This window comes from Dipteris shenzhenensis, chromosome 7 (assembly GCF_047967505.1).
Source record: "Dipteris shenzhenensis isolate YYH24624 ecotype China chromosome 7, Dip_SZ_1.0, whole genome shotgun sequence".
Lineage (NCBI taxonomy): Eukaryota > Viridiplantae > Streptophyta > Polypodiopsida > Gleicheniales > Dipteridaceae > Dipteris > Dipteris shenzhenensis.
Genome location: NC_141602.1, coordinates 16,384,929 through 16,673,286, shown reverse-complemented (window position 1 = coordinate 16,673,286; position 288,358 = coordinate 16,384,929). Strand labels below are relative to the sequence as shown.

The window sequence follows — 288,358 nt, the reverse complement described above, 5'->3', positions numbered from 1 at the left end:
ATGCTTCTTGTACCTAGTTTGGTCTGCCGGAAGTCTTTTCTCCACTCTCCTCAAGTACCTCCTAGTTCTCTCACTAGCTCCTTCAAAGGTTTCAGAACTACTCGGCATAAGACCTCTCTCTAGGACCCTAGATCACGACTTCTCTCGTGCTACTCAATACCAGCAGTGTCCCACCGTGATCACCATAAACTGTTTGAGGGGAGGGGTTCCTATCCTTCCGGAGGTGTTACCGGAGGCCAAAGGCCACTGGCGTGAGAAGCATGAGTTTTGCAATGCTCTAATGCAATGGATCATGCAGAGTGCACCGTGCAGTAGTGTGCGAGTGTCGTATGCTATACTGCAGTGAACGACGACGTACGAGTGCACTATGCTAAATGACAATCATTGGTGAACTCCACAACATAAGCAAAATAAGAAAATCCTACACTGGTGAACAATCCCCATATCCGGAAGAGACAAGAGAGATGCGAAAGTGACCGAGTTGGCCAATGTACATATCACTGGACGTGTCCCCAGGTCACAAGTTGCAAGTCACAAGAATCACCCCTTGGTTTATCTTTGTTCACCCTTTGTAACTCCTTGGTCACCCCCTTGTTCACCGCTCTGTCACCCCTTATGTAGGAACAAGAATGGAGAAGAGTTGTGCACACAAGAGAACAAGAAGTGAACACAAGTGAACTCCAACTAAAATGTTTAAACAAATGAAGTACACGTACTTGGTATATATAGTCCAAGTACTAGAGCACACAAAAACTCTAAAATAGACCAAGTCCTAGTCTATCATACACCACCATATCATTGTATATATCTCTACCAATTCGCCCTCAATGAGATAGCTGAAATGCTCTGGAATGATCTCAGAAGCACTTGTAGTACCTAAAGTACCATGGTTGCACAAATTCATCCACATGTGGATATAGCAACCTATGGTAGTACAAAAGAAAACAATGTCATTTTACAACCCCCTTTGATGTTGTTTGAATGTCTTGTATCCCCAAGCCATGTCGTTGTCATGTGAAGAGAGATGCTGATGACAAGCTTTTAGTGAAGATAAATGCCATATTGTCCTTAGTGGAACAATAAGTGAGATTAATGAAGCCATCTATGATACAATCCCGCACATAATGATAGTGATTTTCTATGTGTTTCATGTGAGTATGAAATACAGGATTGTTTTCAATAGCAATGCAACTCTTGATGTCACAAAAGATCGGAGTTGCATCACCATCCTGAGCATGATGCAAGTCATGTAGAAGCTTCCTTAACCACATACATTCCATGGTGGCTGAATTTGTAGCTTTGTATTCTGCTTCATTGGAGGAGAGAGACATGCGATCTTGCTTCTTACTGAGTCATGAGATGCACGCTGAGCCCAATGAGAAGCAATAGCCGAAAATGGACTTGCAATCATCGATGTCCCTTGACCAATCTAAGTCGGTGAAGCCACTCATAGAAATGTCACCATTTGAAGCATAATGCAGCCCATAGGAAAGTGTACCATGTACATATCTGACAACCCTCTTCGTTGCATTCCAATGCATGAATGTGGGACATGTTGGAATATGAAGCCAAATTGAGTCTAAAATGAGTGTTCTAGGTGGTCTAGGTGTGGTTTTATAGTCTAGTGAGTCCTAGACATGCCACATGTCATATTGGGAGATATCCCATAGACATTGTGACTTTCTAAAGTCTAGTGGCACACTATATAGTGTTGCACTTGTTTATTTTCTATTACATTAGTCAACATCAAGCTATCTACATGTGAGTATTTTGGTTATCATTGCCTAGCACTTGTTCTTTCATTTTCTTTCCATTTGACCTTTCCATTATACTTTCCATATTTCCATTTCGTTCCTAGTTAGCTTGGCATTCTCCTACCACCATGTCTCTTCATATGGTACCAGAGCAATGTTCCTAGCCCTGCTCTCTCTTTCCCTTTCCCTTCCAAGAGGTTGAGGTGAGGGAGGCCAATGAAGCTACTCTACCTCCTCCTCTTTCTAAGGCTACCCTCTTCTCTCCTTCCTTGAGCTCTCTTATCCACGCCATGATCTGCCACCTCTCTTCTCCTTCCTTTAGTTCAGCTACATCTTTCTATGACCTACGGACATTGTGATGCTTCTATATGGATCTAGAAGGGCTTTGTGTCTTCAAAAAAGTTGTAAAGGACCTTAAGTACTACAAATTTCGTTTTTACATCATTGCAATCCGAGCTTTTTGTGAAAAGTTATAGCCCTTGCAAGAAGTGACAAAATTTGTTTCTGCGCATGAATTTTGTTCTGGAGCTCAATGATTTGACAGCCCAAGCAGCCAGCTCAACGTAGAGCTATCCATCCTCTTCATCATTAACCTCTACTCCAGCCCACCATTTCCTCCTTCTGCCCGACATTCTATTGGAGCTGCCGAGCTTGATGTGAGCTCCAAACACTTTCCGACTTCTCTGATTACCGCCCGATTGTCCTTGGTGCCCGAGCTCCACTTTTGACCGACTCTCCGAGTGCTCATGACACCTCCTACTTCGACATTGGTGAGTCTCCCTTAGCCATTTTGAGAGTCACTATGTGAGTGCTCCATCTAGCTACCCCATGGACTTCACCGACACATCTTTTGGGGCATTCCTGCCTAACGCTTCTTCAACATCGTCATCGTCTTGCAGGGTGCAGTGGCTACTTGGAGGACATCTCTTATCATAAGAGATCTATTTTTTAAATTCCTACAGCTTGATGTATTTTGGGGTCCTCTACCCTGGGTAGTCCCCCTAAAATGATATGTATTGAGTGTTTGGTTTTCATTGAGTCTAAAGTTCCTCTGCCTTGAATAGTCCTCCTAAAAAAATGTATTGGTTTTCCTATTTTGGTGTGTGGCTTCCTAACATGTCCTATTATAAAGCCAAGGGGGCATGTACTGTTGGAGCCATGTATTGGCTTTGATAGGTTTAGAGGGGGATGTATTGTGGGAGCCATGTATTTTTTTTTTTAATTAAGAAAGAAAGAAACTCGCTAGAGCAAGCTCTGTGTGTCTTCACAAACAATGCAATCAAAGACAATGCTTGGGCATCCCTGCGATCAAACCTCTTTTGATCCTCCATGGGAACAGTAGTAGAAGACTAAGTGGTAGTGCGAGAGTAGAAGCTCTGCACTTGCTAGATCCAGTAGGTCTAGCCTCATCACCATTGACAATGTCCCATAAGCCCTTTCCAACCAAAATATTCCTCCAACATTAGAGGGGAACGTGTCATTATGTGGAAGGATTTGCTCTCCTGGGCCCCCATTGCAGATTCATGGGTGATTGGAGGTAACTTTAACATGGTTGCAGACAAAAAAGGGGGTAGAGAAGGACTTCACTCTTTGGAGAGAGCAGCTTGGGATGCCTTCCTTTTTCACTATTGTGGCAGAGATACTTGGTTGGATGATGCCTTTCTTATTCAGTCATCACAGTCCCTCCTATTCTCTTGGTCAAATAGGAGGCAGCAAATGCCTATTCATGCACGCATTGACAGATTCTATGTAGATGATTGGGCACTAGACAAAGGTGGATCAGTATGCATTGCTGCTGGGGTTTCCACTTCAGACCACTTTCCTATTGTGCTAGCTATCTCAGAGCCTCACTTGAGAGGCTAGTCTGCCAACATCAGGATTCCAGATGCCTTGTACATAGAGGAGGACCTTACAGATGCAACCTTGTAGATATGGGTTTCTCATGTCCAGGGTGGGCAGCCATCTCCATCACATGTAGCTGCTGCCTTTTCTGGTATTAGTGACTTCTACCACTCAGTTGTTGTACCAAGAGATAAGATATTCTCAGATGTGAGATTGGTGTTTGCCAGCAGTTGGCAGCTTTGCAAAGGGAAGAGCAAAAATGGCCTTTAGATGCTTGGATTCAGGAGCGCCTTGCTACAGCAAGGGCTCATCAGCAGATTTTGCTTGATCAGAGAGCAGAGTATGCCTTTCATGTAAGGGAGTCCTTCTGGATTCAGATGGGTGGTAGAGTCAATAAACACTTTTTCTCTACTCTTGGCCCTAGACATAGTAGAGAGAGTGTATCCTAGCTTATTGACTCACATGGGATTTTACAGACAAATCCAGATGATGTCATGTGCATAGCTTCAGATTTTTATGCCGCCCTTCTTACTGCAAATCCTGACACACGGGATAGAGAGGATGCTAGACAGGTTATTTGGTAGAGCATCCCTTTGTTGTGGTGAAACTAGATATGCATGTTTTGCTTGATGCACCTTTCACCAACATAGAGTTCAGGACTGCACTTTTAGCCCTTCACAAGGGCAAGTGCCTAGGTTATCGTCGGATGGCCTCACCCCTTCTTTTTTCATTACATTTTGGGATATGATTGGAGACTACATTACATCAGCCCTGCAGGGCATTTGGGACTCTGGCGAGATGCCCAGGTCACTCACAGAGGGTCTCATCCACCTTATCTCGAAAGGAGGTTGTAGAAATTCAGTATCCCAGTGGAGTCCTATCACACTTTTGGGGACATGTTACAAGGTTCTGGACAAGGCAATCAGCCTCCGATTGCAGGCCCTTCTCCCAGATCTTTATTCATGACACTTAGACGGGATTTGTGCATGGCAGAAGCATTTTTTATAACATTTACTCTTCTTGGGAAGCTTCAGAGTGGGCCATGTAGAGCGGCCAGAATCTTGCCATTCTACTCTTGGATTTTGAGAAAGCTTATGACAGAGTAGATTGGGATTTTTTGGAGGGTGCCCTTCTACGTTTTGGCTTTACTGATGCTTGGATCAGAGGTGTTTCCTCTTTGTACAAATAAGCCCATAGCCAGGTACTTATTAGTTGGGTAAGGGGCGAGAGATTTCAGATTTCTAGATCAGTCTAGGGATGCCCCCTTGCTCCTTTTCTTTTTTTGTTTGTGGCTGAAGCTATGAGTATCTATGTTAGATCTCAAGCTGACATCTTTGGGCTGAGACTTCCCATCAGAAGGGAAGAGGAGCTACTTGATAGTGAGTTAGCAGATGATATAGCAGTTTACTTGGATGCCACACCATAGACACTCACTTCTTTCAGGGCAGCATTGGATTTATTTTGCTTGGCAGCGGGGGCGCAGATAACCGATCATGTGGAATGATAGTATATTAGATGATCATGGCAGACCACTTGGTGCCTCACTCTACATGCAGTGGTCCAAGTGGGAGAGGGGACCTGCCTAATCATTGGGGTCATGGAAAGCTTTCTAAGACAGGACATCTCAGAGGGAGTGTAGGAAGAATCTTGCAAATTGAGGCAACCCTTCCAGTAATTGGGTAGACACAAATGATATGCCACTCACTTGCTCCACTTGGGCAGGTACTTTTACGAGAGGCGGTGTTCCTCTTCAGGTTTTGGCCTTTCGAGATGCACATGAGGATGCTTTGGATTTTAGTGTGCATGATGGTGGCAGATTGCTCAGATCCACAGAGGACATCTTGGTTGAGTCTACTTTTCAGCCTATCAGGGTTGTAGGACTTTTGGTGCAGGGATGAGATTCAGAGTGGTTCCTCGACCCAGACCCCTAGCTTCTCTCCACCGGATCTTGGAGGCTTTGGCTCTATGGGGGAGTTCCCATTATGTATTTGAAGTGGGACCCTGGAGAGTGGGAGTGGATTGACACAGGGCATCGAGAGAAGAGCATCCCCTTCTTTCATTACACGGTCAGTAATGGCAGGACATTCCAGCTCAATAGTAGAGGTTGGAGACCTTCCAAAGTTCCTCATTGGGAGACATTTGACATCATTGCGGATTTGCAGAGGTGCTTCTGGAAGAGACTCTGGAAATCCCACAGGAATAGAAAGATCACTCTTTTCTTTTGGCTTTCTATCCATGGTGGGATTGCAGTGAACCTTTGGAGATCCAGGTTCGGAGATCCCGTGTAGCCTCAGCTAGGAGGGCTTCTTTCTTCAGGGAATGGAAGGATTCTCCTTCTCTGAGACTTCTACAGGGTTGAGGTGGCACTTTCAGCCTCAGCCTTGGTTGTTTTCCACCTCATTCTAAGGAGGTTTATTTATCTTCATGATTTCATGATGTATTCCGCTTTGAGCTTGCTCTCATGGATTTTTTCTCTTACTTAATAGAAGTCTCTTTCTCAAAAAAAAAAACTAATTGTGGGTCAGCTATACAAGTTGGGGAAAGACCATATTTCAAGGCGGTGTGTGCTCCCTCATGAAACACAACCCATCCTTCAAGAGGCTCACTCAGGAATGGGGGGAGGTCATATGGCACCAGAGGCCACGGCTAGAAAGATAATGCGCTCGAGGTTGTGGTGCCCAAAGCTATTCCAAGACTGCTACGCTCATGTGCACCACCGTGACTCATGTCAAAGAGGTAAACCAAAGCCTACCCGGAGGGAGTACCTACCCCTTCAACCCTCCAACCTTGTACCACCCTTCTATAAATGGGGATTGGATTTTGTTGGACCAATCTCTCCTACCACTCGAAGAGGGAACAAGTACGCCCTGATTGCTACCGACTACGGCACCAAGTGGGTGGAGGCCAAGGCTATGAAGACATGTACCGCTTAAGTTGTGGCTTCCTTCTTGTATGATCAAATCATCTCATAGCTTAGATGTCTTGTGGAATTGATGAGTGACAGAGGTACCCATTTTCTGAATGATGTTATTGCTAACCTCATCACCCAACTACAAATCATTCACAAAATATCTAGCTCATACTACCCTCAAGCCAATGGCTTGGCTGAGAGTTCCAATCGTGGACCATGTCTCATATTGTGGGTCACTTATGTCTCCATTCCTTGGAGGATTGGGATTTTCTACTCCCAGTTGCTCTTTTTACCTACAGGACAGCATACAAGGCGAGCACTGGGTACTCACCGTTTCAACTAGTTTATGGCCTAGAGGCGATTATGCCCTATGAATTCCACATGAAGACAACTAGGGTTATGGCAGAGAGGATGGTAACTTGGAAGCATGCACGGTTGAGCGATTATGGGATCTTGAAGCCTTGGATGAACATCACTGCCGTGAAGCAGTCCTTGCTTAGGAAGTATGGCAGGGGAGGCAAAAAGCATGGCATGACAGGAATCTCAGGAAGAGGAAGTTCAAAGTTGGTGACTTGGTTCAGCTATATTCAAGTAAGTTCCTGAAGCATAAACCTAAGTTCATTAGTGGGTGAACAAGTCCCTTCTAAATCATCAAAATTATTCCAACTGGTAGTGTTTACTTGGCCACCTTGGAAGGGAAAAGATGATGGCGTGTCTAGGACAGATGTATGATTTGCTCCATGGCTTTCATAGAAAATGAAGAGATGGTGGGTGCTACGACCAGATAGGGGGCGATGGCACACATCATTGTTGCACAATAAGGGTCCAGGAGTCGATCTAGCAGTGTCTATGGGCTGCTCAGCAGTCCAGGACATCTACAAGTGTTGGTGCAATGCACATGCCAATTGTTTACATGGGGAATGGTGGCCTGGCTCATGAAGGGCGGGCAGTCTTTTCAGTTTGAGGCTGAGGTGGGATTCCCAGCGTATTTGGTGAGTGGAGATTCAATGTTGTGCCAGAAGATCACATGAAGGTCACTCAAATCCCCACACAACACGGAGGATGACATCTGGGAGACAGTGCTAGTATCACTGGCATAAATGGGTTCTGAGGGGTAGCCCTGTGATAGGGGGGCAGCCAGCAGATTAGACCTGCAGCAACCCTCGTCAGTATTTGGCTAGACATTATCTTTATCCTATGCTCAATTAGGGTTAAGACTATTGAGTCGTGAGGGTTTCTGCAAAGCCTGGCATATAGGTACTATCTACAATCACACGGATCAGGGAATCCATTGATTACCATCTGTTGGCGCCTACTCCTTGGGCAGTGAGCTGCAACCCAAGAAAGAGGCTGCAAAACAGCCAGTCTCTCTTTCTCCACAATGCTCTTGGGAACAGCTGAACTTTCAAACCATAAATAGAAGGTTATTTTTTGGGGAATTGACCCCCGCCCCTCCCCCCCCCCGCAACCAACCAAAAAGAACATACATACCTGACTGATATAGTTTTTCAGGTACAGCACAAGAAGCCTCCAAGAGAAATGACTAAATAAACTTTGAAACATCTGCTTTATTCCTCTAGGAAGGTACTTTTCATGCTCAGAAATGCAACATTTATTTTTAAAGCTAAACAAGAAGCATCTGTCCTAGGCTTACATGTAGATAGACCCATAATGGCAAACAAGAAGCATCTGTCCTAAGCTTACATGTAGATAGACCCATACGGCAAAGTATTACAGAAGCTACCATAATTGAATATCCTATGAATACACAAAACACTAATTCAGGGCTTTCATCTAGTGACAAGCAAGAGCAATGTTATATCATCCGGAATCCGAATTCCTTACCATTACAGCAACAGTAAGTTCACCTTTGGCCAGGCACACCATACAGGACAAAAAAGATGACAAACTTTTCGGACACTTTAAATATGATTATCATACAGACACTTGAACCCTTGGGGCAGCTGCCTGCTGAAAAATACATCCTCCTGTACATTTGTAACTTCTTACAAATCATTCATACGCTATCCCCATGTAGAGCTCTCAGTATTCCCCATATTTGGGGGTAAGACGATCATGTTCTACTGTCTAGATCAAATCGATGGGAATTGAAGCTGGGTCAAGTTCCCAGAATCCTTCTAAGACCCCGAATGTTTCTCCTGCCATTAGTGTATGGGCAGGAATCTGATGCGAAAACCTTGGCAAGTCTTTTGTAAGAAACTGCTGAATAATTTTGATCTGCTGAAAGACCGTCTTAAAACCTTCAACCTTGACAAGAGGCACAATACTCATGCCCCTCTCTTCAATGAAATCCGTTACAATTGCTACCATTTCATACTCGCGCTTTGCACTAGCTGCTTTCAATCTGACCGGCCAATCCTTATATAAAGCCCAAATCTCACCCCGTTTTGGATATATCATAAAAGTGCTCCTTTGGCCTATTGCACAACTTACCTGGTGTGAAAATATATTAACATGTTCAGTAACTGTTGATTCACCTAGTTTGTATTCTCCACAAGAACAAGAGAACCCAGAATTTAACCAAGAAGAGGTCTCCTTTGAAGGAGAGCAAGCTTCAAGCCACGACATGTGTATTCTCAAAGGCTTCACTGAAACAATTTCACTGATTTGTGAGTAATAACGAGGCATTCCGTCATCGTCATCATAGACCGCCCAAACCTGGCCCACTGAGAAATGAAGCTCGGTACGATCCTTGTCAAAGTCGTTGAAGTCTGAATCTGGCACATATATATTATCAACATCGATTGACGGTTTGGACAAACCAGCTCTACTCTCTTCACATGGATGAGATTTGGGAATATTCCCTGCATCACCAATGCTCGGATGATCCAGTGTTTCCTTACAAGTCCCGTCCTTTCCTTCTATTACAACATCTCCTACAGTACAGAATTCATTTAGCTTATATTCTTCAGACACTCTCAAACTACTGTTCCTGGTGTCGAATTCAAAGAAATTTGACGAAGACCCACCGCTTAAAGAAGGTTTATTTTTCTCTCCTAAAAAAGATGGCTCCTGTACATCTATCCTTGGCTTCTTTGGATCCTGATTATCATGACCACTCGCAAATACAAAAGAATTATTCCTCTTGCATCCCAAGGAGGCGTTGAAAGCATTTGGCATCTGGAACGAGTTTGTTTTAGAAACCAGAACTTCCTCCTCGTTAATATGTCCACACCTCGGTGGATCCTTTTCAAACTGCATGGTTTCACCACCATCTTTGAACACCTTTCTTGATGACGAGTACCTTGATGCATGCAATCTCCTGTCTATCTGAAAACTGTTTGTAGATTCACATTCCTTTTTCAATTCACTCGCCAACTGTTCAGGGGAAGGCTGTTGCTCGGATGCCCTGGCAAACAATTCATCACGTGCTTCTCTAACCTGTGCAGCAGCTTTCCATTTCCTTTCGTGTCCTCTCTCTCTCCTTCTATCTTGTTGCTCCCTTCTATGTTGTTGCTCCCTAGCCTCTTTTTGTACTTTAACTCGCTCCGTTCTTGCTTTTTGACGGGCTTCTTTCTGTGCCTTAATCCTCTCTTTCTTCACTGTCTCGTATGTCTGGCGCACCATTTCTGCAGTTGCTGCTACCGAAGCCCCATGGTCTGATGCAGTGGTCCTGCAAGCTCCTCCCGAGAGTTGGAGATTACAAAAGGAGTTTAAGCTTGCACCATTCGCTTGATGATGCGAAGATCCAGCTTTCCTTCTGAAACTGTGTTGCTCTGGAGCATACCCTCTGCCGACTGTAGGAACTTCAGTCGCTACAAAAGGTTTATGGCAAGATGGGCAAGGCAGCTTCTGATTCTCGTACATCCTCAAATACTCAAGCTGTATTTTACAAAAGGAACATGCGGTCCAAAAGGTGTAGGATTTTTTAGTAGGCTTTGGTTGCGACCAATTAGCGTTCCTAGAACGAGTGAAGTGATAGAAACCATTTGAGTTCCCCGCGGCTCCTTTGCCTTTAGGTGACTTCCACCCGCTGTGATGAATGTCGGATCTCCTCGTCGCATCATGGGCTGCTTTCTTCATCTTGTCAGAGAGCACTCCCCAAGCCTCTGAAAGAAGCTTAAACGCTCCTTCTGCACCAACGGCTTTGTTCTTGTCGGGATGGAGAATTAGAGCCAACTTTCTGTACTGCTTTCTGATTGTCACATCGTCGGCTGTACTGTCTGTCTGAAGTATGGCATACCAGTTGTGTTCTACTCCATTAACTTTGTCTTGTGCTACCATGTATACATCCAAAACCGCTATGAGCTGAGGGAGCCCCTCCAGGTCCGGAAAGAGGTGCTGGGCTTTCAATGCAAACTTTTTGGCGCCGACTAAATCGTGCTGCAAAAACATTTGTTCGGCAATATCTCTTGAACGGACAGCTTCATCCTTGTTACATTCCATGTCTTCTAATCTGACGGAAACGATAAAAACCTATGAGGAAATAGCTTCTGAAGATTGTGCACTGTATCCTTACCGAAACACTAATAAGCACAATAAGAGCGAAGCAAGAATCTGGAAGCCGCATGGGGCAACTGATTGAGCAAAGCACGAGAAATCGTTAGAAAGCAAGCAGCTGGAAATCGAAAATGTGGAGAGAACGAACCTGCAGCATTCGTGGAGCGGAAGAAAGCGCCTGAAATGTAGCAGATCCGAGCAGGGATGCAATTGAGATCAGAGGAGGCGAGGTGGAACGAGGAGGTCTGTGCAAGCAATCGCCATAGCCAGAGAGCAAAGCCAAGTGTCATGATTGAAGGCAAATCGCCATAGCCGGAGCTCAAATCCAAGCTCCAAAAGGAGCTTCACTCCCAAGTGTCCTCATCACAATCGGCAAGAGCAAGATGAACCTCAAAGAGCTAACTACGGTCAAGGGGTTTGGTATCTGCCCGAACCACTCCAAATGAACCAATCAAAATGATTAAGAACAATGGCTTGTCTTTCAACCTACTAAGCTACCATGGACTTGTCTCTATCAAAGGTTTCTTTGCATTGTTGAGTTGATTCTTGAGCATGATAATCTTGGACACATTCTTTGCATTGAACCTATTCTCCAATGTTTCCCTTGGATTAGCTATATATTTATTTCTCTAATATACACAATTTAGTGATTATTCTATCTATAGATGCTTTCATGTGGATGGGCACAATTCTTGGTTTTCGTATAACAGAGCCGTTGCTTAATGCAAATGATTTTTGCCTTTTCTAATTTCTATAACAATGTTCCATAATTTGCCTTTTCTAAATGTTCCATAATTTCTTGAGTTGAAAGATGTTGACAAGCTTGAGCTTTAAATTTCCATTGTTGTGCCATCTAGTTTTTTATTATGGTTGAAGGAGATGATGTCATCATGTAATTTTAACATAATTTAAGAATTGATGATGAAGAAACTACTAGAAGATTTTGATAAAAGAGTGATATATTCCATTCAAAACGAATCATACAACAGGTGGAAGAGAAAGTACTCTATCCCTAGCCTCAACAATGTGGCAAAAAAGCCATGGTGGTGGTCTAAAATGCCACGACATCCCAAAAGGCGTCAAATGAAAAAATAATGAGCAGTCCCATGTCCTCATGAAGGATAAAAGTCTCCCATGAGCTGCCAAAGAGGTGCCTGTACATCGCTCGACAGCATAGGCTTTAAGCGAAGAGCCAAGGTCTTCGCTAGGATCTTGTAGGCTGTCCCTAGAAGTGTGATGGGTCTCCAATTATGTAGGGCTGTCTTGTCTCCCCCTTTTGGGATGAGACAAATCATACATGTGCATAATGTCTCACCCAAAGATCCTGTATCGAGAGCCTCTGAAAAGGCAGAGAGTAGATGAGGCCCAATCGTATCCCAAAGATTTCTAAAAAGAAGTGGCAACAAACCGTCCTCCCCCGGGCATCTGTCTCTAGGTAGCTCATGTAACGCATCCGTGATCTCTAGGAGTGATAGCGGGCTATCCAAAACATGACTCATCTTGTCTGAGACCATTTAGCGGACATGATTCCAAATCTCTTCTCTGGCTCTAATCATCTCCTCGGTGACTGGATCGGCGGTGTAAAGAGTGGAATAGAAATCAGAAGTGATCTCAACAAGACGGTGAGGGTGAAGAGACCCGGCCTCATCCACAACTCTACGAAGACTGTCCGAAGAGTATCTCTGACCCACTGCCCTGAAGAACTCTCTAGAGCATCTATCCCCCTTCTGCATCCAAAACGTCTGCTGGGAGTAAAACCTGAACTGGGCCCTCCTGCCCTGAATCTCCTCTAGTCTCTCCTAAGCCTCCGAAAGCTGCCCTCTGATGAAAAGAGAATGAGGAAAACTCTGAATCAATCTCTGAAGTCTGGATACCTCTGCTCTTGCGTTCTGATCTCTGATTCTGAGCTTTTCCTTCTCCTCTTTTGTCCTCAACTGGCAGGCCATGCTGACTCTAGCCAAACAAAGCCCCTTCTACCCACATCAACCAGCCCTGATCCATAGGAGTGTCCTCTGACAACCAAGCCTCTCTCAACCGTTCCACGAACTCTGTGTCTTGAAAAACAAAGTCCGGAACTCTCACAGCGCGTGTGCTCTCCAATCCAATCGAGAGGTAGGAAGAATCTGTAATAGGATTGGAGCATGGTCAGATAAAACATAACTCGGGCATGTCCTCCTATGGCCTGGCCCCATTGGCCAATATAAAACCTGTCAAGTCTGACCAAAGAAAGAGAGCCATGGAAAACCCCGTACCAAGAGAACTAAAGACTGTCAGCCAAGTGACGAAAGTCGTCCAATTGAGCTACATCGTGAAGTCCAGCATGCAAAACAAAACTATCCCACTCCACTCTCTGTCTATCAGAAAGGCCACCCTCTATCTAGCCCGACTTGTCTTCAGAGAATTCAACCATGTTGAAATCTCCAACAATCCAGGTGTCTGCCTGAGGAAGGGACTCTCTGAGCTGTCTCCAAAAAGCACGTCTGTGGGCTGGATCCGTGGGAACATACACATTGAGAACACCAACTACTGTGCTCTCAATCCGAAGAATAACATAGCATACCCTACTCTCCACTAGTGTACCCTCTTGGGTGATCTCTGAGGCCCACCTGGCTAAAACTGAAATGCAAAATCCTCCCCTTGTGCCATCCGCTGGGCTCCAATATGTCCGGCTCTGTCCTCTAAGTAAGGATCTGCATCTGTCAATCCTGTCTTGGGAGAGCTTATGCTCCTGGATAAGCACAATGTCTGGAGGGGACCCTGAGGAAATAAACCGAAGGGAGTCCCTAAACAACTGCAATCTAGGAACTCACAATTTATGACTATGTGTATTTGAGGTAAATTTGCGGCCATTCAGTCCTCTTACATTCCAAGAAATGATGGACAACCTAAACATCGGATGGAAGTGAGGGGGTGCCAGTGGCAGCGGCACAAAACTCTCTCTCTGACGGCGCAATCCAAAGTCGGTCTCTGATCAAACTCCAAATCTACCCTAACTCATGTAAAATGGCTCCATAATAGTACTCTGGCGCGAACTGAGGAGCTGAAAGTCAAACCAACCAGCACTCCTGGGCAAATCAAAGTCTCCCTGAACCTCAAAGAACAAAAACAGAAAGGCCCTGCCACCAAAGAGTCCTAGGGCAAGAATGAATCTGCGAGCCGACAATACAATGAACCGATGAAAACCGAGTCATGCTCATGAGCTGTCTAGCAATCTCGTTGTCAAGTAACTCAGCTGACCAGCTTTTGCTCCCTTGAGATCGAAAGCTGCCTGCGGAGAAACGAAAAATGTGCCACTCTCTGGAGGGAGTAACAGATCCCAAGTACTCCTCTACCTCCTCTGATCGTCGACAAAACACTGGGAGAAGTTCCAATCGAGTGAGGGAGTCTGTGGCAACCCCTCGAGCCAAAAAGGGCCAAAACTCAACGGGCAGATCTCTGTCAACCATCCTGGGGTCAGGTCTAGGAGTCAGAAGAGCTGAAAAGGGCTGAGCCATCCTAACTCTGCTCCTGGAATAGGTGAGATGGAGAGGAAGAATCTACGATGAGGTGCATGTCAACGTGGGTGACTGATATCTCGCTCGATCTCATCTATTAGGATCTCCCAATCCTCATGCCTGTCTGGGTACTGAGCGAAATCTGTGACCGCACTTGCAAAAGATCTGGATAAACCAAGAGTGAAAAGCTACGAGGACAAGGCTGTACTAGGAGGGGTGTCTAAAAGGATGCTCCACATAGCAACAAAGGAAGGTACTGTGCGACGGGGAAGAGAAAGAGGTCTCGAGGGAACCTCGTACAGGCGCATGAGATCCTGGGATGGTCGGCAGGCTCTGACTTAGACCTATGTCGTAAAATACCACTCTCTCAATGGAATGCTAGGAAGAGGCATCCATCACAGTAACTACAGCCTGAGCAGTCTCCTGCTGGATAACTGTCTCAGTAACTAATATCTGAACCTTCGGGGTAGTAGTGTCAAGAGTCATCAAATCCTGAGCTACTGTCTCCTGCACAATGTGAAGACTGGTCCTCTGCATCTCCCCTTTTCGGGGTCTCCTGCACGTGTCTCGACTCCCTGAGCGACCGTCTCTTGCATAGTGTCAAGACCTGCCTGCAGATGGTCCTCTACATCTCCCCTTTCCGGGGTCTCCTGCACGTGTCTCAACTCTCTACCATCTGTGAGCTCGTACCTGGGGCTGCTTGTACTGCTGGCTCTCCCTCTGTCTCCGTCTCCTCCGAGCTCTCCGTGAAAGCTGTTCCACTAGAGGCACCTCCAAGTCCTCTGAGTCCACTGGAGGCTCCCCCAGAGGAGTCTCCTCTTGTTCTGCTAAATGAGTCGAAGTAGGCTCAGAGACCCCTGGAGGCTAAACTGCAGGCTCTGGGTCACTCGTAGGATGAGGTGGATCCGGAGTCTTTGATCGAGGCCGACGACTGGGCAATCCCTAATAAAGTGACCTCTCTTCTGACAGAAAAGACATTGATCAGGAAGACCCTCGTACAAAACCCTTTGCTACATTTGGACCCCATCTCCCGTGGAGTACGAAATCAAAGTAGGCAAAGATCGAGGAGGGGGGAACTCTGAAGTGAGTCTGACCCTCATAACACCTATACCAGCAAGTGACTTAGCATAGGAAAGTCTAGCACCTGAAGGGATGAGTGTACCTGCCACACTAGCCATATGCTCCATAGCTCTGCGACAAGAGCTGACCTCATCAGGAAGTCCAGGGAAAAGCATCCAAAAAAAGACCTGCCGCGGTCCCGGGGAAGTAGTACTGAAGTGCTTCCGCCAAGGCCACAAATGGATGACTCTGCTCTGAAACTGAATCGGTGAGCTCATAAGTACTCTTTGAGCCTGCTTTGCAGACTGAAGGCCAAAAGAAAAGTACCCTCTACCAAGCAATCGGAAAACCATAACTGAGACAACCAATGAGGCCATGCTGGTGTACACCCAATCACATAGACTGTTGGCCTCTGCCGGGTAGAAAGCCAATGATGTGCATCAAACGAAAACCCTCCTTTGCTACCTCAATCATCTACACAATGTCGGGAGGAAAGGAAATTGTGGCTTCAATCTCCTCAGGTTCGGCGATGGGAGTGGCATTAGTGTCCTCCATTGTCTCAGCTTGCGCTGTCCTGAGGGGAGGAGCTACCTTTGCTGAAAATACCCACCAAGAACTCGCAACCAACCACTAGTCAATCCCCAAAAACTTGGTTAAAGAATGCCCCAAACTTCAGCTTGCATGGGATGAAAACAAGCTGCTCAATGGGATCATCCCTACTGAAGAAGATCCAATGGAAGTAGAAGATGTTGAGGTATTCTCATTCCGGAGAAGATTATTCACTTAAAAAAGCCGCCTCCAACTCTCCTCTCCTCTCCATTGCTTCCATGGCACAGCCCAAGGGGTTAGACCTCAGCTTGGAGTTCTTTACAAATCGACCTCACTCAGTTTGATCTCTAGGAGGCTCCTCTCTGGTTGTTGTTCTGCTCTAGGGTGAAGTTTCTGATGCTGCTGACTGGTTTCTACACTCAAAGAATTGACCATAACTTTTGGAGGTTTTCTCCGATCAGTTCAAAGTAAAATAAAAGTTTATTCTTTGGAAGATAAGCTATATTTTTTCTTTCCAAAACAAAGAGAGAATCGTTGCCGTTTGTTGTGGTGAAAGTCGCAAGCAGAGGGGGTACTGGCAGACTGTTTTTCCTTTTATGGGAGACAGGAAACCCTACTAGAAGATTTTGAACCTCTACAACTTTGTTTTTAGTGTATGAAGGATGCTAGTGAAGACAGAAGTGAAATCAAATTAAAAGTGAATAAGTTTTAAGCAGAACACTTAAAATAGTGTGTTAAGCCTATTTATCCCCTCATATTCCAGTGCCGGATGTGAAAAAATGAGAAGATAAGGGATAGGCTTAGCCGCCTTGGTGCCACATAGCCCAAGAGCTTGTAAAGGAATAAGTGAGAAGAGAGAGTACTAAAGAGATTTAGGGTTAGCCCTCCCTTCAAAAGGTGCTATGTATAAAAGGCAAAGTCTTTGACTTTGGTCTTCATTGTTGTATGCACAGCTTTGAGAAATACAAGCTCTCTTCTTGCTCATGTGTTGAGTTTGAGGTCTGCTTGTTCTCTTGGCTTGCCTTTGGAGTTTGCCACGATCCCCTTCTTCTCTTCCTCCATCCCCTCCCCTCTCTCTCTCTCTCTCTCTCTCTCTCTCTCTCTCTCTCTCTCTCTCTCTCTCTCTCTCTCTCTCTCTCTCTCTCATTCTCTTACCCCCTTCTTCTCGGTGGAAACCCCAATGCAACGATCCGGTAGGTGTTCGAGTGACACGGATGACCGCTCTGCACCAAGACTCCCACAAGGAGTTGCATGGGAGAGGAGCTCTCCGTCGTCATCCCTTTAGCATCCCCACGACACGTGTGTCTCCGCTAGATTACACATTTTTTGCGCCGCTGCTAGGGAAAGAAAGGTATGTTTTTGTTGTTGCTTAGCTTCCTCTCGTAAGCCCACCCATTGCACATGCTTTAAGCATGATTTGTGGAGATTAGGATGTGTTTTGAGTAAAGAAAAGGTAGCTTTTAGTCTCTTTTCCGTTCAAACTCCAAAGCTGTCATTTTCCATCCATAGAGCTTTTTTGGTGCTTTCTTTGCTTGTTTTCTATGGTTTCATGTTGTTTATGATTTGTAGAAAGTAGTTAGAAGTATTGCTAAGGTATAGACGTTGTCAAACCTCAAGAAAAACAACAAAAAGTGATGATTGTTGATGTTTTTGAAATGGTTCTTGAGGTTAGAACTGTTCTTCTATGAAAATCTTCCTTTTTTGCATTCAATCTTGTTGTTTGTATTGTTTTTGGGTGTAAAGAGGTAGAGTATACTGGTTAGCACCCTCCCCACACTTCACATTCACAACAGAAAACTCAAAGTTCCATAAAAATCTCCAAATACTAGTCGAGACTATGTGTCGCTACCTTAATCTTAAAGCAGCAACTTTAAGTCATTGCATTATAAAGTTGAGTCACTGCATTATCCATATTCCAGTGACTCTTAACACCTCACCTACCCATGGCGTTGAGCATTTAATTGATCTAACACGTGTCAAGCGTTGCTGATTCATCACGTTTCTCCCTTTCGTCGCATTAAGGTTATAGCGGCAACTTCTTGGTCGCTATGCTAATAACGCCAATTACTACGTTAAGCTTAAAGCAACGACACACAGAGGGGTATAGAACTAAAAATTTACTAGCATAGTGTGACCTTACAATTACCACATGCACTTGAGGTCAGGAAGAGTTCTACCTAGCGAGCCCGAGCCCGATAATAGTGGTTCCACGCACACACTTCCTATGTTTCGGCCAAGTGTGGGGTCATTCAGAACCTCGTACTCTATTCCCAGTGCACATTTGGTACTTGGTTTAAGGGAGAGTGACACGTCGAGCTCAAACAACTCAACCTATGAAGGCAAGTCAATGATGGAACCCTCAAACTCAAGAGCCCAGGCGGTCCCCCCTAGGACCCTGCATCTCAACCCTCTCTAGCTCCTTCCGCACCCTCTACAGTGTCACGCATATGAGAAACCTTGGCCAATGGGCCTGATCCACACTGACTCGACAGAAATGATAAACCCTTTCGCCGAAGGAGCAAGAGAAGCAGGGATGCCTTATTCCCTCCCATCCTCATCAGGGACTGAGTCAATATACATTAATCTGGATCCTCAGCCCCTGTTCTCAGCCCAGTCACCACCATCAGATCCGAATGACCTATGGTGGAGGGGCTACGTACAAGCCCACCCAAAAATGTTTGGAGCATATTTGTCCTTCCTAGGAGAATCCTCATACCAGGGATAGGGAGCCTACACTCCCATACTCCCCACATTTAGCACTTGGCTGCCTTCAGCTCGCCCTCAGTCCTCACCCTTCCAACAAGGTAGGCCAATACAAGCGGCCTTCAGGCCCATATTTAGTGGAACCCCCGTCGCACCCATCCCTCCTCCCTTCCCAATAATTCCCCCTGTTCTGGAAGATGAGGCCATCTCGGTGGCCTCGGGGCCCCCATCTCCTTCTTGGGTCAAACAGACTCCAATGGCTGAGGAATACCTTGCTATGAGAGAATATGTCTGTAGCAACCCCGAGTTGTTCGGTCCCATCCCCAGAAACCCAAAGGCGATCTTTGAAAGATCCACAAATCCTCAGAGGCCCCCACCACAACCACATGATTCACAGCCTCAACTCACGAGCAGTGTGCCCTTCTGGACTCCACCAATTAGGCTAATGCAAGTGGCCACTATGCTTATGCCCAGTGTAGCACTCCAAATGGCAAGTGGTCCACCCCCTTCTGCTATAGGCCAGCCCTATCCTAATGCTCCCTATCCAATATACCCAGGTGTTGGGTAACCTAATTATGGAAATATGGGGCCACGAGGTCAAAGACCCCCACAATATCCCATCCACTATCATGCTGGTCTCCCACCACCTTACCGCCCCCTACCAGTGCAGCCTCCCACCCCTCCAGCATAGACACCCCTATCTGATGAGGCAATGAGGATCCTAGTGGAAGCTCTAGGAAGGGGGGCTGCTATGGCTGCACCACCACCAGTTTTTCCTGCAAGGAACACAAACTCTTCAAGGAGTAGGCCTATAGCTATCTCCAAACTCATAACTAAGTTCTTGGGAGAAGGAGATTTAGTCTCGCACGTAGAACACTTTGAGCAAATCTGTGAAGAATTCGGTGCACCAGGGGACTTGGAAACAGTTAATGCCTTTGGCCTCAGCCTAGATGGCAAGGCAGGTCAATGGTATAGGGCTCTCAATTCAGAGGAAAAGGTCAATTGGGAGACATTGTGGAAGGTTCCTTTATTATAGGCTTCGTGCCCAGTGGCCACAAGTGGAGCCCCATCAACCAACTATACAATGTGAAGTAGGAGGCTATGTCCCTAAGGGACTCTATCGCCAAAATCAAGCACATGAACTCTAGGTGCGAGCCCCATGAACGAATGAGTGATGAGTGGCTCTTGCCCCTCTTCCTCAATGGTCTGGTAGACACCGATCTACATAACCATTTAATTCTTTTAAATCCAACCTCGTTCAAGTTGGGAAGCAAGGTGGCGACAACATGATGGAAAAGGCCCCAAAGGATAAATCAGTGGCCCCATCAGAAATCTCTTCAACATCAAGGTCTATAGCCCCTGAGCCGACCAAAGAAGAGATAAAAGGTACAAAGGGCCTAGACATGGGTGAGCTAGCTGCAATCTTATTAAGCCAGCTAGGCCAACATTGGAAAGCAGACCCAACCAAGAAGCCCCCAACAACCCCCATTTGTTTCCAAGAAGGGACAATGTGTGGTGCAGGGTATGCAACGAGAATCGCCCAACTAACGAGTGCCCGCACCTAAGGGTTAGGTAGCAGGTGCTCTACTACACACATTGTGTAAGATGGGGCAACCATGACACGTCACAATGTAGGAACCCCCCCGCATTATGCCACAAGGCACATTCTAGCCATGGCCCCAATTAGCCTTAGTAGTGCCACCAATTCCGAATCAGGCATAGTTAGCCATGCAGGCCCACCCTGGCCAGTATAGGGTGCAAAATGCCCCCTTTACCCCTCCTATTCTAGGACCACAACCCCCTCTACCACGTACAACACTGGTACATCAATTACTGGTAGAGGATGTGACCAATGAATGGGACGAGTCAATATTCGTCCAAAGTCTCCTCGATCAACCTGAGTATGAGGAAGCAAGTGGCATCATCAGCCACTATTTGCTTCAAGGAGACCAATATATTCCCATCGTCCAATTAGCCCTAGTAAACCCGAGGGCTCTAGACATGATTGGCTTGGCAAGGCGCCCCCCCATTCAATGCTACACATGCTAAGGCCCTCACAAGGCCAATGAGTGTCCCTTTAAAGATATGTCAAAAACCCCGATCGTGTGCTATAAATGCCATGGGCTGCATATGCTAAGGGATTGCCCCTATCGAGATCTACCACCAATGGCACCCAAGTGAACATGCCTGCACCTCTATGTGCGGGATGGGGAGTGGACCACCTCTTTAAGGATTGTCCGCTCAAAAAGCCACTCCCAGGGCTGCTCAGCATAGAGCAAGGTCAAGTGGCATCGGTGCCCCTAAAAGTCATCACAAGAATGCAAGCAAAAGCCCTGAGCAAGGAAATTAAGAAGCAAGGTAAGAAGAATCAAGCCTCCACCTCCCAACACCCCGAGTCGCATTGGCCACGAAGTTCGTCACCTAGAAGGGCCACTCGACTAGGAGGAGGGGCAGACCAACTCCTCATACAAGTCGGGTCGAATGAGGAAATGGCAACATTAGCCACCTCATCAGCCTCAAGAAAGAATCCATCCTTAGTCAACCCTAGAGCACCTACGTACCCAGAGGTAAACAAGCCGATCAGGCCTTGCCCCACCATCTTCTCATAAGGGGGCGTATCTAGATCTCGGCCTCGAGAAACAATGTCTTCTAGAGGCCCAACAATTGGTATGAGAGTGCCAAGAAAAGTTTGAGCAGAAACTCCAAGCTAGCTCACAGATTGGATGAATGGGCAAATTCCAACTCAAGAGCCACCTAGCCTCAAAATAACTCCAACCCAACAAGAGGGCCAAAACCTTCCCAAGGTTCCTATCAACAAACTTGGCCAATATTTCAAAAGTGATGATACAAACAAGTCTATCCCCATATCCTTCAACAACCATCAAGTGGCAGGAATATTAGACGGGGGAGTGGGTGTTTGTGTCTGTACCAAGGAATGTTGGGAAAAATGGGGGAATCCACCGATGATACGCACCTCTCTCCTAGTAAAGCTAGGTGATAATGGAACCGCCAACCCCCTAGGAGTCCTAAAATGGATCATCGTTAAAGTATTCAATTTTGACTACACGCTCAGATTCGTGGTGATGGATTTCACCTAGTAGCCAGGATATGAAGCGATCCTAGGAAGGCCTTTCATGCGCATGGTAGACCTAATACACGACTGGTGTTCTAATAATATATATATCTGCCATGAGGATGAGGTTGTGCGAGTAGACCTTTGCACTTACAAGGTCCATCCATTAGCAAGAAATCTATTCGCTACTGAATCTAACACAACAGAGGGAACCACATCCCTAAAAATAGTCCAACCCTTAGATGAGGAGACTCATAGCAAGGATGGGGATGAGTATTGGTATGCTCCCCTCCCCGAGCGAGAATTCTCCCATAATTGGATGCACGTCCTGGCGACTATAGATGTCCTAGAACGCGTAGGATTCTAGATCACAACCCTGAAAATTGAGAAGGCCAAGAACGAGACTGTGATACCCCTCTCATTCATCTATGGTTACATGGTGAATGTGTTATTGACTTAATATAAGGTAATGTAGCCTTTTAATTACAAACTATCAAATACACCACCTCAAAGTCCATCACAAAAAGAGTGAATTGTTTGTATGCAAACCTATCCTTTTTCATTTATTTGTATCAAATGTAGTTGCAAAATTATGACCATCTTAACTTGTTGCTAATTTTCAAGGGTGATTTGCTTTGAATTCAAAGATTTGAGTGGCAAATATGTCATATCGCATAGAGTCACTTATGCTCTCAATTTTGAACAAAAATATTTAAACTAAGAGTTACAATGCAAAAGTTATAACTAAATTTTATCAATATTGCATCTAGGGCATTTTGATGAAAATTCCAAGTCGATAAAATGCTCTCAATCAACTTTGGCCACTCTAATCATCATTTTTGCCAAATCTAGAAGAAATTTGATCATGTTGAAGAAGGGAAAGTAATTGGTATAGCATGTTATGCCCCTGGGGCGCCAACTCAATATATAATATGTTATTACCCTCGTCCAAAATCCAAGGTATGGGGGGACAAGGTCCATAAATAATATGCATGGATTTCCTTCAAAATTTTCAAATATGCAAGGGAAAAATATGAAAATTTCATGTCCCCCCCCCACAAAATATAAGGTATATACCTTGAAAAATATGCCAAGATTTTAAGATTCATACAAATTTTTCATAATATGTGAGACCCAAGGAGGGGGGTATTTTGGATGGGGGGGGTAAAACAAAAATAACACTAATATATGAAAACCCATCCTCTTTCAAATGAATGTAACTTTCTCATGTGTTACCCAAATTTCAAGATGTAAATACATATTTGAAGCTCTTCTAGTGTAGACCACAACTATGTTAATTAGAATAATTTCTATGCATGGCATATTATTAAATTCATCTCATACTCAATATTTTGATAGGTTTTCTTACTAAAGGGAGTTGGCGTCCCATGGTTATGCCTAAAAACACCAAAGCTCATAATAGCATGAATTCATCCATTTGGAGAGTGTCCAAATGGCAAAATTTGTGCCATGGTGGGTTTTGGTGTTTTCAAGTAGAACATCATGCTCTTAAGCTTCCACATCGTTGTAAGTTTTCAAGCACAACATGCCATTCTGATGAACTTTTCCTTCTACATTGTGGTTAGATTCCTTCATAATCAAGGCATAGCTTCAGATTCTCCATCGACCTATCTGCTTCCATGTCTAATGCTACATTGCAGCCAACATGCAAACTCTGCAATTCCTTGTAAATGCCTTTTGAGCACAATGCATTTTCTTCTTTGATACAACATGGCTTGCTTTTGCAAGTTTTGATGCCTTTGCCTTTCGATGCTTTTGATTCAGACAAATGCACATGGTAGTAGAGCATGGGCTAAGTGAAAGGATATGTTTGGGTGGTTTTTAGTGTAATAGGGATAGCCGATTGGGGCTATCTGCATGACTATCCACCCTCCATCTCAACATGGAATTGCCATAGAGAAAGGAGCTCTCTCATTGGTACATCTCAAATCCCTCACTAATTCTTTGAAATTAGAAAACACAAATTGGAGGCTCTTTTGAGACCCCATTTCTACCCTAATGCATAGCTCATGAGTCAATGTGGTTCTTAGCAATTTGGGTGATTAAAGAGATTCTAGATGCTATACTAGACACAACAAGAAGGGGGGTGAGAACATGGGGGAACCTGGTGAATTAGAGGGAACAGACATGGGGAGTATATGGAAATAGATGGAATAGATATGCATGCAAAAACTAGAGCAGAGAGAGAAATTTAGGATTGACAAGTTTGCCTTTTAATTTTCTCTAACTTGATAGTCAATGAAGCAAGCTTCTACTGGAGGGACCAAGTCATCTTGGATAGAACCAACGTTCAAAATAACGTATATATGAGGCTCTAAAAAAGGAGTTAATGATGAAAAAATTACAAGGATTTACTACTAATCTCAATGTATGCTAAGGGGCAGCCTTGGAGTAGCGGGGAGAGTTACTGAGATGCAGTACTGACATGCGCATTAGAGGGACATTAGACTTCCACTAAGCCCAAGGGCTTTGGTATCCAAAGCTCAGACTAATGAAGACTCTAGCCGCTAGACAACTGCTGGCAAAGAGGTGAAGGGTGGGAAGGTCTCGAAACAAGGAACCCCTAAACCAGTACACTGCAATGGAGTCTTGAGCACGCAGACTGAGAAACTTGAAGGAAATGTACACGATGCAGCGTCCAAGATATGGAGCTCCCACAGGTGAAATGCTGCATGATTCAAATCGAAGAGAAGCTAATGTCCATAAAACGGAACCCACTCCCAGTGCCTCAGAGCTTAGTAACTTACCTTAGTGGCAGGAGATGGAAGACGATCCCCTAGGACTTTGTCACGAGTCTGAGCGAACACTGCGACCAGAAGTTTCCTTCTACTTGATCATAGTTTGTGGAAAACCGTAGTGGTAAAGAGCATCATGCGCTTCTAACGACATGCAAAACGGCCAGATGGCAATGTTGTCTTGCCGTTTGGCATGCTAGCTCGAACAGGATCTCTTGAGCTCCTTTTTTAAAATTCTTTACATCTCTGTCGCTCTGGCTCCTCTGTCAGCTTCCTCAATTTATTTATTTTGGAAGATTTTTCTTGCTCAAAGATTGAGCACTTTCCACACTGACTTTTTTGGGACTAAGGGAGGCTTGAATAAGCTTATGCTTCCACCTTGTACTACTACGTAGGATCTACTTTGTGGAATCTCCAGCACAGATTCCAGCACGCCTTTCCCTTTCAAGCTCTAGAGCACTTTTGAGTGCATGGGGGGCTTCATTCGACGAGAATGATTCTAACTAGGCAGAGAGGAGGTCTAGCTTTGGATCTTTTTCTTGTTCTGTCAAAAACCAAGGAATAATTCAGGGGTAGCTTTGAACTCTGATAATAGTTTTCTAAGCCCCTCAATCTCTATCATACCTTTTTGAACATCTCTCATGTCCTTTTCTTCCAGGTGTAAGGTAAAGCCTAGGAGGGGGGGTGGATATATTCTATCTAGATATTCATCCTTTATCATTCTCTTGCATGTCAACATTAGCACTATTAATGTTCAATGTCTGAGTAAACTTGAGGCCTTGGCCATTTGGATCTTTGAGTGCTGTCCTATCACTCTTGGTGGTAGCAGTTGAGCTAGTATCCTTATCCCCTCCATCATTGGTCAAAGCGATGGTCTCAAAAGTAGAAGTGTTGAGCACTCATGAGGTTATTAATCAAAATCAATTCAAATAACATTACAAATAAACAAAGTATGGAATGTAAAATACTTGATATATAATTATTCTCTAAATCAATAAGTTGATGTTGAAAACTAAATACTTCAATGGGAGACATACTATGTGGTTGATCATTTTCATATCTTGATGATGATGATGGGGCAACTATAGAAGAAGAAAACGTATCTTTATCTTGACTAAATCTGGATATTCTTCTAGTTGTCTTACTATATTTCCTTAATTTTTTGGTATCCTTTAGCCCAAACATTAGCCAAATGACGAGCAACATCATCCATGGGTGCAATCTCTATTCATTTAAAAGTTATTTATTAAACATGCATCTCTCTCTCTCTCTCTCTCTCTCTCTCTCTCTCTCTCTCTCTCTCTCTCTCTCTCTCTCTCTGTGGACAAACTATAGATGAATTCCATATAATGTAATTTTGACAATTTTTTTAAAGGTCACTCAAGTCACATAATTGATTGATCCTTATCAATTATGTCATCATCAGCACCATTATCTTCCATATTCACAAGGTCTACTATATTCCCCTAAACTTTTCAAGTATCCTTTCAACCCAAATATTAGCTCTTTGATGCTACTTTGGCTTAGCATATCAAAATATGTTGCAACTCCACAATTTTGCATTTTTTTTCCAATATCGCGATCTCTTGTTTGTAGGTGGTATCCATTAATGTGCATTTGTTGATGAGAAACCACCTTATGACTAGGCCCTTTTGCCAAATCAAGAAGTGTTAAATAGTCATCATATTCAAAGCTTGCACTTTGAACTAAGTCAGTGACCTACAGGAAGAATACAAAAATAATTAGAACTCCTCATTATAAAAGTTTTCATGCTCCTCTACATCCCATACTCTTTTGCATGATCCACCAAACTCACTGATGTACTCTAAGAAGAATCCCATAGCTTCTGTGATTGCATATCCCTAAGCCATACTTCCTCTAGCCTTGCCTTATTTTTCACATATTCTTTCAAAGTCCTCATGTTTCTCTCAAAAGGATACATCCATCGCATACTAACAAGTCCACAAATTCTTAACTCCTCAACTACATGAAAGAGTAAGTGTGTCATATGCCAAAGAAGGAGGGAGGGAATGCCTTTTCCATTAACATAAAACATGTATAACTTCTTAACATAATGCATCCCATTGTGTCATGTCCAAATCACTTGCACGTATTCTTCACAACACAAGACTTAATCTAATTATAGTGGAGCAAACATAATCACAATCAAAGAATGTCTTATTGCTAGTGGCAATATCTGCTGAACAAAAACATGATAATCATGTGTTTTCATTCCTTCTAGCTTTTTGCAAAGAACATGGTTTTGCAAAGATGCAGACTACCTTGTCAGAACTTTGATATTCTTTATGAATGAAAAAAAATCATCCTCTTCCTTCTTTGTAAACCTATATGATGCAGCTGGCATTTTCAGCTTATCATTTCTTTTATGGACTACTTGAGGCCATAATTCCGGTCATATTTTCATATCTAGACAACTTCTTAGAGAATCTTTAATTAATTCTTGTAAGAGTGTCTTGAAAACATTTTTTGCAACAATTTTTCTCCACATGCATCACATAAAGATTATTACAAACAAGATGGTGCTGCATGAAAAAAAATACACGATTCGATTTCATACATGAATTAAAAAACAAGGTATTTTAAAAATTTTATTGTGTGGAAGCATGAGTGCTTACCTCCCAATAGGGCAATGTATAATATATTGACAATCCTTTCCACCCAGTCAATAATCCTGGATCTTCTTTAGGCCTCCTATTGCTTTTCAATAGCCACTCTTCCCTTTGTCTAGAAAATTTCTTAAATTCATTCACATTAGGATATAAGGGATGTTCTCCATATTTAGTGGAGCCATTGAATGCAATTCTTAAATTTCTAAAGCTATGATCCATTGGAAGAAAGAACCTATGGCCTATATATTTAATCTTCTTAAGGCATGCCGAGTATCTTCCTCAAAATGTAGGACCACACATAGGACAAGCATTAAAAAACTTTGTGTAGCAACTAGAAATGAGTCCATAAGCTGAAAAGTCATGGATTGTCCATAACAAGATTCCTCTCAGAATGAATAATCTTATTTTTTGACGAGATTCACTTCCATCATATGCATTTACTCCATTCCATAAGGCTTGTAGCTCATCTATGAGAACCTATCACATAAAAGCAATATTATTATTTATGCAATTTCATAACTATGGAAAAATAGTACATACATCTAAACCACTTGAGAAAAAGTTTGATATTAATATGCATAAATATTGAATTCACCTGCAAGTACACATCAAATTTTTTTTAAGAAACTTGTTTTGGACCTTGTATTAAAAGTGAGAGGTTTAGAAATAACTTCTTGGTTGCCAACCATGGTGGTAGATTGTAGTTCACAATCAACACAATCCATGTGCTCCACACACTACGTAGATCTGAAAATGGATTGACACCTTTCTATTGCAAGAGCTAGTCAAACATTTCTCATCTCTTTTGCAAATTTCGGCCATGTGCTATCCACATTCTTCCATGCTAATGAATCCACTAGGTGCCTACACAAACCATCTTCACTTCTTCCACCAATATGCCATTTTATGTTTTTGGCAATAAGAGGACATCTGTCCAAAATTTTGGATATTAGAGCATAGAAATACATGTCATCATCTAATAGCATAAGGTTAAACATAATATGAATCCACTAGGTGCCTACACGAACCATCTTCACTTCTTCCACCAACATGCCATTTCATGTTTTTGGCAATAAGAGGACATCTGTCCAAAATTTTGGATATTAGAGCAAAGAAATACATGTCATCATCTAATACCATAAGGTTAAACATAATATGCAAACTTTACATACCTATATTGTTTAAGAAGTCATGGAATCAAAGGAAAGTGTCGTAATGTTTTTTGAGGGACTTTTGACTTACCACTTAACTTCCATCAACTTTCCTGGCATTTAGGACACACCTCCAAGCTTGCATACTCCCCACAATCTAAAATGCAATCATTGACACAAGCATGGATATTATCATATTGTAATCCCAACTCATGTATTCTTTTTTTAGCCTCATATGATGAGGAAGGAAGATAATTGTTTTGTGGAAGAATCTTATGTCTTAAAATATAAAGGAGCTTACTAAAGCTAGTTTGTGACCTTTAACTTGTAGAGTAACAGAGTAGTTGACAATGAACTCACTTCACATCCATCAAAAAGTGGCTTCTTTGCTTCACTCATTCATTCCTCAAATTTGGACATGTTATCAACCTCTTTCTCCAAATCACCATCACTGTAGCATGTATCCGTTCTTTCAGAGTGTTTGGATACCTCCTCACAAACTTCAAATGTATCTCGAAGCATTTCTTCAATTGCTATATCCTTATCTAGTTTATTTTTAACATTTGCATGCTACATATATAAGACAAGTTCTTCATCTTCAAAATGTAAAGGAAAAACTAATTTTAACAAGTACACTTATATATAAGCTAAACAAACCTCTTACCTTCTCATTTCCATCAACTACACTGTTTGTCCATACCTCTCTTTAATTAATTCTCTTGTATTCTTGCATAATTTAAACTAGAGCATCCACGACATGCCTTGCAGGGACAAGGATATACTATAACACCTGTTTGGTGCATGTATTCTCTACATTTGCTAAAAGCACTTCAATTGCATTTACTTTATCTTCCAATTCTTTTTGAAAAAGCATTGTCAAAATCTTATCTGTGACGCACATAACTTACTCAATATGAAAATGAGAATTTTCATGAAAAAGATATGAAAAAAATCACGCGATATAATCTAAGGTGATCAAATTAGACATTGAGATATAGAGTATAAAAATAAGAGATTATGCTCTAAACTTATTCTTGCAGTGGTTAATACACTTCAAATTAAAAGTCCAAGTATTTAATTTTAAAATTAAATATGTAAAGGGTCCTCTAAGCATAATATCTTGATGAGCAATTGAGACAATAAATACGTAAAGATATTATAAGAAATTAATGTTATTTGTGTTGTAAAGAGATAAATATTTCACTCATGATCCAATTCCAATAGATGATGATGGACCCATTTCCATTGTATTATGAGATGAATCTAGACCAAAATATAAATCTTAGAAGAAATGAAAGAAATGAAAAACACTATATAGTGTACAAGTAGATTCATTTCACACAAAAAAATATAATGTTATTTATAAAGAGAGAAACATTTCACTCTCGTGATCCAAATACAACAAATGATGATGGACCCATTGCCATTGTATGATGAGATGAACCTGGAACAAAATAAAAATCTTAGAAGGAATGAAAGAAATGAAAAATGCTATATAGTGTACAAATAGAGTTATTTCACACAAAAAATATGTAATTTAGTAAACATGTCAAAATAAAATATTTTATGAATATATAAGAAATTAATGTTATTTATAAAGAAAGAAACATTTCACTCACGTGATCCAATTCCAACAAATGATCATTGCCATTGTATTATGAGATCAACCTAGAACAAAATATAAAATCTTAGAAGAAATGAAAGAAATGAAAAATGCTATATAGTGTACAATTAGATTCATCTCACCAAAAAGTATGTAATTTAGTAAACATGTTAAAAGAAAATAATTTATGAATACATAAGAAATTAATGTTATTTATAAAGAGATAAACATTTCACTCACGTGATCCACTTCCAACAGATGATGATGGACCCATTTCCATTGTATTATGAGAAGAACCTGGAACAAAATATAAATCTTAGAAGGAATGAAAGAAATGAAAAACGCTATATATTGTACAAGTATATTCATTTCACACAAAAAATATGGAATTTAGTAAACGTGCCAAAAGAAAATAATTTATGAATAAATTTTAAATATGAATTCATCATAAACAAGCTAAAAGAAAATTAAAAAAAACTCACTAAGATTAGCTAGTTGCATTTCCAATGGAGCTTTAGAGAAAGTAGGCCGATGGCATGATTCTACAAAAAGAAAAAATGCATCGAAAGTCAAATAAACAATAAAGATCATATTCATTTTTTGCTAAAATCATGTGACTCAAACAGCTAAAAAACAGATCAATTATAGAAATTTTATTGCATTTTTTGCTAAAATCATGTGACTCAAATAGCTTCAAAAACTGATCAATTATAAAAACTATAGTTTATTTTTTATACTTAAGACCTTACAAAATTATTGATCTTGAAAGCATTTATAAATTGTAAAATGTCATTTATATTATCGATATATGGCTAGTCTTCTTACCAATCAAAGAAGTTCGATGAGTTTGCATGTATACAGGGGGAGAGCTAGAAGTAGCTTTTGCTCCTACACCAATAGGAGCCGTAGGACATGATTTCTCTTGAGAGCGCACCACATATTTTCTTTTGTTTCCTTTTGAACATGTGTAGTCCAAAAGTTGTAGATTGGAACATATATCATATCCTAGCTTCTATGATTGTACAACCTATAAAACAAATAAAGAAAAGCATCTAGCTAGAAACTAAAAATTTTGAAGCTAACCCCATATTAAAAAAAGTGTTTCTTGTTTTGATGATGCAATTAGCAGTTAGATATCATTATGGTACATGATACATTGGCAAATGACCTATGATAAATGTTTCTTATTTCGATGATATAATTAGTAGAGTTAGATATCATTAAGGTACATGATAAATTGGGAAATGACCTATGAGAACCACCAGACTCAAAGAATTTCTAGCTTGTGATTTCTCTCTTTCTATATTACACAAAATACTAGATTTGCAGGTGGGAAGTAAGGAGTTGATAGACATAAGTTTCATAAAAGTTGGAAATTACTTATGGCAGCAGCAACATATGAGGGTCACAGTTTTCCTTGTGTTTTCAAATTGCGCAAGTGACACAATTTTCAACAAAGTTTCAAGTCGTCGTCCTTTATGAAGTCATTAAATAAAGCCCATGGGAGCAAAAATAAAAAATTTTAATGTACAACATCTGGCACAAAGGACCTAAAGCTTAACAATGCTTTTCTTCAAGGAGGTGGTTTATACAATTCATTGCTAGATTCGCTATGGCACTAGTTGCTACATGCCTAATTGTCTCATCCTTTGAATGTTGCATTAGCATGAGAAGTCAACTGATCCCTCTTGCCTCTATCTTCTTTGCTTGATTTGATTCTGATGATAAGGATCCACCTATGCTCTCCACATCAAAGATGATGGCATCATTGTTGGAAATATAGCCATAATTCATGGCAGTGACCAATGTATTGATAATAAGTAGGTTAGGGGCACTTTTTCCCTCTTACGAGGTTTTCCCCTACAGTTAGTAGTTAAGTTAGGGTTGGTTGGGGTTTGTCACTTAGACAAAACCCCTACTATTGTATCTTTTCTTATTTCTTGTAATACAACAGTTGGCTACTCTCTCTTCCTTCCAGCCCTCTCTTGCCCTCTTTTCTCTTACATTTGGTATCAGAGCTAGCCGATCACTTGCTTCCCACACTCCTATGTGTTCCTGTCACACTTTTGTAGAGGAGAAGAAGTTTCCTTTGTAGGCTGGCTGCTCTCCTGCTCATGCTTTAGCCTATTCAACTCCAGTTCGTTCAACTCAAGCTCTAGATCACATTGAACATCAGGCACTCCGACCAGTAGACCATTCTGGTCATACATCCCATACCTACAACAACGCCTTGTGTCTATATAGTCCATACAAACTGTATGGAATTCTGTACATGTTGCACATCATACATGTGCCATACAACTCAATGTACTAGCTCTGTACTGATTTTGGATTGCTACTCGTACTGACGTGCATCTCCCATCCGTACAAGATAACAGTTGTCAGTACCATCGTACCTGCAACCATCTACACCAGCTACCTTTGTACATCCTACATTTGCAAGTGACCTGTACATACCATTTGCATGATGTCATACAACTGCCCTGTCGGTTACCTACCGTACATACCAGTGCTAGCCGTACATGCCATGTTCGTACAACTGCACAATCCATACAACCTCATCAATAATTGTACATCAGTACAATTTAGCACTGTAGTACATTGCATCAGCAACCATATAGCCAAATGTTGTTGTCTGTTTAGGCATTTTTAATCCAATCATGAGCATTTCTTTGGCGCATAGGTTCATTTGGCATACAAATTCATTTGTAGATTTGGGGCTTTTCTTGGATTTGCTCCTTTTTCGAGTCAATTTTGCCTTGCAAATTGGGGCTTTTGGTTTTGGACTCCAATTTTGCTGGATTTGGAGCTTTTGGCCACTTTGCAAGAATTATGCAGCCAAATTTGGTAGATTAAAGTTGGGCTTATGCTTTTGGGCAAATGAATTTTGAGCCATTAATTGGCTAAGTCAGGAGCACTTTGGGACAAAGAATATTTGTTTTGGGGTTGCCTCATTATCCCAGAAGTGATTTGCAGTTGTGGACATATTTTTTGAGTTCATGACTTATTACTCTAGAAGGGAATTGTGATTGTGCACTTTTATTGCCAGCAAGGGAAGTTCCTTGACAGTGTCTATTGCAATTTTTCTTATGGCACAGAACACGAACTCTAATGATGTTTTTGGCATTCTCGCATAAAAGGATAGGTTGGATGGTACCAACTATTCCTTGTGGAGTTTCATGGTTTGCAACCTGTTAGTTGCCAAGGGCTTATGAAATTATGTGATAGGTGATGAGGAGAGGCCTGGTAATGTTGCTCTTGGCACTCCTCCACAAGGTGACAGAAGAGGTAGACAAGCACAAGTTCCAGCTCCTGGTGCTTCTACAGTGGAGCAGAAGAGATGGGATTCTCGTGATGCACAATCACTATTTGTAATTTCTCTCTCTATTAAGAGGTTCATTATTCCACATATTCAATCATGCATGACCTCTAAGGAATCTTGGGATCTTCTTGAGAGCATGTTTGCAACCTACAAGGAGGCAAGGGTTTCATTCCTAAAGAGGGAGTTGACTCATACTCATATGGCTGAGGGTGACTCTATGTCTGATCACCTCATAAAACTTCAGGATTTGAGAGAGCAAATGTTTAAATATTGATGAGATCATTCTAGATTCAGAGATGGTTACTACCACCTTGAATTCTCTTCCTAAGTCTTATCTTAGTTTTTTTCACACCAAATTGCATTTGTCTTTGAGGGGAGGTGGCAACCCTCTCACCTTTCATGAGTTGATAGAGCTTTTGTCATAGGAAGAGCAGACAAGGAAAAATATGGCCACAAGTGTTGGTGAACATGCCATGCTTTCCAAGTACAAGCAAAAGGGGAAAGGAAAGCAGCCTACAAATTAGCCTAAGGCTGATTCTGGACAGCCTTCACAAAAGGCTAAGAATGATGCAAAGAAGCCCAAGAAAAAGGGGAAATGTCATTACTACGCTCTCCCAAATCCTTCATCTCAAACTTCTGCTTCAATAGCATTTTCACATGAAGGATATCTTCATCATTATCACCGGTGATGATCAAATCATCAACATAAATGACAAGCAGCATAACACCTTTCTCTGTTTTTCTCACATAAAGTGAGAAATCTGCCATGGAAATCTGAAAACCAATAGTGACAAGATACTGTCCTATCTTGTCAGACCATGCTCTGGGTGCTTGCTTCAAGCCATACAAGGCTTTCTTCAACCTGCAAACAAACTCAGGATGAGCAGCATGCACATAACCTGGTGGCTGCTCCATATAGATCACTTTCAATTCCACCTCCCCCACCTCGATCATCGATGGAGCCTCCCACATCTACACCGCCTCAGCACGAGTTGGAGACTCGAGACGCATGGATTGCAGAGTTGGAGGCATTGTTGGCCGACTCTAGGGACGAGGTTAGTTATTCTGATTATTTTAGTTTATTTTTTTGTAGCGTGTTTTGAACTAAAGTTTTTTGGTTAGTTCTCACCATGTACGCGACATCTTTGCATTGCAGGCACATCTATTGCGACAGGATATGAAATCTTGTGTACGATTGTTGGAGGCAGATTTGGAGGAGCAGAGGATTCGGACACGCATAGCATACCATCGTGCGGAGCACTATATTTTGCAGTTGAGGCATATTAGTCATGATCCATCTTGCCATAGGATCGACCCCAGTGTGTGACAAAACATGCGTGCCTCAGGATCTATGGAGTGCTCTAAGGTGGATGGAACCTATGTGGAAACATGATGAAGAGAGTGCTCATGACATGTATCTCAAGTCAATTAGGTTCCAAGATAGATTAGCTTGGACTCATAAAGAGAATCTTGAGATAGTGCAAAGTGCTTGATTGATATTACTTCAAATGAACCTCCCTTTTATAGGTGAGGGTACTTACATCCATTTGCTTGCTCACATGTGGGATATCTCCTCCATGCCATGTGGCAGCTTTCCCTTTACTCATACCTTTGCTCTACATGTGCTCATGGCACCACAACTCTCAACACCTCCCCTTGGTGCCATGATCCTTTGGCTACTGCAAGGTGGTCAGATGTGAGTTACATTCCATCACCTCCCCTTAGTGCATGCATGCTACTTAAGGTGGTCAAGTGTGGCTTCTACATGTCAATACCTCCCCTGGGTGCTTTCATAGCTACTCTCAGGTGGTCAGGCTTGATTACAAAACATAATAGGCAAGGTTGGCAAGGTATTTGCTTCTCAGTACATTCCATTGATGTCACCTTTTGGCTCATGGCTTGATGATGACTCATTTGCTTCTTTGTTTGGTGTAGCTACCTGCATGATGCTTTGTTCTTCCATGTGCCTTGATGCTTTGTGTGTGGATGCCATGCTTCCTGCTATGGTCATCTCATGCACTTGTGCTTTTGGCATTCTTTTTACATTAATGTTGGCATTCATGCTTTGCTTTTTCCAATGGTTGCAAAGGTCTTACCAATTGAATTCTTTCAATATTGGCAGTGTCTAATTGCATACAATGATTCTGACTTAACAGACGCGTAGAGCTCAAAAAGGCGATCACTTTTCCTTTTTGGAGCGTGTGCAAATTCTTCTTGGATTGCAAGTTATGGCTTGTTGAAGATTCTGTGAAGAAGAGGGGCCTTGATGATGTGGCTTGGCTGTTCACATGTTGCTTGTAGGACTGTGCTTGGCAAGGGGCTGTGTGCTTAGGTGGCACTATTGACATGTGGCAGTCTTCTGACCCAAATTAGTTAACCCAAGTCTAGATTAACTTAACCATGATCCAAGTAACTGAACTAACCATAAACCTAACCAAGGTTGACCTTAACCACAGTTCAAACCTTATCTGCCACGTGTCACTTTTTTAAGGAACCTTGGAGATTTGAAGGTTCGTTGTGTAGGGAAGGTCGACGACAGATGAGCGGCTTCGACGGAGGGAGCTCGAGGATGACGGGTGGAGGTGTGGCTAGGAGAGATTCATCTCGCGAGCTTGGCTTCTTTGCGCAGCTACGTCCTTGAACAACAAGTTTGCATGAAGGGATTCTTCGGAGATATCGCTACTGCTCACGAGCGCACCACCATGGTCTCTGGCAAAGCTCTCGGGAACTTTTGAACTGTAGCAACTTTCGACGCCGAGGAGGAAGTGGTTGAGCTCTTCACTCACGAACTTGCCATGGAAGATCAGCCTGTGTGTCGACGTTGCAATGGAGGGAGTCGTTCGCAGTTTGCTTCGGTCGCTGGAGTCGCCACGTTTGGAGACGGAGGAGAGTTGCTGCCTTCTGCGTCAAGTCGCCTTCTTTGTTGGTTGAAGGGCTTTTCGGAGGATAGAGAGTCCGTTCAGTCGATGCTGGGATGATCCAGTCAAAGCCCGTGGGCTACCAGATGCGCTATTGGTAGAGCTCTTTGTAGAGGTCGGTGGAAGAAGCTTGCTAGCTGCGCTGTAAGCTAGAGATGGTGTTGCAAAGGCCGACTGAAGGACATCAGTCGTGCTTGAGGGCTGGAGCGCTTGAAGGCTCTGGTTGTGTGGAAGGCAGTTGAAGATTTGGAAGCTGGAGCTAGCCCATGTGCATGGAGCCGCCAAGAGATACTATAGGAGGTCGGTTCAGTAGAGGCCGTGTTGAGCACGTCGATGGAGAGCCATCTATGGAGGCACTTGATAGCTTGCTCTTGGAGATGGGGAGCTGCAGAGTTTGTTGCTCATTGGAAGGAGCGCTGTCTTGCTTGTCGAAAGGAGCGCTAGCACTCAGGCTGAAATCTCTCACCTCTCTTTAACAAAAGAAACACTCTCAAACTCTCTTGGAACACCTCTCTATCTCTCTCTCTCAGCACAAAGAGTGGACTCTCACAAAATAATTGAACGAAAATCTTCAACTCTCATGGACGGAATTCTTACAATCTAAAAACTAAAACTAACCTAAGAGAAAAAACATGAGCTCCTAAGACATGCCTACAACTAATCTAGGAGTGGGAGCAATCCTAGTGAACTACTAATAAGCTAAACTAGGAGAGCTAAACCTATGCTCTGATACCATGACAAAACATGCGTGCCTCAGGATCTATGGAGTGCTCTAAGGTGGATGGAACCTATGTGGAAACATGATGAAGAGAGTGCTCATGACATGTATCTCAAGTCAATTAGGTTCCAAGATAGATTAGCTTGGACTCATAAAGAGAATCTTGAGATAGTGCAAAGTGCTTGATTGATATTACTTCAAATGAACCTCCCTTTTATAGGTGAGGGTACTTACATCCATTTGCTTGCTCACATGTGGGATATCTCCTCCATGCCATGTGGCAGCTTTCCCTTTACTCATACCTTTGCTCTACATGTGCTCATGGCACCACAACTCTCAACAGTGTGGCCCTATACCCCGCTCCTCCTATAGATGTCCCAACTAGGACACCCATAGATGCAGCAGTCATAGCCAGGCTTCCTACTGCCACTTGCGTCCTTTGCCACGAGGAGTTTGACACTATAGGGTGATTTGGACTAGGGTGTGGCCACATCGCACATCTCCATTGCATGACCCGCCACATGGTGGCACGATCAGTGTGCCCTGTATGCTTTGCTGACATTGATGTGGCCACATACAGAGGACTAGGCATGGATGATCTGTATCCTGGTCATCGTCAGGCCATTGATCCATTCGCCCGCGTGGTCATGATAGAGCACTACAGGGCGGAGGCACAGAGAGCTTTGCTGATGCAGGAGGGTGCTGATACATCTGTGGTTGCAGCGTGTGTTCCACGACGCTTCTCATATGGTGATTTCATGCCAGGTGACGAGGCACGAGCAGAGGAGGCACACTGTATTGAGTGAGAGGCAAAGCTGCAGACATCATTGCAGCAGTGGGTGGAGCAGCAGCTTAGGCGGGGCCGAGACCAACGTCTTCTACATGTAGAGATGATTACCCGCGCTGGATTTGAGGCACGAGTATTCGTAGATGCACGACTATGGGAGCTGAGATGTGCATACATAGAGGAGGCGAGGGAGGTAGAGATGGCAGCGGTGGCTCGTGTAGCATGCCCTTCTCTTCATCAGGATGAGGCTGGCCCATCTCATGCAGGAGATGAGGCTGGCCCTTCTGATCCGGCTTTGCTTGAGGGCACACAGCGGACAGTTGGGCAGCGGGTCATACAGGAGCCACATCAGCAGAGGATGACTAGAGGATCATATGTGGAGTTATCAGATTTTGATTTAGGATGATTGTTTAGGCTTCACACATTTCTTGTTTAGGGATGCACTTCTGCACGATGATGATGATGATGTACACATTCATTTTGGTACTTTCATGATATTGTTCTTACTTTTATGATGTATGAGCATTTTCGTACTTTCATGATGTTCTTCACACTTTGTTTATCTCAGTTTATAGTTTGTTCAAATCTAACATAAACATTTTTTGGGTAGGCTCATGCACTCACCAAAATTTTTCCCAGTGTAATTATTCCCTTACTGGAGTAATAATGAGATGCAATCTATCAAAACTTATAGTTCTAGACATCATAGAGCTTGACACATGTCACTACATGAGTAGTTCTGCCCTCCTTTGCATAGTCTTTGTGCTACATCTTTGTATGTCAGACTGTAGTCTATTCTATCATGTACCCATATCTCGCCACTTGTCATGTATCGACATCTCACTGCCTATCATCTATGCACAACTCTCCTGTGCTAATCTAGAGTTGTGACCACCGCATTGATGTTGGCTTGGTACGACCATTGTGCTGGTCCTTGGATGTGGCTGTAGTGGTCATTACATTAAAGAATGCAGGAAAAGGATTGCCAATGAGAAGAAGAAAGAATCCAGTATGACTATCTCGGACACATCAACCTCTCATGCACATGAAGGTGATGGTACAACCAATTTGGTGGAAGAGGAATATGCATTTTTGACTTGCAGTCTTGATTGTAGTGTGGCCATCCCAGATACTATAGCCACCTTTGTGGAGGATGGTTATGCTTTTTTGACTCATAGTTATGAACCGTCTATGGATGCATGCACTTTCAATGTCAATGAGACATTGAATAAATTGGATACTTGGTATTTTGATAGTGGCGCCTCAAAACATATCAGTTTCAAGAAGTATTTGTTTGATTCTCTGCATTCCAGGAAGGGTGTCTTGTGCCAATGATTCTTCTTATTCTGTTTATGGTATTGGTGAGATTGTGCTCATAGCTATAAATGGCACAAATTTTAAAATTCATGATGTGCTTTATGTGCCTGGAATAAAGAAGAATTTTCTTTCAGTGTTCTCTCTCAATAGAGGAGGATTTCAAATTGTCTTTGAGGATGACAAGTGTGTGGTTCGAGACAGAGAAAATGATATGCCTTGAGACTATGTGGCACATTGTTTCATGGTCTTTCCTACTTGATGTCTAAGAAAAGATCAGATCATGCACTTGCAGTTTCTACTCCCATTGTTGCTATGCAGAATGCGGAGTTATGGCATGCTAGATATGGACATATGAATTTTGGCAGTTTGATGACACTTCAAAGGTTTCATATGGTTGATGCTTTACCTCCTTTGGAGTCACCCCCGCCACATACATGTGAAGGGTGCATACTTGGCAAGATGCATAGGTTTCCCTTCAAGAAATATGGTGCAGTAAGAGTTGTCCGCAAATTGCAACTCATTCATAGTGATGCCTAGGGTCCTATGAGGACTCCTGCCATGGGTGGTTATTATATTTTGTCACATATACAAGATACACTTGGGTGTATGGTCTGAAAGAAAAATTAGAAGTGTTTCTTCAATTTCAACACTTTGTTGCCAAAGTTTGGAATTACGCGAAGTTATGTCCTTCAATAGCCACTCATTGGACATTGAGAACATGCCATCATGCTCATTATACACTTTTTCAATACAAAATAGGAGACAAAATGATAATTGCTCTAAGGTCACGCATACTCATTTACACTATTGAGTCTCCTTGTTTTCTTTTAAGGATGATCTCACCATCGTCCAAGAAGTCAGCATGCTAAAAAGTGTCATGCAAATTAGTGTCATGTAAAAAAGATGCAAAAGTTATAAGGGAAAAACATGTTAAGCCTCTCTCTCTCTCTCTCTCTCTCTCTCTCTCTCTCTCTCTCTCACACACACACACACACACACACATGCATGTGCGCTCTCATCTTTGCAAAATGTAAGTGTTATAAATGAGGTTAAAGCAAAAAAAAAAGATGATGTGTTGTGCGGGAGTTAAACAATGTTGGGAGCACATACTATAGTCGAATCCCCTCTCTTCTTGCATATGCTAAATGAAAAAGTAAAAAAGATTTGAAACAATAATGTGTGTCTATTGCCTGCCATGGTTCGTTCACAATCCCATTCAATGCTTTATGTGTTGTGTGTAATCGTTATTATGCAGCAAACAATGGTGATGCTATGTAGTGCAAGCCCACTACCTCCAAGTAACTCCTCCCTTCTATGTGTTTGTGAGGTGTCAATGCTCCCTAGGACAGAGCATTTTTCAATGGCTTGAAAGTATCACTCCTAAGAACAAGGTGAATAATATTCAATCATTCATAAGGCTTACCCAAGATCAAAAAAGTAAACAGAAAGGAATCCACTGGAAAGGGTGTGGAGGAAGAGCCAATAGGAAAAATGCACTTCCAAAAAATTCAAGAAATGCCTATTTCTGCTTTCCCAAAATTGCATCGTTGCTACGGCTACCCAGAGGGTAGGCCAATTAGAGCTGCAAAAGCTTAGCCAGTGTGCGTCAAGAGCAAAGAGCTCCAAAGCCAAGGTGATGACATGGCAATATTTCATGTGCGCGGGCATGCATGCGCGCGCGCGTATGTGTGTGGGGGGGGAGAAGGTGTGTGTGTGTGTGTGTACATAGGTGCATGTGTGTGTATGGTGTAGTGTGTGTGGTGAGTGTGTGTGGTGAGCAGTGGGAGCGACGGAGAGCATGAGAGCGTGAGAGAGAGGGGGGTCGAGACAGACAAAGGTTCCCGCACAGTTCCCCCTTCCGTCCATACATCTGTACAGATGCCGTATGCTTACCGTACGGCCGTACAGTAAGCCTCTGCTCATCCCTGCACAACCCTTAGCAATCCCGCTATAGATTTCCTCGCCATCGCTAATCCCCTTTTGAACTTCCCTCCGTATGTCTGTACATCGCCATCGCTGATCCCTTCTGAAGTCCCTACATGCGTCCGTACATCCCCGCCTCTCGGTACAATCTAGCCTCCCTGCCCTTCGTCAGCATCTCTGCCACAGTCGTTTTGTTCCATATAGCCTCTGTCTATCTCGTCAGCAATCCGTACAGTCTGTACACTCCTGTGTCTGTCCGTACTATACGTACAGTCCTCATTTGTCCGTACTGTTTTCCCTATTTCTCCCGTGCTGTTTGTTCTGCTCAATCCCTGCTGTACAGCTCTAGTTCTCTCTGCCTCTTCATCAATCTTGCCGTGCTTAACTTCATGGAGGAACATCTCAAAAGCTATTCTCGGAAGGACCTGTCCCGGGACTCCAAAAGACAACAAGTTGATTTTTCTACTTCAGCCTCTGTAGATGCTCACTATGTTTTCGACATGCTCAAGGATGAATTTCATCACAGCCGGAAGGAGTGGTCCAAACCTCCCCTGGCACTTAAATACAAGCTAAAGCTGCCCTCTTTGGTCGCTCCCCTCCGAAAGTTTTCTCAGCAAGCAGTTATCATTTTCTTTCCAGGGAAGCTACCTTCAGCAAATGATGTAGCTCAGTGGGTTCAGGCTTTGTTGGGAGGTTGCTTTGTTGAAGGAGTATATTTTGCTTCTCGAGGTTTTTATGAAGTGCACTTTTTGGATGCCTCATATCGTCAGCAGATATTGGAGATGTCCCCTCTATTCTATGGCAGACAAATGGTCCATGTCATGCCATGGTCGCCAAATAAGGATTATCACAGTCTCATTCGACATCACTGCCCTGTATGGGTTGAGGTCGTAGATTTTCCTGACTATATGAGGGCTGAGTTACCAAGCCTGGCAGCTACTTTGGGGCAAGTTGTATGCCCACCCCGTCCTTCGGGTAATCGAAATCGGTTTTGTGTTCTTTGGGATACAGATCACCCCACCCCTCCCTCTATTGCGGTAGAGGTGGAGGACGTCCCCTTGGGCGAAAAATATTTTGACTTGAAATGGGGAGTATTTGAAGGTGCTTGCTTCACATGTCATAAATTTGGCCACCTAGGGCTATGCCTAGTAAGTCGGGGGATATGGCATCTAAATCTGCCCCACCCAAAGAAAATACTTGGCAGCAACCCAAAAAGGTATTTGTGCTCAAGCCACGACCGTTACAATCTCGCCATTGGGATGCCTCTACTTCCACCCCTGGTCAGGCCTCTACCCCTGCTGATAGCCTCACTTCTCAACTGTGGGTTTGTGCTCAAGAGGGGCATCCCTGTATGTGATAATGATGAGGATTATAGAGCTACTGATCCAGGAGGCCAAGTGGATGTCGATGTCATGGCTGAGGCCTGACAACTTACACCTTCACTATGCTTTTTGGCTCGGCTATACATACCTTCTATGTCTACTTCAATTACTTGCATTTCATACAACGTTCAAGGTCTTTGCAATGTCAATAAGTGGAGACTTTTTTGGCACTATGTACATAAAATGCACCCTGATGTAATTTCTTTACAAGAACACAACCAACACTTCTTGGCTGGCCAGCAAGGCCATTATGCTAGTTATGACATCTTTTATGCTGGTACAATGAATTTTTCCGGGATATGCATGCTGGTGAAACATGATATGCAGCCCACAGTTGCTTACAATGACCCCCAGGGTCGATGGATGGTGATCAGATGCATCTGTCAGGCTGATCTTTATGAAATAGCATCTGTTTATGCCTCTTAAACTTCTGCGACAAGAGCTCGAATGTGGGCCTCCCTCAAACAATATCCTTTGCTGTCCAATGCCTTTTTGTGTGGAGACTTTAATAGCTCGCCAGCCATCCAAGACAACACCACTCATCATTCTCACATGATCCCCACTGAGCTTTGACATTGGGAAGATATGCTTTCTTTCTTGCATGCAGAAGATTTATGGCTCTCAACAAGTGATAGAGATATGGGTTACACATACCATCACAATGCCTTTACTCATTATTGGGCTCGACTTGACAGATGGTATTTGTTGCATGCTCAGCAGTATGCTAGATTCACATGTGCACTATGGGTTGATCATTCCCTTTTGCTATCTGATCACTTCCCAGTATGCTTGACATTATCTTTAGCACGTCTAACAGATGATATGCCTTTTTTTGGTCGTCGCCTGCTCCATGTTAATGGTGCTTATTTGCTGCATCAACAGTTTCAGAACATGGTGAGAGTGGCTATCCGTCCCCTCCTTTCACATGCTCAGGAGGACATGGATTTCGCCTGGATCAGTCTTGCCCATCGTTTGCAGGCTGTCATTCAAGATTATGGACGGAGTTACATGGGAACCCTCAGGCTTAAGCTGAAATGGGCTCAATCTCACAAGCAACAAATGGATTTAATCAGCTCTTATAGGCAGCTTACCTCCTCTGAACAGGATTCCTGTGCTTATGCGGTTCGCATCATTCATCAAAATGATCTTTGCAAATTAAAGAAGTGGCAAATCCGAGCTCGCATGAAACCCCTTTTGGATAAGGACTGCTCCTCCAAAGCTTTCTTTAAAAGCCTGCATGCGGATAGGCGAAAGGAGGATATTTGCAGAATCAGGCAAGATGATGGCACCTGGACCACATCCAAATCAGAATTGGAATCGAAATGCTCTAGTCATTTCCAACATCTCTTCTCTCCTCAGCCTGATCATTCAATGCAAGTGAATGCAGCTAGGTCTCAATTTCTGATGCATGTTCAGCCCATATTGTCCCCGGAACGAGCTCGTGCACTAGAGCAGCCCTTTATGCTTAATGAACTGGATGATGCTCTGAGTCACTTACGTAAAGGCAGCTCTCCTGATTGGGATGGATTGACTGTAGAATTCTTCCGTGCATTTTGGGGTGATCTCAAGAACACTCTGGTTCTTATGATCAATCATGCTTGGGCTAAACAATCTCTCCCTCCTTCTTGGAAACATGGCCTGGTCAAATTGATCCCCAAAAAAAGGTTGTGTGAGACAATGGCTGATTGGCGACCCATATCTCTTATGCCAGTCATTTACAAACTCATTGCCAAGCTGATTGTTCTCAGGGTTCGATTTATCTTGCAAGCAGGACTTCATCCTAAGCAGTATGGGTTTGTTCCCAGAAGATAGATTACTGATAATATCTCCAATGCTTTGCTTGCAATTGAGTATGCCAAATATTCTAAACAAGATGTTCTCATTCTGCAAGTCGACATTGCCAAAGCATTTGATACTGTCCATTGGGATTTTATTTCTCAGACTATGCACAAATTGGGATTTGGCCCTCGGCTAGTCCACATTATTTACTGGCTCTATTCTCATGCCACTGCGCAGTGTTTGCTAGGTGGTGGGTTGTCAGGAGCATGGACTATGACCCACTCAGTGAGACAAGCTTGCCCTCTTAGTTCGCTACTATATGCCATTGCTACTCATCCATTATTGTTGCATATGGACCATCTTACAACTACAGGGCAGCTTCATGGCTTGCAAATTCCAGGGGCACAGCCGTTTCTGGCATAGGCATATGCTGATGATTCATATTTCATGCCCAGGAATTCTCAAACTGACCTCTCTCGTTTGATGCATACTCTGAATGATTTTGGTATAGCTGCTGGACTGCATATTAACTTTCAAAAATCCAATCTTTTAGCATTGAAAGAAGTTGATTGGCATGCACTTCTCTGGCCTAGCCACATCCTCCCTTCCCACACTCTTGTGAGGCATCTAGGATATCCCATTGGCTGGAATATTACCCCTCAACAACAGCTCAAATGGGTACTTCAAAAGATCAACAAGAAGTTGGAATACTGGCATTTGTCCACTTGGCCTCTACATGTTCGACTTCGGATACTTCAGTCTATCATTATGGCATACGTGCAATTTTATTTGCCTCTTCTTCCCTGGTCTTTTAAGCATTTGGCTTCCTATATGTCCCAGGCTATGGAGATATTTTGGAAAAGCAAATCTCACAAAAAGGCATTGCGACTTCTTCCCATGCAGGCTATTTGCTCTCCTAAGACTCATGGAGGACTGAATATTCTCAATCTTCAGTTTCATATGCTGGCAAGAAAGAGCACTATGATTGCTGATTTTTTTCAGCAAAAACAGCCATGGGCTAATATGTTAGCAGCTATGTGTGGAAACATGACGTCCCATGCATATGGGCATTAGATTACAGATCACTAGGAAGCAGTCATGACCACATTTCAGGGGAAAATTCCTGGTTGTCCTGTCTCTACTGCTTTTATTCATGATTGGAAGAGAATTCTCTCTTATGCTAAATGGACAGGTGCTTCTTCCAATCATGGTAATTCTTTTCGCTTGGAAAGTATCCATTGGAGCAAGGTGTTTGAATCGCCTCTTGCTTTACAGGCGCCTATCAAAGCATATAATCGTATGAAACTGGGCATAAGATTCATCGGAGATGTTGTAGATCAACATGGTTATGTGCTTTCATTTCCACAAGCTTGCAGAACATTCCCCTTGGGTCTGCATCATCGGCCCATTTGGAGAATACTTACAACTATGTTGCAGCCATTTGTTCCTGTGCCTCCACTGTTTGTACAGGACAGATTGCTGGACTGGAATCTGACTCCCTTATCCCCTGCTACCTGTTCGCTTTCAATGCATAATCTGGCCTCCTCGATGGTTTACAGATTTCTTCTTCCACCGCCATGGATTGATAAGCATGCCAACAATCTTTGGAATTTGGATAGGCCTCTATCTTGGTGGCAATCACGACTCAAGAAATTTTGGAAAGCCAAATTGCCATTGAAACAGAGGCTTTTCTTTTGGAGATGTATAGTGGAAGCTTTTTCCATTGGGGTGAAATTGGCAGCACGTCACATTGCTTCCTCTTCCTGCCCCCGTTGTTCTTATCACCGTGAGACAGTTCCCCATTTGTTATGGTCTTGTCCGCACTCTCGGTTATTGATCACTCATGTTTCTCATTTGCTGCGGCTTCGGTTTCCCTCTATCAGATTTGGGAAACTATTCTGGATGTTTGGATGCTTCTCATCCCAGATGTCTCCATTCCTCCTTTTCTTTCACTGGACTCGCTTTTGGGTACTCTGAACTATTTGGACACAGAGATTGCATTCTAGGATGGGACAACAGTTTCCTTAGGCATATGTTTTCTTCAGAATGTCCCTCAAGCAATCTTTACATGATAGCTATGCTGCGAGGGACTTGAAGTGTTTTCTGACTCTTTTTGAGTTCTTCCATTAGGCTCTCTTTTGGAGTCTAATATCATGTACATTGATCTCAAGTTAATAATATAGTTACTGGGGAGAGAGAGAGAGAGAGAGAGAGAGAGAGAGAGACGTGTTCTACAACCCTACCCCCAAAGACCTCAAACCCAAGCTCTTGGAATAAGCGATTGGCATAAACCCACCACCGGGAAGGACTCAAAGCCAATGCTCACGATGAAGTATTGCTTCCTCATGCCCTCCAGAACCCGGAGACAACAATGCATTCCATCGCGTTCTTCCTCAAAGAGGCACCTTGTCCTTCTCGATTTTAACATTCACCTATTGGTCACAATCGCCTTCCTATATTAATAACAATTATGAGAATAGTTATTATCATGTTGCAAGCAGTGTCAAGGGTGCAACATAATCATGGTGTGAGCGTGAGCATGAGCACTATGAAGATCTAGCTAGGAAGCCTTTCTTTCTTGGCTTTGTATACTACGTTATCTCAGGATCATTAGTGGCCATGGCACGGAAAGGAGGATTGGTGCTGACAGGGCAGAAGTTATTGGAGCAACCAACCTTGCAAAATCAACGTAGAAGGAAATTTCTTGACGGCGTAACATTAACTTGACAAAGCAGGTTTTATCTTTCATGCCATTGCTGATGCTAGCCATGCGTGCTTGAGGTTTTCTCGCGTATACAGTGAGATGTTTCTTGTGCCCTCTCAGGTTATGGAGGGGTGAGAAACGAGGCTTGTACTTGTATTCGTGGAATTGAGCTTGTTACCTTTAAGATGATTTTGAAAAGTGTCTTCATAGTGAATAAAATAAAGTAGTAGAAGTCTACGTTTATTATTTGTGTTTCTTTATGCTTTCCATTACATAAATGTGTTTGTGTTTTTCCTCTTTGGTGGGTTTTAATAGTTTATTTGCTTTGCAGGGGCTTGTAGTGGAGCAGAAAGTTCAGTGAGTTCAGCTTATTCTCAAAGTCCGCATTTCAAAAGATGCACTAGAGCATGCTCGAGAATGTCTTTGCATCAAAGCATCTCTCATAGATGATGACCTCGAGGATGACTTTACAAATCTCTTAGTGCTAGCCCAAAATGTCACCGAGATAGCATTTGAGAGGTGGTTAGGTAGGCACGAGTCCAAAAATCTTGGATTCAAGATTAGGTTTGAGAGGCGAAACATCATCGCTGAGGAGTTAGTTAGCTGCCCTCATGGAGATGCTGTTGGAAACATTTTGTTGAGAACGGGCATGCAAGATCCTGACAATTTTTCCTACTCAACTGAACATAACTGTAGTTCTTGCTAATCAAAGTGAATGGTACCTTCAATGGTGGTCCTCTTGGGGGAAACTATGGCCCAGGTTTCTATCCAGTAGTTGTCATAGAAATTGGGGTTGCCCAATCGTTCCCGGACCTCCATCAAAAATTACAAAGTATATATAGTAATATTCCGAGTGTGAAATATTACTTGGCTATGAAACGCTATTCCAATTTGAGCATGGTGGCTGCACTCTTTGCTTGCAGCAATGGTTGGATGCCAACCTGTGTGGTATCTTTCAGGACTGTCTGTTCCCATGGGAACGCAGTTCGCTATTTTCAGCAGCAAGGTTGGGTTGGAATCACTGGGGTTGGCTATGGGAGCCCTCCTTGCAATGCCCCAAATATTGTTGACTACCGGATTGATCTCCCTGCAAATGTGTTGTTCATTGGCCGCCTTGGTGGCATCTCAGCTGGGGCTCCTGGTAACCTTTCGATTGATCTATACCGTGCCCACGAGAAGCTTATTTTGCCCCTTTGAAGCAAGATGGTCATGCTACGTAGTTCTAGGTTTGATGCACGTTTTAAAGTTAGATAGTGACCTTTTGGAATGGGAATGCCTATTTTGTAATACATCATGGATATGAAGTGTTAGATTCAATTTTTGGGGATTTTACCTCCTTGTGGAAAGACAAGGCATGCTTTTCTCAATGTAATCTCTCTTAGTGTTTTGGTTTTGGTCTGTGAGTAGTACTTGCTTTCTCTGCTTTTGTAAGTTTGTTTTAGAAATACTGTTTTCTTCCACTAGCAAATGCTCAAGTAAAGATTCATTAGCATTGGTAACTTGGCATTCATTTTATATACGGACGATTTATGTATGGACAAAGGCATATACGGGTAAAGGCTAGTATGTACTAGGTTGTTTTCAAAGTGAAAAATCAACAGAAGCAACACAAGTTTTTTTACAAACACTTAATTTCAGCAAGCTTATTATCTGTAAATGTTTGCTTTTGTTTCTATATTTATGTTGTGTGTGTGTGTGTGCATCATTAGAAATCTCTAAGCTCATGGAAACGATGGAGGCACGTAGTTAAAAAAGCAAGTCACACTTAAGTTTTTTGTAAAAGCGGGCAGTTTGTTTGTTTTGAAAAAAAAACACTTGTTTGTTTTGGAAAAAAAAGCAGAGTTTTACAACCCACAATTCTAGATATTTGGGGGGCTGGAAAAAAAGAGGAGCTGGGCGAAGGGGTGACACCCATATCCAGCACATGGGGGGCTACCCAGGAGTGCAAGAAGGAGCCTGCAAAATACTCTCGGGCTGCCACGTTGCTTCCTCCTCTAGTAATCCTTTCCATTTGATATAATACTCCACAAAAACTTTATTCCTGAGAACTTTATCTCTGTAACCCAGTATTGTCTCCAGTATGAATTCAATTTGGCCCGATTAATTCATTGGAGGGAGTTCAGCTGCAACAAAAATGTTTGCTCCCACATGCCTTTTGAGCAGGATACATGGAACACATCATGGATCTTGGTGGAAGAAGGCAAACTCAACTTATAGGCTAAGTCACCAACCTTTTTAAGGATCTTGAATGGGCCATAAAATCTGTGGGCTAGCTTGGCATTGGTGTCCCCTTTTATAGTAGCATACCTATGCGGATGCAATTTGAGGACTCTCCCGCCTGAAATTCAACATGCCTTCTCTTCTGATCAGCATACTCCTTCATTCTGGATTGTGCTCTAAGGAGTTTGTCTTTAGCCAATTATAAAAATGGCCTGCATCCTACCGCACTTGCAGATTAACAACGACCTGATCTTGGACTGTGGAAGGTTCTATCCCAAGACTTTTGGGTCTCAAAACAAAAGTGTCTCAGGTACTCTTCCACCCACCTGTTTGTTAGAAATAAACCAAACAGAGGGTATGAACAGCAGAGGACTGATAGAATAGCCCAGGAGCTCACATAGCGGTGGTGTGGGTGGAATCACAAACTTCTTCACTTAATGTGCTTCACATATATGCAGATCAGTAAATAGACAATGCTCAAGAAAGATATAGGACCAACAAAATATTTCCGTCTGAAAGACACAATACATCTGAGGGCCATTGTCCCACCAAATTGTGGTCCTTTGTCCCCATCAAAAAATGCTGTCCTACTACCTCCGAGGCACTTCCAGATCCATAAGTCTGCGTGCTCCCCGATGAGCATATGTAGACTTTAGTCTCCAGGCCTAATCCCTGCACCTTGCTGCCCTGAGTGTCAGCTCCGAATTGGTCTCTGGCTTCTCTGGATGGATCCCAAAATGAGCCCCAAGGGCTCCCTTTATATAGGGGCAGATGCCCCAGTCTGCTGGCCGACTTTACTGCCCCTGCTGGCCGATTTAACAGACTGGTGGGCTGACTTGGTTGGCCCCACCGACCTGGTTGGCCAGCCAACCAGCCACCCACCCAACCCTATATAAGGGCCAGGGGTCTGCCACTTTGCAGCCCCTTCAGCCCTACCATGCCGTCGTGGCTGGTCTTGCTCCATGAGAATGCTAGGCCCCCCAATCTGTCGCCATCTTGCCCTACTAGTTTCACCTCTTGCCATGCCATGTGCAGGCCACCTCTGCCCTAGACCGAGGTCTGATGCCTGCTCCAAACAACCACCTCTGTTCCGCTAGATGTCAGGCCATGTTTCAGCCCTAACACCACTCTACAGCTCGTACTGCTGATGTGGCCTACTGTTGACGTTATCCACCTCCTGTAGATCTGTCCATGCAGCCAGGTACCTCTGCGGCCCACATGGCAGCCCATGTGGCAGCCCCTCTCTCTGCTTTTCTCTTTGGGCATGCTGCCCACATGGCATCCAATCAGATGCCCATGTGATAGCCATAGCCCTAGGTCTCCCTCCTTCATGCTCTCCTCATATGAATCAGCAGCCTTCCTCTCCGCGGAGGGCCAGGGGTCTGCCACTTTGCAGCCCCTTCAGCCCCACCATGTTGTCGTGGTTGGTCTTGCTCCATGCGTATGCTAGGCCCCCCAATCTGTCGCCATCTTGCCCTACTGGTTCCGCCTCTTGCCATGCCATGTGCAGGCCACCTCTGCCCTAGACTGAGGTCTGATGCCTGCTCCAAACAACCGCCTCTGTTTCGCTAGATGTCAGGCCATGTTCCAGCCCTAACACCACGCTACAGCTCGTACTGCTCATGTGGCCTGCTGATGACGTTATCCGCCTCCTGCAGATCTGCCCGTGCAGCCAGGTACCTCTGCGGCCCACATGGCAGCCCATGCGGCAGCCCGCTGCTTCTTTCTTTTGTTGTGAGGTGCTGCCCATGTGGCAGCCCCCTCTCTCTGCTTTTCTCTTTGGGCATGCTGCCCACATGGTATCCAATTAGATGCCCATGTGATAGCCATAGCCCTAGGTCTTCCTCCTTCATGATCTCCTCATATGAATCAACAGCCTTCCTCTCCACGGAGGTCAAGATGCCAATTGGTGCCTTGTTGCAAGGCAACCCGATTCTTTGGAGAGACCTCACAGATTGGATGAACGGGCAAGTTCCAGTTCAAGGGCCACCTAGCCTCGAAATAACTCCAATCCAACATGAGGGCCGGAACCTTCCCAAGGTTCCTATCAACAAACTCAGCCAATACTTTGAAAGCGATGATACAAATGAGTCTATCCCCATATCCTACAACCACCACCAAGTGGCAGACATATTGGATGGGGGAGTAGGCGTTTGTATCTGTACCAAAGAATGTTGGGAAAAGTGGGGAAAGACCCCAACGATACACACGTCCCTCCTAGTGAAGCTGGCCGATGGTGGAATGGCAAATCCCTTGGGAGTCCTAAAGGGAATTAACATAAAGGTATTCAGCTTCACCTACACTGTTAGATTCATGGTGATGGACTTCACCCCAGCAGCCAGGCTATGAAGCAATCTTGGGTAGGTCTTTCATGTGTATGTTAGGTCTGGTGCATGACTGGCATTCCAACAACATATACCTTCACCAGGATGACGAAGTCATGTGGGTAGACCTTTGTACTTATAAGCCTAGCTGGAAATCTCTTTGTTGCTGAGTCTGACACGATGGAAAGAGCCGCATCCCTGAAGATGGTCTAGATCTTGGAAGAGGAGAAAAAGGCAAGGAGGAGGATGAGTATTGGCATGCTCCCCTCCTCGAACCGGAATTCTCCCACAATTGGATGCATGTTTTGGCGGCCCCTGAAATAGAAAAGGGTGGTTGTACCCCTCCGAATGTTTAACATTCTCAAGCACCACAAGGTGAGCAAAGGGGAAATGAGAGTAAAGTCAGACCTACATTGGTTGGCTTATGTAGGAGCCACCATTGCTCACCATGAGTTCTCCTCTAATTATGGATCTCGGTTGAGTAAAGGTGACAACTCCCGTGGGCTCCATATCTGCATCGAGGGAGCTACCTTCAGGTCCGAAACTCCCTAAAGCCAAAGGTCCCACGAGATCCACCAAAGGGAAAGAGAAGGTGCAACTCGAGACGAAAGAGTTTGATGACTATGAGGATGACGACTTACGTCGAGTGCCTCCCCACTTTAAAGCCTACATGGTTGAGGACCTCAAGATCCTCTTCCAGCAAGCTAAAAGAACTCAAGAGGAAGGTGGCTTCCAAGGATATGACGGCCCTGTGAAGGTTAAGTCGACCTAGCACCAAAGGGGTCTGATCCACAATCTGTATTTATCATCGACGACCTGACCCCCAATGAGGAGCAAGCCTTACGCTCGCTCCTCTAGGTGTATAAAGACTATCTGACCTGGAAGTATACAGACATGAAGGGTGTACCTACGGAAGTGGTGCAGCACACCATTCCCATGCTGCTTGATGCAAGGCCATTGAGACAACGCCCTGACCCCATGAATCCCAAATACGCCATGATCGGAAGGGAGGAAATCCAGAAGCTTATAGATGCGAGATTCATGTATGAGATAGAGAATATGGACTGGGTGTCCCCCATCATGATAGTCCTAAAGAAAAACGAAAAAATTCGAGTATGCATCGACCTTAAAAAGGTCAATGGTGCAATAAGGCGCGATCACTACCCCTTACCTTTCATTGAACGCGTCTTAGAAAGTGTAGCTGGGAAGGAGGCTTATAGATTCTTAGATGGATTATCGAGATATAACCAAGTTTCCATCGCCTCGGAAGATCAACACAAAATTGCCTTCACAGCGGAATGGGGCATTTATGCATCTAGGGTGATGATCTTCGAACTCGCCATTGCCCAAGCAACCTTTCAACAGGGTTGACAATCACCGCATTTAAAGATTACCTGAGAGACTTTGTGGAAGTCCTCTTGGATGATCTGTGCGTACACTTGACATGCGATGATCATCTTAAATACTTGAAATTGATACTGGAGCGGTGTCGGCTATATCATATTTCCTTAAACCCTCTCAAGTGTTAGTTTTGGGTGAAACATGGAGAGATTCTTGGATATATAGTGTCCAATAACGGGATCTCCACGGATTACAATAAAATCAAGCTCATTTTGGAGCTACCCCCACCAACAAACGCGAAGGGAGTGCAACGATTCACAAGCCACACGGGGTACTATAGGAGATTCATTCTCTTTCATGCCAACATTGCCAAGCTGCTGTACAAGCTTCTCATCATATTTGAGTGGACCGAAGAGTGTCAGAAATCTTTCGACACCTTCAAGCTAGCGCTCGCCACTGCACTGGTGTTAAGGGCATCGGGGACTAGGATTTAATTTTCCATGTCCACATCAATGTCTCCAATTTCGCTATTGGGAGCATGCTAGCATAGCTGGGAGAGTTCAACCTAGACTACCTTGTGTACTTTGCCAACCAACAACTTATGATGCCGAGGTAAACTACACCACCATTGAGAGAGAGGGACTCACCATGGTGTATTCGGTAAAGAAGTTCAGACATTACTTATTGGCAAACAAGTTTGTCTTCTTCGTGGATCACCAAGCATTGTTGTACTTGGTTAACAGGCCATGCATGACTGGGGGAATAACAAGGTGGATGTTGATCCTTCTCGAATTTGACTTCACCGCTGTTGTTTACAAAGGCAAAACCCATGTCCTGGCCGGTCACCTCAGTGAACCTCCAATGGGAGTAGATGACAATCTCCCAGATGCCCCCCTATTCCGCGTAGATATTATTCTAGGATGGGTGGCAGAGATAGGCCATTTTTTGGCCAACGGGTTCCCTCTCGACAAATCCATCAACAAGGATAGGGCCTGTAAACTCATCAAGGATGCAACACCCTACCAACTCATTATAGGCCAACTCTATCGCATGGGAAAAGATGGCATCATGTGTAGGCGTGTATGCGAAGACGAGTTCGTAGATGTGCTTGATGAAGTACACTTCGGGATCATCGACAGACACTTCGCCACCGTGGATGTAACGACACGCAAGGTGCTACAAGCTGCCTCTGGTGGCCCACACTCTTCGCAGACCCAGGTGAGTTCGTAAAGAGATGCCAGCAGTTCAAGATCCGTCACAAGGAGGATATGATGCCCCTCACTGGGATCCTAACAGATCAACCTTTCGAGAAATGGGAATTTGACTTCATAGGCCCTATAAGCCCCATAGCTAAAGGCACGAGAGCCAGATACATCATCGTAGCTATCGATTACTTCACCACATGGGTAGAGGGCAGGGCCACAAGGAAGTTTGATGCAAGGTCCACAACCAAGTTTTTATACGAGCAAAACATAACGAGGTTTGGATGCCCTTTGGAAATTGTCATTGATCGTGGGTCACACTTCATAAATGAAACAGTGACGATCCTGACAACTGAATTTATGATGGTTCATAGGCGATCCACTCCTTACTACCCACGAGCCAACAACCTAGCTGAGAGCTCAAACAAGACTTGTTGTAAAATTATCACTTGCACAGTCGAGGCCAGTCATACAGACTACGAACATAAGCTCGTAGCCACGCTATGGGCCTACCACACGTCTTATAAGGTGGTAACGAACTGCACCCCCTTCAGCTTAGCCTTTGGGATGGAGACAATTATGCCCATGGAATTTGTAGTTCAAAGCTTGCGTATCGCAGAGCAAGAAAGGCTTTCTGAGAATCCCTAAACAGAGCATCTCGTGGACCTCAAGAAGCCCGATGAAACTAGGTTGCGAGCAATGTAGTGCCTTAGAGTGGAAAAGGCTAGGCGCAAGCGATGGTTTGATTGCAACCTTAAGAACAAGGACCTCAAGGACGGAGACCTAGTGCTCCTATACAATGTCAGAAACACAAAGCAAAAGCTAAAGTACAAAGGAATGGGCCCCTACAGAGTGATGGAAATTACCCCACAAGGCTCATACCGAATCACTACGCTGGAAGGAGTTGAGATGCATGGCTACATTAATGGTAGCAAGTTTGAGAGGTATTACGGACCACTCACCCCCATGACAAATGCGTCACCCTCAATACTACACAATGCCTTTGATAATGATGTTGCAAAACACCACAAGGAACAGGAACTAAAGGCTGAAGCAACAAAGATCAAATGAGAGGCCATAGAAGAGGCCTGCACGAGGCAGGCCAAACTTAAAAATAGGGCCTCGATGACGGTTTGCAAGGCAACACTTGTGCAGGTTGATCCAGCCAAGACCTTAACCATTGATCCTCCCACGTTGCCTATTAAGTTAGAGGTCTGCCCTCATCAATCATGTTCAACTACGGCCTTAGTAGACACAAGGGCAAGCCATAACTTCATTTTGCAAGAAGTTTGGGAACATTTCACAGGTATAGATCTTGATCTCACATCCGCGATTATGAAGACGGTAAATGGACACAGGGTAGCCGCACTTGGTTCAATGGATTTATATGCTAATGTCGCTGACCATCGTGTGGCAAGCCGTTTTTATGTGATGCTGACAAGAGCTTGGGAGGGCATGGTGTTGGGCCGTCAACTGCCAAATCGATTGGCATGCATCCCTAACTAGCCGTTTTTATGTGATGCTGACAAGAGCCTCGGATGAACATGTGATACTAGGGAGGGCATGGTGCTGGGCCGTCAACTGCCAAATCAACTGGCATGCATGGACTGCATCTGTAACTAGTGAGGGTCACACATCTGTAGTTCCCTTGTGTAGAGACTTCAACGTGATAGGTAAAAAGGCTACCAACATGGAGGCTTCAACTTCCGCCACCACCATGCTCGACATAAGGAAAGGCAAGGCCCCAGTTCTATTGGTGCCTCTAGCCCCCCAAGGTGCTTTTGCTCCCACTCCGACTGCCAAGTTGCCCTTACCCCGATCAACGGAACCCTCCACCTCGGCTCTATAGCAGCAAATCCCCACCATTCTTGCTTGTCGCGCAACTATGATCCCTCAGGACAAGAGCAACCAACAGAGGACACAGCCCACTCAGGTCCCCACGAAGACACCTCAACCTCAACAACATTACAAGGGGGAGAAATACGCTTGGGTTCCCAGGCTACCACCGTCTCTTCTTCCACCCCTTCTGCCTATTCCCAAGTTACCCCCAGGTCCATGACCAAGAGTGCAGATGCAGAGAAGAAGACGACAAAAGCTAGCAACTAGCCCGCAACAAGCCCCTGACAAATGAGAACACATTATGAGTGGGTCCCCACACGGTTGTTACAGGCCCATGGTTACTATGAAGGCAGCACATCCATCTGGGTGTCAAAGTCATGCCGGGTGAATCTCATGCCATCAATCGCTCTCCCACAAGAAGAACCTGAGGCTGTTCAACGAAGCCAAAACTTTCACCGAGGTCAAAAGCATCCCAGGCTTCCACGAGGGGTACGAAAGTGACGGTCACAAAAGAATCAACCTCTAAAAATGAGGTAGTGACACAAGAATCCATCGCCGCTAAGGAAGACATTCACGCATCTCCACCTCTTATGGTTCCTTGTGTGATTGCCCTACACGGTCAAGCAGTGCCACCACAAGAACCCGCCCAAAAAAGAGGGAGGGTACACAAGAACTTGTTGCTTTGACCCAAAAGTCGAAAGGGAAGATGAAGGTGACACACCAATGGGTCCCCACTAAGGACATCTCGCTCCCTTCCCTCTCCCCTTCCAAAGATGTTATCGATTGCTAGGTAGCTCCACAAGAACCTACCGTGGCCAAATGTCTGGCTCCTACCTCGAGATACATGCGCTGTCCCAATCAAAGTCCATCTTGGCAGTGACTCTCTCAACGAACTACTGAGGCTATCTCCAACAAGTACGATGCCGATGACGGACCACATCACCGCTCAAAATGGCTATCCTCAAGGTATATGGCCATACGCCACTTGTGAGTCCTGGTCATCATTGAAGTATGCTACATTGCAACACCAGTTCCCATACAAAGTCCATTTAAAGGGGAGGGAAACTAGGTCTAGGTGTGCATGTGCATCAAAGTCCAAGTCTAGGTGAGTCATAAGATAGGCATTCACACACCTGCCATCATTTCTTAGAGTCCAATTAGTGTGAAAAATGTCAAGAAGTGTCCAAGTCCAAAAAATGTCAAGTCCAAAAAATATGTCAAAATCAGGCTTACTTTGTCCTCGAATTCCTTATATTCTACCGACTCCTTAATCCTCTACCTCAATTCCTACTTTCAGATGAACGCAGCAGGAGACGACTTCATCAACCTCGAAACAGAACTTGGTGTTCACCCCTCCTATACAAACACCCTATGTCCATAAGGATGCCTTCCCAGATCTCAGAGGAAGACATCCAAGATATTCATGTCCAAGAAGAAGAGGCTCAAGGAGGAGGTTCTGCATAGGGAGCCCAAGGAACACCAGGCTGCCAAGCGAGACAGAGACCGGCACCAACACAAGGGGAGTACCAGATCACCAAAACCCTAGCACACTCACCACTGGGAGAAACGTGGCTCCAAGATATCAATGGATGCACAATTCACTCTCGCTACATCCACGAGGGTCAAGATTACACTTTGTACTACCACAACACAGCTGCGTACAATGCACTTTGGGACCCAAATATTCAGTCCCATCTCCTCACAACAGGTCTAAAGCCGATGGCCAACTACTTACCATGTCATCTCAACATGCCACTCTTGTGTGAGTTCTTATCGACTTACGGCGCCAATATTCAGGGTTACATTGAATGGCGTGGCAGGGAACCATCATTTTAACATTGATGTGGTTCGAGCAGCATTCGGGCTTCCAGTAGTTGCCGAATGGTTTGTCAACAAAAAGAAGCTGGATGACGTACTTAACAGAGTCTGTACATATGATCGGCGATGCAGCAAAGGCCGAATCAACTTTACCGAACAGATGCTACTCTTAAGAAACCGGCTCAGGTGGTGCGATTCTTCACACAGGTTAAGCACACAGATCACCACCAGGCAATCACCCCCAACCTTCTCGCCTGACTTGAACAGGTGCAATTGATGAACTGGGCTGATTACTTTTATCAGCAAATGAGGGAGGACGTGCAGACCCATGGGAATAATATTGGAAATGCGATGTTGTACACGCCAGTTCTTTATAGAATGCTCAATCTTCACCCCCCCTTGCAACTATGGGCGATGCAGCAAAGGCCGGATCAACTTTACCGAACAGATGCTACTCTTAAGAAACCGGCTCAGGTGGTGCGATTCTTCACACAGGTTAAGCACACAGATCACCACCAGGCAATCACCCCCAACCTTCTCGCCTGACTTGAACAGGTGCAATTGATGAACTGGGCTGATTACTTTTATCAGCAAATGAGGGAGGACGTGCAGACCCATGGGAATAATATTGGAAATGCGATGTTGTACACGCCAGTTCTTTATAGAATGCTCAATCTTCACCCCCCCTTGCAACTATGAGCTAGCACCAGAAACGGCCACTGAGCGGGAACAGGAAACTCCAACACCACCTCCCCAAAAAGGACAACACAGAGAAGGATCCTTATCCTCGCAGGCAGGAACTCACAGAGTGGGACAAGAAGTTACTAGAAGAAACATAGCTCAAAAGATTCTACGACATGCAGATCCGACAACAAGAGCTCGAAAGACGAGTGGCTCAAGCACAAGGACAACAACATCAACCTGCAGAACATGAAGGCTAGGAACAAGTACAAACAACGGTCAACATCCAAACTCATCTGGATGTACCCCCCACAACCTCAGTAGTGACTCCTCCTGTGCCGCCCTCACAGCCTCGTCCACCACAGGTCCTACTTCCTCCTCCTACGAATCCTACCTTGCCTTGGTTTGACGTGAATAGAGCACTTTAGTTTTGTACAGACCCGGAGTATGCAGAAGAAGATAGATATCAAGGCATGAGTGCGCAACAAGTCAGCCAGTGTGACATCATGGAGCAAAAGCTCCTGACCAATTTTGCCTGCATACCCCAGGTCACATCGACCAAGTTTTCCAAGTTTTCCAATGACGAAGGGAGGCACATACTTGACTAGCAACGGCCACAATGCAGGCAAACGTGCAAGTACAATAGGCGCAACAATAGATCATCACAGTTTATGCCAACTGGCATTGGATAGGGCCAAAGACTTCCAACAACAACTTGAAAACCTCCAAACTGAACACTTGGCTCTCCAAGACCAATTGACAACCAGTGAAGAGCTGGTAAAAAAGTTCACTGAACAACTAGACGAGACCAACACAAAAGTCTAGCAAGTTGAAGATAAAGTTGCAACAACAGCAGAGGCTGCACTTGCTCGCACCACAACTTTTCATGACGTATAGGTGGCGGCCCTGCAAGAACTCCTCACATGGGAAAGAGCCCTGACAATATCACTTCAGGCACAAATTGATGGTCTTTAATGTCAAACACCTGCTCAGCCTTCTACATTGGAAGATTAGGAGCAAACGGAATTTAGGTTATACAGAGATGCATCCTCTTGCCTCGCCACATTCACCCTCACCCCTCGCATGATCCCCCAAACTCTATAGATGCATTTTGATGCCCTTCGAGCCCAAAACCTTACTTTCCACCTCCCCCTTGGCACCTAATGCCCTCACCCCCTTTCTTCACTGTAACCCCAACAACTGTTGCCCCATCCTCGCTATGTCTTATTTTTGCTTGGATATCCAACCATCCAGCCTTAATTTTGAGTAGCCCACTGACCTCTAGTACCTCCTCTCCCTTTGTTGAACTTCCAAGCCTGGTGCCATGTCATCATTGAGTCCACCAATTTTCTAGAGGACAACAACGTGATGCAGCTCGCAAATCCTGATGACCTCGACACTTGGGTCTGTAATCCAACTGCAATCCAAGTCAGCATAGACTGGATGTAGACCAGTCTGCAACCACGGCCCAATATTACCTCCAAACCCTCCATAATACTCCCCACCATCCTGCCGGCATCATAATTTTGTTTAACAAGGTCCTTCAAGCTCTTCAAGACATGCAAGAGTGCCATACGCGCATTTTTGAAACCCTACATGTTACCTACCTGGAAGATATAACCGAAGTGGATACCGAAGCCGCAATACGAACTTTTGCTGCCTCTACTCCTCCTCCCCCTAACCCAAACCCTCCTTCCAACCAAAATTCTAGATGACTCTCTTCTTGTAGACTCAGTCAATTGGCTTAGTTCCCATGATCTTGTTGGATATCTTCCTGGAGTGAGACCCCCTCTTGCCTTTTTGGGATCCTGGATTGGATCCAACTGGGTTAGGAAGGGTCTAAATGTGTTGAATGTCATATTCTTGAGAAAGGGGTTTTTTGTATTTTTGTTTGAAAGACCTGACATGGCTCTTAAAGCTCTGGAACATGGGCTGCGGACTATCAGGCACCAACCTTTGTATTTGGAATGGTGGACCAAAAATTTCTCTCCATATACTCCTAGGTCTACTAAAATTCCTATTTGGGTAGAACTACTAGATCTTCCTCTTTGCCTATGTAATCAACTTCCCACCCTCTATTGTGGTCTAGGTGAAGTGATAGGTGTTGAACAAGAAAACTTCATTAACCCCAGGGGAAACCCTCAGATTTGTATTAAGATGGAGAAAGCAACGGAATTGCCCAATTCTCTTGTCATTCTCAATAGAAATGACAACACTTTTAGAGAGCAACCTTTGGTCTACAAAAATTTGCCAAATTCTTGCTTTCTATGTGGCCTTTCCAGCCATGTTGTAAAGTATTGCCCTCTAAAGAGATCCAAACCCAAGAAGATTATTGCTCCCCTTTCTAAGCAAATCCCTATCTCAGAGAAATGGGTCCCCAAAAGAGCTTGTATTCCAATCTTGTGCATCCGACAATGACGACCAAAGTCACATACTTGGCCTTTTATACATGCCACCTTTTGAAGGGAGGGCCAACCCTAATTCTCTCTCTCACCTCTCTCTTCACAGTTTTTACAAGGCACTTGGGCCCATATGGCACCAAGGCATGTTCCTCTTTTATTCCTCTTATTGGCTCCCTACTCCTTACCACCTTGAGTACAATGTAAGCGCTCAATTAATGGTTAACATGCACCTCAGTGGTATCCCTTTGGGTTGCAACCAAACAGAAGGTCCTTACTCTGGTCATTAAGCCATTACCCCAACTGATAATTATTGCTAGAGAACCTCATGAAGACAACTTACAAGACCCAAACGGTCATTTATCACTCTAGCTCAGATTTGGGTGGAACTAAAATCAGGGTACTACCAAGGTAATGCTTACATCTGGGTACCCAAGTTATCATGTGTAACAATTGTTGCTCCATCAACTTCCGTTACAAGGGGCAATGTGTCCCATAAGGAGCAAAATCTAGCATGGAGACCAAAGCCTCTATCATCTTTGACATCAACCAATGAAAGGCAATCTTTGAGCAAAAAGGGACGAGCAACACCACAAGAACCTAACCCACCATAGGTGTATATACCCACAAGAACTTGCTCGCAAGGACAAAGGAAAGGCACTGGCGATAGTACCACAAGAACCTGCTCCCAATAAGGGCAAATCCTTCCCGTACCCCAACTCCAGCAGTTTCTCTCCAAGGCTAGATGACAGACAAGGGGATCCAATCCCAGCAAGAGGAGACCCACCAACAACAAGAGCCAGACACTTTAGCTTAGCAATCCACTTCTCGGCCCATGAAAAAGCACCGACTTGAGACACCCAAAGTACCCCCTCTATATACAAAGCATTGCATAATGCTTAGAATCTTCTCACCATTGGGCACCAAATGGGTTGAATCCTTGCTCGAAGTCATCGTCCACTTCAAGTTCCGCTACACTGACACGACGAATTTCAAGATATACTACCAAAATTCCGCATGCTACCTGACACTTCAAGACCCCACGGTTCTTCTCAATCTGTAGGCTATCAGGCTTGACACGGTTGCAGCCAAGTTACCATAGTGAAGGTAGTGGTGCAATTCATCTCCAATTACAATGTGAACACGAATGTCTCCTTCCTGGTGGACGAAGTAGGGTAGAAGCACCATTATCACCTATCAGTGGATGCATGCAGCAAATCTTTGAATTGACCGTGGTCACCGATCCCTTCAAAAACATTCACAACCTGGGCAAAAAAATCAAGGGATTGGTGGATTATTACACACACAAGCGCAAAGGTGGAATCCCTTTCGATGAGTTCCAGAACCAAACACTAGTGAAGGCTGCTTGCACAGTCCACTTCCTGACAAAGGTAGATATTTTAGAGCACCGCAACGTTATCACATTGAATTTGCTAGTGCACCTATATCAACCAAGGCAACACATCACAAATTGCCCAGAGTATTTCTATAATGAAATGAGACTTGCATGTATCAGCCACACAGCCAGAAGATCAAGAACCCCATGCTCCTCATGCCAGTAATTTATCACATGGCAAGATGGGAATTACCCCGAAATGATTTTGGTTTTGCAAATAAGGCCCCATCAACAACTACTGCAAACCCCATGGGTCAAGTCACACCCACCACCACTCTCGCTAGCACCCCCAAAAATGCCAAACCAGTGAAAGACACAAAAGGGAAAGAGATCACCACCTTCACGCATAGGTGGAGCACTCTAGCACTCTCTACACCACACCAACAAGCACCATGAACCTATAATGAGCAACCAGCAGCAAGAAGACTTTGATTGCCTCCTAGAAGCCTCCATGAAAATTATCTACCGCTCACTCCACCCACGCATAGTTGAGGACACCCTCAACTACCACTTCATGACACTCACCTGTGCCTCCATCCAAGACCAACTCGACATCACTATCCCACTTCCCCCTAATAGTATCCACATTCTATTATGCCAACGTCCAAGACCAACTCGACATAACTAGCCCACTTCCCCCTAATAGTATCCACATCCTATTACACCGACATTTTGAATACACTCACCCGATCATTGCCATTACTACTGTGCAAGTCATAGCATCGTAGAGTACATCCGACATATATGCCTCTCTACCAACATTGGTCATGGACAAAGTTTTAGGAACTCCAAGACAATGATAGTAACATTATTTACACTTTTCATCGGTTCCATCTCTAAAGGTAGCATCAACCCTCACCCTCGTCTACCAGATGGAGAATTTTAACACCACCTATGCCACAGTGCCTGATTCGGTGGTCATGGCCTCTCTGCACTTTTTTCTCCTACTCATCATTTTGTTATGGGATATTCTCAAAGCACCCCGACGGTCGAAGAATGAAATCTACTACTCCAATCATAAATAGTCTTTGACGTCGATGAGCGGCCTTCCTTCAAGCAAAATTATGCGCATGTACCTCCATGTTCCTAATCTTCACATCTGAACATTCAAGGAAGCGTCACCACCATTTTTGTTGGATCTCTTAACCGCCATCAAATAATTCGAGCGGTCCGATCATCTAATATTTGCACCATCCATGATACAAGGATGGATCAAGTTCAAGAAGGGAGGCATGTTAACCGCATGGGTTAACAAAGCGCAAATTTTGCCTTTATCGTAAGCTCTCTAAGAGCGAACTGACCCTTAGTGCCAAAATGGGCCCAAGAGGACTATAGAAGAAAGAGAGTGAGATAGAGAGAAAGGGTTATCCCTCCCTTTAAAAGGTGGAATGTATATAAGACCACAAGGTTTACTTTGGTCTTCGTTTTTATATGCACAAGATTGGAAATATAAGCTCTCTTTCTCTTCCTTGAGTGTTTTGAGTGTTATCTTGTTTCTTCATTCTAGTGCCTTTGTGATTGCCACTCGCTCTCTAGCTCTTCATCCCTCTACTTATCCTTCATTCTTTCCTTTCTTTCCCCATCTCCCTTTCCCATTTTCTCTCATGGAGTCACATTATTGCAACAATCCGAAAGATGCTAAAGTGACACTAGTGGTCGACAAGTCTTTGCATTTCTCCCAATCAAGAGTTTGGTGGAGTAGACATCATTGGCGTATCAGCAACATCCCCATGACACGTGAGTCACAGCCAGGACTACATTGTATGTGCGTGCACAAGTGCGCTTTTTTGTGTGTGTGTGTGTGTGTGTTATACAATTTGTCACTCTTTCAAATCTACAATTGTGTGATTATGAGGTCTATGCATGTATGATTAGCTATAAACATAAGCAATCTTCAAATAGTCATGGGCCCTTCCCAAAACTATCAAGCTCTAATTTCTTCATCATATGCTTCAAAGAAGCCACAAGGTTATGATATAGTGGGCAAGTTTACCACATGCATATTAATAGCTCATTGTGATCAATTTGAAAAGAAAAAACAATCAACAAAGGATGATTGTCCATATACTAGTGACCATCAAGCTTAATTATAAGGTCCTTTAACTTTTTCCAACCCCTTTTTAGAGCCCAAACACGTGTCATTTGATAGTAAATCATTGCCACCTCTTTTTGTTGTACACTCATATCCACCCTATAGTGAGCAAAATTTCCATCAGGCCTTTACAATCCTTGTACATATGGTGGAAGATATGTTTTATACAATGTATATATGTAGATCGTTATAGAGAACTCTTGAAGGAACCTAAGTCACGCTGTCAATAGTCCTTATAATAGTATTTATGAACTTTGGCCAACCCACATTGAGTTGACTAGAGGAGCTAATCAAGGCTCAAGGTGACAAAGCAAGGGTGTGATAGGGTCAATTAACTAAAGCTAGAAAGGGCAACACTTTGACAAAATATGAAGAGGGGAGAGGAGAAGAGTGGAGATGAGGAGAGAGGGCACAGCTAGAGAGCACACCACAAATGACTAACTGTACACTAGATTTAGTTGAAAAATAGAATATATACAAACCCTTTTAGGGTTAGGGTTAGGGGATCTAACCCTTTCCTTTATAGCACTCTATAAGGTTAGTGCTATGCACATATGATCACGTGATGGTGCTATGCACACATGATCACATGACGTTGAGCGTGAACTCTCAACACCTTCCCTCAAGATCAACATCATGAAGTAGGCCTTCCCTCAAGATGATGATTCTGGGGAATCAAAGAAGGACTGAGGATTACATTCCATCACACCCCTTTAATGGGAATGTCCTTCCTCTGCGTTAAACCAAGAGCTAGTCGGTGTTTCTCGAATAGCTCTTTACCAAGTGGTTTGGTAAAGATGTCTGCAACATTTTCTTTGCTATCACAATGCTGCAGTGTGATGTCACCAAGTAACACTCTTTCTCTGATGAAGTGCTCTCTAACATCAATGTGCTTTGTCCTAGAGTGATATACTGGATTCTTGGCCAATGCTTGAGCCGATTGATTATCACAGTATATTGTTGTTAGCTTTGACTCATCAAAGTAATCTATTTCTGACAATAGTCTTCTGAGCCATATAGCCTCACATGCACCTATAGTGAGTGCTCTATATTTTGCTTCAGTCAAAGACAAAGAAATAGTTGGCTATTTGTGTGAAGATAGTGGGAGAGAAGGAAGGAGTCTCACTTGTGGCTTTCTCACATACACAATGGGGGAATACACACAAAGGTGGAGGTTGAAAACACTTTTCCTCTTCTTAGTTGTGAAAGCCAAAAGAACTCTAGTACAAAGAAATAGAAGAACCTTATATGTGGGTCTCAAACCAAACTCAGCTAACTAAGGTGGCATACTAACTGAGCCACGAACTAGAGTACATAAGGATAGCTGTCATCTAGCTATTATTCATGGGCAGTGTACTAACCGCATCTACAACTAACAAGTCGGTGACATAAATGGACAACGGTTACCCTGGCATATCACGAGTGGAGCTCGATATCTCAACACTCCCCCTCAAGCTCAATCCCAATTCCTGCACACCAAGCAGGTCTCTGAAATTGTGCAGCTTCTCTGTGCCCAATGCCTTCGTGAATATGTCAGCTACCTGATCCTCTATGCTGACATAAACTAGATCAATAAGACCTGGTAAAACCTTCTCCTGCACATAGTGATAATGCACCTCAATGTGCTTTGTTCTAGCATGATATACTGGGTTATTTGCCAAGTGTATACTGCTCACGTTGTCACAATAAATGACAACTGGCCCATCTGTAGGCTGATGCATATCATAAAGTAGCTTATGCAACCAAGCTACCTCACATGCAGCCATTGTTGCACCCTTGTACTCAGCCTCTGTGCTTGACAAGGCAACTGTAGGCTATTTCTTGCTACTCCAAGTGACTGTAGCACTCCCAAAAGAGAACACATATCCACTGGTAGATCGTCTATTAGAAATACTACCAGCCCAATCAGCATCAGTGTATCCATGCAACTGTATCTGAACCCCAGTCTCATAAAATAGTCCATATTGCAATGTGGACTTCACATACTTGAGTATGCATCTAGCCGCATCCAAATGCGGTTTCCTTGGAGCCTGCATAAACTGACTTACCAATCCAACAGCATAGCTCAATTCTGGCTTGGTAATAGTCATATAAATCAAACTTCCTACTATACGCCTATACATAGTAGGGTCTTCCAGAAGCTCACCTGCATCTGCGCTCAGCTTCACGTTCTGCTCCAAAGGAACTGAAATAGGCTTACAGCCTTTCATCCCATATTTGGACAGTATGTCCAATCCATACTGCCTCTGCAAGAGCCGTATCCCACTTGGTGATCTAATCACCTCAATGCCCAAGAAATAATGTAGCTCTCCCAAATCCTTCATCTCAAACTTCTATTCAATAGCATTTTGACATGAAGGATATATTCATCACTATCACCTGTGATGATCAAATCATCAACATAAATGACAAGCAGCATAATACCTTTCTTTGTTTTTCTCACATAAAGTAAGAAATCTGCCTTGGAAATCTGAAAGCCAATAGTGACAAGATACTGTCCTATCTTGTCAGACCATACTCTAGGTGCTTGCTTCAAGCCATACAAGGCTTTCTTCAACCTGCAAACAAACTCAGGATGAACAGCATGAACATAACCTGGTGGCTACTCCATAAAGACCTCTTCTTGCAAATCACCATGCAAGAAGGCATTCTGTACATCCATCTGATGTAAAGACCATCCCTTTGATGTAGCCATAGCAATGACTGCTCTTACGGTTGCCATCCTTGCAACCAGGCTGAATGTTTCTTCATAATCAATGCCATATGTCTGTGCATACCCCTTGACAACTAATCTTGCCTTGTATCTGTTCACAGAACCATCTGCATTGTGCTTCACCTTATAAACCCACTTATAGCTAATTGCATTCTTGTCTTTAGGCAAAGGCACCAATTCCCATGTAGCATTTGCTTCCAAGGCATCCATTTCTTCATCCACGTCTTTCTCCCATTTTTCTTTTCCCATGGCTTGCTCAAAAGAAGTGGGTTCTGGTTCCTATATCACTTTGACCATATAGGCATAGTGAATGGCTATAAATCCATCATATTTCAGCCTATCCATAGGATACCTAGCTTTGGTAGACCTGTGCAAAATAGGCTCACTTCCAGGTGCTCTAAAAACATCCCTGGTCTTCTTACTCCAGGTGTAGCAATGGAAGGAATACCTAACTCATCATCAATGCTCTGTTCTAAGCCACTGGATTCACCATCCATATAAGAGTGACCTGCATTCACATCAAACATGGGCTGATCTACCTTCTCTTTTCCTTTTTGTGATACCTGCATACCACTATCTGCATTTCTTTGAGGAGATTCTCCTAATCTCAATCTGCTTGTCCATGGCGAAGTATGTGAACCACTACTAGAGGACACTGCAGGTCCACTAATATTTTGTGATTGCTGCTGTGAATTCTGTGCAACATTACCATTTTGTGCATCTACATCATCAATCACATTTATTGGTTTATACTAGCTGCTCATTTCATCAAAAACAACATCTCTGCTCACTGTAAACTTACGAGTAGAAGGGTTATAGCATCTATACCTTTCTGCTGCAGAGAATAACCAACAAAGATGCACTTCTCAGCTTTTGGATCCAACTTGGACCTCAACTCATCTGGCACATGAACATAGGCAATGCAACCAAAAATTTTCAAATGAGAAATATCTGGTTTCCTACGAGTATACATCTCCTCTGGCGTCATGCCATGTATTGCTGCAGTGGGAGTCTTGTTCATTATGTAAACTGCTGTAGCAATTGCTTTAGCCCGATAATAATCTGGTAGGTCTTTTTCATTTAGCATGGCCCGAGATACCTCTCCAATATGCCTGTTTTTCATTTCTACAAGTCCATTTTGCTGTGGGGTATGATTGCATGAATATTGCTGCTTTATGCCATGCTCCTGCAGGAACCTTGCAAACTCATTTGAGAGGTACTCTCCCCCTCCATCTGACCTTAGGCATTTTATTTGCAGGCCTATTTCTTTTTCAACCATAGCTTTAAAAGCTTTGAAATGCCCAAACACTTCACTTTTCTTTTTCATAAAATACACCCAAACTTTTCTACTATAGTCATCAATAAAAGTGACAAAATAATGACAGCCTCCAATAGATGCAGCTTTAATAGTCCACACATCAGAATAGATTAATTCCAATGGCTTCTTACTCTCTTGAACATGTCTAGGAAATGGTTTCCTTGCTTGTTCTCCAAATTGACAGGCTTCACATACCTTATGCATTTCTGCAACCTTGAATTTAGGCAATCCTGCAACAATATTTTGGGCCTGCATTGATTTAAGTCATTGTACATTAACATGACCAATGCGTTTATGCCAGATATCAATATTTGTAACTACACCAGTCCCATGTGCAAACATTGCTGCACTCAATTTAGGCATGTTCGCATCCAACGTAAACATCCTGCCCTTCTTCTTTCCTTTTACTATCAAGCGATCGTTATTTTTCATATCCTCAACAAAGCATCCATGAGGATTAAATCTGACCTGCAAGTCCTGCTCAACCATTTGACCAATAGAAACCAGGTTCTTGGTGATATTCGGGACATGAAATACATCAGACAAGTATTTCTTTTTCCCATCCTACATAGACAAAGGAATTTTACCAATCTACACAATAGGATGTGCAGTATCATCACCAGTCTCCACAAATCCTGGTCTTTCCATTTTCCTTGCATCCTGCATCCATTCTACATGACCTGTCATGTGGTTTGATGCACCTAAGTCAACATACCACACATCATTGCTTTCTTCTGCACTTGTCATAGAATTGGTCATGTGCTGCACCATAAACAGATGCTCATTTCTATCATCACCCTGTCTACTAGAAGATGCATAATTCCCTTGCTGCAATTTTCCATTCATGATGTCATTCTGCTTCTTATAGTAGTCTTTATATGACCCATTTTACCACAGTAGTAGCATTCAACATTGTTGTTTGCATTTTGGCCTCTTTGCCATCCACCATGACCTCTTTGGCTCCCCCTGCCTCTAGAGTTACCACGTCCTCCTCCATAGGACTGGTTTTCTTGAGTTTGCTACATATTTTGATTTCTACTATGGCCTCCAGATCAGCCTGCTCTACCTCTGCCTCTACCTCTTCCAGCATTTGAGTAGAAGACAGTTTCTTTTAAAGTTCCTCCTGAAGAAGATGCACCACCATTTCTCTGCTCTTCAGAAATTAGAAGAGCAAACAACTCCTCAAAATTAGGAAATTTTTCATGGATGGCAATGGATGTCTGGAACTGTGCATAATCCTTTCCTAGACCATTCAAGGTCACAGAAACTAAATCATCATCTTCCACTGGCGACCCAATGGAAGCAAGTGCATCTGCAATTTCCTTCACCTTCATGTGGTAGTCATTTATGCTCATATTTTCTCTCTGCACATTGTGCAACTCCTACTTGAGCTGCATTTTCATGGCTTGTGTATTTGTGCTGTACATTTTTGCCAAAGTATCCCATGCCTCCTTTGGTGTACTTACATCCTGAATATGCACAATCATAGAATCTGAAATACTGATAGATAGCCAATACATAACTTTTATGGCTCTCTCATGCAATCCTTTAAATGCTTGCATTTCTTGTTGATTGGGAACATTAGAAAGAATTGGTTCTTCTTCATTTCCTGTAATGAACTCCCAATAGCCTTTTCCCATAAGGAAATTCGTCATTCTAAACTTCCATGCTTGGAAGTTGTTCTTGTCAAGCTTTTCAGTGACAATCTATGAAAGAGAATCAGACACCATTACAGAACACTGCAAAATATTCTGTCACTGTAAAAAACACAGCTTCTACCTCACAAGGGCAAATCTGCAAAACTGACGAAAGTGGTATTTGACCACACAATCACTTCCTAGTGACGATTTTGCATCAACAGGCAATAAGGATGATTTTGTAACTCCCAATATCTCTGTGCATAGGCATACAATGCAATTTCTGCGGCAACTTTTCATCGACCTGTAGAGCAGTGGTCGCACAGCGAAAGCAGGGCCTTTTTCTCAATGCTTGCGAAGAACTTCCGCCTCCAAAATGGGCTCCAAAATGGCCTCAAATCAAAAAAATAAAGTCACCTAGGGCTTCGCATTGTCCCGCAACATATATTGCCCTCTCGCCACACCATGAAGGGCGTCTCAATCTGAGACAATGCACTCTTGCACTTTCTAGCTGTGCTACCTGCAGAGATTCGCTCCCAAACTTGAAAAAGGAAAGCAACACTGGTCCTCTTACCAGGACACCGTGAACTTGGTTTGCTTTCTTGAGCTCCTAACCATGAACCAGGCTCTGATACCATGTGAAGATAGTGGGAGAGAAGGAAGGAGTCTCACTTGCGGCTTTCTCACATACACAATGGGGGAATACACACAAAGGTGGAGGCTGAAAACAGTTTTCCTCTTCTTAGTTGTGAAAGCCAAAAGAACTCTAGTACAAAGAAATAGAAGAACCCTATATGTTGGTCTCAAACCAAACTTAGCTAACTAAGGTGGCATACTAACTAAGCCATCAACTAGAGTGCATAAGGATAGTTGTCATCCAACTATTATTCATGGGCGGTGTACCAACCGCATCTGCAACGAACAAGTCGGTGACATAAATGCACAACGGTCACCCTGGCATATCATGAGTGGAGCTCGATATCTCAACAGTTTGTTTGACAACCATGATATAGCACCTTGACCAAGGAAAAATGCATATCCCTGTGTCGATTTCCTGGTCTCATGATCTCCGGCATAGTCACTGTCACAGTATCCATGCAACCATGGATGACTTCCTCTGTATTCTATCCCAAACTATCTTGTACCTCTTATGTATCTCAAGACTCTTTCGGCTGCATTCCAATGAGATTGTTTTGGATTTTCCATAAATTGTGCTAGTGAGCTTACTGCATAACAAATATCTGGCTGTGTGATTGTCAGATATATAAGAGATCCGATGAGCTGCCTGTAGTATCTGTCATTGACTGTAGGCTTTTTTGAATCTTTAGTAAGTTTCAAACTCTGTTCCATGGGAGTGGCTGCAATCTTGCAATTTGCCATATGAAACTTCTTCAGGAGACTATCAATATACTTGAGCTGACTCATGAATGTGCTATCTAAATCTCTCCAGAACTCAATTCCAAGACAATAGTGCATAAGTCCAAGATCTTTCATGTCGAACTCTGCAGATAAGTCTTATGTCAATTTTTTGATGAAGCTATCCTTGCTTCCTGTCACAATCAGATCATCTATGTACAAAAGTGCAATAGTAATGTCTTCCCCTTGAACTTTGTAGTAGAGAGTATGATCTGCATTGGACTTCATGTATCCCAAATCAGCAAAATACTTGTCAATTCTGTTGTACCAACTTTTGGGGGCTTGTTTTAAGCCATAGAGACTTTTCTTGAGATGGCAAACCTTATTCTCCTTTCCTAGTTCAACATAACCTGTTGGTTGTTGCATGTAGACTTCTTGAGAAATGCATTCTTGACATCGAGCTGATACACATTCCATTTGCTGAGTGTCGCTAGTGATATCAAGAACCGTATGGAATCCATCTTTGCTATTGGATCATAAGTCTCATCTTAGTCTTGACCATATTGCTATCCAAATCCTTTTGCAACTAATCTGGCTTTATATCTCTGAATACTGCCATCTGGATTATACTTCACTTTGTATACCCATTTGTTGGCTATGGCCTTCTTTCCTGGTGGAAGGTCGCATAATTCCCAAGTGTTATTTTTATACAAAGCATCCATTTCTTCATTCATAGCAGTTTGCCATTCTAGCTTGTCTACTGCATCTTCGAAGTACACTGGCTCTTCTATAGCCATGATGGTAGTCATAAGACCATAGTTGGTGGTTTCCACCTGAATTGCTTTGCCTTTCTGAGCATATGTCAATCTGGCTGGAGGTCTGCTTTCCCTAGTAGACCGTCTGAGCTGCTGTGGCTCTGCTTGGGGTGTTGCTGGCAATTCTTACTCTTCTTCATCAACCTGTTCTGTAGATGATTGTGAAGTCGATGCTTCTATCTCCTGTGTAGGTGAAGTTTTCCATTCTGATTCCTCATCAAAGATTACATCTTTGGAGATAATGACTTTGAAGTTGATGGGATCATACAATTTGTATGCTTTGCTCTCTTCACTGTAGCCAACCATGATGCATTTGCATGACTTCGCATCCAATTTCCTATGATGGTCATCATGTATGTGGGCATATGCTATTCAGAAGATGCCCAATGCGTGGCTTGTATCCAGTGAATGCTTCATAAGGAGTCATACCCTGTATCGGTTCAGTAGGAAGTCAATTAAGCAAGTAGTTAGCTGTAGCTATTGCTTCTACCCAATACTAATTCGGAAGATGCTTTTCACTAAGCATTTCTTGAGCACTGTCTGCTAAAGTCCCATTCTTCCTTTTAGCTCTTGCATTCTGCTGAGGAGTATATGCACATGTGAATTGTCTTCAAATGCAATGATTTTTGCAAAAGTTCATGAATGTTGAAGACATGTATTCACCTCCTCTATCTGATCTCATGACCTTGATCTTTCTGCCTGTCTAGTTTTCTACCATGGCTTTGAACTCTTGAAATCTGGAAAACACTTTAGATTTCTCTTTCAGAAAGTAGACCCAACAATATCTAATGTAGTCATCGATGAAGGTCAAGTAATAAAGTGAACCATTGATGCTGCAGGTCTGGGCATAACCCGATACATCTGTATGTATCAAATCAAGAATACCTGTACGAGAGGTACTTCTAACAAAGTTGGTTCGCTTTTGTTTGCCGAAGCAGCATGCTTCACAAACTTTTCCAAGAAACTGTAGCTTCGGAATCCCAATTGCCATATTCTGATTCCTGAGATCTAACAAGTACTTGAAATTGACATGACCATATCTCTTGTGCCATTTTGCAGATAGTGGCATCTGTTGTGGTTGAGCTGACATGGCATGCTTATCTGGTACTGTAGCTAGCATACTGTATAAGCGTCCTTCCTTAACACCTTTTGCTACTAGCTGACATCTTTTGGATTTGTCTCTAATAGTGCATTCATCACCGTCGAAGATGACTTTGTAATTGTGTTTCGTCATTTGACCTAGTGACAAAAGGTTCTTGCTGAGCTTCGGAACATAGAGCACATCTTTGTACCAGTGAAATTGTTCATAGGGATAACACCTGTCCCTTGAACTGGATTCGGTGTATTGTCTGCTGTGTAAATGACATTCTTCTGACCTTCTAATGGCTTCATTTCTGTGAACCATTCCTGATGATTTGTCATATGAGATGATGCACCGCTGTCGATGTACCAAGGATCCTGTTCCACTTGGTCGACTTGATAATTGAAATCCTCTTTGGGATTGAAATCAGTGTCTAGGTACACTGTATCAGTCTGATGCAATTCCTCGCTTGCAAGAAACATATTTCCATGTTCATTTGCAAAATGGCTGTGACTAGAATGTCCACCATGATGATTTCCTCTGCCTCAGGAATTCCCTTGATTACTGCTGGGATTGACCGCCTTGGTCATATTGCTTCTTGTGGCAATCTCTTTCATAGTGTCCAAACTTGTGACAGTAGTTGCACTGAATGTTTGACACGTTGGTGGATGCATTCCCTTGTCCTCGGAATCTTCCTCAGTTGGAATGATTTTCTCTTTGCTAATTTTGATGTTACTGAGGATGATGTTGATGCTGATGTTGTTGGTCCTGACTTTGATTTTTTGATGATGACCACTTTTCTGGTATGATCTACCTCTGCCTCTACCTTTGCCTCTGCTTCTGTCTAAAGTTGTGAATGCATGATCATTAGAATGACCTTTACGTGCTTGAATTGCCTGAGTCCTGAGTTCTTCACCAAGTGAACTGACTGAAGTACTTCCAATGTTGGAATTTGCTATTGGATGGCAATACTCTAGACTAGATTCTCATATCCCTCTCCTAGTCCATTCAAGATTACTTGAACCATTTCTGCGGGGTTCATAGTCTCTCCTACTGCTGCAAGTTGATTGTTGTAGTCTTTTATGTGGAGTACATAAGCATGACCGGTTTCACTGCTGTTGCAGAAACTCTGGTTGATCTGGTTTCTCAAGGTGAGAATCCTGGATGTGTTCTTGGACTTGTAGAGAGCTACGAACATATCCCATGCTTCTTTTGATGTCTTGACTGTGTTGAGTTGTCCTAGCATGACATCTTGCACATTTTGCTTGATCAGATAATAGGCATACTTGACTTTCTTATCCCATTCTGCTTGAGCTCGGGCAATGGAAGGATCTGCTACTGGTGCAAAAACTGTTTGTGTAGATGTAGATCCCAATGTAGATCCCGTTGCTGGTACTGTGACAACAGATGGAGTAGAGCTATTGGTGGCTAGATCGGCCAATGGTCTAGGTGTAGACCCATCGCCATACTCCCATTTGTCCTGAAGCACAAGAATGGTCTCCATTTGGTATTTCCATGTATCATAATTGGAGTTGTCTAATTTAGTAGATGCCTCCAAATTGAGGTTGCTAGTCGACATGGTGCAAGAAATGTACTCAAAAGTGTTGTGAAGATCTCTGCATGAATCAACTGCAAATACACTGAATATGCTAAGTGAAATCTCTGAACCGTCGGTGAAGCTAGAACTACAGTATATAAAATTTGATCTGTATTACAAGGCTTACGGCAATGATGCCAAGAATAGCCAAGAGGTTTTACAAGGCTGAAATGATGTGCACGATGCCATGAGATAGCCGAATAGGCTTTACAATGGTGGCATGTGTGTGTGAAATCAAATGCTATCTGCCCACTGAGTCAATCTACAATGCCTTTGTACTCTCTGAAGTCTGCTCACTGAATTGATGAACGTAAGGTTTCAGGTAATGTAATGATGTGAAACCGTATGTGAGCATATGGACTGACTCCGAGTATGTACTAGTCGGGAATTTCGAGCATGGCTTAGATTGGCAACTTGGGGAAATTTAAAGCGTCCCCTCTATGGCGATCTAGTCTACTCTGATCTAAATCTAAACCAACCGTCGATCGATGAAAGAACAGCAAATAATTCCTTTTCTTTTGTTCTTTTTAAGTGCTGGGTCAGATGCGTCGATGTAGAGGCAAATGTGCGTGAAGGAAGTGGTTTTGTCGGCGAGGCTCAAATGTGAGTGTAACTTGCACCAAAATGTGTGTATGATGTGATGAGCGCGTAGAGCATGAAAAAACGAGCGACTTTCCTTTTTGGAATGCCCTCAAATTCTTCCTAGATCAAGAGATATGACTTGATCTAGGTGAAGGGGCAAAAGGAGTGCAAATGGTGCTCAATGATGATGTGTCACTATGAGTCACATGCAGTGATGATGTGGCACTGTGCTTAGCAAAAGGTGTGCCTATGAAGCCCTGTGCTGAGGTGGCAGGACTGGTCACATGCAGTGATTGTGAAGCACTGTGTGTGCCTGCAAAGGTTAGTGCTGACTGGATGTGGCAGTGATGACATGGCTTAATGATGTGGCCTGATGATGTGGCACTGATGACATGGATTGTTGATGTGGCACAAGTGACATGGCTATCGGTGATGATGTGGCAATTGGTGATGTGGCAAGATGATGCGGCAGTCTCACGGGGCTGCTGACATATCAGATAAGATGATGTGGCACTTGGAGATAGGTTGCCACGTGGCAAAAATCTAACCAACCAATCTAGTCGTGGTTCACTTGACTTAACCACAATTGTCTAACAACAGTTAGGGGCCAACCTTATCTGGTTCACTGCTGACCAGGGTTAGGCTGACAACCCTATCCACTTCTAACTAGAGTGATGCTACTCAGGTTACCTTGACCCAAGGTGGGTGTGGTTTGAAGAGTGCCACGTGGCAGGTTCTCTCTCAGAGAAGATGACTCTAGAGGTCAATGGTCGACGACGACGATGGCAGGATGGAGTCGAGACAAGTGTTGTTGGTTGGGAGCCTGGAGCGTGCACGTCTGTTGTAGAGGCTCACGAGGCTATAGCTTACCCCCAGGAGATCCCTTTGGTGGTGCTGCTCTTAGCGGAGCCTTGTTCGGTGGCACGGTTGAGGCTGGAGTTAGTGAGCCTTGGAGATGGCATCGTTGCGATGCAAGTGCCTTTGTCGGTTGTGAAGGCTGCACAAGTTCGTTGTAGGAGGCAAATCGATGGAGAGGCTTGCACTGCTAGGCAGCCGATTAAAGGAGTCGTCGTTGGATTGCCTTAGAGGTGTTGCAAGACCTTTGCTTGCTACTTTGGATGTTGGAGCTGTAGAAGCGTAGGAAGCTAGAGATGGACCGCTTTAGGACCTGAGTGTGAGGAGTCGCTGAAGGCTTTGCTCAAAGGATATCGACGAGCACTTTTGCTAGTCGTCGAGGAGCCCATTGGTGATTGCCTCTCAGAAGGCTATTGTGAGGCCCGTCGACTGATGGCATTACCTTGTGTATGGTCTTTGCTCGTGAACGGAAGTAGCTATTCGCTGTTTGTGTAGCCGCTGGTCGTGTGGTCATAGGAGCTTTGCTATTCGGGAGCCGAGACCGTGAGCCAGTCGTTGGATGGAGGGTCGCCTTCTAGAGCTGGAAGCGTTGTCGCTTGGAGAGACTGGCAGTTGCTTGGAGAGTAGGGTTGTCTCTATTTTCTTTGAGCATAAAGAATACATAGAGAATAGAAGAGACGACTCAAGGAATGTTGAACACGATCTCAAAATGCTACAATTGGGAGAGAAGAATGAACTTATAAATAAGAAAGAGACCTCACAGAACCATTCTCTCATGATATGAACCTTGAGAATGAAGAACAACATAACTCTCTTTCCAAATGGATGGCAATCTCTTCACTCAATCGAAGTGAACTGAATGAATGAAATCTCTCTCTCTCTCTCAATGAACTCTCAAAGGAGATGAACGGACAGAAATTCCTCTCACATGAACGGAAATCTTTCATCAAAGGAATGAAAGATAGAAACCTCTCAATCTCTCAATCTCTCTCGCACTCTCAGGAATCACAATACCTCAGCGGAAGGCAAGGGAGCTTTGATACCATGACAAAATATGAAGAGGGGAGAGCAGAAGAGTGGAGATGAGGAGAGAGGGCACAGCTAGAGAGCACACCACAAATGACTAACTGTACATTAGATTTAGTTGAAAAAATAGAATATATACAAACCCTTTTAGGGTTAGGGTTAGGGGATCTAACCCTTTCCTTTATAGCACTCTATAAGGTTAGTGCTATGCACATATGATCACGTGATGGTGCTATGCACACATGATCACATGATGTTGAGCGTGAACTCTGAACACACTTTTGTCGCCATCATGAAAGAATTCTTGCCCAAGGGTCAAAAATCAAGTTAAGACTAAGGTCCCCTAAAAAGGAGAGTCAATTGGGCATTCTAAGAAGCAATCTTTGAAGGGGCATCATTTTTTGGGCAGAAATCCAAATCTAGAACTTCTTGAACCAAATTAAAGGCATAACTCCACTAATATAGTGCAATGTTCACAAATCATAATTGGGTAAGTGGCATGGTAGTAAAATTCACACATCAAAGAGATTAATATTTTGAGAATTTATTTTGGGTTTTACCATACCCAAAGAGCATTAATTGTCACAAGAATGACATTTTTTGCTAAATTCAAAGCTCCAAGCACTTTGTATTTAATGGAAACAATTTCCACATCTAGAAATTGCACATGAAGAATCTCTTTTTGAAAGGAATTTGTGGGAACTTGTGGATGGAAACTTACCTCAACTAGGAAACAAATTTGTGGGAACTTGTGGATGGAAACTTACTAGTAGAGATTGCAATCCCAAGCAAATCAAGATGTCTATGATGAATAATCTTTGCCTACTAGGTGATGCATCTAACAAAAGCATCAAAGATATGGAGGGCACTAACATCTATATATGAGGGCAAGAGATTAGTTACACATCTCAATCTGAAGACATAGTTGTCAAATCTCAAAATGAGAGATAGTGATGGTGTAACAGATCATTCAAACAAGATGAGAGTGTTCATCCAAGAGGAGGATCAAAGGAAACTATGTTGAGGGTGCGTTAGTGGCAAATATGAATAATATGTGGTTTAGAGGCACGAAGCCTAAAAATAATGCATAGCCTATTGGGAGTTCTTGGTCCAAGCCTAAATAGAATAAGAACCAGTAGAGACATGAGTCTTATGTCAAACATAAGACACCTACAAAAAGCAAGAACCAGTAGAGACATTAGTCTTATGTCAAATGTAAGACACCTACAAAAAGCAAGAAGAAGTGTTATAACTATGGAAAAATAGGCCACACTACAAGAGATTGTCCCAACAAGCCTAAGGGAGGGAAAGATTGTAAATGAAAGAAGTGGTTTTGAGCACAAGGAGTAGAACAAAGTATGCTTCAAAAGGGTGAGATAGAGGAGATGCAGCTCATAAGATGTGTGGTGCAATGGCAAGAGGGATAATTGTGCTGGATAGCGCATGTAGAGATCTTGGACATCTCACCATCATTTATGCCTAATAGCAAAGAAATCTAACCATGGCATTCAAAGAATGAACTCAAATGCATCACAAGACATGTTATAGAAGGATTGGTTCAAGACACTTGATCCAATCAAGGGTGCTCTAGATGTTCATCTAGGTGTTCATCTAGGGAACATCCCATTACAATCAAAGGAATCACCAATTTAACTTCCAAATTGTATCAAAGCTACACAATTCCACACTATGTGGTTTAGTTTGCTTTAAGAAGTAGAAAATTTCTCACTTTTTCTAATTGTTGCTTAACTTGATGAATAAGCCATGTTGCTATGTTTTCCATCTTCCAAAGCTCATTAGAGGTTCTAATTATTTGCCCACTTAATTTTTGAGTCACAACATTTTTTGTCCACATACACAATACCCACCATAAACACAAGCTCAATGCTTGCAAGCTTCTTTTGAGTCTCTAAATAATTGTGGATTTGTTACTCACATGCAATTATAACAATAATTGCAAGTTTTTATAATTCCTTACATGCAATTTTTTCTGTTTGTAAGTATATAATCTACATCTGACTTTCATTGTGTATGAGTGTCAAGTCAAACATACTTTGTCACATGATCTTCCAACCTTGGTCACATTTCATTTAGCCTTGGTTAATCCTAATTCAACATTAGGTACATTTACCATTACCTTAAACCTAAGGTCATCTAAATTCAACACAAGGTAAGTGTGGTCAAGTTAACTCATCTTGCCCAAGTATGATAAAGTTACTCAAACCTAAGGTCAATCTTTTTTTTAAACATGTAGCCTTCAAGTCATTCACACCTAAAACCCTCTTTTTAAAAACACAATGACCTTAAGTCTCTTAGGGTCGCCCCTTTGTCAAATTTTCCTCTTGTTTCAATCATCTCCATTTGGCATGCAAATTCTAAACCCAAGTGCACATGGAGGGGTGGTGGAGAGAGAGTGCAATGGGTAGAGAGGAACGGCACAAGTGGAGAGGGAGGGGCACAAGGTTTCACACATCTCAAGTACAAGTATCATTAACACTTTAAAGTTCCATTTACAATTTTTAGTCATCTTTACCACACTAATTGCTATACCATTTTTTATCACTATATGTAATCTAGCAGAGACACACGTGTCATGGGGATGCTGAAGGGATGCCGATAGAGAGCTCCTCTCCTGAGCAACTCCTTGTGGGAGTCTTGGTTGGAGAGCGGTTGTCCGTGTCACTTGGATGCCTACCGGATCGTTGCAATGGGGTTTCTACTGAGAAGAAGGGGGTAATTTTTATACATAGCACCTTTTGAAGGGAGGGCTAACCCTAAATCTCTTTAGTACTCTCTCTTCTCACTTATTCCTTTACAAGCTCTTGGGCCTATGTGGCACCAAGGCAGCTAAGCCTATCCCTTATCTTCTCATCTTTTCACATCCGAGCACTTGAATCCGAGGGGATAAATAGGCTTAACATGCCCCCTTCTTGATGCAGATCTAGTCCCTTGGATTGGCCCATGAATGGCGTTGTGAGGGCGGCATTCATGATTTGGTGCCTATCGAGGAGGCATTGGGATTTAGCAAAAAGTGTGTAAGGGTGGCCAAAAATAAGTGTTGAACATGTCCTCGAAGGTTGGACATGATGTGCATGCAAGTTCCGGACCCATACTAGACCCTTTGGACCTGTGGGAAAGAGGGGCTGGTGTTGAGGTTGAAGACAAGCTCCGTTCGGATGTTGAGCATCTTTTCCTCATGCGTCGATGCATACTTAGGAATGTCCCATAGCAAAATGATCAGGAGGCAAAAAAAGTGCATTGTAGCAACCACCGCCGAATTGGGGACTTCTTTGAATGTGCAGTTGAACTCAATCATCTGATCGACTAGTGCTTCTGACTAGTGAATGGGTGGGAAGTGGAGCTCAGGAAAATTATATACAATATTTTTGTCATTTGCTTGTAGGGTCAAAAATTCGCTCCACCTCCACCGTTTGCAGCTGAAGAGGCATATAGGTAGGGTCAACGTGTCGATGACGAGCTATGTAACAGTATGTATGCCAAAAGGTGGGATTTTGAAGAAACTGTACATGCCATGGGGGTTGAATGCTGGTTCGCTCATCGGTTGTAGGGGCGATATCCGAATTTGGATCCATATATCCGCCTCTTTGGATGGACAAGTGATCTCACTACCTCCTGCGGAAACTTTTCATGGTGTATTTTGTGAGTGAGCGGACCTCCATGATTTGTGCTAGGTTTATATTGAAGCTTTGCATCTTCTCTCACCACTTGTTGACATCAGTGATGTCATATAGCACTTTGAACTGAGTGATGTACTGGTACCAGGTCGTTTCATCGAGGGACAGATCAAGTGGGCTCACATCTTCTTCCAGTAGGGGTCCTTCGGATTCTGCCTCTCACCTTTATCGTCTTCAAGTGTCCCTATTTTGTTCGAGAAGAGCATGGGTTTCAAAATGTTATACCATGTATCGATACCCATGTCTTCTCAACCTATTTTGTCGGCGGCTTGCTCGGTTGTGGTGGTAGAGGGATCTGTGGGTTGGGAGGCTGATGGAGCGGTGGTGAGATTGGAGGGTGGAGGGGCTCGGGAAATGGAGGGCTGAGTGGTATCTGAAGGGGGCTACATGGCATTAAAGAGATCGAAGGCGGTATTTACAATGTCTTGCGAGGTGAGTGGTGGATAAGCTACATGTGTGGAGTCAAAATGGCTAAGACTAGTGTTGATCATAGCTTGCAGTGCGGTAATTATATGGTTATGGAGAATAACAATACCCGCCGGGTGGTACTCAATGGAGGGAAAAGAGCAAACATAGTTATAGACTTGGGCGGTCTGGGCACGGCCCACCATTTGCATCCACCCAAGACCTTCAGTCAAGGAATGTGGATCAAAGCGATGGTCGGCCAATTCTGCCGGTTTGGTTAATTTGATAATGGGGGTGGTTTCGAAAAAAACTAAGGATATCTTTGTGCACCCATTGTTCATGGTGGACTAGAGGCTTACCTTGAGGAGGGGGCATTGGAAGTAGAGGATATCTTTGCACACCCATTGTTCATGGTGGGTGCTGAGGATATCTTTGCACACCCATTGTTCATGGTGGACTAGAGGCTTACCTTGAGGAGGGGGCTTTGGAAGTAGAGGCTTAGAGATAGCCTACATAGGTTGCTTCCCTTTATTCTTGCAGTATTGTTGCTGCATGCTGGCCTGAGGGACTCCCTTGGGAATGGTTGTCACTGAAGTTCTTGGGGCCTTGGCTTCTTTTTGCACCTCTATAGATGGGGGCGGCACCGATGTTGGTGTAGTGGCACCTCTCCTTCCACAAGGGCATCACGAAGGTTCAACCACCGTTGGTGAGCATGGTAGTGTGTTCTCACCAATCAATTTGGCAGTTGACAGCATAGCACCATGTCCTTCCAAGGATCATCTGTTCATCTCTAGACTCTATGGGAAGAACATAAAAGTGACTATCAACTACATGCCAATGCACAGTTAGTTTCAAATCGACATAACCCAATGCATTTAAGGATTGACCATTAATGGCCTTAACGTTAGCAGATATTGGCTGTAGGGGTACCTTTAGGGTGTCCCATATCTCACGGGAGATGAAATTGTGACTTTCTCCCAGATCAATTAATGCCTTAGTGGAGTACAACTGGTAGGAACAGGCTTCTAGCTTGACGGGTAGCATGGACGAGTCAATAGTCATGGTCTTAGATGCGGTCTCTAACTATCCCACTTGCACCATCATTACTTTGCAAAGTGTCATCGTGGTCCATTATTTTAGCTTGGCCTGCCTCACACAAGCCTCCTCTATGGCTTCTCTTTTTATCCTTGATGCTTTAGCTTTCAATTCATTTTCTCGATGGATGGCCTACAGAGTTTAGAGGGTAAGGGGACCATAAAATCGCTTTAGCTTACTATCGTTGATGTATCCGTGCATTCCTACACCCTCTAAGGTGGCGATGCAACAAGAGCATACACCCCTACACATGACCATCTTTTCCCATATGGTAGAGTTGGCAAGCGACAATTAGTTGGTAGGGGGCTACGTCTTTAATGAGTTTTTGGGCCCTATCCTTATTAATGGATTGGTCTAGGGGAAACCCGTTAGCCAAAAAGTGGCCTATTTCTACCACCCATTCAGGTATAATGTCAACGTGGAATAAGGCGGCATCTAGGAGGTCGTCCTCTACTCTCGTTGAGGCTTCACCATTAGGGATCCTGAAGAGTTAGCCAGCACATGGGTCTTACCCTTACGAACTATGATCATGAAGTCAAATTCTAGTAGGATTAGCATCCACCTTGTTATTCGCCCTATCATACATGGTTTGTTTACCAAAGTATAGCAAGGCTTGATGATCCACGAAGAAGACAACCTTGTTTGTCAACAAGTAACGTCTAAACTTTTTTATAGAGTACACCATGGTTAGACCCTCCCTCTCGATAGTGGTGTAGTTTACCTCGGCCTCATTGAGCTGTCGGCTCACGAAATATACAGGGTAGTCGAGGTTGAACTCCCCACGTTGGGCTAATATGCTGCCAATGGCAAAATTGGAGGCATTGATATGAACATGGAAGATGATATGAACATGGAAGATGATATCCCATTCCATGCCCTAAGAACAGGTGCAGTGGACAGTGCTAGCTTGAGGGTTTTGAAGGATTTTTGGCATACTTCAATCCACTCAAAAATAATTGAAAGTTTGTACAATGGCTTGGCGATGTCGGCATAAAAGAGAATAAATCTTCAGTAATAGCCAGTGTGGCCCGTGAATGGCCCGTGAATCATTGCACTCCCTTTGCATTGGTCAGGGGGGTAGCTCCAAAATGAGCTTGATTATATTATAATTTGTGGAGATCCCATTCTTGGACACATATTGTCCTAGAATCACTCCATGTTTTACCCAAAACTGACATTTGAGAGGGTTTAGTGAGATTCTATATAGTCTGCACCTCTCTAAAATTAGCTTCAAGTATTTAAGATGATCACCCCATGTTGAGTGTACAGACAGGTCATGTAAGAAGACCTCCACGAAGTCTCTTAGGCATTCCTTGAATGTGGTGATCATCAGCCCCGCTGGAAGGTTGCGGGGGCATTGGCGAGTCCAAAGATCATCACCCTTGAAGCAAAAACGCCCCATTCCATCGCGAAGGCCGTCTTGTGTTGATCTTCTAGGGTGATGGAGACTTGGTTGTAACTCGAGAATCCATCTAGGAAGCTATAAGCTTCCTTCCCAGCAACCCTCTCTAAAATAGGTTCAGTGAAGGGTAGAGGGTAATGATCATGACTTGTTGTAGCATTGACCTTTGTAAGGTCAACGCATACTCAAATTTTTCTTATTGTATGCCTTCCTCTCCTCCAATGTTGATTGACCTTTGAATCCCAACTTGTTTGATGCAAGAGGTGGATGCTTCTTCAGTGGTGGGCTACACATCAGGTAGCAACTCATAAATTTACTTGTCTACATATTTCAATGTAGCTAATGTTGTGATGAGATAAATTTCCATTGTTTGTTCATCTAATATAAAAAATCTAGGATTTTGACACTTGTCAACATCAAAACCATAGAGCGCAACTAGGGCCTCATCCTCAAACCAAAAGGTGCCTCAATGTCACAAGGTAATCTTTGATGATAGAAACCTATTGCATATGTACGTGTTAATGATCCCAAAGCTAGAAGGACATTAGTGTCTACATCCCTAAATCTATCACCATAATATTTGCACAAAAGTGAGCTATTACTGAATCCATGGAAAGGTACAATTACAACACTACAAAAATTGCTAGAGCCATTGAGGGAGTGAGGTAATTAATAAGCTTAGGAGTATTATGACTCAATAAAAGAGAAATTGAATGTGCCTCTTCTAGCCCTATATATACCAAAACCAGACAAACGTGTAAAATAAATGCTAAATAAATACAAATTGTAAAATAAATTCCAAATATTATTTGAAAACTTTAGACATGAAATCACACAATAAAAACATAAAATAAATTGACAGTTGCTTACCACTTCAGATGATGCATATTCCCAGGATTGGATTTTGGATTCTAGTGCTTCATTCCATGTTACTCCCCGTAGGGAATGGTTCTCCACTTATGACAGTGGAAAGACAGGTTGTGTGCATCTTGGAAATGACTATGCATGTGACATAGTGGGAGTAGGTGACATAAAGTTTTATTTTGCAAATGGGTCTGCATTTATTTTGAAACATGTGAGACATGTGCCTAAGTTGACCAAGATCTTTTTTCAGTGGGTTAGCTAGATGATGCTGGTTTTCACACCACTTTTGGCTTTCAGAGTTGGAAAATTCAGAAGGGCTCTATGCTTTTGGCCAAGGGTGCCAAGTGTGGGACTTTGTATCCCTTACATGTATCAGGGGTATTTGATCATGTTGTTGCAATAACCGAGCAGCCAAGCGCTTCTTTATGGCATTACAGGTTGGGACACATGAGCCAGAATGGAATGAAACTATTATGCCATTTGGGTTATGTACCGTATTTGAGTTTCTCTGATTTTGAATTTTGTGAGCACTGTCTCTATGGGAACCAAACTAAATCAACCCATAAAAGAAGGGGAAAGAAAGAGTTTAAAAAGCTTGATTTGGTGCATTCAGACGAATGTGGCCCCATGCCTACACGGTCATTAGGCGGGGCTGAATACTATGTGACATTCATTGATGATGCAACTAGGAAAATGTGGACTTATGCTATAGCTCGAAAGAGTGATGTGTTTCAGGTATTTTAGAAATAGCTGGCCTTGGTTGAGAATCAGTCAGGTAGAACGCTTAAATGCCTATGGACTGGTGGAGAGTATCTCTCTCATGACTTTCAGCATTTTTGTGATACACGTGGGATTAAGAGGGAGCTCACATCCCCTCGTACTCCAGAGCAAAATCCAGTTGCAAAAAAGATGAACCGTACCATTCAAGAAAGGTTGCAAGTTATGCTTTCCAATGCAAGTATTTCTCGTGGTTTTTGGGTTGAGGCAATGAAGACTGCAGTGCATGTGATCAATAGATCACCTAGTAAAAGTTTGGATGGTGGTATTCTTGAAGAGGCATGCAGTGGCAAGAAGCCCTCTTACTCTCATTTGCATATATTTGGGTGTGAGGCATATGCACCTGTGCTAAAAGAGCTTCGAAAGAAGCTAGATCCTAAGTCTAGGAAATGCATCTTTCTGGGTTATGGTGAAAGTGGAGAGATGGGCTATCGTCTTTCAGATCTAGAAGCAAAGAAGATCATATGCAGCCATGATGTAGTCTTCAATGAGAAGAAGATGCATAAGGCACCCATGAGGGATGTGGAAATGAGGAGAATCACTTTCTAGGATGTGAAACCACCTGCATATGTTGATAGACAGCAAACTGTCCATGCACCAAATGTGCAAGAAATGGTACCACCAAGTACTCCCACAGGTACACAATCAAGGGTAGATGATGGATCATCTATTGGTGGAAATGATGAGCCAAATGTGGCTGATATGCAGGTGGGACAGCAAGCTGAAATGCCCTTGAGAAGATCATCTAGAGTGTCTAGACCGCTTGATAGGATTGTTCCAGGGGTAGACTATGTGATGCTTACTGATTGCGGAGAGCCTTCTTACTACAGAGAGGCTATGATGCGCGAGGATCAACGCAAGTGGGAGTATACTATTCAATCAGAGATGAGTTCACTTATGAAGAATAAGACTTGGGAGTTGGTTTCTTTGCCACATGGAAAGAAAGCATTGCTACGTAAATGGGTCTACAAAATGAAGGTCACAGGTGATGATGTGCCTAGGTACAAGGCCCGTTTGGTCACTAAAGGGTTCAAGCAAGAGAAGGGTGTGGACTTTGATGAGATATTCTCTCCAGTTGTGAAGATGACCACACTTAGATGCATGCTTGGACTAGTGGCATCAGAGGATATGGAGCTTATGCAAATGGATGTCAAGACAACTTTCTTGCATGGGGATTTGCATGAGGAAATTTACATGGTGCAGCCGGAAGGCTTTGAAGAAAAGGTCAAAGAGCATTTAGTTTGCAAGCTAAAGAAGAGTCTTTATGGTCTTAAGCAAGCGCCTAGAGAATGGTATCAGAAGTTTGATGCTTTCATTCGGTCCCAAGGTTTTAGAAGGAGTGACATTGATCACTGCCTCTACACTAAAAGGGCTAAGGATAATAGCCTAATAATCTTGGCACTATATATGGATGATATGCTATTGGCTAGCAAGAATACTTATGAGCTAGATGCATTAAAGGCCAAGTTGCATGAGGCCTTTGATATGAAGGATTTAGAACTTGCAGGTCATATTCTTGGTATGCGCATCATGCGTTATCGGAGTAGGAAACTCGTTTGGCTTTCACAAAAAGAGTATGCTACAAAAGTATTGCAATGTTTCAATATGAAGGGGGGGAAGGCAGTGAGTACTCCATTGCCTCCATATGTGAAACTGAGTCATACAGATAGTCCCAAATCAGATGAGGAAAGGGCCATGCTAGCCAAGGTTCATTATGCATCAATAGTTGGGAGTCTTATGTATGCTATGATAGCAACTAGACCAGACATTGCATTTGTAGTGGGAGTTGTTAGCCGGTATATGGCTAATCAAGGAAAGAGGCATTGGGAGGCAGTTAAGTGCATCATGAGGTACATGAAGGGTACCAAGGAGATGTGCATCTGCTTTGGTAGAGGAGACATGCGTGTACTTGGGTACACAGATTCAGACTATGCAGGGCATGTGGATAGTAGGAGATCCACTTCTGGTTATGTGTTCACCTTTGCAGGTGGTGCAGTGTCGTGGATGTCTCGCACACAAAAGTGCATTGCTTTGTCTACCACAGAGGCTGAGTATGTTGCAGCCACAGAGGGTTGCAAGGAGGCTATATGGCTTGATCAGATAGTGGGAGATTTGGGGATTCATACAGGTGTACCGACAGTGCATAGTGATTCCATGAGTGCTATTCAGCTAGCACGGAATCCGGTCTTTCATGCAAAGACCAAACACATTGAGGTCAGGTACCATTTCATCAGGGAGGTACTTGAGGACAAGTGCATAGAGCTTGTCAAGGTTCATACAAATGATAACCCTGTAGATATGCTGACGAAGAGTCTACCTAGTCACAGCGGTTTGAGTATTGTCATGTATCGATGGGCATTAGATAGTATGCTCACTGGTTGTTCTCTCTTAAAGGCACATTGTCCTTTAAGTGGGAGGTTGTGGGGGTTAAAGATCACTGTGCCTTTACCACGGTTATGTACAATACTCAAACACATATATAAATGAATGAAAAAGAAGATTAGGGTGTTCTACACCCACCAAAACTTGTGTCGCTCTCTGTTTCTCTCTCTCCCTCATCCGTTCTTGCTTCTGTTGAGAGCACTCTTAGAAGACTGCTGTCATCATGCCTTGAACCCTTTGCCCCATGTCCTCATGTGATTGATCTGTTGCCTCCACCTCAACCTAGGAAATCTGTGCCTCGTTAGATATCGGAAATGGGCACTGAAGACTACCATCATGATGATAGGGACGTAGCCAAAAACCATTAATTGGATGTGGAAGTACATGCCCTTGCAAATCCACAAAATAGAATGATGTAGACCTGCAATCATGAAAAATCCAGAATGGACCAAACCATCACAATTTCAACTTCCCTGACATTCGCCCAAGGCGAGTATTGAACAAAAACACCAATTTCCCATGCTCAAAAGATTTTTTCTTCGAAGCCAAATCCACCCTCTACTTCTATCGTGCATGAGCCTCCAGAGTCAGATAGTAGCTCTGTAGCTGCATATCATCCAATTGATCCAGAACATCCAATGGAAAAACCATAGACTCCTGCGGAAGAAGCCTATCCTCCACTGCAATCCACAAACTCGAAACGATATGCTCAATTGGCATAATTGCTTCTAGTCCAATGCTAATTTGAAGGGAGTCAACCTAGTGGCCACCTTGAACAATGTGCGGTAAGCCTATAGTGCTGCCAGCAACTTATCATCCCAATCTGTGCAGAGTGCTCGTTCACTAGTAGTGAAATAATTCGCTTGAAAGTATGATTTGTAGATTCAACCAATCCATTAACCTGTGGGTAGTAGGGGGAAGACTTCTTGTGAATCACCATATAGAAGGAATTCATCCGCTTAATGAACTTGTTGACAAAGTGGGTCCCCCTGTCACTGACGATTGGCGGTATTATCTCGCAAAGCCCAAGCTTCCACCCATTTGGTACAGTAGTCAGTTGCTACCAAAGTGTAAAACAGTTCCATGTGTGGGCAGCTATAGGTTTGAATGGACCCATGAAGTCCAAACCCCACTTTTGAAATGGCTCTATTGGCAAAATGGAGTTAAGCGGCATTCGATCACGATCTATATGTTGGACCAACCGTTGGTAGAGGTCGCAACTCTTCATAAACCATCTGGCATCCTTCTGCATGGTTGGCCACCATAAGCCTACTTGCAGAATTTTCTTTGCAGTTATTTCCCCTGCAAAATGTCCACCCGAAACCCTGCAATGGGCTTCCATCAGCACTGCCTCCTACTTCATGAGGCTGAACACATCGCAACAAGGCCTTTGTCAGATGTTGCCGGTACAATTGGCCTAATACTGCTTCAAAATATTAGCTTTGCAGTGTCAATCATTTCCTTTGGTCTCTATTCATGTACTTAGGCATTATGCCAGTAGTCAGGAATGAGAGCATCTCATCATACCATGACCACGAGCCTTTTGGAATGACTTCGAACTCCACCTCGATCGGATCTGCCTAAAAAATAGTAGCCACCTCCACATCATGAAACTCATCTTCCACTCCCATTGGCAGCTCCCCAGTGCCTAACCAACCATATTTAAGTTCAATTAAACCATATTGAGTCATAGTTAACTTAACCTAACCATAGAAAATTATCCATAGTTTGCTTGACTTGACCATAGATAATTGATCATAATTAGTTTAATTGAGCCATAGGTAATTAATCATAGTTAAATTAACCTAGCTCTAGTTAAGTGGTTGTGGTTTTGCTAAGATAACCTTGCTAACATGGGTAACAAAAAAAAGGGGGACACTTTGATGAAAATCTCTAAATTTGACCCAAGCCCTGACTTACTCAATTGAAGCCTAAATTGGACCTTGTTAAAGCCCAAATTTCATACAATGAAAGATCATGTTTTGCACAAATATTCCAATACATTGGTATTAATTCTAAGGCCCATCATCTGATTTTCAAGCAGATTATGAAGAAGAAATTATTACAACTTCAATAAAACATATCAAAATTGTTTCTAGTCCTCACCAATGGGTTATCCATGCAACATTCCTCCAAAGGCTATTGGACAATTTTGTCACTATATTACTCCAAGGGTAGCACTTCACTGACAAATTGGGACTAAACAAGGACATCAGACTTTCTACATCAAGATAGAACAAGATCATGGCATCCTCATCAACACATATGATAAGCTCATTTCAAGTTTAATTTAACAAATCATGGCACTAAACAATAGTTCAAGCAAATTATGCAAAACAATTGACCATTCAATTGACACCTCAAGAATTTGGATGATGCCCTATACACAAATCGACAAACTATTACCTTGGTTGTCACTATTGGGTCAAGAGACAAAAACCAACAATACAATGGAGCAATTGTCAATCCCACAAGAACTATGATCCAGTGGCATGCATGCCCATGTTCTCAAGCAAATATAATCCCTAACAATTCATTGCTTTGTTTGAGTGAGATGGCTATGAGAGACCTCAAGGAAGGAGGAAGATCATTTAAACCTACTTCCACAAGCTCTCATAGAAGGACATTTGACTAGTAATTCAAAATGGATGTGGAAACACAAAAACCATGGCTCATAGTCCAATAATACTTTATAGTGCAATTTATATAGTAACATATGGATCAATGCTAGATCTCAACCACAGAGTGTCATCTACAAATTTTGATAATCAAGAAAGGCAATACAAATAGATTTAGAAACTAACATTGCTAAGGAAAGTTTAAAAGAATTGGGATATTATGATAGACTATTTCAAAAAGCTAAAAAGTACTATCATAGAAGGAAATCTGTCACTAACAAAGCACTTGTTGATCAAAAGTTTTTCCAAAAAACTTTGAAGAAATTAAAGAGAAAATGGATCATTTATAGCTACAAAACTATAATAGAGATATATGATGTTGCAAAGATGATTGAAGAAACAATTGATAATGTTTGAGTAATGATTGAAGTAGAATTGGAAAGGCAGGTTTCCCAAAACCAAAGGTGATACAAGTGGAGCCATTTCTACATCCATTGAGACACAAAGGTCAAAGCCTATAGACTCACCAGATGCACTAAATAGGAATGTGGATAATTTGTCAATGTTCTCAAAAGAATCACCTATTAATAACAAGTGCTCAATTAAAGTTGACCAACAAGCAAAAAGACAAAAGATTTGAAACAAGGATAGTGAATGTATAGTCAACCAACAGCCCAAACCAACCTAAGAAAAGTACACTGCCCTAAGGTGGATGCAATCTAAATGTAGCACTAGAAGTTTCCAAAGAAAATATACCACCTCAACTGTGTGAGTAGAGTAACTTTGCCGAAAATTAGTCAAGTCCCAGATGATATAGAGACACATGCAATAGTAGAGACACATAAACTAGCAAAGGCATACATAATCAATGGATGGAACACAATCCAAGCCTCCATCATTAAATTCAACAAGATCATGTACAAATATGAACTCAAGTGCCAAATCTCCATTCTAGTCCAGCTTTCCAATGCTCCTATCTACTCAAGTACAAGGCTAGAAAAGCTTCAACAAAGTTCAAAAGACCAAGAAGCAGAAGACTCTCCATGAAACATGTTCTCAATGATGATCCTAGTCTTTGAAGAAAGAAGGATAAAATGAAATAAAGAAGTGGAATTCTATAAAACTCCATTGGCGGACCGAACCATAAATAACATTTTAGGATTAAGAAAGGCAAGGATCTCAGCTCCCTCGATCTCATAGTCATTCTTGTTTCTATGTCAATGTCGCTAAACTCTGTCTCTGAGTAGAGGTTCTGCATAAATGCTAGATATTAGCACAAGGGTAACATAAAGGAAGCATCCGATGATTTCGATTATGATTGCCACAACTTTGAGTTAGGTCTTGTGTGCTCACTGTGTACCCATCTCCAAAAACCACCGTTTCACAACCATGGCACAATGAATAAAATTGCAAAGAATGATTCTCACAAGTCCTAAAATTCCATAAGTCTATAAACCTAGACACATAGCTTAGCTCAACAAACACAGAATTTCCAAATTTAGACATGATCAATGCATGAACAATAGCCCATTAAATGAAGAAGGGCACAATTCTGTTAGGGGTAGCCTTCAGAAGTCCTTAAGTTAAAAGTGGCCATATCAAAGATCTGCTTTATGCAGCACAAGACACCCACTCCAAGGTGAAAATAAGAAGATACTAAGAGCACAATAAATGACATCAATAGAAATCAATATAAGAAGAAAACACACTTAACTCAAAATATCAGCATGGTCAAATACCACAACCTCACCCATGGGATCCAAAGTTGTACATGCCAAACATTCAATTCAACAAATAATAAATCAATTCCAGGATCATGTCGGAGCCAAATTTGATGCCAAACAAGATAACCAAACACGAGTCCTATTAACATGAGAACCTATATGCCAAATATAAGACAAAGAAGAGAACATGCAAATCATTATTGATATGCAAAATGTGGTACACATGGTGTTCAATGATGTTAACTACATTATACCAATCGCTAATCTATAACTTGTTTTTGTGCGGTCTACAAGAAAAGAGGAACCTAGAAGCATTTGACAACAAGGCAAGGACTACATTGATAACAATAATCACACAAGATAGAGATTCTATCAACTATGCACCAATCTAACCCTTATAACCACAAAACTTAAATGGAAGGAACATAAATCAAAGACTGCTCACTCAAGGATTTCAATACCTAAGGATGAGTGATCAAATGGATATAGGGGAGTTGTAAACCCTATGGTAACAAGGATCAAAATCATAGTCAAGAGTAGCCAATATAAGAAGATTATGTGTGTAGAGTAGTGACATAGCTCTATTGTGATAACTTGAGCTTCAAAACATATTTCATGGATTTAATTGGATTTGTATAGCTAAAAAAATCTCTAGAGAGATTTGAACATACTTGCCAAATCACGATCTATAGAGAGGAAGACTATAAATATAGAGAAAAAAACTACAATCCCACACGAGAGAAAAATCATGAGCTAAAGAGATAAAGACTAGAAGCATAGAGAGAAAGACTACAACCTAAAACTTGAGGAGTCCCCTATAATCCATTTGAAATATATGTCTTGCTTGTAGAGACTATTTGAGGTCCCCTACAATTTGTCTAGAGACTATCGAGGTCCCCTATAATTTCCATATACTAATCACAAAAATTAAACCCCTAATATCCACACCTTATAAAAGTCTCTCTACTCCTCACTCTTCCCGTTCAATGAATGACCTCAAATTCCAAACTGGCCACTCTTGATGAATTGCTCCTCGCAGAACACTACATTGCAAGGTGGAATGAGAATGAGTCCTTGCCTACGGAGTCAGCAGGCATGAATGCAGTAACTAAAGATAGGGTTGTGGTTCTAGAAGCACAGGTGTAGGTTGCAGAAGCACACATGGAGACCACTCAGTAGTTACATTTGGAGTATGTTTTCAGAATTCAAGAGGAGTTGTTACACCGACGTACTACCGATGGACTGGCTGAGTATTTGCGAGCTTTTCTCGATAATGTCAGTGTCAATATGGAGTAGCTGGGTTCGCTCCTTCAAGGGAAAGTTCGTGTGGAATGGGATAGGCAATTTGCATGTTGGCACAAGGCTGTCATTTCACAAACATGTCGGGAGGTGGTTCCGCAACAATGCCGACTCGAAACATATGGTGATGCAAGTGTTGTTCGGGGTTTGGACCGCAAAGTGTTTTGCAGGAGCAAACAATGTTTAGATTGATGGGTTCCAGTAATTTCGCATGTGGGAGAGGTAGTGCAGATAAGGGTAAAGGAGCAGTGGCAGAGTCAACAGTACTTACTGGGGAGGATTGGCACACAAAGTATAAAGAGTTGGCTGAAGGCATTGTGGATGCAGCTATGCACTCTAGCAAAAGAGTTGAGGTGCAGAAGAGGCAAAGGTGTTCTCTGTGTTTTTGGTTAGAACTGTGTGCCCATTCTTTTAGTTTATCATTGCCTCCTCATCCTCCTTGGTGGAAAGAAGCAAATCATTTTTTCGAGAAGTTTTATAATAAGCACACTTCATTTCCTAGGTTACCTGATCCTCCTTCGTACGAGCCTATGGTAATTCAGTAGCCAACTACACAAGAGGAGCATTGGCAATAGCAATTGCCACAGGGTGCATGGATTGAGGAGGTGTTGCCCACTGAACAGTGGCCCAAGCATCGGTCGGTGGATTGGTCAAAGCCACATCCTTTGTAGTGATGGCTAATGAATATGGAGCAAGATTGGAGGATGAATCTTTGGTTGTGGAAGAGGCAACTAGAAACTACTAGTGCTAGTTTGAGTGGAGCAGAATCGGCAAAGTAGTTACAGAAGGAGTGTCATGAAAGTAGTGATGCAGGACTGAGCAAGGTAGAGATTCAACGATGGCTTTTGGGTGGCCTCGCAAGATTAATAGTAACTGGAGTGTGGGATGCTTTTGGATAAGTAGGATAAAAAGTAACCAGAGTGTGGTGTGCTATTGCACATGCAAGGTAAAAGGTACTCAAAATGCTATGTGCTATCGCACAAGCAAGTTATGACAACAAAGGACGTTCAGACAGGCATTAATAACTGATGACAATTGATGTTTCTATTTTCAATTTTGGATAGATTCAGAAAATACATGCTTTTGTTCATGTGTATTGAGTGAAGGATTGAGATAAACTTACTGCACCTGGTTCTCTGTCGAGGCTATGCCCAAAATGATTATTGCATTGATGCACATATACTATTTGTATCTATCATAGGGGATGGGTATCTGTTGTGGATTCGTATAGTCAACCACGAGTGCCATGTGTTATTTGCATAACCATATGGGTTAGCACCAGTGACTCTAAGGGGTGTGCGGGGTAGGTTAGCTGCAACAAGTGGCGGTTCAGTCCTCCAAGCGGTTGAGTCTTCAACGGTCTCTAATCGACAGATGGTTCTTATACGCATGCTATTATTAGCATTCCGACTCTGTTCTTTACATAGTTGTTGAGAGAGTTCTTGCTCCAAAATACAAAGTTCTTCAGTGTTGTGTCTCTATTCGCATCCTCTGTATTCTTCCTGTAGATGTTGCACGTATCGTTTTATCTCTATTTCCTGTAGTCCATGTGGAGTTATGACACTACAGCTATCGGGGGCTCAAATTGGGCAGATTTCTCATCCAACCAAGGCTTATGCATTGTAGACTATGGGGGGCACCCATTGCTCATAATAGAATGGGTATAACTGAATAGTAGGATAGCACCATTCTTTTTATTTTTTGAATGGAATATCATATAATGCTCTATGCTTATTGAATGGAGTATTGAGAGAAAAACGTGGGATGATGTAGGGCAGGAAGCCAGAATAACAGGGGGGCTTATATCAAAAAATGGGGGGGTTGATGAAAAAATGGGGGGGTTGATGAAAAAAAGGGGGGTGGGGGGGAGTTAGAATGTAGGGAGTAGACAAAATGCAAATGGGGGAAAGATGGAAAAATGAGGGAAGGAAAGAGGGGATGTAGGGGGGTAAGAGGAAATGGAAGGGGGAGAAAAGAATGAAAAAGGAAGGAAAAGAAGGGAAGGAAATGGAAGGGGGGTAAATAGGGAACAAAAGGGGGGGGGGGAGAGGGAACATAAGGTTGGGGGAGGGGAACAAAAGGGGGAGAAGTGGGAACAGAAGGGGGAGAGAAGGATAAAAAGAAAAGGTACATAAAAGGGGGAAGGGAAACAGAAAGGGTGGAACATGGAACTAAAGGAGGGGAAAAGAGAACAAAAGGGGGGAAAGATAGAAAAATGGGAGGGAAGATAGCAAAGGAAGGGAAAGGAAGAAAGAAGAGGGAGGTAATAGAAAGTGGGGGGAACATGGGAATGGGGGGGTAAAGACAAAAAATGGAGGAGGAAGTCAAAAAGAGAGAGGAATTAGGAAAGGAGAAGGGGTGAGTCAAACAAAAATGGTTGGGAAAAATAAAAAATTAGGGGCAAGTAATAAAAAGGAGAGAGGAAATTCGAGTAAGATGGAAAATGAGAGAGAAAATGAAAAATGGGGGGAGAAGATAAAGTAAGAAGGGAGAGGCAATGGAAAATGGGGGAGAAAGGTAGAAAATTAGGGGGGAAGATGAAAAAGAGAGAGAGAGACAAAGGGTGAAAGGAGACAAGGGAGGTGATGGAAAATGGGGGAATGGGATGAAAGGTTAGAAAAGAAGGAATTCCTTGAGCAGTATTGGAGCTGGAGGTGAAAGAAGTGGTGGAGGGATGGTGGAGAAGGGGGTATACCTTGAGTAGTAGTGGAAATGGAGGTGGAAGAACTAGTGGAGAAGAGGTGGTGGATGGAAAAGTGGTAGTGGAGGAGAGACGGAGGAGGACTGCTAGAGGAATGGTGGAGAAGAAGTGGTGGTGGCTAAGGAGAGGTGAGGAGAAGTGGTGGTGGTTGAGGAGAGGTGATTTAAGAGCTTCAAAAAGAAGGGGGGGTTTTGTGGAAAAGTGAATGGGGAAGGATTGAGGAGTGGGAGAGATGCTTTTATGGGGTGGGCTTGAGAGTATTAATTTTGTGATTAGTGGTTAATTCGCTTTATGGAAGTCCTTGTTTTTTAGCATGTAATTAAGTGGAATTTTGGGATTTTAGCATTAATTGAAATCATTTTCATACTCCTTTTCCTTGAGTGAGTTATCATTGATAGCTTTCATAAGGCATCCTTTTGCTTACAAGCAAATACATGATCCACTTTTGCTTTAGGGGTGAACCTCCCCAATAGTAGTTCTAAAATGTTATCACATTTTCTCTCATTTCCAATTAAGAGGGTTTTTTCACCTACTTATGTCATTGCATGTTGTTGCATAGGAGTTCACAATTGTACCATAGGTCTTTGGGTCGTATTCTAGTGAGAGGTATAAGCTAAAGAATTGGAAAGTGGTTGTTGTATGAACTTAGGTGGAAAAGAAATGTTGATTATAAGGTTTGATGGAGGTTCTCACCTCCATAGGTATTCAAGAGATCCGAAAATGATTGTAAGGTTTTGAAGGAGGATAGGGTTGAGAAATCAAACTAAGGGTTTAAGGTTGGGTGAGAGAGTTGCAAGACTTAGAATGAGTTAGAGTTTAGAAAGAGTGCAAGGTTGGGGATTGGAGAGCTAGTCTAGTTGAGAAATAATTTCAAGGTTGAGGAGTTTAGAGTTGGTCTCTTCATAGATTCATAGTGGTAAGGGTTGAGGAGGTGTGAACAAGGGTGAGGAGGAGGACAAGGAGGATGGGAGATTGCAATGTTAGAGCATGCCATCATATGTTGATAGTGTAAAGGGAGAATTGACACAAGGAGACGAATCACATGAACACAAAATTGAAATAAATATTGAACCCTGAAGAATGGAATATTATTTTCATCTAGATATTTATATATGTTCTTGAGTTTGGGTCTCTACACAAAATGTATGGCATACTCTACACACAAAGTGTAGGAGAGTTCTCAATAGTCTATATATAAATTATAAGGGGGCTCCAATAGTCTCTACACAAATGGTGGGAGATCTCCAATAGTCTCAACACTAATTGTAGGGAACCTCAATAGTCTCTAAACAAATTGCAACGAACCTCAGTAACCTCTGCAAAATTGTAGGAGACTCCTCAAAATGTAGGGTCATAGTCTTTCTATCTCTACTTTAGTATTTCTCTCTTTAGATTATGATTCTTGCAATTATGTTTAGATCCTTCATAGTGCTTGTTTTGTCTACCCGTATCCTATTAAATCCATCCATTCTACTTTCAACCTCAATTTATTATAGGTAGAGCTATGCCGATATTCCACACACAACGTTAGTTGCACTTGACTATGCTTTTGTTCCTTGTTGCCATAGGGTTGACAATAGTACTTACACACCTATCACTATTACCAACATGAATACACACATATAAGGGCATCCCCTTAGTTATTCCCTCCGTTAAAATCATCCCACTCATTGTCACACTCAAGCTCAATCGACTGGAAACATAGGTCAACGAGTATTGAATTAGAGCCTTTTCTTTCATACATCTCCTATAATATACAGATCTTGCCAATGTACAAGCTCACAATGGAAACCATATCGGATCGAGGGTACAAGACATGTATACCAACAATACAATGGACCAAATGGAGTCAATCCCAAAGAACTTGGCATAGAATAGGACCCACTTGCATACTACTATCAAGTAGAGGTTATCTCAAAGCATCCATTGATTTGTTTAAGAAGAGATGGTTATGAGAAACCTCAAGGCAGGAGGAAGATCCTATTTCCATAGACTCTCATATGATAACCATTTTATTGGTAAGTCAAAATGGATGAGGAATAAATGGGTAGTTTTTCATGTGGAAGATAGCATACTTAATTAGCATGGAAGACCACTTGGCACGTCCCATTATATGTAGTGGTTTGGATGGGAGAGAGGCCCTGCCTCCTTTGTAGGATCCTATAAATCTTTCAAAAAGCTTTGAGAGGATTGTAAACAACAAATGGTAAGCCACCTCAGAGGAAGTGTAGGGAGAATTCAGTAGATTGATGTAGCCTTACCTACATTAGGTGGATATAAATGATAGGTCTGCTATTTGCTCTACTTGGATGAGGTTTTTCTCAAGGATAGGCATTCCATTTCAAGTCATATTTTTTGAGGAGCACATGAGGATGCATTGGTCTTTGATGTTGAGTCGGATGTTAGGTTGTCTAGATCTTTAGATGATGCTCTTTTAGGCATTCCCTTTTAGCCTATCAAGGTCAAAAGATTTGTGGAGCATGGCAATGATTCAGAGTGGCACCTAGATCTAAACCCATATCTTACTCTCTTGGGTTCATGAAGGATTTGGCTATATGGAGGAGTCCCTATTAAGTTTTTGCAGTGGGATCCCAAAGGGTGGGAGTGGATTGATGCAAAGCATCAAGAGAAGAGTCATCTCTTGTTTTGTTATATTGTAAGTAATTCTAGGAAGTTTTTGATTAGTTGTAGATGCTAGAGGCCCTCTAGAGCCCCTCATTGAGAGACCTTTCTTATTTGTACTAGCTTGTAGAGAGTCTTTTGGAGGAGACTCTGGAAATTCCTTACGAATAGAATAATCACTCTATTCTTTTGGCTGTCTATTCATGTAGGTACTACAATGAACCTGCGGATTCCAATTTTGGGGCAGACTCTACTTCTATCATTGCTAATGGGACTGCAAATAGGTGAGGCTTATTTGGAATGGGATTGCTATGATTTTTAGTACCTTCGCTCCATAATGCTTCTATATGACATGGGGCTTAGTGGCTTGGCTTTCTCTTTTGAGGCCTTAAGTCTTCTTTGAGAGGTTGGACTCATCTTGGGCTATCTTAGTTTAATGACATTAGTCATGTAATGCTCTCTAGAAGATGCTCCTTTACCCCCTTTTAGACAAGTGCATGCTTTTGTTGATACCTCTTGGGAGATACTGGTGAGTATTATAGTGTGGCATATTTAGAGAGCTAGATGTAGAGAGGCATTAGATGGATGGGTCCATCCCTCTCACACCATGGCTAGTGTTTGGACTAATACCATACATACTTTCATGTCTAGTTGGGTGACCATGCAAGGTTCCTTTTAGGGCAACCTCTACTATGAGGGATAATTTCCTTAGGGAATGGAGGAGCTCTTCCTTTTTCTCAAAGTCTAGAGCATGATCGAGGTGGCATATTCAACCTCTTCCATGGTACTAGGGTTTTTGTTGAGCTTTTTTGGTGGTTTTTTGTTCATGCCATGCATGATGTACTTTTTCTTTGAGCTTGCTTTTGCAGGTCTCTTTCATACTTAATAGAATTGTTTTTTCTTGAAAAGAAAAAATGTATGTGGGAACACAAGACTCATGGGCCATAGTAAGACAACACTTTATACAACAATTTACAATAACCTATGGAACAATGATAGATCTCAGCCAGAGTGTGTCATCCACAAATTTTGGCAATCTCAAAAGATTAGACAAAGGGATTCAAAAAAGATATTACCAAGGGCAGTTTAAAAGAACGGCGATACCATGACCTATTATCTCAACAAGCTAAAAAGTAATATCACAAAGGGAAAACTATCACTAATAAGCCCTAGTTAATCAAATATATTGCATTACGAAATTAAAGAGAAAATGGATCATTGTATTTACAAAACTATAACAAAGATTATGTGTTATGATGAATATTGAAGAATTAATTGAGAATGTTTAAAGAATGATTGAACAAAAATTGAAAAGGAAAGTTTCCAAAACAAAAAGTGATACAAGAGGAACCATTTATAAGTCCAGTGACATACATAGATGAAAGGCTAAAATTTTATTAGATGCACTAAATAGTAATGTAGATAATTTTACAAGGTGTTCAAAGAATCATCTATCAATGATCAATGCTCAATGGAAGGTTGACCAACTAGAAAAAACACAAAAAGAAGAAAGTATCAAACAATCAAATGACAATGCAAAACCAAACCTAACAAAAGTATATTTCACAAAGAATCACCTATCAATGACAAATGCTCAATGGAAGGTTGACCAATAAGCAAAAACAAAAAAGGAAGAAAGTATCTAACAGTTAGTTGACAACGTGGAACTCAACCTAACAAAACTAAATTGCAGTAAGGGGGATGTGATCCAAAGGATAGTGAAAGATTATAACTCAAATCTATCCAATAAGACAAACTCAGATTTGTCATTCAAGAGTATATTTGCATAAAAATGATGTAAAGATTATTCTCTCTAATAACTCTAATATATTAATGCCAACCACCATCGAAGAAGAATTACAACTTTCCTGTACACCAAAGGATTCCCTAAGGACAAATACAAAGATTGACAAATTAGAAGCATTCTCTTACCAAAATCCTCAAAGGCCAATTCTTGACACACATAAAAGTTGAACGAAAATGAGTCACCCCACAAAATTTACAACAAGTCAATAATGTTTTCCAAGAGTAAGTACAACTATCGACAAATTCCAAGATGCTTGGCAACAACAACTAGAACATCTCAAATGACAAGTACAATAGACTACTATGCAAAAACTCCTTGCTAGTCTCTCAAGGCAAAAGCCATGATTCCACTCAATTGTCCATGATTTTGTTCAATTAATTATCCACTCAATTGGCTATGCCTCCACTAAAATGTGTGTGTGTGCTTGTAAGGTTCTTTTAGTAGGACCAATGCATTTTGGACATATGTGTAGTGCTTATAGGTGCATGCATAGTAGTTCTTGGCAATATTTATCCTTTGGTCATAGGTACCTTGGTTGTTGATAGTTGCTACAAGGGTTGTGGACTCATTGAAAGTTTTGTTTGGTCTTATTTATTTTTTCTCACTCTTATTGTTATGAGTTTCACTCATGTTGGCATAATCATACATGCTTACGCTTAGTTTAGCTTGTCTATTTTTGCCCATTACAAGTTACCTTGCAAGGCTGGTAATCCCTTCTTGTGGTAGCTGATAAGTTGACACACTAGTCATTAATGAAGGTGGTCGATATTATTTTAGATCTCCTTTAGCCATGATTTGGCTACAAAGTTGGCCACGTTATCAATATTTTGGACTTAGCCTTGAGCGCCCTTGATGACTAAGTCTTTAGGAGTGTGTTGAACACAATAAAAAAGTAATTTGAATGTGTTTAAGCTTGTGAAGTTTATATTAGTACAAGTCTATGTGGGAAAAGGTAGTTGTGTGGAGACCCCACAAAATATTTTCACTTTTAGAGTTGAGTGCCACACATTCATTTGTTGATTGTTGGCAAAAGACTATGTTTCATTGGGACAATGATTCGAGGTTAAATTGTGACTAATTGGCATAGGCTTTGACACATTAGTGCATGATAAATGTACCACCGAGTCTTTATGAATGATAAGTTTTGGCTGAAAACCTATGCATAATAGGCCAGTGACCCTTAATCTACCAAGCCATGACATAACTTGAGTATAGGTAGGAGTACAGCTAGGCATTGTGCAAATAGGCACACTATGCACTAGATTGTTGAAGGGGTACCGGGGTGACAAGTATGCCACAATAACACTTTGAGTTATTGTGTAGGGATGAATATGGATTCTTATACAGTTGCACAATGCACTAATTGCAAAAGAGCTTAGACAATATTTGGCCTCTATTCAAGCCTTGCTAGATACTAGAGAGCCAGTGTTTGTTCTTATAGTCTCAAATTATAAGTTATCACAAAAGTTAGAATGGTCCATACATGCATGGCCCATATATGAGTCCCCATATGGACCACCATCATGATGAAGTTCATCAATCTATTGAGCTATGACTCCATTGGCCTTTCATGGCCCTTTAATTGGGTTGATGTGTCACCAAAATCCTAAGGAGCAACATTAGGCCACGATCAACATTATGTTAAATCTGATCATTGCCATATATCAAGAAGAGAAGAGAGGTTACACTACTTGTTCTTTGAGTTTGAAATTTATCCTAATAGAATGATGGATTGTGTTCTTCACTGCTTCACCTTGGAAACTGTGCTTAGGTACCATTGCTTACATATATGTCACTATGATACACTATCCTTCCACCAGATTGCATACTGGTGAGACTCTTTTATTTACCCTTAGAATGTGGGGTAGAGCTAATGAAAAGAACAAAAATTTTATCAAAATTGAGTAAATCTATTTTGGATTAATCTCATAAAATTTCCCATATAACTCTCTTTGATTATTGATTATTTCCCATAGTTTACAAGCCTACATGCTCCCATGGGTTGTCTTATATTTTGCTACATAAAGTAAGCCTACCTTCTTTATTTATGTAGATTTGAGAAATGGGATACGAGAGTACACTTGATCCCATGTCTTGTATTTTGATTGTGTTTATTTGATTCTCATAGTTGTAAGCAAATGCATGCTCTAAACTTGGTTTGTACGCATCAAATGACAATATACTTCAAAAGAAACATCAAACAAATGGCTGTAAACATGAAATTATTTTACATGTAAAATGAAGATACACTTATTGATGGAAGGAACGGTAGGGATTGAAAATAGGAAACCTAAAATCTACTTTTAGGATAGCATTATGGTATGAAGACTTAGGATTGTTATTAAATTTACAAGTTTTATGGATCATGTGTCATAGAAATGTTAGTGAAGGAATGACAACCATGGCCTGGCATCAAAACCTACCTTCCCCATGGAGATATGTTGATGACTAACAAGCATTTTTCTAGATGGTAGTAGGTGAGTCGGTCCACTCTTTGGAATCATGAGCATGTTTACAAGTGAAGCTGCAAAACTAAATATGACACTGGGAAGGAGGAGGACTACTTAAACAGGATGAAATATGCCCTGCTATTACTTTAGAGCTTCTATTGAACATTCATTGATTATCAGATTCTTGATTGAGCTTGCATTGAAAATTCATTAATTGTCAAATTCTTGATTAAAAGGAGAGAATATAATAATATCTAAACAATTCATTATTGTAGAGATTCTATTGAGAAATGGTTGATTGTTAGATTATTTGAATAACATTATGATACTCAAACATAAGTTTGAAGTATTTAACACTGAAGGATTAAATTTTTTGTAAAAATGGTTCCAAAATAAAATTTGAATATAGGAGATGCTTAGGTTTTATTGTTATGAAGACTTGCTATTATTAAGAAATAACAAGGTAGAGCATATCAAAGACTAATAGAAAACAAATAGACATACATGCACTTAGAAACAATTACTGAGTCTAAGCACACCATAATTATGAAGAACTTGGATCTATATAAAAGAAAGAATGATTGTCTTGGAATTAGCTATGGATTCCAAGTTTACCTATTCTACATACCAGGAAAATTAGTCTTAGGCCCAAGGGTCTAGCTTCAGAGTTTACAAGCCTTGAGTTTTGGGTATTGGATTTTTTAAATTCTAAATCTAGGATCTATTCCCTTGTTCCAAATTTTAATGCAATCATTTTGGAGTTCGGGTTTTGAATGTTGACTGACTCTATTGTTTCATAAGTGTTTTCTGAGAATGCAATATATTTCCTTAACTTTGGTTGCCCTATACTTTGATTTATATTACTTGGTTATGAAACTTTCTTTCAAATGGTCAAGAATTTTTACTGAAAAGAGAGCGCCTATCTACACATTGATGATGGATTATAGGTTTCTTGGTTTTAAGGCATGATCATCACTTTGAATAAGCCACCTCACGATTATTTCTATACTTGTGGGTCTTCTAGAGCAAGTTTTGGTGGTTCGATTATAATTGAATATTCGTGGAGGGCTTGATGAAAGTTTTACTTATACAAGCATAGCAAGAGCGTACTACCACTTTTTATATGTAGAATTAGATGTGGAAGGATTGAAAGGGTGAAAGTTGCCAAGCTAGGATTGTAGCTATAGCACTTGTATTGCAGCTACTCTACTACCCCCTCTACCTCTAGATTGCACTCTCTATACTTTCCCCTTTGCCTCTATTGGAGTCACTCTATCCCTCTAGTTGCATGTGCATTTCTGTTTTGTGACTTCTCTTCCTCTATCTTCACCCTATTACAAGCATGATGAGGAATAGAGCTGCATAAGTTCTTCATTTCCCTCCAAGCATGGTAAGGAATAGAGCTGCACAAGCATGCAATATTGTGAACTCTTGTGTATTACACAACACCCAAAATGTATTAGATAAGTGGATCCCTTGTACCTACAGCCTAAATGACTAGATATTCATGAAAGGATTCGCTAAGTGTCCACATAAGCTTCACAAGAGCAATGTTTTACATGAGTGAAAGGGGCTCATTTTGAAGTTTAAGTTTGGGAAGAAAGGATGGCTTGCAAAGGTGCAAGATGTCAACATGGGAAAGGGCATGTGCATCACTTAACCAATCTAGCATACCATCACATTGTAAGTATTCTCTTTGTGTTACTTTTTAATCTGTGAATGTAATGAGTTTGTATGGAAATTTTATGTTGATTTTGGAAAAGCATTCATTCTTGGTAGCTATATTTTCTTTGCACTTTGAGGAGTGGGAACTATTGCAGCTTTTCATAGGTAAGCTCACTGACATTCATGAGAACCCAGGTAAGCAAATGCATGTTGAAGAGCAGTCTTCCTCTTTGCAAAAGAGAAATGTATAATACAATGCTCCAAGGATGGTATCAAGGTATGGCCACCCTTTAAAGCGTTACAACAACGCAACTTCAAGGGATGGAATACAACATGGTGGACACAAGAACATTGTAATCATACAAGGACAATATTGCAAAGGATGTGGACATGGGCATGAAGTTCACATTTGGTTCCAAATGGGCATTTTTGTTTCTTGGTTTCAAAATATCTAGATACATAGAACAAAATATTTGGTCATGTAGGCATATATGTGAAAATGCACTTGAAGATTTGCTTGGGATGAAATGGGAAATTTGCTTGGATAACAAAAGGGTGATGTGTTTCAATGTCATGCATGTAAGGACAATGCGATTATTAGGTACCACATATCATGCCAAATGATGTATTTAGCTTTCCAATGCATGCAGTGGAAGAAAACAGGTTGCGTTTTCTTCCCCTTTACTCTAATGATGATGACAATACAGGGGTAAGTTTCTATATTTTGGTATTGATTAGGCAAACATCAAGAATGTTATCATCACATCACAATGGACTCTAAGCGATGTGCGCAAACACTTGTTTTTCATGCAAAGTGGTAAGTCAAAGTCATTCAACTTTGCATTAAATGATGAAAAGGGAGGAGCATGCAGAGAACTCCACGAACAATGCCAATTCCATCCCTCTTGCAACATTAAAGATTGTAATCAATGTGTTTGACTAGTGTTGGCATTATACTCAAGATAAATTATTTTGGCATTTGCATGCCTTCACATCATAAATTGGAGGACGTAGAAAACAATGGTGCAATCTATTTTATGTTTTAACTATGTGATTTCATTTCTAATTTTTTTTACAATTTATATCTATAGGGTTTGGGTATATATAGGGGTAAAAGAGGCACTTTCAATTTCCCTTTTCTTGAGCCATAGTTCTCCTAATCTTAACTCAATTTCTCTAGCAACCAGCATAGTTCTTTGAATGCATCATCCATGGATTCCTAAGAGCTACATTCCATGAGTTCATCTCATGAACTTCATTTATTGATAAGGAAGAAGAGAAGTTATTTTTTGCATTTGACAATACCCTAGATGTCCTATGGACATACATGGGAGCCCAAGATGAGTTTGAAGTCATCAAGTATCTACAAGAGTTCATTAAGGATTTTTCATACCAACTTGATGAGTTTGAAATAGTCACTATTTAGTTATCCATTGTCTTAAATTTTAAGTTTAGTTCAAATTCATATACTACTTCAGCTAGTGAGTTGACCTATTGAAATTGGTTAATCAATCATTTAAAATCAACTACCTTTGTTGTAAGTTCTTCTACTGGCTTTACATTAAAAATTATATTGTTTGAACCTATGTCGCTCATTTTGCTAATTTTCCAAAAAAGGAAAAACCATTTTATAAAAGACCCACTAGTACTACTAATAACCTTCATACATTTATATATTCATATAATTGTTATATCAAAAAGAGAATTACTTAGAATAGATTATATAACAATGTGCCACATAATTGGCTATGCCATTTAACTTAGCGCTTCGATATCTATCAGTGCATTCCTTGTTCTATCATTCTAGCCTGATAGTAATTCCTCGTTACTTTCAAACTCACTTGTTCTTTGTATACCATATTCTATAGCTTTTCTAAGAGAGAGAACCTCTCTTTGAAAGCTTGACCTTAGCAATTGTGATGTAATTTAGTTTCTCACAAACAATATCCACTCTAAATAGCTCTATATAATCAACTATGGATTGTTACTATTGTTGCAGTAACAAAAAGTATACCAAGTGTGCGATTTCGAGGTACTCACCCAACTTTTGCGTTATGGAATATGGTCTATTTTTTTATACAAAGAACATAATATAGCCTAATTGAGGGTACACAACTACATGATTCACCATTACTAAGAAGTATTCGGTCACATATGCTAAGTACAAAGTTGTTCTAGGGCATGATTCATATGGATCCTCCATTCATGAATTATGAGTCATATATTTGAATCAATTTTCTTAGAATATTACTTGACATTTGATTAATGTAACTCAGCTTTATGTTTCTTCAAATCTATATGTAGTTGATTCTACTAAACTTCCTTGTGTCTCCTAAGGGGGGCTGGCTCCTCCAGGTGCAGAACCAAACTAAAATCTATGAGGTTGGCTCCCACTAATCACTTAATCATTTGAACTCGCCCACCTATACCAAACTTTTTCTTGAAAATTCAAGCATTACAGGTCTCCCAGACCGCGAGCAAAATAGCAACCCTCACATACGCCCAATCGGCAGTAGGCAAGGTCGAAGGCATTCCATACGTATCACCCACCAGGACCTTCCATCGGTCATAGATATTAAACTTGGACATCAACCCCGAGTCTCGCATGGCCCACTCTAGGTTGCACCAAACTTTCATCGTCACCGGGGAGTTCCAAAAAAGGTAGCACATGGACTCCGTGGCCTTCTCGCACAGCGGACACTTATGGTCCACTTGGATTCTTTTGGCTAGTTTGCCCCTCATGGGGAGCCACTAATGCATAATCTTCCATAGGAGAAAGCTTGCTTTCCCGATTTGATATTCCTTCCACACCTCTCTGAACCTAGCTTTCCATCATGCGGGTCGTCTCCCACTTCTTGTTCAGGTCCAAATTCACTAGGATGTCTTGAGTTATCCTTTTGTACACTATTCTTGATGCTATTTTCTTTAGCTAGGTCTTGCCTATTTTCCGGTGTAGAACCCTATTATCTAGCGATTTCGAGGTGTTTGTAGGCCAAATTTGGGGGATCCTCTCCATTACAGCCCTTAGAAGGTCCACTTTGCCTAAGTTGAGCTGAAATTTGCATTGGATCTCCTCCACGAACAGCCAGTCGGCTTTGGGGTCGTTCCACACGTCCTCCCACCTCCTTATACCTTTCTTGATGGTGGTACGGACTCTGCGCAGGTCATGCTCGACGAACGGGGTTCTGCAACTCCCTAGTGCATGGCTCCACTAGATCCCTTCCTTGAGGCTGGCACCTCCTCTCAGACCTTTCTTGCCAGTCCACCTGGCTAGATGCATGCATCCCTTCCACGCTCCGACTAACCCCGCAATCAGAGCCGACCCATTAATTTTGACAAGGAAAAGAGAGAAGTTTTTCATACCAAGACAGTTTTGCCCACTGCCCAGCCTTGCCACTCTTACCCTTTGATAGGAACTCTTGAAATATCTCCACCCATGGAGCATCGTTTGCAAAGAGCTGGGGGAGCCATTTGCATATCAAACTTGTGTTCTTCTTATGGACATCAGGGAGGCCTAATCCCTCCTGAAGCTTCGGTGCCTCCCACGGGACACTATGCAACCTCCTTTTCCCGGCTTCTTCGGCCCACAAAAAGGACTTGAGTATTTTACCTCGAGCCATCCACCTTTGCTAAGGCCCCAAAGGGTCGCTACATATGTCATCGAGGCAACTAGGACATGTTGGATGATTAGAATGCAGGCGTTCCATTCAAGGGCAATCCCACACCACTTTCGTAGCTTGACCTTCAGCTTGCAATCAAACCTTTGCTTTATAGAGACATCCATGTCAATGGGTGCACCCAAATATCTGATGACTTGACCTCTTGGCACCGCCTGGACCTGCAAGCCTTTAGCCATTGAGAGGGACCGTTTGTGTTAGTGCGAATAAGAAACGTTATTGCATTTTGAACCAGACGCCATGCAAAAAGACTCAACTTCCCTGAGAAGAGTAGCAATGATTTCGATGTCTTCTAGGGAGAATGCCAAGGTGTCGTTGGCAAACATTTACACACTGAGTTGCTCACCCGATGGTAAGTGGATGCCTTGCATTCTGCGTGAGAGGATGTCAACCTTTATTTTGTGAATGAGAGGGATTGTTCCGATGGCAAATAGAAGAGGCACAAGCGGGCAGCCTTGTTGCACCGATCTTTTGAGGTCGAAGCGCAACCACCCCTCTGTTGATGTAGAGAATTGCACATGCATTTTTGAATAGGCATCTTACAATTGCCTCAAACTCCTCGACAAACCTTAGCCCATTCAAAACTTCGAGCAGATAGTCCCAGCAAATACGATCGTATGCTTTGTCCAGGTTGAGGCCGAAGGCAACCACCTTTTGTTTCAAAACTAGGGCGTAGTCCATGGCTGCGGCCATAATAAGAATATTTTCAAAAATAATATTGCCTTTAACGAAGCCTTTCTGCTCGGTGTCCACCACCGACATGTAGATCTCCTTAATTCGAGAAGCTGTCGCCTTTGCAAGGATTTTGTAAGAAGCGTTCAGCATTGTAATTGGCCGCCAATCCCCTACTTTGACCCTGCTAGGCTTCTTGGGCAATAGCTTCATGAGCCCTGCATTAACGTCTTCTGATAGGGAGCCTTTCTTTACTGCCGCATTGGCCATGTCGACAAGGTTGTGCACAGCCCATGACATCCCAAAACTCTCTTTAAAACTCAGAGGTTAACTCGTCTGCATCGGGTGACTTGTTGTTTTTAAGGCACTTTAAGGCTTCTTCCAGCTCATCAATTGTGAACGGCCTTGCCAACCACCTTCTTTGATATGGGGGAATGTTGCATTCGACGTGTTCTAGGATTCTCCACATCTCGTCCTTCCACCCCTGATCCTGCACTGCAGGCTCATCAACAGTCGTGCTCAGCTCTTTCTTAAAGACTTAAGCAATGTGCCGGAACTCGGTGATGACGTTACTCTCAGTTGCAAATATGATAAACATTAGTACATTGACTATAGTATCAATGTTTAAATTTTGGAGTAGTTTGTCAACATTGTAAACACTAGTACTTTTTAGAAGCATATGTTTTTCAAGTAGCTATTTCTCACCTTCTAGAATATCTTTTGTTGATTTTAGTATTATTATCAAAGAGTCCTTGTATTTGTAAGAGCCACATTTTATTGAAACTTCAAATCATCATAAACTTGTTGGTTTTGCATAGAATAATGTTATATATGATCTATCAAAGATATGCTTACCAAAAGTCTTGAGCTTATTATTTTTCTCAATATTCACCATCCTCTACATGATTAATTCTACTCTTTATGTGTATTCTAGGAGTTGTGAAAGAATAAGAACTTTAGACTATTTTTGAGTCCTATCTACCCCACTCAAGTATAACTCTAAAAGGGTCACTCCATTAAATTCTATGCATAATACTCTATCCTAGATTTGCTTTGTGAGGAAGGTCTATAAAATTATAACTTATTATTAGCATGGCTTGACTTTGCATTTTGTTACAAAAATATGTATTGTAATCTTCAATCGAATTGCTTTGTCAAATACTATGCCTAATACTCCATCTTGGATTGGCTTTAGTAATGAAACTCCAAAACCACAACTTGTATAACATGGCTTTGCAATTTCTTTTATTTCAAAAATGTTGTTAAATAATTTTTAAGATATACTTGTGGATCCACCGATGATAACTTAAAAGAATTTTTAAAACACATGTGACACCAAAGAACCAACAAAATAAGATACACTCATGGAGCCAAAGATGATAGCTATTTAGCCTTAGCTTTTATTATGTACGTACACGAGTGTGTGCGCATGCACATGCGCACACACAGACACACATACACATACTACGTGTGTGTGTGTGCATGGCATGCAAATATGTGTGAACCAAGGGAATGCCCAAATTCATCCATGTTGCGCGAGTGATAGAGTTGGTGTGAGCAAGGTAACAGAGCAATCTTACGTCGAGTTTTTGGATGAGCTATTTTAACAGATAGACGAAAAAGAGCAAAGAGCCACTTTAAGTTGTGGAGCTCCTGTTTAACATTGGAAATTCCCTCGATGTTAAGTGCTCAAATAGGAGCCTAAATCTATCGTCCACTTAGGATTCAAAAAACCCGTAGCTCCACCAACAAAAAGCCTGAAGCTCCACATGAGGGGTAGATACATAGGCTCATCCTTGTTCCCCCCTTTCCTCCTCTTTTTCAACCTGAGAGTCTTCCCTCTAAGGACTTGTTTCCACGAAGCAAGGTACAACGGCAAATTCGGTCGCTAGCCTGTGCAAGGTGACCTGAGTGCCAGCTGCATTCAGGCCACACGCTCATCGAGGGACTAGCGAAGCGCTCCGTATGACGTGACAGGGAAGCAGATGAGGATGTAATCCAGTGGCTAGTAGGCAGAATGCCCAGTGCATCCAACAAGAATTGCAATACATCCAAATGGCCTGTAAAGCATCCACTGCACCCCAGTGCAAACCACGAATGAGTGCACATGGCTCTGCATAAGGTATATCCATGAAATCACTATCCCATGGCAACGTTTGCTAGTGAAAATAATCACCAGTGGTGGCGAAATTAGTCTAATAATTTTGTGAACAACAGACGTGCACGCAGGATGCAAGCATTTGGGGGGTGCGTGGAAACAAGACCTAAGGAGGGGGGACACTCGTTAGTTATTATTATTATTATATTATATTATAATTATAATTATAATTATAATAAAGAAGAAGGGAGGCATGGAGGGATGCCAAGTGGAGCGAAAAGATGCGAGATCCAAGGGGCCAAAAAAAACGGGGAGCGAAACCGTGCGGTTTGTGACTCTTAATTCGTCTTCGGCTTCGTCGTCTTCTTCTTCTTCTGTTGCTGTTGTTGAAATAAAAATGTATACAATTCTGTGCAATTTATAGCCATGACACTTTTTTGCTTCACGCCTCCAATTCTGCTCTTCTTCTTCTTCTAGGGATGGTCTCCGAGCTCTGCATCGACCTTCCATGGCCTCCCCCTTCCTTCCCTGGACCTCCAACTCAGGTATTCCCCTCCTCCTCCTCCTCCTCCTCCTCCCCAAAAATTTATCCTTTCTCCTCCTCTCTTCCCTTTCCCATCACATTCTCCGATCCTCACTTTTTCGCTACCCTTGCTTCTCCTGCCTGCCTGCCTGCCTGCCTGCACAATCGAGCTTTTCCCTTCCTCTTCTTTTGAAAATCGAGCTTTTCTTCTTCTTCTTTGAAATTCGCGTTGCGCACGAATTCTGGAGAAGTTGATTCGTCTTTGGCACAGGGATACTATTTCACGTGTATCCTTGGCGGTCCCTCTTGCTTGGAAGTGTGTAGATATCCCGGAAAATTCCACTGTCCCGTTTAATTTCGTTGCATGGGGCTTCGATTTCTGGGTATACCCCATGTACTCGCCAGTTCATTGTTAAAGATTTTCTCTAAATTGAAGTTACTTACACAGAAGCCAACTCTTTCTCATTATTCCCCCCTTTGCGGCTCTAGATATGAGCTTAACCATGGTATCGGGACCTTTGGGTGTAGTCTAAGAAAGTGTAATAATCAGAATTTGATTACCGATCTGCTGTGAACTAAACAATTCTCTCGTTTAATGCATACACGTTTCGCTACAAGCTTACCAGTTTTCCATGAAAGGGTGTTGCCAAACTTAGCCATCACATTTTCCTGAGAGTTGGCGGATCTTTGGCGATTAGCGACGCGCGCTCGTAGGATGTAGTCTTTTTCATTGAGAGTCGCCCGTTTACCAGCCATCTACGCCGAAGCTACTACTGCGTGCCTGCGTGTGATGTCAGGATAATAAGGCTTTTTGCAAGGATCTTCTGATATTTTACGCAGGACTATCATCTTGCCGTAGACTGCCTGGGTTCCCAGAAGGACGTTAAATTTTACATTTTTTATGGGACGAGCTGAAAACGAGCTCCTGTATTTTAACATACTGGTCTAGTCAAGTAGAACCATTATCCCCTCATAAGGCTAGGCCTTCACCCCTCTCTGGATGAGCACCATGAACTCGAGCAAGATTTCACAGATGATAGGTTCGTAGAGTTGGTTTCCTTGCTGTTTTGGAGGGGGTGCTTCGGTCAGCCGTGGAGCAACAATCATAGGACAGGGCTTTGTGGCCACAATGCAACCAGAGGAGAAGAGAGAATGCATGAAGCTTTTACTATATTTCACCGGTTTTTTGACATAAATACCTCGTGAATTGTAACTGCTGCTTTAACTTGAGCAGTTGGGAAACTGAAGCTATATAAAAGGAAGATCAGGCAAGAAACGGGCTTTCTTGCATAAAAGATTATTCACAATTTTATCCTTTTAACATGCGAAATTGAGCAGATAGAATGGTATTGGGAAACCTGAAGCTATATAAAAGGAAGATCAGGCAAGAAACGGGCCTTCTTGCATTAAAGATTATTCACAATTTGATCCTTTCAACCAATTTTGATGCCAATCAGCTTGTGGATTGCTACCCATGAGTACATTACTCCAAGTCACTATACACAGGCTTTTGAATAAGTAGTAAAGCACAGGGTCACTTTAACTTGCCGTTCCTCAGATTATTTTATGGATAATCTTATGTCAAGGTATCTATTGGGTATGTTACTCAAAGACCTGTCCTTTTTTATACATAGGTATTTTAAGGCTCAGATGGCACATGCCATGTCACTGTGTATTGTTACCTTTCCTTCCTACTTGTCTTACTTCTCCTCTTACGTGTGAATCAATTACCATTTCTTTTCTTTGAAAAGATCAAGACAGGTGAATACCATATCGAAGTCTTGCGATGGAAAACCCTAGAGTCATAGGACTGACAAACCCTTAGCATGGAAGTGGCACACAACCCAAGAAAGCATCAGGCGATTTTCAGCAAAATGATAATGAGAAGTTTGTGTGATTTTTGACGGACCAGACATCGATGAATCTGCCTAACCCTAGAACCATAGGGTGACAGACTCTAAGCATGGAAGGAGTTGTTTTGTGGCATAAAAAAGGCCTAGTAGGAAGGCACACAACCTAAGGAGGCATCAGCAGGAAGATAATGGGATGTTTGTGCTATCTTTGAAGGACTAGAATCAGTAGGCAGCAGTCAAGGTCCGTAAATCCTGTGTGGCAGTGTTGTAAGCGTAAACCCTAGAACCATAGTCGACAAACCCTAAACATGGAGGGAATGGTTGAATAACACCAAAATGGCCTAGTAGGATGGTAGAGGAGACATCAGCTGCTATGCAACAGGAAGATAATCAGAAGATGGTGTTATTTTCAAGGACCTGTCACCCATCCATAGGAAGTCTGAAAATAACCTGTCACCCATCCACATAAGAAGTCGCTTCCATTGGGATGACAGCTGTGCAGACCTGTATTATGGTTTTTGGGAGGGAGCTGCAGCACTGTATTGTGCCTGCTGAAAATTCAGGCATATTCTGTGGTACGATGATCCATTGCCTTCCCATAGGACTTTGATTGAAGATCCACTCTCTTGCATGAAATTGAGGTTGGCATCCAGGACATATCCTGATCATGTTTCATAGCATGGTAAGATGAGCCGCTTAAGCTAACTTAGGCTTAAGCTTGTGCATTCTGATTATGCCTTCGGAACCATAACTCTGATTTGTTGACCACATTTAGCTAGATTTAGATGCTTGTTTGGGAGAGACTAAAATGAAATCGTTTAGTCTTCACAAGCAAGTGTAGCTTGAATGAAGAGATTTTGGACTACATTTTGATTAGCCTTCTCCTTTAGTGCTAGCCTTCGTCATGGCTGAGTCTGTCCTTCACGTCTGGAGTGCCGACAGAAACTCAGTACGAAGACTTTGTATAAGTGGATGCTAAAGTATGTGTGGGTGTGTGGATTTGTATGTGTGAGAGCATATGTTTATACTATTGTCTATGCCCACTGTTGGGCGCTGTTGACGTCAGTGGGGATGCCACAGTAGCTAGTCCCTGCTATGCGTGATAGAGTATGGTTTTCAACCTTATGAGTGACTATCATGAAATTGAAACTGCACTATGTTGTCTTTTAAGAGGATGAGTTTATGCATGTTCGTGGACTCATCTAGGTATATAAATATCATAATCTCAGTATAGGTAAGTGATTTCCATCTAAATCCTATCAAGCTGGCTTGGAATAGGCACGTTGGTCCCCTCTAGCTGTCCTACGTAGAAGAGTCAGCTCCTCAACTCATGAGTGCAACATTAAAAAGTTTTCTAAGTCCAGTTTTTTGCGATATATTTGCCTCAATTTTGTGGTTGAGATCTATAATTTGAAGTCCTTCACCAAGTATTTTCATGTTGTGGTCAAGTACTTTAAAGATTTACTTATTTCAGAATGTCTCTTCTATGCTCCTAGTACACATTGAATTAAAAAAGATATCCCTTTTAAGTTCTCAGGGGACTTTTGTTAGAGGGTAGGGCAGTAAAGCCTCTTATTTAAATTGATGGGTAAAGGATCTCATTATCAAAATGATGGGTAAAGGATCTCACTATCTCCAATCTACCAAAATCACCAATGGATGAAAGAGGAAACATATATGTAACTGTGAGAAGTGCAACAGATATGGAGAGAGAGAGAGAGAGAAAGCAAACCTCACAAACACACCACTGAGAGGGAGAGAAAGAAACAAGAGAGAACTGTAAGTGATCTCAGGCAAAAGCCCCTCTACTGCTGGGGAAAAACCTTTGCACAAAGCTGCTCAAGAGCTGCACAACACTGCTCAACAGCCACCACACTGAGATGACAAACAAGGAGTGAGGGGGGCCCTATATATAGCCCCTCACCCTCCTCCAGTTGGGTGCAGCATGCTGGCCGACCAGCCTGCACAGTGGGCCGACCCACCCTCCAGCCCATGGGGCTGGCACACAGCCCTCTAGAGGGCACCCGTCTCTGCCTAGGGAGCCGACTCAGCAGCCCTATAAGGGCCGACCAGGCTGCCTCCATGAGGCCAGCCACACTCCTATATAAGGGGCTCACCTTCCCCTATGTGAGGGCTGACGAGCAAGGGCTGCTCCAGGGACTGCCTATGTAGCACATGAGCAGGTCCACCAGGCTGATCTATCCATGTGACACGTCCCCGGCACTCCTGAAACCTCTGATCTGCAAGCAAACACAAGACGTGAGGAATCTGAGCAGGCTGCTCACCACCCAACCATGGCATCTACGGGATGTCATCCCGAATCAGGAGATGTCCCCTCCGAGCCACGAGCTGAGCTACTGGCACGAACTCCCAACCAGATCCTAACTAGCCTGGTGTCCCATACCACCAGGTGGCGCCATGAAGCCTGGGATCTGCTGCTAGGCCTTGGGCTACACTATGATGGAGGCGTCCGTCCGCATCTAGGATCAGACCTAGCACCTGGGAATGAGACTTGCTCCCATCGGCTCTTTGAGAACTGAACCATTGGGTCCCTTTATAGACTCGGGCCCAATGTGCCAAGAATAGCGAAGACCTCTAACTAGTTCGTACCCTTGCCACTCAACCGGAGAATGAAGCCTGCTTAGCCCTAAGCCTCCCCAGGCTACCTGAGCTAGCCTTGTGTACCCAGTACAGGTCAAATAAAGTGACTAATGTAATTAAACTTATAATTTCAAGGAGCCTTTAACATCGAGAATTCACATTCACACACACGTCACCGAAGAGGTAGCATTTAGAAAGGTTTGAAGGGAAGTTTGACAGGAGGGAAAAATCAGGATCAGACTCTGATGCTTTGGAACATCCCCATTCCTTTTGTAAATATGGCCATAAATAAGGGCAATGTTAAGGATTGGGCAAGGGAAAATATATCAAAGAGAATAAGGGTAATGTTAAGGATTGGGCAAGGGAGTTTTTGTCAAAGAGCTTCAAAGGGGCACCGAGGCAAAAATCTATTCCATTTTCAAAGAAGCTCTTTTGGGCTCAAAGGGGGAAAAAACTTTCAGGATCAAAACAGAGAATAATGGTAGAGTTATTTATATTATTGTGGACTGTGGTAATACTCATAAGTTCATCAACCCAAAACAGAGCACGCTATGTACACCCATTGTTGGGCACTGATCAGTAAGGATGTCATAGTAGCTAGTCCCTGCTATGCGTGATGGAGTTTATGGTTTTTTGTTTGATGGGTTGCTCCCACTTACAATGGATAGCAGTTCAGAATTGCTAGCAGTTCAGAACAGCGAGTGGAAAATCAGCAAATACAACATAAACCACAGCATGTGGATGCCCCAGATCAGATCAATGATCAACTTAATATTCAGAATTGTAGGCTATCTCATGGGCTATCCATAGGTGCCACTTATACCTTGGTATGAGCCTTGTAGGCCTAGTTATAGTCAGGTAGGACTATTGGTACAGTTTATGTACCATCTAGGTCAATTAGGACACTTAGTCCAGTTAGGGCAGTTTCCCCCAGGGTTTTGTTATGTTGGCTCTCCCTTGAGCCTCCACACTTTTGCATCAATCTATTGCAGCATCTCGTTTTTCTCCATTGTGCTTTCATTTTTGAGCTTCCATTGCTTCCAACACCCAACAATGGTATCAGAGCAGGTCGGGAATCCATTCCCTCAGCCATTGACAGCTTTCCCAAGCTGTTTGGCAGCCTCTGGAGCTCTCATTCTTGTTGGTCTTGCTAGTTTTCACACTCCCACAAATGTTTGAGACCTTTCCATCACTTATGTTGCGAAAAAACTCATTTTATCGTGAGAAGACCGCACTTTGGAGCAACTCTCGCTTAGGGAACTGTTTTTCGGTGCATTTTCCAGCTTGCTGCAGCAAAAAACGACCACACGCGAGCATTTACAGAATCTGTATGAAATTTCGAACCTGCAAAAATTTAAAAAACCCGTACATATGTCAGAAATTGTACGAAAATCCGTACGCGTCAGAAATTGTACGGAAATTTATACATCTGTCAGAAAATTCGATACTTCTGTCCAGTTTATCAGAATTTCAGTACATTCACTGCAGCACGGGCTGCCTCGGGGTGCGCGCCAGTCATTTCTCAGATTTCCCAGCATTTCGAAGCTGTCTCGAGTTGCATGCTAGCATTTTGGAGCTGCATTGAGCTGTGTGCCAGCATTTTGGAGCTGCATCGAGCTGCATGCCAGCATTTTAGAGCTGCCTCGAGTTACGTGCCAGCATTTCGGAGCTGCCTCGAGCTGCGTCCCGGCATTTGGAGCCATTTGGAGCTGCTGAATTGATCTGGAGACTTCTCTTTGAGCCCTTCCCTCCTCATTTGGTTTCCCTTTGCCTCGAGCTGCGAGCTTCTCTCCATTGGATCTCTTTCTCTCTATTTCTACGTGCTCTCCTTCTCATGGGAGCACGTCTTTTGCTGTAATTCTCATTTCCAGCCCTCATTTGCTCACTTTCAGAGCTTGTCACTGCTGTTCATCATTGGGTAAGCCGTTGTTGCATTGGTTTTTACAGTAGAGTCTTTTGCAGACATAAGCTTTGAAGCTTGGGCAGTTTTTTGGCACTTGATTCTGAGAGGTTGCCTTTCTCTCATTTTCTTTGCTAGTTGGTGCATTTGCCTTGTATTTCAGCACCATGTCTGGTGGCAAAGATGATTTGTTTGGGCTGATTGGGGCCGATGACAAGCTTGATGGCACCAATTACCCCATGTGGTCATACATGATGGGACATGTTTTGGTTGCCAATAATCTATGGCATATTGTTTCAGGTTCCGAGGCCAGGCCTGCACGCACTGTTTCTTCAGGTGATGGGTCTTCAGGTGATGGTTCTACTGCTATAGCCAAGACTCTTGCACCTCCTGCTCCAGGCGCTTTGCCTCCTTCACAGGAGTAAATTCAGTGGGATAGTCGTGATGCCAAAGCACAAACGGGTTATTATCCCTCATATTCGATCTTACAAGACAGCTAAGCAAGCATGGGATCAGCTTGCATCTTTGTATCAGGTGCGGAATGAGGCGAGGGTTGCCTATCTTCGCAGGTAGTTGAAAGATTTAAAGCTTGATGAGGATGGTAACATGGATGCCTATCTCACTAATGTGAAGGATTTGAAAGAGCAGTTGGCCAACATTGATGAGATTATGCTTGATTCTGAGCTGGTTTCTAATACCCTTGATGGGTTACCTGATTCATATCAAGGCTTTGCTACTACATTGAGGTTGGTTGCAGGGGGTGATGCCAATCATTTCTCATTTGACCAGCTTGTTGCTCTTCTTCTTTAGGAGGAGCAAAGCGGTGTGAATCGCAATGCTACTATGGCTAGTGATCAAGCATTTGCTGCCCATCATAAACACAAAGGTAAAGGCAAGGTTTCAGCTGGAAAGCCCTCTTATTCCCAAGCTGATCATTCACATGGTGCCTCTTCTTCAGGGGATCACAAAAAGAAGAAGAGATGTAACTATTGTAGGAAACCTGGGCATGATATGAATGCAGGAAGCATATAGCATTTGAAAAGAAAAAGAAGTCTGGTCTTGCAGTATCTGGTTCTTCTAGTGCAGAAGATTGACATGAGTTCGCTAATTTTGCACGAGACCACCATTGGCCTTTCTTGGTTACATGTCAGTATAATCCTAATGTTCATGATGCTTGTATGGCAGTTTCAGATGTTCGTGATGCCTTGTTCTTTGATAGTGGTGCTAGCAAGCACATCACTTCCTGCAAGAAGTTATTCAGCTCATTGGAGCTTACATCTAAGGGGGGCAGTGTCATATGTGCCAATAATGCATCATATACCGTGAAAGGTATGTGGCAAGTTGTCTTACTTCTGTCTCTGGTGGTATTATCACTCTAGAGCATGTGCTTTATGTTCGAGGCATTCGTAAGAACCTCATTTCTATTTCAGCCATTGCTACATGTGGCTTTCAGGTTATTTTTGATGGTAAACTATCGTATGACTCTTTGCTACCTGCACTCTCTCTCTCTTTTACTAGGTTGTGATCACCTGTGTCTTGGCTTATCCTCAAATGCATAGCTCGTAGTGGTGTCCAATCCACGTGCAATGTAATTGCCAGGCTTCTGAGGCCTGAAGCATACAATCAAAAGAGGGCTGGAGTCCATTCTTGCTTTGGAAACAGCAAAATGGAATTTATAAGCTGATTGTTGTGCATCTCCCATTACCCCCTCCCTTCTCTGTATGGAGAATGAGTGTAGGCATGGGGCAGCTCAGTGGGATCCTCATGATTCTAGGAAGGTGAGGAGGAGGGGAAGCTGAAGGTCCTTTCCGTCAGTAGTGGCAGATCTACATTGGGGGCAAGAGGATCAGGTGGTAGGGAGAGCTGAATTGGGGCCGTTTGGAAGAGGGAGAACTAGAGAGCCGAGGGAAGGCTGTGGGGCGGGGATGGCAGAGGGAAGACTGGGGAAGGGAAGGGACGCTTGGATGGTCCAAAGGAGGAGGGGGGGAGGCGGAGGGGAGACATGTTGACCAAGTGCTATACACACACATACACACAAACCTACACACACTCACTCACACACACAGTCACTGCATGCATGCCATGTGTGTGCGCGTTGGTCTCATGCATGTATGTTTAAGCATGTGATTACAAATTAATTGATATAATAACTTCCAAGTATTAAAATGAAATTTGTGGGCCTTTGAATTGAAACAGGATCTTATGGAAGTCTTTCCTGCTTGAATGGAAGATTTTGTGAACCTCAATTTCTCCTTTTGTTGATAATTCTGAGGTGAAATGTAAATCAGATATGCAGGCATAATATTATGCTTCGTCATTTGAAGACAAATTCTTTTGCTCAACAGGTGGTGCAATTTGCTGCAAGGCTGCAAAAACGGAGCAAGGGGTTGCACCTGTCCCTATATACATTGTTACAGATTCGTCACAGCTTCCACACCCTTTCTTACAGCCGGATCCAGAACAACACCTTACCATAGGCTTTGACTGTGAAGGTGTAGATCTTGCACGACATGGCCGCCTCTGCATCATGCAGGTGTGGCAAGTAGATCTCTAGTTTTAAAATCTTTGGTTTTACTTAAGATGCTTCTAACAGTATATTTGGGATGTAATGTCCTTTTATAGGCTTTCCAGCATTGATTGCATACCATCTTCATCTATTCCTAGGGATGTTTTCTCACTGTTTTCAGAAAGCATCCAGTATTTCTGTTATGGCACTGCTGCACTAATGCTAGACTGCGGAATGTTTGATATTTGCAGAAGAGCTTATTGAACCACTGTATATTGCATGATGTAAAACCTTCTGTACGTTTCGTAGTCTAGACCACCATTTAGTTGTTAAACAGGTATTTCTTATTCGTATTTAGTTGAATAGGGCAGATTATGTTGTGGCTCCATGCTCCATCCTCTTACAAGTGACAGTTTGTACTGCTCTTAATTACATATATGCAATTTTCTGCTTTCATTGGTTTCAGGGAATTCACCAATTTTCTGAGGGATTCTATCCTCCTGAGAGTTATTGTAAACAATTGTTTGCAAAAGTGCCAACCTTCGTGGCCCTCAACATCTATGAGCCTCCAAGTTTGTGACCTCTTGACACACATACCCAGCCTCCTCCTTGTCCAACATAGATTTGCGAAAGCCTATTATAGACTTGTGATGGCCCTAGTGCAAAGCTTCCTCGAACCCTCTTGATGCCCACGCAAAGATTGCCTCCTCATGATAGTCTGTCTCATGCAAGTGTTAATTCTCAGTGTGTGCATAGTCAACGCATGAGTTGACTCTTCCTCATGATAGTCTGTCTCATGCAAGTGTTAATTCTCAGTGTCTGCATAATCAACGCATGAGTTGACTCTTCCTATTCAGTACCATGTCATACGTAGCCATGTGACCAATTAGCTCCTGGATTACTCGCATCTACTTCACTGTATACCCAATACTTTTTCCAATAAATTTTCGTTTACCAGAACCTATATATGGGATCCTTGTACTGCCATTCGCAAGGAAGAGTGATTTTCTTGGCTCTAACACACACACACATGCGAAAGTATGTACTCACTTCCGTCCTTAATAGGAGGTCGGATGGTGGTTTATATACATGTCTACGTCCATGTATGTTAGCAAGTACCCATGTCTCTTCTTTTCACTGATGGTTGGTTGTATTCTTTTTCAGAGGTGGAGTCCTGCCTTTTTGCTAAAGGATACTCCATGGCAGCTCCTACTCCTTTATGACAAGTTTGTATTCGAGTACTGTACCTCCAAATGGAGAAGAACACCTAATTGGGTTGTTACATTGGCATCAGCAAATCAAGATTTGCTACGTTGGCACTATCCAATCATGACATGTCAGCATTCACGTCAGCAATGGTATATCAAGACATGTCATGCCACAAAAGAAAACCCTACCCATGGTCAATGAGAAGTGAGCCTAATTCCAACTCAAGTAACCTAAGGGTAAACGTAACCCTTATTTAGAGAACCTTGGTCGGTTTAAATTATGTCTTTAACTCTACGCAATGCAGTGAACGGAACTAGAGTGAATCAAACCACTTGAACCTAGGCTAGTTCAGTAGGTCAAGTCAAGACATAGGTCCATTTACATGGTCCAAAAGAGCCCAAAAAGGCCTTAAAATAGAACACGCATCCATATGGAATGAAAATTTGAAAAAGCATAAAGAATGTATGCAAAGAAAGTGTACATAGTGAATGGAAGCTAGCTCTAGTTTGACCACAAGTCATGGTAAGCAACAGGAAAGTGACAATGGTCAAGGACAATATCCTATAAGGATCCGATAAATGAAGTATTAGCAAATAAAGGTGCAATTGAAGAACCTAAAATAAAATTAGAAAAGTTGGAGGAGAAGAGAATTGATAAGGGGCAACATCAACACCAAGGTCATCAATGGAGACAAATTGAGTATACAAAGAAATAGAACAATCAATGGAAGTGCATTGGACAAAGTCTAAGCAATCAAGTAGTATGACTCGTCATATGAGCAATTGCACCTGAGTCAAGGAATCACTTAGAATCCTCCCTATTTGTGGCATTCCCAAAAGGACGTTAGAAGGACAATGTATCATCAAATAAAACATGAAAGTTAGCAAAGTGGCAAAACCAACCAAAGCAAGACGACAACCAATATTAGCAAAGGACCAAGCTAGCAAAGGTATAGCAAACAACCGATTAAGAATATTTTAGTACATGCCAAGTGAAAGCAAAAAGACAATAAGACAATTTAGAAGATAACCCAAGACGACATGGGAGCAATCTAAAGTTGTGGTCTATGGCCTTCTACCCATTTGTAATTTTACCGTTGTTTCATCTTTGTCATTTTTTGTGGTCAAGTTTGAGTTTTATTTGGTCAATAGAATTATTTATCATAGTTGCTTCTCTACTTGGAAGTCTTACATCCACTTTATTGTCAAAACTTTGCAGATGCTCACCTCTTGAGAACACTCCCCTAACTATGACGTGCGGGAGATGGAGCTATGATGTGGAAATAGGACACCCAAACCTGGTCCATAGGATGGCTGAAGGGGCTGCTGGAGGCTGAGAGATGGATGCTGAAATGAGGGGAAAAACCCTCTTTATATAGGGGCTGGAAGGGCCTCTTTTGGCTGACCCAACCAGCCCTATTTGGCCGACCAGCCAGTCGGTTGGTCTGCTGGGCTGGTCGGACTGTTTGATCAGCCCTAGGGGCTGACTTGGAGGGGGTTAAGGCTGTAATGAAGGGGGGGAAAGGACCTATTTAGAGGCCCTTTAGAGGCCTTTTAGGTGGGAAATGTGGAGGGACTATATAAGTCCTCCCTATTCTCTCTCTTTCTCTCTCTCCCTTGGCGGAATTGATTCAGAAACTCTGTCGACACACCGAGATGGAGTTGGCATCGATTCAGCTTCCTAAATTGCTGATTGTTGATCCACCCGATACGACCAGGTTTCCCAGTCATAGAAACTACAAACTTTGAAAAACGAGTTTGGGATGCTTTGGCTTTACAGACGGTGAAAGAACCAGCAAGAAAAGGAAGGGGTGCTGAACCCGGAATTTTTGAGCTGCAAGCGCCATCAACTGCAGCTAATATGCTACGCTCAATAATAGTGGAGGTCCGTTGCCAATGAAAGGCACTTAGTCGACATATGCGTGGCATTTGTCGTTCGAAATGGAGATCGTAGGTAGTTCGGAGTTTCCAATGTCGCTAGTTGGAGTTGATCATCATGAAGAAAACATAGATCACAGTTGATCAGCTTTGGCGCAGCAAGAAAGACGGATTCCAAACCATCACAATAGTTCAATTCCAGATCTTTCAGGAATGGACACACGCTAACGAAGCGCTAAAGGTCATCAACAGCGATCGTTGATACATTTAGAGTAATCTTTACAAAATGCGCCAACGAGTGTGCTGATCCCTTTGGGAACTCTTGAATGTGGCAGTCCCCCAGATCAATACTCCTCAGACAAGGGCATTTGACGAAAATAAGCTCCACGAATGCCTGAGAGACTTGCCGTGGTGAGCTCAAGGTTGCATTACCCATCGTCTTTGTCTTCCACACTGGATTACAAAGGTAACTTGCTACTGGTTCTACAGTTCCAAGTTCCTTTTGTCTCTTGAAGAATGAAAATAGCTTATTGTCTCGTTCACAAGGGTTACTCTATACGTTAGTGTCGTTGTCTTGTGAATCGGGTTGGAGAAAAGGATCGGATGGGTCTTGTTCTGCCAGTCATGCTCCAGGTTCTTGAACCCAATTCGTTTCTGGAGACGCAGCACAAACCCATAGGTCCATGAGCCTGCTACAAATTTGAATCTTCCCCACGGTGCATTAATTGTAATGGGTGGTTCGCAGGCAATCAAAACGAACGGGTGAAACTCCGTCGGATCAAATCCCTCGGGTCACATGTGCAAGTCCAAGTCAGCTTGGGAGGTGGGATCCTCAGAAACGATAAACGCACCATGGCGAATTTTATCGTGAGGCCTCCTGCTACTGTTGATGCGCCATCCCCTCACGTAACCTATCTGCCAGCCCCTTGTAGCCTTGCCTCACGTCTTGCAACCTTTCGTAGCCTCTCTGCCAGTCCCTCCGCCAACCCCATCGCCGTCCTCACGCCTCTCTCTGCTTGGAGCGTCAGATTGAGCGACTGGTCTCTTTGGAGCGAAGGCTTCTTGGAGCTCCTGTCCTTCAAGCTTGCCGTCAACACGACGATGTGTGTGCAGGAACATATCTCTCAGAACGGAGCCAGGTCCACAGAATGCCTCACGACGACCTCTTGGCGGTTGACTCCTAAGCAGGCCTTCCCAAGCGGCGTAACTTCCTCATGCCTCCCATCACCATGCGTCATGGTCTGCACCGCATCGTTCTCCGTCACCTTCTTGTCGTCGGCGTCGCCTCTTGCACAGAGACCTATCTGCTCTCTCACTACACTCTCACTAGCCTTTCTCTCTGTTGATCCCTACATTACACGTGGCATATAAAATCTAACCAGGGTTAGGTGTTAACCTGGGTTATCACAGTGGTTAAGTTTGTATAACTTTGGGTAAGGAGGTTGTTTAGGTTACACAGGTTTGGTTAGGTTACCTTGGAGGTTGGTTCAGTTACAAGTTGGCTGAGTTACAGTTTGGTCAAAGTTGTGCCACGTAGCATAATGGCCACCCAAGCAGAGTAATCCCTTCACAGGCACACTTCACAGGCACACTGTGCTTCACCATATGCACCCACAGGCCACATCATCAGTGCATTATTGAGCACCCTTGAGATCATATTCTTCCGCGAGCTGTATCTTTTGATGCAGGTGGAATTGGAAGACGCTCCAAAAACCAAAATTGCTTGCCAGCTCGCGCTCTATGCACTGGTCACGTCCTTCAGCCCCCTCCATCGGGCTCTAATTCCCCCTCTCCCATAGCCTCTCACTTCCTCTTCATTTTCAGCCCCCAGGACTGGGTGTGTCTGATATGGATAAAGTCGCCAAGAAAGACGACAACAAAACCAAGAAACAAACACAACTAAAACTTGAGGATGTGAACACACGCTACAACCGCAGTGGACTCGAAGTTGACAGCAAAGCAAAGGCAGGGTCCACCTCAGCCTCAGCTTCAGTCTCAGCTTCCGTCTCAGCTACATCCTCATCCTCAGCTTCAGCGCCAGCCTCAGCTTCAGTGTTTCAGTTTCAGCTCCACTTCCATCCACAGCCTCTACATCCGCAGCTATAGCTACTGGCACTAATATACCCCTACCCATGACATCGATTGCTCCACCCTCCCCTGGGGTAGAGGGGTTTTCACTGACATCATCTCTTCCATCTCTCCCTTCTTCTCCCGCTATAGTTTTCTCACCGATTATGACACCTACTTTGGAGGGGTCATACACTACGCCTCGACCTTTCTCTGGCTCGATTCATCTCCTACCCAGACCAGCGATGTTTGGCAGGTTTCATTTATGAGGCACTCAGACATTGCGAGAGGATACTTCGAGCACGGGCTAATCCCTCTCAGAGCTCTATCACGGAGTTTTTTTAGCCAGATCACATGGACACCCATGGGACGAGGCCTCGACATGACCGTGAACTGGAGCCTGTGACCCGACAGCTCAAACAGAGGGTTGACACACAGATCACACTTGGGGACATCCCCTCCATGTTTAGAGTCACGGGTCCCGCCCGACGGGGGTTACAGTAGCCCTGGTTAGACATAGAGCTATGACCAGGATACATGCCAGGGCTGCACCTTTGAGTGGCTGACAACACTTCATTGCCGATTTCATGCCCCCATTCCTCATCCACCCTGATGTCTTGATGGTGATGATGATGATGATGATGAGATAGTCAACTACCGACATGACATGACTATGTTGTACTTAGGATTTAGTACTGACATTCTCCATTTTTTGCATTTGCATTGGTGTGGATGCTCGTTTAGTAGCTCCACCACCACAGCTCGTTTGTACCAGGTTTTTCACAGTCTCATAGACCCATCGGTCCTCCGAAGACTTAACTTTCTTTCTTTCTTTCTTTCCTCCCCCGTCTCCCTCTCTCCCATCTCTCTCTCCGTTCTGTTATTCTCTCCCCCTTCTCCAAATCTTCCCTACCCTTTTTCTACATTGGTATTAGAGCTTGTGGACAGCGGTAGCACTCATAGTTTCATCAATTCTAAGACCTTACTGAGGTTGATCATGGTTTGAGAGTAGAGGTGGCAAATGGACCACATTTGATCAGTAATTTTTTGTTGCCAATATGCAAGGATCAAGCTCTCTGAGGATCATGAATTTGCTGGGGATCTCTTGGCATTGGACATGGGCCCAATAGATGCTGCCCTAGGCTGTGATTGGTTAAAATCTATGGGTAAAATCAGCATGATTTAAATGCCCTATCACTCAGCTTTGTCCACAAGGGTAGAACTGTAGCATTGCATGGCATTGCCACTCCTAAATTGCAGGTCATTTCAGCAAGGCAGTTGGCCTGAGAGCTCAAGAAGAAGAGTGTCCTCTATGCATTGAATGTGTCAGTATCTCAGGGGGGTAGCATTCCCCGTGTTGAGGATTGTCATATGCAGCAATTGCTCTCGGAGTTTGCTGATGTATTTCGCTCTAACAACCCACCGCAGTGGTTGCATGGAGATATATCTAGAAAAATACAATAGAACTTTCAGAAAATGCAATTGATAATATGGCCCTTGACGGGTTCCCTCTAGGGACAACGTCCATATCGACATGCATTATACAACATCCACGATGCCACTAGATAGATATGGCAAGTCGATATGGACCTTGCCCCTAAAGGGGACCCCTCAAGGGCCATATCGACAATTGCATTTTCCTTGGTGCACTAATATATAACTCCAAGAACTAGTGTGATGAATGTCATAGATCTCCTTCTATTTGCTAGTGTGGTGGTTGTTATAGATCTGCTTTTGTAAAAATAGGTAACTCCATAACTCAAAGAACCAGCACGGTGGTCGCTCCAAGCAAACCTTGAATTTTCATGATCTCCATGGGCACGCACGTTAAAGGAGGTTGGGTACTTAGGGCATATTGTGAGTAGACATGGCATTCGGGTGGATCCCCGAAAGGTGAAATGCATCAAAGATTGGCCACAGCCACAAAATCCCACCCAGTTGAGAGGATTTTTAGGTCTTGCTTCCTTCTACAGGCGCTTTATTCACAAATTTACCAAGAGGGCAGGTCCTCTTACTGACCTCTTGAAGAAGGATGCTTTTCTGTGGTCAAAGGAAGCACAACACAGTTTTGAAGACCTGAAATTTACTCTCACTCATGCACCTGTCTTGGTATGCCTTGATTTTTCACATCCACAATGATCTCTTCATTGTGGAGGCACATGCCAGTGGCAAAGGATTGGGGGCTGTTCTAAGACAGGTAATTGTTGGAGTGTGATCATCCTCATTAGGTGATCCATTTAGTTAGGGTAGGAGGTGTGGTATGCTATCCACGTGGCATAATTGCATGCAATAGTCTACGTAGGAAGGGGAGATAACAAGCCGCCTCCATTTCATACTCTCTAGTTGGTTCGATGAGAGTTTGGATCCACAAAATCAAGAAGGTCATTTAACCTTTGGTGCCTCCACAGAACTGGGCGACGCTGTTGGCGAGCACGTAATGAGACAGTTACTCCAGGTAGTTATCTCACGCCTACATGGAGACAGGTGCGAGAGTGGATCCAGGCGAGCTTGACATTAGAGGGCGATCACATCTAGGAGATCACCATCTATGGACGAGGTGTTTTCCTCATCCAGTTGAGCTCCCCTGACACCACCTCGACACTTATGGAGCAGAGCCCCATTCTCCTTGGCCCACACCTTGTCTACCTCTTTCCTTGGTATCATGGGTTCACCGTGGAGGACATTGTTACGACACACCATGTTCCATGGTTTTCGATTACACTCCGTTTCCTAGGGCTCCCCAAGGAGTATCGAGCCATCCTCCCTTCCATTGGTCGAGCATTTGGCATAGTGCTCGAGTCCCCGCAAGAGACGGCCGCCTTCGTCCTAGCAGATGATGGAGTCCCCAGGATCAGACTGGTGGTGGAGAGCTTAGAGTCTCTCCCAGAGCTGATCCTTCTTGAGACCCTGGAAGGGGGCACACTTCGCCAGAGGGCAGATGGTTTCCCCCAGATCATCATCCCTGAGAGTATGAGGATCTGCAAGCGCTCCACCTGTGTCCACTTTATCTCTGACATGTCAGAGGTCCCCAACAAGGGCTGCCATACATATCGGCTGGTCGGACCAAGGAGTCAAAGAGAAGTGCCTTGGTCCGAGGGTCCTGAAAGTGTGAGTGGAAGCATTGTCTCTCTAGCCGAGCCAGTGAGGCGTATCCTCTACTCAGTCTGGCCTGCATCGCTGGTCTCATCATGAAGATTGGGCCGGAGAAGATGACCCCCAAGTAAGTGTATGAGGATACGATCTCAACTGGTAACCCATCGAAAGTAAACTGCTTCCGATGCATGATTGCTCGAGAGGTGTTAAAGATCATGACCTTGGTCTTGCCAAGGTTGACCTCCAAATCATGGGATAGACAAAAAGCTTGCAGTGCATCCAGGTGTCGTTGGAGCCCCTCGGGTGTGGACAACAAGAGTGCCACGCCATCTGCATAAAGAAGAATCCTGATGATGATCCCGGCAAGTGAGCAACTGGTCCCTCCGAACGCCCCCATGAAAGTCTCGAGCTCATCGATGTAGAGGCCAAATAGGGTTGGTGATAAGGGACAACCATGTTTGACCCCTATGGTACTCAAGATCTCATCTGTCCAACTTGCGCCTGTTCGAACTCGGCCTGAGACTCTCTCATAAAGTGCCATGACTGCCCAGATGATCTTCTGATCAAATCCCAGTGTTTGTAGGTGTGTGATGAGACGAGCTCGAGGTACTGTGTTAAAGGCTTTGCGGAAAAGTAGCAATATACCCTCTCCTTCCGTGATCTGGCCTCCACAATGACACTCCTGAGTGTGAGTATGTGATCCATAGTCCCAAGGTCTCGCCTGAAACCGGCCTGACCCTCTGCTCTGAGCCCTCTCATCTCTGCGAATAGGCTGACCGACGCATCCAATATAGCTGCATAGATCTTAGACATCACATGTCCAATCATGATAGTCCTATAGTTACTTGGGTCCCTGGGATCCTCTGCCTTGTGGATGGGAGTGATGGTGTTGAGTGTCCAACTACGGGGGAAGCTACGGCAAACAGTGTCATTGAATAGCTTTGCTAGGAGTGGGGCTAAAGTGTCGATCCCATATGTGATAAACTCAGTGCATAGCCCCTCGTGATCCTTAGCTGGGCCATTGTGCAGTTTCAATGTCGCGTCCCTGACCCCCCCTCTAGTGAACAACGTGCAAGTGGTGGGGCGAGGTGTGTGTATGAGATCTGGAGTGGGCTGGTGTGCGACGTCATAAAGATGGTGTGCATACGTGTGCCAGATTCTCGTGTCGGTGAGGGGTGATGGAGACCTACGCTCAAGGAATCTCCGCAAAAAATCCTTAGAGTTGCTGCTGTACAAGATGTTCAGCAGCAGCTGCTCCTCATTTCGATGAAGAAATGCCTGCTTCTTCCGACGTACGAGACGTCGGTACTTGTGTGCCATGTCTAGTGTGTTCGAAAGGTGACATCTGGTTTCAAGTCGGAGCTGTTGGTGATAAGCCTTGCACTCCTCATCGTACCAGTTGTTGCAGGGTACAGAACTAAGAGGTGGTGGTCTAGTAGACCGTGTGATGTGGGGAAAGATTTGGAGGGCAGCCTCGTGGAGTGTGCGGCTAATCAGGGCAGCACGGTCCTCTATGAGTGGTATGTGATCGATGTAGATTAGGAGTCTGGTTAGGCGTCCAGAGTAGGCTGGAGAGAGGCTGTGATCAAAGTGTATGTCATGGTAGGTGTCTTGCTTCCTATGTGGTGTGTGTGGTGTGGCTAAGCGTGGGGTGGCGATAGTGAAGAATAGATATGTGTGATCAGCTCTTGGAGGGAGTGGTGCTACAGTGAAGTTGGTGATACATGAAGTGAAGGTGAAGTGAAGGTAGGGGATCCCATGGTGTAATCTACTACACTAGTGCACCCCCCGTGTGGGAAGCAAGTAAAACCACTTGAGGAGAGCCATAGGTCAAGCCCGTTGTAGATAATGAGATCATGCATCCTACCCAGATCAAGGAGCGCGTGTCCATATGGTGTAACAGGCCCGTGTCGGTCCGATGAGGTCCTGGTCATACCTACTCCGTCTAGGTCCATGTCTGGTAGCATGATAGAGTCGTCTCGGAAGTCCAGGAGTGGTGCCTGGCGCGTACTCGTCCTAGCGTTGAAGTCCCCAACAAGGAGAACTTCCCCGCGGGCTGAAAGGTCTGGGATATCCTGATGTAAGGGTGCATATGGTGATGTCTTATCCTCCTCTCGTGCCACTCTGGCGAAGTGGGATGTGTCTGGCGGGAAGTAGCATATTGCTATGAAAAGGTCACGGGTGTCTGTGTGTCGGATCCGGATCCACATGAATCGGGAGTGTGCGTCTTTCCTCTCAATGGAGATGGCTCCAGCGAGGGAAGACCTGTACAATACTGTGACCTCGCTTGATCCTCGGACTCCTCTTGTATCCCTCGTCTCATCCCTGAAGGCTGACTCCCATGTGTAGTTACTGACTATCGGTAGTGGACGCTCTCGGCTCTGGTGTGTCTCCGTGTAAAAGACTGTGTCTCGTCCTATATAAGTCTCCGAGAAGTTCCTTGGGTCTGACCATAAGGTACCATTACAGTTCCAAATGGTGCAGGCTAGGGTCTCGGAAACTTGAGTCTCATAGGCCTCGTCCCCCTAGGAGGTACGGATGGGAGCCCGACGGGTACCAGTCAATAACCTACCATCTCGGACCACGGCCCATTTCCCCTCCTTACGAGCAACATCCCGCTACTGCAGAAGAACTCCTCGCTTCTCAATCTGTAGTGGTGTCAAATTCTCGTCCATGGACAGGGTGGGATGCTCTCGTAGGGCGGCTTGGCGTCGGAGTGTCGCTAGTCGAGCATGTGAATCTCTGAAGCGAATGACTAGGGGCTGCTCTCGGTTGGGGTCTCTCCCAACACGCCATGCTCCCTCTATGCCATGGTCAGGAACCCCCATGGTGGTGGTCACAAAGGTGATCGCCTCCTCCATGGGCATCGTAGTGGTGCTGGTGCTGTCTCGCGTGATCCCTCGTATGTGGATGTTGAGGGCCTTCGAAGCTCTCTATTGCTGCTCCTGTATGGCGGCTGAAACGGTTGCCTTTGCGTGCTCCCGTTTTGCCACGTCCTTCCATCTAGTCGTCTTTGCTATAGCCGACTATATCGTGGCTATCTGTGCCTCCATCTCTGTGACTGGGGTCCCTCCAGGGGTTGCTCTGAGCGTCCCGAGCTCCTCTCGAATATGTGTGATGTCGTGTCTGAGCCCCTGGATAAGGGTCCCCTGCTCGTGTATAATGCGGGCCTACTCCTGGGTGTATCGTGCCTGCTCCTGAGTGTAATGTGTCAGCTCTGCCTAACGGGCCCGGATGCTGTGTATCTCAGCCAATAGGGAGTCCCAAGCATGTGGTGGGGACCTAAGATATCCTGGTCCAGGTGGGAACTGGATCTTGAGAGCGGTTGGAATGAAGGTGGGCTGCTGAGGTTGTACTGAGGGTGGGGACGCTGTGATCTGGGCGGGGGAGTGGTATGTAGGAGTAGCGAAGCTGGACGAGGTGATGAAGGGTGGCTGACTGAGAGGTAGAAGTGATACGAGGGGAAAGTACTGTGGAACATATATCAAGAGGAGGAGAAGGAAAGTCCCAGTGTTAGAAAACTTCAGAAGGATGGTAAATTTATGTTTCAGGTGGACAATGGAATCATTGGAGAAGATGGTAGCATCTTTGACAACATGTCAAGTGGAGAAGATAAAGGAAGAGATGCAAGTGTATCAACATATACTAGACAACAAATGCAAACAAATTTTCAATACAACTTTGTTGGTGCTGAACTTGATCAGTTTGTAAGATTATGCAAACTTTAGCAAGGAACCTGCACAAGCATAAGAAGATAATTTCAGGAAGACATGGAGCATTTGTCAATAAAATGGACATACTAGTAACATGCGGGCAAAAGAAGGAATAATCATCACATTAACAGTTTCAACTCCGGCAAAAATCATGAGATACATCTTGCAGAAAGACAAGATGTGAGTCAAGCGACGTTAGCATTCCATGGATAGAACCATGACCAAGGTTAATGGTCTGTAGAAAAGACACAATGAGCACGTCTAGCAATTCCAAAGACACAATCCTATGTGTGCAAACAACGACATTTATGTAATTTGGATTGATCAAGCCAAATGGAACTATTCTTAGTTGAGATAGCAAAACCAGAAGACATCATGCAACCTAAAACAAAAGAACAGATGCAAAGACAAAGTGAAAGGCAAGTTCCAAAGCAATCACCAAGCACTTTAGAGACAATGCAAAGAAAAAGTCTTGGAGTAAAGCAACGAAGAGCAAATAAGAGATGAGATATGAACCCATGATTTCACAGCATGTTTTCTTTATAAAGCAATGTTCATGGAACATCCACCAGATTGCATCATCTATTATTTGGGTGGTACTCTCATATTTGATCAACTCAAAGGGACAAAGTATGATGACATCCAGTCATTAGAATACATCAGTCATCAAAGACAAAAACAAGATAAAAGCATAGTGGTGGAAAGTAATGTTTATTGGTGTGAGTTGCCTTCCTTGCATAACTCTTGAGACGGCAGGGCACAAGAGCCCTCAATTGAGCCGACCTAGAGGTTGACTAGACCCCACTTGAAAAGTGGCATGCCGACTGCCACACCATCATGCTGACAGCCATGTCATCAGCAGTACCTGCTACAGCTTCAGTGCAGTACAGGTCCACGGAGCTGTGTGCCATGACAGCAGCCTGTGATTGATCCCATCTCAGCACCATATGTTCCATACAGTAAAACATGTCCCGTGGGCCTCATCATCTCCTTGGGGTGCTGTCCATGCGGCCAAGATGCCATATCATCATCTCACATGGCTATGTGTCATCTCTGCATCTAGATGGATGCATGGAGAGAATCTGGACAGCCATATGTTGTTCTACACATGCAGTCCATCTCATTGGGACGATGGATGGCTGCATGATAATGAACATGCATTTCAGCTTCACATAAACTAAATGCTGATGGCTTTCCTCCTTTGGGATCCTGACAAATGGGCAACTAAGTTATGGTGAATGGTAACAGAGGGTGGAGCATTGACCTCCAACATTTAGTACCCCCAAGTTATCAAATAGGGTCTACCACCAAAAACGCCATCAAGTGCCACATCATCAATCACACCTGACATACTACTACATCATCATGTCACCTAAGGCGCACCGTGCTTCACAAGCACACATTTGTATTCAGCATATGCACATAGTGCCATATCACCATGCATGCCACATCATCATTTTGACCACTCCTTGGACAAAGGTTGGTAAAATTTCGAATGGCCATAGCTTTTGAGTCGTGAGGAATTTTGAGGTGCTATAAAAAGCAAAAACTTGCTATCTCTACAAAAACAACTTAATGTGATGTGATTCCACTTCTGTTACCTTCGAACTCTTTTTGCATTGTAGAAAAATAAGCTTGCTTGCTGAAACAATCGATCACCACCCATACCAGATCATGTCCCTGTGTGGATTTAGGGAAGCTTGTAACAAATTCTATCGCTATAGCTCCCATTGTGTCTTTAGAACTGGCAATGGCTGTAGTAAAACCTTGGGGCTTCGCACTTCGACTTTTGGCAGACGTCCCTTTCCCAGCCACCAGCTGCTTGCTGGTCTTATGCCTTATTCTTCTAAATTTTTTTGATAAGTACTCGGTAGTTTGGGATAAGTCACTCAGGTAGTCATTGATTAGGTCAGTGTTGGATCTCCTTTCACTTTTGGTTTTCTTGCATGCTGGGTGTATATTTGTTTTCATTGCATTAACAGTTACAGTTTTTTTGGCAGGGTTAAACCTACATCTTCCCCTATAAGATTGTAATGATGCTTCTGTTTTGGAATTATTTGTTGTTTGCAGCTTGCTTTTGAAGATGGAGTCTATCTTGTTGACGCTATTGAGGGTGGGGACTCATTGATGCAGGCCTGTAAGCCTGCATTGGAATCTGCTCATGTTATTAAAGTTGTTCATGATTGCAAGCGGGACAGTGAGGTAGTGACTAATGAATTTAGCTGTCTTTTTTGGATTTATTTTCACTGAAAATATATAGAAGGCAACAAGGTATTGATTTGCTTGGAATATTTATTTGCACAGGCTTTGTACTTCCAATATGGTATCAGGCTGAATAATGTTTTTGATACCCAGGCAAGTGTTGCGACAACTTCAAAAGCTTGTGCTAGAGATGTTTAGCACAGATGCACTTGCTTTTGGTAAAGCTATTGAAATGCGGGCATTTGGATGAAAGTGGATTCTTTAGAATATATGAATAATTTCTGCCCATGCATAGAAGAAGGAATCAAATGTTCTGCTATGTTCTAGAAAATGTCAGCCCTATTTGTCCGTGTATTTGAGTTATGTAGAGAAGGGGGAAGGGGAAGATTTGGAGATGGGGAGAGAATAGCAGAAGGAAGGGAGGAGAAGAGAGGAGAAGGGGAAGGAGAGAGGAAGAGAGAGAAGGATGAGGGGATAGAGAGTGCGAGCATAGGCAGCAGGTAGCAGGAAGGAGGAGGGAGAGTAGATAGGATTAGACGTCACATCAAAAAGTACCATACAAATCATTAGGGGCTGAGTTATATAGTCCCCCTTCTTTCTCCTATCTTCCCTTCTTTTTTTCCTACCTATTTCCCTCCTAATTCCCTGCTATTTCCCACCTTCATTATAGCCATCCCTCCCCAAGGAATTTCGCCCTCAAAATTTTATATGCGGGCTGTTAAATGGGTGCAGCAAACAGCAAATAATAATCAGCCTTGTAGGAGATAGGGGTTGTCTTGGGACAATGCTCTTTGGCTGCCATGAGTTCTCATCCTCGGTAAGTCTCTGCGGGTGCGTACATATTATGAGCGGAAACCCTTGAGCGGATTATCCGAGCAACACTCAATGGAGTTATACTTGAATGAATGTTTTTTTATGAAATATCTTTTTTTAAAAACCTCAATCGACAGCTCTCATATTAGCTGCATGCATGTACCAAGGTACAAAGAGCCAAAGACATATACCCTTGGTTTGAATGCTCTCATGATGCAATTGTGTGTATTATATTTGCACATTCATTGTATTTTCTATAAGCCTCAACATGCCAACAAAATTAGGACTAGTGGCATTGTTCACTTTTAAGTAGATATGCTTATTAATACCTCCCCTCAAGCTTGTGAGATTGCCAACAATTATTTGTTTTTAGTCTTTCGAAACTCAATAGAGGGATGGATATATATTTTAACAATCAAAGATGTAAACTATGAATTCACCTAAAAATTCAAATCTAAAAATTACAACTTGCCATACATTTCCAAAACAACTATGACATGTTCATATTATTAGGTCAAAGACCATTAAAATCACATGATTCAGAAGCCATAATCTATCAATCCATAAGAAGTTAAGGTTTGCATAAGAAGGTAATGGCTATCCATCCATAAGAAACCAGGTCTACATGAGATGATAATGAAAACATGAGAAATTAAGTTTTGCATCAATCCATAAAAAGCCAGGACATGCTCTCTAGACCTCATCAGCCAAGTCATCTATGTAGTCTAGATGCCCATGATGCCTCTCCACCAACTCATAATCGAATGTGCTATCTCCTGCCATTTGGGTAGCCACATCTTCTGCATAGCAAGGCAGAACACTAAGCTCAATTAGTCAGTATCTAACCATGCTTAAATTATACACATAGATCAAATAAATTACTCACTAATCAAGAGGTGCATCAAAGTCATAGTCTGTCTCCTCATCATCTATCATGAGGACTGCTTGATTCACACTTGAAGGCCCTGCCTCTGTGAAGTTGTCTCTAAGCATGCCTTCTAAGTATCCTATGCAAATCTCTTTGTCATTGTCCACTGCCATGCATGGACGTCCTGAGTGAATTGCTGCTTTCATCCCAGGTGCTGTACCTGCACCAAGCTCAAGCACAGAGCCTCCAATGGGACACAACAACTCCATGAACATCAACATCATGGAGCTACTCTTCTCCAACCCACCACGCCACTGTCCACCCTTTCCCTCTTTTATGCACCGTACACTTGAAGGCAAGTAATGAGTGATGAAATAATTGTCCATGCACACCTTAAGGGATTGGGAAACTTTATTTGCCCTATCAAGATAGTGATGTGCCTTCTTGCCAATCCTAGAGAACAATAGGATTTGAAAGGCAGTAATCTACATAAAACATAGATTGAAAAAGTTAATGGAGAATACTAAAATACGAACAAACAAGAACATGACAATCATGTAAATAGCCAAATGACATACCTTGACACCAAAGCCAACATTATCCGCAACATCAATGCAATCTCCCGTCTCCACGATCCATCTACATGTACTAACTATAAGATACCAATAGCTGAATGCAATTCACATAAACAGACATTATCAACTGTGATATATTGCTCACCTACAAGAAACCTCTAGTCTCATTTGTCTTGCCAAACGCTCAACGAATGAAGTGGATACAGGTGAACACATCACCAATGTCCATCCATAATCATCCATCACAGATGAAGCAATAGCAAGTGAGCATGAGATATGCTCCTCATTTAGAATGTTCCATCCAGGGATTCCACCCTTGATTCCACTCACTATTGATCCTGTAGGAAGGTCAATCAAGCAAAAATCCACACTCCATGCAGCATTTTTTCCATTGCGTGACTTCTTCATGCCACCAAGTTCATGGTAAAAATTTCTTATGATTTGAAAAGCCCCATCATACTTGTATTGCTTAACTTCTTTTCCAAGTGATACATAATCATACTCCCAAACTTTGTAGTTCTCTTGTGAGATACGAGTTGCAAATGATGAGAAAGTGGACAAAGGAACATAAACCATATCCGTATTACACACTTTCTTGCTAAGAAGAGACTCCTCCTTTCGTGGATCATTGTCTACAATAACAAAGAATCCTAAATTAAATTTGTAGGAAGCTTCTAATCACTTTGAAACATGAAAGAAAGAGTTATAAGAAAATAGACCTGTGTTAGAAGTGCCCGTTGGTTTAGGTCTTCCACCTCGTTTGTTATTTGGAGTCACATGACTTGCCTTTTGCTTTTCTACTATTGCTTTTTGCTCCTCTTCAAGCCTCTTCTTTTGTGCCTCATCCATGTTGCCCGACGAACCCGAGTTTGACTTGCACTCACCTTTTAAATGGCGATCATAAGTTTCCTTCTCTTCCTCGATACATGTTCCAGCCTTCATCTCGATCCACCAAGGGCAGTGCTTCCTTTCCCACTCCGTAAGCAATATATGACCATCCTTATGCTTATTCTCTCTAAAAATATGAGAGGTGTACATGCAGTAAGTAGCAGGTGCAAGCATAGTCCAAGCCTTGCAAATGGATGGTACCACCTTAAGACTCTTATTTGCAGCCAGATAATGGAGATACCTAAATGATTTTTAGGATAATATAAGAGAATGCAAGGTATTACAAAGATATCTTTCAATTGAAAACGAAAGCCAAAACGCACCTGTAAACCAATCGTCTGCTGGCATTTGTAAGATCAACTTGCTTAGATGGAACAACAGCAACTGTCATCAATGAAGCAAAAGGCTCAAACAAAAAAGGCCTGTGTCTCACTATAATGCCATCAAAGTATTCCAGAATAGAAGGACTGTCTGGAAGTGTAGCTGCACCCTCAATGCTTGATGATTTCATCACTTGGTCAAGCAATCGCCCAGCATCTGCCAACACATGGTCCATCCATACTTCTTTTGCAAGCCAAGGTATGAAACCATGGTCAGTCATAGGCATCCCATAACTCTCCTTTAGATTGTCATCTGCACCAAGAAGAGAAAGAATAGATAGTTGCTTTGCCTTGGAACAGGTTGCAATTGATACTTGGTAAAGCTTCTCCAAAGTGATCTTCATTGATGTATCCTCAAATGGTAAATTCCAAAGGATATTAAACCACTCCTTGCCATGGGAAGGATTGACTATTGAAAGCATCTGCCAAATAGTAAAGTTTTAGAAGAGACTTTGATACACACAACAAACCATATATTAAGGTTTTCAAAGTACAAACTAAAAATTTGCAAGTTGTAACTATAGATTTATAATTTTCAAATCATATATTATGGTTTATGAGTTGTAAAATTAGAATTTGAAAACTATAAATTCAAATTTGCAAACTATAAATTCAAATATCTGAGATATAAAACGTAGAATTTTGTGGACTACAAATTCAAATTTGTGATCTATAAATACAAAATTTGGTAAATTGAAAACTTACCCGTGTAATTTTTCTTCGATATGTTGCTCCCACAGTCTTTTTAATCTCATGAATCTTGGACTCTCTCTCATCCTTTGGCATGGAAGAATGCAATTTCTTGCATTGAGCCTCAAAATCTGATTTCCATTTCCCCTTTCAACATAAACAGATAATCTCATCATAATGTTATTGGAACACAAAGCAAAGTCACAAAAAAAGAAAATATATAAACTAAAGAACTAATACTTACAGCAAATACCATCCTCCCAAGAATAGTTTGGGTGAGGGGATACCACACCCTTCGTCCACTTCCAATCTCTTTCTGTCTTGCCAACTCAATAGCTTTTTTCTCCTCCTCACTAAAATCCTGAGTAAAATATTGAGCATCACAAGATACGAGTGTGCTTGTGTGGTACAAATAATCCTTGAGATTAGTAACAACAATTGCATCTTCATTAAGCCTGCAACCATTGACTTAAATGGATCAAAATTGGTTTCATTTACAAGCACTTACCATCTCAATATAGAAAACATAAACAACAAGGCTTACAAGTTAAATCTTTGCAGAGCAGCAACAAGCTTAAGCTCATCCTTTGCTTCCGGTTCAATAACTTGAGCTTGCACTCTAATGTGTCTAGACTTGATATTTGTGTAAAGCTCTTCTATGCTTTCCATCCAAGATGCTGTACGATGATTTCCTTCCCACACGAAGAACATTTTGTTTGATAGAAAGCTCCATGGTGTGCCAATTATCTCTGATTCAAACTCATCATTAACTAAGCTCCAATTCTTGTCCCAACGTTCTCTTGTGACATCATCAACATCCTTCGAAGACCCATCAGGCATTTTGATAGATAGAATAAAAGATCCTTTTGTCGGAATGTATCCCTCTATTTCAAATGCTCTTTTCAAAATGGTCAAATCATTCCTAATTTGACGCACAACTGGGTTTATGAGACAACGACACAAGGGAATTCGAGGAGGTGGAATTTCTTTAGTTACTGTAAGAAGCTCTAAAATATCTGCACCTGAAGGTCTCTCAACACACTCTGGAATGATATCCTCCACATCATCTTTAACTCCTACTTTGTTGGATGGTTCATCTATAGTTTTATCCTTGTTGTCCTCAGGATCCTCAATATCATTTTCAATGTCAACTTGCTCAAGCTCCTTCAGTTCATTCTTGACCTCTGACTCTTGCTTCTTCCTTTTGCCACCTTTCCTTGTGATAGGACTAGACACATCACGTTTCTTTCTCTACACATTTGAAGAACTCAATTACAAGATTTGCAAAAATGCAAAGGTGAAATGCAACTAGAAAAAGAAAAAGAATCCAAACTTACTGGAGGCATTTGTTGCACAACTTTCAATAAGCTCACCTGCACAAGAAGAAAAACAAATAAATGACAAGATGTGAGCTACTATTGGTTCCGATTGTTCGTGTACACGATGCTATCAATTTGTGTTGGGACGATCTATTACAAAGTCGGGCTCTCTTACAACGCTATTGAGGCAGGGTTCAGCACAACGGGAGAAAAGGATCTTTCATTGTTTTTTGGAAGTGTTGAGGGAGAAGAATGCAGATGGAAAAAAAACTCCACCCGTGACAAAGAGAAAAACTTGACAGAGAGAAGGGAAGAATTCCTATGAGCGCTGCTTTAGAGAGCCTGCGGATGATGCCCAAAGCTTCCAAAGGCGCGGGCAGCTAGCTGGAAAGGGAAACTATTTCGAGCAAAATCCAGCTAATGGAGAATTAAGCGAGGGAAGGCGGAAGAAGGCAGCCTAGATCTGCAAATGCAACAAGGGGGAGGAGGGAGAAGGGAACGATGGAGGAGACAGAAACCATGGGCTCCGTCTAGTCGATCAAGCTGAATCCCATGTCCTCGTCACTTTCTTCCTTTGGCTCTTCCAGCAAAGGGAGAGAAACAGCAATAGCACAATAAGGAAGTCTCCGTAAAGAAAGAGACTATAACTCAGACAAAAATACAGGTCGACCAGGCTTTACCTTTTTCTCTTCAACGGGAGGAGGCGGTGCAGCAGCCGCAGCACCAGAAGGAGCAGCACCTCCGCCGACAGCAACAGCAGCTCCGCCACCACCTGCGATCAAGAAAGTAAGGGACCAAATCCCTAGCTCTGAAGCAAATGTCCTTCGCGTAAGGCATGACCAACGATATACTCACCGGAACCGACGTTGGTGATGAGGTCTTCAACACTGTGCTTCTCGAGGAGCTTGGCGAACAAACCAGGCCAGTAGGATTCAATCTGGACGCCGGCGGCCTTGACGAGGGTGGCAATTTTCTCAGCCTGGGAGGGGGGAAAGGAGTGAGAACCGATTGAAATGCAGCAAAAAAGATGATACTAGGAGAGAAGTGAGGCAAACCGTCGTCAAAGGTGAGAAGTGAGAAAGCCGGTAGTGCATGTCGTCGGCCATTGTGTTCGAGATCCCCAGTGAACACAGAAAGTCACGCAAAACTCATAATTAACTTGAGATGCTTGCCTTCGTGTTTTCCTCTACAGGATACTGCTTTCTTCCAGCATCATGCTTTAGCACGACCGATTCTCTATCGACTTTTGTACTCGGACTGTTTTTTATTTCATGGCAGTCCTTTATACTATCTTTCATAGGGCTTAGCTCTTCTGAACGAGATCTTGAGTGTCTCAATTGCTCGTTAGTTTCTTGCTCGTTTTTCCATTTAAGCAACACTCCTTATCGTTCTTATCCGTCTCCTTCCACCGAAGTCTATCTAAGGTCTCCGTTAGAGACGGGTCATGGTACTCGTCTTAATAACAACGGAAGTTTACAAGAAACGGAAGTAAAACCGAATATGCATCCAAACTGATCAAGACTAATGTAATAACGGCGATCGTGTATACTATGTAAGTAGCTAATAACAATGGGAGTGAGGTTTGACGCTTCAACCTTTGGTGCACTGGTAGTCACGGTGGTTCCTTCTTCGACAGTGAGGTTTGTCGCTTGTTCGCTTAGAAGCTTTGGTGCACTGGTACTCGCTTAAAACCGTCGTCAAAAAAGATGGATGTGAGGCAAACCGTCGTCGAAGAGGATGAGAGAAGCGTAGGTGCAGGCGAGCTCGCTGATCGACATGGCGAAGGCTGTGTGAGTGCCAAGCTTTGCAAGGGAAGGCGGAAGAAGGCAGCCTAGATCTACAAATGCAACAAGGGGGAGGAGGGAGAAGGGAACGATGGAGGAGACAGAGCTTCACTGAGAACACTAGTGAACACTAGTTTCGCTGGCGAAACTAGTGAACACTAGTCTAGTTTCGCCAGCGAAACTAGTGTTCACTAGTTTCGCTGGCGAAACTAGTTCGCCACTATTTTCAGTGGTGAACTAGTTTCGCCAGCGAAACTAGTGAACACTAGTTTCGCTGGCGAAACTAGAGTCGTCATCGTCCAGGCTTAGAACTGAGGCGATTCCTCCACTTTACCGTGCGAAATTCTAAACATATGAACGGATCATCATCTAGGCTACAACGCAGGTGATTCCCTAGCGATCCGGCAAAACTTCTTCGCAGTATTTGACAGGAGCCTTGGGTTCATACGCGAATTAATCAGGCTTCGTTGTTCGCAAGGCGAGGATGCAATATTCGATGCAAGGCCGAGCAAGTCGAACGCAAGGTAATCGCCAGGGGTAAAGCTGCATCCAAATCCAAGCAAAGAAAGAGTAGCAATGGGGACGTCCAAGCTCGAAGTGGACAGCTGTGAGCAAGAACAGGAGATGCCGGACGGCAGGTGAAGTTTGTGAATGCGAGTTACCAAAGGGTGAATAGGCCGGCACGTCAGAACAGGAAAAGGAAGCGGAATGTTGACTGTGGGAGGCCACAAAGTGATGGATTGTTTATTTTGGCGCTGGTGTTTGGATGTAGCGCAGCCATAGCTGGCTGCGGCCCTCCTGTAGGACCAGCTTCGCTCAGGCAGACATTTCTAACCGCCCTCAACCCTCCAGTTGTTTTTATGTCTTTGTCGTCTTCTTGCTGTAGAACTGTTTACTGTGTAGTAAGTCGTGATATATGGATCTACTTGCGAACTCAGACTAGTTTCGCCAGCGAAACTAGTGTTCACTAGTTTCGCTGGCGAAACTAGTTCGCCACTATTTTCAGTGGTGAACTAGTTTCGCCAGCGAAACTAGTGAATACTAGTTTCGAAACTAGTGTTCACAACTAGTTTTGAGCGAAACTAGTGAAAGGGAAACTATTTCGAGCAAAATCCAGCGAGGGAAGGCGGAAGAAGGCAGCCTAGATCTACAAATGCAACAAGGGGGAGGAGGGAGAAGGGAACGATGGAGGAGACAGAGAACACTAGTGAACACTAGTTTCGCTGGCGAAACTAGTGAACACTAGTCTAGTTTCGCCAGCGAAACTAGTGTTCACTAGTTTCGCTGGCGAAACTAGTTCGCCACTATTTTCAGTGGTGAACTAGTTTCGCCAGCGAAACTAGTGAATACTAGTTTCGAAACTAGTGTTCAGAACTAGTTTCGCCAGCGAAACTAGTTGTGAACACTAGTTTCGAAACTAGTGTTCACAACTAGTTTTGAGCGAAACTAGTGAACACTAGTTTCGAAACTAGTGTTCACAACTAGTTTTGCTGGCGAAACTAGTTGTGAACTTCACCACTGAAAATAGTGGCGAACTAGTTTCGCCAGCGAAACTAGTGAACACTAGTTTCGCTGGCGAAACTAGTGGCGGAAACTAGTGTTCACTCACTAGTGAACACTAGTTTCTACACTAGTGAACACTAGTTTCCGCCACTAGTTGAAACTAGTGTAGAAACTAGTGTTCACTAGTGAGTGAACACTAGTTTCTGCCACTAGTTTCGCCAGCGAAACTAGTGAAGGCGTAGGCATTGGCCCGAAAAGCATTATGAAAACTAGCATCCCTAAGAATTTGACAACAGACACAAACAGATTACGGGCAAAACCGACCCGCCAAAATATTTATACTTCACAGGAAATACCTGCAACGTGTAAACATTCTCGCCATTTTCGTTAGTATAGTACATGAGATACATGATTGCAGACTGTTAGAAACAAAACGAAACATATTAGAGATAGCAAACTAGAGAAAACTCAAACTAACGACGGCAGGAAACACAACAGATGCTCCTAACGAAACTAGTGAATACTAGTTTAGCTGGCGAAACTAGTTCGCCACGCCATTAGTTTCGCCAGCGAAACTAGTGAACACTAGTTTCGCTGGCGAAACTAGTTCGTCACGCCACTAGTTTCGCCAGCGAAACTAGTGAACACTAGTTTCGCTGGCTAGTTTCGCCAGCGAAACTAGTGAAGGCGTAGGCGTAGGCGTGGGCGTAGGCACGTGGGCGTAGGTGTAGGCGTAGGCGTAGGCGTGAGCGTGTTCACCGAAACTAGGCGTGGACGTGGGCGTAGGCGTGGGCGTGGGCGTAGGCGTAGGCGTAGGCGTGTTCACTAGTTTCGCCAGCGAAACTAGTGCCAACGAAACTAGTCTTCTCTGCCTCCCCTTCTCTTTCTCTGAACTAGTTTCTCTTTCTTTGCCTCTGCCTCTTCTTCTTCCTCTCCCTCTCCACCCTCCTTTCTTCCACTTCCGTTTCCCTTCGACCTTCCTCCTTCAATGGATTTTGCAATTGTGTCCAATGACAATAGGTCGAAGACACTGCAAGTTGCAACAACGAATGGTGTTGCACGCATTAGTAGGGAATACCTTCACTTAGCATTTGGACTTTCACCGAGCTCAATCTCTTTGCATCAACTACTTGATAGCAAGTGTGACGACTTGTCCTTTGAGGTTCCCTTTGTAGGTGAGGAGTCCTTGTTTCATCTTGACACTCAGTTTGGAACCACCTTCATTGTTAGAGGTGTAAAGCTTTTGACAGAAATCAGTAAGGAAGTGTCGGATAAAAAACAAGTAGATGAACAATCCGATAAGACCATGAGTTTGGTTCCTCTCTTGAAAAACCTTCCTGCAAGAAGTGCACTCAAAAAAGCTATGGACATTGTAACAACAATACAAGAAGTTGATGCACTTCCAGTAAAGTATGATGGCAATATTTTGTTTGAGCTTCCCGCTTCGGACCTCCCTAACCGTGCTGAGGGGACAGAAACCAAATACGACAGCCATGTTTGGACGGATGATATAACAAGTAATATGACAGGATTTGATGGTTTAGTTAGAATTCGAAGATGTGGTGGGCATCTACAATGCAAAAACATATTTTGTCCTTACTTGGAGAGAACCAAAGAGGCCAATGAGAAGCATTGGCAAGGGAGACTTTCACGAGTGTGTCCTCAAAGATCATATGTTGGCGAAAATAGTACTCTTAAGTGTTTGCATTGTGGTGCTCGTCCTTTCTGCGAGCAAGAGTGCCCATGTAGGCTATTCTTATGTTACCCACACCCCAAGGGTGATACACAATTTAAGAGGTGTGTTATACACTCAGGGTATCATTTGCATCCCGTTGGTGAAGGAAGTTCTAGAGGTGCTGTGAAGGAAGTTAAGGCTAGGTTGACTAAGCTCATACAAATAGATGGGATGGGAAGACCTAAAGCCTTGCAAAAAACATTAGCAAAGAAAATAATATTGGATGCCGTCATTCAAGATGATCCGAAAGCCATGAGTGATGCTGAATTGACATCATTACTAGAGAAGATTACTCCAACTTTGGACAAGAGAAGGTATGTGCATACTTGTCCTTTTAATGTGATTAAAAGTACTCAAGTTTTTTTGAAAAATAAGTAATGGGATTTTGATGCTACATGTTCTTAACTGTAGGCTCGCACGTTGGAAAAGGGAGGCCCAAATTGAAAGTGGATCCTTTGCAGATGGTTATGATGCTCTTTTACAACTGAAAAGAAAGTGTGTATATGATTATTTTCAGAGCATGGTGTTCCCTGGACAACTTGAATTTTCTTCATTTGAAAGATGTCATGTTTTCAAGATGTCTACCAAGGGACATGGTAGTGGTGTTGATCTAGTGAACAAGATGAGGCCAGGTGGAGAGTTAGGATCGTGCTGGGTTTGCTTTGATTTTGTCAAACGTATGCATGATTGGAATACAATGGCATGCCATGTTTACAACCCTTTTGTTCAAGAGCTACAGACTATTGCTATTGGGGATTTCAAGGTTGAGGATACAGAAGCCCAGATCCTTTTTTGGGAAATGTTAAATAGAGTCATGGAGAAGGAGGGATTCCCAAAGCCTCAATTTAAAGGGTTTATGGCTGATGAGGCACAAGCAAATTGGCGTGCAATTAGAATGGTATTCAATGGTGATGCCAATAAGGTGCTCAAAGAAAAAGAGAGATCTTGCTTATTCCATTGGGAGCAAAGCTTGGAAAACCATGCTAAGTTCCTTCCATCATTTGATCGTGAGGAGTTCAAGCTAAGGTGTAGACAGTGGAAGAATGCTCCATCTCAAGAAGCTGCAGACATCGAGTTGAAAAACCTCCGTTCGTGGTTCAAGCATCATGCACATAAGAAGGACATCTCCATTTTAGAAACATGGATTGTGTGGTGGCATGCAAGAGTGGCTCATTGGGGAGAATACATTCTCAAGGTAGGTCTATTGTTATTTCATTCACAACTTTATTGTTTTTTGATTATTGGAAACTAATCTATGTTGTGGCACAGGGCATGGAGGGATCTGACCAGTTTTTAGTTCCTAGAGCCAACCTTGCAGAGTCAGTCCATGGAAGTTGGTTGGCATCGAATGACGGAGTGAAATATGTCACACTAAAAAATGCTTGTGAGACAGATATGACGGGTGCTTTGCTGCAAACTGCAAGATACACAGAATATCTAAAGGGACTACACTTGGGTTGTGGACCTAGTTTGGAAAAGCTATCTCGAAGGCACTCTTATGGGGACATAGGGAGCAACTCATGCAAGTTCATTGATCTCAGTAATGAGGTGGCTAGCAAGGTGGATGCAACTATTGGAGGTCAAGATTGTATGGGTGATTTGAAGACTGTGAGAAGGAAGCGGTCAAAATCTTTCTCAGAAGCAGTGTATGCAAATGATTCACATCGTCCAGAATACCAGTATGTAAATCAGCCAAGAAAGAGAAAACAAAATACCACGCCAATCTTGAAAACAAATCAATATGTTGAAGAAGAGGTAGTACACAAGACTATGTGGGCTATAAGAAGAACTAATGCAGGTAGTGAGGTGAGGTGTCAAGGATACTTAGAGGACAAAGGAATCAAATGCCACAAATTGATAGATCACAAGGGTAGGACGGGAAAGAGAGGTGTTCCTGCACCTAGCTTTTTTGGGAGAATCAACACCAAAGCAGGCATTCGAAGGCAATTGATTTGGTTTTGTGGGGATAACATGGACCACACATGGACACCATCAAATTGCATTGAAGGAAAACCACCTGAGGTGCCGAGGGAGTGGCCTATTGAGAAAGGGACAAGCCTGGATGAGGAAGAAATGAGGTTATTAGTAGCTGGAGGATTTAGATTAAAAAAGCAATGCACTAGGGCCAAATCTGCTGATTTAACAAGTAGACCGAGCACAAGGGATGGCATGGTTGTGGAATGGGTAACTGAGGTGACATGTGAAATGAGAACAAGGATAGCTAAGTCTATTTCCTTGGAATGTGTTGTTCACAGTGTTAATATAGTTGTCCCTAGAGAGCATGTGGAGTACCTAGTTTCCACTCCAGGATCACGTAGAAAAGGGAGCAAGTACAATGTTGTGGTTTCAGTGTTTCCATCATGCACATGTCTGGACTTTATGGGCCATTCTCAAGGGCAAAACAGATATATCCCATGCAAACATCTGTATTACATTTATATGCAATACTTGGGTCTAGATGAGAAGATACACATGTTCATTCACCAATCTGCACTAAGTAGGCAAGAACTCTACCAAGCTTTACCTGCTTGCTAAGAAGGGCGTTTATCTCTACTTGTGGTTATATTAAAGGAACTTGCATAGGTGCATACAAATATTGTATGACCATTGTAGCTTGTGTTGACTTTTTGGGTGCATTTTGATAGTCATTTGCTTGACACAATATAGCTATATGTATGTAAACAGTATTTTGTTGCCCACAGCTTCTTTAAGAGTTGTGTATGAACAATGTATTACTCACCACACTATAGTTTTTGGTGACCTTTTGGTGTGTTTGAATGGTCCTTTTATAGAAATCTATCCATGTCTCTCAATTCAATCTTCCTGAGATTCTAGACCATTTGACTATAAATTGTTTGGAAGAAATATTATTTTTACTTTATTTTTTTGCACATGATGTTTATTGAAAAAATATATATATTGAAGGTATCAAATTAGACTTAACTAAAGGTCCACTGCTCAGATCGCTCGTATGTTTTTGCTCGGAAAATGCTCGTCCCCAGTCTCTGCCACTTGATAAGATACTCGGTGTAGACTTTGTTTCAGAGTATGTGATCCCTTAAACCCATGATGCGTTCTGGAACATAGAGTATGTGGCCTTCCTCATCCATAGGTGGTAGCTCAGGAAGGACTTGGACATGCTGTCCGACATGTGGCTTCAGCAAGGACACATGGAAAACATTATGAATCCTAGAGGTCCTGGGTAGCTCCAACTCATACGCCACCTCGCCAACTTTGCAGATGATCTTGTAGGGACCGTAATACCTGTGAGCAAGCTTCGTGTTGGTATTACCTTTCAGCGAGGCATAACGGTTATTATGGAGGCGTAAGTGCACATGATCCCCTTCTTCAAAAGGCAGATACCTCCTGTGTTCATCCGCATACTTCTTCTGCTTGGCTTGGGCATCCTGCATAGTCTTTTTAGCCAATTGCAGAAGGGCATCCATACTCTCCAAGTCATTTCTTGCTTGCTGATTTTTCACAGCCATGTCTGCAACATCACTGTAGCAATGACTTCCGCACTTAGGCTGTCTCTCCTTTTCTTGCGTTTTGTTGAAGCCCACAGACTTCTCAGATCGAGATGATCCTCATTGTGCATCCATACATAGCCTTGAACGGGCTCATGCCAATAGAGATGTGCTTGGTACTGTTGTAACAAAATTCAGCAAGTGCCAACCAATTATCCAAAGACTTCTGTGTGTCATGACAAAAATGCCTCAAATACTCCTCCAGCCATTTGTTCACCCTTTCTGAATGTCCATCCGTCTCAGGGTGGTAAGCAGTGCTAGGTGTAAGAGAAGTACCCACTGCTGTAAATAACTCTGCCAAAAGTGACCCATAAAATTTGCATCTCTGTCGCTGACAATTTCCCGAGGGAAGCCATGATGCTTAAAAACATGCTCGATGAACTGCCAAGCAACTTGTGATGCTGAATAACGGGTCTTAGTGGTTATGAAATGGGCCTGCTTTGTCATTCAGTCAATCACCACAAAAATGCTATCCAATCCCCGCTCTGTGGAAGGCAACCCTATGATGAAATCCATAGCAATGTGAGTCCATTTGCCTTCTGGAATAGGTAATGGCTGCAAGAGACCCATGGGTAACCGGCTGTCCACTTTATTCTGTTGGCAGGGCAAACATTCACTGACAAATTTAACTACATCCCGCCACAAGCCATCCCAGATAAAGCTCTGTTTGACCTTTTCATATGTCTTAGTAATACCCACATGTCCTGCCATAGGAGATGAGTGCATTTCCTGTAAGACCAGCAGTCGATACTTTGAATCTAGCACCAAATAAGTTCTGTCCTTGCACCACAACAGCCCATTATGCAGCTTAAATTTAGCATGCCCCTGGCTCGATGGCCTCTATAACTCCACAAATATGGGAGCTGCCTTAGAATCCTGCATGTATTCTTCCTGAATACCATGAATCCACTCCTGGTAGATGGTAGAAATGGCAAACAAACTGCAAGCCCACATATAGGATAAGGCATCTGCAACCACGTTTTCTTTCCCTTTCCTGTACTCAATGTCAAAATCATAAGACCGAACCTTAGCCAACCACCTCTTTTGCTTCATTGACAACTTGGGATGCGTAAGGAAATACCTGAGTGTCCTATGATCTGTCTTAACCTTGATTTTGCTACCGTACAGGTAGTGGTGCCATTTTTCGAAAGCATGGAGGATAACCAACATCTCCTGATCATACACATGATAATCCAGTTCCTTGGCACCCAATTTCGTGCTTTCAAAAGCAATTACCCCGTGTTCCTGCCTTAGCACAGCCCTAATCCTTTGCCACTGGCATTTGCCTCCACAATGAAAGTACGTGAAAAATCAGGGCATACCAACACAGAAGCATGAGTGAGGGAAAATTTCAGGTCTTCAAAGCTGCGCTGTGCATCTGTAGACCACATAAAAGCATCCTTCTTCAAAAGGTCTGTAAGAGGGGCTGCCCTCTTGGCAAACTTGCAAATAAAGTGCCTGTAGAAGGAAGCAAGACCTAGAAATCCCCTCAACTGAGTAGGATTGTGTGGCTGCTGCCAATCCTCAATGCATTTTACCTTTGCAGGATCCACTCAAATGCCATCCTTGCTCACAATGTGATCAAGATACTCAACCTCTTGTGCCATAAAAGTGCATTTGTTGGCTTTAGCATAAAGCTGATGCAACCTTAAAATTTCCAGCACTTGCTTGACATGTCTGATGTGCTCCTGCTTATCCTTCTGTAAATGAGGATGTCATTAAAAAATACCAGCACATATTTGAAAAGGAGAGGCTGCAAAATCTTGTTCATGAGTGCCTGGAAGGTAGCTGGTGCATTGTTCAATCCAAAAGGCATCACCTTGAACTCATACAATCCCCTCTCTGTGCGAAAAGCTGTCTTGTGCTCATCCCCAGCTTTCATTCTAATCTGATGATAGCCGGACCTCAAATCAATCTTAGTGAAAAAATGAGCACCCTTGAGTTCATCCAGTAGGTCATCTATCCTGGGGATTGGAAACCTGTTCTTGACGGTGACCTTATTCAAGCCTTTGTAGTCAATGCACATACGGTAAGAACCGTCCTTCTTCTTCACCAGGAGCATAGGGGATGCAAAAGGAGAAGTGCTATGAGTGACGAAACTCTTCTAATTAAGTCCCTCACTTGAGTTGCCACTTCCTCCCGTTCTACCTTAGAGAGTCGGTATGGGGCCTTATTGATTGGCTTACTGCCAGGTTCTAGGTCTATGGATCTACATCTCTTCTCGGTGGCAACTGTCATGGCAAATCAGCAAACACATTTGCAAACTCTGAGAGCAATCTCTGCATATCACAATCATCAACACGGGGAGTGCCACCCTCCTTAGTTACTAACACATTTAATGCATATGTGGCACTGCCCATCTTGAGCTCTCTGGCCAACTGCCTTGCTGAAATGACTTGCAATTTAGGAGCTGCAATACCATGCAATGTAACCGATCCATCCCTGTGGACAAAGCTGAGTGTTAAGGCATTGAAATCCATGCAGATTTTGCCCAGTGATTGCAACCAATCACAGCCCAGGACAACATCTATTGGGCACATGTCAAGTGCCAAGAGATCACCTGCAAATGTATAGTCATCAGAGAACTTAATCCTTGCATCTTGGCAACAAGATCTAGTGATCATATGCTGTCCATTGGCCACTTCTACTCTCAGCACATGGTGTCACGGGGGCGTGAAATTCTAGGTACTTTAATGTACTACAAGACCGTGACAACTTTGGTTTTAAAAGTCCAAGCGTGGGCTTAATAATGTGTAATTAAACGCGGCATGGTGCCTAGCACATAAGCGTAATTAATCCCTAGGCCCAAAGGCATTCCAAGAAATTAAAAGAGTGGTTGTTGGGAAATGATGACGTGGCATTTTTAATGGGCCCCCTAGAGGGCCATGTACCTTCAGTGGCCCCCCTAGAGTTCCAGGTGGCTCTAGTGCCTTCTACATGCTTCTTTGCCATTCCTGGACCTTCCTGGGCCTTCTAAACTTCACATGTGTGGTTTTCTCTCTCATCTTCTTCCTTTGTTGAGATTTTGGACTGGTTTTTCAGCCTCCTTCAGCTGAATTCCGTTTTTCTTCATAACTCCTCACCCGTTTGGATTCCTCGACTTCCGTTTGGCCCGATGGCTTCCCCTCTGCCTCCCCTTCGTAGTGATATGCTTTTCCCTCCGTGCGTTTGGTAGAACGGGCAGAGCTGAGCACTTCTTTTGCTGGTCGAATTTGCAAAAGTGGCTTTTTCTGGACCTTTTTTCTTCTACCGCCTCCTGGGCCTCTCCTCTTGCAAAGCTACAGCTTTCTGTTGAATTTCGAGTGGTCCGACGCGCTGGTTGACTGGTTTTTCTCAGTTTTTGAGGACTTTCCGGCGATGAAACTTCTCCAAAACCTTCTCAATGCATTCCTCTTTGAAGCACGCTTCTTTTGAGCCCAAGAACTCCCACTTCTTCGCGACAGAAGTGCTTCTTTTCGCATTTTTCAGTGGAATTCTTGCTGGTCGGCTCTTGTAAATGCTCTTTCTTCATGCCTTTGCACTCCTCTTTGGCTGAGAATGCAATTGGGCATTGGCTACTATGTCCTCTTGGCGATTGAGGACTTGGTTCGAGTCTTCAGGGCTTGGTGAGTTGCGATTTTGCTACTGCAATTTCTTTTTGCCATAAGCTATTGGTTGGCCTCGTGTGCCGCCTCTTTCTTGGCTCACAGCTGCCCAGGCAGTGCTACATGAGTCATTCTTTGGTTGGGTACTTTGCTGATTTTATTTTGGAGCTTTGAAAAGCTTTGTGAATGCCATCTGGAAACCACTCAAAGAGAGTGTAGCTGGGGTGCAGTGTGATTGCATCTGGACAGCCAATGGAATTGCACTCGGAAAAGAGAATGCCTTTGGGTTGAGCCTACGGGTTAAGTGCACTTATGTGATGGTGTTATATGCTTGAAAGCCTTGCGAAGGCTTAGTGAATTGGGGCTGCGTGCTCAGTTGCAGGGAAGGTCTCCCAGATGCAACTTGTAATCATTTCACTGTGAAATATAAAGAAATACCGAAAGGGGCGCCACGGTGTTTGGGGCCAATCGGGTGCACTTGTCTATGTCTGTTGAGCAGGGGCATTCTAGCCTCCATCCCTTTTTCAGTGGTTTTGTTTGTGAACAAATGGGTAAATGCCAAATGGTGATCATGCAATGGTTAATGCTTGTGATATATGCTTTGTGAGCTGTAAATAAGTGCTGAAGTGATTAAAGGTTTAGTTCCACTGCCCTCTGAGTGATTAGAGGCCGGTTTCATTGGTTCCATTGCCGGGATACCACACACTCTTTCTCAAGAGGTGGGCCTCGGTAGTTTGGTGGAAGGATATCTTTGCTGCACTTTTTGACAGCTGAATATTACAACCATAAACATGGTGAGTACCCATGAGCAAGAGAGCTCCACAACTCCTCAAAGGAGAAGGCAAGAAAGCCTTAATGATCCAGCTAGTGTACAGCTGCAGGAAGCACAACAAATGCCTTTTGAGCAGGCCACACATGAAGCTACAACTGAGCTCAACGGTGATACTAGTTCTAGCAGTGAGTCAGATGATGCTACTATGTTGAATGCACAACTTGCAAGTGCAGTGACAGCTTTGACTCAGCTGGCTCAAAATTTGGCTCAGATTGTGCAAACAAATGCCAAGAAGAAGAAGAAATCAAGAAAGCACAAGCACGGAAAGAGTGAGTACACACATGCATCAGCTTCTCATGGCGGACCGCACACTCATGCATCAGTTTCCCATGAGGGACAGCCATAAAAAATGACTCAGAAAGTGACTTCCAAGAGAGAGGAATCGCCCAAAAGAGCACTTGAGAAAGAGGTACAAAAAGTACATCAAGTACAACAGTATGAGCAGCCAGCACAAGGCCTTGGTTTGGGTATTTCTACTCCTCAAAATAATAATGTGCAGTCCATAAATGTGGCTCAACCACCTCAGCCATATTTGAGGCAGCAACCTGAATATTTTGGTACAGATTCGATCTTTGATGCTATGTTGATTTCACCGCTAATTGGGCATAGAAAACAAGTCATGTATGACAATGTGGGAATGCAGCCAGGCATGCAAGCCACATCATATGCTCCCATGCCTAATGTTCAGCCAAGCATGGCTCTCCCTAGTGAAGGGAATGCTGCAAATATACAGCCATCTTTGGGACAGCCAATATCAAATGTATATAAAGAATTTAAGGATGGTGGTTCTCATGTCAAGTTTGATACATATAATGGAGTACAGGACAGGTACAAAGCCCTCACATTACTTCAACAGTTTGATGCTGCATTTCTTGGGGGTTTGTTTACAGAAGCATCCAAGATGAGGAAGGTTGCCACATTTTTGAAAGGCAATGCACTTAAGTGGTACACCAACCTTATGCTTCATGGAGATGCACCTACTACTTGGCTGGAATTTAAGCAAGTGTTCTCTTCTACTTGGCTTACTCCAACTTTTGAAGTTGAAGTACTTTCACACTGGCATGACTTGTCATACAAACTTTGCAAGAATCTTGATGATTACACCCAGAGGTTTTGGGATGTTTTGCTGCCATTGAGCTCTTACAGGCATGTTTCTTTGAAAGAGCAAATAGAGAGGTACTGTTGTGGATTGCCTAGTGAGCTACGTGATTATTGCATCAAAACCAAGGTGGGTTCTATGACTCAATTAATTGAGAATGCAAGGACAGCATATGCATGGATGCAAGAGAAGAATTTGGGCTTTATGGACGGCAAGAAAGAAGACAACAAACGGGCTGCCAAACACCAGGATAAGGACATCAAATCTGAAAATAAAAATTATGGCAAACGACCGTTTCAAAAGGGAGGAAAAGCCCAATTCAAAGCTGGTCAAAGGCGTGGACAGCCTAATAAACAGCCCCGTACCAAGTTATCTGATGAAGAGAAAAAGTCACTCATGGAGCAAAACAAATGTTCTATATGCAAAGGAGAGGGACACCGCTCTTATGATTGCCCATTCAAGAAAAGAGACAGGTCAGATGATGATAAGAATGGTGATAAACAGGCTGATCGGAAGGGCAAAAAGCCTAAACCTTCTGCAGGACTTCTTCCAGATGTGATTGGGAGTTTGCCACATGCACATGATGAAGAGGAAATGAAAAAGACTGAGATGTGCAGAGCATGGGGAAAAATCAGAAATCAGAATTGTTTGTTTTTCTTTGATTCTGGGGCAAAGGCAAATTTCATAACTCCTGATATGGCAGGAAGGCTTGGCATCGAGCCTGAGGAAATGGGGCCATCCGGCATGTGTGATATGGCCAACCCTGAACTCAACACACCTGTCACTCCTATCATTGGCAAGTTGAGGATGCATATCCAGGGATACCAGGATGCAGAGGACTTCTACATTATGCCTTTGCCAGAGTGTGATGCTTTGCTTGGGATGCCTTGGATGTACAGGGTGGGGGCTGATGTGCAGATGAGAAACAAGAAGATTTCTTTAACTCATAGAGGCAAAAATCATGTACTTGATGTAAAGTTGAAAGGGGAGTCCATCCCTATAGTTTCAGCTTCTTGTATTTCCAATGTAATAAAGCGTCATATTTCAGCGTACTTGATTTTTGTCAAAGAGGACAGCCAACCAGTTCAGGAAGGCTCTACTCTTTCTGCTTTAGATAGAGAAAGGGCTGCTTTTATTTCAGATTTTCAGGATTGTTTCTCAGATGCACTTCCTCAAGAATTACCTCCCAAGAGGCCCGAGGATCATCAAATTGATATAATTCCAGGAAGCTCACCGCCTAATATACCTCCCTATCGTGTCAGTAAGGCACAACAGGAAGAGATAATGTCACAAGTGAAGGAACTCTTGGAAAAGGAATTAATACAGCCAAGTAATTCTCCTTACTGTTTCCCTGTGTTGCTTGTGCAAAAGAAGGATGGCAGTTGGAGAATGTGTATTGATTATAGGGCTTTGAATAAAGTCACAATTAAGAACCGTTTCCCAATTCTACGCATTGATGATATATTGGATCGGTTGGAAGGTTCCTCAATGTTCAGTCGTATTGACCTTAAAAGTGGATATCATCAGATAAGGATACGGCCTGAAGATGTCTACCTTCCGCACTTCATTTGGCTTATATGAGTTCCTTGTGATGCCTTTTGGTTTGACTAATGCACCTGCCACTTTCAATAGAATGATGGACAGAATTTTTAGAGCACACAGAAAGTTTGTGGGCACTTTCTTCGATGACATCATTGTGTTCTCTAAAAATGAGCAGGAGCACAGGAAACACCTCACTATTGTGTTTCAAGAGTTGAAAAGACACAAGCTATTAATAAACACCAAGAAAAGTGAGTTCTTTATGCATGAGATTCATTTTCTCGGTCATATAGTGTCAAAGGATGGATTCAAGATGGATCCTGCAAAAGTTGAGGCCATAAGGAGTTGGCCAATTTTGAAAAATCTGCATGAAGTCAGAAGCTTTCTTGGGTTGTGTTCATACCATCGGAGGTTTATAAAGTACTTTGCAGAAATTGCTTCTCCCTTGCATGCTTTACAAAAGAAAGCTGTACCGTTTCGGTGGGGACCAAAGGAAAATGCAGCTTTTGAAGAGCTGAAGCAAAAATTGTGTTCTGAACCCGTTATTATCTTGCCAGATCTTGCAAAACCCTTTGCTGTAACTTGTGATGCATGTGGAAACAGCATAGGAGGCACTTTGATGCAGGATGGCAGAGTGGTTGCATATGAGAGTAGAGTTCTCAAAGATGCTGAATTGTACTTGCAGATATACGAGAAGGAAATGTTAGCAGTGATACATGCTTTGACCACATGGAAACATTACCTTCTTGGAGCTGATTTTTATGTGCAGACAGATCATCAGTCACTTAGATATTTTCTCACGTAGAGAAAATTATCTGAAACGCACATGAGATGGGCTAACTTCCTCTCAATGTTTCATTTTCAAATTGTACATGTGCCGGGTAACAAAAATGTCGTGGCTGATGCACTTTCCAGGAAACCACAGCCTGAAGCAGTCTCCAAGAAACCCAGTGTTTCAGCAGTGAGCATTGCTTACAACAATGTGTTAGATGTGATGAAAGATCATTATGTTAATGATGCTGATTTTTCAACTATTTATGATCAGCTTTCTGATGGTCAAAGGCATGATCACTATATGTTGAAAGAGGGTTTCATTTTGATGCATGGACGACTCTGTGTCACTGATCAGATGCGACAGAAAGTCATAATGGAAAGTCATGCTCCTCCATATGCAGGACATAGGGGAATTACAGCAACAATTACAGCAGTGGAGCAATACTTTTATTGGCCATCTTTGAGGAAAGATGTGGAAGAATATGTGAGAACATGCATGGTTTGTCAGAAAGTAAAGTTTGACAGGCAGAAGGCACCTGGGTTGTTACACCCTTTGCCAATTCCGGATAGACCATGGCAAAGCATAGCTATGGATTTTGTGTTTGATCTTCCACGTACTCCTACCGGACATGATGGATTGTGGACAATAATTTGCAGGTTTAGCAAACAAGCCCACTTTGTGCCAGTAAGAAAGAAAATTACAGCAGATCAAATGGCCAAATTGTTTTTGCAGCATGTCTTCAAGTATCATGGGATGCCTGAATCCATAATCAGTGATAGAGATCCGAGGATGACCAGCCTCTTTTGGAGAGGACTGTTTGAAAATATGGGCACTACGCTGAATTTTTCGTCATCTTTTCACCCTCAGTCTGATGGACAATCGGAGCAGGAAAACTCTACCATCTTGGATATGTTTAAATGCTATGTCTCAGACCACAAAAGCAAATGGGAGCATTATTTGCCTTTGCTGGAATATGCTTACAATAATACGGTGCACACATCCACAGGTAAAGCACCTTTTGAAATAGTGGAAGGTGCCAGGAAGATACCTCCCATTTTGCATACAAAAGAGAAAATCTTCGAAGCTGATCGTTTTGTGGAAAGCCTTGAAGAGGCTTACAAGAAGATCAAATATGCCTTGCAAAGAAGTCAAGACAAGCAGAAAAGAGCAGCAGATAAGCACCGCAGGGAATTGGTATTCACAGAAGGTGATTGGGTTTTGCTGCGTTTTCAGAAGGCAAGGCTGAAAAATAAGAAAGGCAAGGAAAGGTTGTACACAAAGCTGAACATGCGTTACTATGGTCCTTTCCAGGTTTCTGAAAAGATAAACGAGGTAGCTTACAAGCTGAAGTTGCCTCCGCATTGGAAGATACATAATGCCTTTCATGTGAGTTTATTAAAGCAATATCATGGAGATATTCCCGAGGATGTACCTGATGAGGTGCAGCCTGAAGTGGAAGAACAAGATGAACTTCTGGTCCCAGAGCAGATTCTGGCACACAGAGATAGAAAGCTCAAGGGTAAAGTTATCCGTCGCTACTTGGTAAAATTTCAAAATTACCCATCACTTGATGCGAAATGGATGGAGGAAGGTGAACTGGCAGATTCACCTGGGATATTGCAGCTTTACCTTGATGCTTTCCAATTAGAGCCGACTGCGGTCCGGGCTCCTACAGGTAGTTCAGCAGAGCGAGTGTCTGGAGCATTACCTGATGTTCGAGAGGGGGGTAGCACCTCCACTCCCTCAGTACAGACGGGCTCACTGTGATTTCATGAGGTCGCTTGATGACACTGTATGTTTCATCCGAGATACTGAGCTGACAGTATTTCTGCTGTGAGACTTCATGATATTGATGCATCTTGACTATTGATCGCCGAGGATCACATAGATTTTGAGCAGTATATATGGATGGATGCATGCCTCTCCTAGCCATATTTTTACTATCTCTGTATACTATAGCTGCGGCTTTCTTGTATACTCTTTTATGCTATATTTCATGCTCGCTCCTGTGTTTTGGGGCAGCAAACTGTGGTTTGCTGTTTCAAGAGAGGGGTATGTCACGGGGGCGTGAAATTCTAGGTACTTTAATGTACTACAAGACCGTGACAACTTTGGTTTTAAAAGTCCAAGCGTGGGCTTAATAATGTGTAATTAAACGCGGCATGGTGCCTAGCACATAAGCGTAATTAATCCCTAGGCCCAAAGGCATTCCAAGAAATTAAAAGAGTGGTTGTTGGGAAATGATGACGTGGCATTTTTAATGGGCCCCCTAGAGGGCCATGTACCTTCAGTGGCCCCCCTAGAGTTCCAGGTGGCTCTAGTGCCTTCTACATGCTCCTTTGCCATTCCTGGACCTTCCTGGGCCTTCTAAACTTCACATGTGTGGTTTTCTCTCTCATCTTCTTCCTTTGTTGAGATTTTGGACTGGTTTTTCAGCCTCCTTCAGCTGAATTCCGTTTTTCTTCATAACTCCTCACCCGTTTGGATTCCTCGACTTCCGTTTGGCCCGATGGCTTCCCCTCTGCCTCCCCTTCGTAGTGATATGCTTTTCCCTCCGTGCGTTTGGTAGAACGGGCAGAGCTGAGCACTTCTTTTGCTGGTCGAATTTGCAAAAGTGGCTTTTTTTGGACCTTTTTTCTTCTACCGCCTCCTGGGCCTCTCCTCTTGCAAAGCTACAGCTTTCTGTTGAATTTCGAGTGGTCCGACGCGCTGGTTGACTGGTTTTTCTCAGTTTTGGAGGACTTTCCGGCGATGAAACTTCTCCAAAACCTTCTCAATGCATTCCTCTCTGAAGCACGCTTCTTTTGAGCCCAAGAACTCCCACTTCTTCGCGACAGAAGTGCTTCTCTTCGCATTTTTCAGTGGAATTCTTGCTGGTCGGCTCTTGTAAATGCTCTTTCTTCATGCCTTTGCACTCCTCTTTGGCTGAGAATGCAATTGGGCATTGGCTACTATGTCCTCTTGGCGATTGAGGACTTGGTTCGAGTCTTCAGGGCTTGGTGAGTTGCGATTTTGCTACTGCAATTTCTTTTTGCCATAAGCTATTGGTTGGCCTCGTGTGCCGCCTCTTTCTTGGCTCACAGGTGCCCAGGCAGTGCTACATGAGTCATTCTTTGGTTGGGTACTTTGCTAATTTTATTTTGGAGCTTTGAAAAGCTTTGTGAATGCCATCTGGAAACCACTCAAAGAGAGTGCAGCTGGGGTGCAGTGTGATTGCATCTGGACAGCCAATGGAATTGCACTCGGAAAAGAGAATGCCTTTGGGTTGAGCCTACTGGTTAAGTGCACTTATGTGATGGTGTTATATGCTTGAAAGCCTTGCGAAGGCTTAGTGAATTGGGGCTGCGTGCTCAGTTGCAGGGAAGGTCTCCCAGATGCAACTTGTAATCATTTCACTGTGAAATATAAAGAAATACCGAAAGGGGCGCCACGGTGTTTGGGGCCAATCGGGTGCACTTGTCTATGTCTGTTGAGCAGGGGCATTCTAGCCTCCATCCCTTTTTCAGTGGTTTTGTTTGTGAACAAATGGGTAAATGCCAAATGGTGATCATGCAATGGTTAATGCTTGTGATATATGCTTTGTGAGCTGTAAATAAGTGCTGAAGTGATTAAAGGTTTAGTTCCACTGCCCTCTGAGTGATTAGAGGCCGGTTTCACATGGTCTGTCTTAGTAGCAATCAGTCCCACCCTCTGTAAGCAGTTAACAAAACTGTAGGTGCTACCGCTGTCACCACAATGTAAATATCCTAAGTCAAAGTACAGTTGACCATTTATCTGATCATAATTAAAGAGTTTTCATATGTGTTAATTATGGTCAAAGAGTTCTTTTAATGGTCAAAGAATTGACTACGATCAAAGATACTTGACTCTGGTGAAGTAAACTTGACTTCGGTCGGGGAGACTTGGTTTATTACCAAGAGGGTTAACTACGGTTAACCAGAGAAGTACAGAGCTGACTATGGTAAGAGAGTGTTGACTTCAGTCAATGAGACTTGGCATGCGCCAAGAGGGTTAACTACGGTTAAGCAAGATGTGCCAACTTCGGTTGGAGAGACTTGACTATAATTAAGGCGCCTTGACCCTTGGTCAAAGCCCCTTTAATTATGATCAAGAGCGTTGACTTCGGTCAACCAGAGAATAAATATATATTCTTATATTTGCTATGTGTGCACATGTGTTCAGTGGGGACGCCCACCATGACTAGAATTAGTCCACAGTGTGTTATTTGCATGCAAAGCGCTAACAATTAATGGGTGCCATGGTGGTGCGCTTTAATTAATTGTTGCAGGTACTAGGAAGAGTTATTTTCCTAAGCGCTACGGGAGCCTAACAAGAGTCTAGGAGGCGTTCGCGTGACCAAGTGAGGCGTTCGCATGACCAAGTGCTTCGAAGACTCCAGAGTTGCCCTTAGTGGCATGTAATTAGGAAAGTAATGTAGAATTTGACAAGTGGCTTGTTGCCAAGAAAGGGAGCCTAAGAGCTCATGTAATGATTCATTTTTTACTTTTAGATTTAGGTATGAACAGCTTCCACGCTGAACTCTGGTACTCAATTTTCTCTCACGTAATAAAAACCTTTGGGGGTGTCTAGCCCGACGATTTTCCGGGGCCCTAGTGTATTTGTTGAGAGAGGGAGAGCAAATGAGAGTATCTTTGCTATCTTTTACGAGTAAGATTTCATTGGTATCAGAGCCAAGGCTCAAAAACTTATTGAAGTTTTTGACGATTCAAAGTGTTGGAATAAAGAGGAGCATGCGAGTGTTTATGCACACGGCAGCAAATCTGGCCAAACATATTGCCCTACCGGAAGTTCAACTCCTCTTTTAGGCAAGAGCCCAAGCAGCGGCGTGTCTTGCTAGGTAATTACGTAACGGAATTCCCAAAGGAAGCTAAGGAGATATTCCACGAGCCATCGTGAATGCCAAAGGACGGACGAACTATGGAAATCGGGAAGGCAATCTTGTGTTGACGACCCCAAAGAGAAGCCTTCACGCGGGAATACGACGTAATTCTGTATGCTCGATGGTGGTCGGGTTGGCGACGCTAAGCGCTAACAGAAGTCCTGCGACGGAGGTCTCTAGAAAGCGAAGGTGCGACGCGCGACGTAGATCAGCAAGCCAAGGTCTCTTACCTTAGGCTGATGTGGCAGCCAAAGCTGACGTGGCACAAGAGGACACGTGGCAGCGGTCTTGACAGGTGGCTGATGTGGCACAAAAGACATGTGGCAGTACATGTGGTAGCCAGCTCAGATGCTGACATGGCACTGACACATGGCAGACAGGTGGCTGATGTGGCGATCAGACTGCACATGCTGACATGGCAGACAGCTGAGGTGGACACATTTGCTGATGTGACAGACCATGGTTAGTGAACTGGTTAGAGATTCAGTTAGTTGGCCCAACCAGACTGTCTGACTGGCTCAGTTAGCCAGTTTGGCTAAGTTAGTGGCCAAGTTACAGACTAACTAGTCTGTGAATGTAACCAGACCAGAACAAGACTGATCTGGTTAGTGTTACCAGCCGGTTACTTCATCCAGTTACTGTCCAAAAAAAAAAAAAAGACAGTTACAGAGACTGTTTCTGCTAGCAGTTTTCACCTATCTGAGAAAGTATTTACTGTCAGAAAAAGCAGAAATCAGAGAAAAATCAGAGATTTGCACAAGTAAAGGGATTCATGCCTTTGTGCTCAGAAAAAGGGAATCAGATGCATACCCAGTGCTTTTTGCAGCAGCCAGAAAAGGGGCAATATAGTTGTTGATGTAGATACGAAACAAAGAGAGAGAGAGAGTGCAGGTACAAGACGAGTCGATAGAGAAGTCATGTCAATCTTAGATAAAAAAGAAGAAACACAAGTACAAAGTACTTGTACCTAGACCTAGGACTAAGTGTCCTAGGTGTCACATAGGACTAAGTGTCGTATGTGGCCTAGTAGGCACTAACACTATAAGTGCCTACACTTATGCCTACAAGGCACATACCATGGCCTATAGGGCATCATCAGAACCACTAGAAGATGGCCTACAAAACCCCCTCCATGGGATGGGCTGAAGTACTCTGGAAACGTCTCAAAATACCTGGTAGTTTCTGGTCATGGTGGCACATGTTCACCTATGAATGTACAAGGAATGTCAGATCATGTAACAAAGGGAACCAAGTATACAGCCTGTCGGAAGACTTCGAACATGGGACGAGGAAGAATCTTTGTAAACATATCTGCGATGTTGTCCTCTGTGGGAAGATAGGACAACTCTATGTCCTGCTGACAACCGCTCCCGAACATAATGATAGTGAACTTCAATATGCTTGGTACGCGCATGAAACACTGGTGTAGACAATAGTGGAGGATGTCTGGCAAATACCAAGATCTGTAAGTAACTGTCGAAGCCAAACACACTCTACTGTAGCGGTGAAAGCTGCCCTGTACTCAGCCTCATAGCTAGACGTGGCAACTATCGGTTGCTTCTTGCTGAGCCAAGAAATACATGAATTGCCAAGCAAAACACAATTGCCAGTATGTGACACTTTGGTGTCGGAACATCCTGCCTAGTTACTATCCGTGTAAGCATGCATGGTAAGTGAACCGTGATCACTGTAGAAGAGGGCTAAATCCTGAGTGCCTCTGAGATATTTGAAGACTCTCTTCACTGCCTGCCAATGCTGTGAACTGGGCATGTGCATGAATCTGCTGAGCTGAGATACTGCATATTGCAAGTCAGGTCTGGTATGACATAAATAAATAATGCATCCAACAGCTTGCTGATAAAGAGTGATATCACATGGTGGGCTCCCATCATGAGCTGAGAATTTGAAGCCAGGGTCCACTAGAGTAGAGATTGGCTTGCAATCCTCAAACTGAAAACGATCAAGGAGCTGTCCAATATACTTGGACTGAGACATCATGATACCCCCCGCAACATGAGCAAACTGAATGCCCAAATAATAATGGAGCCGTCCCATGTCTGACATGTCAAAAATCTGCTGCAAATCAGCCTTGAAGGCTGCAATTTGCTGAGTATCTGGGCCCGTGATAAGCATATCATCCACATATAAAATCAGCACTAAAAAATCAGATCCACTCCCACGGAAATAAAGAGTGGGTTCTGTGGGACTATTATGAAAACCAAGGGATAGTAAGTGTGCATGAATTTTGGCATACCATGCCCTGGGTGCCTGCTTCAAACCATAAAGGGCTTTTCTAAGCCGGCATACCTTATTTTCAGAATTAACAACCTCAAAGCCAGGAGGTTGTGTGACATAGACTTCTTCCTGCAGATCCCTATGAAGAAAAGCGGTCTTGATGTCAAGTTGGTGCACTTGCCAATGATGATGGGCTGAAATGGCAATGACACATCGAATGGTAGTAATCCTGGACGTGGGAGCACATGTCTCCTCAAAGTCAATGCCTTGTTGGGCGTACCCTTTTGCAACAAGACGGGCTTTGTATCGATCTATGCTGCCATCAGATTTCCTTTTTAATTTGTAGACCCACTGCGTTCCAATGGCATGCTTGCTAGGTGGGAGATCTACTAATTCCCATGTGTCATTTTTGGCAATAGATTGTAACTCAGCTTTTATTGCATCCATCCACTCTTTGCTGTCAAAAGCATCTTTATGGCACAAAGGCTCTTCATTGCAAGCTATAGCAAGGAGTGCAAACTCAAGAAAGTGAAATTCTTTTGAAAAGGAAATCGATGCATCTTACCCAAAAGACAGCCCTGACACACATGTTTGGAAACTGTGTGAGTCTGAGGTACATCATTTGCCATCTGCTGTGAATGTAGCTTTGCAAGAGCTCTAAAATTGAGATGGCCCATTCTCTCATGCGAAAGATGAGTTTCAGCAAGCTGTGAATCTGAAATAGCCAATGCTTCAGTAGAAAGTGCAGCTGAATGATGATCATGGTGATAAAGCCCTTTTTGCAAAGTGCCAGTGAGAACTATGGCATTGTCATCACGAAGATCATATACTAGGCATCTAAAGCCATAAAGAATTACTCTGAAACCTGAAGTAGCAATTGTTGAAATTGAAATCAAGTTGACTTCAATGCCAGGCACGAAAAGAACATTTGTCAGAGTGACAGGATGGCTGGAAATGGATGTGAGCTGCACATCTCTAACTCCTTTTACAGCATATGAAGCATTATTGGCACATGTAACAGTCCCCCCTCGAGGTGCATCAGCTAGAGAATGAAACAACTGTCTGCAAGATGTGACATGCTTGGAAGCACCACTGTCAAAGTACCAAGACTGAGCATTATTAGCAGTAAAAAGTGCATCAGCTAGAGAATGTAACAGTCCCCCCTCGAGGTGCATCAGCATTATTGGCACATGTAACAGTCCCCCCTCGAGGTGCATCAGCTAGAGAATGAAACAACTGTCTGCAAGATGTGACATGCTTGGAAGCACCACTGTCAAAGTACCAAGACTGAGCATTATTAGCAGTAAAAAGTGCATCAGCTTTGGAGGGATCAAATGAGCAATGGACAGCCCATGCCCAATCATCGTGAAGAGCATGTGCATGTGAAGCATTTGCTGGCTCATGGGATTCAATGGCATGTGAGGCATTAACCTGTCAATCGTGCTTTCTTTTCTCCGAAGTAATGTGCTTCCTGCATTCTGAAATGTCCTGTCCAGGCTTGCGACAATAGTTGCATCTTTTCTTCTTTCCCTTATCTGCTGTATTTTTAGATGCACGGGAGGAATTGCAGCTGCTATGCGTAGAGGAATTGCAGCTACGACTGATATGTACAGTGGTACCACTGTAGGTACGACCCTGTATGGTGGCTGTACGGAATAGCACAGAGTACGGCGTAGGTGCATGTGACGACGGATGTATGGCGCAGAGTACGGTGTAGAGTACGACGCCGACGGATGTACGGTGACCTTCGATGCAGATGTACGGCGACGACGCAGAGTACGGTGCCGATGGGTGTACGGCAACCTTCGATGTAGATGTACGGTGACGATGCAGATCTGCTCACGTACGGACTGTACGATGCATATACTGAAGGCAGTACGGTACAGCACTGAAGGTACGAGAGATTGTGGGAGCTGGACGCGTGAATATTGGACAGCAGCTGAAGAGCCTCGAACAGGCTGGGAATTTGTCGACCAACAAGGTAGAAAACTCTCCAATGAGCAATGGACTCCTCGGGGCTGAGGAGAGCTGGAAGGCTAGAGCAATACCTGCTCTAATACCAGTGTAGATACGAAACAAAGAGAGAGAGAGAGTGCAGGTACAAGACGAGTCGATAGAGAAGTCACGTCAATCTTAGATAAAAAAGAAGAAACACAAGTACAAAGTACTTGTACCTAGACCTAGGACTAAGTGTCCTAGGTGTCACATAGGACTAAGTGTCCTATGTGGCCTAGTAGGCACTAACACTATAAGTGCCTACACTTATGTCTACAAGGCACATACCATGGCCTATAGGGCATCACTAGAACCACCAGAAGATGGCCTACAGTTGATGCCTTGACAACTTTGTGGGTATATGTCTTGAGTTGACAACCTGGTACTGGCATAGATTGTGAATGCAAGACACCTCTTGTTGAGGTAATTTTTCTCTTTGAAAAGCAAAGGTTGCGTGCATCAGTTGCATACACAGTGTGTGAGAAACTTGCAGATCCCAGACGAGTTGTAAGAAAATGGTCAATCACCTCTCCAGAGGGATTCACAAGCTAGGGATGCACATCCAAGATAGAGAAGTTTGTGCAAAATCAGCAAGAATTTGAGTAGATGGTGCACTCGTATTCAAGAGATGGAAAATCTCTGAAAGGATCCAAGAGCTCAACATTTGTTTCAAGCAGAAACTATGCCTAATGCAGCTTATGATGTGCCAATGCTAGAGGCACACTCCCGTGTACAGCCAGAGAGAGAGAGAGATCATAGGGGACGGTCTTATAGCAGGAAGAGATCGAGGCATCATCACCGATCTCCCAGTCCTTCACCATCTATCTCGAGCTCGACTTCTGTATCTTCTTCTTTATCATATAAACCAGTGAGGAAAAGAAGGAAACACAAGAAATCTAGGAAGAGTAAGTCTTCCAGAGAGACCAAGGAATTCAAAGAGGGAGGTAAATCTGTCAAGTTTATGACCTATAATGGACAATATGGTCATACAGCAAAGCATTGTAGTTCATCAGGTAGTTTGATGCTTGCATTCAGTACAAAAAAGTTTTCAGAATCCTCCAAGTTAAGAATGGTCAGTTTGCACTTGGCAGCGACAGCTAGTGCATGGTGGAGTGCACAGACCGGGTCAGCCCCAAAGAGGTGGAAGGACTTCAAGAAAGCCTTCTACGAGCAGTTTATGCCTAAACAGTTTAGAGATCATGTTCTTCAAGATTGGGACAGTTTGCATATGGATGCAGGAGATACAGTGGATGTGTACAACCAAAAGTTTTGGGATGCTTATTTGGAGGTTGCACCTTTCAAAAAGATCTCCAAAGGAACCCAAATGAGAAAGTATAGAGCAGGTCTCAGTCCAAGAATTCAGGCAGTAGTGAATGCTTTGGGGGCAAAGAACATTCAAGACCTTATGCATTCAGCTTCAATAGCTAGTCTTGTGCCGTTACAAGATCCATCCACGGTACTATCCTTGCATGCAGGACATGCTAAAAGAAAGAAAACTGATTTTTCAAAATAAGAAAAGAAAGAGTATCCCAAGGTTGAAAAGAAAGGGTTTCAGCCTCAGAAGCCGAGGGGTACTCAGTTTTCAAAGTCATATAAAGGCAAATCCCCATTCACTCTTGAACAGATAGCTGAATTTCACAGAGATGGAAAATGCTTTAAGTGTGGGAAAGAGGGGCATATGGCTGCCCAGTGCCCTGGGAAGCCTTCGGGCTCTAAGGAGCAGAAAAAGCCACAAGTACCACCGAGGCCGATGGTGGGAGCAGTCCCAGATGTTTTGGGGAGTACCTCGGACTCAAAGGAAAAAGAGCTTTTGCTATCATGGGGAAAGATAAGAGATCAGCAAGCATTAATCCTATTTGATCCAGGCTCTACAGACAATTTCATATTTGAAGATTTAGCCCTGAGATTAGGGATAAAAACTGAAGAGCTAGGCAGAGCTCTTGATGCTGATTAAATGTTACAAGGGAATCCAGTGCAAGTTACTCCTTTGATTGGAAAGCTTCGTGTCCATGTGTAGAGCTATGTAGATCAAGAGGACTTCTTAATCTCTCCTCTCAAGCAGCATGATGTTGTACTTGGTACACCGTGGTTCCATCGAAAGGAAGTAACAATAGAATACCTTGAGAGGGTGCTGAGTTTTATCCATAGGGGGAAAAATCAGCGTTTAGTTGCCAGGAATAAAGGGGAGACTATCCCCATTGTATCTGATGTTACATGTGGTAAAGCAATAAAGTCTGCAATTTTTGCGTACATGGTTTTTGTAAAAGAAAAAGAGAATGATATGCATGCTGAAATGAATGATGCAGACAAAGATAAATTTCAGTTTCTTGTAAACTTTAAAGATTGCTTTTCCAATGCTTTGCCAGGGGAGTTACCCCCAGAGAGACCAGAGGATCATCAAATAGAGTTAATGCCTGGTAGCGAGTCACCAAATAGACCACCTTATAGAGTTAGTGTGACTCAGAGAGAGGAGATTATGGCTCAGGTGTAGGACTTGCTGTCCAAAGGGTTGATTCAGCCCAGCTCGTCTCCTTTTTGCTCACCAGTACTTCTAGTACAAAAGAAAGATGGTTCTTTTCGAATGTGCATTGATTATCGTGCATTGAATAAGATGACCATCAAAAATAGATTCCCGATACCACGCATAGATGATGTGCTTGACCAGCTCAGAGGGGCAATAGTTTTCAGCAGGATAGACTTGAAGAGTGGCTATCATCAAGTCAGGATACAACCACAAGATGTGCATAAGACAGCTTTTCGCACTACATTCGGGTTGTATAAATACGTAGTGATGAATACGTAGTGATGCCTTTTGGGTTGACAAATGCTCCAGCCACATTCAATAGAATGATAGATCGCATCTTTCGAAAGTACAGGCATTTCACGGGTACTTTCTTTGATGATATCCTAGTCTTTTCAAAGACAGAAGAAGAGCACATGGAACATCTTGCTTTGGTATTCCAAGAACTTTGAAATCATCAGCTTTTTGCCAATAGCAAGAAAAGTGAATTCTTTTTGGAAGAGATCCATTATCTGGGGCATATAATATCCAAGAATGGGATACAGATGGATCCTGCAAAGATCCGAGCCATCCAAGAATGGCCTGAGCTGAAAACTGTGCATGAAGTCCGTAGTTTTTTGAGACTTTGCTCCCACTATAGGAGATTCATCAAGCATTTTGCTGATATTGCAGCTCCATTACATGACCTTACTAAGAAAAATGCAGCCTTTACATGGGGAATATCACATAAGAAAGCATTCAATACACTCAAGGAGAAGTTGACTACAGAGCCTATTCTTGTAGTTCCGGATCTTTATCAACCTTTTGATGTTGATTGCGATGCTTTGACAACTTCCTTTGTACTTATCAGCAAAAGCCTTATCTCCACCTTCCATATTAAGTGGGATTGAGTGATGTGTGAAAAGACAAATATGACTTTGGCAGGGAGTTCAAAGTAGTGGAGACAAGCTGAGCATTTGCAATAACTTCATCAATATTCAGGAGTTGTTCCCTGAGATCGTGAATGACAATTGAGTCTCCTTCATGCATCCTTATTGAATCAAGTTTCCGTTTTTAGAAATCAGACCCTTGCCTCATTGTGGGCTTGATACATGACTTCCAAAGTGTCTTATGCATTTTTAGAAGTCCAATAGGACTTGATATAAGGTATAATGAACCTCTTTGTTGAAAGTGCAATTAGAGACAAGGTGTGTGCATCTGAGGCACCTCATCTTCTTTGATCTGGTGTTGGTTGAGTAGGTGCATGGATTAGGGCTTGTTGTCCACCACAGCCAGCACCTTTACCAGTTTCTTGTTGCGGAGAAGTGCTAGGAGGTATATCTCCAAAACAGGCTTCATCACCTCTTATGACATTCCAGAGTCCTTTTGAAAGAAAAGGATTCTTAATCATAAAGCTCCATCCAACTTATCTCTTGAACGAGGACTCCGAGTATATCACCTTGATTTTGAGTCATCTCAGATATTAAATGCACTAATATATCACCTCTGAAAAATGTGAATTAAACTATACCAACGCAACCAATACTTGGCAACAGTTTGCACAATCTAGCTGAAATCTGACTTGTACATGCAATTAAGGATGTGCACAGTTTTCGAGCAAAAACCTACGAGCAGAAAAGTCCCAGCGATAATTTTTGACATTTCTCAAAGGAATATACAATTCTTTCTTGTATTGTGTAGAGCTTTTGTATGTGCTAGCTCTTTCAAGGGCAATGTTGCTTTGTTGACAATTATTGCTACAATTTATGATATATTTGTAGATTGCATATTCATTGATTGAGGAGCAACAAGGGAAGAAGTGGATACCAGATGATTACATATCTTTTGTGGACCTGTTGGCAGATGAACGCTATTGTGGCAAGTCTCCTTTAAAATTTGGCCTCCAAACGCATTTTGGTCACAATATTCAACTTTCCATTTAAGCAAATTCTTTTGGCTCTAAAAGCTTTTCTTATATTTATATTGAAAAATATTAAATGCCTATCATCACTCCTTAAACAACGTGACATGGTTATTCAGTTGTCTATTAGTCACGAGAATGCACAAAAGAGCCATAGAAATGACTAGAGATGCATACTCTTTCTTGAAATCATGATGGAATAAAATAGTTTTTTTTCATTTGACTTTATGGTACCATACTTTCGATGTGTATATTTAAACTTGTATAAGAGGAAGTAAATTCAAACATGGAAAACACTAATGAACTTTGTGAAATACGATGCACGATTACGTCATTGAATAATGGAGCAACAAAATTGAAAAATCTACACAAAAAACATTCATCCATACAAGGCACTCAATACTTGATGCCCCTTGGAAATATAAGGGGTAATAAATAAAGGCCAAATGCTAGGAATTTTTGTGAAATGAAGCTATTGGATATATTAATAATGGATTGGCTACATAAGTCCATTTGGTTTTGCTCTTTGCAACTCATGTCAATCATCATCATTAGTTGATCTACCTCTAAGTGAAATACATGCATTAAGAAAGAGGCTAGGTTAGTCATTGATGGGTGTAGAAGGTCCTACATGAGAGTTACGGAGGAGTGAGAGAGCTGTGAGAAGTGGGGATGGAAGGGAGATTAAAAAAGTGGAGCAATCCTGAATTGAAGTAGCAAGTAAACTACAACCGGAACTGATCGTGGGAAATAAACAGCTATGGATTCACGTCATCGACTGAATTAAAACTGTCCACAGCTCTCCCTTCTCTCTCTCTCTCTCTCTCTCTCTCTCTCTCTCTCTTTATTACTTTCAGAAAAACTGTTACAAAAGTTCAGCAGGAAGCTGTCTCGTAAGTCTCTCCTCTTCATACGTGAAAAGAAATCCTTCTTTACAAGGGCTTCAAACCCCATTCAAATTGGCAACATGCCACTTGTCTACAATCTAGACTAACTCTTATTACAAGCCACTTAGGGCCATTCTGGAGTCTTCCAGGCTCTCGGTCACACGAACCGCTTCCTAGGTGCTTGTCAGGCTCCCATTTCGCTTAGGAAAAATAATCCTTCCTAGTACCTGCAACAATTAATAAAAGCGCACCACCATGGTACCCATTAATTGTTAACGCTTTGCATGCAAATAACACACTGTGGACTAATCCTAGTCACGGTGGGCGTCCCCACTGAACACATGTGCACATCTAAACAAATATATATATATATAAATAAATATATATATATATATTTTCTCTGGTTGACCGAGGTCAACACTCTTGATTATAATTAAAGAGCTTCGACCAAAGGTCAAGGCGCATTAATTATAGCCAAGTCTCTCCAACCGGAGTTGGCACATCTTGGTTAACCGGGGTTAACCCTCTTGGCGCAGGCCAAGTCTTGTTGACCGAAGTCAACATTCTCTGACCGTAGTCAGGTTTACTTGACTGGAGTCAAGTATCTTTGACCGTAGTCAATCCTTTGACCATTAAAATGACTCTTCGACCGTAATTAACACATATAACATTCTTTAATTAAGATCAAATAAATGGTCAACTGTACTTTGACTTAGGATATTTACATTGTGGTGACATCCCCTCGGCTTCTATTCAGTTGACCTCAACTGAAAAGCTTCCTTGTAAACATCCAAAAGCTGTGGATGATCGGATAACATGTCGTCGTCCATCCACTTGGCATCTAATGTCGTATAATTCTTGAATTTTACAAGATACCTGCAAAATTCCTTACCCTGAGGGCCTTTACGTACAGTATGGTACACAATTTGCTCTGGCTGAAGGACTTCCTCCAGCTCATCCACTTCTGGTGGATCCTCTGATACTGGTTCTGTAGGCTCTGGTCCTTGAAATTTCTTGAGAAGACTCACATGAAATGCATTGTGAATCCTCCAATGCTCTGGCAATGCTAATCTGTATGCAACCTCATTTATTCTTTCTGTAACCCTGAAAGGGCCATAGTATCTGGGAGATAACTTTGCATACACTTTCTGTTTGCCTTTAAACTTGCGGAGCCTAGCTTTTTCAAACTTTAAAAGTACCCAGTCCCCTTCCTTGAGATCCAACTGTCTCCTATGTTTATCTGCAGCCCTTTTATGTTTTTCTTGAGACCTTTCAATTGCTGTCCGGACTTGGCTGTAAGCTGTCTGGAGGTCTCTTACAAACTGATCAGCTGCAAATATTTCATCTTTAGTCCTTAATATAGGTGGCAAAATCACCTTCCCATATATGACTTCAAAAGGGGCTTTCCCTGTAGAGCTATGTACTGTATTATTGTAAGCAAACTCTACTAAGGGTAGGTACTTTTCCCAGTCTGAACTCTGGTCACCCACGTAGCATTTCAGCATATCCAAAATGGTAGAATTTGCTACTTCACTTTGACCATCTGTCTGGGGATGGAAAGAAGAAGAAAAATTCAGATTCGTCCCCATGTTATCAAATAAAGCTCTCCAGAATAGACTGGTCATTCTGGGATCTCGATCACTAACAATGGACTTAGGCATACCATGATGTTTAAAGATCTGTGCCATAAACAACTTAGCCATATGATCTGCCTTTATGGTTTTGCGAACCGGAATGAAATGAGCTTGCTTGCTGAATCTGTCTATGATAGTCCAAATCCCATCATTCCCTGACTTTGATCTCGGCAAATCAAAAATAAAGTCCATTGTAATATTTTCCCATGGTGCCTGAGGCACGGGAAGAGGCATAAGTAGGCCAGGTGCCTTCTGTCTATCATACTTCATTTTCTGACACGTAAGGCATTCAGTAACAAACTGATGTATATCTTTCCGCATTCCTGGCCAAAAGAAATACCTCTCTAGTGCTAGAGTTGTTGCTGTAATTCCTCTGTGTCCAGCATAGGGAGGTGCATGACATTCCCCCAAAATCTTTTTCCTCATCTCCTGGGTGATGCATAGGCAATCATCTTTCATTAAATACCCATCTTTCAGGGAATAGTGATTGGTAGATTGTCCTTCTTGCATCTGCTGTAAAATTTCACCAAAATCAGAATCATGAGCATATTGTTCCCTCATGCTTTCCAGGTCCTGATGATAAGCAATAGTTACATTATTGACCTGGGGTCTTCGGGACAAGGCATCTGCCACTCTGTTCCGAATTCCTGGAGTATGGACAATCTGAAAATGATACATTGACAGCATGTTTGCCCATTTCATATGCTTCTCTGAAAGCTTGGTCTGAGTTAAAAAGTATTTCAGACTTTGGTGATCTGTTTTGACAGTAAAATCTGCACCCAAAAGATAGTGTTTCCATGTATGGATAGCATGAATTACAGCCAATAACTCTTTCTCATAGATTCCTAAATATCTTTCCGCATCCCGAAGTCGTCTGCTTTCATAGGCTACTACATGACCATTCTGATGCAATGCAGCCCCAACACATTCTCCACAAGCATCACAATCCACATCAAAAGACTGATACAGATCCGGAACTACCAGAATAGGCTCTGTAGTCAACTTTTCCTTGAGTGTATTGAATGCTTTCTTCTGTGATAATCCCCATGTGAAGGCTGCATTTTTCTTAGTAAGGTCATGTAATGGAGCTGCGATATCAGCAAAATGCCTGATAAACCTTCTGTAGTAAGAACACAAGCCTAAAAAGCTTCGAACTTCATGCACAGTTTTCAGCTCTGGCCATTCCTGAATGGCACGGATCTTCGCTGGATCCATTTGTATCCCGTTCTTGGATATTATATGCCCCAGATAGTGGATTTCTTCCAGGAAGAATTCACTTTTCTTGCTGTTTGCATAGAGCTGATGATTTCTCAGCTCTTGAAACACTATAGCAAGATGTTCTCTGTGGTCTTCCTCTGTCTTAGAAAAAACTAAGATATCGTCAAAGAAAGTACCCGTAAAATGCCTGTACTTCCGGAAAATGCGATCCATCATTCTATTGAATGTGGCTGGAGCATTTGTCAACCCAAAAGGCATCACTAAGTATTCATACAACCCAAATGTTGTGCGGAATGCTGTCTTATGCACATCCTGAGGCTGTATCCTCACTTGGTGGTAGCCACTCTTCAAGTCTATCCTGCTGAAAACTGAAGCTCCATTTAACTGATCCAAGACATCATCAATACGCGGAATAGGGAATCTATTCTTGATGGTCATTTTGTTCAGTGCGCGATAATCAACACACATACGGAATGAACCATCTTTCTTCTGTACTAACAGTACAGGGGAACAAAAAGGAGACGAGCTGGGCTGAATCAAGCCTTTGGACAGCAAGTCCTGTACTTGAGCCATAATCTCCTCTCTCTGAGTCGCACTGACTCTATAAGGGGGTCTGTTTGGTGGCTCACTACCAGGCATTAACTCTATCTGATGATCTTCTGGTCTCTCTGGGGGTAACTCCCCTGGCAAAACATCAGAAAAGCAATCTTTAAAGTTTACCAAAAACTGAAACTTATCTTTGTCTGCATCATTCATTTCAGCATGCATATCAGTCTCTTTTTCTTTTACAAAAACCATATACGCAGAAATTGCAGACTTTATTGCTTTACCGCATGAAACATCAGATACAATGGGGATAGTGTCCCCTTTATTCCTGGCAATTACACGCTGATTTTTCCCCCTATGTACAAATTCCAGCACTCTTTCAGGAAGAGTCAACTTCACTGCCTTGCGATGAAACCAAGGCATCCCCAAAACTACATCATAATGTTTCAGTGGAGAAATGAAGAAGTCTTCCTGATCCACATAACTCTGAATATGAAGACGGAGCTTCCCTATCAAGGGAGTAACTGGCACAGGGTTCCCACAAAACATTTGATCGGCATCCAAAGCCCTGCCTAACTCTTCCGTCTTTATTCCCAGCCTCAGGGCTAGATCCTCTGATATGAAATTATCAGTAGCCCCTGGATCAAATAAAATTAGCGCTTGCTGGTCTCTCACTTTGCCCCATGATAGCAGCAATTCTCGTTCTTCTGGGTTCAAAGCATGACCCAGTATATCAGGAATACCCCCCGCCATTGGCTTTTGCGGTCCTCGTGGCTTCTCTGCCTCTTTTCCCTTCGATGATGAAGGCTTTTCTGGGCACTGGGCAGCCACATGCCCCTCTTTACCGCACCTGAAGCATTTCCCATCTCTACGGAACTCCGCTATCTGTTCAGGGGTAAATATAGATTTGCCCTTATAGGTCTTTGAGAACTGAGTACCCCTCGGCTTCTGAGGCTGAAACCCTTTCTTTTCAGCCTTAGGGGACTCTTTCTTTTCTGATTTTATAAAATCAGATTTCTTTTTATCAGCACGTCCTGCATGCAAGGATGGCACTGTAGATGGATCTTGTAGCGGTACAAGACTCGCTACTGAGGCTGAATGCATAAGATCTTGAATATTCTTTGCCCCCAAAGCATTCACTACTGCCTGAATTCTTGGAGTGAGACCTGCTCTGTACTTCCTCATCTGGGTACCTTTGGAGATCTTTTTGAACGGTGCAACCTGCAAATAAGCATCCCAGAACTTTTGGTTGTACCCATCCACTGTATCTCCTGCATCCATGTGCAAGCTGTCCCAGTCTTGAAGAACATGGTCTCTGAACTGTTTAGGCATGAACTGCTGGTAGAAGGCTTTCTTGAAGCCCTTCCACTTTCTTGGGGCTGACCCATCTGTAGTCAGTGCACTCCACCATGCACTAGCCGTTGCTGTTAAGTGTAAGCTGACCATTCTTAATTTGGAGGATTCTGAAAATTTCTCTGTACCAAATGCAGCATCAAACTGTCTGATAAACTGCAATGCTTTGTCTGTATGACCATACTGTCCATTGTAGGTCATAAACTTGACAGATTTTCCTCCCTCTTTAAATTCCCTGGTCGCTTTGGAAGACTTTCTCTTCCCAGACTTCTCGTGTTTCCTTCTTTTCCTGGATGGTTTATCTGATAAGGAAGAAGAAGACACAGAAGTCGAACTCGAGGTAGACGGTGATGGACTAGGAGATCGGTGATGATGCCTCGATCTCTTTCTACTATGGGACCGTCTCCTATGAGATCTATGAGATCTCTCTCTCTCAGACTGTACACGGGAGTGTGCCTCTGGCATTGGCACGTCATATACTGGATCAGGCATAGCCTGTGCTGGAAACAAATGCTGAGCCCTGGGATCCCTTTTAAGATTTTCCAGCTCTTGTATACGAGTGCGTACCATTTGTTCAAATTCTTGTTGAGTTTGTGGCACATTCCTCTGTCTTGGATGCACATCCCTATCTTGAGAATCCCACTGGATAGGTGATTGATCCATATTCTGAGATCTGCAGATTTTCTCACACTGTGCAAGTAATTAATGCACACTACCTTTGCTTTTCCAACAGAAAAGGTACCTCAACAAGAGGTGTTTTGCATTCACAATCTATGCCAGTACTGGCTGTCAGTTCAAGGCATGTACCCACACAGTTGCCAAAGCATCATCAACTATGTTGCCCTGTTCTGGCTGCTGCAGATGGCTTCAAAAGGCATCTGTTTTTCCCTCTTTTTTACTGCTCAAAGGCATGCATTCTCCTTTTTCTGCAAATCTCTGTTTTCTCTGCTTTTCCCTGGTTTTCTGCTACTTTTCTGACAGTAAAAGCCTGACAGGCAAGAGAAAATTGATAGCCAAAACTGTCTCTGCAACTGTCTCTTTTTTTTTTTTTTTTTTTGAAAACAGTAACCAGATGAGTAACTACTGGTTACTCTAACCGACTGTCTGGTTCTGGTCTGGTTAGTCTGCAACTAGACTAACTGGACTGGTTACACCAACCAAACTGGTCTGGTTAGGCCAGCTTAACTGAACCAAAGTTGAACTAACTGGATACTGGTTCAACTAACCAGAGTTAACTGACTGCAGTTGACTTAACCAGGGTTTCACTAACCACAGGTCAACCAACCAGGGTTTAACTGTACCAGGATTAACTTAACCACTGGTCTGCCAGGCTGGCTGCCACGTGTCAGTGCCATGTCAGCATCTGAGCTGTCTGCCACCTGTGCTGCGCCACGTCAGAAATGCATACGTCTGCCACGTCACCTGCCACGTGTCAGATTACACACGTGCCACATCAGCACCTTGCTAGACCTCTGCCACGTGTGCTGCGCCACGTGTCCCGCGCCACGTCAGCGCCACGTCAGCGCCTGCCCAACCTTGGTCGTGGGCTGATCATCGTCGGGCGTCGCGTTTTTTTGTGTCTCTGGAGAGGCGTTGATCGTCCGTCAGCGGGCGAACCAGCTAACCGATGCGTGAAGGTATCGCTGTCCCACCCGAGGCGTCACGCAATTGTTTGGATAAAATATCTCTCCAAGGAATGACTGAAGTCCACGCCCCCGACTCCTCGTTTAGCTTACCAACTGAAGGACCGTATGAACCTTCATATTTTGCCTGGTCACCGTCCTGCGTATAGCCTTCGTCGGTGCATCCAAGGGTAGGTGGTCAGCAATCATTTGTAAACTAAAACTTGAGAGCCAGAATCTCGTTGTCCACTGTTTGGACGGAATTTTGCAACAGGCAAAATAGAACATTTAAAGGTCCGATAATCTTCTGATTACCCAACCAAACACCCTTCAGCCTTTCTTGGATCGTCACCACCTGAAAAGATGGTGAATTCCATTGCTCTGATACCAATACAACCGGAACTGATCGTGGGAAATAAACAGCTATGGATTCACGTCATCGACTGAATTAAAACTGTCCACAGCTCTCCCTTCTCTCTCTCTCTCTCTCTCTCTCTGGACAAACACTAGGGCCCAGGACAAACTGTCGGGCTGGACCCCCCCGAAGGTCTTTATTACTTTCAGAAAAACTGTTACAAAAGTTCAGCAGGAAGCTGTCTCGTAAGTCTCTCCTCTTCATACGTGAAAAGAAATCCTTCTTTACAAGGGCTTCAAACCCCATTCAAATTGGCAACATGCCACTTGTCTACAATCTAGACTAACTCTTATTACAAGCCACTTAGGGCCATTCTGGAGTCTTCCAGGCTCTCGGTCACACGAACCGCTTCCTAGGTGCTTGTCAGGCTCCCATTTCGCTTAGGAAAAATAATCCTTCCTAGTACCTGCAACAATTAATAAAAGCGCACCACCATGGTACCCATTAATTGTTAACGCTTTGCATGCAAATAACACACTGTGGACTAATCCTAGTCACGGTGGGCGTCCCCACTGAACACATGTGCACATCTAAACAAATATATATATATATAAATAAATATATATATATATATTTTCTCTGGTTGACCGAGGTCAACACTCTTGATTATAATTAAAGAGCTTCGACCAAAGGTCAAGGCGCATTAATTATAGCCAAGTCTCTCCAACCGGAGTTGGCACATCTTGGTTAACCGGGGTTAACCCTCTTGGCGCAGGCCAAGTCTTGTTGACCGAAGTCAACATTCTCTGACCGTAGTCAGGTTTACTTGACTGGAGTCAAGTATCTTTGACCGTAGTCAATCCTTTGACCATTAAAATGACTCTTCGACCGTAATTAACACATATAACATTCTTTAATTAAGATCAAATAAATGGTCAACTGTACTTTGACTTAGGATATTTACATTGTGGTGACATAAACCCTAGGGTGAGACAAAATCCTTAAACCTTAAAACCCTAGGTAAACCCTAGGGTGAGATAAAACCTTAAAACCCTAGGGCTCTGAACATGACAAAATCTTAAAACCCTAGGTAAACGTCAGGTGAGTTTAAACTCACTTAACCACTAACTGTGGTTAGGGGAAAAACCTTAGAAGGAAAAAGTACCCCTAACCCTCATAGCTACTTAATACATTTGGCCATGGCCTTAAATATTACAAAATTTTCACACCCCCCCCCCCCCCCCCCCCCCCGCAATTTGGTCCGTGGAGTACAAGAAATGATCTCAGTCACCATATGGAAGCAAGCCCAAAGCTTTGTAGAAAGCTCCGAACTTTTCTCTGGATAGGCCTTGGTGAAAAGATCTGTAGTGTTTTGATGCGTAGGATAGTAGATCAAATTGATCTCTCTTGCATCTCTCTCTTTGACGGAGTGATAATGGATCTCAATGTGTCTCATGCGTGCATGAAACAAAGGATTCTGTGCCACTGCAATAGCATTCTAACTGTCAATGAGTATGGGAGTAGATGGCTGCAAACCACCAGGAAGATTTGCCTTCAATCTCTTGAGCCATATACATTCAGCTGGAGGCTGCCCTATACTCAGCTTCACAAGCTGATGGATTGTTTCTTGCTCAACCAAGAAATGCATGAATGCCAAGAAAGAAACAATTTGCACTGGTGGAATAATCCCCAGCCCAATCTGAAGCACTGAAGCATGCAAGTCTCACCCCCCGGCATAGAACAGACCAAGAGATCCAAAACCTGCAAATATCTGAAAACACGCTTTACAATACACCAATGCTGTGTCTTTGGGCTGTGTATATACGTGCTGAACTGGGATACAATACATTGAACTAAATATCTGGATGGGTATTGCAAAGACAAAAAAGGCATCCAACCGTCAACGGCATGACTGTATACAACAACATCAATAGGTTCACCTGTATTATGCATGGACAACCTCAACCTTGGCTCCATGGGAGTTAAAATAGGTTTCCAGTCTTGAAATTTGAACCTTTGGATTAATCCCTGAATGTATTTTGACTGTTTGAGCACAATGCCGTCATCTGTTTGCATAAATTGAATGCCCAAATAATAGTGTAGAACAGATATCTCGCATGAAGCCTCAAGATCATTCTTGAATCTGTAATTTCCTCTTGATTTGTGCCTGTGAGAACAGCATATCATCCACGTACAGGATGCCAATCAACAAATCCTTCTTGTACATTTGGTATCGAGTTAGACTATTTTGTAGACCCGAATTGGTAAAAAAACTATGGATTTTCTCATACCAAGCTTGTGGGGCTTGTTTCAGCCCATAAAGTGTCTTACGGAGTCTGACCAGGCATCTGAAAACCAATAGGTTGATTTACATACACTTCTTCCTGCAAGTCCCCTTTGAGAAAAGCTGTTTCTATGTCCAACTGATGTTCTTCCTAACCAAACTCAGAAAGCCAATGAACAACACATTTGATGGTGGTCATCCTGGAAGTGGGGGCAAATGTTTCTTCTCAGCCTATCCCCTTTTGTTGAGAATAGCCCTCGGCAACCAACCTTGCTTTGTAAAAGTCAGTGGTACCATCAGACTTTGTATACCTACTTTGTCCCAATAGCTTTCTTCCCTATGGACAAATCCACGAGTTCCCATGTATTGTTCTTTATGGTAGAATCTAGTTTTAACTGCACGGCCCTCATCCAATGCTCTTTGTCTTGAGCATCCTTCAAAGTGCTTGGTTCATCTGTATCATATAGTGAACTTACCCAAGCTGAATCAACAAAGTTTGCTCCACTTGCCCCTCTTGAGCTTGTCCTACTGTGAGGGGCTAAAAGCCTGCTGTCCGACCCTCTCCTCTATGACAACCTCCTGCACATTCTTATGTGTGTGAGGCTGATCTTGGACCTGATCTGGGGCATCCAACGGCTGCTGTGCATCAGATGCGCAGGCTGAATATTCTGATCTACTGGCTGCTCTGAATTGCCTTCAATTGCCAGTGGCAGCAGCCTTCAAACACATCTTGAGTGCTTGCATGCAACTTTCTATCAAACTCAGACATGAATTCGAGTTTTCTGCATAAATCCGGTCTCTACAGACATAAGTCTTTGTCTGAGGATTGTAGAGAAGGTAAGCCTTGCTCTCACTGCTTATGCATTTAATTTTCCTTGTCATCCAGTTTGATAATTGACTAGTCATATGTGTATAGGGTTCACAACCAAACACCCTGAGGTAGTCACCTTGGATTTTCTGTTATACCAAGCCTCGAAAAGAGCCACCCTTTTCAAGGCGTTGTTGGGGCATTTGTTCAAAATTTGTGCTGCACACATTATTGCCTCCATACAAAATTTATGTGGCAACCTCGTTCCTTTGATCATGCATTTGGCCATCTCCATCAAGGGCCTCTTCTTACTCTTAGCAACACCCTTTTATTGAGGCATATATGAGGCTGTACATTGATGCACAGTCCCTCTTTTCTTAAAAGTATTCTTTGAAGGCATTTGATATATATTCCCCCCCTTTGTTTGTTCTCAAAGTCTGCACTTCGCATCCGAACTCATTCTAAGCCATAGCCACAAACTGCTTGAAGCACTGAAAGTGATTGGATTTTTCCTTTTTTTTTTCAAGAAAGAGACTTCTATTAATTAAGAGAAAAAACCCGCGAGAGCAAGCTCAAAGCGGAATACATCATGTAACCATGAGGATAAATAAACCCCCTCAAAATGAGGTGGAAAACAACCAAGGCTGAGGCTGAAAGTGCCACCTCAACCCTGTAAGAGTCTTAGAGAAGAAAGGAGAATCCTTCCATTCCTTGAAGAAAGAAGCCCTCCTAGTTGAGGCTGCACGGCGGGAGTCTCCCTGCATGCTTGTCCATATGACCATCAAAGTATGTATGGTGTCTGTCCAGATACTAGCCAATGTGTGCAAGGGATGAACGTGAGTTCCCTCCAATGCCTCTGTGCATTTGGCTCTCCAGATATGCCAGGTTGCTATGCTCGCCAGTATCTCCTAAGAGGTATCCACAGAGGCATGTACTGCTGCAAAAGGAAGGTGTGGTACCACATCCAAAGAACAAGACTCAACCTGATGACGTCGAATTGAAATGGCCCGAGAAGAGTCATGTCTCTCATAAAAGACCTAAGGCCCAGTAAGAGAGAGCCAAGCCACTGAGCCCCATGTCATAAAGAATGGGGAGTAGCACAAAGTGATTGAAAATCCCTATCCAAATCATCCTCGCTTGTCTGCAATCCCATAAGCAATGCTGAATCGTCTCCAAAGCAGAGAGGCAACGATGGCAAGTAGGGTCGGCTCTGAATCTGGATCTCCAAAGGTTCACTGTAATCCCACCATGGATAGAAAGCCAAAAGAAAAGAGTGATCTTTCTATTCCTGTGGGATTTCCAGAGTCTCCTCCAAAAGCACCTCTGCAAATCTGCAGTGATATCAAATGCCTCCCAATGAGAAACTCTGGAATGTCTCCAACCTCTACTACTGAGCTGGAATCTCTTGGCATTACTGACCGTGTAGCGAAAGAAGGGATGCTCTTCTCTCGATGCCCTGCATCAATCCACTCCCACTCTCCAGGATCCCACTGCAAATACCTAATGGGAACTCCCCCGTAGAGCCAAAGCCTCCAAGATCCTGTGAAGAGAAGCCGGGGATCCGGGTCAAGGAACCACTATGAATCTGATCATTGCTCCAAAAGGCCTACAACCCTAATAGGCTGAAAGGCAGACTCAAGCAAGATGTCCTCTGTGGACCTGAACAATCTGCCACCATCATGCACATAAAAAACCAAGGCATCTCCATGTGCATCTTGAAAGGCCACAACCTGAATGGGATACCCCTCTTGTAAAAGCACCTGCTCAAGTGGAGCAAGTGAGAGGCATATCATCTGTGTCTACCCAATCCACTGGAAGGGCTGCCTCAATCTGCAAGATCCTCCCTGCACTCCCTTTGAGATGTCTTGTCAATTGAGATTCGGTCTCCTCTGAAAGCCTCCGGAAAGCTTTCCATGACCCCAGAGATGAGGCAGGTCCCCTCTCCTATCTGGACCACTGCATGTAGTGTGAAGTACCAAGCGGTCTGTCAAGATCATCCAAAATACTGTCATTCCACATGACCGGTTGCCTATTGAACTCTTCACGAGAGGAAGGGGGAATCCTCCGAAGAGTGCTCTTGAAGCTGGCCCATGCTTTTAGGATGGCAACCATGAGAGGGGACGAAGGAGACCTGAGGTGAGCTGCGGTGAAGATCCATCTAATACTGCTCATCCAGTCTCCTCTTGAAGAAGGTGTGCAAGTATGTATGCTGCTAATAAAAAATTCCTTCCACACCTCCTGCACTGGCATAAGTCCCCGACCCACGTGTCCTCGTCGCTGATCGAAAAGCCATTAGATTTATGCCAATTTATATGTCTCCCCATCGCCATCCAAAGCTGTCTTGAAAGAAGTGAGCGTATGTGGTGTGGCATCCAAGTAAATTGCCGTGGCATCTGCCAACTCACTGTCAAGTAATTCCTCTTCCCATCTAATGGGAAGTCTCAGCCCAAAGATGTCAACTTGAGATCTAATATAGATCTCATAGCTTTAGCCACGAACAAAAAAAGAAAAGGAGCAAGGGGACATCCCTAATGGACTGATTTGGAAATGTGAAATCTCTCACCCCTTACCCCACCATCAAGCACCTGGCTGTGGGCTGATCTATACAAAGAGGAAACACCTCTGATCCAAGCATTTGTAAAGCCAAAACGTAGAAGGGTCCCCTCCAAAAAACCCCAATCTACTTTGTCATAAGCTTTCTCAAAATCCAAGAGTAGAATGCCTAAATTTTGGCCGCTCTGCATGGCCCACTCTGAAGCTTCCCAAAAGGAGAAGATGTTATAAAAAATGCTTCTGCCATGCACAAATCTCGTCTGAGTGTCATGAATAAGATCTGGGAGAAGGGGTTGCAATCGAAGGCTGATTGCCTTGGCCAGAATCTTGTAACATGCCCCCAAAAGTGTGATAGGCCTCCACTGGGACACTAAATTTCTGCAACCCCCTTTCGGGATAAGGTGGATGCGTTAGAATTATAGATATAATTCAGCAGTGACCAATGTGATTTAATAAGCTAGTTAGGGGCACTTTTCCCTCTTTAAGAGGTTTTTCCCCCTAACCGCGGTTAGTTCACTAACTATGGTTAGTGACTACTAAGGTTTTGTCACTAGGACAAAACCTTATCTCTAACTCTTTCAGTTGTACTCTTTTACACTCTTCTATTGCAACTCAGCTCTCAAGCTTTCAGCTCTCAAGCTCACTCTCTCTTGCTCCCTCTCTCCCCAATCTCTCACATTTGGTATCAGAGCAGGTTGATCCTGCTCCCTGCTTCTTCCTCGTTCAGCTCCAGCCTACAGCCCACGCTCCTGCTGCCGCTCCTGTTGCTACATCCCGTCCGTACCTGCTCGAAGCAGTCAAAAGACTGTCCGTACAGTCCGTACGACTGTGCGGAATCCGTACTGCACCATCGTCGCCGTAGAGTCTGAGTTTGCCGTACAGCTCATGCGCGTACCTGCTTCCGTACTTGCAGTACCTGCTTCGGTACTTGCAATCTCGACGTCGTACGCCTGTACTTTGTCGTACATCTCGGGTACCTGCTTGTCCGTACACGCATTTCGTCGTGTAGTACCGTACTGGTATGGTCTTCTGTACAACAACGCAAGCAATCGTACAAATTTGTACCTGCTACCTCGATTTGCGCATTTTGTCGTACTGCAGATCTGTACATACTCGCCATCCAGCCGTACCTGTCTGTGCCATACTTCCGTACTGCACACCTGCATCAACCATTCCGTACAGTTGTACTGCAGGTGAGCGGATTTCGTACAAGGTTTATTGTGCAAGTTTCCTTCATTTGCAGGTGATCTTTGGCAGGCACATTTTGTAGACAGCCATTGTTTGGCGCAGTTTTTTGGGAGTACATTTGGGGCATCCTGTTTGTTGCAGACATTGCAATCAATTTGCAAAATCTACTCCAGAAATTTGGGGCTTTTGATTCTGCAGTACAATTTCTTGAAAAAATTTGGGGATTTTGTAATTACACTGCAATTTTGCAGTGAAATTTGGGGCTTTTACAGACAGAGCGCAATTCTTGCAACATTTGGGGCTTTTGATCAATTTGCCCCTTTCCGGTTGCAATTTCGGGCCTATTTTGGGGCTTTTGTGTTGGGAGAGCAATTTTTGGAGATTTCAGTTCATACTGCCTTTCTTGAAGTGTTTTGTAGCACTTTTGGCAGATTCTGGAGAGTTTTTGAAGCTTGGACAGATTTCTGACAATGCAAGTCCAGAAATCTGAGTTGCATTTACAGCCAGTGCTTGGCTGTGTTTTTTGGGAGTTGTGCATTTCATTCCCAGTAAGGGAATTCAGTTTTGTATCTGCTTAAATCTCTTTCTCAGATATGGCGTAGCAAAATCAGAATGACTTCCAGTTCGGTGGTCTTTCACAGGAAGACAAGTTGGATGGTACCAACTACTCCCTCTGGAGTTTTATGGTACGCAATATTCTGATTTCTCGCAATTTATGGGATTATGTGAATGGGGGTGAGATCCGACCAACAGGTATGGCACCTAATACCCCTCCTCAGCAAGGAGGTGGAAGAGGTCGTGCACAGGGTGCAGCTGCAGAACAAGTTGTTGGTGCAGCTATAGCCACTACTCCAGAGCAGAAGAGATGGGATTCACGAGATGCCTTAGCTTTGTCATGCATCTCTCTTTCAGTGAAAAGATTTATCATTCCGCATATCCGGTCATGTAAGACCTCGAAGGCAGCGTGGGATATTTTAGAAAGCATGTATGCAGCCCGGAATGATGCAAGGGTATCTTTCTTGAAAAGAGAGTTAAGTAATACACATATGGAAGAGGGTGACTCCATGTCAGTCCACCTCACAAAGCTACAGGATCTCAAAGAGCAATTATTGAACATAGATGAGATTATTCCTGATTCAGAGATGATTATTACCACACTGAATTCTCTTCGTGAGTCTTATCTCAGCTTTCATACCTCGCTGAACTTATCATTGAGGGGGTGTGCAAATCCTCTCACTTTTCATGAGTTGATAGGACTTCTGCTTCAGGAAGAGCAGACCAGGAAAAACTTGGCTTCACGTGCAGGTGAACAAGCTATGCTCTCAAAGTTTAAATCAAAAACAAAGGGACAAGCAAAGACATCAGTAAATCAGCCTTCCAGTGGGTCAGGACAGCCTTCACAAAAGGCTAAAAATGATGCAAGTAAGCCCAAGAAGAAGGGTTTTTGTCATTACTGCAAAAAGCCAGGTCATCACATTGCAGAATGCAGGAAAAGGCTTGCAAAAGAGAAGAAAAACAGCTCCGGTATGGCTGTTTCAGATTCAGCTCCTCATGCATCTGACAGTAGGGATACTGCAGCCAACTTTGTTGGACAGGATTATGCCTTTTTATCTTGCATTTCAGATTCTAGGCTGGTTGTTTCAGATGCTCGGGATAGTACAACCACTTGTAATGATGATACATATGCATTTTTGACTTGCAGTTATGACTCTTCTACGGATGCATCTGCTTTTAGTGTCAATGAAACATTGAACACTTGGTATTTTGACAGCGGTGCATTCAAGCATATCACTTCTAGAAAGTGTCTTTTTACTTCCTTGCATCCACCTCCCGTTGGTAAGAAAGTCACTTGTGCCAATAACTCATCATATTCAGTACGTGGCACAGGAGAAGTTGAGCTTACTGCCATTGATGGCTCAGTTTTCAGACTTTCAGATGTCTTATATGTGCCTGGTATCACCAAAAATCTTCTTTCAATGTCCACTCTTAACAGAGCTGGATTTCAGGTCATCTTTGAGGATGACAAATGTGCTGTCCGAGACGGGGAAAATGATTATGCCTTAAGATTATCTGGTACTGTGCTGCGTGGGCTTTTTCAGCTTGATCTTTTTGAGAAAAGAGCAGCCCATGCTCTTGCAGTTTCTACCCCTATTGTTGCCATGCAGAATGCAGAATTATGGCATGCCCGATATGGCCACATGCATTACAACAGCTTGATGACACTTCAGAAGCACTCTATGGTTGATGCATTGCCACCTCTTGAGATACCTCCTCCACATGCCTGTGAAGGGTGCATTTTAGGCAAGATGCATAGATTCCCCTTCAAAAAGGATGGTTCAGTTAAAGCTGTCTGCAAATTACAGCTTATACACAGTGATGTCTGTGGTCCCATGAGGACTCCATCATTGGGTGGTCATCTCTACTTTGTTACCTTTATTGATGATTACTCCAATTTCACTTGGGTCTTTGGGCTGAAGCGCAAATCAGAAGTGTTCATGGTGTTTAAACACTTTTCAGCCATGGTTGAAAATGAAACCGGACTCAAGATACAGACATTGCGCACAGATAGAGGTGGGGAATACTTGTCTACAGATTTTGATGCTTTTCTGAAAGGCAAGGGTATTGTGCATTAGCTCACAGTGAGGCTGACCCCTCAGCAAAATGGCAAAGCTGAGAGGAAAAATAGAACTCTTATGGAGATGGACAGATGTATGCTGAAAAGGAAACACATGCCTCACAAAATTCTGGCTTGAATAAATCGGGCTCCCACTAAGGCTTGAAAACAAAAACTCCCTATGAGGTCTGGAATGGGAGAAAGCCTTCAGTGAATCATTTCCGACTCTTTGGATGCCTTGCTTATGCTCATGTGCCAGTTGAATTTAAGCACAAGTTGTCAGATAAGGCAATTAAGTGCTTATACATCCCGGATGACCACCATCCGATCTGTTATTGCAATGGCTGCACATTTTGAGTGGAATGTTCATCAGTTGGACATAAAAACAGCCTTCTTAAATGGAGACTTGCTGGAAGAGGTGTATGTCAAACAACCTCCAGGCTTTGAAATTACAGCAAATGCACTTCAGGTATGCAAGCTAAACAAAGCTTTGTATGGGCTGAAACAGGCCTTTCGTGCATGGTATGCCAAGATTCATGCCTTTTTGACCAGCAAGGGGCTGCACAATAGTCCTACTAAGAGCACCCTCTACATCAAGATGGATGGGGGGGAAATTTTAGTCATCCTTCTTTATGTTGATGACTTACTGCTCACAGGGTCCAATGAAGATAAAATTGCAGATTTCAAAGCTGATTTGCAGACCACCTTTGACATGTCAGATTTGGGGCTGCTTCACTTTTAGTTGGGGATCCAGTTCTCTCAAGAGAGACGTGGCACTGTTATGTCTCAGTCCAAGTATGTGCAGAAACTCTTGGACAGATTTAACATGCATGATTGTAAGCCCATAGCCACTCCCATGGAGCGGGGGCTGAAACTCACAATGCATGATGTAGGAGAATCGGTTGATGCCACATCTTACAGTCAGGCTGTTGGATGCCTCATATATCTTTGCAACACTAGACCTGATATTCAGTTTGCAGTATCTCAGGTGGGCAGGTCACAGCCCAAAAACTATGCATTGGCAGGCAGCTAAGCGCATCTTCCGTTATTTGCAAGGCACGAAGTCTTTTGGCTTGTTATTTCCCGGGGGGTGACTTGCAGATGCATGCCTACAGTGATTCAGATTGGGCTGGTGATTATGACACTAGGCAGTCCACTAGTGGCAATTGTTTCTTTTTGGGTAAATCTTGCATTTCCTGGCTGAGCAAGAAACAATCTACAGTGGCTACCTCATCATGTGAAGCTGAGTACAGGGCAGCTTTCACAGCAATCGACACCCCTACCATCAGGCAAGGGAACGATGACCCCCCCTTTTGCTTCCTCATCGCAACAGCAGGTCCATTCAGGGAGGGATCCTAAGGGACAAGGCCTGAATGTGTCTGGCTATGACGTCTATTTGCTGATCTTCATCTGTCTTTGGAGGGTCCTTCTCCAATTCTCACTGATAGTCAGAGTGCCATTACAGTGGCAAAGAATCCTATGTTTCATGCTCGCACGAAGCACATTGAGGTTCACTATCACTACGTCAGAGAGAAGTTGCATGCAGGAGAGATCAGTATGATCTTTGTGTCCACACATGACAACGTTGCAGATATTTTCACCAAAGCACTACCACGTGAAAAGTTTGAGGCATCTCGCAGTGCCCTGAACTTATATCCGGCTGCCATTTGTACTTTCTCATCATCCATTTGCAAGTACACTTCAGTTCCTTTAGCTTGTTGTCTCCTCCTTGCATTCCAGCTTCTTCATCCTCCTTGCATTCCAGCTTCCTTAATTGCTCCCCACATCCAACAGTGGTATCAGAGTGGGATGTCTTGCTCCTACTTGCTTCCCCTTATGCTCATTCCTCAGCCCAAGTTCCTCTCAAGGATACAAATGGTACATGTGAAGGTAGGAGCCAACCCAATGCGCAATGAAGTAAGGGTGGGAGTGGCTTTTAGTTGTATGGTTTGAACATTGGTCTGAAAAATATAGAACGCAACATCTCGACCGGCTGCCTGTGTGGACTTGCGTCTTGTTGGAGCTCCATTTGCTGCTGTGCCTGTCCTGCAACAGTGTTTTCCAACTCTTGAGCTGTTTGTTCAGCAAGCTCTTGTTAACTGTCGTGGCCAGCCCTTGCTTGGAACAGCTCCCATGCAGCTCACATTGTTTCTCAGGTGCTCCATTGAGAGGCAGCCTGCAGCTGCTACTGTAAACTCACACAGGAGCTTTCCGACCAGGTTTCACTCCAGTCAGACATTCATACAGATCCGTACAACTGCCATCACATTCCATTCTGTATTGCGAGTTCCTTATTTTTGGCATTTTTGCTCTGCATGTGTACTGTTCGTACAGTCTCCGTACAGTTGTATGGATTTCTACAGTTTGCTATGGCATTTCTCTGTTGAGTTTTGCAACGAACTCATTGCAGCTTCCATTTGCTGTTTGAAGCTTGTACATGTAGGTCAGTCAATAGGGCTGACTTTGGGACCATTCTATTGCTCAGAATTTGGGGATTTTGGTCATATTTGCTCGTATTGTAGTGACATTGGCCTAGCTCAGTCAGATTTTGGAAATTTTCTGCCTTTGCCCTCTCCAAATTTTGAGGCTTTTGCCAAAATTGCAGTCTTTTTCTCTTAGATTGCATGGTGAGGCCTTGTTCTTCAATTTCTCACATTCAGCTTGCAAGAAAGTGGGGCTTTTGCTCTAGTTGCCTTGCATTGGCACTTTTGTATTGGGGACTTGATTTTCAGTTACATTGGAGTAGGTTTGAGCAAACATTTGCCTTTAATTTGAGGTTGGCCAGAGTTTTGATGGACAAAAATTTGCAGATTTTGCAGTCCATCTACTTGCAGGCAGATTTTGCAAGACAGATTTGTGCATTTTGCTTAGTGTTTGCACAGCCCATTTGGCATTCACATTTGCAGGGCATTGCTGTCATTTTTGGTTTGACCTTTGCAGCTTGCAATTAGATATTCGGGCAGCCAGCTCATTGCAGTGATAGCCTTGAGGATTTGACATTTGCAGGGCACTTTGTATGGCCAACAATGACTTGCTTGGAATGCTGTCCATTGAAGACAAGTTTGATGGAACCAACTATCCCATGTCATCGCACATGGTGCACCACTGGTTAATATCCAAGAATTTTTGGGGTATTGTAACTGGATTAGGCATCGGTACGTGTTGCCACCGCATCCACTACTGGTGGTGCTACTATTGCTATTGCCGATTTTGGTTCGTCTACCACTGGTTTGATTCATCTACCACTGCTGCCGCAGTGCCTCCCATGCCGATACAGATACACTTGGATTAGAGAGATTCACAGGGGTTGGAATATGAAGTCAAAGTGAGTGTATTTGTGTGTCCTAGGTCCCTAGGACTTATTTTATAGTCTAGTGAGTCCTAGACAGTGCCACGTGTCATATGGGAGATTATCCCATATGCATTGTGACTTCCTAGAGTCTAGAGGCTCACACTATATAGTTGTACTAGTCTTGAGTCTTTTCATAGTTGTCAACATCAAGTTATCAATACATTGTGAGTACTTTGGTTATCTCTTGCACTTGTACTTTCTTTTCATTTCATTTTGCCTTTCATTATGCTTTCCATCTTTCCATTCCGTTCCTAGTTAGCTAGCGTGGCATTCCGCATGTTCCTTCATGTGGTATCAGAGCCTCCCTTCCTAGCGTTTCCCTTTCTCCATAGTTCATTCTAGAAGATGAGGAAGGCCCGCAAACGGAAGGCTACTCTCTCCTCCATGAATGAGCTTCCCTTCCCTCACCCAAGCCTCACCGATGATGCTACTCCACCGACATGAGATGGAAGATCTTGAGCTGCCCAAAATCGATTTGGAGCTTACCACGATGTCACCTTGCCTCTCAGTCTTTGAGCTGCTCTACTTCCGCCCTGCTTTGCTGCTGATTTCTGCCTTTGCTCAGCACCTATGAGCTGCTATTACTGCCCGCAAATCTGCACTGAAGTTCTGCCCAACTATTCCGCCTTGCTCAGCATTCCTCCTACAGCTCCTGCCTCAGCATTCCGTCTCTGTTGCTGTCCAGCAGCTCCCGCCATCTAGCTGCTGAAGCTCAGACTGTTCCACCATTACCCCACAAAACTGCCTGCACCATTTCTGCTGGAATAGCCCACCATTTTGAGATGCTCCTATTCCCGCCATTCTGCTCCAAAGAGTCGCCTCTTCACACCTGAAAATTCCGCCTGCAAACAGCCACGCAAACTGCCCAAATTTTGCCTGAAGCTGTGCCTACGAATTCCGCCTATCTCAAACTCTTCTCTGTCTTGCAACAGACCCTCTTCTCTGCCCGTCAACAAGTGAATCTGTTTCGAACTTGATGTGAGTTCTAGAGTGCATTGAGGTGATTGTTCCATAGCTTGTCATCAACAACTGAAGTTGCTCGGAGCTTGATGTGAGCTCTTGACATTACATTGCGGTGACTCCTTCACGTGCCTACTCCAACATTGGTGAAGACTTCCCGAGCTAGATGTGAGTTCTCCGATACTACTCCGACACACTCCACTACAGCGATCTCTCCGATTAGTGCATTACCTCGAGCTTGATGTAGACCACTCTACATCAACAAGTGACTTCTTCAACATTGCTTATTCGATTGGTGCCTGAGGTACTTCGCATTGATTGACTTCCCGATTGATCCTGGTACTTGAGGCTTCTACTTCGACATTGGCGACTCTCCTTCCGGCATTTTGAGAGTCATCATGTGATTGCTCAGGTAGCCGTCCCATGGACTTCACCGACATCTTTTAGGGCATTCCTGCCTAGCGCTTCATCAACATCATCATCGTCTCGCAGGGATGTGCACACATGTGCAGTATTTTGTTTTCATTGAGTCTATAAGGTACTCAGCCTTGGATGGTCCTCCTAAACTGATGTTATTTCTTTTATGAGTGGTGTGTGACTTCATCCTGGTTTTCCGATATGAAGTCAAGGGGGGATGTATTGGGGAACCATGTATTGGTCTTGATGGATAGATGTTTCGAGTTATCAAGCCTGGCCGAGTTCCAGGATGCTGGTGCATTTCCCAGACCGATTTGTTGGTCAAGTAGCCATGCTTCACTCTGAGCCTTTATGCTACTTGGGATGCATAGATGCGTAGACTCCATCATGTTGTAGATGACCATGTTTTGCTCTTGGTTCCATTGACTCCATCACTACCATGTTCGGTTCTTGGTTCCGTTTCAGAACCAATACTTCCTCACTTTTCCTGGGGGGATGTTGGAATATGAAGTCAAAGTGAGTGTATTTGTGTGTCCTATGTCCTAGGACTTATTTTATAGTCTAGTGAGTCCTAGACAGTGCCACGTGTCATATGGGAGATTATCCCATATGCATTGTGACTTTCTAGAGTCTAGAGGCTTACACTATATAGTCTTGTACCAGTCTTGAGTCTTTTCATAGTTGTCAACATCAAGTTATCAATACATTGTGAGTACTTTGGTTATCTCTTGCACTTGTACTTTCTTTTCATTTCATTTGCCTTTCATTATGCTTTCCATTTTTCCATTCCATTCCTAGTTAGTTAGCTTGGTATTCCACATGTTCCTTGAAGAGGCACATGCCTTGATTGAAGTACCTAGCAAGAGGGTTGTTATACATCACATTCTGTCTTGCAAGATAGCCACGATTGCATGAGACACTTTTGTTAGAAATGACCCAACAAAGGGCACGCACAATGGAAGACTGATAGTATTACTCAGGAGCTCGCACAGTGTGCGTGTGGGGTGAGGAATCACAGACTTCTTAACTTAATGTGCAAAGATGTGCAAGCCAGCAAATAGACAATGCCCAAAAAAAAAAAGACAATGTCCGTCCACAAAGTAGGACAGGATACAATACTAAAAGGTTCTCCTACTAGATGTCAAACACTTCTAGATCTCTGAGCCCGCGTGCTCCACCTCGAGCATATGTAGACTCTCTGTCTAGATCCCTTCCACCTTGCTGTCCGGAAGCCAGCCTAGGTGGGCAGCACCTTGAGCTCAGCCTGCAGCCCTATGTCAGCCTCCTCCTCCTCTTGTGTGTAGGTTCAAGGGTGGGCTTGCTGCTGCTCTTGTCTGCTCCCCAACTGCTGCTCCAAGTGATGATGAATGAGGGCATGGAAGCCCTCCTTTTATAGAGGCCCCCTTGAATGGACCGACCAGCCAGCCTCATCCTGGCCGACCCGACTGGCCGACCAGTCTGCTTGCTGGCTGACCTGGTTGGCTGGTCCAACCAGTTTATAAGGGCCTTTGGCAGCCCCTTATTGTTTCCTTCTTTGCAAATGTTGCAAAAGTGCTTTCTGTTGTTGTTTCAATGCCATGCCATTGCTTTCCTGCCCATTCCTGTGCCTATTGCAGGCCTGTTTGCAGGGCTTATGCCTGCCCATAGACACCCACCATGCAGAGCCGTACTGCAGCCGTACAGTTGCACCACCTGTCCGCCACTATTCGGGGTTCGTTCCAGCCTGTACAGACAGCCCTTGAGGTGCCTTTGACAGGCTGATGTGCTGTCCTTTCCCTGTGAGGTGCTTCCCATGTGGCAGCCCCCTCCCTTATCTCTTTTGCCTAGGTTCACCCCGCCCATGCTTTCCTCATATGGGGGCTTACAGATGGGGAGGTGACCATTCCAACACCCCCTCTCAGCGACACATCTAGGCCCAATGCCAACACGTCGATGACGATGCTCCAGTAACTCCTTGGTCGTAGTCCTTAGGAAATTTTCAATGTCGAAGTCTTTTCGTGGCTTTTCATCTAGTGGCTCTTGCTCCACCAGGTCTGGTTCCGCTTCCACACACCATCCTAGTACACAGGTCCATCTTTGGTAGCACCTCTTGGCACAACCATCTTCTGTCACGTTCCTGCCTTCAAACTTGAGCAATCCAGCCGTCACGATCTTCCAGTTGTCCCCTTCATAATGAGTGAACAACCTGGAGTCTTCCAGGCACCATGCTGTTTCAACCCGTCCTTCCTTTAGCAAGGTCTACAACCAATGAATATCTCTAGATAACCTAGACCATGAACTCTCGCTGAGTTCTCAAGTAGGTACTCTTTTGGCTTTAGTACTCTTTGTCCATTACCTTCTAGCAATCTGCGTCCGAGATTTGAAGAAGCACCAATACTTCCCCTTCTGTCTTCGAAGAAGGCCAATTCCTTCCAATCTCGTATCACGTGAGACAAATGAAGAGCAGAGTCTCTCCACAACATGCTATAAAGGCTCAAATGTGGAATATGAAGTACATACGAGACAGTCATACTGCCCGTGTGCTTGCTCTAAAAGCAAACCTTGTACCTCATCGAGGCACCCACCAAAATCCTGTGTAATCTTGTGGTGTCCCCTTCTGAAGTACAACATCCATTTGACCATGAGATCCCAGGGCCCTCTATGGAATCCACCCTCGTGTCAGTGTCGATAGCCAGCACTTGGAAGGTACCAAGCGCTCCATGCTGTCCTTCACCTTCACAAAGGCATCTAACTCCTCGTCGACCCACATCTCTATGTCAGACATCCTCACTGTGATTTCTTGGTCAACATATTTGACCTCGGTAACACTCGATGCTGTCACCAGGAACAACTCTTCGATTACCACATTTGCTTTGGCCTCTCCCTCTGAATCTGAGTCAGACTCCCTCCTTGTGTTTTTTCGATCCGCCTTTTTCTTTCTGCAGTCCTTTGTAAAATGTCCTGGCGTAATCACAATAGAAGCACTTCTTCTTCTACTTCCTCTTGGAAGTCTCCTCGTCATCTGAGTCGTCTTTCTTGGACTTGCCACCGTTAGGCTTTCCCTTTCCTTTGCTAGTGTAATCCTTCGCCAGCAGTGCCTTGTTGCCTTTGTCGTCATTGTAGAGCTTCTCCTGAGCTTCCTCTTGTAGCAGTAATGTACCCAACTCCTAAACGTCAGAGGTTTGGTCCTCTGTCCTGCTGTTATGGTCGTAACAAAGATGTTGAAACTCCGAGGTAGCCTCCTCAGTACCATCAAGGCCAAATGGCACGAGTCTGTCTTCTGACCAACTGCTGCCACTTGATCCCTCACCACCTTGACCTTCATCAAGTTGTTATGTACTGTATCTCCTTCTTCCATATCAAGATTGTAGAGTCGATGCTGAAGAAGCAAAATCCGGGAGGTGTTGTCTGTCTCGTATAGATCCTTCAGAGTGACCCATGCCTCTACTAACGTCTCGGCCATCTGGATATGAGGAAGAATGGAGTTTGCCGAAGTTCCAATGATTAAATCCAGGGCATGGGCATCTCTGTCTTCCCAAGCTTCGAGCTCCTCGAAGCTCCTCTTTGTCTACTACCATGAGTATCTTCCCTTGCCTGTCCACCAAGTCCTCCGGCTTTGCCTCCACTCCTGTTGTCAGTTTCCATAGCTTCCGAGCCACTAAGTGACTCCGGATCTTCACTTTTCAGATGGGGTAGTTGGTCCCGTCTAGTTTCCGAGCCTCTCCGAAGTTAGGGATAGTGAATGAGAGAAAATTGGGGGAGGAGGAAGGGAGAGCAGGGGTTGAAGAGGTTGTAGCGGTCGACATTTCTGCTGTTATACCACACAGCAAAGTCAACCAAACTCCAATTCCAGTAGACCAAAACTGTGAACGCACCTGACTGAACCTGATTCGCCCTCCTCGCAAGGGCACAATCCTCTAGTCGTGGAAGTCGATTCCCAATAGCTTCTGAATTAGGGTCGTCCTTCAGCAAGGTCCTTGCTTTTAGGTTCCCACATCTGTGAGCCTCCTACTTGGGCTCTGATACCATGTTAGAAATGACCCAACAGAGGGTACGCACAGTGGAAGAGTGATAGTATTGCCCAGGAGCTTACACAGTGTGCGTGTGGGGTGAGGAATCACAGACTTCTTAACTTAATGTGCAAGGATGTGCAAGCTAGTAAATAGACAATGCTGAGAAACAAATATAGAAGCAACTCTTTACATTTCCGTCCGTCCACAAGGTAGGACAGGATACAATACCAAAAGGTTCTCCTACTAGATGTCAAGCACTTCTAGATCTCTGAGCCCGCATGCTCCACCTCGAGCATATGTAGACTCTCTATCTAGATCCCTTCCACCTTGCTGTCCGGCATAGTTACCAGCCGAAACGGAAACAGAAGAAACAGAGTTTCCGGGCCCCGCCAAAACGGAAACGGAAGAAACATCAATATGATACAATTTATGTATATAAATTTATTTTTTATACATAATATAATTATCAATAGAGTGCAAATCATACATAATACAATTATCTATACTTGAAGCTTCAAGCATCAATGCATCATTTATGCCTCTATGATTCTAAATTCTTGAATGATGCTTCAATAATCTGAAATCAACATGTATCATGACTAACAAGTTTGGCATTACAAGAGTCTAAAATTTAGAAGTTTGAAGTACTTTAAACTTAGCACACAAGTTGAAACTTGAAACTTGAAACTTGAAAGCATCCAATGTCCAGACTCCATAGATGATCATGATTTATGATCCACAAATTTCATGATCATGACTCATGAGTGATGCAAGACTCAAAATAAAAGCACCCATGGATGATTTTAAAAAAAGCAGCTGCCACCTGGCACCAAGGTCCAAAGTATACTCAGTAGTAAGTACTGTATCTACTATCATAAAAGAAGAAATAACATAGTCTAGGAATCAAGATGCATCATGCTACAGAGAAGGATGAAGAGGATGAAGAGGATTGAGAGAGAAGGATGGAGGTCCAAGGAAAACGGGATGGAGAGTCCATGAGCAAAGGATGGAGGGATGGAGCGAGCTTAGAGAAGGTGGAGAGAGCAGCAAGGATGCACAAAAGCAGTGCAATGGGCGGGAGGCGGCGAAAGGGCGTTTCTTGAAAAAATGTCATTTCTGTTTCGCCGTTTCCGTTTCCTGCGACGAAACGGCCGTTTCGTGCAACTATGCTGTCCGGAAGCCAGCCTAGGTGGGCAGCACCTTGAGCTCAGTCTACAGCCCTATGTCAGCCTCCTTCTCCTCCTGTGTGTAGGTCCAAGGGTGGGCTTGCTGCTGCTGTTGTCTGCTCCCCAACTGCTGCTCCAAGTGATGATGAATGAGGGCATGGAAGCCCTCCTTTTATAGGACACAAGGACCCCTTGAATGGACCGACTAGCCAGCCTCATCCTGGCCGACCTGGCTGACTGGTCCAACCAGCCCTTTATAAGAGCCTCTGGCAGCTCCTTTTGGGCTGCTGCCTTTGTCACGGGGGGGTGAAATTCAAAGTACTTTAATGTACTACAAGACCGTGACAACTTTGGTTTTAAAAGTCCAAGCGTGGGCTTAATAATGTGTAATTAAACGCGGCATGGTGCCTAGCACATAAGCGTAATTAATCCCTAGGCCCAAAGGCATTCCAAGGAATTAAAAGAGTGGTTGTTGGGAAATGATGATGTGGCATTTTTAATGGGCCCCCTAGAGGGCCATGTACCTTCAGTGGCCCCCCTAGAGTTCCAGGTGACTCTAGTGCCTTCTACATGCTCCTTTGCCATTCCTGGACCTTCCTGGGCCTTCTAAACTTCACATGTGTGGTTTTCTCTCTCATCTTCTCCCTTTGTTGAGATTTTGGACTGGTTTTTCAGCCTCCTTCAGCTGAATTCCGTTTTTCTTCATAACTCCTCACCCGTTTGGATTCCTCGACTTCCGTTTGGCCCGATGGCTTCCCCTCTGCCTCCCCTTCGTAGTGATATGCTTTTCCCTCCGTGCGTTTGGTAGAACAGGCAGAGCTGAGCACTTCTTTTGCTGGTCGAATTTGCAAAAGTGGCTTTTTCTGGACCTTTTTGCTTCTACCGCCTCCTGGGCCTCTCCTCTTGCAAAGCTACAGCTTTCTGTTGAATTTCGAGTGGTCCCACGCGCTGGTTGACTGGTTTTTCTCCGTTTTGGAGGACTTTCCGGCGATGAAACTTCTCCAAAACCTTCTCAATGCATTCCTCTCTGAAGCACGCTTCTTTTGAGCCCAAGAACTCCCACTTCTTCACGACAGAAGTGCTTCTTTTCGCATTTTTCAGTGGAATTCTTGCTGGTCGGCTCTTGTAAATGCTCTTTCTTCATGCCTTTGCACTCCTCTTTGGCTGAGAATGCAATTGAGCATTGGCTACTATGTCCTCTTGGCGATTGAGGACTTGGTTTGAGTTTTCAGGGCTTGGTGAGTTGTGATTTTGCTACTGCAATTTCTATTTGCCATAAGCTATTGGTTGGCCTCGTGTGCCGCCTCTTTCTTGGCTCACAGGTGCTCAGGCAGTGCTACATGAGTCATTCTTTGGTTGGGTACTTTGCTGATTTTATTTTGGAGCTTTGAAAAGCTTTGTGAATGCCATCTGGAAACCACTCAAAGAGAGTGCAGCTGGGGTGCAGTGTGATTGCATCTGGACAGACAATGGAATTGCCTCGGAAAAGAGAATGCCTTTGGGTTGAGCCCATGGGTTAAGTGCACTTATGTGATGGTGTTCTATGCTTGAAAGCCTTGCGAAGGCTTAGTGAATTGGGGCTGCATGCTCAGTTGGAGGGAAGGTCTCCCAGATGCAACTTGTAATCATTTCAGTGTGAAATATAAAGAAATACCGAAAGGGGCACCACGGTGTTTGGGGCCAATCGGGTGCACTTGTCTATGTCTGTTGAGCAGGGGCATTCTAGCCTCCATCCCTTTTTCAATGGTTTTGTTTGTGAACAAATGGGTAGATGCCAAATGGTGATCATGCAATGGTTAATGGTTGTGATATATGCTTTGTGAGCTGTAAATAAGTGCTGAAGTGATTAAAGGTTTAGTTCCACTGCCCTCTGAGTGATTAGAGGCCGGTTTCATTGATTAAAGGTTTAGTTCCACTGCCCTCTGATTGATTAGAGGCCGGTTTCATTGGTTCCATTGCCGGGATACCACACACTCTTTCTCAAGAGGTGGGCATTGGTAGTTTGGTGGAAGGATATCTTTGCTGCACTTTTTGACAGCTGAATATTACAACCATAAACATGGTGAGTACCCATGAGCAAGAGAGCTCCACAACTCCTCAAAGGAGAAGGCAGGAAAGCCTTAATGATCCAGCTAGTGTACAGCTGCAGGGAGCACAACAAATGCCTTATGAGCAGGCCACCCATGAAGTTACAACTGAGCTCAACGGTGATACTAGTTATAGCAGTGAGTCAGATGATGCTACTATGTTGAATGCACAGCTTGCAAGTGCAGTGACTGCTTTGACTCAGCTGGCTCAAAATTTGGCTCAGATTGTGCAAACAAATGCCAAGAAGAAGAAGAAATCAAGAAAGCACAAGCACGGAAAGAGTGAGTACACACATGCATCAGCTTCTCATGGCGGACTGCACACTCATGCATCAGTTTCCCATGAGGGACAGCCATCAAAAATGACTCAGAAAGTGACTTCCAAGAGAGAGGAATCGCCCAAAAGAGCACTTGAGAAAGAGGTACAAAAAGTACATCCAGTGCAACAGTATGAGCAGCCAGCACAAGGCCTTGGTTTGGGTATTTCTACTCCTCAAAATAATAATGTGCAATCCATAAATGTGGCTCAACCACCTCAGCCATATTTGAGGCAGCAACCTGAAAATTTTGGTACAGATTCTATCTTTGATGCTATGTTGAATTCACCGCCAATTGGGCATAGAAAACAAGCCATGTATGACAATGTGGGAATGCAGCTAGGCATGCAAGCCACAGCATATGCTCCCATGCCTAATGTTCAACCAAGCATGGCTCTCCCTAGTCAAGGGAATGCTGCAAATATACAGCCATCTTTGGGACAGCCAATATCAAATGTATATAAAGAATTTAAGGATGGTGGTTCTCATGTCAAGTTTGATACATATAATGGAGTACAGGACAGGTACAAAGCCCTCACATTCCTTCAACAGTTTGATGCTGCATTTCTTGGGGGTTTGTTTACAGAAGCATCCAAGATGAGGAAGGTTGCCACATTTTTGAAAGGCAATGCACTTAAGTGGTACACCAACCTTATGCTTCATGGAGATGCACCTGCTACTTGGCTGGAATTTAAGCAAGTGTTCTCTTCTACTTGGCTTACTCCAACTTTTGAAGTTGAAGTACTTTCACACTGGCATGACTTGTCATACAAACTTTGCAAGAATCTTGATGATTACACCAAGAGGTTTGGGGATGTTTTGCTGCCATTGAGCTCTTATAGGCATGTTTCTTTGAAAGAGTAAATAGAGAGGTACTGTTGTGGATTGCCTAGTGAGCTACGTGATTATTGCATCAAAACTAAGGTGGGTTCTATGACTCAATTAATTCAGAATGCAAGGACAGCATATGCATGGATGCAGGAGAAGAATTTGGGCTTTATGGACAGCAAGAAAGAAGACAACAAACGGGCTGCCAAACACCAAGATAAGGACATCAAATTTGAAAATAAAAGTTATGGCAAACGACCGTTTCAAAAGGGAGGAAAAGCCCAATTCAAAGCTGGTCAAAGGCGTGGACAGCCTAATAAACAGCCCCGTACCAAGTTATCTGATGAAGAGAAAAAGTCACTCATGGAGCAAAACAAATGTTTTATATGCAAAGGAGAGGGACACCACTCTTATGATTGCCCATTCAAGAAAAGAGACAGGTCAGATGATGATAAGAATGGTGATAAACAGGCTGATCGGAAGGGCAAAAAGCCTAAACCTTCTGCAGGACTTCTTCCAGATGTGATTGGGAGTTTGCCACATGCACATGATGAAGAGGAAATGAAAAAGACTGAGATGTGCAAGAGCATGGGGAAAAATCAGAAATCAGAATTGTTTGTTTTTCTTTGATTCTGGGGCAAAGGCAAATTTCAGAACTCTTGATATGGCAGGAAGGCTTGGCATCGAGCCTGAGGAAATGGGGCCATCCGGCATGTGTGATATGGCCAACCCTGAACTCAACACACCTGTCACTCCTACCATTGGCAAGTTGAGGATGCATATCCAGGGATATCAGGATGCAGAGGACTTCTACATTATGCCTTTGCCAGAGTGTGATGCTTTGCTTGGGATGCCTTGGATGTACAGGGTGGGGGCTGATGTGCAGAGGAGAAACAAGTAGATTTCTTTAACTCATAGAGGCAAAAATCATGTACTTGATGTAAAGTTGAAAGGGGAGTCCATCCTTGTAGTTTCAGCTTCTTGTATTTCCAATGTAATAAAGCGTCATATTTCAGCGTACTTGATTTTTGTCAAAGAGGACAGCCAATCAGTTCAGGAAGGCTCTACTCTTTCTGCTTTAGATAGAGAAAGGGCTGCTTTTATTTCAGATTTTCAAGAATTACCTCCCAAGAGGCCCGAGGATCATCAAATTGATATAATTCCAGGAAGCTCGCCGCCTAATATACCTCCCTCGTGTTAGTAAGGCACAATAGGAAGAGATATGTCACAAGTGAAGGAACTCTTGGAAAAGGAATTAATACAGCCAAGTAATTCTCCTTACTGTTCCCCTGTGTTGCTTGTGCAAAAAAAGGATGGCAGTTGGAGAATGTGTATTAATTATAGGGCTTTGAATAAATTCACAATTAAGAACCGTTTTCCAATTCCACGCATTGATGATATATTGGATCGGTTGGAAGGTTCCTCAATGTTCAGTCGTATTGACCTTAAAAGTGGATACCATCAGATAAGGATACGGCCTGAAGATGTCTACAAGACCGCCTTCCGCACTTCATTTGGCTTATATGAGTTCCTCGTGATGCCTTTTGGTTTGACTAATGCACCTGCCACTTTTAATAGAATGATGGACAGAATTTTTAGAGCACACAGAAAGTTTGTGGGCACTTTCTTCGATGACATCATTGTGTTCTCCAAAAATGTGCAGGAGCACAAGAAACACCTCACTATTGTGTTTCAAGAGTTGAAAAGACACAAGCTATTAATAAACACCAAGAAAAGTGAGTTCTTTGTGCATGAGATTCATTTTCTCGGTCATATAGTGTCAAAGGATGGAGTCAAGATGGATCCTGTAAAAGTTGAGGCCATAAGGAGTTGGCCAAATTTTGAAAAATCTGCATGAAGTCAGAAGCTTTCTTGGGTTGTGTTCATACTATCGGAGGTTTATAAAGTACTTTGCAAAAATTGCATTCCCATCGTATAAGTACTTGATCGCATAAGCAGCATGTTTTTTTACGGATGTGCATGACACTAAGGCAAAAATGGTATTTAAAGAAAGCTGTACCGTTTTAGTGGGGACCAAAGGAAAATGCAGCTTTTAAAGAGCTGAAGCAAAAGTTGTGTTCTGAACCCGTTATTATCTTGCCAGATCTTGCAAAACCCTTTGCTGTAACTTGTGATGCATGTGGGAACAGCATAGGAGGCACTTTGATGCAGGATGGCAGAGTGGTTGCATATGAGAGTAGAGTTCTCAAAGATGCTGAATTGTACTTGCAGACATACGAGAAGGAAATGTTAGCAGTGATACATGCTTTGACCACATGGAAACATTACCTTCTTGGAGCTGATTTTTATGTGCAAACAGATCATCAGTCACTTAGATATTTTCTCACGCAGAGAAAATTATCTGAAAAGCACATGAGATGGGCTAACTTCCTCTCAATGTTTCATTTTCAAATTGTACATGTGCCGGGTAACAAAAATGTCGTGGCTGATGCACTTTCCAGGAAACCACAGCCTGAAGCAGTCTCTAAGAAACCCAGTGTTTCAGCAGTGAGCATTGCTTACAACAATGTGTTAGATGTGATGAAAGATCAGTATGTTAATGATGCTGATTTTTCAACTATTTATAATCAGCTTTCTGATGGTCAAAGGCATGATCACTATATGTTGAAAGAGGGTTTTATTTTGATGCATGGGCGACTGTGTCACTGATCAGATGCGACAGAAAGTCATAATGGAAAGTCATGCTCCTCCATATGCAGGACATAGGGGAATTACAGCAACAATTACAGCAGTGGAGCAATACTTTTATTGGCCATCTTTGAGGAAAGATGTGGAAGAATATGTGAGAACATGCATGGTTTGTCGGAAAGTAAAGTTTGACAGGCAGAAAGCACCTGGGTTGTTACACCATTTGCCAATTCCGGATAGACCATGGCAAAGCATAGCTATGGATTTTGTGTTTGATCTTCCACGTACTCCTACTGGACATGATGGATTGTGGACAATAATTTGCAGGTTTAGGCAAACAAGCCCACTTTGTGCCAGTAAGAAAGAAAATTACAGCAGATCAAATGGCCAAATTGTTTTTGCAGCATGTCTTCAAGTATCATGGGATGCCTCAATCCATAATCAGTGATAGAGATCCGAGGATGACCAGCCTCTTTTGGAGAGGACTGTTTGAAAATATGGGCACTACGCTGAATTTTTCATCATCTTTTCACCCTCAGTTTGATGGACAATCGGAGCAGGAAAGCTCTACCATCTTGGATATGTTTAAATGCTATGTCTCAGACCACAAAAGCAAATGGGAGCATTATTTGCCTTTGCTGGAATATGCTTACAATAATACGGTGCACACATCCACAGGTAAAGCACCTTTTGAAATAGTGGAAGGTGCCAGGAAGATACCTCCCATTTTGCATACAAAAGAGAAAATCTTCGAAGCTGATCGTTTTGTGGAAAGCCTTGAAGAGGCTTACAAGAAGATCAAATATGCCTTGATGCTTTCCAATTAGAGCCGACTGCGGTCCCGGCTCCTACAGGTTCAGTAGAGCGAGCGTCTGGAGCATTACCTGGTGTTCAAGAGGGGGGTAGCACCTCCACTCCCTCAGTACAGACGGGCTCACCGTGATTTCATGAGGTCGCTTGATGACACTGTATGTTTCATCCGAGACACTGAGCTGACAGTATTTCTGCTGTGAGACTTCATGATATTGATGCATCTTGACTATTGATCGCCGAGGATCACATAGATTTTGAGCAGTATATATGGATGGATGCATACCTCTCCTAGCCATATTTTCACTGTCTCTGTATACTATAGCTGCGGCTTTCTTGTATACTCTTTTATGCTATATTTCATGCTCGCTCCTATGTTTTGGGGCAGCAAACTGTGGTTTGCTGTTTCAAGAGAGGGGTATGTCACGGGGGCGTGAAATTCAAAGTACTTTAATGTACTACAAGACCGTGACAACTTTGGTTTTAAAAGTCCAAGCGTGGGCTTAATAATGTGTAATTAAACGCGGCATGGTGCCTAGCACATAAGCGTAATTAATCCCTAGGCCCAAAGGCATTCCAAGGAATTAAAAGAGTGGTTGTTGGGAAATGATGATGTGGCATTTTTAATGGGCCCCCTAGAGGGCCATGTACCTTCAGTGGCCCCCCTAGAGTTCCAGGTGGCTCTAGTGCCTTCTACATGCTCCTTTGCCATTCCTGGACCTTCCTGGGCCTTCTAAACTTCACATGTGTGGTTTTCTCTCTCATCTTCTCCCTTTGTTGAGATTTTGGACTGGTTTTTCAGCCTCCTTCAGCTGAATTTCGTTTTTCTTCATAACTCCTCACCCGTTTGGATTCCTCGACTTCCGTTTGGCCCGATGGCTTCCCCTCTGCCTCCCCTTCGTAGTGATATGCTTTTCCCTCCGTGCGTTTGGTAGAACGGGCAGAGCTGAGCACTTCTTTTGCTGGTCGAATTTGCAAAAGTGGCTTTTTCTGGACCTTTTTTCTTCTACCGCCTCCTGGGCCTCTCCTCTTGCAAAGCTACAGCTTTCTGTTGAATTTCGAGTGGTCCCACGCGCTGGTTGACTGGTTTTTCTCAGTTTTGGAGGACTTTTAGGCGATGAAACTTCTCCAAAACCTTCTCAATGCATTCCTCTCTGAAGCACGCTTGTTTTGAGCCCAAGAACTCCCACTTCTTCAGGACAGAAGTGCTTGTTTTCGCATTTTTCAGTGGAATTCTTGCTGGTCGGCTCTTGTAAATGCTCTTTCTTCATGCCTTTGCACTCCTCTTTGGCTGAGAATGCAATTGGGCATTGGCTACTATGTCCTCTTGGCGATTGAGGACTTGGTTTGAGTTTTCAGGGCTTGGTGAGTTGTGAATTTGCTACTGCAATTTCTATTTGCCATAAGCTATTGGTTGGCCTCGTGTGCCGCCTCTTTCTTGGCTCACAGGTGCTCAGGCAGTGCTACATGAGTCATTCTTTGGTTGGGTACTTTGCTGATTTTATTTTGGAGCTTTGAAAAGCTTTGTGAATGCCATCTGGAAACCACTCAAAGAGAGTGCAGCTAGGGTGCAGTGTGATTGCATCTGGACAGCCAATGGAATTGCACTCGGAAGAGAGAATGCCTTTGGGTTGAGCCCATGGGTTAAGTGCACTTATGTGATGGTGTTCTATGCTTGAAAGCCTTGCGAAGGCTTAGTGAATTGGGGCTGCGTGCTCAGTTGCAGGGAAGGTCTCCCAGATGCAACTTGTAATCATTTCAGTGTGAAATATAAAGTACCGAAAGGGGCGCCACGGTGTTTGGGGCCAATCGGGTGCACTTGTCTATGTCTGTTGAGCAGGGGCATTCTAGCCTCCATCCCTTTTTCAGTGGTTTTGTTTGTGAACAAATGGGTAGATGCCAAATGGTGATCATGCAATGGTTAATGGTTGTGATATATGCTTTGTGAGCTGTAAATAAGTGCTGAAGTGATTAAAGGTTTAGTTCCACTGCCCTCTGAGTGATTAGAGGCCGGTTTCATTGATTAAAGGTTTAGTTCCACTGCCCTCTGAGTGATTAGAGGCCGGTTTCAGCCTCTGCCCATTCCTGTGCCTATTTCAGGCCTGTTTGCAGGCCTTATGCCTGCCCATAGCCCCCCGCCATGCAGTCGTACTACAGCCCTAGAGTTGCACCACCTGTCCGCCACTATTCAGGGCCTGTTCCAGCCCGTACAGACAGCCCTTGAGGCGCCTTTGACAGGCTGATGTGCTGTCCTTTCCCTGTGAGGTGCTGCCCATGTGGCAGCCCCCTCCCTTATCTTTTGTGCCTAGGTTCACCCCCCCCATGCTCTTCTCATATGGGGGCTTACAGATGGGGAGGTGACCATTCCAACAACTTTGGCCAATCTATATTAGATTCAAAATGAGGCCAGGGTTGCCTATTTGCGTAGGCAGATAGACCATGTGAAGATGAACGAAGGGGACAACATGGATGCATATCTCACACCGGTCAAGGACTTTAGAGAGCAGCTCATCAATGTTGATGAGATTGTGCCGAATTCCCAAGAGGTGCTAGATTCTCAGGTGGTGTCCACCACATTGGATGGCCTAATTGATTCATATTAGGGCTTTGCTACGATGTTGAGGTTAGTGGCCATGGGTAAGCCCAACGACTACACCTTCGATCAGCTTGTTTCCCTACTCTTGTAAGAGAAGCAGAGTCATCAAAACCGGGCTTCTTCCATAAATGCAGATCAGGATTTTGCAATCACAAAGGCAAAGGCAAAGGGGGGAAGAATTTCAGCAAGCCCAAGTCGCTTTCTAGTACCTCATCCTCTTCTACCCCGGCTGATGGGAAGAAGAATTCAAAATGCTGTAATTATTACAAGAAGCTACGACATGACATCTCTGAATGTTGGAAGTGCATTGATTTGAAAAAGAAAAAACATCAGTAAGGTCTTACAGTTACAGATGGGCCTGCTACCCATGAGCACAGCCATGAGGCTATGGCTCATGATGAGTGGGCATTTATTGTCAGTTTCAGATTCTATGTATGATTGGTTTTTTGATACTGGTGCTTCTAAACACATCATATCTTTCAAAATCTAATTCGATCCTTGCATTATTGTGAGTTTTGCAAACAATGCATCTTATCCTGTGAGAGGGATTTACCAAGTGCAGGTAATTTCAGTCTTTGCGGAAATTACCTGTACTTGCAAAATCTAATTCGATCCTTGCATTATGCTCCCAAAGGGGGTATTGTGAGTTTTGCAAACAATGCATCTTATCCTGTGAGAGGGATTTGCCAAGTGTAGGTAATTCAGTCTTTGCGGATGCAGTGGCTCTTGTGGATGTGTTATATGTTCCCGGTATAAAAAAGAAGCAGCTTTCTATCGCAGCCATCTCCACAAATGGCTTCAGGGTTATTTTTGACAGTTATAATTGTGCTGTGTATGACAATGGGCAGTATAATCATATAGTACTTACAGGCACACTTTCTAGAGGGTTGTACCATCTTGATGGATATAAAAACAGGCAAGCCCTTTCTTGCCATGACTGAGCTCTTGACTCTCTGCATTGACAAGGGGGTGAGTAAATGTCTCGTAAATTTTCAGATTTTCAAGCATTCCAGGGCATAATACATTAGTGCACAATGCCATATACTCCGCAATAGAATGGAGTTGCAGAGTGAAAATAGGACATTGATGGAAATGGCCAGATGCATACTTAAGGGGAAGTCTTTGCTCAATAAGTTTTGGTTGGATGCAATTATGTGTGCCAACTATGTGCTCAAGAGAGCACCCACAAGGGCATTGAAGACCGTTACTCCTTATGAAGCATGGATAGGTCGAAAGCCTGTGCTTTCACATGTGGGTGTTTGGGTCCTTAGCGTATGCACATGCTCCCTCTTAGCTGAGGCATAAGCTGGAAGATAAGGCAATCAAATGCATTTTCATTGGCTATAGCTCACAGAGATGTATCAGCCTAGCACATGCAATGTTATTGTCAGCAGAGACACGGTTTTTGCTGAGAAAGCAGCTTTACCTTGGCTGGACTGTCAAAAACAGTCATCAATAGATGTGTTTGATTCCTTACTGCCCCTCTTTCAGCAAACACAGATTCAGATTAGGTACAAATCCCAATGCTTGTAGCAGTCCATAGCCTCCTCAAGATGCCAATGTTCAGTCTGCTTTGCAGCTTCTTGATGATCATGCTATTGAACAGGCAGTTGCAGAGGCGAGGGCTGTCATTGGACAGCAGAAAAAGTCCCAAGGTGGCTCTTGGAGACTCTTTAGGACAGCAAGCAAGCTAGGCCCTTGACTCCCCTGCACAAGAGGCAGTTAGAAACAGATGCATGGCAATTTGCTTCATGTTGCATTGATTGCCACTGCTTTCAATGAAGGACCCTAATGCCATAAGGATGCAGTTGATAGCAGGGAATGGTTGGATGCCATGAGAGCTAAACTTGATTCCATTCATGTAAATGGCACATGGGAGTTGTGTGACTTGCCAACAGCAAGCAAGCATGCCATCGGCACTAAGTGGGTTTACAAGGTGAAGTGGAAAGTTGATGGTAGTGTAGGCTGCTACAAAGCCCGCCTTGTTGCACAAAGCTATGCGCAACATCACTGCATTGACTTTGAGGAGACCTTTGCTTCCATGTCACCATTTGATGTGTCATTGCCATTGTGTCACATAAGCATTGGGAGGTTCACCAACTTGACATTAAATTAGCTTTCCTTCATGGTGATCTACTTGAAGACCTCTAGGCTTTGAGGTGGAAGGTTCGTCCATGGACTAAGGCTCACAACGGGGTCACGATGTACGACAAATGGGTCAGACTGTGTGTCACAATGCTCCCTAGTGTAGGGGTGCATGTGTCATTCCCTCTTGCTTAAATTCTAGATGATGATAGCTGCTAAGGGACTGAGTGAATCTGCCCAGCAGATGTGATCGTGATGACCTCCAACTGCTGCGCGAAACTTGATTGTCCTCCCAAAGAATGGGGAAATAACAGTAAGACAATAGGACTGATCTGGTACCACTTCAAGAGACTAAGGAACAACTGCTCTGCTATGATTCTTGAAAACTAGTACTACCGTGAAGGCTGGAAGCTGAATTGCTGATGCCAGTCATCCCACCATGCTTACTACTGTGAGCTCCTGATCTTCGGGTGTTATGGAACTCTGATAGGCTCTTGGACATATGAATTGCATGCTATCCTCGTGACCTGCTAAGGACTGATTGGGCTGCTGATGTGGAGGATTGCACTCTAAAGTCCAATGGCATGAAACTGGCTACCAACTGCTAGCATGCATTCTCCCCACTGCGGAAGATCCACCGACATAGAAATGCTGGTGCTACTCTAGGAACTGCTGGGGTGATGATAAAGCCATTGAAGCTAGGCAACCAAAACTTAAATCATGGTAACTCCAGAATACTCTCATGCACTCTTGGAAATGTACTACTGTTGTCTGCATGACTGCGGTGAGAAAAAGCTGGAATGCACCTGCCTCCTCAGCTGGCGTGATAACTGCTCCCTCGTAGAATTTGGAACTTTGGATGGAAATGTCTTCCGAGGAACCTGCATGATGCTGAGAGCTGAAGAAATTGTAACCGTCTCTCCAAGGAGTTGAGCGGCGACGGGCAATGTAGATCACCCCTCCAAGGAGGAGACTGTACTCGATGCTCTCCAAAGGAACAAAGGAACTGGTGGGCACCCTTCTAATGAATCAACTGAATGGGATGCTGCCTGAAAGAACTGTGAGATGTCTAGAACTGCTGTGAACACCTCATCTACCATGAATAATTGGTATGCCTCTCGAAGGAGTGAGAGATGGCTGGCATAGCCTCTTCCTAACAGGATACTGGGAGTAAGCATGTCCTCCTGAGGTACTGAGGAAGAACTAAGGTTGATGAGCACACCTTTGATGAATCGACCGAACTGCTATCACCACCAAGGGAACTACCGGTATAGACACTGGTCATTGCTACTGCTAGTGGCTTGCACTTGGATGGAGAAGACACTGTATGACTAAACTCCCCGAGTGGAGGACACAATAATGGGAAGGCCTGTCCAACCTCTTTGCTGACTGGTACTGCAACGGCTGCCTCCCTAAAGAACTAAGGAAGGAGGCGGGGAGGGAACTGCATGACTATCCTCACGGACTGCCGAGGAATCATTCCTCTGTACTGGTGATAGCTATACCTACGACTCCATTTATGAGGGTACTTCCTCCTCCTAGGCATGACATTGGTTTGGCAAACTCTTGAGACGCCCTCTCTTGTTTGAGCATCACAGCCAGTGGGACTAGAAACTGAGCCCCCTAGTCCTCAACATGCTTGATGAGAAGATGAAATGTGAGTCATGCCTACTAAAACTGATGTGGCCAAGTGAGCTTGAAGGATGGAAGTCCCATAGGAACTGACCGGAGCTAATGAAGAGGCTTGATGGTGGGAGACCCATCACACCTATCTGCTGCATTGGGGGTGTCCCCTTGGGTGGAAGCCCCAAGAGAACTAACTTTGGGGAATAGACAATTCCGTCGGGTGGTGGACCCAAGAGGCTTATCTATGGCAACCGTCGATGGGTCAGAGATATCTCCAAGGGTGGAAGACCAATCCCTCAACTGTGAAAACCATCTACTCCCCTGCTAAATCTGATCCAACTGATTGAGTTCCCAGGATGGAAGACCAAGGGGAACTAACTGGTAGTATCGGCGAACCAGATAGCTGCAGATTCGGGAATCCGGGACAGAGGACTTGTATCTCTTGGACATGATTAAGCTGTTGGATGAGTAAAAGACCCATTCGACGTAAGTGCATAAATAGACTGATCCTCTCGGGTGGAAACTTCAAGAGAATAAGCCGCTAAAGTTGTATTATCCCCGTGGGTGGTAGACCCAGGAGTTTCATCATATGGGCATGCGGAATGAGCTAAGTTGGCCGCAAGGATGGAAGACCCCAGAGAGCATGCTGTGGAAATGGCTGCACTACCCCCATGGGTGGAAGTTCCTGAGGCACTGCATGTAGCTACTGTGGAAATTGAATGGTCCCCTGGATTGGTAGACCCAAGGGAAACCACTGTTTGAGTTGTTTGCAAAGCAATCCACTAAACTGTGCTTGGACATGGAAGACTCTTCTGCAGATAAAGGACTTCTTACTGATGCATGGTCTGTGGGTACTGTGGATGAGGGGAAGAATTGTGAGCAAGCCATGAGAAACTACTAGTGCTATAAAAGCATCTGCTCTCGGTCTCGCCTGTGCTGGACCTTGTATGCTGCCAAGTTGGCATGACGTCTAGATCGATGCTCGATCGCCTCAAGGCGTTCCTGTTCCAACAGAAGCTGGAAACGGTCCAATGTCATTGCATCCCCCTTTGTCTTCTTTTCTTGCTTGGGCTGCTCAGACAAGAACCTATTTTGCTCAAGGAGATGATCCTACTCCCTGAACGTTTGCCTGAGAACTGCTCTATTGGACGTCCATGATGGAAGACTAGTAGACCCATCAACTATTGCAACAATGACTGCCTGAGAAGAAAAAAAATTTCCCCTCTAACCTTGCCCTCGCAAGGTGTAAGTGCATACGGTAGAGATGGGAGCCGGCCCGATGCGTGATGGAAGGTTAGGAGGGAGAGGCTAATGGAGTATGGTACTACCACTAGTCTGGGTTAGAGACAAAATACAAAATTAGATAAGATCGATAATATCCTAGGCATGCTCCCTCCTCTGCTAATTGAGTCCCCATAAGTGAGCTTTGCCAGGACTCCCTCCAACCTACTTTAGATAATATCCTAGGCATGCTCCCTCCTCTGCTAACCAGTGTGACCAGAAAACGCGTTTCGGCATCGAAAATGTGTAGAGACGTTTCTTAGAAACCTGTGAAACGTGGGATTTACTATTTAGCACGTGTGGAAGGCCAAGTGCTCGTATGTGATTGATCAAAAAATTATGCCCCATACAACTGCTCAGCAAATATCAAAATGTTGGCAAATTAGGCCAAGTAAAGACGTAGTGAGTGGCCTCCTAGTCTTGATATTGTTGTGGTGAAGAACCATGATTGGGCTCCAATCTATATTTTATGTTGCCAACCTTTGTGGGGACTTGGGTTTAGTTTCAAAAGAGAGTCGACTTGGGTTTAGTTTCAAAAGAGAGTTTGATTGAGTATCCTTGTGCTTTCTTAGTTAGGAATGTAATTTTGCCTCTTTGTAGGAAGCGATACATAAGTGTAAAGGGTCCATTTAGCTTTTTATGTTTTAAATAAGAGGGGGGGAGAGAGAGAGAGAGAGAGAGAGATTTTCTTCCTGGTTTTTGGAAGATTTTGTTTCTTGACTTGCTTGTTTATTTTTGCTTAGTCACTCTCTTCCTTTCTTCTTTATTTGTTGTTTTATTTTGTTTCTTGACTTGCTTGTTTATTTTTGCTTAGTCACCCTCTTCCTTTCTTCTTTATTTGTTGTTTTCTTTCTCTTTTGTTTATTTGACGTATTTTAGTAAGCACTGGTTTTGCCCAAGAGACTCCGCGGGTCTTTAGAAACCGAGTATAGCTGCTTATGCTTGGGCAATGATGACGACATAAGTGTTGCTTTGCTTGCTAAGTATGACTTCCTTTTGTTTTTCTTCTCTTTCATTTTCTCTTTTATTTTCTGTATAGATTTTTGGTCTTTAGAACAACAAAAAATCTAAATTTGTGTGATTGGACATATTCTAGTCTTACAAAGGTATATGAAACGTCCTAGGTACAAAATATACTATTTATACAATTTTTCTGCACAGATTTGATTCGCCTCTCCCTTGCTTGCTTTGCTGCCTACAAAACACTCTATTCTACCCAGCCTAAGTCCTCTACTCTACTTAGTCTAAGCCCTCTACTCAAGCCTCTACTCCAGCCTGCTGCCTAAACCCTCTACCCCCTTGCTAAGCCCTCTACTCTACTCGCTTGCTAAACCCTCTACTCTACCCTTCCTTGCTAAAGCCTAGATGTAGTATTAAGTATGAAGTATATATAATATACATAAATACAATATTTTTACACGTTTCTAGGCGAAACTGCCAAAATCTAGAAACGTTTCTTGTGACACTGCTGCTAACTGAGTCCCTATAACTAAGCTCTGCCAGGACTCTCTCCAACCTACTTCAGATGAGAAGGAACCACACTGCTCTGATACCAATGTAACATGCGGGGACTAGCTGAGCGGAAACATAGATGAACATACAAGGAGAACTCGAGCATGAGAGATACAAGAGATCTACCTCCCTCCTCTGCTGAGTCCCCATAACTAAGCTATACCAGGAGACCCTCCAACGTACTTCAGATCAGAAGGAACCATACTGCTCTGATACCAATCTAACAAGCGGGGACTAGCTGAGCGGAAACATAGATGAACATTACAAGGAGAACTAAAGCATGAGAGATACAAGAGATCTACCTAACGATAGTACACTGCTTTATTTATACATGGTTGCCAATTGGCCTACAAAACTATGGTGAGACCACTCCCCTAACTACAACATGCGGGAGATGGACCTATGCTGTGGAAAATGGCTGAAACCTTGCCCATAAGATGGCTGAAATGGGCTGCTGGAGGCTGGGAGCTAGATACTGAAAGGGTGGCCGAAGGCTCCTTATATAGGGCTGGGAACCAGCAACCTTGGGCCAGCACAACCGAATGGCTGGTTGGTTTTGGCTGACCAGGTTGCTATCCCTTGCCTATGAAACCAGGCCCTTTTGGGCCATTTCAGGAAGGCCTTGGGGCTGCCTATGCAAGGTGCCCTTCTTGCCCTCAGTCCACACTGTGTGCTGCCCTTGGGAACCCCCAAAACTTGCCAAATATGCTGGGATTTGCTGACTGGGCAGCCAGTTGTTACTACCACCTGGGATTGCCCCTGGTGCATGTGACATGCTTTGACTATTTGATAGTCCTTTTCACTATCCTTGGCAATGCGCTCACCATCTTAAAAAATGTCACCAAAGCCCTTTTCCCAAAAGAGGACACAGAAAGTGAATTCTTCTTAATTGCTGGCATTACTTCCAAGAAGAACTTATTTTCAAATTTGTAGCATGTTCCCACTGGCAAAGGGTGTCTTGTGCCAGCAATTCTTCATATCTGGTGAAAGGAGTTGGGAGGATTTTGCTGTCATCAATTGATGGGATGGATTTATGCCTTCTAGATGTCTTGTATGTACTACTATCAAAGTACCAAACTGCATTTGAGGCATCACTCACACTGAGTGAGGCAACCTCATGGTTGTCATCACACCTAGCATAATACCTGCAAACCACAAATACCAATCTTCAGTGACAAGGTTTGCAGAAGCACCACCCTTGTAGCATTTGATGCATTGGAATCTGAAGCTGTCATTCTAGCTTCCTTTTTTCCCCTTTCTTTCTCCGAACTTTTCCAACTTTGGTGTCTAGGTTTCTTGCAATAACTATATACCCTTTTTCTTGGGCTGGCGTGAATTTCTTAAAGTTTTTTTTGATGGCTGAGCTGAATCAGTCTTGGACTGAGAGCCACCACAATGAGGCTTATTTTTGCCTTTAGTGCAACAAGGCTTGATCACCATCAAGCATATCAATAGACATAATTTTCACTATTTGTTCTTCCTGCAATAACAAAAGCCCCACAAGCTCTTGAAAAGTAATTGGAACTGTACTACCCCTCATGGACAAATTCAGAGAAGCAAAGAATTCAGAGTTGTCGATATAGGCTGACAATGAGGTATAACTTAATCAATGTATAACTTCATCAATGTTCAATAGCTATTCTCTAAGATACTGAATCTTAGTCAAATGATCTGACATTGAGTCACCCTTTAGCATCTTGTTATTGCCATCTGTCTTTTCAAGAAAGAGACCTTGGTGTCATTCCTTGCCTGATACATATTCTCCAAGGTATCCCAAAATTCCTGGAGGAAGGATATGAGGTATGATGAACTTCTTAACAGACAAGGCAATGAGCGACAAAGCGAGGGCATCTCTAGCATCCCATCTCCTTTGATCGTGACGTAAGGACAGCAAGTACGGACTTGAAACAGTTCTAACTATGATTGTACCAGCCTCAAATTTGCTCCCAGGAAGCTTGTTCAGTAGACGACAAGTAAAAAAAAGATGGCAGTAACCCAAAATCAGCAAAAACTCCAAATCTTGGTCAACCAGCTGTCTAGTAGCTCCCCCTAAAAAATGGGTCGTCTTGTTAGCAGCTCTAGGAGCTTGTAGAAAGTGGTGCCCAGTCTTGTAGAGGTGGTGGCTGATAAAAAACGAGCTGTCCAGCAAGGTTCTTGCCACGAATTTGCAATTCTTTATGACAATATTTGTCAGGGAGGGTAAGTGTGGGGAGGAAGGGGCAGCCTGCTCTGACACCAAATGTGAAGTGGAGATGGACGGGAGAGCAATACTGAACTGAAGTTGCAAGAATGAATTACAAAGGGGCTGTCAACATGACAAAACCCTGAAACTCTAGATAAATCCTACGGTCAGTTAACACTCACTTAACCACTAACTGTGGTTGCGGGGAAAAACCTTAGAAAGAAAAAGGGTCCCTAACCCTTTTAACTAAACACATTGTCCAAATATTACAATATTTCCAACAAAATCTAGTCCAATTGGGATGAACGTGGCTCTTCTTGGTCAAGCGATGAATTCTTATCAAGGATAAAAGTTCTTTGGTCAACAATTAGTGGCCCAGTACTCATAACATCATGTATCGAACCATTTCAAGTTCAAAATGGATTTAACATCATGTATGGAACTATTTTAAGTTCAATATGGATTTAAACCATGTTACAACCCTTTGCTTGTTCATGAATCTATGGATAGGCACGACAGCTACTTGAGCGCGATTTGCTTTCCTCTCCTTAAGTGTGTGCAGTTTCTCCTTCCAATTACAAGATTTTAGTAGAGAATTTATATGATTTCTATTTTCTTTTGCACTCGCATCATATCACAATCGCTAGTGTTTAATGTATGTAAAGACAAATAATAATAAAGCCCTTTGGGTATCCCAAACTCCCTAATAAACATCAGTATTTTACCTTTGAAAGTTTATTGAATTGGATGTCCTAGAGATGTCAACTATGCCCCTAAAGAATTCCAAGTTTTTAAAAAGATGTTATGATCATGCCAAAAAGAAAAGAAAGTGAATTACAATACCAATGTTTCAAAGAAATTCCACGAAGTTGGTGAGTTAACATGACGTTATGTTATGTTACCGAACTAGTGTTAACCTATTGCTTACATTCTTCACCCCTTGTGTGTACTACCAGAATTCTCTTTTCTCTTTAAAGAATATTGTATGTTTGGGGATGAAAGATACCATAATTATTTATGAGACTATGTTTTTAAAGCTTTGGATAAAGTTGTCAGTCTTGCTTAGCCTTTGCAATGGGGTTGCATGACATACAAAAAAGTTAAGTGGTTAATGAGAAAGGTCTTTAAGAGGGATGCAAAATTGTCACATAAGCACCTTGAGAAGCAATGTAGGAAGAAACAATCCAAGAGCCACATGCCTTTCGAGTAGTAGCACTCCAACCCCGCTTTCATTATAGAGAGGCACCGTTTAGCTATGCATGCAGAAATCAAACTCAAATGTGTAGCTTTTTGATTGGTAAAAAGTTCCAATATGACTAGCTTGTCAAGGTTTCAAAGTTGTTTGTTTAGCCACTTAGAAGCAACCTTGGATACTTAAAATATACGTATTTTATGTATTGTTACTTCATGTGTGTTTTGGTATTGTTAGATTTTTATCAAAGCCTTGTATTTTGAGAAACAGAAGCCTTAATGTGGAATTGTTTCATTGTCAATAATATTAGCACCTCCCCCCAAAGTGAGAAATTATAGTAGAACATTTGTTGATTGTCAAATGCACCTTGCTATTTCTCTCTATAGTAGTCAAGAGTTCTTGCTTGGACAAATGTGAGCATCATTTTGCAAACTCTAGCTATTGCAGGTGTAGATTAGGATCCTCAATTGAAGCACTTGACTCCTCCAAGGTTTGTAGGTACCAACCAAGAAGTCTCTCTTAGGTGTTTGTTGTGGTGGCTTTGGAATTCTTGGAAGCTCCATCTCCTCCGTTGGTTATTCCTTCTCCTTGCCCTCTTCATGACCGGCATCCATAATAGTAGGTACTTGTGTTAGGGCTTCAATGTCCTCTTGACTATCATGGTATTGAAACAAAGTCTCTGTTGACTATAATTTTCTTGGTGATTGGATTGTAGAGCTAATATCCCTTTGATTCCATACTAAATCTTATGAAGATACACTCTTGACTTTTTACGTCTAGCTTTGTCCTCTATTCATTTGGTACATATACTTAGCACTTAGAATTGCTTGACAGATTATTTTACTTTCAATTGTCAAATGCCTCAACCTTCTTTTTGAGGAAGTATACCCATAGTTTTCTATAGAACTCATCTATGGCCGTCATAAAATACACTGCACGGCCAATTGTTGGTGTGGCCATACCGCTGCATATGTTTGAGTGAACTAGTTGAGGCGGAGAAGAGAATGGGTGGCAAGGAAGAAGTCATAAAGCGGAGGACGCGAGAGAGGGAAGGAGGATGGCGAGGGGAGGTGGGCTAGCAAGCAGGGAGGTGAGCAGGCGGAAGCGAAGTGAGGAGGGATTCATCACACCACCGGGGTACACTGAGCTTCATATGCCTCACTCACTACGGATCTCCATCGAATAGTTTTGGGTATCATCACACCGCCTCCGCATAGAGAGCGGCAGAGCAAAGGGGATTCCTAGGGAGCATCTCTTATGCATATTGTGCGATTGTCGAGAGATCGAGTCGGACGAGCATTTTATTTTCATGTGCCGAGTGTACTACGAGATCCGAGGTCGCTACCACTGCCTCTTCAAAGACAGCTCTGGGCTCCTTTCCAGATTCCTCGCCTACCCAGATCAGAGATGCCTCGCAGCCTTCATTCACGAGGGGGTTCGACACAGAGAGTACTTACTCAGGCGACGGGGCTTGGCTAGATCATCAGACACCTCTCAGAGCAAGATCACAGAGTTCTTCCCATCGAGTGACATTGATCGTCTAGTCTCTAGCCGCAGATGTGACAGAGACCCTGATCCGACGACCGCAACACGACACACGAGACATCGAGGGGATGCACAGATCACTCTGGGGGACCTCCCGTCATTGTTTAGACCTGGGATACGTCCCACGGGAGTCACAGTGGCTCTGGTCTTGCATCGCCAGGAGACCGAGACGTACAGCACCCCTTGACGGGCACCAGCGTCCCATCACCGGCTATGCACCAGCTAGGGCGACATGACAGACAGAGGATTCCGCTCCGCTCCAGTCCTTTTCTTTTCATTGTTACATCCAGATGTATTTGATTTGATTATGTATGATCAGACTTAGGATTCAGCATGGGTGATGATGCTCATTTCAGTAGCTCCATCCTTACTGTGATTTGTATCAGGTTTTCTTTCAGTCTCATAGACCCATCGGTCTTCCGAAGACTCTAATAAAATTTCTTTCTTTTCTTTCTTTCTAACCATAGGCCAATGGGAAGTCATCCATTCCTAGATAGTAAGGAGATCTTTCATAGCGTGGGAGTCTTTCTTATCCTTACGCTGGCATGGCATGTTTTTTCATATGAAACTTTTGCTTTGAGAGAAACAGTTGAAGCTTCATGTTGACATTTATGGCCACGATCTACTATGCGTGATGGAGTTCATGGTTTTCAACCTTATGAGTGACTCATGAGATTGAAACTGCACTATGCTGTGTTTTTAGAGGATGAGTTTGGGCATGTGCCTAAACTCACTAGGTATATGATCTACATTTTGTTAGGTTTGGTCTAAAGGGTAGGTCGCTCTGCTCAAAATATTTTGGCGATGTGATTGCAAACTTTGTGATTGTGGTCGTATTGAAATTCTAAGATGTTCTGGTTTGTTAAAGGTGTTTACAAATTGAAAGTCGCAATGATTTATGTTAAGTGACGCTGTAAAGCATGAAATGGGGTTTTGAAGTGAAGACTTCTCATGCAGGGGTAGCTTACAATGAGAAGGAAGAAGTACGCGGCCTTTTAAGGAAGGTAATGTAATTTAGGCATTTCCTTTTGTGTGTGGTTATGCTTAAATATGTTTAGAAACTGCCATTAATGAAAGATTATGGTGATGTAATGCCTTACATGTGAAGGTGATAGAAAATAAAATAAAATAAAATGAATATATAATTTTAAAAATTTACCATTTACACTTAATTTAATCAAAGTTGCTTACAAACTCCCTTCTTCCCTTTGTTCTTTCCCTTGTTTTATAAAATTTTTATTTTGTAAGATTGGATATATATTGTCTTATGAAGGTATATGGAGAACTTGGTTGTCTTGTCAAAACAAAAATGTAAGGATCCCTATAATGTGTGGGGCATGCAACGGACAGAATTGATGTGACATTCATGAGGTAGATGGATGCAACAGATCAAGTTGACGTGGGACATGCAACGGACATATTTGACACGACATCCAGCAGGCATCAAGATTCATCCAAAAGACAGGAGACATCTTTTGATCTTGAATACAAAGCTGTTGAGCATAATATTTTTGAAGGGTTCGTAGCTTAAATGCTCAATTGAGTAGAGGAGAGGGACATTGTTTGGAAGATATAGGGAAAATGGATAAGAGCGTGGATGATTCGTAGTGGCCAAAATTCTTTGAGGCTAAAGTTGAGAGCAACTCCGAAGTATTCTACTATAGTACTAAGAAGAAATGAAAGATCCTTAAAAAGTGGTTTCCCAACATTGGTTTGCATAAAAGAGAGCGTCTAGTAATGTGTGATAGACGTTGATCCCTAGAGTCCATCCTCCACCGTGCTTAGATTGGGTAGCCTTCCCTAGCCTACAATCTATTCTGAAAATGAAGATGTAGTCTTCAAAGTCTCCAACCTGCTAGAAGCAATGAAAATGGTTTCCTTCTCCCACTATTTGCCCAAGTCCAAGATTCACATGAATGTTGTGGTGTCCTCTCCTCTATTATTCGCATAAACATGCCAATTGAGGTAGACTTGTTTAATTGTATCATGGAAATCTTCCTAGCCCATAAACTAGTGAGGTAGACTTGTTAAATTGTATCATGGAAATCTTCGTAGCCCATACACTAGGTGCAAAAGCTTTAACCATGCAAGTAAGAATTGCTCAAAATACTAGGTGTTTCTTATGGGCATTGAGTAGACTTGTTAAATTGTATCCTAGCCCATACACTAGGTGCAAAAACTGTAACCATGCAAGTAAGAATTGCTCAAAATACTAGGTGCTTCTTATGGACATTGAGTCAAATGTAGAAGGTGAAGAAGGAATGCCCATGATGTTTGAACACATGCGACATAAAAAGTCTTGCCATTTGATCTGCTGTAATCTTTTTCTTTACTGGAATGAAATGGGCTTGTTTGCTGAATCTGCAAATTATAGTCCATATCCCATCATGTCCACTGGATGTATGAGGCAAATCAAATATGAAATCCATGGCAATACTCTGCTAGGGCCTATCTCGAATAGGCAAAGGATGCAACAGTCCCGCTGGCTTTTGCTTATCATATTTCGCCTTCTGGCAAGGGATACATGTGCTGACCTAGGCATCCACATCCTTTCTCAATGTAGGTCAATAAAAATAATGTTCCACAGCCTTAAATGTAGCCTCAATACCTCTATGACCAGTGTATGGCAGAGCATGACTTTCTGTGAGAACCTTGTGCCTAAGCTGCTTGGTGACACAGAGTCTTCCATGCATCATCATAAAACCATCCTTGAGGGCATAATGGTCATGCTTCTGCCCAGCCACAAGCTGTTCATGTACCCATGAAAAATCAGCATCATCTACACACTAATCTACCATGTCATCCAATTCATTGTGATATGAAATGGTCACTGCTGAAACTAGAGGCTTTTTAGACACTATATCTGGATGTGGCCTCCTCGAAAGAGCATTTGCTACCACATTTTATTACCCGGCACATGCACAATCTGAAAATGGAACATAGAAAGAAAGTTTGCCCACCGCATGTACTTCTCGGACAGCTTCCTCTGTGTGAGGAATTACCTCAAGGACTGATGGTTTGTGTGCACATAAAAATCAGCACCCAAAAGATATTGCTTCCATGTGGTAAGTGCATGAATAACAGCCAACATCTCCTGTTCGTAAATCTGCATGTGGTACTCTGTATCATTGAGAACCCCACTTAGAGTGTGTGTGCCTATCCTATAAAGGCATTGTACTTTCATTGTTATTTTCATCAAGCCTCATGCCTTTCTTGATCATGTACGTACTTTGCTCAGTTGTATATTTCTTTCTCGCATTATTTCATTTCCATTATGCTTTCCTAGTCTTGCTTTTCCTTTCCATTCCATTCCATGTCTTGCATCTTCAAAAAAGTCCTACTATGATCATCATAAAATGTCTAAGGAGTGATCTAGTCTCTTCTTGAGGTAATACAAGAGGCCAAAGGTCATTGGTGCAAGGTGCAAGAGATGTCTGGATCCCATATCACTCACCTTTTCACTCAATCTATTAATAAATCTCATATCACTCACCTATATGCTCGGTTAACCTATGCTCTCCTTGCGATCTATACCACTCCTCTCTCGCTCCGTGCTCCCTCTCAGCACTCCCTCTCTGTCCCCCCTCCCTGCTCCCTCTCCCCCCTCTTCCTCCTCTTAGCCCCCCCCCCCCCTCTCTGCATTGGCTCTCCCTCCCCTCCCTCATCTCTCATATATAGCTGCCCGATGATTTCTGAAAATCTGTCCATCATCCTGTTGAATGTGGCAGGAGCATTTGATAATCCAAAAGGCATCACTAAAAACTCATGCAAACCAAAGGTTGTCCTGAAAGCTGTTTTATGCTCATCCCCTGGCCGTATGTGTATTTGGTGGTACCCACTCTTCATATCAATACGGCTGAATACTGTGGACCCTTCCAATCGGGAATTGGAAATCTATTCTTGATCGTGACCTTGTTCAAAGCCTTATAGTCAATGCACATCCGCCATGACCCATCCTTCTTCTGAACAAAAAGCACTGGAGAGCAATAGGGAGTGGAGCTTGGCTGTATCATCCCCTTTTCCAACAGCTCCTTCACCTCGCTCATGATTTCCTCCTATTGGGCTGCACTAACCCGATACGGAGGCTTGTTGGGAGGTGAGCTACATGGAATCACATCAATATTATGATCTTCCGGTCTTTCGGGTGGCAATTCTTGTGGCCAAGCGAACAATCCTGAAATTGCAAAAGAAAATCTGTCGTGTTTTTATCCAGCTCTGAAAGGCTGGGATTTTCCTCACTCAAAGAGCCCTCTTTTGCAAAGATCAAGTAAGCTGAAAGATGCTTTTTCATTATATTTGTAATAGCAGAAGCTGATACAACAGGGACTGACTCTCCCTTATGTTTTAAATCAAGAACACGAGTCTTACACCGATGAGTAAGTGTCAGCTTCTTCTTTCCGGTGTCAAGCACACCTCCAACTCCGTAACACCACGGCATCCCCAACAAAACGTCACACTCAGGTAGTGGCATAATATAGAACTCTTCTGTGTCCACATAATTCTGAATGTGCAACACTAAGTTGTTGCATTCGATAGGCCTTATCCATGTATTAACTTGAGCCATCACATTAAATGGCTCTAACTTTTCTATCACGTACCTGTTAAAATTTACTTAATTTAATAACTATGAAAGAGCGAAAGTCAATTGTTTTTACACGATGAAAGTACTCGTAATCACTAGACACTTGGAAATCTAGCTTTCATGAAGACGATCAACTAAGGTTTTCGCACTTGGGACTACTTATGCTTCTCAACTCTAGTCATTTCCTTCATTTGCTCTGTCAAATCGTTAGAACGTAATATTTTATAACGAGGAAGACATAGTGAGCTGAATGCGTTTTGCTATGACATTGAGGCCATGGGTAACCCCAACCACTATAGCTTCAGTCAGCTTGTTTACCTTCTTCTACAAGAGGAGAAAAGCCGCACCAATCGGGCTGCCTCCATTCATGCAGGTCAGGCCTTTGCTATAGATCATCGAGGCAAGGGCAAAGGGGCCAAGAATTTCAGCAGCCCAAGACTTCTGAAACTTCATCAACTTCTGCCCCGTCAGGAGTGATCAACTTGGGATTAGCCATGTTTGCTTCACACTGAGCTCCCATATCTTCTGCACGTATACCCAACTTTGCTGCGAGCTCAGGTGAAATGAAATTCGCTTGGGCTCCCGGATCAAAGAAAATAAGACATGATTGATCCCTGATCTTACCCCAAGCCCCGCATAACTCCGTTTTCTCCGATTCATGCGTGCCTCCAATAACATCAGGCAACAGACCAGCACTCAGCTTTGGCTTTTCCCCCCTTGTATCATCTTTCTTTTCCTCTTTATGCTCATGCTTTTCCTCTGCAAAGGACTTCCTCTTCCGATGAGGGCATTCATGGGCTCTATGGCCTTCCTGCTTGCAAATAAAACTCTTGTGGGCTTCAAACAGTGCTGCTTCTCCTCGGGAGACAACTGAGGTCGTGACGAAGGCTGTCCACGCCGTCCCTGCATCAAAGCATATGCTGTATTTGCATTCTCTATGAGTTGGGACATTTGAAACCTGTGTTTTGTGCAATAATCCCTTCTCTCTTTAGGCAATCCACAGCAGTATTTCTCAACCTGCTCAGAGAAGGAAACCTGACAGTAAGAACTAACAGGTCACACGGCATCCCAAAATTTCTTGTTGTATCCATCCAAATTTCTGCAACCCTTTGCATTAAGCTGATGCCACTGAGTCATAATGTCCACTTCAAATGTGGTGGTCAGCCATGCCACTAAAAACAACTGCTTAAACTCAACCCATGTCGTGGGAGCTTTTCCTTGCAAAAGCAAACTAGTCCACCACTGAAGGGCATTACCCTTCAAGAAAGTGGCAGCTTTTCTGATTTTTGAGCTCTTAGTGAAGTTACCCTCGGTGTACGCAGCATCAAACTGTTGCAAATACATCAAAGCTTTCAACCGGTCCTGCATCCCACTGAAAGTCTCAAACTTCCACCTTCTTTGAAGTCCTTTAGTTTGCCCTTAGATGCCAGATTGCCATACATTGGTGGCTGCAAGTATGGGGGCTGCAACATTCCAGGTACATTAGTTCCAGTTCCCATATTGGGATTACCCATGCTGGGTCCCGTGCCAGACATCTGCGGGGGTTCCAAGGAACCACCTTGCATACCAAGCATCCCTCTCTGCATTCCAGGCTGCATCCCCATGTTGGCATACATAATATTTGCACTCCCGGGCTGCATCATGCCTCCCATCATAGGCTGTTGTACCGGCTGCATAGCGGGCTGAAATGGAACATTATGAGGGCCTGGCATACCTGTTCCTCCCGTGGGCTGTCCCACCATGGCCTGGAAAACTGATCCACTGCCAAAATAACCTGGTTGCATCACAGGCTGAGGGTAGGACTGCTGTCCTTGATGCACAAACTGAAAATTATTCCCTTGCGAGGGATTTTGCTGCAAATTTGTGGGCTGTTGGGCATTTCCCATCCCAGATACATGCAAAGGCATGTCTGGTCCATGCAAAGGCAGCTCTAGTGGCTGTCCACTGAAAGATACATGCCTGTGAGTCTTCTTTTTCTTTGCTGCCCGCTTGCTTCTGGGAGGTGCTTGCAGAATTTCTGCAAGGTTTTGCGTGAGCAAATTCAAAGCTTCCATGGTACCCGCCACTCGCGCTTTATGGAGAGCTTCTGCCTCTGAATCATCTGACTCATCAGACAACTCCTCATCTTGAGGGGCTACATGCATAGACTCAAGGGGAACATGCTGTCCCGCATCAGGAGCATCATCACCACTGGCATAAGGATGTTCCTCGTGGCCATCTGACAACTTTGCCTCCTCCTGCATGGAGAGAGTCTCTGACCGCTCACGGTGTGACATCGTGGCTGTAATATGGATGCAATAACCACTTCTCTTCACCCAAAGTTACTAGGGCCCACCTTCTGTAGAAAGAGAGTGTGGTCGCGGCAACGAAACCACTGTAACTGGCCTTTGGAACCCCAAAGGGCGGTAAATCACAACTAACTCTGATCACACCGTCAATTACAGCTGCTTAGCACCCAATTAATCACACCACATCAAATAGCATAAAAGGAAGTATAGGTGAGGCTAGAATGCCCCTGCTCAATGATCACACAGTGACACTAGTGAAAAGTAATTGCAAACTTACAACCAGGCTGCACCCTGAACTATTCCCACTGGCTACTACTGTTCACCGGCCCACACTAGGCACACACTACATCAAACTGGCAAACTGTGCATCCCAACTGCTAGAGCAAAGCATAGGCATCATCTGACCTCAATAACCTGGTCTCAACCTGGGTTCACCCTTTGTAACTGGGTGATTGCAACATACCCAGGGAATTCCGTAGAGAATCTCAAAACAGAGAACTAGAAATCAATCCCACTGTGAAAACAAAGAGAAACTGGGTCGGAAATCTGGGATTGCGCGCCCACAACACGGGCTGCAACCAAAAACACCTGCTTCTCACAAGAACAGGTCCTTGAGGTACCCAAAACTCTGCCAAAGACCCCAAAACAGAGTTTCACAATCAGAAATCCTAATTCGCAGCAAGAGAAACCAGCCTCAGGCTGCGTGCAAGCACCGTATGCCTGCAACAGGGTCCGTACTGGCTGTACGGCCTGTCCGTACAGGCTGCACACAGTCCTGCAGCCTGAAAAGGGGTCCGTACAGTCTGTACAGACTGTCTGTCAGTTCGTACAGGCTGAAAAGGGCGTCGTACAGCAGCAGATATGCGCCAGGAGGAGCTCCAGCAGATCGCAGTCAAGGCTTCTTGACTCGGGCTGTGTGCAACAGGGCTGGATGCAAGGAAACAGAGAAAAACAGCAGCAAAACAGCGACCAGCAACCTCTAGAAGGTTTGGTGCAGCAAGAAGAAGAAGCAAGAAGATGGCGAATTCTGGAACAGGCCCTTGATTTGGACGCATTCTGCCCTAAAGGAGGGGAAAGGTGCTAAAAGTGGGGGAAAGATGCTAAAAGTGGAGCTAGTAGGTTGCATGCCTAACACAAAGGAAACGTTGGTTTCCCAGGGGCAACTTTTGACACATGGCACATTAATGCCCCTAACCCCGTGTACCAAGGAAACGTTGGTTTCCTAGGGGCAACTTTTTAAAGGCTCTAACCTCACTAACCAATGACAAGCATTGGTACTGTTAGGGGCAACCTTTTAATCCTTTTTAACCTCTCTTCCCACATGAAACTTGGGAATCTATCTGGGGGAAAACTTCCTAGCTTCGTCACACCCCTCGAGGTCAAAGTGATGCCATGCCTTGATTCTAACAGTTAGGTCTAGCCAGTGTGTCCAGTTAGATGTTAACACTAGGGGCTTTCAGGAACTCACCGCTCCTCTAGGCCAGTCCCCCATGGCCAAACTGGTTACAAACTTAGTCATAGCTTATTTGCTTATAAAATTCACGTCCTCGTGACATGGGCCCTCTTCCACACAAAGAAGAGGAATAGATTGAGCACGGATCAATTGGAGCGGTTGATGTTTTGTCATTGTAACCTCCATATTCTCGAGTACGCCACGAGCTCCCGTGAACCTCTCCAAGTGAACGTAGACAAGGTGGATGTGGAGAAGATGAAGGCCAATTGGGAGGAGCTGAACATATACTCCATCTTGTATGAGGAGCTGTCAGCACGAGCGCACCACACATGATTGCAAACATCTAGAGATGGTGCCAGCACTTTGGCTGCACTTGATGCTGTTGATTCTTCTTCAGATAGTACCCATGACTCATCTGAGGAGCCAGAGGATGACAAGTCGATGGGTGATGCAAATGATGCCAGTATTGTACCTTGAGTTGGATAGTGCTAGCCTAGTACTGCTAGATTAGGCCGTGGGGACCCTTAAGATGCGTTTTAGACTGTGTAATTTCTTTTTTGATGATACAGTACTGCGTTTACTTCGGCAGCTGGCTACCTTTTTCTTGACATGATTCATGATCATGGATGCTTTTATTTTTCTGACAGTGGTATGTCACATGGCTCATGAATCAGGATAGTAGATTAGGCCGTGGGGACCCTTAAGATGCGTCCTAGACTGTGTTATTTCTTTTTTGATGATACAGTACTGAGCTTACTTTGGCAGCTGGCTGCCTTTTTTTTGACATGATTCATAATCATGGATGCTTTTATTTTTCTAACAGTGATATGTCACATGGCTAATGAATCAGGATAGTAGTAGCTACTTTGGATGCTTTTAATTTATGCTGTTGCAAATTGTAATCCATTTCAGATTATTGTTGTGTGATTCTTGAATCATCATTCATGAATGATAGATCATAGAATCATAGATGTTGAAGCATGCTGCATGAGTCATGACTTACTTAATGCTAAGTAGCATAAATTCGTGACTTTAAGCACTATATTGATAATTTTATTTTATTAAAAAAAAAAAAAACAGAGAAAAGGAACTTCTATTAATGCTTAAAATCCAACCATACAAATTGGCAAAACCGGAAAGGTGCCAATCGTGGCCTAGGGATTCTCTATAATAGGGGCTAACAACCGCGGTGGTGGACTATACAGCCAGCGAATCCCTCGCGGCGTGAGATCATAAAATACACCTGCAGGCCAAGCCTTGCAGAAACGTGCCCGCATATCGTCGGTAGCTCTAGAACCCGAACGTCGTGCTCCCAAATGGGTCGCAGCATATAAATGATATCCTGCCAAATGGCAACCAGCGTAGCCGTGGAAGGAACATGGTGCTGGCCCATGACCCAGTTGCAACGGGCCACCCAGATGTTCCAGGCCGTTATGCTGGCCACCATCTCCCAGACACTATACTCTCTCGACTGAGGGGGATGGTGAAAAGGGGGGGGAGTAGCCAAGTGAAGCTCAATGCTGTGAATGCTCCTACCGTGTATCTGGTAAGCTAGCGAGACCGTGTCTATGGAGAAGGCATGGCCCCCCTCTATAAGCCAAGCTGCCATACCCCACGTGAAATCTCTCTGTGTGCTTTGAAGCCGTGCCACAATCCGCATTCGCTCCGAGCCAGATCCTCTGAGCTGCTGGGCAGCTCCCAGTGAGGAATAGTCTCCATAACTCCAATTGTACATCTGTGGCAGCTGCACGAAGGGGGTCCAAGCCATTGTGTCCATCTAGATGCGACGTCCTATCCGCGTGGTGTACGAGAAGAAAGGCACCTCCTCCACTCTTTCTGAGATACCTGCTCTGATCGGCCATAACCACTCTCCCCCATTGTATCTCGCTGAGAGGGCGTCCCTCCCATAACCATAGTCTCCAGTGGGGGGCATCTAGGTCTGCGTCCATCTCCTGATCCCCTGTGATCTAGGGCTGCAGTAGTCCGCCCGGTCCCACATCATAGAACCGCGCGCTCGTGGGGGCTGGCGATTGCGGGCACAGCTGAATCCTCAGAGGTACACCCGTCCTAGAGAACTGTCCTAGCTAGTGTGCTGGAGTGAAAACCTACAGTCCCTCCCTCCCAAGAGTCCGGAATAGCTACCTCTATCTCCACCAACCTCTGGCCGGCCCCCTCTCAGATGAGAAAGGACCTCCAATCGTGCCTCTGCCTTTGCTGGGAGTCTAGACCATGTCAGCAGGGAGTGAGTCGGGCCGTTGTCCCACTGTGCCCAGCCAATGTGTAGCCCCTGCCCTAGCATCAAACCATCATGGTCTCTAACCTTCGGGTGCCAGATAAGCGGTTGATGTGCAAACTCCTCCATGTACCGGGGGCCGACTCGGATGAGACCTCCTGAGATATGTGCCAGACCCTCAAGAGACTCCTCATTAGGGGTGAGCCCTTCCTCGTGAGAGGGGCCTCCGAAAAGATCCACTTGTGGGACGGCTACCACTGACCACCTGTGCGGGGGGTGTTCCTCACGTGACCGCGCTGCAAGAGAAGTTTCCAGGGCTCCATGCCTGGAGTGAGACCCCTGACTATCAACTTGCCCAACAGGGCTCTGCTCTGCATCTCTGGATCTATAATACCCAGGCCTCCCTGTGCCAGTGGTAGTATCACTGTCTACCACACAACTCTAGCTCTGGTGTTGCAAGTGCCATCTGATCCTTCCCAAAGGAAGTTACGCACCAAGCTTCTCAATTGTCCCATGCAACCCCTATGAAAACACCAGCAAGAGGCTATGTACCAGGCTGTGGCCAGCAGGACCTGGTTGGCCACCAAGGCCTTGCCTGCCAAAGAGAGTTTAGTTGAGCTCCAGTAAAGAAGCTTGCGCCTCACGCTGTCAAGGACCGGGGCTATCTGCTGCTTTGCGGAGATGTCAATGCCCACATGGCATCCCAAGTACCTCATCGACTAGCCACTCGGGATCCACTTGAAGCCTACCAATGTGCCCCACCGAAGAATCTCTTGGGACTCAGTCACTGAAAGAAAACCAACTGATTTGCCCCAATTGATCCTTGCCCGTGAGGCGGTGCAATAAACCTCAAGAGCCCCCCTGACCGCATCTAGGGTCTCCTCCAAACCCTCCACATACAAGGCCTTATCATCTGCGAAGTCCGAGTCCAGATGCTCCTCCTCCTTTTGATCGGTAGCCTCATCCCTCTGCGGCCAACCGTCTGCAACCTCAAGAAATAGCCCAACGCCTGTGCGACAAAGAGAAAGAGGAAGGGAGCCAGTGGGCAGCCCTGTCTTACGGAGCGGGTGAGCGGGAAGGCCTCCCTGGTGAACCCACCAATCAACATTTGACTGGAACTCCCTGCATACAAGGCAGAGACCCCTCTGATCCACCTGTTTGCATCGTGCCCTCCAACAAGGACCACTCTACCCGATCGTAGGCCTTCTCAAAATCCAGCAGCAGGATCAAAAGGGGCTGCGCCTCCTCCCTGGCCCAATCTAGCGCCTCCCCAAAGGTGAAGATGTTGTCGAGGATGCTACGCTCTTGGACAAAACCTGTCTGCGTGTTGTGGATGATGTCGACTAGATGGGGTTGTAGCCGCAAACTCAAGACCTTGGCTAAGATCTTGTATGCGGTGTCTAGCAGAGTGATCGGTCTCCATTGTCGAATGTCCGAGCGGTCCCCTCCCTTCGTTCCCCAGTTTTTGTTTCGGCATGCAACTATGCATATATCCGAAAATAGGGCCGCCAATCCTGTTGGCGGAGATTCTAGAAAGTCTACGGTTGCTTTGTAGACTTTCGAAAGCCTTCGACAGAGTCCCATGATCACGTATGATTAGGAGACTCCAAGAGATGCAGATACGAGGAGATATGATCTAGGGACCGATGAGCCTATATGAGTTAGAGTGCCCCTTGAGCCTTGTCAGAGTGGATTGAGAGCACGATCGCAGTGGAGGGAGGCTCTAGAAGGTTTTGCAAAGAGAGAGACTTGACAGTCAACCTTGCAAGACTAAGGTTATGATTTTCAACTCCTCACGGGCAATACTTCATCAACACAGCTTCACGTATCGAGGGGAGCCGGTAGAGATCGTGCAATCATACACTTATCTAGGGGCAATCTTCACAAGACTATTTTTCACAATGACTCACATAGCCAGTGCACGACTTACACGAGGGCAGGAAGCTCTAAGCTGACTAAAGCGACAACGCTTTCTGGCACACTTCTAGAACCCCCTCATGAAGGGATGTCTGTTTGATTCACTAGTGAGGCTGATAGTCATATATGCCGGACCTTTCTGGTAGGGTGACCTCTCGATGACCGTTTGGTGGAGATTTGAGAGGCTACAACTGATTATGGGGTCAAGGATGATTCAAAGTAAGCCCTGAATCCTCATCAGATCATACAAGTTGAGTTCGCGATGGCACCACTCTAGATTGTTGCCATCCTTTCATATGGTGGGTTTTGTCTAGTTGAAGACTTCTGAGGTTGGCATTAGAGTCATTCAGAACGACTCATCAAGAGGGGGGTTAGCATAGCCTAGTATTCATGTATATCCGGATCGTTTTGCTAGTCAGGGTATTTAGATGAACCGACTCCCCCCTACTAGTACTACTTGGATGCCCGGTCCCCCTGGCTTCCACGAGATGAGATCATATGATTAGATCTCCTCGAGCTCTATACATGGGAGCAAGGAGCGATGAGTTTCCCACCAAGATCCACTTTTACCGCACCTACTTTTTGAGAGTATCAAAGGATAGAGTGATTCAGACCCCAGTATCTGGTGTACAGATGAGTCTAACATGCATTGAGGATTGTCATTGGATAGCGCGGGTCTTGTCCAACCAGCTGAGGATCAAGGCAAGGAGAGTCACAGGCACACCTAGGGAGCAACGGATCTGTAGGTTATCCACACTAATGAAGGTGGAGACAGAAGAGCATTTCCTATGTACCACTGTCTCTTTCAAGAGGGGCACAGTTTTGGGCCATTTCTCAGCTGATCCACCTTTCATTACCAGGTGTGGCTTCTACTTGACGGAGAGATGCACACAGGACCCCATTGAGGCAGATCAGATGATGCCACAAGAGACAGAGACAGATCGAGCAGAGCGACATGTCACCGATTTCTACAGATTCGAGTCAGTGGCAGGATAGTGCGGAGTAGAGGAGAAGATAGCTGATATGAGGGCGAGTGGATCAGTGGGAAGAGACGAGGTGGAGCTGCACTGCCAGACACAAAGAGCAAGTACGATGCGGAGGTTGACCAGAGCACGCAAGATGGAGGTCCAGCCTATCTCAGCCCTCCTCAGAGGGGACCATTAGAGCCGAGGTGTTATTATTGATATGGCTCGCCGGATATAGAGATCATGGAGATAATGCCCTTTGCCACAGCTAGAGACGACTCGATAGATACAAATTTTCCACCGAGCTTGTCATGGCTGCAATGGCAGGAATACGACCTGTCATATGTCCTCCATTTGAAAAGCGCAGGGATACTGGCCTAGATGGGATAACTGGTTCAGAAGTCATAAAGGCTGGGTTTTTTGTAGGTGTATTTATGATGTTCCATCTACAAAGCAGTCTTCTTGCGTAGTTAAGTTAAAGAGCTAGTGAGGTTCCTTTCTTTTGAGTAGGTGTTGTCTTTACTAATGTAAGAGGAAAATCTTAAGCCTGACGGGAAACTGCTTATAGATTGATTTCCCATATTTTGGCAACCCTTCTTTTTAAAGAATCAAGATCGGCAGCTCTTCTTTGAAGCACTAACTTTAAAACTCATCCTTAAAATTATTTTTCTTTCCTTACAGGAGAGTAAACATAATGACTCATAGTAGCCCTGTATGCTATATCTCCATAAGTTGACAAATATGTTATACTAATCAATGAAAGAGACAAGAAATCACTCATACAGAGGACAAACATATTCTTATTGTCGTGTTACAAAGGGTTTTCAAATTTTGCAACTTGTAATGTGGATAGTTTATTTGACTTTGGAATGATGGCATTTAAACTTTCTGTGTAACTCAACTCGTGTTCTCTTTTTCATATTTTTAAGCTTGATAATTTTGCTCTTTTGCATTCAGAATCCCGAATTTTGGACCCAGAGACCATTAACAGAGAGAATGAAGCGTGTAGCTGCTGATGATGTCCGGTTTCTTCTTCATATACATCATATGATGGTGGAGAGATTGGGGCAGATCTCAGTGTGGCAACTTGGTGTAAGGGGATCTCTTTATTGTCGGTGCTTTTGTATTGACCATGATGGGTTCCAAGATTGGCCAGCTCTTCCACCTCCCCCAGGTTTGTTGTCTGTTTTGTTTTAATTTTTTCCATTTGGCTTGCCAAGATTTGTTTTGTATTAAACATGCAGTTAATTGATTATATATCTGGAATGTTTTGGTTAGAGATGTGGTTCTAGTGTAGTAGTGCAGCCATCTTGTAGCTTCTTGTAGCCTTCAAGCTTACACTATTGCCCCCTCTCTTGAGTGCGGCCAGCACATTTCAGCCCCCTTTTCTTTTAGAATATATTAGTGCTTGAAATAGGAAGCAGTGCCAAGTCAACATATCCCAACGCCAAAAGAAAAGGGCTGTACAACTTAAAATAATAGACATTAACACAATTATCAACTCCTTTGTAATGATCACCCAATTTACCAATCTATCCCAACTTCTTGAGGTCAGCCATAAGTAATCCTCATATCCTAGGTAGCTTTCTATGCCTCTTAATTGAGCATAGAAAAAAACTCATGACAAATATACGTGAGTGAACCCCCTGATTCCTCAAAGGAGATTTCTATGTAATGCTCTTACGAGGTCCCATAGGTCATGCCTCATTGGCCTCCCGAGGAAGTTAATACATCACCATCATCATCATGATCATCTCTCTCTCTCTCTCTCTCTCTCTCTCTCTCTCTGCCCTTCTCTGAATTCATAACCAGAGATCACCGGATGACGAGGGACTGCGCACTGAGCACTTCGCAAATGGGCAAGAGGTCCTGACCCCGGCTCTAGCGCAGTTGTTCAACCATGCTGTATGCCACCGTTTTCCACCTATTTCCTAGCACTACTACCATTGTACTGATACACAAGGTAGGGGATCCCATGGACACAGGGAACAACTGCACTCTAGATCAGCAGCCACACAAAGGGTCATGGGCACCGGGCTCTTGGATGATTACATCCTTTGTAGACTGCCTAGGAGGAGAGGGTTCACTTCTGGCTGACTTGATGGTACAAATACTGTTGTACGTAGTCCTCATATCATCCTGAGCAGAGGGATTGCAAAAACATCTGGAGGCTCTAGAGGTCTTCTGCAAAGAGAGAGACTTGACAACCTTGGGAAGACCACGGTTATGATCTTCAACACCTCACGAGTAGTGCTCCATCAACATAGTTTCACTTATTGAGGTCATTTAGTGGAGATAGTGCAGTCATACACATATGGGCAGTGTTCACAGGACCAATCTTCACAATGACCCATGCAGCTAGAGCATGACTCACACGAGGAGAGGATGCTAGGGAGGAAGTGCTAAGGTCGGCGACTGTAGTTTGTGGCATCAGAGACACCATTCTCTGCGACTTTTTCTTTGAAAACACTTAATAGGCTCTCAAAACCACTTCGCAAAACCAAAGTGACTTTCCAAAGGTTCCTTCAAGGTCTCTGTGCACTCGGATGCAAGTAAAATCACCCACAAAGCTTCTCCTTCCTCCCACGGAGCTGCTGAGCTTCTAGGCATTCACGCACGCTCAGCTAGATCACCCGGGCTCTGATACCAGTTGAAAGTGCTCTCAACGAAAGCGGAACGGAAGAGGGAGAGAGAGAGAAACAGAGAGCCACACAAGTTTTTGGTGGGTGCAGAACACCCTAATCTTCTTTTTTCATTTATTTATATATATGTTTGAGTATTGTACATAACCGGGATAAAGGCACGGTGACCTTTAACCCCCACAATAAGATTCGCCCAATGACCTACACTTCCATAATAGTGGGAGCCCTTTAGAGATTTTCCTACTTAAAGCTTGGTTGAGATGGATGAGGGATGGACCGTATCATCTAGTTGAAGTGTGTGATAAAAGAACAGTGCAACTGGTGGTGGTTGACCTCCTCACAAGACAAGTAATTCCTAAACAAATCAATGGGAGCCAATTCAAGACCTACTAAGCACAAACGTGTTGATTATTGCTCCTTGGTCCAACATATAGGTTATTCAATGGACACATCAATGTAGTGGGATATTTAATGATAAACTTATTTAGCCAATTATAGGATCAATTTGTGTTTTATGTAAGGCAGATTATGCTTTTTGTCAAGTCCATCAGGAGAGAGATGGCAATTGCAAACATACGAGGGTGGGTAGCCTCTCGTTTATATGTCCCCTTGGCGGGCAAACTCAAACTTCAAATCTTTGGCGGCTCTCTTTTTCCCCTTCTTTTCATTCCAAAACCACACGCACTAGAGGTTCTTCCCAAGGGCACCAAAGCCAGGCGGGCCAACGCCCAAACGGTCGCTGCCTACGCGCATTGGTGCCGTCCTACCACTGATCATGGAATCCAACCAAAACCCAATACAAGCCATTAGGATAAACTCCTCGCCCAGATTCACTGTACTTGTCATTTTCGACTAGCTTCAGCCCTGGTGCAGACACCACCTCCTGCATAGAAGATACGGAACATGAAAACATGTGCATCTATCTGCCCCAAAATACCAACTTCCAGGCGCACTTCCAGGATCCCCCTACAAAGGGCTGGCTTTTCGACACTCTGGTGAGACCGAATGCCATGTATGCAACACCTTTCTGGGGGAGTGGCCTTTCAATATCGAGATGTGTACTTTCTGTCATCTTTTCATCTAGACCCATTACTTTTGAGTGTTCCTAATAGTTTTAAAGTATTGTTCTCTTTATACTGTTGAGTCAATGTGGATATCCAAGAAGTCTCTTAGCTTCCTTCTAATCACTCTCTTTAGAGTTTGGCATATTTTGAAAACCACCTTTGATTAGAAAATTTATGTAGTGTCAAATATATCACTTCCAAACAAGTGGGATTCCGTCAATTTCAAGGCTATTTTTCACCAAGTTTCATGAGTATACATGGGTTTATAGCTCTCCATTTTAAATCTGTTGTGGATAGCTTTTGCATACTCTATTGGGTTAGAAATGTACCTTGTTAAATTATCCAAACCACGGTTTCCCATGGGCAACTAATTATTAAATGCAGAAGTCATCAATCATTTTCCAAACAGTCTAGTCAATGGAAGGGAACACTCTTATTTTTTTGCCGAAAAAACAGTGCTAATTATATTACTTCGAGAACAAGATACAAGAGGTCAGCTTATAGCTGACGGGCTGCGTTCACAAACCGGACGCAGCCCAAAAGGTAGCATAATAAATCATACTCTCACGGAGGGATATGCTGAGTGTGAATGAACAGCCATCGGGGTGGTGAGTAGTGCCACCGAAGGCCCTGCGTAGTCTGCTCGAAGAAGAGGCTCTGTGTGTCCCAAGCCTGGAGGAAGCGTCTCCGCTTCTCCTGACCAGCCCGGGAGTCTCCCTGAATCTGGTCCCACTGGCCTCTGAGGGTATGAATAATCTCACTCCAAATCTCCGCCATGATCTGGGCAGTCGATAAGGAGGTGCCACCGAGGATCTGCGCGCAGCGCGAGGTCCAGATGTGCCATCCTGTAATGCTGCTGATAATCTCCCAGACTGGCTGCCTCTCCCGAACTCCTGTATCAGCCTCTGCTAGGTGCTGTGGGATACCCTCGAGCGGCCCCCACGTCCCCTGTGTGATAAGGAAAGTGGGGTCCTGCTGGCATGCCTCGAACAAGTGATGAAGACCAGGTGCGGTGCTGCACCAACAGAACGCGCCCCAAGTGATCACTCCTAGCTCTGGTGCTGCACGAGTAAGAAGCCCGAAAGTCCACCTCCACACTTCCTGGGCGCGCGTGCAGCTCCACAGGCAGTGTTTTGGTGACTCCTCATCCGCATGGCAAATCTGACAGCAACCGTCCTGGCCTATCTGCCTCAACCAGCTCCCCACTGGAAGACCTTTGTGGGTAAGAAGCCATAGGAAGTATGAGATCTTCCGCGGCCGCCAGCTCTCCCACAAGGCCTTCCAGAATGCCTGCAAAAAGAACCTGGAAATACCCTGTGCGTACCAGCTAGGACGCTGGGTGGGGGGGCGGCTCTGCATCCTCCCGAGAACTCGCCTGCCCAGAGTCGTGCTGTAAGCGAAGAAGGAAGTCGGCCCCTGTCCTGTCACAATCTCTGGCCACCACCACTCTCCTGGGTCCCACTCAAGCTCTGACAAGGCCCGCCCCTCCCAGAGCCAAAGACGCCAAAGCTGCAACTGGTCCTGCTCGATACTAGGGTCGGTATGCCAGACCTTCCCCAGAAGGCCTACGACCCTAACCCTCTGCCACGGGAGTAGGGGGTCGATGAGCGCATCCTCTCTCCTGAGTCGTCCATCCCCTGAAACCGCGAAGAAGGCGATAGAGGAGTCATCCAAACGTCCTGCGACCACCAGTGGGATGCCACGGGGGGTGAACTGTCCCAGCCAGTGGGTGTCTCCAGGCATGAGGACCTGAGGCTCAGGTGGAGCCAACCAAGCGGCTGGGATCGCACCGTCGATCTCCGTGCGTCTCGCCTGGACTCCGCGTGCACCTCCAGCTGCGTCTGCAAGATCGGCCATCTCTAGATGTCTGTACGTATCCCTCCAAACTCGAAGGGACCGGGCTGGCCCCCTCATCCAGCCGTCCCACCTGATATGTGATCTCTCCCCCAACTGAAGGCCCTCGGCGTCTCTGACCTGCCCATTCCAGACGAGCGGCTGGCGATCGATCTCCTCCTGACAGCTGGGCTGGGACTGAATGAGACTGAGACGGAGCCGCCTCCAAACCATGAGGAGGCTACGAACGAGTGGGGAGCGGGGCGGAAGTGAAGATCCACCTGAAGGACGGTAGCCACTCTCCACCTCGGCGCGGGACACAAGAGCCGACTCCCTGCTGAAGTAACATCTTCCACGTCTGCCCCCCTGGGGTCAAACCGCGGATGATAAGCTTGCCTAACAAGGCCTGACTCTAAAGCTCTGGATCAATGACCCCCAGACCACCCTCAGCCTGCGGAAGAATGACTGTCTGCCAAGCAACCCTGGCTCTGGTATCTCTATGCCCATCCTCCCCAGACCAAAGAAAGTTCCGAACCAACCTCCTGAGCTGTGCCACGCTGGATCTCGAGAAGCACCAACAGGAAGCCACATACCAAGCCGTGGCTAGAAGGACCTGGTTAACTACTAAAGCACGACCTGCAAGGGAAAGCTTAGCAGTGCTCTAGAAAGCCAGCTTCCGTCGGATGGAATCTAGCACCGGGAGAAACTGCTGAGCTGGCGTAATGTCTAGGCCAACCTGGAAGCCAAGGTATCTAGCTGTCTGTCCACGTGGAATCCATCTGAAACCCAGAAATCGCCCCCACTGAGAACACGCCCCCGGGTCTGTGAGAAAACCAACTGATTTGTTCCAGTTGATTTTCGCACCAGCGGCCGAGCAGAAAACCTCCAGGGCCATCCGCACCCTCTCTAGCATCCTCTCATCGTCCTGGACATAAAGGGCTGTATCATCTGCGTACTCTGAGTCCAGAAGCTCCGTGTCCTCCCGGAGTGGAAGGCGAACACCCCTGAGCCCTGTGGACCTCGCCCGAAGGTAGTAAGTCATGGCCTCGGCGAAGAAGAGAAATAGATAAGGAGCCAGGGGACAGCCCTGACGTACTGATCTCTCCAAGCTGAATCGCTCACCCATCCTGCCTCCAATGATGACTCTGCTAGACGCTGTCCTGTACAAAGCTGAGATACCCTGAATCCAGCCTGCCGGGAAACCTAGCCGCTCCAGAGTCCCCTCCAAAAAGGACCAATCCACGCGATCGTAGGCCTTCTCGAAGTCAAGAAGTAAAATGGCAAGGTGTGATCCGCTGTACTGAGCCCACTCCGCCGCCTCTGAAAAGGTGAAGACATTATCCAGGATACTGCGATCCTGGACAAAGCCTGTCTGAGTGTCATGGACGAGGTCTGGAAGTAGAGGTCGAACTCTGGCACTGATCATCTTGGCGAGGATTTTGTAGGCAGTGGTAAGGAGAGTGATCGGACGCCACTGGCGGATCTCCTGTCTATCTCCTCCCTTCGGGATGAGGCAAATCAGTCCCGAGGAAAGGCTCTCTGGCATCTGACCGCTGCTGAAAATCCCCTGCAGAGCTGCAAGGAGGGGCTGATGGATCTGGTCCCAGAAGGAGGTGAAGAAAGCTCGGGATAGCCCATCCTCACCTGGGCATTTCTGCCCATCAATAGCCATCAAGGCCTCCAACATCTCATCCGAGGTGAACGGCGCCAACAACGTCGCTTGCATGCTAGGCTGGACCAGGGATGGAATGTGCCTCCACACCTCCTCACGGTCACGACTAGCACGAGGGGCAAGTGGCTCCTGCTGGAAGAGGGTCCTGTAGAAGTCAGTGGCCGACCCCAGGACCTCCCCCGGGTCCGTAACAATGTGACCATCCGCTGTCCTGAGACTCCGTAGCTGATCACCTGCAGCTCTCTGGCCGTGTGTCCTGAAGAACTCCCTGCACATCCGGTCACCCTTCCGGGCCCAGAAGGAGAGAGAGGCGTGATAGGAGAACTCGGAGCGACGCTGGAGGGTCTCCTCCAAGAGGGCTCTGGCTCGAAGGGCCTGGATCCGAAGCTCCTCCGAGCCCGGGGAAGACTGCTGAAGTCGCTGAATGGAGGCGAGGTCCCTCCGAAGAGCTCTCTCTCTGCCCCACCAATCCTGTCGAACCTGTAGGGCTGCGAGCTGGCAGATCTGGCTGGACTCCTGCAGAGCCTGCGCGACCGAGTCTACCAGATCCACGCCCTCCCCCCAGTCTCTGTCCCAAAGACTGCAAATGCTGCTACGGACGTCCACCCTCGAGAAGATGGAATCGGGAATCCTGCATGATCGGGGGGGGAGAGTCTGGGCTGCCGAATCTAATGAAAGGAGCACAGGCGCATGGTCGGAGAGTGTCGTCCTTGGAACAATGCCTGCCTGGCCACCTCTGCTGATGGCCCAATCACTGACATAAAACCTATCAAGCCGCTCCAGGAGTCTGCCTCCTTCCCTGCGGAAGCCCCAAGAGAAGTCCAGGCTCCCGTGCCAACGCCGGAAGGACGGGTCTCTCCAACTGTCCCTCCCTCCTGTCGCGAAGATGAAAGAGTCCCAAGCTGACTGCTCTGCCTGAGCCATACCTGTGAACTCCGGATCTCTACCCTGCTGGTCCTCCAAGGTCTCCAGGTTGTTGAAGTCTCCTCCAACAATCCAGGAATCCATGTCTGGAAGAATCCCTGTAAGTGTCCTCCAGAAGGTGGCTCTGCATCGGAGGTCTGTGGGAGCATAAATGTTGAGGATTCCTAACTTGGATCCCTCCAAATTCAGGCCTACCCAAAGGGCTCGGCCTGGGATCAACGTGCCGTGACCGAAAACTAACTGAGCTAACTGCTCGCACACGGAGGTACAGACCCCCCCGCTCCTCCCCTGTGCGCCGACCGAAGGCACCCAATAAGTGTAGGAGCGTCCAGGGAGAACCTTCCCGCAGCTACGGGCATGAGCCGCAGAAAGCTTGTGCTCCTGGAGCAGCAGTACATCCAATCGACCAATCACTGCAGGCTGAAGTTCCTGACGCAAAATGAGCTTCCTGGGACCACGGGTGCTCGAAGAGTGAAACCCGTTCACATTCCAGGATACGAGGTGTAGGCTCATGGAGAGGGATGGGGGGCTGCGAACAGCTGTCTGCTTGCAGTCGAAGTCGAAGAAGAATCAGACATATCGGAGTGGAGGCGCTGCCGCTTGTGAGAAGGTTTGGAGGGGGAGACGGGGTCGTCCTGCCCGTTCTTCAACACCTTCAGCAATGGCGAGAGGCCTCTAGTGCCATGAGCAAATGCTTTCTCGAGCCAGCTCGAGATCTCTGAAGTGGTCATCCCGTAGAAGGTTCGGAGTTTCTGTTGGGACCAAGCTCTGACATCCTGGGGAAGAGGCCATGCCAGGGGGGGTCTGAGGATCACGATCAATCGGAAACGTTTAGCAGCGCAACGCCACCGCAAGCGCACATCGCCCTCGGACCACTGAGTCTCGAGGAGCTGCCCACCGGACGGGCCTATCCAGGAGCAAATCTGGGCGTGTGTCTGCTCTCTGAGAGCCTCCCACACCGAGTCGTCTGTCCAGGTCTCGGTGCCATCGCTGAGGAACGTGAAGGCGAAGCTAGGGCCATCCCTGGGAGCCAAGGCAGCAATCTTCCCATCCGCCCCTTTGCGGAGCATGAAGATACTAATGTCGAGACAAGCCGGGAAGGTCCCAAGGTCGGCCACATCCAGGTAGTCCCAGGGGCCAGATCTGTAAAAGTCTCGAGGGAGCTCTCTCTCCTGGAGCTGAGACCCAGCTGAGTCTGCCACTGAGGGGCTAGCGGGAAGGGAAACCTGCTCCACTGGTGGTACAGACTCCGGGTGTCCTGCAATCGGGGGGGGAGGGGGAGGAGGCTGCGGGATAGGCGACTCGGGCTCCACGGAGGCGACTGGCGGAGAAGGTGGAGGAGGTGGAGCGGAGGCTGCACTCGGCTGGGAAGGCGACGGTGCAGCTAACTCTGTAGGAGGGGCGAGGGGAGCAGGGGGGGGAGGGGGATGGGGATGCATCTGGAACTGGGGCTGAGGGGGAGGGGGAGGGGGAGGGGGAGGGGGCTGAAACTGCGGGGCGGGCGAAGGGGGGGGAAACTGGGGAGAAGGCGGGGGGGTGGGAGAGAGGAGGATCTGAGGCTGTGGAGGGCGGGCTGCCGTCGAAGAAGAAGCTCTCCCAGGTCCCTGGGGCATCTGCCTGTCAGGTCTCTGGAGTGCTGCTGCAGGAAGGGTGACCTCTGCCTCCTTGCCTTTATCCGAAATCTTCTTATTCTTTCCTCTTTTCCTTCGAACCTCGGTCCAACCGCCCACTACCTCTGGCCCAGGCTCCGACTGCCTCGGCTCCTCCTGACGTGGCTGTCCGGGGGGGGGAGGTGGGGGCGGAGGGGGCGGGGGCGGGGAGGGTCGAGACGAGCTGGCAAAGCGTGGACAAGCAGCCGCCAAGTGCCCAAAGCCATGGCACCGCAGGCACTGACCTGGCTGTCCGGTGACTATCATGCTCTGGGTGATACTGCCGGCACCTGTCACGATCTCGATCACTGCAGGGAGAGTCGCAGGATCCGCCACAGCCACACGGACTCGGGGAGCTCCTGCCGTGGTCACCGCGTCGGCAAAGGTGTCGTGCATAACCCAGCCAAAATGGGAGCCCAAGTCCCTGACAATCGGCCGCAGCTCAGTAGCAAGCCCTGGAAAAACTAGTGTCACTGGGTGGCGAGGTATACGGAACCGAGTATCGAAATCCGCTGCGCTGAAACCACGGTACCACGGGACTATCATGATGATCTTCCCATCCACCGATGTGGGGGAACCGGCAATCAGATTGCTCGCAGCTTTCACACTGGAGAGTTTGAGCCAGAAGATGCCCCTTCCCATAAGGGCCACCTCCTCAATATGGCCATCCTCTAGCAAGAGAGTGGACTGGAGCCAGTCCCTGATGGTAGACCTGGAGGGGGAGTGTCCAATGACTCTACCGTAAACAGAGGTACGAGCAAAGTCACTGGCTACCTCCTGAACACGGGATGATTGTTGCTCTGTCAGGATAACGCGGTAGGCATCTGGAGAGGGAGGGTCCGACTGGGCCTCCGGATCCGGGCTGGGGGCCGCCATACCGCCAAGACTAACTGCAAGCTTCCGATGAAGAAAAACAGGCTGCCACCCAAGAAGGGGATGAAGCGGCGGTGGAGCCTGGGGGGGAGGCGGGCGAGGCGAAATGAAGGGTCGGAGGGGTCGAAGCGGAGGGCGGGGCGAAGGCTGCGGGATGCGGGGAGTACGGAAGGGGGCGGGAGGGCGGGGGGGGGGGGGTGAAGTTGGAATGGCGGGGGTGGAGGGGTGAAGCGGGGGGGCGGGGGGAGCGGAATGAGGCGGAGGCGGGTGAAGCGAGGGGGTGAAGGAGCAGCGAGGGGGCGGGTTGGAGCGGGGTGGATGGCGAGGGAGCAGCGAGGGGCGGAATGGAGCGGAGGCGGGGCGAGGGCGAGGCGGGCTGGAGAGAGGGGGGGGGGGGGACGAGGCGAGGCGAGGCGGGATGGAGCGGAGGGGGCGGTTGGAGCGGCGGCGAGGGGCGGGTTGGAGCGAGGGGGCGGGATGGAGCGGAGGTAAGGGGGCGGGATGGAGCGAGGGGGCGGGATGGAGCGAGGGGCGGCTGGAGCGGAGGTGAGGCGAGGGGTAGCGGGGTGCCGGCGGGGGGGGAGGAGAGGGGACGGGGGTCGAGGACGGACGGGAGGGGTGGAGGTGGTCGCGGCGAGGGGGGGGGAGCGAGGGGGGAGGTAGGGGCTAACGGCGAGGGGGGGAGGGGAAGCTCGCAGGAGCTCCTAAAATCTGATTGTGGACTGTGGGTGGAAGGGAACACTCTTAGCATTGCTAAAAGGATGTTTGAGAGCTTCATGACCAGATTGGCTTCTTCAAGGAACTTGTTAGGGCACAGAAGTAATACAATTCCTTGAACACAATAAACATGATCCTTTGGATGGTGCTCTTATCCAAGCTTTCTTAATAGGAAAAGTTACCAGGAAATTTCCCTGCCTCCTCCCAATGTTGTGCTTTTGGTATCCTCCTCTAAATTCTCTCTCTCTCTCTCTCTCTCTCTCTCTCTCTCTCTCTCTCTCTCCCCCTTTCTTATCCTTGTTTCCGAAAATTTCCCAATGAGGATTGTTTAAAATTAGAGAGAGCTTTTAGTCCTGTGTGCCGTCTTGCTAAACAGAGTATTCCTGAATGTCTGTTTATAAAATTTGGCAAACTAATGGCACTTGTGTTGTCCCACCTAGGGGTGGAGTTTAAGGTTCAGTCTGTTTTTTTCGCTTGCCCAATCACACATGATACTTGCTGATTCTTGGTCCACATACATTTCAGGTGAACTCAATTTTTAAGTATGGATTCAATGCGCTGTATTTAAGCTATTCAATGTTGTATTAAGCTGCTGTTTTTTTCAGTCGCCTAATCACACGTGATGCTTGTTCATTCTTGATCCACATACATTTCAAGTGGACTCACTTCTAAGTCTGGATTTGATTTGCTGTATTTAAGCTATTGAATGTTGTATTAAGCTGTGTATAATATGCATGCCACTGAAGTGGGGAATCCAAGCTTTTCTTATGTCGAGTAAATATATTGTTTCAATCTTCACTCTGTCAAAGTTTCCATTTCTTCATGCAGTATCATAAGGCTACCTTGGCATCTGTAAATCAGTATTTATAACGTGCATGAGTACTACAGGTAATAGAAAATAATTTTCTTCACATCATGGTGGTTGCAGTACAAGTTACAGCCGAGGCCAATGAGTTGCAGGAAGTGTTGGCTGTTGTGGATGTGCCACCAGGAAAAATGGGACGTGTCATAGGCAAGAAGGGTGCATCTATTTTGTCAATAAAAGAGTCATGCAAGTAAATTTTCTCACTCAAAATTTGCAAGCATATTCCTGAGCATTCATCTTCAGGAGCATTTAAGTATGCTGTAGCAATTGTACCATGTTCCTACTGAGAAAGCATGCTATTCTGTCTACAGTAGGTTGCAGAAGCTCAATATTGTCTATATTGTCTGACTGTTGAAGTGCAGATGCTAACAACAATCTTATCATGAGCGCAGAGCCAACATTTTCATCGGTGGTGCCAAAGGGCCCCCAGATAAGGCATGTCATCGAAACTTGGGGAAAACTTTCCAGAAACTAGATGTGCAAGAACTTTCCTGCTGCAAAACTGTATCTGCTCCTTTCTGTTTTCTGACTCATCTTGCGTTTTCCAGATTTTCGTGATAGGAGCTTTGAAGGAGGCACGCAAAGCAGAGGCAATCCTTCGGGGAAGAATGCTCTAATGTAGAATTACTTGATCAGTGCGAAGTTGCCAAATGCATCGAAGGAGAAACAAAAATGTCCTTTCGCAGGGTCTTCGCAATGCCAGTTGTGAGAACCCCATGTGTATAGATGTAAAAATTTGATCAAAGCTGCGTTGAATCATGTTGGTATTGAGGGACAAGTTGGGTGAATTATTTTTCTTTGAATGTTCCAGCAAACATTTACTGTAAAGTGATTGATACTGAGTTGTGTCTTGGAAGGATAATTCACCCAAACCTGCTTATTTCCTGGAGTATGTTTTGTCATATTGTAGCTTCGAAGTATACAGGTTTTTAAAAATCCGATCTCTGCTTCGTAGAGATCTCTGAAATGTTGTTATTAATTGATTTTCTTTTTGAAGTTATGGAAAGGATGACCTCATAGGGTGTTTCAGCAACTCATTTGAAACCATAGACATTCAGACTCGACATTTTCATACTGAAGGAATGTCAATGACGGCTCCAAACGTTTCTAAACGACAAATGAGAACCATGCATGGCCTCTCTTGAATCGGTACGTCCCCAACCTCAGAGTGCTTGGAAATGTGGAGCATCGTCCATTGAAGGTTGCAAGGACTTTTGGCAAATAAGTTGCATCCATAGACTTGTACAAGCTTTTTCTGTCCTCAGCTATTTTCACGAGACTCGCAATTCGAATCCAATGGCAGCTCCTGCGAATGCCAATTTCAGAAAATGGTAAGCCTCGCCATAAGAGTTGGCTCCCCAGCCTCCCTAACTGAAGAAGAAAAAGAATATGCATCCAAAGAAAAGCACTCTCTTGGGATCGGTCACGTGCCTCACGTGCTGGACTTCTAAGGCATTTTCAAGCTACCTAACCTTGAACAATGTTAGTAGCTCAAGCAAGATGACAAACCTCATAGAGAATGAGACCTTAGTAGGATTGGTCCCATGGTATAGTGACTTCAAGACATAATTGGGATGGGAAACATGTTTCATCATTCATGTTTCGCCCTTATTTCAAGTAGATGCATGAATTCACACACATAAGACGTCTCTTGCCTTTAGTCGTGTAATTGCTACAATTGGAAATATACCAACTAGGTTGTGCATTGTTAATGTATCTAAGACACATGGTGTCCAATGCATTAAAATGCATAATGTATAGCTTACTTTGGATAACCCACACCATGCAAAAGTTTGTAACATTAATACGGTTGTCATTCACTTACAAATAACACATCATATCATAATATAGCATAAGGCGTCAGATCGCACCGACTGTTGCCATTTTGTATCACGCTGGTTGCGGTCTTTGCCATATCACACTGATTGTCGCAATCGACTTATCGCACCGACCGTTGCCCGTTGCTATCTATTTACCCTGCCAACTATCGCTATCTATTTACCCCGCCAACCGTTGAATAGGCCAGGTCGTCGTCATAGCAGTTGTCTCCAAAATCTTGCAAAATTTGCCCAGAATTCTCACAGCCTCTTGCCCTCTTCCACTACCATCTGAACAATCTGTTGATGTCCTCCGGCTATTCCTCATCCATCGACTCCCTCATAACTCAACTGCCATCCCTCTTTCCGATGGATCCCAATTAAGTTTCATTGCAACATGAAAACTGAAGACTTCTAAAACAAAAAAAGAACAACAAATTGAAAAGGTGAGAAAAGTGGTAGGAGCTAGGCTTTTCATTGTGTACTAGTCAAGCATTGCAAGTGATAGAGAAGATACAATTTCAAAGAATGGCAGGAAGCAAAGTATACCTTGCTCATACATGGCTTTTATATCTTACATGTTTTCTAATGAATAGGACAAAAGACATGTTCCTTTCAAATTGTATTACATCATCCTAGTTGTGGCTCAATTGCTAACTGTCATTTGCCTTTAACTGTGTCGTGTGTCCCCATGATCCCATTGGTTGATCGTCACACTAGTCTTGACATTGCACCCCTAATACCTTGTCTTATTTCACCAAGGTGCATTGTCCTCTGTTCTTCTAATACCTTGTCTTAATTCATCAAGGTGCATTGTCCTTCGTTCTTCCTCTTCCTTTGCTATATCCTATCCTTAAGCTAGAGCTACTAGCTACTTGTACTTATTGACTTCCAAGGATACTTCTTAAACTCTACATAATTTTGTGAAGGCAACCTTTGAAATATTTATGGGTTTTGGAATCCTAATTTATAACACGGGACACGATGCACTAGGTCATCTTTTTGGAAGCTCACTTATACTTTTAGGAGTTGACCAAACTAAGCATTCTTCACTAACGGTACAATTTAGATGCCAAGTGCTACTTGAATGTTGCAATATGATTTTTGGTTGAAGGGTAGTTGAAGTCATGCCTATGTATCACTTGAGAAACCTCCTTCTATGTCATAATGGTGGGAAACCTTGAACTCTAAAGTAATCTCTACGTTGAAGTGTACATGAATGTTAAGAATAGCTCGTTTTCTACTTGTTTCAAAACGGTATTACCTTACAATTTTTTGTGTTTCGAGTATTCAATTGTATAGGGAGCTTGTTTTCATGGGGATAATTCTCTTCAACCTCGACCTATCTAGAATACAAAATCACCATTGAATGATAAAGAAATGGTGTGAATATCTGATTTGAAAAACTTATACTATCATTTGAATGCATAACAAAGGCTCCCTAATGGAATGAGATGAAGGACTCTGATTGTTTCAATGTTTTTGGATTATGATGAAGTGAGAATAAGTAGAGTTATAGGATGAGCACACATGCACACATGCGCACCCACGCATGCACGCGCGCACACAGAGGAACACATGCACACACACACACACACACACACACACACACAACTTCCACTCTTCTACCACATGAACTAAAGCCTAAACTAAGGCAAGCTAAATTCCTTTCATTGAGAATTACTCTAGCTATTTTTGTGCGAAACAATGAGATATTTGTTGTTTACTAGTTTGTAGATATTAAATGATGTCGCCAGACTCTCGTCGTGCATGGAGTGTACCTGTGTTCAACTACATGTAGCCAATTCTCTTTTTTGCTATTGTATCTCCTTGTTCTATCAATGACCTCTTCATAGTCTAGCCTTTTGAAATCAATCTTTTACAAGCTTATGCATTGAAATTGAATGTATCATTACTTCTAATATTACCCGTAATAAACTCTTACATGTCTTTTCTTGCTAACTATTCACTATTCAAGTGCGACAATATTCTAGGTGGATTAACTTTTATGAATATTGCATTAAAGGATCCATGGTCATGGTTTCTTTTTTCTCTGTGTTTTTATCTTTTTAAAAATAATTAGATTGCAAAAAAGAGCGACCCAAACATACATCAATATATAGCCCATAGGTTGAATAAAGAAAGTATTTTGTAGGTAGAACCTCATTATGAAAAGTGCAATACCAAACTTACATGATAGAGAACATACCACTAGAATATGACATTACAATATGTCACATGTCGTAGCGACAAATCCTTAACAAGGGAAGCATTGAAGTTTGTGATAAGTGGTAGTCTTTATAGGAGGTGTTATCGTTTGCAAATATGATGATATAGGGATAATAGCTTGAGGAACCTTGTGTCGAATACAATGATAATCCCCATTTGGGTCTATTTCATGAGAGCTACAAGTGGAGGGACCAATAGTGAAAGCAAGGGTTAAACATCCTCATGATGTGGTGTGTCTACCAAGTAGGTTGCGCTCTCTCTCTCTCTCTCTCTCTCTCTCTCTCTCTCTCTCTCTCTCTCTCTCTTGCTGATAATCCTCACACTCTTTCCCACCTGTACCTTTGATGAATCTCAGTGTAGCACACTTGAAGTGCAAAGTTTGATGAGTTCAAGAGCCACCAAAAAGAGACCCAGACAACCGCGTAGCTCAATTTGAGACACATTGGCAGGCAAGCAAATTTCAAGCGATGTTCGAGGATGCAGAGAAAATCAACAATTTGTAGGTACACTCTTAGGCAAGGCCATGAGTTGGTTTAGCTCTTATGGTGTTGCTCACTTTTTAAACTATGATGCCTTAAAAGCAACAGTTTTGGCACATTTTTGTAAAGAGAAAATGCCCAATTACATTCATACAAAATTAAGAGAGTTGTGCACAAGAAGGATTATGCTCAAAAGTTTTGGAATTTGAATGCAAGCTTAGATCCGATCGAGAGGCTAACCACCCAAACACTAGCAAAGTATTTCTCTAAGGGGCTTAGACCCAAAGTATGCAGCTTAGTAAGTGGATTTGAAATTCCAACTCTAGCTAATGGCAATGATTGGGATGATGACCACCACACGCAAAAGAAAAGGAAGAAGTACAAGAAAAAGCAAAAGCAATTGAACAAAGAACAGAAGAAGTTTTTGCAAGAAAAATAAAATTTTCAAAAAAGTACAATATCAAAAGTAGCAATCCAAACATTTTATTGCTCTTGCGAAAGAGCATCTCGTTTGCAATTTGCGCGCAAACCTATTTATGGCTTAAGACAATCCAGCTCACGCGCGTGGTACAAGAAGCTGGACCACTTCTCCGTTCAGTATGGTTTCCATCCTATGAATGTTGATCCATGCATCTACATGTTAGAACGACATGGCATCACCTGCCTCATTGCTTTATACATAGATGCACTGCTTCTTGCCTCTCTAAGTGCTAACCTCATCCTTAAGGTTAAACAAGCCCTGCAACATACCTTCAAGATGAAAGATCTCGGCATGCATACAGTCGGCCCCAGATTTCACCAGCATTGATCTTTCCTAGGGTCAATATCTCTCCTCATTCCTTCAACAATGCATTTTTTATGCCTGCAATCTGGTGTCCACACCTATGCATACTCTGCCTATTCTTCCCGACAATCCCTTGCTCGAACTTCACTTTCCCTATAGAGAAATTTTTGGTAGCCTCATGTACACTATGCCAACTACTCTCCCTGATCTAGCATTCGTCGTTTCTTACCTAAGCCACTTCTATGCTTCTCCTCATTCCTTGCATAGCACTGCTCTCAAACGGGTAATTCAATATATCCACAACACTCTCCATGCATCTATCTCTTATCAAATTGATTCCCTTGATCCTCATGGCTATGTTGATGTTGACTAGGCTAGAGACGTTCAACTACCTCCAGCTATGTATTCCTTCGGGTCGATGGTCCTATTAGTTGGTCTTTTGTGTTGCTCTTTCAAGTACCAAAGTCAAGTATATTACCTAAGCTATGATGCCTGTGAAGCATTGTGGTTTACACAGTTCCTCCATGAGATTTCATCCTCCCTCATCATGACCCCTTCAAATTTCTGCTAACAATCAAGGTGCTCTTTCCCTTGCAGGCAATGGCTCTTTTCATAAACCCACAAAACATATGCAAGTGCACTATCATTTTATGTCCTATCAGATGGTGAACTCCAATTGCTCTAGTGTCTAACCGACTAGATGATCATTGATATCTTCACCAATGAAACAAACTAATTTCTTCTCATTATTTTAACCACTTTCTCCTAAGTGTCATTGACTTCTTTGCAAGCTCCTTAACTGTCTTCTAGGTGGGAGCTCTTTTAGGATGACAAAAAAAAAGCACAACAATTGAGATGTTGCTTGTATTGGGTAGGAGTATGCGGAAAGATCTTTGTATTGAGTAGGAATTTTTGGTAGCCATCTAAACATTAGACATGCATCTAGGTCAAATAGCATGGGTTGTCTTATGGGTATGAGTGATGGAAGCAAATATTATGTAAGTGATTTTGTCATGAGACAATTCGACATGAGGTCTTTTAGGACGTAGAAGATTTTGCGGCGATCTTATGACCTCGGCATTTTTACTACTGAATGTGAACCTGGTTTTGGCGAACTTAAATTTTTTGGCATATTGGTTTGCAATAAACACACACAATTTCCTGCATCCAAGGTCTTGTACATTCTTTTGCTTCAAGACAATCAAGGCAACAGTTGGAACTGATGGTTGCTACTTGCCATTATCAAACTTCAACCCCTAAGTTAAAACTATGGAGGATAGGAAATTAGGAACTAGAACAGAAATGGGTACATCCTAGAGGGATCGCCAAACATTGCAAGGGTATTCTTGCCCCTCAATGTTTCTACGAAAAACGTCTAAAGAGGGACAGTTATGCTTAACATGGCAAAAGGTGTGAAAAGAGAGAGAGAGAGAGAGAGAGAGAGAGAGAGAGAGAGAGAGAGAGCAACGTGTGGACAGAGATGAAAGAGAGCCAACTAACTCTACATCCCAAGCTCTTCCTCGATTCCAATATCCCTCGAAATACCATATTACAAGATTTGAATAACCTAAAGCGCAAAAATTGAATTAAAAAACCCCACTTGTTATTGTAATTCTATTAAATTTTTTCAATAAGTTGGATTAAAATATCCCTCCTTTTGGATGCACGTGGTACACTAGAAGTTTTTTAGGTGAACCCCCCGAGCTCTCATCATTTGGCATTTGGTGTCCTTTGGCCTTCATTGTAACATTGAAATTCTTCGGCGTTCACAGGTGGGGGTGGCCTTGATCGATGTTCTAAGGGTCATTGTGGTGGATGCCCCTCCTCCCTCCTCCTTTAAGGTCATCCTCTATTTGGGGCTTTGGTTCAACAAGCTCTATTGGCCTTGTCAACAACTAGAGGATCTCTTGAATCTCGGCCTACAAACCTAATCCCCTCGAAGATGGTGGTCTCTTTGTATATGAGCCTTGCCTGGACTTTGATTAGCTTTGTGATCTTGAAATGGGGACCATGTTCAAGGCTTGACCTATTTGGGCTCCAAAATTTCAATGCATGTCTTCAATTCAATATTCTCTTTCTCCACCAGGTTGCTATGGGATCTACTCGATGCTTAAACACAAATTGATACTACTTTAACTCATCTTGGAATGAGGCACAGGGGGCCCTAAGCCTTTTGTTTTCCTTTATGATCATTTGCACTGTGAATTATGCCACTACAAGAGGGATGAAGTTCTCCTTAACATGCAAAGTACACTCAGGGCTTGTTGCATGATTTGACCACACTCATAGCAATACCTTTGGACCTCTTTAGTAATTGATGTTGCTACATTGATTCAGACTGGGCGAGCATGGGTGTGTCATAGGTCTTCATTGGTTTATGGGAAAATTTTGGGAGAACCCTTACTTTGATTGCATCCTCTGGGGCAGGTTCCTTGACCTTCTCTTGAGTTCTTTCATTTGGGGTGGTCCCTTGCCTTTCTCTTGACGGCTAAGGTTATTGCTAAGTTGAGGTTGTGGCTTTGGTATCGATTCTTGTTGCTCTTGGGATTGGGTTTGTGTTTGCTTCTCTCTTTTGCCTATTGGGACCATTTTATGGCTGGGGGGAGTGGTCGAAGAGGCCCTCTATGGCATTCATTTGCTATGGTGGATGGATAAGGACAAAATTTTCCCCTTCACATTGGTAGTTGTAGATGTTCCCCAACTCGACCCGCTTGTTGCTTTCCCATCTTTAGAGTCATGACTTGGTCTCTGACTTTGGTTGCTATTAATTTTTCCTAGTTCACACCTTTGCACCTCTCATAGTCTTATGTGCCTTTTAGACCAACACCCTAGGCGTGCATGTGTCCTATGCATGTGGAGCCTGATTCTATTTTCAGAGGTTATTTTTTGGCTATGCTTTGGACCTATTCATGTTTAAGCCCACTCTATGAAGGGGGGGTGCAGGCGAGGCAACACCTCCCCTACTACTATTGTCGGTGCCAAAGCCAAGAATAAATGAAAACTGGTGCATGAATTGTGTGGTCAAATTTGTAAAAAGGTGTGTGGCTCACATAGCATGAGAGCAGTGGATATATTTCTTATATTTTGCATCTACTTGCTTGCTCGATAAGAAAAATGTAGCACTGCTTGTTTCTTCGTAGACATAGCCCACATTGGGTGAACCATGTATATCAGTGTCTCTCTTCCTCTTCCATTCTGTGTGCTTTTCATATCTTGTATTTTATGCATTCTGCTTCTCGCATTGTTGCTCCATTATTGCACTGCTCCTAATATGTCCAAGGTCTTCACTAGATGCATTGGGAGAGGAATCAAAGAAATTATTGACCTCTACATCCTTCACCTTGCTAGTCGCATACCTCTATCCTAAAAGCCATGGATCTTTGTTGAAGAGCTTGTCACATTCAATTGCGGGGATGGCTTCGGGGGCTCATCGTCTTCATTTGGTAATTTAAATGTCAAGGAGACTTTGTCCTTGCTAATCGCGACCTATCTTCTCTTCTCTTGGAAGGGCTTTTCCATGCTATCATAAGTGTAAATGGCCTCTAGGTCCACTTCAAAGTCAAAAGTGAGGTTCCATTGGAGTTGGAAAAGCTCTTACAATCCTATGAGGTGCAACTGATTGGTGGTTGCCAAGGGCCCACTGTCACGTTAGAGGAGTCTGGATCTCGAGGCCCTTGGTTTCTTAGCCGTCATCTTCTTGGGTATTTGCATGTCACCCTTGTTGGTGCCCTTCGGCTCCATCAATTGTTTGCTATTCGGTCTAAGAGCTTAGGAATGTGGAAGATGGATGGTGTGAGGATGTTGGATGATATGGATGGGAACGTAAAGTGAGCCCAAATTTATGAAAGACTTATGTAGTGGGGTGTTTAGGCTTCCCTGCCAAGTCTAGCCATTGTCTGCCAGCTTATCGCCACCCTTACTGCTGCCATTCTGTCCAGCATGAGATCCCCCCTCATTGAGCAATCATGGCCATTTGCTGATGCATGTTTCTGGGAACCAATGGACCAATTTTTTGCTTCTCTTAATCATGATTTTTCCTAGTTGCACCTTTAATCTTGATTTCACATGTAAATGCCCCTTAGATTTTGCTCCATCGCTCCTAGTGGGCACTATGCAGCAACATGAGCATCCTCCCTTTGAATGTTGTCTTCTTCATGTGGCAATCATACCATGCTTTACTCCTCCATCTAGCATTTTCTATAGAAGCAATCGTACCAGTGAAATTCCTTGTGCCAAGTCTCAAGATAGCAGTTCAACATACAAATGTCCAAGAAGAATCCCTCTAGAAATTATTAGATGAATTTTCAAAGATAGATGAATTGCACTATCTACATGATTATAAAAAACACAATACATAGTGCTTATGGTTTGCTAACTTCATCAAAGGAATTGGAATTAGCATTCATTAATCTGAAGCCATTGCACAACAATGGAAGTCACTTGTGCTTGTATTGAATTTTCAATTTCTGCCACTTTTGCAATCCAAAATGGATGTCCAAGACGAAGCATTGCAATCATGGATCCAACCTTCAAATCTTGTAACGAACCTATCCACATTTCAGTGAGCTCTTCACATCTTTGACAAGATCGTCGTGCACCATTCTCATGCAAATACTCCCCTATAGCACGAAGGATTTGGTAGTATCTAGGGTTAGCGAGTCTTCTCAATAGAGGCACAAAATGTGAGTCTTCCTTCCCGATTGCACCTTGTGTCATTGCTCTCTAATGGGTCTCCTAATGTTTAAAAATCCATCTCTCTCAAACTAATCATCCGTTTCACATGAAATTTTTTGCAAGATAACTATAATTTTACACTTCAATAAATCTACAAATTCAAATTGAAGTTGAAATCGTAGATACAAATATTTGCAAAATTCTTACCAAAAATAGCTTCCATTACTTATAAGTCCTTACATTATAAGTTCTTACATTTTGAGTTGGCCCTAAGGCTCACAAAAAAACCCCCAAAAAAATCTTCACCTTTACTACGGCTCCATTTTCAAGCGATCTGGATTCCCTTTTGTGATGCTGTTAAGAGAGGCAAAAAAGGCACGACACAAGGAGCAATCGAGCTCTAAACTAGCTACCATCTGGAGAATTGGCTGGCTCCTTCCCTGGTCGATGTTTAGGTGCAAATACCACGCTATCAGCAGTCACTCCCAGCGTTGCTTCACCACATGTCTCTAGAGGGACGTTCTCTTTGTCGAAGCAAATCTTTAAGCTTGATCCGAAACTATCACCGCTCTTCCCAATTAGACTCTCGCTGCAAAAAAGCAAATCATAATCACCCGAGACGTTTGCATTTTTCTCCCTATGCGCTGGGCTTTCGTTGAAATACCTCGAACCACGATCAAGAACCCCTTTAATATGCATATCAAGATTCGGCTGACTAACTCTTACATCGCTACAAAAGAAAATATTGCTTACATCATAAGGCATGATTGCATACGGAGACACCATACCCTTCCAGAGGCCTTCTGCTCTTTCGCTATCCATACCTTTCTCCCTTGATAGGGAAGAACCCAAGATGCCGACAGATAATAACTTCCACTTTGAAGCATTTTCAAAAGACATTTTCTCAACGTTGCAGCGTACCTACACCCTAATTTAAATTCTCAGAACGTAAAAGCTCGATCAAATACATTGGTACTTGTACATACACGATTTTTCGTTTCGTCAACGCCATAGCAAACGTAAAGTTCGATCCCTGCTTGCAATTCCTCCTTCACACCCTTCGACACACACTTGAAATGTGGCTGCCCGAAGTCTTTCATGCAATAACCCAACATCCCTTGATACGTATGCAGGTTCTTCTGCCTCAATGCATGGCACATTATCACTCCACCAAGGGGTCGACTTACATCCCAGCCTATGTTCTTTTGGATAATACGGTTCATGCTTTGCATGCTTCTTGCACTAATTCGTACGACCATTTGAAAGTGTAGATGGTACAACGCTCCTCTTTCGACACTACACAGAGTTGCTATGTAAGCCTCTTCCAAGAACTTATACAGTCTAGGAAGCAAGGACTTTACATCAACATCACAACCTCCAACACCAACCGTTACACTCAGCTCCAAAACCTTCAAACCTTTTTCTTCGAGCCACTCTTACGAGGCCTACCCCGCTTATTAACCCTGCAACACGGAACAACGAAAACGTAAGCACCGACAATCCAGACTTCCTTACTATATCATTTAATCCAGATTTACTCTAGAAACTCCTATGTGTCGCATGCCAACACTCCATTTCCTTCCTGCTCTCCATCGCCTTCGTCCTCCTCACCGTTTGCAAAGCCGTGCATCCTTGCCATCCTTTTCGCTTTCATTTCGCCTAGCATTACACAAGCACACAGAGCCTCCCTATAGACTCCTCCAGCCCATCGTGGGGTGTCTAGAGCATCATACTCCACAATCATCACGGGGAGACGCCACATCAATGTCACAATGGAAGGATCTGGACAACCATGGATATATTGAGAAAGAGCCACATACATACGACATGTGGCAACATGCATAGTCACATATGCATGTCCACGTGTCAAATGCATGAGGCACCCCCCCCACCAACATACCACTCTCACAACCCTTACCCTCGCTCCCTCCCAACACGACTAGTTAACTAATGCCATTTTTTTCAAACAGGGCCTACCTATTTGGGTGACAGAACATTTTGGTCACCCACTACAATTTTGTCATGGGAGGCCACCAAGTCCCCACCCTAGCTACCATCTAGCAAGACATTATCTACACCATGCATGCCATATGAGAGCGTAGGACATTACGATCTCAAAGAATTGTTGAGGTTGGCATGTTTTTGGCTTCGCCTGCAAATGTCTTCTATGTATCCACTAAGCAAGCATTCACTGAATACATAGTCCTCAACTTTGGTTGTTGGCCCTTGTTTTAGAGATTCCCTAGGTCACTACTGAGCTAGGTCAACCAATCCACCCTTTTTTTAATATTTCTTCCACAATCAGCACCTCACAGTTGAATGATTTGTATGGTTTGTTATTTTCAAGAATGAATAGAAAAATATTCTCTAGAAACAAAAAAGAAAGTATAGTATGACCACCTATCAATGTCTCGCGATTGACTATTTTTGTACTATTGATTCTTTTCAAGCAGTAATAGAAAATTCTTTTCTTTGACAAAAGACCAAAAAAAAAAAGTATAGTATGACCACCTATTCTTCCAACAATCAAGCAAGTCGCAGCAAGATTGCAGTAGACACTTCATAAATAATTATATCAAACTTGGGGCAAGTAGGATAACTACAAGAGTAAAAAAAGACGACTTCTTGTATTCATCTTTCCATCCCAAAAGAGAATTGAAGAACAGATTCAAGTTATCCTTTAGCTAGCTATCAATCAGACAAAAATAGAGGATATGTTACCTTACACATCTTAATTATGAAACCATTAGACCTGACGCACCTATATAAATACTCTAGAATAAAACTCAAAATGGAAGCTTAGAAAGATGAATGTGGCAAATGCTTGTCTTCTAGTAAAACGTTAAAAATGCATGGCTTAACCCGATAATAACCAGTCTATCCACCGCATTCTAATTTGATTTAGTGAATCCAAGGTAAAAATGTAATAAGATGTCCTTTTGTCATTAGTTGAAGTCAAATTATTAAACTATGAGCTGCCCAGTGATTGTTATTGTGGGGGTAAAGCTGGGCATTTATCCTCAATAGGATGAGTTTTGAGTGCCTCTTCATAGCATGTTGCTTGAGCATGTAGATCTTTAAAATGCAACAGAGTTATAATTCTCCTTACTCAGGTTATGGGAGGGGATATTAGTATTCTAGGTCATAGGTCCAATGAAGACATTCAGTTTTAAAATTATCAATAAACGTGACATCTTGTACAAGCTAACAATTCAAGTATGCATGTGTAGAAAAATCCTAACTTACTGATCAACGTGTGTATGTGTATGTGTCTGTGCATATGGAAGCATTTGCAAGCATATGTGTGTGTAAGCAAAAGTGAGGCAAAGCAAGGAAATGGCCATGTGGGTTTTCTGTCTCTGTGTGCAACTTTTTGGGTTTTCCTTCCATGTATGCAACTTCTGAGCTGAGTGTGGCTTGCAATAGATTCAATAGACAGGATACATTTTATCTCAGTGGATATGGAAGTGATACAAGGGTTTCTCGTTATACCTTGCTCAACTAAAACGCCATATGTAGATCAAGTCCTATGCATTCAATGTGAACTAGGCATTCTTCCAGCAGATGCCAGTTGCATTCATATATCAATCCAATACACAAAGGCATCACCTAGCTAGTTTCTGACAAACTAGCAAGGTGAGGGGCCATGTGAGGCAAGCTCGCTCTTGAAGAGATTCTCAGTGAATAAGATATATTCTATTATCTACAAAACGGAATCATAGGAGCATGTTAAAAATGGAAATTGCACTCATAATGCAATCACAAATAGGTACATCATGGTTTTGGCCCGAGATGGCAAAAAATGCAACAGGAGGTCAACGTCTGCAAGTCCAACTTGATATATTTTAAGATTTCCCATCCATGTCTGTGACTTCAGCACCAAGTGTGGTTCATATATTCAGTTTCTGCATGTATCTCAAAGAATATGGAGGGTTCCTTGTGCTAGGCAATTCCTCTATAGATGCCAATTGCAGCCATAACTTTGATTCAATGTAAGAAAATTCAATAAACTCCCAAAAATAAACAGCCCTTACAAGGGAGGCCTATGATACCGATATAGACAACAAACAGTTGGAGGTCCCCCATTCATCTGAAACAAAATAATGCCCACGAGATATGTTATGCTTTTGGCTGATGTAAGACCAAGGTCGCAGGAGCTGAACCTCCATGGAAACATGTCAAAGTATCATTGCACTAATGAGCGACTCATCGACATAGATTTCTGGCAGCGTGTAGCATTGGAACGAATAATCATGCCTGACCAATAAACAGTGGTCTGATTGTATACAAAAACTCCTCCCCACTGTGGAATACACATATCTACTTTTCTGACATTGTAAAATCTACTTTTCTGACATCTTTACAATGAACTCCATTGTCTACATGGGGCACCAGGCCCACCCAAAATCTCTCCCTTGCATGTATGCATCCAGAGCTGTCAATGGTAGTCACCAAAGATACTGTATACTGCAGCTGATTTGCCACCATCGCTAAGGTTGTTTGCCAGCCACAAAATCTTATTTTTTGGCATGCACAGCTCTGCCAGATCAATCTACCTCAACAGAAGTATGGAGAAGTCTGAAACAAGCTATTTCAGAAAAGAACTTCCATTTCATCGGTGCTCAAGCTATTTCAGAAAAGAACTTCCATTTCATTGGTGCTCAAATTTAGCCAGGACTGTTTGCTACTATCTTCGAATGTTGGAAACCTCTCCCGCTACTAATCTCAGGAAGAGGAGTTAACAAGTGGCCACTTTCGGATATGTAATAGTAGTTATAGTTTATTCGGGTCACGAGCTCTGCTAGATGAGGAAAGTGACCCACATTCAGCTTGAATGAGAGCACCTAGAGACACCCATCACATGACACAAATTACACTCCATTTAAAGCTTAATTTAAGAGAAGGTACTGAACTTTTGATCTAGCAAGCAACAACAGCAAAAAAGCACTCTGATACAGGCATTTCTATATCGGTACAGTGCTTATGAACACAACAAGACCATAAATATTTCAAATTGTTGAGCCACAAACTCGTGTATACAGGTTCTTACCCGGAGTAAGAAGACAATACATTCATCAAATTGTCGACCAACACGCTCAATCTCCAACTGGCATCTCGCTTTGATAGCTGGAGCAGCCCCTCCACCACACAAAGTGCGCTGAATAGAGTAAAAATCTAGGGCTAGGCCCAGTATTGTCTTAACCCGACTTGAAATAAGAGCCCACTGCAATACCAGTGCAGACAATTGTGAGGAAACAGCTAGCTCAAAATAATTACACTCTGGTAAAGATCTAACTGGAAAGCTAGCCAATCGTACATCAGTGTCACAAGAAAAATTACATACTGAATTTCATTTTATTTTTGAACATTAAACAAAGATATAAAATAAAAGAGACACATATAATATATGTTGAAAATGGAAGCAACAGAATGTGAAAGAATGAAGCTGAAGCAAGCTCAAATGAAATTGCAGCAACCCAACAAAGCTAGGGTAATCCTAGAGACAAAATCCTAGGATGCACCCACAAACTCAACCTCTAACTGAGGTTGCAGGTAAAAACCTTAATAAAAGGAAAAAGTGCCCCGATTGGCCACTCCCTTAGAAAAATAAATATGTATACACCCCCTTGCACTGACAATGTCACGATGAAACAAGGTAAACATCAATCACCAAACAGACATGAGTTTAAAGCTTTGCAAGAGGCTCAAACTTTGAAGGAGGTAATGCTTTGGTGAAAAGATCCGCCACATTCTACTGTGTAGGGCAAAAGACCAAGCTGATATGTCGTGCACATAGCCGCTCTATGTGTGTGTGTGTGTGTGTGTGTGTGTGTGTGTGTGTGTGTTTTGTGTTTATAACAAAACAAACAATCATAGAGTTTTTGGTGACCCAACTTTCTCAGTTTACTCTTTCTTCAGGCACTCTTTGCAACAATTGTTTTATGATTGTTTGCAAACAGGGTCTCTAGATCAGGATGTATATTTGTCATATATTGACATCGTTGCTTGATGTATTTTGAGCATATCCTGCTTTGGGATGCTCATCTTGTAATATAAAAGCAACAATATTTTCACCCAAAAAAAAAGTGTGTGTTGTGTTTATAACCATGGGTCTGCTCTTGTGATTTTTACTAGGTTTGTTATTGGGCGCTATGGACTCTATGAAAGGACCATAACCATCGAGTCTTTCGTGATCCCTCCCTGGCGTTCTTCCAGGCATCCTTAAGCCAGTCATTTTTTATTGCCTACATGCGTGCGACCTAGATTATCCCACCTTCTTGTCATACAATGATATCTTACACAGCTTGTAACTGGCCGTCCCTTTTGTTGGGACTGTTCTTTGTAATAAAATGACAACGCAGGACAGAGCAGAGTTTCTTCATTCCTTTTCTTGTATTACAGCCCATTCTGAGAATAATAGGATTAAATTACTGAATTGAGAGCTTGTGCAAAGAGGAGAGAACCTATAGAAATGGGAAGTTATCAATCCATATTTAGCCATATCACAGATGTTTGAGTCAATGTGAGGCACTTGTGTTATTCAACATAGTATACTCAGGTTGTTGTCATTTATCATGGATATCAACTTCTAAACCTAAAAAAGATTGAGTAATGCTAAGATCCAAGAAACTACAATAGCTTCCACTGGATGTGCAATTTGAGTTCACAAAACTCTCAAGGATAAAGTCCTACACCAAGAGAGTTAGGATCTTTGTGCATAAAATCTTTAAAGTTGAAAAATGTGGGACAAATAAGTCATCTATGAATCTCCTACTTGACTAAGTATAAAAGAGCAATTGGACAAGCCTCACAAGAGATTGATACTTGCATAAACTCAAATTTGTGAGTAAAAAGGTATAAGTTTGCTAAGAAAATAGCACAATTAGCGCCCATCGGAATACCAATGCTTTGCTGAAATAAAGAGTCTCCTAGAGTTATGGACACATTATATACGTGAGAGTTCAACAAATAAAGGATCTTGTGCACAGATCTTGCTTCTTAATTTCATCCAACAGAAATCAAAATGCAAGGCTGATTTTTCAACTCTTAAAACTTTGCATCTATCTTTTTCATATCTGCAAATCTTAGTATAGAATGTAGTAAAATCAAATGTTTCAAGCAAGGTTGGAGTACACTTCTCTTCTACACGCCAAGAGGAGTTTTAAAACTTTACACTAGGTATAACGCCCACCGAATCATTCAAATTTTAGCTTAAATCTAAGGAACATCAGCCTCTGTAAATAAGTTTCTCCAAAGTTCATGGACAATTGGTAATATGGCCTTGAAGCAATAACTCAACCACTTTGAGACATCATTTAGAGAAGTCTTACAAGCCGCTGGAATGAATATAGGTTTCTTATGATTTTCATGCACCTTCCAAGCTGGACAAACATAAAGAAGACTTGTGTTGCAAAAGAACCCAAAAGACTTACCAAAATTTCCAAATCAAATACTTTTGAAATGTACCACAACTAGCATACATCATTGCTACAGAGTTAGCCTCTCCTAGAAGAGATTGCAAATAAAACATTTTACAAGTGAAGAAAAAATTACTTGAGCATTTATCTACATAACAAATCACAACTTGTACTAGGATTTACGCGAGGATATATCCTTTGAAGAGCGAGAGCTACCACTATCAAAGGTGTGAACCGAAGGAACTTCTCTTAACTATCGACTTCCAATGTGGTAAGAGATCTTGGACCCCTAAACTTGGATAGCAAAGTTACAGATTCCTTTCTCTATGTCTTTTAATAGGCATGAATCCTTCGAAGAAGAGAGTCAAAATTTTGTGCCTTTTAAGAAAAGCTGCTATGGAAGGCACTAGGAAGGATAGAAGTATCAGCAGTAACAACATGTCCTAAAGAATTAGCAACGAAAGGGGAAAACTTTTTACTAGCGCAACAACAAGGTTTCTACCAATGTCTGCTTAATTAAAGGCCTTTTGTCCTAATGCACACATTTATGGCTAATAATCCTTTTATCAAGTTGAACACTGAAACCTCGTAAGAAACAATCCATTTGAGAAAGACATGGATGCATAGAATAAAAGTTCAAGCAAAGGAAAACTCAACCCTAGGGGCAACAATAATTGGAGAGTCAGCGTACCAATTTATCCGGTGCAACTAGGCATTGCCTTTGAATAGATACAAGATATGCATCATGACAAACTATCACTTCATCCAATGAGTGTGCAGAGGCCATCCCCTCACAAAGTTCTACCCATGCGCTGTATAGCACCTACAACCATTCCAGGGTTCAAAGCATCTCTGTCAGATCATAGATGTGCACCTTATCACACTATAAAGACTGTTTAAAAAAAACCATGATTTACGCTCACCAGAAATTGGTTACGTTCACAACCACAATCTAATCTTACTAACCCGATCCATGACATACTGATGTAAAGTGTTAACAAAATGCATCAGCTTTTGTTGCAGCAACAGCTGCTGCTTTAAATTGGTGGCATCTCCTCCCCCATTCTGCAACCAGTAGCTAGTCAATTGTGCAAGATCCAAATTGGACCCAAACAAGCCCCCAAAAGAGAACAAAAAACTCTCTCTCACACACACACACACACCACCCCTAAATAAAAAACGGGCAAAACAAGCATTACATCGACTCCCTATTAAAAAAGAACATGGTTGTACCATACAAAGAGAAAAGTTCAAAATGTCCCAAATCCCAAACTTAATGAGAAAATTTGCAGGCGATGCATCTTTGGTAGCATGACAGACAGAAGTCCAAGAATCTGTTCATAATCAAATGTGACAAAATGCAGTAAACAACCCTTGAATTTCAAGATGTGAATGTAAGCCCAAGTCGTGATGCTGTTCCAAAGAACTAGAGCTCACCTTCCACATCCACCTGCAGGCTTTATCGAGAGCGAATTTGGCACGCTTGATTTTGAACAAGAATGCCATCACCTACAGCCAGGCTGAACACATTTATTGAAGCACTTGGATCTCACACAAAACAACAGTCTTGCTTGATTTTGAACAAGAATGCCATCACCTACAGCCAGGCTGAACACATTTATTGATAGCACTTGGATCTAACACAAAACAACAGTCTCTCTCAAAATGGTCACCGCTATCCTTCATTACACAGCCAGTACCTGGTTGTATTTCTTGATGGCATTCCTGTCAATAATTAGCTCCAGCGGCCAAGCCACCTGCACCACACACCAGCAGTTACTCGTGAATGTACTGTTGTCATCATGCATTGAGTAGATATGTGAGATTACATGTTCCACAAACATAGATGAAACAGTTCTGAATGTATCAGGTTCAATAGGCCCATTTTAAGATTCAAATTTTATCCATATTTTAGGGCTAGTAATACCAGAGAAACCCTTTTTTTTAAGGATCTACTTAGTAGAGGCTTACTTTATACACGAAAAATAGATTATCCAAGGTGTCGATGCCAAAAGTCAGGTTGCGCCCAGCAAAATGAAGAGGCACCGGACCAGATCCTTGCTCTGCTCCTGACATAGACCGTGGCTGCACTGTAACGACTACAGAATCTAAAGCAGGAAGAAGCATACCATCTGCTGAGCTCCGAACCGATTCCTGACAAAGCATTGCAGCAACTGTGTTACTGGCAACTCCACCCCTTAAAATCATAGAACAACTTGGATTGCTAATTCTACCTGCAACATCGTGTTCAGTTCATAGAAATCATCCCAAGGCTCTCCACGGTCCAGCTTATTGAAAAGCACTGAAGAGAACTGCTGTAGCAAGTCACCTACATGGTGACCAAAATAAATGTACGTGGCCCATTTAATCCATACATAATCTTATGTCCTGTTAGATACTTACCAAAGCAGCATCTTCAAAACTCAATTCTAAAGAAAGGGACCTGATTAGTTACTGACAGCAAAAGAGCAACCAGTTCAATTCATTAGCATACCAGAACCAATCAAGTAAACTGCTCGTAACACTGAGAGTTCTTCCATCAGCCTCCACTCTCCCATAAACCTGTTTAGCACTTGCTTACCTACAGCTTCTACCTGTTCACAAAATGTAAGTACAAAAGATAAGATAATGCTTCAAACAAAGCAGGTAGCTAGCAAAGCAGTTCGGAACAATAGAAAATAACGCTGTAAAAATCAAATCAAGGTCCAATCCTCAATGCTTTTAAAATTATGTACAAATAACTGTCAGCACTTCCCACCAGTTCTCCCAGCACTTGGTTTCAAAACAATGTGGATTTCTAAGAAACCAATAAAAGACATGTAAAAGATTAAAGAACATGCCCTGTAAAGCAAAATGCCCAATGTAGTTCAATGTCGTGATAGTCACCCACAATGTAAAACCCATCCAAATCCGTTATGCATAGCAGGGTTGGCCAATATGAGATGGCCACTGGTGTGCTGTAGTGTCAACGTAAACTATTGCATAAACATGTAAATGTGCTTCACCTGTACACATATCCACACACCAACATGCACAAGCATCCATTTGTACACTTTCTTTGAACTGAGTTCTGCCAAAACTCCAAAGGTCAAGAGTGGCTCATCTGAGGGTATTTATTAGCATTATGATATATCCAAAGGTAGATGTACTATTTTTCTTTTAAAAGCAGGGTTAATAGGCAAGTCTTCCCACCACCTCATATGTGAAAAACCTTGGACAAACCTTTGCACCTAGTCTTCTAGCATGGCTGCCATTGGCCAACAGCTTCCTATTGGTTCATTGCTGGTAAAAAACAAGACATGGTAAAAGGAAGCCATCACCCACTTGAATTCATTTTCTAATAGAGTACATAGTCTAAGGCTTTCTTAACACACATTCATGTAACACCTTTGTTTTACACAAACATTTGCTAGAATATAGATAGGTCTAATGCATGATGCATGGCTAATACTTAACAAGGAAGCAAACACGAGATTGAAGACAACACACAAACACAAGATTGAAGACAACACACAAACCAAACTCTTGTCATACCAAGCAAGCTTTGATGAGCGCTTTTTAAGGACCTCTGAACAAGAAAGAAACACTTCCTAGCAAGAATTCTGCTTAGGGCACACGAACTAGAGGCCATGGAGGAGCCTCATGTAATAACAAGGTCCAAATTGTAATTAATGAGCCATAAATTTAGGAATTCCAGTTCCAACACAAAGCCTTAGATATTCCTAAGCATGGTCCACACTTAAAGCGACACATAGCCCTTATAAGTTGTAACATGCTTGGAAAGCATTAGTGTTATGTCCACGACCAGATGTAGCATAGGTATGGGGTTCACCAAACCCCAGGCCTAGTTGGCAAGGATCTAGGATTAGATTTGGAGTCAGTGTGGGGTCTAATCCGGGATTAGGATTAACCTAAGGATAGACCTAAGCTAGCAGATGAGGTCTAGATCAATAGGATTGAGCTAGTCTACTATACTTGGTCAGGGTAAGCCAAATTGGGATGAGGCTTGACCATAAAGCTAGGGATGCTTCTTTAGAGGCCAATAAAGCAAAATACCTAGCCTATAAGTATAGGCTAGGGGCTCAGTTGACGGGGTCCTGAGGATGCGTTCCTCAGTGACCATGACCTGCTTGGATGCAGTATTTCAAGTTATCATCTACCTATACTGGGTCAAGGGGTATGGGGATTGCACTCCTAGGCGCAACAGATTACCATGGCTAGCATTGTCCTCTTCAATGGCACTATCAACAACAAGTGACCAGAGATGCCGGTATGCACGCACAGAGGATGGTTTGAGCAACTGGGACTCCACATATATAGACCCCCTCCCTTCTAGTATAGCATTTACGCACCGTTCTCTCCTCTCCTGTCACACGAAGTCAGCCAAGTCATCCGCGAGGATCTTTTAAAGCTACACACATTCCGGATCTCGTTGGGACCGAGCGAGCTTCCAATGAAGCTCATCTTCTACAGGGATCATTGTTTACATATCACAGAGGAGGGTTTCAATTACCCACCAGGATATACGCAGATCCACTTACCCTACTCACTTAGGATCTCTATTGAGCAGTTTCGGGTCTCTTCACATAGACTGCGCATTGAGAGTGGCAGGGCAGAGGGTCTACCACTGGAGAGGCGCATATGCACATTATGTGACATACAAGAGGTCAAGTCGAAGGAGCATTTCATTTTGAGGTGCCTAGTATACTATGGGATCCGAGAATGCTTCTACTGCCTCTTCAAAGACAGTTCTGCAGTGGTCCCAATTTCTCTCCTATCTAGACCAGAGATGCTTGGCGGCTTTCATCCATGAGGCAGTGAGGCACCGCAAGTGTCTACTTCGATCACGAAGACACAAGTAGACCTCCTCCTTGGTAGACTCTTCTCAGAGCTCGATCACGAAGTTCTTCCACCCAGAGCATATGGACCCCCATACTACGAGGCCTCGACATGATCGGGATCCAGAGCTAGCGACACAACAGCTCAGACAAAGGGTTGACCTATAGATTGCACTTGGGGATATCCCCTCTTTGTTCAGAGTCGGGGCTCGACCGACAGGGGTCACTGTAGCCCTTGTTAGCCACACTATAACCAAGAGACGACACAGGACCCCACTCACCAACAACTGACAACCCTCTATTACCGACCTCATGCTTCTGTTATCTCATCCATCTTGATGACTTGATGATGAGGAGAACGATGATGATGATGATGATGATGATGTAATTGATGTGTAGTCGGTCACTCTCACATGAATATGTAGTACTTAGCACTAGCTTTTTACATTCTGCATTAGTGTGGATGCTCGTTCAATAGCTCCACCCTCATAGTTTGTCTCACGATTCTCACAGTCTCATAGACCCATCGGTCTTCCGAAGACTTTAATAAACTCTCTCTCACACACACACACACACACATTCATGAAGGAATGAAAGAAAGAATTTACAGAAAGAATGAATTATGTAGAACATTTAAAACTAAAAGAACCCCTTACACTTATGTACCGCTTCCTACAAAGATACCCCACTAGGGTCTACGGTTGACCAAACCTGGTTGAGGGCTGTTACAATCAACTAGCTTCCCCACACATACCCATCCAGCTAAGTGAAATACATTGTGGAAGCCCGAGCTAATTGTCACATATCTAAAAATAGATATTAACCAACCACATATGTACAGCTCCTTGGGTTACAACAGCCCCCCCCCATTGAGTTTATATGCATTGCTTCAATGTCATAGGAATGAGGTACAAGCTAATCCACCAATACACAAGATTGAGGATATGATCCACTCCTCATCTCACTACATCAACAAACAGATGATAAAAACTCATCTGCATGCAAGAAAGGCAACCAAAGGAACGCCACCCTTCAAGGAAGCCTGTCATCGAGTGTCCGGGTCAAATGCTTAGGTCCACAAGCATAGCGACCATAGTTACCAAGGAACATGAATGTTTCGGAAATTCGAGTATTCTAAGCTGTTTTTTCTCATGCTTAACATGATGTATTCCTGCACTTGAGCTTGCTCTGCGGTTTTTATTCATACTTAATGAAGTACTTTTCTTGAAAAAAAAAAGAGGACAGGAATGTTCCGAGAAGGAGGAACGGAAATCGAACCATACGACACATCATCATATGGCTTAAAACTATGTTGAAAAATGAAAGAAACTAACATTTTACAGCTTTAAACTTTATATACAAGCTCTAAAATACCCATTTGAAACTTTTAAAGAGAAAAAGAAAACAAAAATTGGCCGTTTTGGTTCCGGCCTGCTACCTGGAACGGCATTCCAGATGTCGGAACGCCGTTCCCTGGTAACTATGATAGTGCACCCACACCAAGCTAGATTCAAGGATCCAGAAGTGCATTTTTATCGGCTACAATGAGCCATCCAACGCAGAAAATAAGAAAAGGAAATGTATGAGAAAGAAAGGAAAGAAAGATTATTGACGTCTACGGGCGTGCGTGCGTGCGTGCGTGCGTGTGTGTGTGTGTGAGTGTGTGTGTGAGAGAGAGAGAGAGAGACTTGGATGCTACTAGCCTTGAAGTGTTTTCTGACTGTTTTTGAGTTCTTCCATTAGGCTCTCTTTTGGAGTCTTATGTCATGTACATTGATCTCATGTTAATAATATAGTTACTGGTTTCACACAAAAAAAGTGTGTGTGTGTGTGTGTGTGTGTGTGTGTGTGAGAGAGAGAGAGAGAGAGAGAGAGCTAAATTAGGTGAAATATCCACCGCAACACACCAATCCCCCGCAACGACAAGGAAATAATTATTATCATTAAATTTCACTCAGTTATTATTTATTTATTTATTTATTTTAAAAATAATGATAAATTTAAAAATAAGGTAGTTGGGGGGGACAGGAAAAACACTAAACAAAGCAAAACAGAACTGGTACCTAAGTGTAGAAGACCTCTAAAAATAGAACAAATCTAAGAACTAAAAGAAAATGGGCCTTGAAGCTCCCCACTTTGGATTTTGATTCTACAGTCAAGGATTCTAAACGTACCCAAAGCCGAAATTCCAAAGATATAATGACTACAATGCGGAGTTTCTTCATTACTTGTCTTGTATTATAGCCATTTCTGAGAGATATGTCACTAAATTGAGCACTCTTACTTGTGCAAAGGCGGGAGAACCTATAGAATTGGGAAGTAGTCACTCCATTGTTAGCCATATCAGAGATGTTCGAGTCAGTGTGAGGCATTCATATGATATTCATGCAGCATACTCAGCTTGTTATTGTTTTCCATAGAATTTTTCTGAACTTCCCAACTGACATGATTCTACTTTCCTTCCATGGGCATGTAGAGAGGACACGAACCTTGGGAGGGATTTCCAAGATGGATGGCTCGTGAAGACACTAATAGGGACCCCAACTTGGTGAAAAACGGTATTAGTGATAAAAGATGGGGGGAGGGGAAGGGATAAATTGAGGGAAGGATAAGATGGCACGTGTCCCCGCTCCAGATTGTTCTACACCGCCCTGCTCAAATACATATAAAAAGAAGGTCGAGCTTCTGCTGCGCATACGCTTCGTATTTGGACTCGCCCTGTTACTTGTTTCAGATGCATGCGATCAGAGCGGAGGAAATGGGAGGTCAGGGGATGTCACCGAGTCGGAGGGGAGGGAGTAGCTGTGGGGAGGCAAGGCGACGGGGGAGACGCAGGATGGGCTGAGTGGAGGGCTGCGAAGTGGAGGGGCAGGGAGGGCTGATTCTACCACTGATCGCACCTGCTAGGCTATGGTGAATTCTATCAAAGGCTTTCAAGGAGGCTGAAACGCAATTAGGCTAACGCAATTAGGCTACGGTTCAAGGGCTTTTCAAATGGGCATCATGAACACTGGCTGGCCTCTGCAAATATCAAAACAGTTGGCATTCAGTTTCATTGGCGTTTAAAAATTCGTCAAGCTGATTGTTCTGCGATTACATGCGTAGTTCATCCAATGCAATATCTGTATGCCGAAGGAATTAAAGCAGAATATTACGAAGCTATTGCAACAAATCCCATGAAAATCTGATGCGGGAATGCAAAGATACATAATTTTTTAATAAGGCAAAACACGATGTGTCATGAAGGGGACAACTCTATTTGAAGTTATACCATATACACCTCTCAAAAAAAAAAAACCCTTTACAAGAATCACACCCCCCTTCATGTGGATACCCTCGAAGCACATACCCTTTCAACCTTTCAAGTGTAACTCCACTCTCTCTATAAGGAAACATATTATATGGAACAATGCATTTTCAGAAATTCTGATTCCATACAGACCTCGTTCTCTATTACCATTACAATCTCTACTGGCCCTACGTTTTATGAAAGCCTATGCAGATGACAACAATCATTGAGACTTGCTTTCATAAGTTCAAATGAATGCTTAGTCTGTACAGGTCCAGGCAATCCAATCTAGGTTTCATTGGTGCAGTCGAGGGAACAGGGTTTCCCCAACTTAAGTCTAATCTATGGAATAGGCAACAATATGTCAATGTTCTGGTCCAGGGAATAGCCTTCCCCAAAGTTGAATGTGTGTCTTACTCACAGCTCTTGGTGAGCCCTCAACATGCCTTTGGCATGGCTAGCTTTTTTTATGCAGTGTGGAAGCCAAATTATCTCCAACAACTTCAAACGAAACCAATCTAGTATTGAAAAATATCCAAAAAAGATGTACACAGGGATTGCATGATGTTCAATGCCCTGAATGCCAGAACTGTGCCTTTGACCTCAGAGCCCAATTCAATTTACAATTTACATTTGTAAGACTAGAATAAGTCCAATCATACAAATTTAGATTTTTTGTTGTTCTAAAGATTAAAAATCTACACAGAAAATAAAAGAGAAAATGAAAGAGAAGAAAAAAGAGGTAAACAAAAACTTTTATGAAAAACAAAAGGAAGACATACTTAGCAAGTAATTTACAAATCCAAAAGAAAAAGGGTAAGCAAGTTTCATTGGATCTTACGCCCAAGGTTATACCCAGCCTGAATGTAGGGCATTTGACCCAAGGCGTTCAATCCTAATAAGGTTGATGTATGATTGATTTTCCTTCCTGTTCGTGCCTGTTCCGTTTATTTAATTCTCTTCAGCAAAGAGTTCTCCGTGTTGAGTTCTCTACATGATTCCAGCGTCATGTACGATATATAGGATGTTATAACGACCAAGTACCACTAGTCTTGGACTAAAACATTCTGAGCTCTCTGGATTTATAAAAAAGGAGCAAACCATGAAACTAAGGATTGTTTGTTTTCTAATGGAACAAATTCACCACATGAGAACCTAACAAACATGAGGCAGAGTTTTATATTTATTACTTGTTCCTGAATGGAATTGATCAGGCATTTTTGGACAAGTATTTCAGGCAGGGGCGTCACTTTAAGCTCTGCTTTCTGCAGCTGATCAAACATTATTGATTCAACTCTATTCCGATGTTGAGCAGAGTGCACTTTGAACAAAGCCAAACCTTCCTGCATAGTAGTAGGAAAAAGACGTGAGCTTTGTTCTAGACAGACTGGATAAACAAAGCTTTAAAAATTGTGCAACCACAAAAGGCAATAAGCTCTAAACAATATCCATACCTTGGATGAGGGCAGCATTGTTGGAAGTGAAAAGAGGCGCTCAAGCGCTTTGAAATCCAACTTTGCATGCATCATCAACAGATTCCCACAGCCAGACCCATTGCTGTAGTCAGTGCCTCTTAAAAACGGGCTGCCTTTAAAATGTTGTTTCTGGTTATTAGGACAAATCTCACTACTACCACAAACTGTTGAGCCTGGTGTAGAATGCTCTGCAGCTTCACTATCACTGAAAATGGCCTCTCGAAGATCTTCATCATTGAGAGGGGGCAGCAGACAACATTGTGCCAGACCCAGGCGTGAGTCCTTTGTACTGGTTTTAAGAACAGAAACCTCAGGTGCATTAAGGAAAGGTCTCTGCTTCCCAATAGAACATGTCTCATTGCTAGCCTCACAGCTTGTGTCCTCCCCTAAAGAAAAGCATGATACATCACGTTCAAATTGGCTAGACTTATCCAAAGGCTGTGGTAATGGCCTTCCTTTAGATGCCAGCGTACTCCACTGATGCCAAAAATCATAAAAGAAACTAACCTCTTTTGAGGATTCTATATTATTGCTACATTCATGCATTTTTTGCTGTTTAACTGATGTATTAGAGGAAGAACGGAATCCAGCACCCAAAGGGGGTAGACATGAGCTGGTCAATGTCGGACTCTGGCTATTAGTGTCATCTGCAGTCCTATGACACACATGCTGCAAAAGCTGAAGTGACTTGCCAGCTGATAGTATTGATTTGGCAATAGGTTGAAGAAATGTAGGACATACAAGCTTATCTTGATGATTAACAAGGTCCACTGACTTGGAATTCACCAACTGCAATGAACTAAATGCTCCCTCCAGAAAATCATTGGTCTGCAACCCTGGACTGCTATTTACTGACGTGGTTGCCCCTTTAAATCTTCCCTCTTGCTCGTCACCTTTGTCCAAAGAGTGAAAAGAGCGTAAACAAAAGCCATGCTGCCAAAATGCTGCATCCTCAATAGCAACAGACTTGTTGGCATAGAAAAAAAGCTGATAAGAGCCACCACTCGATCAGAATCAAGTAATGAGTCAAAGTGCAATCCAATTACAAAAGGAAGGACCTCAGCCTAAGTTAAGCATGCACCTCACCAAAAGGGTCATCAAGAATTCCTTCATGTAGCCACGCATCCAAAGATTGTGCCAAAGGTTGTAGACTGCCAAGAAACAGGATAAGCAGAGTACCATATGGCTCTTCCTGTGAAATGACACAAAAACATATCTCATCAAAGGCCCATAATACAATGCATTGACTAGATAGTCAAATACTGAGATGTACATTTAGCTTACTTCTCCATCTTGAAGCAAACAGAACTCTGACATCTTCTTGTAAAGGAAGGACAGAATGTGAGCAGCCAACTCTGCTGCTGATTTTCCACCCTCGCACAAGATATCCTTATGAGGAATTGCCTCATCCACCACTTGTTCCAGAAACTCAGCGCCTGCGCAGACACTGCCTACTTGAGTGAGTTCCTTTATATTTGCCAGAATCTCAGCTCTTGATGTACAAATAATGGGTCTCCTTGCCAATGTCTGGAAATCCTCCAAACCATTATTTAGAAAAGGCAACATGTACCACAATATCATGACAGGCAACTCCATCACGCATAGCAGGGACTAGATACTATGACATCCCCACCGAAGTTATCAGCACCCAAGAGTGGGTGTGTAGACCAACAAAGGCTAATCAAAAAGTACGTCCGAGGACATTATCGCCCCAGGGGAAAGACAGAATAGCAGTGATCTGCACCACAGTTACACCACAAACTTCCACCTGTTTTCCACATATGAGTTACAATTCAGAATGCCTACATACAAAAAATCCCAATACAATTCAAAGAATAGAAGGGAAAGACTAGATGGAGAGCAGCAGAGAGGTAAAGGGAAGGGGCATGATCTGTTTATAGGCTTCATTTTTATGTTCTGTATAAGTCTTCTGTGCATATAAAGTGTTCCGCGCCTAAAATTTGATATTGCTGTAGCCCATCTTTGGGATTTCAGATGACAACGCTGACCTCCTCAATGAGCGCAAGCTATGCATGATTCTCATCGGAACGACTCCACTTCCTTTCCCCTTCGTACACATTTCCGATGGTCCACAGACCTGTCTGAATATCTTTTAATAAACGAAGTCGACGAAGAAAGCTATAAGGAGACAAAGAAGCCATGCCTGAGTTCATGGATATAATAACCACGTCTACCTAATAAGTAGAGTTCCAAGCATGTTACTTTTCTGTACGGCCCATTTAGGTTGGACGTCACGTCAGCCACCTCGAGTGCGCAAGTCTCTCTCTTTGAATAACAAACAACATACAGGAAAGCCACACCGTACAGCAAGGTTAACTTCTTCCTGTGGAGGATAGGGGGTGGGCATTTCCCTATAGGCAGCCATGTCCCGTGGTTGCACGTGGATGATATATGCAAGATATGCAGAGCTGCTGCAGAGACCCTTATCCATTTGTTTTGGGGGTGTCCATGGGTTTGGAATGTGTGTGGTCTTATCCGGTCGAGGTGTGCCAAAAGCATGGGTTTGGAGTTCATCTCCAAGGGTGCTGCTATATTTGGAGCTGATCTTGAATCAGATAAATCTGTTCTCTGGAATATTGTCAGATATGCAACTCTTCATAGGATGTGGGTTGCCCGGTATGAGGCTTCGTTTATTAGTTCTGTTGTTTTTTCTTTGTCCTGTAAGCAGGCGGTTATGGAGATTGCTACTCAGACTAGATGGTTAGTGGCCAGCTGGCCTGATGAGGCTGTGAGAGCTCGTCTTCAGAGCATTATGTATGAAATGTCTTTTGGAGTTTTTTGAGTAATATATGAGTAGACCACTTTCAATAATTTAAAAAACAAACAAACAAACAACGCAGACATGTGCGTGCATTACCCAAATTCACGCACACGAGCCACTTGATATCAGCCTTACCAGGACAGACAAGCTGCAAGGCTTAGGAGAGTAACAGTAGTGCCAGCACCCACTCCTACCGCCTCCAATTCCTTTTTTACTGCCGCCTTGCGTAAATGCTGTCAGAAAAGAAGAACGTAAGACTGAGCGGTGAGTGATCAAACTAGCTACTGGACAAAAATCCTATTGTGCATTGAAGTACCTCGAGCCTAAGCGATACCGCACTTGCGAAAGCCTGCAAAGTGGGAGGTGCCCGTAAATGCAGAGGTCCCGCATTGCAGGAGAAAGTTGCGACTCGTTTGAGAAAAGCCTCGACCCTTCGCAAGCTGGAAGCGGCACAGACAAAGCGATGCACGAGGCGAGCGAGGCTGGATTGAGACAAGTGCGACACATGGACGCCATCTTCGAAATGGAATCGCTGGCTCGACTCTTCCCAGAAGAAGGATTTGCTGGGGAATCCTTGAAGCATTTGCAAGACCTCTCGCACCTGGACCAAAGCGGAAGACGACACACCATAATGGCAAAACGACAGGTGCAATCGAAAGAGGCAGGGCAGAGATGAAGGTGACGATTCGCACCAAGGATGCTTCAGTGGTTCGGGACGGGAGTTTAGGGCCTGCAAAAGGAATGCCGGCAGTGCGGAATCGAGAGATGCGATCGATCAAGCAAGTACTGCGAAGATCGCAGAGATTGTCTGCGGGAAGACGATTTGATATGAGGAGAGAAAGATCAAAACAGTGATGAGCTGAAGCAGCATAAAGAAGGGAAGAAACAGAGAGGAGCACCTGGAGCAGAGGGCGCCATAGCCACGCCCTAGCAGCAGCTCGTAGAAGCACAATTTTACTGTTGTTGTAGAAGAGAAATAGCACTTCTAGATACGGAATGGCCCCCGGGAAGCACTTTCCCAAACGGAAGCTCGCCGTTTGGTGGCCATTCTATTCCGGAATGGTCCCCCGCCATCACTTTCCTGGCTTGCGTCCAATTTTCAAAAAGGCTCTGGCCCTAGGTCACCGGTTCAAACCTTGGATGCTGCGGCGTGGTGTCGTAGCTTGAGGTCTAGGGTGTGTATCTGTGGTGTGCACGTGAGTTGACACATGTGACCCCCTCTGCCTACCAATCCCAAGCACCACAGGTGCATGAGTGGGGTCGGTGTATGATAAAAATGAAAATAGAATTTCGACACATTATTGAAATCAAGTGCAACGCGTTAGGCAAGTTGTTGACGATCCGATCATCAATCGCAAAAGTAAACCCGGCCTTGAATACAATTGTTTACCTTCCAATTCCATCAGCCAAGCGGTCGCCGTCAACCTTAGATAACACAAATTTGCTGAGATGGCAACAAAACGTTTGATCACGACTTGATGTCAACAACCATTTTCCAACAAAAGGTTCAATGTTAACAATTGTTTTCAACTGCTCCCAAGCTTGTGACGGAACAAGAACTGCCGAAACTCTCATTTTCTTGCAAGAAAATGCTCTCACAAGGGCAACTCTAATGTGTCTAGGCTGCACACCAAGACCCTCATCAGTGCGTTTAGCTACTTACCGAGACCCTATAAGTGCATAAAGAGTATCACAAAGCTCACATTGAGACTAGACTGCACAGAGAGTCTCATTTTCTAATGGCACATCGAAGGCATAATGGGAATATTCAATTGTGAAAGGAGCCCAACTAACAATATAAAATTAGCTTCGGTAATAGGCTCTCCAAGATTTTGAAGTTAGCGGCATAGTGCGAGGAGCCTAAGTGCCCTTTCCCAGGGCCTTTTCCCTCCTACCGTGGTGTTATGTTAATGAGCTTCATAAAGCCAATTTCGTTAAGTTAAAGATAATCTTTAACAAGGGAATTACATTCCCACTGATATCTTCTGCACTAAATGGTCTTAACTAAAACTTTAGGGGTTTATTCATACAATATGTTTTATTTCATCAATCCAAAGTCCGTTGCTTAAGGTCGGAATGGAATCTTCTTTTCAAGTTTTGAGATGATCTTGGCCATGAAAATTTATCAACATAACACTATTCGTTTTCTTTCTCTTCCTTAATTTGGGGTAATGGGAATGCACACTTGTGTGAACTCTCCATTCACAACCTTAACTAGTACTTCCTAACTGGTAGTGGGAATAGGCCCTTAGTAACCCGTCTGGAGAGAGACCAAAATGCTTTCAAGGCTTTTTAAAGGTTTATGTTTCCACCCTGCTGGTTAGCCAATGTTCCAGAGATTCCCTAGGCTAGGTTCTCTGGAGATAGGTTGGTCTCCATTGAGCTAATTTTTCTGATTTTGCTTCCCATGATTAGTGCCTCAAGGACTACCGATTTGTAGCATTAACAGAAACTCCTTTTCTCTAGAAAAATATAAGGATTGTGTTCCCCCATTAGCGGTAGTAAACTCCTGTAGTTCAAGGAGGGACCGAAGAATTTGTTCATAGTAGACGGACTTGTGTTCTTCACCAAGCACAAACTAGCAATGTTAGAAGTGGCAATCATTTGATTGGGTTTGCGAGCCTACTACAAATGGCTTCTGACAAAAAGATCACCTTCAATGTTGGATGTTTCCCCCCCCACATCTAATTGCACATCCCAACCAAGACAAGTTTACATTAACTTTCCCAATCAACCTTTTACAAGCATTGCCAAGAAAATCAATGGTAATCAACATTTGTAAGGAGTGAAGGAAATTGATCCAGTGCATATGTATTGATAGATTGACGCACATGCAAATCACCAAACTAGAGCAAAGGAAAATGTAGATTGAAAGAGAGAATCAAAACATGCACCAATAGAGGTATATATAGCAAAGTAGATACATTTCCATAACCAGTTTCTCAAACCTACAAGCCTTGTTGGAGCTCACAAAGCTACACACACACACAATGCATAAGCTCATCACATTGATATATAGACAACCATTAGCTCGAGGTAGATCACTATGGGCTAAGAACTATGAGAGGAGATGATGCCTCAATCTTTAAACACACCTAAACAAATGATGCAAAATCTAAAATAGCAAGCAATTACTTCCAAAATCATGCACGTCAATAAACCACTCATCCACCAAGTAGGCATTCACCAAGGGGTAAACAAATAAAATGACACTCTATATTGACGATGACATGCGACTTTTTCTGGCACATAGTGAGTACTCAATGAAAGAGAGGACATGCCTCTTTACAACAAAGTTTTACAAAGACACCAAGACTAAGCCCGAGAATTGGATCCAAGGGTGAGGATTAGGCACCTCACCTGTGCCCTTGGATGGGGATGAGATCCAAAGTTGGAGAAAAGGTGCTTAATCATCGTCACCTTTAGATGGACTAACATGATCCAATGGCTCACAATCGCAATTGTTTTTGCACCATTAGATCGACCACTAATGCATCTACACCATCCAATTGTATATGGCACGTTAAACACCTCTCTAATAATTGTAAAACTTACCCACTAATTGGATATTACCATGCCCTTTTCAATTCAGGTTTAGGAGACTCGCCCTTTTCATAATCAAATCCTTATGAGCCCATTTAAAATCCAAACTTTCCCTAATTCAGACCTGCACCAGGAAATCAACTCAAAAATCTGCTCCAAAACTCAAATCTTGTGAACTACTCAAAATAGGTGCCACAAATTAGTTTCAAATTTTTAATTAAATCTATCCAACACAAGTCTACAGATGCCCTTCAAAGCTATCTTTCAAACTACATGTATAATGTAAATAGCAGCTCAAGTCTAAGAACTATTTGCTAAGAAATCTACACATACCCTTCAGGGCTATCTTTCAAACTACATGTATAATGTAAATACCATCTCAAAAAAGCCCATGGCAAGTATGATATAGCTTGCATAAGGCTCTTTTCTATTAGATATAAGCGCAGAGTTCTCTCTCTCTCTCTCTCTCTCTCTCTCTCTCTCTCTCTCTCTCTCTCTCTCTCTCTCTCTCTCTCTCTTTCTCTTTCTCTCTCTCTCCTAGCCATAGATCCCTGCCAACCCCCTCCTGGGCTAGACCAAACTGCTATGAACATTGTGCATATGTGTGCCAATCGCTCTCAATGTACCAAAATTTGGCCTATACCTACCTCGAGGAAGCCCTTGGATGCTCCAAACTCTCCTCCAAGGTGCCGCAAGGTTGCCCCATCCAAGAAACAATCTACTACTCCATTTCTTGATGGTTGCACCACTCGCTACGGGCCCTGAATCACCCTCCATTGCTCCATCTATTGGCAAACCAATGGTGCCTCTAATTGCACCTCTTATTGATAGTAGACTCATCTGGGATTGTGCCATTTATTGGTTAGTAGTGCACTTGGTATTGCATCAACACTTGCTCCAACAGAGCATGACAACTGTGTCAATAGATGCTAAAGTTATTAGGGGAATTTTAGACTAAAAAAGGGCCACTTGCATTAGGCGCTTTAAAAATGAGATTAGGGGGTCGACCAAAAGGAAGGCTTGCACATTAAAAGAATGGAGGGTTTTGAAACTCCTTTGATGGGTGGATCATGGACAGAAAGGGGGTTACACATCAAGTTCAAGTTTTGAATTAAATTTGCTACCAAAATCTACTCCAACTCAGGTCTACACCTACCCTTGAGGGTTGTCTTTTGAACCGCATCTTCAATGTGAATGCCATCTCAAAAAAGCCCACAACCACTATGATATAACTTGCATTCAAAGGCTCCTCTCTCATATAGAAATGCAAATTTATGTCTAATACAAAAAACTCACTAGACCAAAAACATAGAGTGCCAAAGCATTGATCACTAATATGGGAGTCAACCACACCTTTGAGGTAGCCGCTGAGAGTGGGCAAGGATGATGCACTAACGAGACCTATGGTGATGAAATTCTAGACTATGGCGGTGGATAGGTCCACCTTCATGAGTATGAGGGCAGCTTTGAAGGGGACCAGGGTCCAGAACATATATGGATGATGACATCATGCTTTTATAGCAAGAGCATCAAAGGGATGGCATGGTCTGATTGATGGTAGTGAGGCAGGAAAGAAAATGGGGCATTTGGCGCACTCATGCAACATTGCTTTGACATCTCGATCTCGGCACCACCTGATATGTCTTGCTTACCTAGGCCCACCACATCTATCTTGTTCACCATACAAAATATACGAGTTATATTGTGACGGATCCACAATCGGAGAGCTTAGGATCATGAGGGATTACGGATTGAGCATTTTGCATTATGGACTGCTGGCGTGGGTGTGAAGCTCACTTCATCAGGTGGTGAGGAGTATTGTTATAGCAAGTCTACACCTGCAAATACTTGCAATCAAGCTGAGTACTCGGCGCTCATTTTTGGGCTACAAAAGGCACAAGAACATCACGTCAAGCAACTTGAAGTGCAAGGAGATTCTCAACTAGTGTGTGAACAAGTTAGTGGAAGGTGGAAGGTGCAGAGCAAAGGCTTGCTTCCACGACATCAACAAGCATTGGAACTTTGCAACCAATTTGAATAGGTAAAAATTCAGCATATCCCTTGAGCTCGAAATCTAGTTGCTGATTTCTTGGCACGTGAAGCTTATACTTCAATCACGCATGACGTGAGTGGAAGCACCACCCTAACAAAGCTGCAAGCCACGAAGTTTGTAAGGAATGCAAAGATTGTGGTCATCATGAAACTAAGTGTTGGGCATACTTGATACGAGTTTACCGACTTCGGAAGATCATCAGAAAGGTCCTCAAGGACATTGCTCAAAAGAAGGATGCCAGACCACACACCCCTTGAAGAAATAGCATGGTGACTACAAGAATTGGAAGAAGCTGAAGGTGATGTGCAAGCTCTCCAACTGTTGACATTTGTCATGGCATTCTTGTTTGCCTTGATGAACAACCTCATGCAGCGCCGTGTCTCTAACCCTCGCTTGTAAAGATGGATGTGATATCATGAGGGTTGGTCCTTTTAAGATTGTCTATGTGCTATTCTATGCTGAAGATTCTTCCCGTGTAGTATTTCACAATACACCAGTCACACCCTACCCTGCCTATGTGTGCTTTGTGGATGTATCTTCACCCGATTTTCAGTTCAAGCTTCCTCTTTCTATTGTTTGTCCATAGATAAGCCTCGTCTTGCCTCTCTCTTTTCCATCTTCCAAGCATGGCTGACATTCCTGTGTTTTGTGGACGGGTGGAAGAAGATGCAAATGAGTATCTTGTGGCCTTCAAGCGCCGTTGTGTTTCTCTCAACTTTCTTACTAAAGACAAATGGCTGTTGGTTCTTCCCACATTTCTAGAGGGTTTGGCTCAAGTGTGGTATGAGAAGCAGGCCGAAGACGTTTGCCAAAGCTAGCCAAGGTTGACAGCAGCGATGATTGAGTATTTCGGCAAAGAAGAGGAGCCAGAGAATGTGTACTTGCAGGTGGCAAACTTGAAGCAGTCAGAAGGTGAGATGACGCGTCGATATATGGATTGAGCGACCGTGCTCCTGGACCATTTAATTGCCATGCAGGAGGACAATGCCGGATTTCGAGCTGCAATGACTCAACATGTGTTGGGCTACCTTGTAGCAGGAGCAAGTGATGAATTCCACCTCAAGCTTAAATGGGAGAATCCAGAAACTATGGTGCTAGCACATGAGATTGCTCAAAAGTTTGATAAATTTCAGTCTGACCCCGCTTCAAAAAAGACGATTGTCCCTCCGCAACCCCCTCAATTCCTGCAACAACAACCTAGGGGGTCTAACTCAAGGGCATACCCCCACCCCTAATCAGGGATGTATCCACCGCCTCCACCTCAAATGTATGGTCCTCCCTTAGATGCTTACCCTCAACAAGGTGTATATTCTCATCCTCCGCCTCAAAGATTTTCCCAGCCTCGCCCACAAGCCCCCTCCTTTCTACTCCCTCGGCCCCTCCAGCTAAAGAGGCCCCCCTTGCAACAGAACCTGGAGTCAATGACCTAGCCAAGGCCCTGAATGATCTTCGGCTTGAGATGGAAGGCATTTGAAATCAAGCCAATTGCCCTCCTAGAGATCGTGCTAATGTTGTATGCTACGAGTGCCACCAGAAGGGTCATTATCGCACGAAATGTCCCAATATTCCAAGGGTGAATCTTCTAAGTGAATCAGGCACTAAGGATTCTGACGTAGAGATCCTTGACCTTGGGAAAAGAAGTCGTACCACCTCGGACCTCTCTCCAAACCGTGGACCGGGCCGCCCCAGGAAGAAGGTGTCCTTCTCAGAGCCCTCAGATGCTGAGATGGCAGACCCACCAATAGAGAAGACTAAAAGATCCCGCAGGAGTAAGTGGTCACCCTCGGATTTTCCCATCGGCTCAGGGCAAGAAGACTATTCTGTCGTTTAGGACCTTGCTCATCGTTCTTTGAGCATCACACTCCCTCAACTAATAGCATTAAGCCCTAAGGTGAGACATGAGTTGCAGCAAGGGCTCTCAACAAGGAGGAGCAAGAAAAAGGGAAAGGTACGAGAGGTATCTTCTATCTCTGAAGAAATTGATCGGCACCCACATACAGTCGATGTCATCATAGATAATTGCCATGTCAAAAATATGTGTGTTGATGGGGGAGCTGCATGTAATATCATGGTGCCCCGAATCATGAAGAAATTGAATTTGAAATGTACAAGGCGTTCCTCCACTCGAATCAAGGTAGCAGATGGTCGACGACTCGCCACCCTGGGAGTCATTGAGGATTTGCCCATCACTGTCAATGGGTTGACCACCACCGTCAATTTTTATGTAGTGGACATTGAAGATACAGGTAGGAGTTACCCAGCCATACTCGGGAGACCATGGTTGAGAAAGAGTGATGCAGTCAGCTATTGGAAGACAGGACACATTCTTTTGGTGCTTCTAAGGAGAAGATCCCGGTGCAACCAGGTGCCACGAAACCAGAAGAAGAAGAGGAGCAAGACAATGATACTCTCTCATCCTCGGTGTCTGAATCAATGGAAGAATCAGACGGGGGGGAGGAGTTCTCAGAGGAGGAAGTTTACATGATCGAGGTGTCTCCGACCCCGCCACTTGCAGAAAAGGTAACAGCCTGTCCTTAACAGCTTGAATCTATGCTTTCCCCAGACCTCACTCCAAGTGAGAAAGACGAGTTCCTAGAAATGTTCAAAGATTTCCCTGACCTCTTTGCAACTAGCTACCACCACCTTCGCCATGTGACTGCCATAGAGCACAAGATAGAGCTAAAGCCTGATGCGAAGGCTGTGGCTCAGAATTATCAGAGATTAGGGCCCCTACAGACCGATGCTATGTGCTCGGAGTTGTAGAAGCTGGTTTTATTGTTCCGGTTCAGACTGGGTTTCACCAGTGGTAGTCACCCCAAAGAAAAACAACAAGTGGTGGGTCTGCATCGACTATAAGAAACTCAATGCGGCCACCAAGAGGGATCATCATCCTCTTCCCTTTCAAGACCTCATTCTTGAGAAGGTAAGTGGTCATGAGATGTATACTTCCTGTGATTTGGCCTCACCAATGCTCCTGCTACCTTTCAAAGATTTATGTAGATGGTGTTTGCTCCTTATTTGGGGGATTTCTTGGAGGTGTTTTTATATGATTTTTGTATATTCTCGTCACGTAAGGAGCACATCATGAAGGTTAGGTTGGCCTTCCAAAGGGTCAATGATGCGAATGGCACTCTCAACTCGGAGAAATGCACCATTAGGCCCACTCAAGGGAGGTTACTGGGACATATTGTCTCATCCGAGGGTGTCAAGCCTGACCCCGAGAAGGTAGAAGCCATCCTCAAGCTCTCCCCGCCAACAACCAAACGTCAGGTACGCTCATTTGTCAATCTGGCAGGATACTATCGCCGCTTCATTGATCAATATGCTGCTTTGACACGACCCATGACTATGCTATTAAAAGATGGGGTTGATTTCTCTTGGGATGAGGATTGTGATCATGGGTTGCACAAATCAAGAATACTCTAGCTTCAGAACCCATCCTACGAAATTCAGATTGGTCAAAGACTTTCTATATCAATCTTGGGTTTGGTGAGCACACTTTGGCAGGTACTCTTCTCCAGCAAGGGGAGGATCGGTTCATGTATCCCGTTCGATTTGCTTCTCGACAATTGCTCGACACCGAACGACACTACTTAGAGGCTGACAAGCATGCCTTGTCTTTGGTGTTCTGCATTGAGAAATTTAGGCATTATGTGGCTGGAAAGTCCTTCATTATACTCACTAGCACTGGTCTTGCAAAGCAGGTTCTTCAATCACCAAACCCCATGGGCTGGTTAGCCAAATGGTTGGCAGTTTTACAAGAATATGATTTTTCTTTCAAAATTGTAAACGGGGGTTGTAGAATGCTTTGATTGATTTAGAGGAGTGCCTTGATGTAACCCTTGTAGCAGCCATAGAAGTTGGGGATCCATGGTATGGTGGTATCTACAGGTTTCTGACTGCTTTCTCCTTTCCCCCAGAAAGTACTAGCTATGAGAGAAAGAAGATCCGCAGACATAGTAGGCGCTACACCCTCCTTGATGGGGTGTTGTACCGTCAAGGTAGGGATGGGGTACTAAGACGGACCATTGATGCAGATGAAGTGCCTAAGATATTGAAGCATTATCATGATGGATTTTGTGGAGGCCACTATGCCAGTGACTATACAGCTAAGAAGATTTTACATGTTGGATACTATTGGCTGACCTTGTTCAAGGATGTCACTTTGTATTGCAAAACCTGTGAACCATGCCAATTCTTTGGTAGGTAGGATTTGCGTCCTGGGTAACATCACCCAGTGATGTCCATCCATCCGTTTCAGAAGTGGGGAATAGATTTTGTCGGGCCCTTGCCCATGACTGCCCGCAAAAAGAAGTATCTTTTGGTAGCCACTCAGTATGTCACTAACTGGGCTGAAGCTATTGCCCTCCCCGCTGCAAATGGTAAGGTAGTTTCAAATTTCATATTTGAACATACGTATCTGCACAAGGTTTGGGACACCCATGGAAATAGTCTCTGACCATGGGAGTCCATTCTTAAATGAAGCAGTGGAGTTACTCATGGATCGCATGGGTATTGATCATCGCACTTCTAGCATCTATTATCCAGCATCCATGGGTCAAACGCAGCGGACCAATGGCCTCCTTTGTAAAACCATGGAAAAAATGGCTACAGGGAACAGGAGCTAGTGGGATCAGAAGGTCACTGAAGCCGTGTGGGCTTACAACATCACTCATAAAACGTCTACAGGTCACACTCCTTTTGAGTTGGTGTATGGTATTGAGGCAGTTTTACCACTAGAGATAGAGATTCCAGCCTTGAGATTGGCACAAGAACAGAGGATGACAGAAGATGAACATGTAGAGGCCAGATTGGTACAACTTGAGAAGTTAGATGAAACCCGACGCCTTGCACTACACCAAACAGAGTTCCAAAAGAATCGACAAAAGGCTCGCTTGGATGCTAAGATTCGCAAGGGATGGGAAAGACATTTTGCTGAGGGGGATGTTGTGCTATGCTTTGATAACAGATTGGACCACCAAATAGATAAGAAGTTTCTGCCACTGTGGACCGTCCATACAAAGTCATCAAGGAACGTAGCAATGGGTCTGTACAAGTTCACGAGCTGCATGAACCATATGGCAAGAAGGTGATCAACAAGCGTTACCTCAAGCCTTTCTTTGTGCGTGATGGACCCAGGCATGGAAATGTTGTGCATTCCCTGCTTGGGGGGGGAAACTATTATGGATAAATTTATCTAAGGAAAAAGGCATTAATATGTGTGTGTGCTTGTATGTGTGGCAATAGAATAATAAAATATGGTGTGCATAGGGCCCAGGGTTAAGGTGGCAGGGCATGACCATGTGCCACCCTTCCACGTAAGAGGACCCATAAGGTGTGTTGTACATAATCCATGGTAGTAATATTATAAAATGTAAGGTGGCATGGCTCCTCCATGTGCCACCTCTCCACCTAGGCTGCATTTAGTGAGATATGGCTCAAAGTCCATGGGAGAAGTAATATAAAATAGGTGGAGATGGATATTATATTGGGTTATTCTCTCCATATAGGATAGGCCCATGTGGGGGAGGTATAGATAGTCCAAGGATGCAAGTTAAATAATGGGGAAAGTAGGATGAGTAGCAAGATTCCTTGTGCCAACTCTCCACTTGTTCTCCTAGAGGTTTGAACATATTATAAAATTGGGAGAGACTAAGGGAGTATCATAGACTTGAGATATGGGGCTTGATTTATGTGGAAAAATGAGGCAAAGGGTTGTCACACACAATTGAGAGTGCGTAACTGCCTAGCCCACATGGGAGACTTTTCCACACACACCATACATGTGGGAGGATGCATTTATTGGGAGAGAGCCCCTCTCTTGGCTATAAAAGGAGGGGGCTATTCCTTGATGAGACACGCTCATTCTTGTAAAGCCACCTAGCTAGTACTTTGATTTCTCCCTTCCCTTCCTTTCAAAATAAAGCATGGTCCTCTTCCCTTGATGTCTCCATCTTTACATTCCTCCTCCTATCATGTACACACTTCTCTTCCCCCTCTCCCTTTTCCCTTGTGTCATAGTCTCCCTCTTCATTCCCTCCCCTTCTAATTCCTTTTCCCCTCCCATGATAACGTTTCGCCCTCACGTTCTCCTTTCCTCTATGGCCCTCGAGCGTTGCCATGCTTAGCCTCTAGCCTCTGGTCCTGATTTCTTTTTCGGCTAATAGTACACCCTAAGATATTTCTACATTGCATAGCCCTTAGGTTGATTTCCCAATTGTAGAAGTGCATTTTTATTTCTAGGTCGTGCCATATCTTTTGTAGGATTTGAGAGAGAGAGAGAGAGAGAGAGAGAGAGAGAGAGAGAAAGAGGGGGGGGGGGGGGGGGCACAAAGCATATGCAAGCAACCGCGCATATGAGATAGCTCTATACTTGAAAATCTACATGTTTTAATATATCTGATGGATCCTTGAGTGAACATGTCTTAATGTTTCTTTTAAATGTCCCCATCTAAAGGCTGACATGGTGCTGTTTAATGTGGAGCCAACAGCCACTCCAAGTGGGTTATTAAAAGACAACCGAACGGTTCGTGATCAGTGCTACATGTCCACCATCGGATCTCCAACCCATCTAAGGGTGTGCATGATGCGCCTTTTCCTCACCTTTGGATTTTGAGCCTCTATCTAGGGGCTCATATCACACTCCCTTTTCTAGCCATAGGATGTAGAATACATCCCATGGCCATGGTGGATGTGCATTAAAGTCCAAGTCACGTGGATGTCACAAGCAGTCTAGCCACACATCTAGGCCATCAAATCATTGCAGAGATCCTACGTAAGGATAGGACCAAACTAAGATGCAACAAGAGAGTGCCACATACGACACTTTTAAGGGTACTTGAATTCATAAGAAGCCTCCACCTTTCATATCCTTGGATGATCCGCTTCTTATTCAAAACCTTTACCAAAGGGAATGTAGGTAATGTCATTCTTAACAAAGGTAATGTCAGTAATCCCATGGTCCACCAATCAAAGTAGTTTTTAAAGCCTCCATTCTTTTAATGCACAAGCCTTCCTATTGGCCAACGCCCTAATCTCATGTTTTAAGGGCCTAATGCAAGAGCCCTTTTTGGAGTCCAAAATTCCCCTAATAAGTTTAACAATTGGTGACACAATTGTCACGGTTTGTTGGAGCAGGTGTTGACGAATCCTAGGTGCAGTAGTAGCTAATAAATGGTGCAACCCAAATGAGTCTATGAGTCAATAAGACGTGCAATCAGAGGTACCATTAGTCCGCCAACAGATGGAGCAATGGAGTGTGATTTTGGGACCATAACAAGTGGCGCAATTGGTGAGAAATGGCGAAGTAGATGGTTTGTGAATTGAAGCGATTGCTTCTGGGGATGGAGCAACCTTGTGACACCCTGCCAACAGGGTTTGGAGCATCTTGAGACTTGTGGAGCTAGGTGCAGCCCAATCTTGGTAGTTGGCGAGGGGATTCTCTTCCTGCATAAGATTTATTTCTGTATCTTGAAATGTTGGCACCATTTCAAAGAACAAAAAGAAGATTATTAAGTTACAATGGTTCAACACTGAAAGCTTCCAAACATTTACCAACATATTTCCACAAGTCAATTACTCATTATCATGGGCAATTCCTAGTTGCAACTACGGTACGTGTTGGGAATCTCATTAACTCAAGGGAATCATACAAATCACCCTCAAGAGGCAATATGTTAAAGATATTATAAAGAACTAAGCAATGCATTAAAAAGAGTTACTTGCACTCCTTACTAAAAAATGGGCGTTCTGGGATGGCAAACTACACTGGTTTCTTTCACAATCTTTGGATCAACGAAAGATACATGAGGCAAGCTTTATTTTGTAGTTTTTTCCGCTTCGAATTTCTAACTTCATGAAAACAAAATATAAAAGCAAATGCCCTTTCTTAATCTTCGGGCATCCCACAAATTCTATGTTTCCATCATGAGGAGCTTGTGATTTTGAAAGACTAGTTTTTATTTTCATTCAGCTGGGACCAATCACAACAAGGACTCATAAAGGGTTTAACATCAATAAAGAATAATTGTATGTACAAGGTAAGCTTCCTATAACTCTTAAGTAATATCTTGCCTTCATTACTGCAAGCTTTCTATTACTCTTAGGTAATACCTTGCCTTCATTATGTTGGCCACTATGGAGTTATTGCAATAAACACAACTCTTAACAATCTTTTCTAGCTGTCGTAGTGCAACGAGGATCTAGATGGAAGCCCTCGCGATCATGACACGTATGCAGAGTCTTCATAGAGACTACGCCTGGGGGATGGTGGCTTGGTTGAGAGAGGGAGGACACGCATTTCAGATTGATGAGATCTCCCCACCCTACTGGTTACAGGGTCATAGCATCCAGAGGATTGCACTCCACGAGGCAATCCCCCCTGACAGTCTAGCTCCTCCTCCTTCTAAGGAGGATAGTGTTTGGAAGGTGGTAGCCAGCATCACGGCTTGGAACATTTGGGTGGATCGCTGAGTCTTGTGATGGGTGAGCACTCGGTTCCACCCGCAACTACCCTAGTTGCCATATGGCAAGATATCATTTACACTCCACGGTCCACTTGGGAGCGCGGGACTCCAAGCTCCAGGGTGACTATCAAGAGGCATGCTCGTTTCTGCAAGGCTTGGCCTGCAGGTATTTTCTACATCTTCACTCCGCGAGGGATTTGCTGGCTGTATAGTCCCCCCACTTGGCTGTTAGCCCCAGTTCTAGAGATCCCTTAAGTATTGAGCTGGGTTTCTCGAGAGCAGGTTGATTTCTTTCTTTCAACCTTTTTCGATTTTTTCCATACTCAACACCTTCGAGGATGCTGTCGTGTATGAAATCTTTCAAGCATTAATAGAAGGTTCCCTTCTTTGAGGGGGGGGGGGGGGGGAAACAATCTTTTCTAATGGGCACTATCATATGTAGCAACTTTCTAGGAGGCCATCCTTTGCAATCTATTTCTATAATAGAGGGACCAGATGAACCCATAACGAGAGATTCATGTATGAGCATAACATCCAATGGTTGATAGTAGATCAATTCAAAACATTAGTGTATCCCCATGCTAAAAGCAATCGAATGCTCCTAGATCAATTGATCTTTCTACATATTTCTCTACAACGTGATGTTTCGATGTCCATTGTTTTAAACATGTTCAGAAGCAAAACTTCTTGCAAGTGCGTGAGTGAAAATGTAGTTAGAACATTTTGCAATATTGAGAGGTTTAGTGTAGTAAGGATATTTTGTAGGAGTTGAAAGGTAAAAGGAAGAGCTCACAATGTCACCTTTGTAACGAACACTTTTCTAAAAAGAAAGTGATATATAAGGACAATGGACCTACATGTGCCCCCTTTTGAAGTTTGTAAGATATCTTCATACATAGTATTATACTTGCATGCTTATATTATTTCACCCTATTCGAATAATCAAATAGTTCTTTTCATATATCAAATAGTAAAAGACTATAGAACAACATATGAAACAGTCAAAGCATAATCTTAAAGTCTTGAGTACGAGTGAAACCTGTAAATAAAAACATTACAAATTAAAAGAACAAATAGTGCCTTCTAGAT

General features: G+C 43.7%; 5 protein-coding genes and 1 pseudogene across 9 annotated transcripts; 2 read left to right on the top strand and 4 right to left on the bottom strand.

Moving 5' to 3' along the window:
* Positions 1-8,409: 8,409 nt before the first annotated feature.
* On the bottom strand, positions 8,410-11,323 carry LOC147900011 (uncharacterized). 2 transcript variants are annotated; one of them, XM_087377285.1, is made up of 2 exons: positions 11,117-11,323; positions 8,410-10,919 (listed from the first exon to the last, which is right to left on the bottom strand). In XM_087377285.1, exons 1-2 carry the CDS (start codon positions 11,256-11,258, stop codon positions 8,596-8,598), a joined length of 2,466 nt encoding a protein of 821 aa, XP_087233411.1. In that variant the 5' UTR covers positions 11,259-11,323; the 3' UTR covers positions 8,410-8,595. The 2 variants fall into 2 exon arrangements, with proteins under 2 accessions (XP_087233411.1, XP_087233412.1); XM_087377286.1 differs by having other exon boundaries at positions 8,410-10,924; positions 11,117-11,247.
* A 15,141-nt stretch (positions 11,324-26,464) lies between these two features.
* Positions 26,465-46,753, bottom strand: LOC147900010 (uncharacterized; annotated as a pseudogene).
* Positions 46,752-48,165, top strand: LOC147900009 (uncharacterized). The gene is made up of 2 exons (XM_087376559.1): positions 46,752-46,844; positions 47,533-48,165. Exons 1-2 carry the CDS (start codon positions 46,752-46,754, stop codon positions 48,031-48,033), a joined length of 594 nt encoding a protein of 197 aa, XP_087232685.1. The 3' UTR covers positions 48,034-48,165.
* Positions 48,166-111,446: 63,281 nt separating this feature from the next.
* LOC147900007 (3'-5' exonuclease domain-containing protein / K homology domain-containing protein / KH domain-containing protein) lies at positions 111,447-244,773 on the top strand. 3 transcript variants are annotated; one of them, XR_015541333.1, is made up of 10 exons: positions 111,447-111,626; positions 120,304-120,491; positions 134,494-134,625; positions 134,728-134,778; positions 169,948-170,044; positions 218,704-218,750; positions 232,142-232,358; positions 243,487-243,613; positions 243,786-243,858; positions 243,972-244,038. XR_015541333.1 is itself a non-coding variant. In XM_087377338.1 (10 exons), exons 1-10 carry the CDS (start codon positions 111,590-111,592, stop codon positions 243,979-243,981), a joined length of 984 nt encoding a protein of 327 aa, XP_087233464.1. In that variant the 5' UTR covers positions 111,447-111,589; the 3' UTR covers positions 243,982-244,773. The 3 variants fall into 3 exon arrangements, 2 of the variants coding, with proteins under 2 accessions (XP_087233464.1, XP_087233463.1); XM_087377338.1 differs by having other exon boundaries at positions 243,781-243,858; positions 243,972-244,773; XM_087377337.1 differs by having other exon boundaries at positions 243,816-243,858; positions 243,972-244,762.
* LOC147900008 (large ribosomal subunit protein P1-like) lies at positions 140,689-141,936 on the bottom strand. The gene is made up of 4 exons (XM_087377453.1): positions 141,877-141,936; positions 141,014-141,146; positions 140,839-140,930; positions 140,689-140,736 (listed from the first exon to the last, which is right to left on the bottom strand). Exons 1-4 carry the CDS (start codon positions 141,934-141,936, stop codon positions 140,689-140,691), a joined length of 333 nt encoding a protein of 110 aa, XP_087233579.1.
* Positions 244,774-257,055: 12,282 nt separating the features above from the next.
* Positions 257,056-274,159, bottom strand: LOC147900006 (uncharacterized). 2 transcript variants are annotated; one of them, XM_087376933.1, is made up of 17 exons: positions 274,108-274,159; positions 273,901-274,016; positions 273,525-273,809; positions 273,344-273,441; positions 271,711-271,873; positions 271,508-271,618; positions 270,406-271,413; positions 270,142-270,294; positions 263,319-263,418; positions 263,059-263,153; positions 262,796-262,978; positions 262,525-262,581; positions 262,262-262,333; positions 261,791-261,889; positions 261,516-261,647; positions 258,457-258,630; positions 257,056-258,250 (listed from the first exon to the last, which is right to left on the bottom strand). In XM_087376933.1, the coding sequence occupies exons 1-17, from the start codon at positions 274,124-274,126 to the stop codon at positions 258,074-258,076; spliced, it is 3,042 nt and encodes a 1,013-aa protein (XP_087233059.1). In that variant the 5' UTR covers positions 274,127-274,159; the 3' UTR covers positions 257,056-258,073. The 2 variants fall into 2 exon arrangements, with proteins under 2 accessions (XP_087233059.1, XP_087233060.1); XM_087376934.1 differs by lacking the exons at positions 257,056-258,250; positions 258,457-258,630 and having other exon boundaries at positions 261,748-261,889.
* Positions 274,160-288,358: the final 14,199 nt, after the last annotated feature.

Bases quoted from the DNA above. Each gene is read 5' to 3' on its own strand.
- LOC147900007 (XM_087377337.1), top strand. From the start codon at position 111,590: ATGGCCTCCCCCTTCCTTCCCTGGACCTCCAACTCAG. The intron at 232,359-243,486 runs GTTTGTTGTCTG...TGGTGGTTGCAG, and splicing joins AGCTCTTCCACCTCCCCCAG to TACAAGTTACAGCCGAGGCC. The intron at 243,859-243,971 runs GCATGTCATCGA...TGCGTTTTCCAG, and splicing joins CCAAAGGGCCCCCAGATAAG to ATTTTCGTGATAGGAGCTTT.
- LOC147900011 (XM_087377285.1), bottom strand. From the start codon at position 11,258: ATGACACTTGGCTTTGCTCTCTGGCTATGGCGATTGCTTGCACAGACC. The intron at 10,920-11,116 runs GTTCGTTCTCTC...CCGTCAGATTAG, and splicing joins CCGCTCCACGAATGCTGCAG to AAGACATGGAATGTAACAAG.
- LOC147900008 (XM_087377453.1), bottom strand. From the start codon at position 141,936: ATGTCGATCAGCGAGCTCGCCTGCACCTACGCTTCTCTCATCCTCTTC. The intron at 141,147-141,876 runs CCTCACATCCAT...CACTCCTTTCCC, and splicing joins TCCTCTTCGACGACGGTTTG to CCCTCCCAGGCTGAGAAAAT. The intron at 140,931-141,013 runs GTGAGTATATCG...TCTTGATCGCAG, and splicing joins CATCACCAACGTCGGTTCCG to GTGGTGGCGGAGCTGCTGTT.
- LOC147900006 (XM_087376933.1), bottom strand. The intron at 273,442-273,524 runs GTACTTCAATGC...CTTTTCTGACAG, and splicing joins CGGTATCGCTTAGGCTCGAG to CATTTACGCAAGGCGGCAGT. The intron at 262,334-262,524 runs GTACTGGCTGTG...GCCTGGCTGTAG, and splicing joins CCATCAAGAAATACAACCAG to GTGATGGCATTCTTGTTCAA.
- LOC147900009 (XM_087376559.1), top strand. From the start codon at position 46,752: ATGGCACGGAAAGGAGGATTGGTGCTGACAGGGCAGAAGTTATTGGAG. The intron at 46,845-47,532 runs GTAACATTAACT...ACATAACTGTAG, and splicing joins GAAGGAAATTTCTTGACGGC to TTCTTGCTAATCAAAGTGAA.